Source organism: Schistocerca piceifrons, chromosome 8 (assembly GCF_021461385.2).
Source record: "Schistocerca piceifrons isolate TAMUIC-IGC-003096 chromosome 8, iqSchPice1.1, whole genome shotgun sequence".
NCBI classification, from domain to species: domain Eukaryota; kingdom Metazoa; phylum Arthropoda; class Insecta; order Orthoptera; family Acrididae; genus Schistocerca; species Schistocerca piceifrons.
Window position 1 is genome coordinate 144,644,620 of NC_060145.1, and position 288,358 is coordinate 144,932,977.

The following is a 288,358-nucleotide window of genomic DNA, read 5'->3' on the forward strand; positions in this document are numbered from 1 at the left end:
TTTGCTGTAAGGCCTAAATGTTAAATAATTTCGTGGAGTGTTTTGGAGTTCGTGAAGTCCGGCAGTTTGCTTGCAGCCCTCGTAGGGTTGAGGTGGCACGCAGTGGGCGCTTTAGGGCAGAGTCTGTGTTTTGTAGTGCTTTAAGTGAAATCGGCAATTAGTGATCCTTTGCGATGAGCAAAGTTACTTTTCCCGTTCAGAGAGTCCACAATGAATTCGAAAGCACTTCACCTTCCGTAGGCGTGGGATTCGGCTTAGGAACTTGTATGTAGTCTGCATAGCGAATGGATATTACTCACGCTCTTAAATGAGAAACTTCGTCGTTACCGAGCCTCACATAAATACTAACCTTCCATCAAAATTGAGCAAGACCCAAATTAAGAAAATGTAAACTGACTATTCTCAGTTATGGTCATACAGGTATCCATACTTATATAACACAACGTAACATTTAGTTTAATATCTGTAACACCTTATTCTTGCCTGCTGGTTAGCCTTCATGTTGTTGAACCAAACTTAAATCCTCCTAAAGTACTTGATATTTGTCTGATAAGCAAAACAGAAACCTAAATTTATGCTTTGATGTTTGAAGTTGTTTTATTTCGCTGAAATGAGCTTGTAACACCACAGTATCGTGAACCTAGTAAATAAAATGTTGATCAGCCGCCGTATTGGACCTCTAGAGGTAAGGTACCGTCTGGGGTCCCAAAATAATTCACCAATACAAAATGTGGTTCTTTGTGAAAATCTACCACGAGCAAAAATGGTTTTGATGAAAGAGCTGATTTGGATTAGACACAAAAATATTCAGATCAATATGTTCCATGTAGGCATTGTACTACACGTCATGGGTGCACGCATCTACTATGTGTTAGAATTATAGCTTCCGTCATGTTGGAAGGCGGCCCTATTTTCAGCCGTTCTGCGCATCCCTCACCATTAACTACTACTAGCCAATAAGATTCATTCTCTTTCCTAGGGGCTAGCCACGACTTATAAACTGACTGCGAGAATCTGTTTCCCACGTGCTGCGCTGTTGCTGTATTTAGCGACAATGCGGCTTCATTCACAGAGCGACCGAATTATTCACTCAGATGTTACTTTCTTGTAGCGTTACAGCTGTAAACGTGTATCTGTAAACGTTTTAGTGTGATTTCCTAAAGAAAACGTCATGTGACAGAAATAAACGTGAAGTTTCTCACAAGCAACTTTAGTTGTGTGTGTGGAGTATCTTCTTAGTCGTGCGACTGGTTTCGTGATTTCCTGTCAAAGATCACTGTACGCAGTAATTCACGGGAAATCATCGCGTAAAACGTAAGTGATATTTGGCGTTTGCAAGGAAGTGTTATAGACGCTCCTCTGTTCCTGGTCTAACAAACGATTTCGGAGACAATCTGAGCTGCCCTCTTAGACTGCATGCAGATAGTGCTGTGATTTACCGTCTCATAAAGTCATCAGAGATTTAAAAAAATAGAAAAGACTTAGCAAAGGTATCTGTATGGTGAGAAAAGTGGCAACTGACTCTAAATAATGAAAAGTCTGAAGTCATCCGCATGATTACTAAAAGGGATCCGCTAAATACCGTTTACAGGATAAAACACACGATTCTAAAGGCTGTAAATTCAACTAAACATTTAGGGATTACAATTACGAATAACTTAAAATGCTACTACCATCTGGCTGACGTTGTGTGGAAATCAAACCAAAGACTTCGATTTATTGGTAGAACAATGCAACAGTGCTTCTAAAGAGATTACTTACTCCACATCAGATAGAACTGACCGAAAAAGGTCAAAGAAGGGCAGCTCGTTTTGTATTTTTGCGAAGTAGGGGACAGACTGCCAGGGATATGATATGCGAATTGTGGGCCGGCCGGAGTGGCCGAGCGGTTAAAGGCGCTACAGTCTGGAACCGCACGACCGCTGCGGTCGCAGGTTCGAATCCTGCCTCGGGCATGGATGTGTGTGATGTCCTTAGGTTAGTTAGGTTTAAGTAGTTCTAAGTTCTAGGGGACTTATGACCACAGCAGTTGAGTCCCATAGTGCTCAGAGCCATTTGAACCATTTTTTTTTTCCGAATTGTGGCAATCATCAAAACAACTGCGTTTTTCTTTGTGGCAGGACTTTCACATGAAATTTCAGTCACCAACTTTCTCCTCAGAGTATGAAAATAATTTGTTGGCGTTCACCTACTTAGGGGGGAATGTTCATCATAATAAAATAAGAGAAATTAGAGTTCGCAAGGAAAGAAAAAAGCGTTCGTGTTTTCTGTGCGCTGTTCGAGAGGGGAACGGTAGAGAAACAGGTTTTGAAGGTGGTTCTGTGAACGCTCAGCCAAGCACTTCATTGTGAACCGCAGAGTAATCATGTAGACGTAGATGCTTCACAAGCAGCCGAGGAGGTTTACGTCCCGCATTTATAACTTCTTCAGATTTGAATCTGAAACCGATACTTCTATTTTTGAAATATTCAAGACTCAAGAACAAACTGCGGAAGCACGTGTCGGCAAGAGAACTGTACAGAGAATGGTAAACAAAAGTGTCGGAGCTGTACAGAGAACGGTAAACAAAAGCGTTGGAGCTGCAGAAAACACAGGAAATTTTGTTTTCGTATCACCTGATTATCATCGACATAGCTAGAAACTTGTAACACAAATAGATGGTTTTGACAAAGTTGTTTTAAAGCGCTCCGTGTTTGAAACGTACATAAGATGGGAATACCCAACATCACAAAAACTTGTTACAATTACGCTTCAGCAAATTGGCTTCAAAGGTAGCCCTTCGTCAATGTAAATAATTTTAAAATACATTCGTTTTAAACAAAATGGTTCAAACGGCTCTGAGCACTATGGGACTTAACTGCTGTGGTCATCAGTCCCCTAGAACTTAGAATTACTTAAACCTAACTAACCTAAGGACATCACACACATCCATGCCCGAGGCAGGATTCGAACCTGCGACCGTAGCAGTCGCGCGGTTCCGGACTGAGCGCCTAGAACCGCTAGACCACCGCGGCCGGCCGTTTTAAACATCTTAAGAAAAGAGTTTTTAGTTGAAAGAAGTGACATGGAAGCAGCACGAAGCACGCCTGTTACAAAGATGCACGACCCAAGAGGAGGAGGTGGTTCTACAGTGTATTACCTTGATGAAACATGGATGGATCAGAATCATTACATGAATACATCCTGAAAAATGAGTAATGATACTGGTGGTTTTAAATATCCCTTAGGAAAAGGTTCTCGCATACTTAACCTGCATGCTGGCTCTTTTTCTGATTTGGTTTCTGAGAGTAAACTTGTATGCAGGTGTAAGGAAAACAGTTGTGACTACCATTCGGAAATGAACGCTGTCACTCTCAAGAAGTGATTCACAGAACTATTCTTGCCATACCTAGCTTCGAAGTCGGTCATTGTAATTACCGTGCCAGTTGTCATTCAGCTGTTACAGAAATGACCAAGTACGAGCACCAGGAAAGGGGATATCGTGCTTTGGCTGAAAAATAAAAATATTCCGGACAGCAGAAGCCAGATTCGTGCTGAACTCGTTAACTTTTAAAGTCATCGACACAACGTACAAATTTTACTTTCTTTTATGTGGATGTGGTCACACAGTTTTCCGTTTACTCACACACTACTGTCAGTATAATCCCATAGAATTAATTTGCGTGCAGGTTACGAGCTATGTGGGGGGAAAACAAAACATTCAAGATAGCAGACACAGAAAGGCTTGTGCTTGAAGCAATAGACAGCATCTCCCTTCAGCGTGGCAAACTGTGTATGTTTCAAAAATAAGACTTTCACAGGGAAGTGAAGATGGATAAAAGCCTTGAACGTATCAGCCTAGTTTTACTTGGTTCGGAAATGGACTCAGATAATAGACGGTATTACGGTGTACACTTTGAAACAAAATAATGATCTTCCTTGGTTTTAAAGTTTCATGGCTTAAAAACGTTTTTGTCGACATATCAGTTGCATACACTGTGCATGAGAACTTCCTGGCTTTTATTGGTTAGGAATATGTAGCCTGTGAAGCATTCAGATATAACGTTCAACACACTGCGCAAGGAGATGTTAAGCTTTTCGCAGTCTGCTGTATTACTTGTGAGAATGTGGTTGGATAAATTCGTCAAAAATTCCAGTATTTCGACACGTAAATCCCTGCAATTTTTATGGCACGAATTGGAAACTACCTTAAAATGAAAAGGACGATTACCTGTCGAGATATCGATAGTTTTCGAGGTTATCGGTCAGCATTCCGTCCAGTTGTTCACAGAAGACGGTTAACTGTTAGCTTGTTCAGTAGATCATAAATGCGTTCTCCCACTGTAATGTCGAACGTGTAAGTTTAAACTCATAACGCCTGTTGACACCGAAAAATATGGTAACATACAGACAATTTTTACGATAGTCTTTTGCATTAGTGTGTGCCACCAGTAATTCATTTTTACGCATAGTGGTTTACACTGCACAGCAGTGAAACACATCCACTTACGCGTATAAAACACATTTTAAAAAATGTATGAAGTAGAAGCAGTTGTCAAACAAATATAATGATTTCGGTTTGAGTTTGAAGTGTGTCGGTAGCGTGCTGCCGGAGTTGAAATTAATTTCATAGGTTGCAGTGTAGCCACGCTGTTTAAACAAAGTGAAATTTTGTAGATGACAGAGCTTGAGTGGGGAGTTAAACGATTTGACGCTGATTTTGAGCCATTTTTGTTGTGGCAGCTGGAGAACTTTAATCTGGCTCGAGTGCTACATTATTTCATCGTTAATTTAGTCGATAGTGAAGTGGCAACACTAAAGAACTTTTACAGTAACAGTGTAACACATAGGCAAGACCTGGACTTTGGTGTTGCTATCAAGTTTGCACAGTTAACTAGGGAATTTGACAAATATAATTCACTTTCCACGCCATCTTAACTGCACTTAGCAACGATTTTAGTTGTTTAACAGTAGATGGAGATCGTCAGAGTTTTAAATACAGGGTGTATCAAAAAGAATCATCCGATTTGGAACGTCTATATTTCTGATACTAATAAATGCATACAATGAATTTTGTTTTTTGACTAACGGAAAACTCAAAAAGATTTTTTTCATACCTTTTCGTAGCTGTTCAATATGCCCCCCTTGAGATGAATGGCATATATTAATGCGGTATTCAAATTGTTCCCACACTGCAGCGAGCATATCCTGAATTACAGCTTCCGCAGCTGCTGTTGTGCGATGTCTCACTTCATTTATTGTTGTTGGTAACAGAGGCTCATAAACAGTCTTATAAACCACCACAAGAAATATACACATACCATCAGATTCGGTGACAGTGGAGGCCAGTAATGTAGGGCTGAATCATTTGGTGCAGTGTGTCCGATCCATCATTCAGCAATCCTTTGATTTAAAAATTCCCGCACTTCCAGATGCCAGAGTGGCGGTGTCTCATAATGTTAGTAAACGAAATCGTTCGAATCAGTCTCCAATGGTGGGAAAAGAAAGTTCTCAACCATATCGAGATATGTGCTTCCTGTAACAGCGTTCTCAGCACAGAAAAATGGACCATGCGCCTTTTCCCGTTAAACTGCACGATACACATTAAATTTTGGAGAGTGCCTCTAATGCTGTACAACTTCATGTGGTTATTCTGTACCCCGTATTCTCACATTATTACGGTTCACTTTTCCATTTAAATGGAATGTTACCTTGTCACTAAACACTAAATGTGGAAGAACTGTCGTCTTCCATCTTGCCAAGAACGAAATTACAGAACTCCAGACATTCTTGTTTGTCACCTTCACGAAGAGCTTTCAGGAGCTGAATTTGGTATGGTTTCACGTGTAAACGTCGACGCAACATACGCCAGACGGACACGGGGGGCTTATTGAGCTGTTGAGCTGCACGGCGAACAGATTTTTGCAGACTCTTTGTGAAGTTATGGCGGATGAGCTCGACGTCTACATCAGACACTCGGGAACGGCCCGGCGATCTGCCTTTACACAAAAAACCTGTTTCTCGGGATTATTCATGCCATCGTCTGATGCTCTGTGCTGCAGGACGATCCACACAATACTTAGTGCGAAAGTTGCGCTCAACAGTTATTACTCACACGCAGTGCGCAAAACGTAGAACGCAAAACGTTTTCTATTGTCCCGACACCATTTCTACTAGAACTGAAGTGGGCGCACATTGCTGCAACCTATCGGGAACCATATAAAACGGTGGCCGAGCTGTTCTGGGCGCTTCAGTCCGGAACCACGCTGCTGCTGCCGTCGTAGGTTCGAATCCTGCTTCGGGCATAAATGTGTATGATGTCCTTAGGTTAGTTAGTTTTAACTAGTTCTAAGTCTAGGGGACTGATGCCCTCAGATGTTAAGTCCCATAGTGTTTAGAGCCATTTGAACCATGTAAAACTCGAGAGTTTGCTCCTTCCAACAGTGCGTTGTTCACGCACGTATCTCAAATAACAGAATATACAGGGTATCCCAGCTATCTTGTCCACCCAAAATAGCTCTGGAACAATAACAGCTATTGGAAAACGACTTTCACCGGTATCAATGTAGGGCTGGGGCCCATGAATGTACATATTTGGAAACATTCTAAAACGAAAGCATATGTGTTTTTTAACACAAACTTATGTTTTTTTTTAAATGGGCCTCCTATATTTTTCTTCAGCAATCCATAGCATGACAAAGCACATACACAATGGCGTTGATTGCATCTTAATATTCCCATTACATCCCGAGATATTGAGACGCGAAGTTGACGCTTGAAACACAACAATGTTTCCAAATATGTAAATTCATCGGCCCCAGCCCTACATTGATACAGGTGAAAGTCGTTTTCCAATAGCTGTTATTGTTCCAGAGATATTTTGGGTGGACAAGATAGCTGGGACACCCTGTATATTAAATCGGGTGATTTTCTTTGATACACCCTGCATATTAAGTTTTGGATTTTATCATACAGTAATCCATCTGAGGCCTTGATAACCATAAAGTACATCATCGTCGATTGCGTGACGGTAGAAATTATTCATGTTTCTGACATCTGTTGATCTTATGGTGGATCAGGTTTAATTGTCAAATTGTATACAAGAACATTCACGAGAGGCTGTCTCACTGGTTGCTTTGATATTCAGTTAAATGTGGGATCGACGACGTTGTGCTTTTGGTCCTTATGCTTCTCAGCCCCTCATTTCTGCTCTAGTCAAGTGATCATGTTGGTAGACAGCACTACATGAATTTAATCATTTCCACAAACTTCAGTTTGTGTTGGAGTTGATTGTTTACTGTGCTGGAATCGCTTTCGTGTGAAGTGTCAAGATGAACTCTGTTGAATGTTTTAAGCGGTAACAGAAAAGAACATTACCAGGAAAAGTTAACAGCAAACGAATTAGGGCCAACAAGACGAGATCCGTTGATTGATAAAGTGACGAAATCAAATAAGCCTGACTACAAGCGAACACAGAAGTGTACCCTATGCGTCAGTTGTTGCATGGGTGCAGCGTAAGAATGTCTAATTTTCAGTCCGTAAGTTTATTCGTTAACTAATACATCTGTCTGAAAAAATAGAAAAACACGAGAACTCGCACTTACACAAAAATGCGAAACGGAGAGTAACGGAAGCTTACACGTTATTTTGTTCTTGCCCTAAACAGTACTCAATTATGTACAAAACAACAAAATTATCCGTAAACAATTCTTTCTTTTTTTAGACAATTGATGCATATTATTATTATTATTACTGTTATAATTGTTGTTATTATTATTAATAATACAGGGTTATTACAAATGATTGAAGCGATTTCACAGCTCTACAATAACTTTATTATTTTAAATATTTTCACAATGCTTTGCACACACATACAAAAACTCAAAAAGTTTTTTTAGGCATTCACAAATGTTCGATATGTGCCCCTTTAGTAATCTGGCAGACATCAAGCCGATAATCAAGTTCCTCCCACACTCGGCGCAGCATGTCCCCATCAATGAGTTCGAAAGCATCGTTGATGCGAACTCGCAGTTCTGGCACGTTTCTTGGTAGAGGAGGTTTAAACACTGAATCTTTCACATAACCCCACAGAAAGAAATCACATGGGGTTAAGTCGGGAGAGCGTGGAGGCCATGACATGAATTGCTGATCATGATCTCCACCACGACCGATCCATCGGTTTTCCAATCTCCTGTTTAAGAAATGCCGAACATCATGATGGAAGCGCGGTGGAGCACCATCCTGTTGAAAGATGAAGTCGGTGCTGTCGGTCTCCAGTTGTGGCATGAGCCAATTTTCCAGCATGTCCAGATACACGTGTCCTGTTTTTCGCAGAAGAAAAAGGGGCCGTAAACTTTAAACTGTGAGATTGCACAAAACACGTTAACTTTTGGTGAATTGCAAATTTGCTGCAGGAATGCGTGAGGATTCTCTACCGCCCAGATTCGCACATTGTGTCTGTTCACTTCACCATTAAGAAAAAATGTTGCTTCATCACTGAAAACAAGTTTCGCACTGAACGCATCCTCTTCCATGAGCTGTTGCAACCGCGCCGAAATTTCAAAGCGTTTGACTTTGTCATCGTGTGTCAGGGCTTGTAGCAATTGTAAACGGTAAGGCTTCTGCTTTAGCCTTTTCCATAAGATTTTCCAAACCGTCGGCTGTGGTACGTTTAGCTCCCTGCTTGCTTTATTCGTCGACTTCCGCGGGCTACGCGTGAAACTTGCCCGCACGCGTTCAACCGTTTCTTCGCTCACTGCAGGTCGACCCGTTGATTTCCCCTTACAGAGGCATCCAGAAGCTTTAAACTGCGCATACCATCGCCGAATGGAGTTAGCAGTTGGTGCATCTTTGTTGAACTTCGTCCTGAAGTGTCGTTGCACTGTTATGACTGACTGATGTGAGTGCATTTCAAGCACGACATACGCTTTCTCGGCTCCTGTCGCCATTTTGTCTCACTGCGCTCTCGAGCGCTCTGGCGGCAGAAACCTGAAGTGCGGCTTCAGCCGAACAAAACTTTATGGGTTTTTCTACGTATCTGTAGTGTGTCGTGACCATATGTCAATGAATGGAGTTACAGTGAATTTATGAAATCGCTTCAATCATTTGTAATAGTCCTGTATTGGCAGTAATTTTATGTTATTAATTTCACACTCTCATATTTATCTCAATCCAAACATTTGTGAACATCCACATCACGAGCCGCTGCTGGATTTGCCTTTTCACGAACAATCTATTTCTCGGAATTGTTCATGCCATCATCTAATGCTCTGTGCTGTAGGAGGATCCACACAATACCTGGTACGAAAGTCAAGCTGAACGGTTATCACTGATCTGCACTGCGCAAAACTTAGAACTCAAAACGCTTTCTATTCTCCCGAACCCATTTCTACTAGAACTCAAGTTGGCGCACACTGTTGCAACCTAGTGGGACCCATGTAAAAGTAGAGTAGGATCTTTCCAACAGTACACTGTTAACGCACATATCTAAAATAACATAATAGTTATGACTTTTTTAAATCGGATGATCCTTTTTGATACACCCTCTATTTTATGTAACGGCCTCATATGACTTTGTATCTTTATTGAAAGTGCAATATCCAACATTCTAATTAACTTCGTCAATGTGGTTATCACCATTTTTAGTAACCGGTTACATACATTCTCTCATTTTTGTTTAACTTGTTTTACTGTTTATTTATTACTGCAACGTGCACCGGGCTTCATATGTTCAATTGGTGCTTGCCTGCTGAAAGCTGTCATATACGGCTGGAACTGTCATTAGGGTAGAAGCAAAGCAACGGCCGACCCACACTTACGATGTAGAGTTATACGTACTTCGTCGCCCGGATCATTCACGGTCCAGACCCCAATAATTTTAGTACCAATTATCGTGAATATTTTCTCAACTACAGGGAGCCAGTTTGTTTCCGATGTGTGGGGAAACGATGAAATAGCTCAGCCAAGGAGTCCTGTAAGACACGCAATGTACGATTCTCCTGCCGGCTGCGATCTCACTATCGTGTCAGAGCTGCAAATTTGAAAGGGAGAAACCAAGCAACAGTCAGTAAAGCAAATGATTCGGCTGTCAAGTACCTCCTACTGGTCAATCCGTCGGGACGAAAATATTCTCATCCGAATAGGGCACCGTCCATTAAGGCGCGACTTTGTACTCCGATTGGAGTTTGGGGCGTGCAAATCACTATATATCACATATTCACTATACGAATATTTTAGCGTGGGATTAGAAGCAAATTCGAGAGGGGCCTTACACTATATTTTCATAGGAAACTTACAGTTTTGAAGAGTCTTGACTCCGTGCCTCCACGAGGCTGATATTTTAATGTGTTGCAGATTGGCTCGTAAAACGTTTTTAAAAGTCTGTAATATCTGAGTTGTTGTATTGTTTTCAATTTGCAACTGTTAAAAGTTTTAAAGCTGAGAGTACACATGATTATAGTATTTCCGTCCCCCCATCCCTCGCCCTTTCCTTCTCTCACTCTCTGCATGTGTGCTTGCGTGTGTGCGTGTGTATGTATGTGTGTGTGTGCGTGTGTGTGTGTGTGTGTGTGTGTGTGTGTGTGTGTGTGTTTGTGTGTGTGTGTCTGTGTGTGTGCTTTTGTTTGCACTGGGAAACATCATACTGCAATTTTTGTAGACTTATTACTGTGATGCTACTTTTAGCCACTCTCGCCGTGTAACAGAATTTAGAAAAGGCGCCAAAGACGTTGCTACCGTGCTCTGTGACAAACATATCACCAACATAACAGTTCACAGTGCTAGCAGTTGACAGACCTCAGCGCTATCACAGGGAGTGACTGGATCCATTATGTGGTTTCTCGGTAGGAGCACTGTAAGAGTAACTAAGAACGATATAGCATTCTCTGACAGGTACGCATTTACAGTTTCTCTGTGGCTGCAAACCTGTAAACGCATTGCGATGGAAGTTGTCCCCATCCAATGACTGCGTCTAGGAGTGCGTCAATGTTCGTTCCGGTGAGCAGAATCAGAGTGAGACACAAAAGTAAATACACCTGCATTCTCTTTTTCAGGGAAAGATTTTGTTAAACACGGCATCGAACGGTACTCAGTCCCCCAGCTATTAAGGCCCGTTTTTCCGATACGGTAACAATAAAATAAATTATTAGCCTCATTATTTTTAACAGTGTGTGTTTGTAATTGCAAGACAAAGCACTGGCTCAAGATGAGTGCCTATTTAGTATCATGATTTGATAACCTTTATAGCGTCGGTACGTTTTATGGACTGATTTTACGGATTCTAACGTACACAATTTATGGCTAACATAAAAGTCGTAAGAAGCTTGTACCAACGAGTTTTCTTATGGGTTTGTTTCAGGTAGGGCAGCTGTTGGATGTATAAAAACTATTGGCTACCAAAAAAGTTTTCGCTCCTGTCTGCAGAAGATAAGTCAGAGAATTGCAATTTTATGTTATTAAGCAATATAAAGTATTCGACTTTTATATCAATGTTCATTCACTCTTGTTCAATAACTTTCATGAATAGCCAATGACTCGAAAACTCTTTCGAAATTTATCCAAACTTTAGTGTTCTTGTGCCTCATCCTCCTTTCTATAATGATACTGGGAACAAAGGAAAGAAACTGTAAGATAAAAGGAGAATTCGGCATATCACTCGAACACTAAAGTCGAAATAAGGTGTTTGGATTATACAACATATCCTCAGATTTATGAAAATCCTTCCTAGAACCGACAAGCATAACACTGAAAAATTAAAATGAGAGGGGGGGGGGGGGGAATACCCTTAGACTTCAAGAAGTTATGATAATCCCAGCACAGGCCTGAGTCATCAGGCTTATAAACATTGGCATTGAAATACTGACATGAATTGTATGGAGCACAACTGAACAGTTGGTTAAAACCTACGTGGGTGAAATATATTTTGGGTTCCAGAGAAATATAAGAACGTGCAAATCAGTGCAGTACCAATAACGTCTCTCAAAGCAGATTAAAGGTTGTAGGAAGGCAAATCCACATTCACACAATTTGTATATTTAGAAAAAAGATTTTTATGATTGTGAATAGTTTACACTTTTTTCAATTCCGTATTTATCAAGGATGAAATAAAGGGAGTGACAGTTTAATTACAACTAGTATAGGTACGAAATAGAAGTTATAAGTGTTAAAATGGATGAAAGAGAGGCTTTAGCTGAAAACGAACTGAGAGGAAGTTGTAGAGTACCACTCAAATTATTCGATCTGTAAAACAGTAAAAGAAATCAAGGATGGGTTTTGAAAAATAAGATTAAAGTTTAGAGAGAAGAGACATAAATCACTAGTTTTGCTGATGATATTGTAATTCTATTATTGATGTTAAAGGGCTTGGAAGATAGATTTAAAGGAGATTATCACACGAAAATGAACACAAGTGAGGCAACAGTAAAGAAATGTGTTCGTAAATCGGGTGAAGTGAAGAGAATTAATTTACGAAATGAATCACTAAGTCAAGGATGAGTTTGTTATTTCACAGGAAAATAAGCGAGGACGGTAGACGAAGAGAGAGAACAGAAAATGCAGACTAGAAGTACGAGTATACTCGTAATGCAAATCATTTCTAAAAAAGCGAAATATTTAAGACTGAATATAAAATTAAGTATTAGGATCATTTTTCTGAAAGTATTTATATGTTGTGCAGCCTTGTATCGTCAGCTTAGTACAACTCGGTTCTCTCTACTTTTGAATTACCTATGTGACTCTCGCCTACTAGATGAGCTTTATTCAATGATAAAACTGGTTATCTCTCAGTATTTATTGTTGGGACACAATATGTATTTAAACAGATATGAAAGTATTGAACCAGGGAGTGTTTCTGTGCTACAAATACACTCATATTCAGAAAAAATAGAACACCTTGAACCACTAGACATACGACCTTCATATTCACAGGACATGTACATTAGTATGTTGTGCAGAAATGATTAGGATTTAAGTCATCTAGATTCAGCATGAGTCCTGTTGCCTAGCTGGTACAGGGTCCGCCATGAGCCCTGATAATGTTCCATGCGTGATGGTATCGACGCGTATAAGACGCGAATCGCGTTCCATGTTACAGCCATCCATGCTGCATTCGACCGGTTCCGAAGTTCATCTGTGGTGAGTGACATTAGATCACGGCGCAGTAGCCATCGTTTCGCCAGGTCCCACACATTTTCAATTGGCAACAAGTCTGGTGATCTGGCGGGCCAGGGCAATAGGCTGATATCCTGTGGCGCCAAGAAGGCACGTGTTCGTGTAGCAACATGTGATCATGCATTGTCTTGCTGAAATATGGCGTCTGGGGTGTTGTGCAGAAAAGGTATGGATGCGGGTCAGAGGATTTCATTTACACAGGTCACACTGGTCATAGTGCCCTGGACACGCACCAACAGTGTTTTGCGGTTGTACGCAGTAGCACCTCATACCATAATGTTGGCGCTGTATGTCTTGTGGGAATGCAGTCACTGTGATGCCACTCCGCCTGTCTGAGGCGAACCAAAATGCGGCCATCATTTTCAAACAAACAGAACATGGATTCGCCCGAAAACACTATTTGATGCCTTTCCTATCCCCAGTGATACCATTCCATATACCATTGCCGTCTGGCATGTTTCTACACATTCGTCAAAGGTAGGAGGAGAAGTGGACGACGCACACGTAACCAATGCTGTAATAAACGGCGATGGACTATTACTTCGTGATTGTGTGCGACGTGTTACACTGCTCCAGTGTTGCGTGAGAACCGAGGAGGACGAAGAGCTGTCCTGCAATGCCATTCGGATTAGGTGTCGATCTTCTCGGGAGGTGGTCTGGGTGTTGCGACCTGACGCTCTTCGTATTCTACGGTCTTCCATGAACCGTTCTGCACATACACATGCACTGCTGAGATACTTCTTTCCTCACGAGCAGCTGTTTCCCAGACGGCTGTATGACATTCTCTCACTCCAATAATGCGCCCTCTTTCAGGCTCACCTATTTGACGGTATGGTTCGCACATACGTCTGCGAGGCATCCTGCATGTCTGCTCAAGCCACACTGATCCATTACCTTCGGTTTATAGCGGCAACGAGAGCCGCAGGCACATTTTGCGCCACGATATCGATGTTTACCTTTAACCCACGGGTCGACGTGTTTCTAAATCTAACCATTTCTACAGAAATGTCCTGTGAATATGAACGTCCTATCTCTAGTCGTTCAAGGTGTTCTATTTTTTCCGACCATGAGTATATATACACTGGTGTCCAAAATTAAAGCAACAAACAGTTATATCCTCGTCCTATGTGTAATTTACGATATAATTAAACAAACTATCTACCAGATGTCGTACGATCTTTACCTGCACGGAAGATGGCATTCTGGTCAACGGGCAATCATGCCGACGTTGCTGTCAAGGCACCTATGAAACGAGGTAGTGTTTGCCGGGTAGCCCCACATCCACATTCACTGTGTACATAGTCACAGACGGTGCAGTATGACGCAAAGAAGATGCCTATCTGACTCTCTGCGACGGTTGGTCATAGAAAGAACGGAAGCAGGACAGTCGCAAACTGATGTGGCCCGATGGCTTAGTGTGAATCGTTCTGTTGTTTCTCGGACGTGGCGACAGTTCACAGAGACCGAATATGTATCCCGAAGACCAGGGCAGGGCCGACCACGTGTGACTTCACAAGGGAGGACCGTTACTGGCTGTAAGGACACGGTAGTACCGACTTAGTACTGCACGGCAACTAGCATGTGATGTCGCGCCATCCACTGGACGTGATTTATCGAGGCAAACGGCGTGCAGGAGGCTTCGGCAGAGTGGCCTTTATTGTCACAGACCAGCTGTATGTCTACCTCTGACGAGTCTTCACAGATGGGAAGGTCTAGAGTGGACTCATCAACATGCAACCTGGGCGGTCGAAACGTGGGCCGATGTTGTTTTCACAGATGAGTCCCGATTTAGTCTTGAGAGTGATTATCGATGGATTCGCATCTGAAAGGCACGTGGAACACAATTTCTGGAACCAAACATTGTGGAAAGAGACCGATATCAAAGACGATCGCTAATGGTGTGGGCAGGGATTATGTTTACCACTCGAACCCATATTCATGAAATTGTCTGGGTGAATAGGCAAGGTTTAACAGCTGACAGGATCGTTATTGGGGACCTCATTTGCAGTGTTTTCGAAGTGCAGTCTTCTTGTTGATGGACGATAATGTTTGCATGGGTGGTTGATGTTTTTTTGGAAACGAAAGATATTGGAAGCATGGCGTGGCCTGATCGCTCTCCCTATTTGAATCCCATAGAGCACGTCTGGGATGCACTGGGGAAGTGGTCTGCATGTCAGCATCCAGCAAACACTCTCCAAGACTGCGAGCAGCTCTGCAGGAAGAATGGGCGTTATTGCCTCAACATGAGCCTGATGACATCATTCACGACATGCCCCATTGTTGTCAGGCCTGTGTTGCTACCAGAGGGGGTGACATCCCATACTGAGCACAGTAATCAATTGTCAGAATTTGTGTGCAAATGCGTTAAGTTGGGAAAACGAAGAACATTTCTGTTTACTGTTACGCCATGTTGCAGTTGTTTAGGTTCTGAATTCTTTGCATTGTTTCTACTTTCCTATCACCTGTTTATACTGTTTTGCTGCAAAATGAAAGCAACCTTGCAAAATTTCCTTTTGTTGCTATAATTTTGGACGCCAGTGTATCTTGAGTTATACAGTCGTCCCATAATACGAACTGCCAATGATGACTATAATTCTAGAAGTAGATATCTTGAGTTACCTAGTCATTTTGTCGTATGGCAGTTCTTCTTAGTTCCGTGCTTGCTAAGAAAACTGGATGAGGAAATCCGCCTTATGCAAGACACCTTTGGAGTTTTGTTTTAGCCAAACGTGTTTCGGCACTTTTTATGCTATCTGCAGTGGGTTACTTTATTGCCTTTCTTACATGAAGCTAGAATGTGTATGTTGGTACACAATCTACAACATCGTATAGCTTCGATTTTGTGGTGCTTGTCTCCTTTGTATGTAGTGTCGTAACATGCTGCTTTCTACCACGTAAGTTGTTTCACAGGAATTTTCTGTTTTTTTTTCCGAACTTGTACAGTGCTTTCACCACCATTACGTAATCATATGGCGACAATTTATTTGCCTTCCCGTTTTCTTATTTCCTATAGGCACTAAATGGGGACAAAAAATTATCTTTTTAATTTGTTGTAATGTTTGGTCAGGTGAATTGGAAGAAATGCTTTGAATGTAAAGCACGCAATATACTGAAACACGTTTCTGTCCTTCTGCAGGTATCGTTTATTCTTAGCGTGTCATGAGGGAAAAGCATCCCGAATTAGTCGCTTTGCCTTCTACTTTGTTTCTCAGTGAGGACAACCTTAGTTCAGAATCACCATCTGATATCTCTCCCCGTATTTCGGAACACAAACTATCACCTAATGATGAATCAGATGAAGAACTGTGAAGAAGAATTAGCGTTAATTTGAAGCATTTAATGCTAGCCCTTACTAACGAAGACAGCATAATGTGCAGCTGAAGATGAGATTACCGATGTGCAGCCCATTAAAGTAAAATTAAAACACTCGTAACACTGGGCAAAAAATATTTCCAGAATCAGACGGCAGCGCGGAGAATCTTACGTTTCATCCAGGATAGTGCATGTTACAAGAATATGCATGAAAGATCCATGTTCAGTGAACTGCAGAAGTGTTATAAAAGTTATACAAACGCAGAGACGCTAAACATTTTTGAAATATATTGTAAATTAGAGACGTATGAGAGAAAGAGAGATTTCATGCGCAGTAACACAGACGGGTGTAAAAAGACCAGCACGTGCGAGTGAAGAGGGAAAAAGGAGCAGTCACGTAAAGAAATTCGCCTCGCCAGCACTTTTGGATAGTGTCAAGAGTCACATTGAAAGTTTTGCAGATTAGATTAGTACTTATTCCATAGATCACGAATACAACTCTTCGTTATGATGTGGAACGTGTCAGGTTAATAAAAGGTGTCTATACAAGATAATACATTACACAAAATATCACATGACGCCTAATTTTTTGTGGGGGGGGGGGGGGGGGAATTACCCACTAACCATATCCAAAAATTCATCTAATGAGTAGAACGAGTTGCCATTCAGAAATTCTTTTAATTTCGTTTTAAATGCCATCTGTCAAACTTTTGATGCTTTTAGGTAAGTGACCAAAGACTTTTGTGGCATCATAATTCCCCTTTCTAAACCAAAGTTAGATTTAACCTTGAGTAGTAAACATCATCCTTTCTCCTAGTGTTGTAGCCATGTGCACTGCTATTACTTTTGAATTCGTTTGGATTGTTAATAACAAATTTCATAAGTGAATATATATATTGTGAGACTACAGTGAAGATCCCTAGATCTTTAAATAAGTGTCTGCAGGATGATCTTGGGCGAGCTCCAGCAATTATTCTGATTACACGCTTTTGTGCAATGAACACTCTTTTACTCAATGATGAGTTACCCCAGAATATGATGATATAAAAGCATAAAATGAAAATAGGCTTGATAAGCTAATTTACTGAGATGTATATCGCCAAAATTTACAATGACCCTAATAGCATAAGTAGCTGAACTCAAACGTTTCAGCAGATCTTCAGTGTGTTTTTTTCCAGTTCAACCCATCACCAATGCATACACCTAGAAATTTTGAATATTCTACCTTAGCTACCGATTTCTGATCGAAGTCTATATTTATTAATGGTGTCATCCCATTCACTGTGTGGAACTGTGTATACTGTGTTTTGTCAAAGTTTAATGAGAGCCCATTTGCAGAGAACCACTTAATGATTTTCTGAAAAGCTTCATTTACAATTTCCTCAGTTAATTCTTGTCTGTTGGGTGTAATAGCTATACTTGTATAATTGACAAAAAGTGACAGCCTTGCAACTTCGTGAATATAGAATGGCAAGTCATTAATATATATTAAGAACAGCAGAGGGCCCGAGAACGAACCTTGCAGCACCCCATTCTTGATTATTCCCCAGTTTGAGAAATCACCAGTTTTTTGCATATTATGTTAACTCCTTATTTCAACATTCTGCACTCTTCCAGTTATGTATGATTTAAACCATTTGAGCGCTGTCCCATTCATACCACAGTACTTGAGCTTATCTAGAAGTATTCCATGATTTACACAATCAAAAGCCTTTGAGAGATCACAAAAAATTCCAATGGGTGACTTCTGGTTACTCGGAGCATTTAATATTGCATTTGTGAAAGTATATATAACATTTTCCGTTGTAAAACCTTTCTGGAAATCAAACTGATATTTTGTTAAGACTTTTATTTTTACTAAGGTGTGAAGCTACTGTACAATACATTACTTTTTCAAGAATTTTGGGTAAGGCAGCCAGAAGAGAGATTGGGTGGTAGTTGTTGACATCAGATTATCCCCTTTTTTATGCAGTGGTTTAACAATGGCATACTTCAGTCTGTGTGGGAAAATACCCTGCTTCAGAGAGCTGTTACATATGAGGCTAAGAATCCCACTTCTCTCTTGGGAACAAGCTTTTATTATCCTGCTGGAGATGCCATCAATTCCTTGTGAGCTTTTATTCTTGAGAGAGTTTATTATCTTCCTAATTTCAGAAGGAGAGGTGGGTGAAATTTCAGTTGTATCAGAATGTGTGGGTAAGGCCTCTTCCTTTAACTGCCTTGCTTCTTCTAATGAACATTTAGATCCTATTTTCTCTACAACATTTAAAAAATGATTATAGAAAATGTTTTCAACTTCCGGCTTGTTGTTTGTCAAGTTTTTACTCGCTTTGACGGTAATGCCATCATCTTGTACTCTTGGTTTCCCTGTCTCCATTGTAATAATATTCCAAATTGTTTTGATTTTGTTATCAGAGGTATTAATCTCAGACATGATACACATGCTTCTGGACTTTTTAATAACCTTTCTTAATGTAGCACAGTAGTTTTTATAATATTTGGCTGTTTCTGGGTTATTACTCTTTCTTGTTGTTAGATACAGTTCCCTTTTGTGGTTACAAGATATTTTTATTCCTTTAGTAAGCCAAGGTTTTAGCATGGTTTCTTATAACTAGATTTAACTACTTTCTTGGGTAAACAGTTTTCAAATTCCCTTACAAGTGTATCATGAAATACGTTATATTTTAAATTAGCATCGGGTTCCTTGTACACCTCATCCCAGTCTAACTGCTGAAGATTTTCCCTGAAATTTCTAATTGTTTAGTCATTAACTGAACTCACAATTTTGGAGGGTAGTTTTGAATTACTGAATGGAGCAATGTCATATACTGTAACATGTAGCTGAGCACCATGATCAGAAAGGCCATTCTCAACAGGACAAGAATTTATGTTTTTAAACTTATCTTGGTCTATAAAAGTGTTATCTATCAATGTGCTACTGTCCTTTACTGCCCGAGTAGGAAAATTAATGACAGATGTCAAACTGAATGTACTGAGCAAGACTCCCAGGTCATTCTTCCTATTACACTCTTCAGTCAATCATTATTGAAGTCTCCACAAATAATAATTTGTTTTCCCCTATCTGACAGATAGCACAACAAGGCATCCAAGTTTTTCAAGAATAAATGAAAGTTTCCTGAAGGGGGCCTATACACTGTTACAATTATAAAAGAACCTTCCTTCAGTTTAAGTTGACAGCCACATGCTTCTATATTCTGCTCTAGACAAAACTTTTTTGTGTCTAAGCTTTTTACACTGATAACTTTTGAAATATATGGCAACTCCTCTCACCTTATTCTCTCGACTCATATGTGCAGCTAGTTAAAATCACTGATATTTACCTTTTCCATTTCAGACACAAAGTGATGCTTAGACGGGCATGGTATATCTATTACATTATCAGATTCAATGTCATCTAAACAAATGAGGAGCTCATCTACTTTATTCTTCAATCCCGGAATAGTTTGGTGAAAAAATAGTAATATTATTTTTTACTTTACTATTCTGAGAATCTACTTTTTTCTTTGATCCACCAATATTTTTGTTAAATATGGTAACATTATTATTTACTTTAGTGTTGTGAGAATCTTGTGAGTTTTGGACCTCTTTAGCACCTGCCTGCCTGAACTGCTCATTGGAAACTGATATTAGTCTAAAAAAGAGGTACATCCATGAGTAATAGTGTTCCACCTTATGGATTTCGCTATACAACCCTGCCAGTTTACGCTTCCCTTTCCTATTGAGGCGTAGGCCATGCCTTGTGAAATCCTCCCTATCAATAGCCTCGACTGGAACCAATCCAATGTCTGACAGAGTGGCCGCCCTACGCAACTGATCCAACTCCATATTTACCCTACTGACAGAGCGGTTCAACAGGGGCTGACCATGCTGCACGAAAGCAGGCACCAGCTCAACACTGGTATGGGTCGTTGCAGAGGCTGTTTTCACCAGGTCTCCCTCAGTACTGTAGCCCTGATCCCTATCAATACTGTTTCCCACTCCACCCACTATCATCACATCATCCTGCTTTGAGAAACCCTTGCGCAAGGAACCTATATCCTCTACCACCTGGCTAAGTCATTCGATTGGCTTGCAATTATAGCTCCCGCCGTCATGAGCTATTACTTTCATTTGTTATACCGTCATCCAGTTGTTGATTAATAAATCCCTCCAAAATTGGTTTCAGAGATAGTGGTATTCTGTATGGTTTCCAATATATCGGTGGTTCGTTGCCTTTCGGTATCCGGTGTTGTGTTACTGGTGTAGCGGGCCACGGCCCATGCAGAAAAACCAGATCTTAAAATTCTAGCAACAAGTTCGCTATCTGTGACCTTTGAGTCCCCTTAAATTGCTTTAATTTTTCACGATATGCAGTCCTAGCAGCATACTTTGACCTCTTATAGCCTACACCTCTCGTATGGCAATCTTCTTCATCCTAAGTCCGGCCCCGGTAGCTGAGTGGTCAGCGTGACAGAACGTCAATCCTAAGGTCCCGGGTTCGATTCCCGGCTGTGTCGGAGATTTTCTCCGCTCAGGGACTGGATGTTGTATTGTCCTAATCATCATAATTTTATCCCCATCGACGCGCAGGTCGCCGAAGTGGCGTCAACTCGAAAGACCTGCACCAGGCGAACGGTCTACCCGACGGGAGGCCATAGCCACACGACATTTCATTTCATTCCATTTCATTTCTTCATCCTGAAACTCCAATGTAGCCAACAATGTTCCCTTCAAAAACTTAACCTTCTCAGTGCTAAAAATATCACCACTGGTGGGTACTACATGGCCTCTTTCTCTCTCTTGTACATGTACAATACTATGCCTCACCAAACAAAACGCTGCGTCCAATACGTCACTATCTCCAGCAGTTCAAGGATACACAACTTGGTAATCCAGGCGCCACATTCACTCATAGCGATTTTTCGGTGCCACTAGACACACAGTCATGCTAATTAAGCCTCAAAATCATTGTTTACTGTTTAACTGGACTGTCTTGTACACTGGTCTCTCCTCACGACAGATCGACATTGACAACATCTTCCCCCAGCCAGAATGTTTTCCTACTAAGCTCCACTATACGTCGTCGGAGATCAGCCTTCCGCTCCCTGTATTTTACCCCTGCCACCTTCAGAATTTGAAAGAGAGTATTCCAGTCAACTTTGTCAAACGCTTTCTCTAAGTCTACAAATGCTAGAAACGTAGGTTTGCCTTTCCTTAATCTATCTTATAAGAGAAGTCTTAGAGTCAGTGTTGCCTTCCGTCTTCCAGATTTCTACGGAATGCAAACTGATCTTCGCCGAAGTCGGCTTCTACAAGTTTTTCCATTCGTCTGTAAAGAATTCGCGTTAGTATTTTGCAGCTGTGACTTATTAAACTAATATTTCGGTAATTTTCACATCTTTAAACACCTGCTTTCTTTGGGATTGGAATTATTATATTCTTCTTGAAGTCTGAGGGTATTTCGCCTGTCTCATACATCTTCCTCACAAGATGGTAGTGTTTTGTCAGAGCTGGCTCTCCCTAGGCTGTCAGTAGTTCTAATGATAGGTTGTCTGTCTACTCTTGGGGCCCTGTTTCGACTTAGGTCTTTCAGTACTCTGTCAAACTCTGCACGTAGTATCATATCTTTCTTATATACAATAATTTGCTATTTGCATATTTTGCGACTTACATACACTGATTTATCTACAAAACTACTACTTTTTTAAAGTTATATACATTTCATAAAAAAATTAAATAGTACATTTAACTTTTTAATATGTTGTTTTTCATTTATTTCTATATTTGTGTCTTCCATCTGATAGGCGTGTTTCTACATCTGAAAGATGATGTCTATTCAAATTTCTTGCTAGTTGCGTAAGAGTGATACTAGTAGCGCCACTATGAGGAGGAAAATGAGGTTTGCTTTAAATACACACTGTAAAGGTCATGAGAGTCTGCTACTTTTGAGATTGGACGTGGTACCTTGATGTTAGACGAGAATGCCTTTAAGGGGAGTAGACCGTCAAACCAGCCGACTTGGTGCAGGAGAGACACCACAGGACATTTTAATTTCCACTGTCTATACTTTTACAAATAAATTCATAAAACTTTGTCAGCATGACCAGGAAGGATTCAGAATTCATACTCATAGCTGTGGAAGTTCGAAAACATAACGAAATGATTTTTTTTACATGAGAAATTTCATTATTTTTTTCACTTACTATTGGCAGTATTTGTTGTTATAGGTACACTTTTCTTCGTAAGTAAGAGAGATTCTTCGATGAATTTTGCACAGCATACAAACCATACTTAAAGGTGTATGAAACGCTAGAATTTTCCAAATCTATTAAATACTTTGGTAAAAAATTGAGGTAATTAACTATAAAATTTGAGTTTTTTCTAAACATGAAGTTTAAAATATAACAGTTCATTCGTTTTTTCATAAATTAAATAAATTCTAGAGTTTCGTACAGCTGTGAGTATGGTATGTATGCTGTGCAAAATTCATGGAAGAATCTCTCTAACTTATGAAGAAAAGTGTACCTATAGCAACAAATGCAGCCATTAGTAAGTGAAAAATTGATGAAATGTTGCACGTAAAAAAAAATTATTTTGTTATGTTTTCGAACTTCCACTGCAATGAGTGTGAATCCTGAATCCTTCCTGGTGTTGCTGACAAAGTTTTGTGAATTTATTTGCAAAATTATAGACACTGGAAATTAAAACGTCCTGTGATGCCTTTCCTTCTCCAAGTCGGCCCGTTTGAGGTCCTACCCTCCTTAAGGCGTAATAGGGCTACGAGAAGCAGGACGCTTGTTCTGTGATAATGCAGAAAAAACTGACAGAAAAGTAGCCACTATACATAATTGCTGGCAGCAGTGGACACGGAAAAGTACGGTCGCAAGATTGGGTGGTGTTCCCCACTACCGAGAGGGAACACCATCGAGTTCAGCGTATGGCCCGGGCGCATCATACTGCATATGCGCAGCAATTTGAGCAGGAGTTGGCACCACAGTGACACAACTAACTGCTAGAAATTAGATACTTCAAGGACATCTCCGAGCCAGACATCCTGTAGTGTGCATTCCACTGGCCGCAAACCACCGCCATTTGCGGCCCCAGTGGTGTCGCGACAGCTCATTGGAGGGCAGGGTAAACGTCTGTTGTGATTTCCGATGAAAGCTGGTAGTGTCTCGTTACCAATGATGGCTGTCTGTTGGTCAGAAAGAGGCCAGTTGGCGGCCTGCAACCAACCTGTCTGTGTGCTAGACACACTGGACCCGGAGTTAGGGTCTGGGGTGCGACTTTGCATGACAGCAGGAACACTCTCGGGGTTATCCCACGCACCCTGACTACAAATTTGCCTTCCATGAATAGCATTCCAGGGGATGTTTCTCAACAGGATACAAATACCGCTGTTGTTATCCAACGGGCTCTCCAGAGTATCAACATGTTCCCTTGGCCTGCTCGATCATCTCATCTGTTTCCAATCTAGCACATGTGTGACACCATTGGATGACAACTCCAGTGTCATCCACAGACAGCATAAAGTTGTATTGATCGACCAAGTGCAAGAGGCGTTGAACTCAATACCACAAACCGAAACCCGATACCTGTACAACACAATGCGCACATGTTTGCGTGCTTGCATTCAGCATTGTGGTGGTTACACCTGTTATTAATGTACCAGAATTTCACTTCTGTAATGGCTTATCCTGCACTTACATTAATGCAATTGTATTCCCAAAATTACATTACTCTATGTTAATTATGTTTTGATGTTGCGATATTTTGTCCATCAGTGTATGTGCTACATAATGTGCAATAATTCACACATTCTCACCTGCGCAACTACACTGCTGGCCACTATAAATGCAACACCAAGAAAGACAAGGGGTAGCACAACAAAATTTGTTTTGTAGATAACATGTTGACCAAGTATCAAATGATTACGTTTACAGACGTCTGTGACATGTGGTTCCTTCCAGAATCAGTAGCCAGAGTAGCCGCCATTGTTGGAGATCACCGCTGCCACACGTCTCGGCATTGAGTCAAAGAGACGTTGGATGTGTTCCTGGGGTACAGCAGCCCAAGCAGCTTCCACACGTTGCCAAAGATCATCTGGTGTGGCAGCTGGGGATGTAATCTGGGTCACTCGTTGAGCAACCATGGACCACATGTTTTCTATCGGCGAAAGATCCGGAGAGTGAGCCGGCCAGGGAAACACTTCAATCTGGTTATTGACGAAGAACCTTTGGACAATGCGTGCCACGTGTGGTCGCGCATTATCCTGTTGAAATATGGCTGAGGCCGAGCCCTAAAGGTAAGGAAGGACAACTGGCTCCAGCACCTCGGATATGTAGCGCCGGCTATTTAAAGTACCGGCAATGCGTACTAGAGGCGTGCGAGAGTAATATCCAATACCGCCCCATACCATAATACCCGGTGCAAGACCAGTGTGGCGGTGCATAATGCAGCTGTCCAGCATCCTCTCTCCACGGTGTCTCCACACTCGAATCCGACCATCGTGGTGCTGCAGACAGAAGCGTGCCTCGTCAGTAAAGACAACGTCATTCCATTCTGCCGTCCACATCCGTCTGTCATCACACCATTGGCGACGGAGACGTCTGTGGTTCTGCGTCAATGGTAGACGAAGCAATGGACGTCTTGCGGACAGACCACTCTGCTGTAAACGGCGTCGAATGGTACGCGCAGACACTGGATGATGCGTTACAGACGCAATGTGCTGTGCTATGGTTCGGGATGTCACTGAGCGATCCGTCACTGCCATGCGCCCAATTTGCCTATCAGGACGTGCAGTGGTGCACCGAGGTGAATGCGATCGACCACGTCGGTCCGTCGTACCCTCCTGCATCCAACGGTCACATATCCGCATTACAGTTGTTTGGTTTCGTCCAACACGACTAGCGATTTCTCTGTATGATAATCCACAATCTCGGTAAACCACTATCCTTCCTCTGTCGAACTCGGATACTTGATCAAACGATGTTCGCTGTTGTCTACGAAGCATAACCGGTCGTCTTGTGAAACAACCACACGTGCCGAACGTACACTCGTCGAAATCGCCAAGCCTTAAATGGCGCTATGAGGTGGCGCCACAGGCGCGCGTGATGTGCGTCTGCGCTGAAATTCTAATCAGTTGCATATCTCATCGCTGCAAACCCATGGTGTAAATTTCACTTGATTCGGATGCTTCCTTCAGGGGGTTGCATTTACGGTGGCCAGCAGTGTATAACAAGCGGTTCATCCAGATACTGCACACATACAAATCTACTACTTAAAAATAAATTAACCAAACACACCTTTAGTCACTCGGCGAATAATGTGATTGCGGGAGCATTTCTATCCAGTCCCCACAGATGAATCGTTTGTCATCGTGATTTAACAGTCCTACTTTTAGTTGAAATGTAGTATCTACCAGATGGAACCACATGTGGAACGTTGCAAATGGGCTCAAGCTGTCACCTCTTGTGCTCCTCTACTGAGGCAGCCTTTGACGCTGTATGATGCTCACTTTTAGCCCGGCTCTGGGTGGCACTTGCATCTATATGACATGCACACATCTTTGACCTCAGTCTTATAAACTTCACAGCCTGCAAACCATTCGCCTCATCATTCTTCAGACAAATAACCTTCTTGTTTTGTGGTGTTATTCCGTAAGGATTATCGACCGCATGTCCAGATGTGTCAAACACTTCGTTGTTGTACCTAATTACTTGGCAATGATCGAAGCCTTTCAAGCACTGGATGAAATCGTCTGTATGCGTACAAAGTAATTTGTGGTCGCTGAATTTTGGCTTCACAAACTCATAGCGGAATCGGTATACGTGGAGCTTGGAGAGGTCCAGAACGCTTGTCTCTAATCTTGAACCGGCCTTTGATAACTACTGAACAGATAGTTATTAATGTCAGTAGTTTCCCTAGTTTTTATTTAGTCTAAGGTGCATTAAGCAATTGAGAGCTTTTTATATTTCAATGTTATTACCGCTCAGTTGGCACGTGAATAGCTGAAAGACATTGTAATTGATGCAGGATCATCTGAAGAGCGGAAACGTGAAGTGCTAAGTGCCAAATCTCTTATTTGTCAGGAGAACCTAAAACAATGTACTTCTGTTTTGTAGTTAAGTAGTTTTTGTTCCAAAAATTGAAAAGGTACTCTTGTGCAACAGAGTAGGCTAATGCTGTCCACCTCATCACTACAAAAAATAATAAGACAGCTCAGAAAATTGACATTGTCCGATATGAGGAAACTGATTAGTTATGAGTGGCAATTAAAAATGGTTTTATTTTATGTGTCAGTTATACGTATGTACTACATTTTATTTGTGATATCGTAAGTAGGGACACACAGTAATAATTATTAACTGGTAGAGCTTCAGTCAACAAAAACCATTTTACATCTCTTGTAAGATTTCTGCAATAGAATAACATAATTAAAGTCAAGAAATAATGCCACAGTGTTGTCTTCTGTTTCTTATACAGCTCCATTCTTGGGATCGGATGTTGAAAAATGTTCTGTAAAATTACCCGTGCTGCTGAGGCAGAATGACATGGTATACATCTACCATGGTATTTCGTCTTCAGAAATTTTATATAGCTCTTTGAGAAGGATGTGTATGAGACACTTGGATCAAACCGCATTTCGAGAGCTTACGTCCCTCCATTAACGATAAAGTCTCAACAGTATCTTCAAAATTAAATAAGTCAGCTATATGCACTGGAGCTACATGGAATGGATTCATAGCGTTAGCTGTCAATAGTCTTGTGGAAATCTTGCCGATCAAAGGCCTTGCTTACTTTTCTTCGTTTGACTGTTGTTGCAAAACCTCTGTCGCCAATCAAAAAGCTGTGCCCAATCACCAAACGATTATGTGTAATTTCTTTAAACTATCTCACTCTAACTAAAGGACACATTGATGCGTGGTAGTTAGAACATCACTGGGAATCAGTACTTGACCCGTAGATCATATGCCACAAGTTAAACTTTTTCTACACTGTGAAACAACATTAACGGATGACATTTTCGAAACCCCCTGCTTGTCTCCCATTCCAACGCATAAGGTTACAAGGGTACCTACAACCTTCCTCTGTAATGGTAAAAAGCTTGGCATTCTGCGACGACGCCTCAACCAGCAAAGTGTCGACAAAAGCGAAAGAAGGCCACAGCTCAGAAGTTCTCGTGAGCTTTAAAGGGGTTAACGATGTTTCATTGGCACCAAATTTTACCATAGTTCTGCCCAACGACATCGTCGACATGTCACCCGATGGTACGGTCTTCAGCCCCTCGTCCCCACATTTCACACCTTCTACTGCCGCCTCTGCGATGGATGTCAGAACCGTGACACCCAGCACTGAAATCACGTGGTTTTCTTTGGGTGGACGAGGGAAACATTTCAGACACAACGATGCTCAGAACTGACACGAAAATACCACGGGGGGGGGGGGGGGGGCATAAAGGGAGTCAGTGAAAACACTCCTTTCCTTGGGAAGTTGATTCTCACACATTTTACCGTTGAAAATGAGAGTTGGCCGTGCGCTGAGCAACAGGGCTACGTTCTTCACGACGTTCGACACTGCCGCCAGCCTGTGTGCGTCTCAGCGCTACTCTACGTATATTGTGGGCTGCACCCACACTGAACGGGATATAGCCCGTTTGGAGTGTAGTGAGATTTTTGCTGTGGTTTATGGTGTGGAACCGCATGCGATCGTCAAAACCATTCGACGAAATTTGAACCCAATGCGAAGCAGCGAAGCGTTTTATGCTTTTTCAGCGCTTCATTTTTACGCCCTTCTGTGGCGAATCCATTTGGTTCCCGTTTTCCCCTGCTGCGGTAGGATGTGCTTCTTATGCAGAACAAATTCTGTAGGTTAATAAGGTTTCACAGTTTCTTTACATACTTGGATACAATTATACTCTTTGACACATATAAAGGACAAATTAGTACGCATAAAAGTTATTTGCTTTATATTTTTCCAGCTTACTTTGCTCATCGATCATCGAAAACCCCAGGCTTTTAAACTGAGTCTTAAAAAAGGTAAAAATATTATAAGAAATATGTTATTGAACTCGGGTTCCCGGGTGTTGTGTGCTGTCCTTAGGTTAGTTAGGTTTAAGTAGTTCTAAGTTCTAGGGGACTGATGACCATAGATGTTAAGTCCCATTGTGCTCAGAGCCTTTTTTTGTTTGTCATTTTAATTTCTTCTCAGGCTTATTAGGACTCATTTTAGCCATTTTTGTCACTTCAGTACCCATTTGGGCATATTTGTATAGGCCTGAAGTTCTTGTTCTACAGAGACATTGTGTTCATTGTGAGAATATGCTGATTAAAAGCCTCGGTTGGTGATTCCAGAATCTTGCGATGACGCTAGAACGGTTTCTGTGTGTTCACTACGTTAGTTAACACTACCACAGACCGGATGTTATAAGCATAAGCACGTTAACTTTGAACCTCCGGATCTCGGTAACCGATAATGATACTAAATAAATATTCGAGGTTCCGGGACAACATCATCTTAAGCACATATGATAAAAATTTCGACCATTTGTCATGAATAGAAATTGTAGAAGTTGCTATTCCCACAACTGGTACTTTTGGTTACCAAAAAGCATGGTTTTTTGGAGGTAGCTTGACAACAGATACAGATTTTCGAAAGCGGAAAAATGGAATTTCTAGATGAATATCTGTCGAATGTACGATTAAAATTTGTGTCATTTACTGTAGTTGATTATTTCGATATTCGTGGCCCACCGAAAAAAATGGCTAAAATAAGTTTTAGCGATTTTCTGCATAATTACGGTAACTTTGAATCTCTGAATCTTGGTTACGGATAATGAGATCAGAAGAAGTTACGAAGTTCCGGGAGAACATCATCTTAAGTATATACGGTGAAAATTTCGACGATTTTCCATGAATACGAGTTATAGAAGTGGACATCTCCACTACTGATGCTTCTCGTATCCAAAGATCATGGTTTCTTGGGGGTCTCGTCAAGAACCACTCATGAACAAAAGGTACTTTCATAACCCGCATAAGGTCCTCCTTAAACCATACCTAAAGCAAAAGAACCAACAGAGCCGGCTGGAGTGGCCGTGTGGTTCTAGGCGCTGCAGTCTGGAACCGAGCAACCGCTACGGTCGCAGGTTCGAATCCTACCTCGGGCATGGATGTGTGTGATGTCCTTAGGTTAGTTAGGTTTAATTAGTTCTAAGTTCTAGGCGACTGATGACCTCAGAAGTTAAGTCGCATAGTGCTCAGAGCCATTTGAACCAGCCAGAACCAACAGATTTTCACAATTTATTTCAGCAGGAGGAAATTTGGAATGTTTAAATTTTGTCCCTGCACTTTAGGACAGCTACAGTGTACGTTCTTTCGTTAGGTATACAAGTCATCGCTAGTCCAATGGCAGACCATAACACCCTACACATTATGTACGCGATCATTAGAATCCGAGATTTGTCCACACGCGGCGTTTTGGAACTTATTGGTCGTACACAGGCCGAATATCGATAACTGATATATCACAACGATAGATACCACTTACAGATGTATCGATTTTTCGATATTTTGCCTACTTCAGGGGTAGCAGGTGCTTAAGAGGTTGCCCGCTACGGCGGTTTCGCCTTATCGGCTATCCAGAACATCGTCACATAGCACTCCTCGAAGTTAAGGGGATTTTTGTGGATTTTTTTTACCATCATTGCTTTCCCCACTTACTGTTACAATGTTCCACAGCAGCGCTGCGCAGTGACCGCTGAAGCATACCCAGAGCTTGTGGTTTCATGGGATTGGTGGTTCTCAAGACATCACGGATTCACCAGATCCGTAGGTAACTAATATAGGCCTTTTCACAACGTGCTCGTCATTTGGCACGACACAGGGGGCAAATGTGAGCTGCGCAATGATACATGGGCAGCCGACATTAATTCTCTTTCGTTCTGATGTTCAGTTAACAGCGAAGTTGCGTAAAATTTCTGAGACCAGAGTTAATTCTGAAATTCTTCACGTTTTACACCAACTGTTTCGATTTGTAGATAGAGGACGTATTTAAAAAGAAACCGGGACTGAAAGTTTTGCGAAGTGCCCGAATATTGGATAATTCATAGTTATAAGTTGTCTTAGCGAAATGTGCCTGGATGAAATACATGGCATTTTGGTTCAGTTTCTGGTGCAGAATCGCAAGATCGCAATTTTTACTTTATTGTTGTGTACTTTTCCTCGTTGGCGGACATTCATGCGGGCTGTGACACGGTAAACTTCGTTGTAATAAGAGTTGGTATCCAAAAATGTATCTCCCTTATTAGGATAGGTCGAGAGTCCTCGTAAGCGCAGGGAGGCTGTGGTAAGAGCAGGAAGGCTGTGTGACGACGTGTATATGATAATATGCCGCTGCGATAGGAGCAGAGCCCAGTCGGCGACTGCCACCTACAGGGACAGCATCTGCGGAGATGGCGCTACGACTCTTCCTCATCGCCTCCCTGGCGATCTTTGCTCTGACGACAGTGTGTACCTATAACCAAAGTGAGTATCAAACGGAAGTCACGTCACTTGTGTCGAATTTCACGTCACAAATCTTTAAATTTCGCATCGCTTCCCTATCTTGAAGTGATCTATCCAGGGTGATTCACGAAGATAGGCAAATATTTTAATATTTTATTCTACAAGTAAAACTAAAGAAAAAAGTTCATATAAACATAGGCCCGCAAATGTTTAGTTACGGAGTTACGGCTAACAAAAGATTTTGCCTGAAATTTAGCGACTTCGCTAAAATGAAGCCATCGCAAAACTGTACGAGGGTAAAGTAAAGTACGATTTTCATTTATTTTGTTGTTATTCATCTGGTGAATCTAATAAACCATGTCCCAGACGTTTCTCTGCAATTGTTTTCCAGAACATCCAGAGAAGCATAGAACGAATTTCGTAAAATTTTTAATTTATTAAGTACTTGGTCCACTTTTTTTCTTTTTAAATTCCAGACAATTGCACAAATTTTTCAACACAAGTTGAAAAGTTTAATTTTGGAAAAATTATGGCGATAACGTTAACTGAAACTGTATGAAGTGTGTCAGACTGCTTCTATTAATACCATATCAGACGTGAATTCATGTAAAACCAGAAAAAAACAAAGCTCAGTGTTGAGGAAGTGAACAATACAGAAAACTAAATGGTTTCAAGGTTAGGAAACGACTGAAACAGCTCACTAACGGTTGCCAACAATGACATGAACGTTTCTACATTGTTAATAGAGAGTAAACAGGTTACTTGTGTAATAACCTTTGATTCTCTGGATGTTCTAGAAAACTACTGCAAATATACGTATGGTACATGTTTTATTAGATTAATCAGATCAATAACAACAAAATAAATGGAAATCATGCTTTACTTTAACCTCGTACACTTTTGCGATGGCTTCATATTGGCAAAGTTGCTAAATTTCATGCAAAATCTTTTATAAGCCTAACTCCGTAACTAAACATTTGCGGAGCTATGAACCATGGACCTTGCCGTTGGTGGGGAGGCTTGCGTGCCTCAGCGATACAGATGGCCGTACCGTAGGTGCAACCACAACGGAGGGGTATCTGTTGAGAGGCCAGACAAACATGTGGTTCCTGAAGAGGGGCAGCAGCCTTTTCAGTAGTTGCAGGGGCAACAGTCTGGACGATTGACTGATCTGGCCTTGTAACATTAACCAAAACGGCCTTGCTGTGCTGGTACTGCGAACGGCTGAAAGCAAGGGGAAACTACAGCCGTAATTTTTCCCGAGGACATGCAGCTTTACTGTATGATTAAATGATGATGGCGTCCTCTTGGGTAAAATATTCCGGAGGTAAAATAGTCCCCCATTCGGATCTCCGGGCGGGGACTACTCAAGAGGACGTCGTTATCAGGAGAAAGAAAACTGGCATTCTACGGATCGGAGCGTGGAATGTCAGATCCCTTAATCGGGCAGGTCGGTTAGAAAATTTAAAAAGGGAAATGGATAGGTTAAAGTTAGATATAGTGGGAATTAGTGAAGTTCGGTGGCAGGAGGAACAAGACTTTTGGTCAGGTGATTACAGGGTTATAAATACAAAATCAAATAGGGGTAATGCAGGAGTAGGTTTAATAATGAATAAAAAAATAGGAGTGCGGGTTAGCTACTACAAACAGCATAGTGAACGCATTATTGTGGCCAAGATAGACACAAAGCCCATGCCTACAACAGTAGTACAAGTTTATATGCCAACTAGCTCTGCAGATGATGAAGAAATTGATGAAATATATGACGAGATAAAAGAAATTATTCAGGTAGTGAAGGGAGACGAAAATTTAATAGTCATGGGTGACTAGAATTCGTCAGTAGGAAAAGGGAGAGAAGGAAACATAGTAGGTGAATATGGATTGGGGGGAAGAAATGAAAGAGGAAGCCGCCTTGTAGAATTTTGCACAGAGCATAACTTAATCATAGCTAACACTTGGTTCAAGAATCATAAAAGAAGGTTGTATACCTGGAAGAATCCTGGAGATACTAATAGGTATCAGATAGATTATATAATGGTAAGACAGAGATTTAGGAACCAGGTTTTAAATTGTAAGACATTTCCAGGGGCAGATGTGGATTCTGACCACAATCTATTGGTTATGAACTGCAGATTGAAACTGAAGAAACTGCGAAAAGGCGGGAATTTAAGGAGATGGGACCTGGATAAACTGAAAGAACCAGAGGTTGTACAGAGTTTCAGGGAGAGCATAAGGGAACAATTGACAGGAATGGGGGAAAGAAATACAGTAGAAGAAGAATGGGTAGCTCTGAGGGATGAAGTAGTGAAGGCAGCAGAGGATCAAGTAGGTAAAAAGACGAGGGCTAATAGAAATCCTTGGGTAACAGAAGAAATATTGAATTTAATTGATGAAAGGAGAAAATATAAAAATGCAGTAAATGAAGCAGGCAAAATGGAATACAAACGTCTCAAAAATGAGATCGACAGAAAGTGCAAAATGGCTAAGCAGGGATGGCTAGAGGACAAATGTAAGGATGTAGAGGCTTGTCTCACTAGGGGTAAGATAGATACTGCCTACAGGAAAATTAAAGAGACCTTTGGAGAGAAGAGAACCACTTCTATGAATATTAAGAGCTCAGATGGCAACCCAGTTCTAAGCAAAGAAGGGAAGGCAGAAAGGTGGAAGGAGTATATAGAGGGTTTATACAAGGGCGATGTACTTGAGGACAATATTATGGAATCGGAAGAGCATGTAGATGAAGATGAAATGGGAGATAAGATACTGCGTGAAGAGTTTGACAGAACACTGAAAGACCTCAGTCAAAACAAGGCCCCGGGAGTGGACAACATTCCATTAGAACTACTGACGGCCTTGGGAGAGCCAGTCCTGACAAAACTCTACCATCTGGTGAGCAAGATGTATGAGACAGGCGAAATACCCACAGACTTCAAGAAGAATATAATAATTCCAATACCAAAGAAAGCAGGTGTTGACAGATGTAAAAATTACCGAACTATCAGTTTAATAAGTCACAGCTGCAAAATACTAACGCGAATTCTTTATAGACGAATGGAAAAACTGGTAGATGCGGACCTTGGGGAAGATCAGTTTGGATTCCGTAGAAATGTTGGAACACGTGAGGCAATACTAACCTTACGACTTATCTTAGAAGAAAGATTAAGAAAAGGCAAACCTACGTTTCTAGCATTTGTAGACTTAGAGAAAGCTTTTGACAACGTTAACTGGAATACTCTCTTTCAAATTCTGAAGGTGGCAGGGGTAAAATACAGGGAGCGAAAGGCTATTTACAATTTGTACAGAAACCAGATGGCAGTTATAAGAGTCGAGGGACATGAAAGGGAAGCAGTGGTTGGGAAAGGAGTGAGACAGGGTTGTAGCCTCTCCCCGATGTTATTCAATCTGTATATTGAGCAAGCAGTAAAGGAAACAAAAGAAAAATTCGGAGTAGGTATTAAAATTCATGGAGAAGAAGTAAAAACTTTGAGGTTCGCCGATGACATTGTAATTCTGTCAGAGACAGCAAAGGACTTGGAAGAGCAGTTGAACGGAATGGACAGTGTCTTGAAAGGAGGATATAAGATGAACATCAACAAAAGCAAAACGAGGATAATGGAATGTAGTCAAATTAAGTCGGGTGATGCTGAGGGAATTAGATTAGGAAATGAGACACTTAAAGTAGTAAAAGAGTTTTGCTATTTAGGGAGTAAAATAACTGATGATGGTCGAAGTAGAGAGGATATAAAATGTAGACTGGCAATGGCAAGGAAATCGTTTCTGAAGAAGAGAAATTTGTTAACATCGAGTATAGATTTAAGTGTCAGGAAGTCGTTTCTGAAAGTATTTGTATGGAGTGTAGCCATGTATGGAAGTGAAACATGGACGATAACCAGTTTGGACAAGAAGAGAATAGAAGCTTTCGAAATGTGGTGCTACAGAAGAATGCTGAAGATAAGGTGGGTAGATCACGTAACTAATGAGGAGGTATTGAATAGGATTGGGGAGAAGAGAAGTTTGTGGCACAACTTGACTAGAAGAAGGGATCGGTTGGTAGGACATGTTTTGAGGCATCAAGGGATCACAAATTTAGCATTGGAGGGCAGCGTGGAGGGTAAAAATCGTAGAGGGAGACCAAGAGATGAATACACTAAGCAGATTCAGAAGGATGTAGGTTGCAGTAGGTACTGGGAGATGAAGAAGCTTGCACAGGATAGAGTAGCATGGAGAGCTGCATCAAGCCAGTCTCAGGAGTGAAGACCACAACAACAACAACATGTTTATTATGAACTTTTTCCATTACTTTCACTGGTAGGACAATGTATTAAAATATTTGCATATCTTCATGAACCACCCTGTATATTAAGAAGAAAGAATGCAGCATGTACAAGTATGTCCTACAGACTACTGAAAACAACACACATCTGATAAGTACAGTAAATGTATAATGAATGCTTTGGATGCTGATTACTGCGCAACAACTGCCGGGAATAATGAATCCTTGCTAAAAACCGATCACCAACTCCACTTGATATCTATAGAACGCCGTCTTAATATTACGAGACGCGTGATAGAAGGCGTGGCACTTAGAGCGGCGCATTATTAGATGTCAAAGGTTAACTGAAAAGTTATATTTATGGAGTTTACTTTCTCGATTAGGTTCTCTTTCCATAGATTATCTGTATGGTATTTCCCCAAATAATACAGATCGAGTCACGTTTATATATACGTGATACATTTAGGTGTATGATAACATGGTGCCTCTTTCCCAGATTATAAAAAAACACAGTCGCTTAAATTTTGTAAGCATATAAACGTTCGTATTTGATACTAACACTGTTAGTAGAACAACATATTTACTTTTAACAGCAGTAATAACATTTTGTCATTTATACTAGTGTTTAATGAAAAATTGGTGTGCGTATTGGACTTTTCGCGAAGAAAATACTGAGGTTGGATTTAAAACGTGCTTTCGTTCCTATGAAACATATTGTGTAATTGAATAAATAATCACGCTTTTACGTGTCTGCATGTTGAAGACTTTTCTGAACAACTGTCAGCCTTTGTGGTGAGTAATGAGTCTCACGTTTTCTTCGCAGTTCTAGTACTCATTAACGAATACATATGAATGAGAATTAATCGTACTCGGACACCACACTGCCGTTACTTGCATACTGACAGTACACAGATTATTGTATCAAAATTTCACTCCGTGCATATTTTCAGTAGAAAATGTACGTCAACGACTGTAGGTTGGTTTGCATTTTTATTTTCTAGTTTTAAATTGCACAGTAATGGCGTAGTACACATTGTTTCTTCACAAAATGTTCTTAGACTCCAGAGCAAATGCTCAAAGCTATCACCCTGCCTGCGTCTCTAATCATTAAATGACCCTCTACGTCATGCTTCTGTGGTTTTCCTCGCCTCATAGCAGTATCCATTTACAAGAGCAGCATTTAAACACGTTACCAATTCTTCCGATTCCCCATCTGTCCAAGACTGTGTTTATATTCCGGATGTTATTGCCCCTGTCTAGAAATATTACTTGTTAATGTGCACCGTTCAATGAATTTATGGAACATGTACAAGTTTGAATAATGCTACTGACCGTAGCGATACTAAAGGATAGTTGCAATTGGACTACAAATCATTGTTCGAACAAAAAGGAAAAGGTGAGAATTAACGTCTTCTCGATTACGAGGTCATTACGGACGCAGCACAAGCTCTGTTTAAGGTAGACAGGTAAGAAAATCGACCGTATGCATTTCAAAGGAACTGCGTGGAATTCCTGAAGGGACTATGCGAAACCCTGAGGTAATAAACACAAGAACGTGTCAGGGCGATCCTGAGTACTCGATACGGAACACCTGAAACAATCTTGACGTCTGTACCCCCTCACTACAGCAATAATACTATTTATGAAATAACAGTTTCTTGGTTTTAGTCACGTTTTTTTTATCCAATATTCATTGACTGACGTGTTTTGGCAACATGCTGTCATCAGGAGATGCCCAACTGTCATATACAGCCTAGAGTTGCAAACCAATAAATAAGTGTTAGGCATCTACTGATAACAGTGATAACAGTATTTGTCTAAACGCATCCTGTTGATAAATGCTGGACGTCTATATGTCTACATATATCAGCAGATACCTAACACTCAGTTATTGAATTAGAGCTGTGGTGTATATGTATAACTAACAACTGGGCATCTGCTGTTGCAAGTATTGACAAAACACCCGATGTCAATGAATACTAGAAAAAACGTGACTAAAGCCAAGAAATTGTTATTTTATAAATAACGTTATTGCTATAGCCAGAGCGAGAGGGTACAGACGTCAAGTTTATTTTAGGTGCTTTGTATCACGTTCTCGGATCGGGATGATGTATTTTTGCGTGTAATACCCCATTAAGATGAGAAGTGCTAAGTCCGAATAAACGGAGTAGTTAAGTAGAATGAGTGTGGGCATTCTATTAGTAGGGCTATGGAGAAGTCCATTTTCGTTGGCAGTCATATGTAAATGAGTAAGACGGAAGAAATGAAAGTAAATTGTTTATTATTACAAAAGTAGTCGCCAAATCTGTTAATACATTTATCCGACTGTGAAACAAGAGTGTAAGTACCTTCATGGAGAAATGTTTGTGGCTGCCTACGAAACCATGATTGTATCCAGGCGTGCAAAATTGAAACGTTGTGCCGCGTAGTAGGAACAACCTTAGCAACATGTGGGCCAGTCGATTTGCTTCGGACAAAGAAGAGCACGCCTGGATCTTGTGTCACAGTGCGATTTACGTGTCAAGAGTTAGAGCGACTGTTTTTAAATAAAAAAACAGTTCACTTACTTTTTTCCAACTGTCTCGTATTCATTTTACTTCCCCTAATATAAATAAGCTAAGACTTCTCTGTGCGTAGTTCTCTGCCTACTAGAATTACAAACGGTTGCATCACGAACTGATAAGCGATATCCGGTAATGGACATTACTAGTGAAAGTACAGCTACTGAAATTTAATTTTGGGTTGCAAAGTAACAACTCAGATGCGTGAAATGAAACTTTACTCCTATGAATAATAGGAAAGATGAAATGTATACGCGAGAGGTAGTTTCTGGCACTCGCAGTTTCGAAATATCTGGCACTTTTGACTGAGTGCAGTTAACTTACCAACAGTAAAGTCAGAGGAACACTGAGTGTCTCTCATACGACCGAACAGCACTTAGTATCGAGTAGGCCATTGCAGCTGCAGGTAAACACATTGTAGTCCATTGCCTAGCATTCGGGATCCTCAATATGTTGTAATCTGTATGTATTTCGTCTCAAATTAGCTCTTTGCTGAAGATGTTACTTCTTATTCCCTGTAAGGATATATCTGTGATTATTGCCTAATTTAAATTCTGTGATTGTTCTAGTCATGTTCGTTTTGTTTTTATCTTCTGGAGATTAACAGCATTAGAAGCGACTAATCTACAACTCATTTATTGTCGTAGTACCTCAAACAATGTTAGCTATGATCATAAAGTGTAAAAACAGAGATCTTCTGAGTGAAATATTAATGTAGCAGCGCGGAATTCGCCGAGCGGTCTAAGGCGCTGCAGTCATGGATTGTGCGGCAGGTCCCGGCGGAGGTTAGAGTCCTCCCTCGGGCATGGGTGGGTGTGTTTGTCCTTAGGATAATTGAGGTTAAGTAGTGTGTACGCTTAGGGACTGATGAGCTTAGCAGTTAAGTCCCATAATATTTCACACACGTTTGAACATTTTTTTTAATGTATTTTGATTGTGCCATTTCACTACACTTCGTCATCGGTTTCTAGTAAGGCACATTCTTATCCATAAAAGCATCTGTTACGAAGAAAGTCGAAGAATTACAATTTGCGAGGATTCAAACGACCAGTATCAACTGCCGATATCTGCTGGAAGGATTTATTCACTTCTTTATTGCGTACACGTTGCAGCGTTTAAACTGTACTTTCGTTAATAAAGACTAAATCAACACAGTAGCTATTTTTGTGTATGCACCCTGCAAAATAAAGAAATGTGAACTTTTGTTCAAAATGGTTCAAATGGTTCTGAGGACTATGGGACTTAACATCTATGGTCATCAGTCCCGTAGAACTTAGAACTACTTAAACATAACTAACCTAAGGACATCACACAACATCCAGTCATCACGAGGCAGAGAAAATCCCTGACCCCGCCGGGAATCGAACCCGGGAACCCGGGCGTGGGAAGCGAGAGAACTTTTGTCTCAAGCTGAGTGAAAGAAGAGTAGTCTCTTTCTTGTGCGGGAGTTATTCAGAGAAGTGTGACGCCATTAGCGTGACTAGCACGTGATGTACAACCCTCTTTCGTAAGTCCTCCTCCCCTCTGTCTATCAGACGAAGTATGTTTGTACATCAGTGCGAAGCAGTTCCTAAAAACAAAACATAGTTCATGAAGTTCACAGCTGAATATGACCTGCATAAAACTATATAAAATTGCGTAAAGCTATATAAATATTGTGGAAGTGACTTTGAATAACTATAAGATGATAACCAGGGACAAATTTTATCTCGAATTGGTTGCTAATCAAACTGTAAGTTTACTAATAACTCGATAACCAGGAGTAAATTTAGCCGGCCGGGGTGGCCGAGCGGTTCTAGGCGTTACAGTCTGGAGTCGCGCGACGGCTACGGTCGCAGGTTCGAATCCTGCCTCGGGCATAGATGTGTGTGATGTCCGTAGGTTGGATAGGTTTAAGTAGTTCTAAGTTCTAGGGGACTGATGACCTTAGTTAAGTCCCATAGTGCTCAGAGCCATTTGAACTATTTGAATAAATTTAATTCGGCAACCGTTATTAATCAAACTGCAAGGCTACTACTTATCTTTGATAGGAGTCGGCAAGTGTGAATCTACTACTCCTTTTAAGAATACTTTTATTAAATTCTGATATTGTTTTACGGAATACTCTTAACACTGAGGACTACCTATGCCTGAGAAAAATCTGTTTGCGTTTAGTCTCGGGGATCATGTATGGACTGACCAGGTTATCGTCTACCAAGCTAGTCCAAATTTTGACAGCGAAGTAATCTTGGTGATCATGAACAAAGGCGGCGTGCGGATTTTCCCGACGCCACATGCGTTGACTGTGGCTGTTGAAAATACTCTCTCGGGTAAAGGATGCTTCATCCCTAAAAAGTACAGCGTTCGGAATGTCCGAGTGAGTGGCACACCTTTGCAGAAACCACTGGCAGAATTCAATTCGACTTGGAAAACCGTTTGGGTTAATGGCTTGATCTTCCGAAAGCGTCAGGGGTGAAATCGTCTTCATGGTACACAAGCCAAATCGTGGAATGGCTTGCACCCATTTTCCGGGCAACACACCACGATCTTGTTTAGGGCGTGCTTTCCAGCAATGCGCCCTCTTCAAGCCATGGTGACACACGTTCGTTGACGACTGCGTCCGTCAAGCCTTCGCAGCTGAGTACACGGAATTTCGAAATTGCCTTGAATGCATATGTGCCACTACGAGAACGTGACAGTAAAAACGTACCTCAAGTGAACCTCTCATTCGTAGGGACATGGGGATGGCAGTAAATGTGCATGGACTTGGCACTCGTCGATTCGGAAGCCTCCGAACGCACAATCGTTGGTCAGCCTGAGCATTTCCATCCGGTGCCCCGTAAGTACAGTGCATGTCAGCCCCTTTTTCCCAAAAATAGCACTTCGCTTCCTGTCCGCTCCACATAGAAAAAAAAAAAAACAACAACACAAAAGTGTCCCCGTTTGACGCCAAATGATGCAGGGCGAACCAGACTCCGCAGTGTGCACAGGGGCTGCCCTCTATGCAACAACTGTCAAACACCCATTTGCACAGCTAGAAGCAAAGCGTTCACGTCCTATTAAGAGGCTGAAAACCCAAAGTGTTCTATCTGGAATGTCCGCAACTATGTCGACAACAGCATTTGCATGTGAAGGTAATAAGACTTCAGCTCGACGTCTCTTTTACCTTGATATCACAAATACATTCAAATCCTTGCGCGGCTTATCTCATTTCATGACGGCTCGGATGGCGTGTTGTGTGCTTACCCTATTGGTGACGCGCCATGCTGGTGAACGACGCCTAGCGCAGTACGCTAAGCGATGCGGACGTGAGTCGTTGCTGTATCTGGATCCCGCCCCAGCGACTGCTGGGTCTGGGTTGTTACTGTAGAGTTTGGAAATGTTAGTGGCGGAGGGTGGCCGGATGCCACCACGGGATACGTCAGATATTGCTACATTTTTTATGAAGACTCTAAAGAAACTGACAAAGACATTTTCGATGCAATATGCAACACTACAGAATCTAATGGCTTTCACCTAAATCAAGTAAATGCATACAGCGTTGCAACTGCCGTGTCATAAATAATAGTGTAAAACACTGTCAGAAAACATTTCGTTGTGATGTAGAGGCAGTAGTTCTCAAAATATACAGTGAATTTTTTTTCCTATGCATCAAATATTCAGTCACTGAGGGAATTTTCAAGGTTTGTGCAGATAGAGATTAACGAAACGTTACAACATGCATGTACAAGATGGCACGCGCTACTTCCTGCAATTGACAGAATTGTGTATTGATGGCCAGCCAACAAGTCATATTTTATTTCAAAGGGCAAGGAAGTGTGTTCAAGATTGATATGGCAGTTTATTACATCAAATGTGGAGCACGAGCCTGAAGAAACTGAACACTCATTTACTACATGCTATCTACGTTTTCTGCAGTATATTTTGCTCCTGTTTGAAACTGGTATTAGAAAACTGGAAAACAGCTCAGTTACTTCTGTTGAGCTGGATAGACTGATAAGGATCCTTAAGAGCAAGCTAGAGAGCAGAAAACAAGAAAAATTCTTAGGAAAGGAAGTTTATGAAGTCGTAGAAGAAACACTAAAACCACAGAATATGCATTCTTAAAATGATGCACAATCTTTCTTGTGACATTATACTGATTATTTATCCCAAAACTTCGGCTTTTCTAAGAACAGTTTGTTGAATCTGATTACGAGTTTTTTTCTTAAAGATCAAGATGATTTTCGTTTTCAATGGCAGTATGTTTTAAAGGGTACAAACAAGCTTAATTTCAACCTGGATGGAAATCACTTACACAATGAATTCTGTCATTTACGGAATGAATATGCTGGACTTTATATAAAAATACAGCACACGACTAGATTTGTTTAAGCAGAAGACCACAAACGACAACTCCCGATCGAAATTGCTTACATTTATATCATACATATTTTCAGTTCGACCAGCAACTCATTTAATGAAAAGAACTTCCATATGACAAAAAATCAGTGGCGAGAAGACAGAAATCGCAAGTCCATGACCATAGTGAAAAGCGGACTTCAAATAAATTTTCCTTTTCTGAAAGTTGTGGTGAATTCTAGACTTTTAGATTGGGGGGGGGGGGGGGGGGGAGACGGTGAAGGACTGCTGAAAACAACCAAGAGCAACGCAAAATATGCGTTCAGAAATACAAAACAGCGAACTTATTACATTGCTCGGACATGTTCATTTAAAACTTAATTTTATGTTTAAATTTCAAATCCATAGATTACAAATAACAATGAAAAAGACACGTATTTCTTTTTTATTTTTGTTTTAACAGAATTTTGAAACTTGGTTATCATATGCTTAGAAATTATAGGTGCAACAAATTGCTTATAGTCATGTAGTAAACAATTAGCATTTTCTTCATTCCGTATGATCGAGGAGTAGTCCAGTTCAGGGTTTCTTGAAAAGGGGCATCCCTACGGCAGAGGTAACCTTCTTTCTCATGCTCGCCAGCTTGGCCGCTTTCAGCTCCACAGTAAATAGCATGCCCTCACTATAATAAAAGAGAGGGCAGAGAAGTGGTAATAAGTATGGTAGTCACTGGAACTACTGAATACTGTCTGCAGTTATGAAGCAGCATAAGAGTGACTACATGGAGGAAGGGGAGGAGCCTATTATGTCATGAAATACGTTGTATGGCAATCTTGGGACAGAATTGCCACATAACACTATGAAATACATAGTCCAAGTGAATAACGTTTGAGGTCTGTAGCTACTACAACATTCTCATGCAAACATGAAGAAAATCCAAACATCTTACTCGCTAACAAACATACAAACCATAAGACAATGCTACACAATGACTCTCACAAATTCATGTTAAAAACTACATGCAGATTTAAGAAACCACTTGTGTCCTGTGTGTCTGTTTCTTCATAAAACGATTTTCCATCCTAATACAGATATAAATCTCGTATTTTTCTGAACCAGGAAATCTCAGTAAATACAATGCAGGATAATAGATATGTGCAATCTCAAACAATCTTCTCCATAAGACTTAGGGTGGTTTTAAAATGGGACTGAGTCACCAACTTTATAGTCCTGAAGGTGAGCAACTTCCTTGTCAAATTAGGAATTTCTCTGGTCTGCTTTTGTGGGTAAATTTATGAAAGTTTGTCGTGGCTGTCTCACACTATCTTAGGAATCAGTCTATACAATTCATTATTCTCTGGCTGGTAAAATAATAACTCATGGCACACGTATCCCATGGACATATTAGCGAAATTGTTGTCTATTCACTCGAAGTGTTCCAAAAATCTGCCCAGTTATTTTGTACGTGTTCTCACTTCATGTAAATATATACGAACCATTTTGGGTATCAAAAACATGGTGCTACAGAACTTCCTTTGGGGTGATACCTGGAAATAAGTATTTATTTGATTCCATTTTGCCAGAGAAATTATTTCAAATTGTTGTGTGCAAATATTGTGCCACAATTAGGGAGTAGCACCTCTATCATGTCAGCTCACACTAGGTAGTTGGTCTGAAAGCCCAAAATAATTGACATACTGGTGGCATTCCAGGCAGTGTACGGGTGCAAATACTTAGTGAAATACTGAACATTGCTAGCGTTTAGTGTATACCAACTTTCGAATGGGGGAGAGGCTAATAGCTGTCAATGGTAAAAGTTGCGTGGGTTTATATGGAACAACAAGATGCAATACTTCCTTGTGGCAAAGGATGGTGGCGTTGTAATTTGACTAATGAAGCACAGCTTAATCATTTACTGAACCCTGCGTCCCATATCAGGGAAGTAACAACACTCATTAAGTTTGTTTGCATATTTCGACATTCCAAAATGACCCTACTTGATGTGTGTGTGTTAACTCAGTCTTTCTGTTGTTTTGTGTAAAATGCACACTCATCATAGCTCACGATTTGGACTTCTTCAACAGTATGAAACATTGATTTCCAGCAGATAGTGGGATCCGAGCTGCACATGATTTCTATCTAAAAGATTTTGCTATATGCCGTAGCAATTTGGAACATCATCTTGCAGATCTATCATATTTTTGCTATCACCAAGAAAATGTCAATATTGGATGGCCACTTTCATCACAAACACCAGGAATTGGTTTTCTTGATTTATGTGTGATGTGAAATTTTTCAATCCTTGTGGGAGATGCAACAATGTGACCACAACCACATTGTTGCTACCATCTGACAGACACGATCTTAAGGTCATGTTCTTGAAGTAACAGTGACCACCATGCTTCGTGCGGGTGTACAAGTCTATAATTAAGCGGAAAGTTTGAGACTTTGTGATCATTGTAAAATTTTGTGTGGCCTCCAGCTGGATAATGATGGGACTGCTTCAACACAGTCATTGAGTAAGCATGCTCACATGTTTTTAAAATCACGATGTATGAATGACGATTGGTTTTTATCCTTGACTTTCAGTAATATAAAGTATTTTTCCCCAAGCGAGAGAACGTTTATCTTTTTACTTCCGATGCTACTTAGCAGTGGCTTTTGTGAACGTATACCTGAGGAAGGTTAGTTGAGACAGATAAATATTCTGAGCACTGCATTTATCCTTTGACCAGCGTGCACTCAATAATATTCTAAGTATGTTTGCATTCTCTCTTACACCACAGTAATAATATGTTGAATTCACTTCTTTAAAATGGCTGTTAAATACACGAAATGGAATTATGCTGAGAAGCATCTAGATTAATGCCTCAATGAAGCAGTACGTATTTGTGGCAATGTCCACTTGTCTGTTGAGATGAAGATAACTGGAAATCCGAAGAGAAGAAGATATAAAATGATATCTAGTTACAGATTGCAGAAGACAACATACACTCTAAGGAAAAAAAAAAAAAAAAGGAAGAGGCGATGCACCACAAAACAGTTATGCAAATCAGTCACAAATTGATATTCTTACGTGTCGCTACGGAAAATGCAAAACTGTAAACTTCGATGGCTGATGGCTTAATATTTGATTGCTGCAGCGCAGTTTCACTGCGCACGTGGCGAGGATAGTCAACAGAGGACCTATCGATACCAGGGCATAAAGTCTTCGAGAATTTCATTCCGCGTACTGTGCTGGACAGTAACTATGCCTCGCAGACAGTAGCGTAAACAGCATATGGAGATGTCAGCGTTTGAGAGAGGATGTGCAATTGGGCTCAAAGAAGCCAGTTGGAGTATCCGTCGAATCACTTGACATTTAAATAGGAGCAATGCCACTATTCGGCAATGTTGGTAGTCATGACTGAACACAGCGTCAACAAGGAAGTGGTCGAGCAAGAACCACGACAGAACGTGAGCACCTAGCAGCCCAGTATTGGTTGTTATCGTTGATCAGACGCGCAATTGATGCTTCAGTGACCACAAGAACTATTAAAAGAAGCTCACAAAAAGTGAGCTGAGGCCATGGCATCCATTGCGCCGACTACTATTGACCTTTGTACACCAACAACCCTGTTTTCAGTAGCGTCTGGCACATTCGGCCTGAAATCTCATTGACTGAAGTAGAATTGTCTTCAGTGACGAGTTCCACTTCGAACTGAGCCCCACTGACGAGCCAAGACGTGTCTGGAGGCTCCCCATACAGTGATGGGATACCTTTCCAGCAGTCGCTTGCTATATGGCGCGAGAATCAGGTGTACCACTTCTATATAAAACAGGAATCCTTTGGTTGTCATCCACAGCACCTTTACAACACAGCGTTACGTCGACAATATTCAACGTCCTCTTTTGTTGGCCTTCAGGGTAAGCCATCCTGAGTTTACATTTCAGCAAGATAATGCTCGCCCACACGCAATGAGAATTTCTAGTGCTTGTCTTCGTCCTTGGTAAACCATACCTTGACCAGCAAGGTAGCCTGATCTCTAACCAACTGAGCAAATTTGGAGTATTATGAGTGGAGTCCTCGAAAGAGCTAAGAATTTCGAAGCTCTAAGTCGTCAATTGGACAGAATTCACTACAATGTCATTCAGGAGAACATCCAACATCCTTGTCAAATTGTGTCAAGCCGAATAACTATTTTGCGTAATGGCCAGAGGTGGACCAAAATGTTACTGACTTGCTCAAATTTGTGAAGCTTTTTCTCCTGAATAAATCATCCGCTTCTGAAACTGTAATATATTTGTCTATACACATACGTCACAGTTACTGATTTTTGTCCCATTCGCATGAATCCTTCGTAGTGCCTCGTTTTCTTGCGTTAAAATCTCTTTTTATACAGTGACGGTAAAAAAATTAGTACACTCTTTTAGATTGGTACGCACAGTTGGCGTAAGGTTGTCTGGGAGCGAAAGAACCAGGCCAAATAAGGGTTGGACATAATTCGCACGAAGATTTTTATTAACAGTTGCCAGCAAAATCACTTTATTAATCAGACCCCAGGACCTTGAAATTAAGACTAAACTATTAAATTAAATTACTTAAAACAATTACTGATAATCGATCGACAATTTACCAGACGTTTCATTGAGATCAAGTAACAAAAGGTGACAGCGTTAATTCAAACACTTGCTCTCAAGTCTGCAAATGTCATTCGTGGGAACATGAAATACGAAAATTTAAGTTAACAACAACTGTTATCGTGTTTACAAAAATATACAAATCTTGTGTGCCATTGTCTACTATTCTTGAAACATTTAAAGCAAATTTTAATAAGAAAAGCAGGTTAACACTTCAGCAATTGCAGTTACGTAACACTCTCTTCAAAGGTTCTGAAAAAAGACTCTTCATATGGGTAGTCCACAAAAATACCTTTTATGTGTTTTGACTAAAATACCTTGAGGTTTACCTAAAAAGGGGTTCATTAAAAAGAAGGAAAAACGCAACATTAGAAGCTGCTCACTATGAAACCACGACATGTCGGGCATTGTGGTCCAGACAAACGGACCCGAAATTATTTAGGGCAGATCCAATAAGCTGCTCATCACGCTCCTCCTTTCCTAAGCAACCAGTGGGAACACGCCCCAAGGCACAAACATACAACGATAGCCTGACGAACAGAGAAACAATTTTTAAGTAAAACGAGTAAAACTTAAGTCATCACATTACACGCTAACATCCTAGACAAACATTTGTGAAAATCACTACAAGATGGTAACTGGCCAAGGCTACTACTCCCATTTACACCTGATAGTAATGAAGTCCTGCGGCCAATTGAGATTCAACTTCAAATTACGCCACGAGGCAAAAACAGTAAATATTTAACCGTCACGTGGGATGATAAACGTGGGTGGAAGAAAGGACGTGAACGTTTGGCTGATGAGCCTCTCCTACGTATACACAAGCTTGCCTTGGAAGTAAAGACGACAAAAATACAAGCAGCAAGATTTGCTCCAGTGAGGCGCGTAAGCTTGCGGGCTCCAAATAACTAAAAAAAGCGACTTGGCGATTTAGTACACAAGATAACATGCACGAAAAATGTTTCGGACGTCGCAGTTAATGACACTGAACACACAAGGAATTTACAAAATCCCAATAACTTAAAGCACACAATCAAATTATAACTCTATGATAACTACCAAATGGAAGATATTATGTTTTGAAACGAGCGACATGTTCCTCAAATCTCGTTGCCAGACGCAGGCACACGGAGCAACAACAATAGGAGACTGAACCGAGTCCAATACAGAAGCAAGAGGGCACAAACACGCGCAGCAAGCGAACCAGTCACAATTATGACGCTCACAACTGGTAGGAAGGTCAGTCCTTGCTGATGCCGCGCGGTCTCGGCAGCGACGCAATGAACAAACAGTAGCTCAAAGCCGCTGTGGGATGACATAAACAGTGGGAAACTTGTAGCCCCCAGGAGACATGTGGATAACGACAGCCCATCGTCCGCCTACAGACCTGCTCGGCCAAAGGAACAATGCGTCAAATCCTGTTTCCGGTGCACGTCCCTCATTTCTGGAAGATTCTCAGCCAGACCAACTTGGAAGTCACACAAGTAACAGAACAAACAGCCGGCCTATAGCCACAGAGACCGTAGTACCCGTAAACCCACTGGTAATTACCGGTTTGCAAGCACTCGTACACTGAAGCACCGAAGAAACTGGTATAGGCATGCTTGTTCAAATACAAAGGTATGTAAACAGGTAGAATACGGCGCTGTGGTCGGCTACGCCTATAAAAGACACGTGTCTGGAGCAGTTGTTAGATTGGTTCGTACTGCTGCAATGGCAGGTTATGTTCTTCTCAAACATCTATATTCACTTATCACAACCAGCTGGGAAGAAGGTTATGTCCCGATGAGTATGCGAAATTCGAGGATAGTTAGTCTATATAAACAGAAAGGGAGCAGAAGTGACTGTAACAATTACCGAGGCATTTCATTACTAAGTGTAGCCGGGAAAGCTTATACATGAGTCATCCTAATGCGATTACAAATCGTAGCTTCCAGAATCTACCCAGAATCTCCGTGTGGCTTCAGGCCCGGCCGATCAACCGTGTATATGATCGTCTCCTTAAGACAGCTACAAGAGAAATGTCGTGAGCAGCAGAGGCCACTTTATATTGCTTTCATTGACCTTGTTAAAGCGTTTGATTTAGTGAGCAGAAAGGGGCTTTTCAAACTGTTGCAGAAGATTGGATGCCCACCTGAACTACTACAGATAATTGTCTCTTTCCATGAGAAAACACAAGCAACAATCTGCTTCAACGGTAAAACATCAGAAGCATTCCCTGTTAATAGCGGTGTGAAACAGGGGTGTGTATTAGCTCCTACATTATTTGGGATTTTCTTTTCCATTCAAATTTGGCTTTGAAGACTGTGAGGACGGAGTGTATCTACATACGAGGTCTGATGGAAATCTTTTCAACATTTCTCGCCTCAAGACCAAGACCAAAGTAATCAACAAATTATCAAATTCCTGTGAAAAATTTGGTTTACTCATCAGCCTTCAAAAGACTAAGATCATGGCGCGGAGCACTAACAACCTTCCATCCATCAGCATTGGTTCAAATGGCTCTGAGCATTATGCGACTTAACTTCTGAGGTCATCAGTCGCCTAGAACTTAGAACTAATTAAACCTAACCAACCTAAGTACATCACACACATCCATGCCCGAGGCAGGATTCGAACCTGCGACAGTAGCGGTCTCGCGGTTCCAGACTGACGCGCCTAGAACCGCACGGCCACACCGGCCGGCTCCATCAGCATTGATGGCAATCCTCTCCAGGTAGTGGATGACTTTAGCTACTTGGGATCCACAATATGTAGCAACTGGTCCATGGACACTGAAATTACTAACAGAATCGCAAGGGCATCATCTGTCATGACGAGATTGAAAAACAGAGTATGGAACAACGGACTGCTTACCACAAAAACTAAATTAAAAGTCTACAACGCTTGTCTTATAAGCACCCTTCTCTATAGCTGTGAGACATGGACAACTCTTTCTAGACATGAATCTCGAGTCAACAGCTTCCATCTCCGCTGTCTCCGGAAGATACTTCAGATCTCTAGGAGAGATAGAGTACCCAACACCGAAGTCTTTCATCGTGCAAGCACAACCAGCATCCTTGCACTCCTGAGTCATCGATGTCTAAGATGGTTGGGACGTGTCAGGCGCATGGATCCTGAACGGATACCGAAACAACTGCTGTACGGAGAACTTCAGGAAGGTGTGAGGCCAGTGGGACGACAGCATCTTCGTTTCAAGGATGTCTGCAAGAGAGACCTGACCAAGACCAGAATCAATCCAAGTCGCTGGGAAAGCATTGCAGATGACCGTGTCAAGTGGCGAGTAACTGTGCGCAACGGCGTCAAGCTCTCAGAGGACGAACGCACACAGCAACAAATCAGGAAGAGGACAAAGCGAAGAGACAGACCGGCTTCTGTTCGAAGTCCCTCAAATTTCACATGTCCAAACTGCAGTAGGGACTGCCACTCTCGAGTGGGACTTTTTAGCCACAGCAGACGCTGCAGACTCTGAACCAAGCATGCTACACCATCATCCCTCAAGGATGGACGGATGCCATTAAAAATACCAGTTTCTTTGGTTCTTCAGTGTATGTGTTGTAGCTGCATGAACTGCCACTACTGCCCGTACAATACTGATAACCTGGCGGGCGTTTGTGTTGCGTGGACGTCCAGAATCTCATCTGCGCGTGTGAAACTGTTCACATGATCACTGACACCCACATCGTTGCACAACTGACGCAGTACGTCCTACTTGTATACGAATTGTCGGCAAGGCCACAATCTGAGCCCTTTCAAATTCACTCAGTTGCCTATAAGAAGCACGAGTGCGTCTCCGTGTCATGATTGCCTGCTTACCTTACAAGTTTACACCACATGGAGCCTTCTGAATGTGAGCACACTCTATTGAAAGGTAGACACAGATGGTTCCCTGGTAGCTATGCCACTACGATATCTATTGAAAGACAACGCTGAGAACATTGCCACTGCATCTACTATCTCCCAGATAGCATATGTAGTCATTGGATCAATATCGACGTCGTTTTTCCAGTTATACTAATTTTTGTTCCAGCAGTGTAGTATCATGAAGAAAAGAAATTTCTGTGCAGGAATTTTAAAAATTGAACCCAGAAATTACAAAGTTTTGTTCACTGATGATTGAAGGAATCGACTTTTACCTGATGATCTTCCTGGAATTGTATGGAGGTGGTCAGCTAACAGTGTATGGATCAAGCACGGAATCTCATGGGTTCAACAAGGAAGTGAGGCAGTCATGTTGTGGGCCGGAATCATGTGCAGATAACGGCCATTTTTCTTCGCAACAGTGGGTAATTTTGGTGCTGTGCAATATCGGCACAGGGTCCTCCTACATTTTCCCAATCTTACAATCTCGAGATATGTCCTCAAGCACAGGATGCCCTTACGATGCCTGCCATCGAACACAGTGTCAGACTTGAGCATCATAGCGCCTATCACGTTGTAGAGAACATCCCAAGGACTATACAAGAACATTACAACGCCTGGCGTGAAGCAGGATGACATCCAGCAGCATATTTTGATTTCACAGACGTACGAAAATGTACAGTAAGGGGCTAAATTGAGCAAATTTGAGCCCTGAAAACGATAAGGGCCTAAAGGAAACAGTCTTTGATTATGAGATTGTAACATGTGTGCATATGGCCTACAAATATTTATCAAACCAGGTTTATCTGTGCCGGAGACCTATAACGTATATACCACCAACATTAAAAAAAAAACTGTTTCCCTGATTTCTCTGATATTCGCTTTCATATGGTCCCAAAGCACAAAATATAATTTTGTGTCTGTGCGCTGCTCAGCTGTTATACTTCAGTGTCTACATGAGCAGCGTAGTAGTACTTTGTAATCGGAGGTAGATTTTCTCATCTGGTAGGATGTATCAAGCAAGGCTGGCTGAATCTTTTACAGTCTGTAAAATGAATATTCGGGATTTCAGAACCTTTTATAGTGTTAGCGGACACACAACTAAACCACAAGTTTCTATACATGGTAACAATATAAATTTTAGAAAGTTTAGAGTGATGAAGATTTCAACACGTTGACAAAAACTGCGGTTTAAAGTATTCTTATTGGGGTGTAGGAAGGCCACTAGTTTTTACAAGTCACGCCGAGGGAGAACACACTTTGTCATTTCCTCACAGTTTGTAAATGCCTAGTGCTCACATATGTATTTGGAAAGCAAATATCAACCTTGAAACACAGAGACTAAACAGAACTTCTAGATATCATGCCTGAAGTGGTGGACAGTTTTATCTGACTTCAAGTCAAAGAATGTGCTTTGTTAAAATGATGATAAGAAGGACCATGAAGTATTGGAATAGGTCATAATTGTTTGTGTAATGCATTTAGTATCTGTTTTTTATGTTTTTAGTCTAGTTTCACGTTAATTACGAACTTCACAACGTCAAAGGCAAACTATTGTCACTAGGTTATATGAGAAAACTTTTGTGAATGAATATTACTAACAGTATTGCTAAATATTAATTAAAATTTCATGATACTTTTAATTACAAATACTGGATGTTCAGACTTGGTGAAAAATCAAACGAAACCTATGAGACTCGTGTTTTTCCTACAAATTCCTATGTAGGTGGAATAAGACCTTTTTAAAGCAGTATTTTCTAAGTTTGTCTAACTCCTGAAATGAAACCGCCGCGTGGAGTGGCCGCGCGGTTTGAGGCTCCATGTCACGGATTGCGCGGCCTCTCCTACCGGAGGTTCAAGTTCTCCCTGGGGCATGGGTTCGTGTGTTGTTCTTAGCATAAGTTAGTCTAAGTTAGTGTAAGTAATGTGTAAGTCTAGGGACCGATGACCTCAGCAGCTTGGTCCCTTAGGAAAGTCACACATTTTGAAACGAATCCAGTGCAAATACAAACCATAGAACTTTTGATATAACCATTCCTTACAAACCTTATACATAATTTTTACATAAAGTGTACACATAAATAAATATCTATCTTATAAAGTAGCACAAAAAAAAACACATTAAAACAAAGTAACTGCACGTAGCTTGTGTGTGATTAATAATTGTATTTTTTGACCTTCTGTAGATAGACGCTGCAAGCCGGGACGGCCCTTCATGACAAAGTGTAACATCTGCTGGTGCGCCTCTGATGGAACTCCTGGGGGCTGCACCAACTACAAGTGCCCCGATGATGTTGCAGCAGTCACTAGTTCCAGTGAGAGATCTATGTTTTTCAGATTGCGCTATTTGCATGTTAAATGAGTTCCCTTTGCAATCAATTTCTAACCTTATATGCAATATGTTTTGCGTTATAACTAATTTACTGTTGTTTCCTATTGACAGTTGAAAGTAGGAAGATATATAGCCACCACTGCAGAAACAGATGGTACCTTTGCCTGCTAACGCCGTGATTTGCCTGTTTAATTTGATTAATAGTATCATCTTCATCCATTAAGGATTATTTTAAGGTGGTTATGTTCGTTATATGATTGGGCTCTTATCGTCTATTATCAACACCAATTCAAATCCACTGTCAGCAAGTGAAATCAAGGGTTTTGTTTTGCCGATTACATATACAAGGTGTTACCAAAAGGTACGGCCAAATTTTCAGGAAACATTCCTCACACACAAAGAAAGAAAATATGTTATGTGGATATGTGTGCGGAAACGCTTACTTTCCATGTTAGAGCTCATTTTAATACTTCTCTTCAAATCACATTAATCACGGAATGGAAACACACAGCAACAGAACGTGCCAGCGTGACGTCAAACACTTTGATACAGGAAATGTTCAAAATGTCCTCCATTAGCGAGGATACATGCATCCACCCTCCGTCGCATGAAATCCCTGATGCGCTGATGCAGCCCTGGAGAATGGCGTATTGTATCACATCCGTCCACAATACGATCACGAAGAGTCTCTACATTTGGTACCGCGGTTGCGTAGACAAGAGCTTTCAAAAGCCCCCGTAAATGAAAGTCAAGAGGGTTGAGGTCAGCAGAGCGTGGAGGCCATGGAATTGGTCCGCCTCTACCAATCCATCGGTCACCGAATCTGTTGTTGAGAAGCGTACGAACACTTCGACTGAAATGTGCAGGAGCTCCATCGTGCATGAACCACATGTTGTGTCGTACTTGTAAAGGCACATGTTCTAGCAGCACAGGTAGAGTATCCCGTATGAAATCATGATAACGTGCTCCATTGAGCGTAGGTGGAAGAACATACAGACGAAACTAAAATGAGCTCTAACATGGAAATTAAGCGTTTCCGGACACATGTCCACATAACATCTTTTCTTTATTTGTGTGTGAGGAATGTTTCCTGAAAGTTTGGCCGTACCTTTTTGTAACACCCTGTATACATGTCAAAGAATTTTAAAGTGTGACGTGTGCTGAAGCAAAATCCTTTGCAGCACCACTAGATAATGGTCCAACGACCGAAACTGAAACTGTCCAATAAATAATTTCTACAATCAAATGCAAACCTGATGCCCTTTAAGAAAAGTGAAATCACTGTTGCACCCTTGAGGTACTAAATAACACAGCCTTGCCCCATCTAGAAGGGCCCTGACGATGAGACTTCAATACCTCGGTCTCGAGTGCAAGTGAATGAATTTTCAAACAACACTTCTCTGTTGTCGGGAAAAACGGATGATGAGACAGTGCTGTTTCGTAAATTATTTATTCACAATCGGTTTCAGTCATAGACTGTCCTCCCAGTGCTATACATACAAACAAAACAAAAGATAAAGCTACAAACGTCGAAACAAAATACAATTTCCAATGAATAATGCATTCCAAAGCTTCAGATACTTACGAAAAATTCTTTTTACAGTGACAACATCACTTGAGATTCATGATGTCTTTAGATATGAATGAATAACTTGGTCAATCCAAAAGCGTAAGAAACATTTAACACAGGTATTCAGTACTATACCAACGACTCAATCAACGACAAGTGAAATACTAGCAGTCGAGCATACAAGTGTGAACAAATAGGTCACAAAGCAAAGCCAAAACTCATACGACCAAAGACAATACAAATAAAAAAAGGAAGCAACATAATGTCGTAACTTAAGAAGTACAAGACAGTGAAAAATTGCTATGATGAACACGAAGATTTTATATAAACACGTAACATTATTTTCTTCCCTCCACGCACAAACACTGCAGCCAATATCAAATGTCCAAATACAGCCAAGTAACATAAAAACATCACCTACTTGAAACTGAATTACATTTCGAATGCGTCATGAGTTTAATGAGCAGAACTAAATTTCTATATTAAGACATAAAATAATTACATATAGACACCTGCATCGAAAATAAACGCGTAAGTCCTTAAACATGCTTGCAGTGAAGTATAACAAATCAAAATCATTCAGAAAAACGAATAAGCTATGTATACCATGTCTCCTTATGTACCTATACTATTATATGCCACAGATGAGAAAGCATCCAAAATTGTGGTTGTTGTGATCTTCAGTCCAGAGACTGGTTTGATTCAGCTCTTCATGCTGCTCTATCCTGTGCAAGCCTCGTCATCTCCGAATAACTACTTCAACCTACATCTCTCTGAATCTGCTTGGTGTATTCATCTCTTGGTCTCCCTCTACGATTTTTACCCTCCACGCTTCCCTCCAGTACTAAATTGGTGATCCCTTGATGCCCTAGGATGTGTCCTACCAACCAGTCCCTTCCTCTAGTCAAGTTGTACCAAATTCGTCCTCTCCAGCCCTGTTCCGTAACTCCTCAATACTTACGTGATCTACCCATCTAACCTTCAGCATTCTTCTGTAGCACCACGTTTCAAAAGCTTCTATTCTCTTGTTGTCTAAACTATTTGTCGTCCATGTTTCACTTTCATAAGTGGCTACACTCCACACAAATACTTTCAGAAATGATTTCCTGACATTTAAATCTATATTCTATGTCGACAAATTTTTCTTCTTCAGAAACGCTCTCCTTGCCATAGTCAATCTACATTTTATATCCTCTCTACTTCGACGATCATCAGTTATTTTTCTCACCAAATAGCAAAACTCATCGACTACTCTAAGTTTCTCATTTCGTAAAATAATTCCCTCAGCGTCACCGGATTTAATTAGACCATATTCCATTACCCTCGTTTTGCTTTTGTTTATGTGCATCCTATACTCTCCTTTCAAGAAGCTGTCCATTCCGTGCAACTGCTCTTTCGGGTCCTTTGCTGTCTCTGACAGAATTACGATGTCGTCGGCAAACCTCAAAGTTTTTTATCTCAAGTTATGGAACCTACACTCATACAGGTAACAGTGCTCAACAGATGTAGTACATGTAGATAAGTAGAAACTGTAGATCTAGTCTGACAAAAGAATCAGTAGTCATAACATCACATCGTGATTGTTTAAAACACGAAACCAAATTATACAACATGCAAAAAAGTCTTAGGAATAATGAGAGGACTGTTGTAACTCCTCTCTCCTACCAACCTTTGAGATACGTTGGATCGTATTTGTATGCGAGATACACCATATTATTCATTCCTGTCTAAAGACATTGCCATGTGATTTTGTCACTGGGAAAGATGGGAAAGAGAGAGAGAGAGAGAGAGAGAATTGTAAGTATCTCAACCTTTTGCATTTCTTTGGACATTGCATTTTATTTCAGTGGTCGTTGTTTTTTTGTTTTGGTTAGGTTTTTTGTTTTGTTTTTTTTGTATATACAGCACTGTGAAGTTGGTCTGTAACCAAAATCGATTGCGAATAAATTATTGCCGAGGCAACACTGTCTCATGTTTTTTTTCCAAGTATAACGATGGTGTTAATTGTTGTCTGAAATAAACTTCGTTTTCTCTATTGGCGAGACTAGCAAACTAAATAAAAACAAAGCTGAAAAACTTAGAACTTCTGTAATACAATAGCTCCCTACTTAGCAATCATATACAACCGCTCGCTCACCGATAGATCTGTATCTACAGATTGGAAAAATGCGCAGGTCGCACCAGTGTTTAAGAAGGGTAGTAGGAGTAATCCATCGAACTACAGACCTATACCATTGACGTCGGTTTGCAGTAGGGTTTTGGAGCATATACTGTATTCAAACATTATGAATCACCTCGAAGGGAACGATCTATTGATACCTAATCAGCATGGCTTCAGAAAACATCGTTCTTGTGCAACGCAGCTAGCTCTTTATTCGCACGAAGTAATGGCCGCTATCGACAGGGGATCTCAAGTTGATTCCGTATTTCTAGATTTCCCGAAAGCTTTTGACACTGTTCCTCACTTTTTTTTTTTTTTTTTTTTTTTTGGTCATCAGTCTACTGACTGGTTTGATGCGGCCCGCCACGAATTCCTTTCCTGTGCTAACCTCTTCATCTCAGAGTAGCACTTGCAACCTACGTCCTCAATTATTTGCTTGACGTATTCCAATTTCTGTCTTCCTCTACAGTTTTTGCCCTCTACAGCTCCCTCTAGTACCATGGAAGTCATTCCCTCATGTCTTAGCAGATGTCCTATCATCCTGTCCCTTCTCCTTAGCAGTGTTTTCCACATATTCCTTTCCTCTCCGATTCTGCGTAGAACCTCTTCATTCCTTACCTTATCAGTCCACCTAATTTTCAACATTCGTCTATAGCACCACATCTCAAATGTTTCGATTCTCTTCTGTTCCGGTTTTCCCACAGTCCATGTTTCACTACCATACAATGCTGTACTCCAGACGTAGATCCTCAGAAATTTCTTCCTCAAATTAAGGCCGGTATTTGATATTAGTAGACTTCTCTTGGCCAGAAATGCCTTTTTTGCCATAGCTAGTCTGCTTTTGATGTCCTCCTTGTTCCGTCCGTCATTGGTTATTTTACTGCCTAGGTAGCAGAATTCCTTAACTTCATTGACTTCGTGACCATCAATCCTGATAAGTTTCTCGCTGTTCTCATTTCTACTACTTCTCATTACCTTCGTCTTTCTCCGATTTACTCTCAAACCATACTGTGTACTCATTAGACTGTTCTTTCCGTTCAGCAGATCATTTAATTCTTCTTCACTTTCACTCAGGATAGCAATGTCATCAGCGAATCGTATCATTGATATCCTTTCACCTTGTATTTTAATTCCACTCCTGAACCTTTCTTTTATTTCCATCATTGCTTCCTCGATGTACAGATTGAAGAATAGGGGCGAAAGGCTACAGCCTTGTCTTACACCCTTCTTAATACGAGCACTTCGTTCTTGATCGTCCACTCTTATTATTCCCTCTTGATTGTTGTACATATTGTATATGACCCGTCTCACCCTATAGCTTACTCCTACTTTTTTCAGAATCTCGAACAGCTTGCACCATTTTATATTGTCGAACGCTTTTTCCAGGTTGACAAATCCTATGAACGTGTCTTCATTTTTCTTTAGTCTTGCTTCCATTATTAGCCGTAACGTCAGAGTTGCCTCTCTCGTCCCTTTACTTTTCCTAAAGCCAAACTGATCGTCACCTAGCGCATTCTCAATTTTCTTTTTCATTCTTCTGTATATTATTCTTGTAAGCAGCTTCGATGCATGAGCTGTTAAGCTGATTGTGCGATAATTCTCGCACTTGTCAGCTCTTGCCGTCTTCGGAATTGTGTGGATGATGCTTTTCCGAAAGTCAGATGGTATGTCGCCAGACTCATATATTCAACACACCAGCATGAATAGTCGTTTTGTTGCCACTTCCCCCAATGATTTTAGAAATTCTGATGGAATGTTCTCGATCCCTTCTGCCTTATTTGACCGTAAGTCCTCCAAAGCTCTTTTAAATTCCGATTCTAATACTGGATCCCCTATCTCTTCTAAATCGACTCCTGTTTCTTCTTCTATCACACCAGAAAAATCTTCACCCTCATAGACGCTTTCAATGTATTCTTTCCACCTATCTGCTCTCTCCTCTGCACTTAACAGTGGAATTCCCGTTGCACTCTTAATGTTACCACCGTTGCTTTTAATGTCACCGAAGGTTGTTTTGACTTTCCTGTATGCTGAGTCTGTCCTTCCGACAATCATATCTTTTCGATGTCTTCACATTTTTCCTGCAGCCATTTCGTCTTAGCTTCCCTGCACTTCCTATTTATTTCATTCCTCAGCGACTTGTATTTCTGTATTCCTGATTTTCCCGGAACATGTTTGTACTTCCTCCTTTCATCAATCAACTGAAGTATTTCTTCTGTTACCCATGGTTTCTTCGCAGCTACCTTCTTTGTACCTACGTTTTCCTTCCCAACTTTTGTGATGGCCCTTTTTAGAGATGTCCATTCCTCTTCAACTGTACTGCCTACCGCGCTATTCCTTACTGCTGTATCTATAGCGTTAGAGAACTTCAAACGTATCTCGTCATTCCTTAGTACTTCCGTATCCCACCTCTTTGCGTATTTATTCTTCCTGACTAATGTCTTGAACTTCAGCCTGATCTTCATCACTACTATATTGTGATCTGAGTCTATATCTGCTCCTGGGTACGCTTTACAATCCAGTATCTGATTTCGGAATCTCTGTCTGACAATGATGTAATCTAATTGAAATCTTCCCGTATCTCCCGGCCTTTTCCAAGTATACCTCCTCCTCTTGTGATCCTTGAACAGGGTATTCGCTATTACTAGCTGAAACTTGTTACAGAACTCAATTAGTCTTTCTCCTCTTTCATTCCTTGTCCCAAGCCCATATTCGCCTGTAACCTTTTCTTCTACTCCTTCCCCTACAACTGAATTCCAGTCGCTCATGACTATTAGATTTTCGTCCCCCTTTACATACTGCATTACCCTTTCAATATCCTCATACACTTTCTCTATCTGTTCATTTTCAGCCTGCGACGTCGGCATGTATACCTGAACTATCGTTGTCGGTGTTGGTCTGCTGTCGATTCTGATTAGAACAACCCGGTCACTGAACTATTCACAGTAACACACCCTCTGCCCTACCTTCCAATTCATAACGAATCCTGCACCTGTTATACCATTTTCTGCTGCTGTTGATATTACCCGATACTCATCTGACCAGAAATCCTTGTCTTCCTTCTACTTCACTTCACTGACCCCTACTATATCTAGATTGAGCCTTTGCATTTCCGTTTTGAGATTTTGTAGTTTCCCTACCACGTTCAAGCTTCTGACATTTCACGCCCCGACTCGTAGAACGTTATCCTTTTGTTGATTATTCAATCTTTTTGTCATGGTAACCTCCCTCTTGGCAGTCCCCTCCCGGAGATCCGAATGGGGGACTATTCCGGAGTCTTTTGCCAATGGAGAGATCATCATGGCACTTCTTCAAATACAGGCCACATGTCCTGTGGATACACGTTACGTGTCTTTAATGCAGTGGTTTCCATTGCCTTCTGCATCCTCATGTCGTTGATCATTGTTGATTCTTCCGCCTTTAGGGGCAATTTCCTACCCCTAGGACAAGAGAGTGCCCTGAACCTCTATCCGCTCCTCCGCCCTCTTTGACAAAGTCGTTGGCAGAATGAGGTTGACTTCTCATGCCGGAAGTCTTCGTCGACTTCTAATCAAGCTGCGGGCCTATGGGGTATCGTCTCAGTTGTGCGACTGGATTCGTGATTTCCTGTCAGGAAGGTCGCAGTCCGTAGTAATAGTCGGCAAATCATCGTGTAAAATTGAAGTGATATCAGGTGTTCCCCGGGGAAGCGTCCTGGGATCTATGCTGTTCCTGATCTATATAAATGACCTGGGTGACAATCTGAGCAGTTCTCTTAGGTTGTTCGCAGATGATGCTGTAATTTACCGTCTAGTAAGGTCATCCGAAGACCAGTATCAGTTGCAAAGCGATTTAGAAAAGGTTGCTGTATGGTGTGGCAGGTGGCAGTTGACGCTAAATAACGAAAAGTGTGAGGTGATCCAAATGAGTTCCAAAAGAAATCCGTTGGAATTAGATTACTCGATAAATAGTACAATTATCAAGGATGTCAATTCAACTAAGTACCTGTGTGTTAAAATTACGAACAATTTCAGTTGGAAAGACCATATAGATACTATTGTTGGGAAGGCGAGCCAAAGGTTGCGTTTCATTGGCAGGACACTTAGAAGATGCAACAAGTCCACTAAAGAGACAGCTTACACTACACTCGTTCGTCCTCTGTTAGAATATTGCTGCGCGGTGTGGGATCCTTACCAGGTGGGATTGGCAGAGGACATCGAAAGGGTGCAAAAAAGGGCAGCTCGTTTTGTATTATCACGTAATAGGGGAGAGAGTGTGGCAGATATGATACGCGAGTTGGGATGGAAGACATTAAAGTAAACACGTTTTTCGTCGCGGCGAGATCTATTTACGAAATTTCAGTCACCAACTTTCTCTTTAGAATGCGAAAATATTTTGTTGAGCTCAACCTACATAGGTAGGAATGATCATCAGAATAACATAAGAGAAATCAGAGCTCGAACAGAAAGGTTTAGGTGTTCGTTTTTCCCGCGCGCTGTTCGGGAGTGGAATGGTAGATAGATAGTATGATTGTGGTTCGATGAACCCTCTGCCAAGCACTTAAATGTGAATTGCAGAGTAATCATGTAGATGTAGATGTAGATGTAGGTGAAGATGTGAATGAAATGCAGTATTAGTATGTGGCGAAACAAGTGCCAAAGCTTGGAGTTAACTGTAACAGTTAACCCTCGCGTGGAGCTATGGATTCTTTGTATCATAAATAGAGTCTTTGGGTTCAAAAGAATACCGTTTTGTGTTAACCATGAAAAGTTATTTGCTTTACTTTCATCACAAATATTTATTCACAAATGTCATGTTTACATATTTTAGAATGCAAACAATATGTTGATATAAAAACCTGAAAATAGGTCACAATAGGTTAGCTAGTTTATGTAACCTTGCATAACAAAAAGTGAAACATAAAAATTCAAACTAGTTTATTGTATTACAAATAACATAAAACTTTAATATATCGCTGTAAGATGAAGATACGAAATGTGAGATAGAATGAATGAATTTCACATATCAATTGATGCACAACTTTTTACAGATGTTCAATATTCACACATTGAAATTATGAATGAACTTCACATATGAATTCATACACAAATTTTCACAAGTGTGGAAGTTCTGCTATTCACACACTTTAAACATCACTAAAAGACAGGTATGGCTAAGTGGAAGACTGTAGCAGGTACAATACTGACTGGTATTTTTCTAGCTAGAGGGAGGGACAAGTAGTACATCATCTCTTCTGTAAATCTGAAATGGCTATTTGTTATTTTCGGAGAGGTTTTGTCAAAATTTGTGAAATCGTTATTCTTAATTCATTTGGTAGTCTGTCATTGATCAGTCTTGCTTTGAGGTAGGATTCAGTGCGCTATCTAGGTTGTACTTTGATGCACTCAGGTCGGGAAATAGGTATGTACTTCATGCAGGATGTTTGCGTTTCATAAAAGCTACCTCCGATATGTTAAAAAAACGGCTCTGACCACTATGGGACTCAACATCTGAGGTCATCAGTCCCCTAGAACTTAGAACTACTTTAACCTGACTAACCTAAGGACATCACACACATCTATGCCCGAGGCAGGATTCGAACCTGCGACCGTAGCGGTTTCGCGGTTCCAGCCTGAAGCGCCTAGAACCGCTCGGCCACTCCGGCATGCCGATATGTTCAAAATTGCATAAAAAAGCAAGAGTCCATCTGCGTGGTGGTCTGCTTGTGCTGTCGTCAAAAGGACCTACTACAACTTTTGTGCTGTTTTAAAAGGAAATTATTTCTGATTTGGTTTTCCTGTTTTGAAATGTTCTCTTTTTGACTAATGCATACCGGAAATTAACATGAAAGCTTTTCCTTTTTTAGGGACATAAGAAATAAATGTTCTGTCATTAGTGAAGCCGTAAAGTGATGAACCTTCCACATGCCTCTTTAGACTCCAGGAATACAGGAGTGATTTTCTTTTTATTTCTTTCTCAGTGTAGCAAAATATGTTTCAGTTCGGAAACCAATTCAACAGAGTCAAAGTAATTGTTACCTGTAATGTTACAGTATGTACCGTAAATGGGCTTTCCTAGTCTCAGGACAGATTGAGTAAGTTTCTGAAATTTCTTTCCTTCTGGTGTTAAGTCAACGTCATCACTGTCTTTTCCTATGTATAAATAGGCAATCAGAAGGTACTTTGTTTGATCATCAGCTAAAGAAATTATTTTGAGCCCTTAAGTCTCTGGTTTACAAGCCATATAAACCATAGATATGCATCTCCCACGAAAAACAAACTAGCATTTCATGCACACACACACACACACACACACACACACACACACACACACACACACGGGAACGTATGCTATAACATTGCTGAGGATTGTGAACCACTCATCTAAAAATACAAGAAATCGTTGCTGCAGGGTATTTTCCTTTCTGTTGTCCCTGCTGGTCACATTGTCAAATCTTAGGCAGTGAAGCAATATCAGCACAGAAAATATCTTTTCCGGTGCCGCCTGCAGCAAACATAAACTAAAATTTCCATGACTAGATTTGGAAGTGACACTAAAATGTAATAATCCAAATAGTGCTCTAAGTTCATAACATTTTCGTCTCATAGTTCCATGCGCTGCTAATCAGGAAATTTTGATCGCTATGAAGATATTTTCACATTAGTATGAATTACAATTTCTTCTAACACATACGTGCCAAACGAACACTCGCACGGTTCCCGTGGACTGCACTAGTCTCCCAGTCTGCTTCTAGGGGCATTCAGTGTACGAACATCCATTGTCAAGTTGCGGGCTGGTGTTCTCACACTTCTAAAAAGTTCAGTAGAGGACTACTTATACCTATATTTGCCTCCTATTTGTGTTCATTTCACTCTTCATTGTCTAGTTCACGGATCAGGGCTTTTTTCTGAAGTAATTTCATGTTCTCTGTTGTAACAAGTGCTATTTTCATCTTCGATATCATTTGCGTAGCTACTTTCAATTTTTTAGTACATCATCTTCCTTTCCTCTCTATCCAACATCTGGTCAGGTTGGGGTATCAATGGTACTGCGCCACTTTCCTCGCTCTTTCCACCATTATTCTTCCACAATTTGGCAATTTGGGTCCGTAGCAGGTTTCTACCTCTTAAACCCATGTTTATTGTATCAATCCGTCTTGTTCTCGTTCTTCCTCTTGGCCTTTTGCCCTCAGTCTTGAACTCCACCATTCTTCTTCGTATTCTTCCCTCTCTCATCCTCTTCACATGCCCAAACCATTTTAATCTATTTTTTTCATTTTTCTTAGTCAATTTCTCCACTCCAATTTCCTTCCTAACATCTTCATTTTTCACTCTGTCTCTCCTCGTCTTCCCTAGCATACTTGTCAGAAACTTCATTTCACTGGATTGTATCCTGCACTCCTCTCTTCTAGTCATAGTCCAAGTCTCTGAGCCGTAAATTAGTATGGGTGTGAAGAAAGTCTTGTATAGCACCAACTTGCACCTCAATGGCACTTCCCTTCCCCACACCAAACCCCTCACACACTGGTAAAATGTTTCCCTACAAAGTCCAGAAAATTTGAATCAAACACTGACATACTGAATGAGAGCTGGAAGCCGTAGTAATGCAGAAAATAAACGAAAACATGAACTAAGCCTAAAAATAAAATTATATTTAGCTGATAAGTAAGTCTGGACCACACGGAAAACAGATTACCTTACAGCAGGGACGATCATCCTTTTTCGATTTGAGATCTCCTACATGGAATTTAGTCCATTTAGAAATGTAGATTTCACACGTGTGAATAAATTAAAATATACACCATCATAAATGTTGAAAAATATTTGGGAGATACTTGGCTTTACGTATCATTGCCAAGTTTATTATAGTTTGGTGAATAATTTGTCGGGGCCAACCTTACACAGCCTGAAAGATGGACATCAGTCGTTTATTTCTACGCTTAGATTTCAATATGTTCATCGTTGCAAACACTACCTCACATTGATAAGTTGATTAAATAACCGGTAAAACATAGGATGCCGTGTTTAAAGTGTTAGATTAGGTTTTCCCACTCATTAATTTCCAAAAGTTATCTTCATTGTATTCTGACTTGCAGGAAATGCCATTTGGAAATCGAATAATTTCCTCTTCAGGTTCAGTCTCAGTGCAAGTGGAAAGAGTACTCATTTTACTTGAAATATCTTCCACATCGACTTTTTGGAAAGGTTGAGTTACGAATGCTAGAAAAAGTACCATTGCCTTTAAAGGTGAAAGTCGGTTTTCAAACCCTGTGTTTAGTGCTCTCACATTGGCTGTTTACTGCTTTGCAGGTTCTTCGTCCAAAGGTATTTGTTGATCACTATCAACAGCGGCTTGCAATTCGAAGTCTTTGCAGGTTGTTGCAAATGGGGTTCAGTGTTTCCAATTTTAGGAATGACTAAAGTAGCATTACACATAAAACATATAAACTTACGTTTATGCATTGCAACAGAAAGCTGGTCGTAAAGTTCACTGTGAAAGTGGAATGTCTTCCGTGTTTAGCTGCACTCCTACTGAGTGAGAACTATTACTTAGCACGTAGACGCCCTGGTCCTGATCGATAGCACTCGACAGCGGTGGTGAGACATCGCACAGTAGTGGTTTCGATTCGCCTCTGAGTGTGTGTGTGTGTGTGTATTTGGAGGCACCAGCGCTCAATGACTCGGTTATTAGCGCCTATTCGCCGGTATTGACTGCATTATCGCAGAGCTGTGCTGTCGGTGTGGTGTGTATCGTTGCGCTGTTTTTATCTCAATTGTTTCGAAAACGAGTGATGAGGTGGTTTTTTGACATGTCAATACAAACAGAAATCTGAGTTTCGATAGCACACAAAGCGTTTAACTTATCATTACCTCCGTAGTGCACATTGTTGTTTCGCTGAATCTCGCAAGCCGCGCGGGATTAGCCGGGCGGTCTCAGGCGCTGCAGTCATGGACTGTGCGGCTGGTCCCGGCGGAGGTTCGAGTCCTCCCTCGGGCATGGGTATGTGTGTTTGTCCTTAGGATGATTTAGGTTAAGTAGTATGTAAGCTTAGGGACTGATGACCTTAGTAGTTGAGTCCCATAAGATTTCACACATATTTTTTTGTGGCGGTGTTCGTAGCGACAAACACTTGGCTGTAGAAATGGCTTACGAAGTCACCGCCACACTTTTAATAGCGGGCCGACCGGTCCGCTGGAACAGTGAACAGAAAGATGAAAGCCCAAACACCCATATTAAATAAAAGTCGGTACTTATCTTTATTAATGAAGATACAGTAACACAGTAGTGAACTCGGTGTCTACAGAAATCTGTCTAGTTCGAGTCAGAGCGGCTAGGTCAGCGTCGGCTGACGACAAACAACAACTCTGCTGCGATGAACACACAACTGACTAGCAAGTACACAATTCGGTGGCGAGTATACAACTGAGCGGCGAATACAGAACTGTCCTAGCGCTCGCGACTCCAGCGCTTAAGAAGCCAGAAGCCAGCGGTGGCGCGCGCAGACTTGCGGCGATTTGCTGTCTCGCTGGCGCTGCTTATGCGGACGGCGTCCGGACTTTGATGCTGCCAACCTTTTGGCAGCGGGCTCGGTTGGCATTACTGGCTAGGATACAACATATTTGAACATTTTTTTTTTTTAATTTCGCGGCCAAATTTGTATTGCCTATTGGGGACGAAGCTTGTTCGCCCCCCGCACCGCACACTGCACCACAGCCTGCAGCGATCCCTGAGATCTCTCCCCGGTCACCACAACCCCTGGTCATAATGCATCAAGTTACGATTGGCGAGTAGTAACCTCACGCAGAAGGGAAGACTGTTGCTTGGCGCGAGTGTTAAAGGCAGAGACAATGTTGTGAGTTTTACCGCCTGTAAATACCACGCAAAAAGCTCATTGGCAGCCAAGTATTATCATGTACAAAAAAAAAAAAAAAAAAAAAAAACCAGATCATTTAAACAGATTTCTGACAAAGTATTTCAAAGGTCGACTCATAAAACCATGCCGATCGACCGGTCGATCGGGATCGGCGGATTGAGCATCCCTGATTTCTGGTGTTGTGGAATACTGGCACGACCCAAACTTCACAGCTGTTCACTGAGAGAGCGGACGACTCGATAATGGTTCTAATTTGTATACTTGTCCGTTATCAACTGCCAGCAAGGTATGAGGAACCGCCAACAAATGAACGACCAATGGGGGCCGGCCGGAGTGGCCGAGCGGTTCTAGGCGCTACAGTCAGGCAACAAATCTCCGAATGTACAGCTCTTTTCCACCCATAATTCCCAATCCATTTGTTGCGTTGGTCCAGAGGCTACTACACTTCCATTACTGTTTGAGCTATCTTTTCACTATTAACCCCTCCAAAACATTAAATAACTATTTACTTTAATATCTCCTTATCGCGCCCACATTACGCCTCATACAGTCGACAACAATGCTCGTTTCTACACTGCCGGGTTATTCGTCCTTCAAATCACATGTAGTTATCTAGCTTTTACAATCAGCAAACCTCCTCCTGTACAAACAGTTAACCCGTCCATCGGTATCTGATGTACTGGATGATCGTACTCGCGAGCGGCCGTCCGGGTAAGGCAGACAAAGGTTGCGCAAAACAGAGTCATCACTAATATAGTGTCTGTGCTGTGGCTGTGACACTTATGTTCTTGGTCGTGTGCTGCTGCTCTTCCCGGTATTTCTGAACATGAGAAAGAATTTCGTCTACAGAAACACGCCCCTCTTGCGTTTCTGTTAACCGGTTTAAGGACAGGTTTAGGGTGAGGATCCAACATTTCATTCAGGTAGGCAGATTTTTCACTAGTAGGATCGCTAGTGGCTTCTCCAGTCGGTACAGCTGCACCTGCGTAATGTTCATCTTTATTGCCCCCATAACAGAGGTTGACAGATGCAACGTCTGCTCCGTTACATCACAGACCGTTAATACCGTCTTAAGTTGCACAGAAAGGACAACTACTTATTGATGACCAGTTTTGGACGGCGTATCCATAATCAAATCAGCCATAAATGTCAATGTTGCGTTACACCAGGCATACAATTGGAAAATTGGCAATGAAATCAATTCGTGTGATAATAGAAATTGCCTCAACATGTTCTCATCTCTACTATGACAGCGTGAGCACATGTGTATGCCACATTATCTGCTATCACACTTGTTAATTTCATGGCAAGTTTTCATCTTAATGACTGGTGTAACGCAAGACTTACATTTAAGGCTGATTTCTGTCCGCAGCTCGTGGTCGCGCGGTAGCGTTCTCGCTTCCCTCGCCCGGGTTCCCGGGTTCGATTCCCGGCGAAGTCAGGGATTTTCTCTGCCTCGTGATGACTGGGTGTTGTGTGATGTCATTAGGTTAGTTAGGTTTAAGTAGTTCTACGTTCTAGGGCACTGATGACCATAGATGTTAAGTCCCATAGTGCTCAGAGCCATTTGAACCATTTTTTAAGGCTGATTTCATAATGGATAAGAAGTTCTAAATATGGTCCTAAACAAATACCTGTTCTTCTTGTGCAACTTACAATCTCTATAACGGTTACTGTAACCGTTAATAAGTATTTCACTCCTATGCAAACCGAAACGTTCAGCTCCCTCGACCTTATCTTGCTCAAAGCAGTTCACTAGTACCACTTCGATACTTTTACAGAAAACATCCAGTACGAACATACTTGCTGAATGTAGGCTCGCGGCTCCAGTACGTCACATGTCCAGTTCTGGCCTTCTTCTAAGTACAGCGGCATCTCGTATGTTTTTCCCTTCCAATGGTAGTACCTGTAGCGTCCCCATTCCACTTCTAGTGAAGAGGTGCAACATTGTTAGGCAAAGGACAACCTTCATCTCTTACTTCGACCTGTAGCAACCTATGAACAGAGAACTCCCATCACTAACCTTCCCCCCTTCAAAAGGTTTTCCGTTACATAGACATACAAAAATATCTAACTTACATGCCAATGAACATAAAAGTATAATCATACATATAGCAACAAAACTTCTTCCTTCCGTCCCCATCTCAACTGGCATGCTAATCCATTATGCCTCTAAGTAACATGTACACTCTCACCTACAGGTAAACTATTCCCTCCAAATTTCTTGGTGTTCATCCATATGGAATTTCCTGCAGAGATTTTGCAGGGCTTCTGTATACATGCCCCCAAGAAGAAACGACATCTGTCTCAACGTATCTGGTGCATCTCGAAATGGCTTCAGACGTCCCACACGCACAACAGTTGTAAGAACCGGTAATTTACCGACGTTTTTGTGTCAACTACCCCATATGGCCCTCGATAATTTGTTTTTTATTTCCTGGTCTTATCCTTCAGAATGTACAGGTTCTATAACAGTACTAACTGACCGATTTTATACTGTAGCAATCTGCCACTATCATTCCCCGACCGTTCCAGGTTCTGCCGTTTGCTCCCTGAACATGCTTCCAAATTTCCCTCACTCTTTTAGCAAAATCACGTAACCTTATTTTGTCAGATGGCGATGGCATGCCTACCTGTAAACTACCTCATATGTTGACAGTCCCACTGCACAAGGGACTTTTGAATTATATGCACTCTTAAGGAAAGATAAACACATGCCCCAATCATTATAGTGGACACCCACATAATGACTCATAATCCTTCTGACTGTGTGATGCACCTCCGGCGCTCTACCATTAGCCTGGAGGCGCAATGCACTCATCAACTTCTTAACCCTAAAATTTAACAAACTGAACATAATGTTTGTTCTGTGATCAGTGGAAATAGTTTCTGGCACTCCCAATATGAACACCCAACTGTTCACCAATGCTTATGCTACTGTTTTTGCCTACTGATTACAGAAGCAATCTTTTCCACATATCTAGAAAAATGATCAATAATGGTTAACAAAAATCGATTCCTGGCTGGAATCTTGTTGAATGGTGCAAGAAGGTCCAACCCAATATTTTAAAAGGCTCCATTGCTTCTTTCAATGTGTAAAAAAGTTATTAACTTGCATCTCATATCCGCTCACTGTCCCCATTGTACATAACCCCTCACATACCAGCCCACATCGTCCTTTATAGACTTCCACCATCAGCACTCTTTCACCATTATATTCGTTGTTCTACAACCATCATGGCTTGATAACAAGTGATCATGCATTTCTTTCAACATTTCCTATTTCAACATAGCTGGCACTACAACACAATAACCCGCACTACACAGTGAATTGTGACTGCAGCCCATACTGTTTCGCTGCTTGCCATTGTGCAAGGGCTGAATTATGCTATTTTTCTCCTTAAACTACATGCGTTTGTGTGCCTCTTACCAGGTTTGTGTACTGCTTCATAGCTGAATGCACTTAGCCTTAATGCTCAACTATCCAGCCTACAAGAATGGTCCATAAGCTACAAAAACCTTTTAGGGGCTGAATTGTTCATTACTACTGTAAAGCTCTTTCTATATAAATAAAACCTGAAAAACGTAATTCCATATATCACACCAAGCGTCCCTTTTCTGTTGTTGAGTAGTTTTTCTCTGCTCTGCTGTGCTGCCTAGTGGCATACGCTACCACATGTCTATCTTCATTTACTACTTGACTGTGGACACATCCTATAGTCTGATTGGAAGTGCTGGTGGATATTATCCAGAAATATTAGTGCTGAACTCAATGTCAATGGTCTTCTTCGCTCTTCAAACGACTCTTGGCATTTCTTTGTCCATTCGAACTTTACTCCCTTTTTTAACAGTCGCGTAAATCACCGGGCTACTTTTGCAAACTCTTTTATGTATTTTCTATAGTAATTCGGTAAATGCAGAAAGACTAATTCCTTGGGAATACTAGTAAAGGGAAATTCCTGTACTGCCTCTGTCAACCTCAGCTCCGTCTCTACCCCTTCCATTTTAATAATATATCCTAAATACCTAAATTCTTCTAATGTAAAACGGCATTTTTCTATGTTTACTGATAAATTTACTGCTCGTAAATTACTAAAAGCCCCTCGCAGATATTACATATGCTCTGCCATATCCTTCTGAAAAATGATTACATCATCCAGCTATACTGCAGGTATATCATGCACTGGCGAGGTTTCAGCCCCTTCAGCAGTCCACGATGAAATGTTCCAGGAGAATTTTTCAACCCAAATGGAATTCTACAATGCTGGAAACGGCCGCAGAGGGCGAACGCTGTTTTTAGATAGTTCTCGTATCTAAGGTGAGAAGTATTTACGCAGCCCCAAATTGTCAGAAGTTTCAATAATGTGTGGGACCAGATATGCATTTGTTATGGCTTCTTTATATCTATAGGTCCATGTGGTGACGTTTTCCATACAATTAGGACAGCTGCACTCCACAAACTATTGCTTCCCTCTCTTATACAAGCCACTATCTGTTGCTCAATGAATTCCTCTCATTCTGGTCGCAGACAAAAGAAAACCTATTTTTTTGGTTGGGAACGCTTTTATAGCACTACGTTTTGCCGCTCGGTTGCATAGAGCGAACATTTCAAGTCAGTAAGCCGAGTGCCATCGCTGAAGGTCAGAACTAGGTCAGGACTAGTTTCGGCAGTGTTTATAGTGACAACTGTTTTGTGCGATTGTCGTTTTTGCAAAGGCTGATTTTCGTGAGCGGCGTGCGGCGGTGAAATTCTGCTTTTTTCCCGAAAAAAGTGCAGTAAAACTCTCTCGAAATGTTAAAAACGGGGTACAAGGGCGGTGCTATTGGGAAAACACATGTGGCTGTGTAGCTCGGCCGTTTCAGAAATGGTGAAATGTTAGTTGATGACGAACCTCGTTCTGGTCATCCTTCTACGGTTCGAACACACGAAGATGTTCAAAATATTGTTACAGTCATCAATGAAGATCGGTGACGGACCACTGAAGAAACTGTGGAGCTGTCAGTAATTCAGTACAGGGATTTATGACAGAAGATTTGGGAATGAAAGGGTGGCTGCCAAATTTGTGCCACGACTGCTAATTGCTGAACAAAAACAAGGTTGCATGGAAGCAGCCTGTGCTTTGAAAGAATAGTCCCGAAATAAATTGACTTCAGAAATCAGTGAATATATTACTTCATCACATTCAATCATTTTTTATAATTATGTATCAGTATAGGTTGCGGAAGAGCGGAAAATAGCTTGCTATCTAAGCCAATAAATATTATTTAACTTAAAATGGGCGTCTTATTATTTATTAATATACATTGGATGTATATTGATGTACAAGTACCACTTACTATAATCAAGAAAGCTAAATATACCTGTTATGTCTACCAATACTTAAATTGCTGACCCCAGACAAAAAATTCGAATTCACCGGACATCTGGGTCAAACAGTATTATTTTCTAGGGCACACACATTCTGTAGACACGTTTTTACCCTCTAGTTAAAACGTTGTTCCCATAACTTAAAGTATACGTCACCTATGGTAAATTTTGGCATACTATGCTATCAGAAAGTCCAATACTAAGATCATGCAGTAACCATCTCTTACTCTGGGCAGGATTTCGATGCAGTGCCTAAAATCTATAATTGCTGAAACCAAAGACTTCACACCATATCTCCAACTCCACCTAAATTATACCGTGAAGGTCATAGTCGCCTCTGACCCAGAGGCCTATGCTTACAACTGACATACGTGCCCCTGTGTCTAATAAAAACTAGTGCTTTCTACACTTCACTGTTCACACTACATTACAGGCTGCTTCTGCATCCATATTCATTACATCGAAATAAATTGGGGAATCCGCACCGGTGGTTGTGCTTTCCGTTTGCGTTTGACACCTGCTTGTTCGACTATTGTTTCTCATTACCATTCCTACAATAATGTTGGTGGAATCTAGCCATACCACATCTACTACGTTGAGGTTGGCGACATTGCCTCTACGCATGTCGTGTCATTTCACATCTGCAACACCTCACGTCAACGGAAAATACTCCATTATTTTCCTGTATTCCTGTTAGTACATCAACTTCTTCAAACTCCGAGGTTAATTGGATCGCAGAGTATAAATCAATTGCGGTAACCGTTCTCACCTTTCTAGAGATATCAAGACAGTAAGCCTCTCAAAAATGTGTCCCATATTTTCTTTTCTACTTCATGGAGTACGATTGTATTTGCCTTGTCATCATCCCCTAATTCACATGTCTGCACATTCACATTCCATATTCTGTTGGTAAAATTTTCCACCGGCTCATTATGCTTCCTTGACGTACAATTGCTTGCGAAAAATCTTCGTGCTGTTTTGCTTTTTATACCTTGGTAGCAGACCTTTTTCTAGTTCATCAAATGTCTGTGTTCCTCTGAGCCCCTCCGTAAATATGTCATATGTCTAGGTTTTTCCTACCAATCGTAGTATTGTCACCTGTGATAACTGATTCTGTAATGACACCCAGTATTAGCTGCTAACTCCAGGTCATCCAAAAAACACATTACGTTGTCAGTCAACTACCCAGAGAAGGGCATAACCAAACAGGCTGTGGCAGAATCTAATGAAGGAATAGGTTACTCCACCAATTTCAGCTCTTCCTCCCTGGCTGCAAGCCTTTTACCGAAGTCGGCATTATCTGCTTTCAAATTCAAGTTACAATGACCTCGTTGAAGAGGTCGCAAATAATGCTACTCTGTTTTACCACAGAACTGGGAAAGATCAGCCGGTTCTCCTGGTTGTACAAACGTGACCCTCAAATCCCTATGCATCTGTCATTTAGATTCCATACCCCCTACACAAGAAACAGGAAGAAAAACCACAAAACACAATAGTCTGCTCACTCACCCCTGTGTATGACAAAACTGCATGCTGTGATTGTAAAGCCGTGCTGCGTCGAGTGTGCTGACTCCAGTTCTCAAACAAGGACCACAAATACGTCTTACACCATTATATAGCGACCTAGAGGGAGTGGGGCTGCTATGGTGTGAAGGTGGTGGAGTGGTGGTTGTAGTGGTCAGCGATGGCTAGGAAAACTACACTGCAATGTACAACTTTTTTTATTCGTCTTGGTTTAGAGTACTAGAGTACTGCGACACCCCAGTATTCGCCCTCTGCTGCGCCGTGATCCACCGATGGTGCCGATGACGTCGGAAGACCGTGATGGTGGGATGGTCAATTGGCGTCTGTGGTGGCACTATTTACCCCCTCAGCAGAATGTGCCTGAGCTAGCACTATGCGGCCCTGAGTGAGCGTGCAAGTGACATGAACGGCTGCTGGATCCCCTTGGGCTGCTGGGTTAGAAGCTTGCCCTGGTGTGGAGGGATGAAGGCAGTACCGATCTGGCTGAGACTGCTGCCCTCCAAGTGAGAAGTTTGGCGGTGCTGTGGCACTCGGGCGATGGTTCCCGATTGTGTCACCTAAACCTTCAGGGTGGACTTAAATCCTTGAGCCGACCTGGAGGACCTGCCCAGAATGACGCCAGTTTCTGGCTGGCCCCTAGAATGATTGAGACTGATGTGGACCCGATGTCGTAAAAGATGCTGTCAGACTGGACATAATTGTGCCAGAAACAGGGAGCATTTAGAGCGATTAATAGTACCCTTGTTGTACCGTTACATTGCTTTCAGGACCTTGCAACGGTGTGGAAATATACCACAGGCTGGCACGTCGTAGCATGGGCTTTCTGCGACGGCGCCACGAATGGGCGGGCTAATCCTGCCGCCCTGAGGAGTACTAACTGGCTCGTTTGTGAAATTGCATAGCACCGCATCTATGGCTGCCCACTTGCCCCACAACTTGCTGCACTGTGGTTGCTTTAATTAAGTAACGCCGAAACTCTGGCGATGGCGTCAAAATCGTTATTGTCAGGAATTCGTTAGGAATTTCTTTCCCGTTATAATAAACGTACTCTTACGTGTTCTAGGGGTACTACTATCGATAGTGGTATGACATTATCAACTGCACCACTTAGACTTCGATGGTTCTCTGGAGTGTCACATTCGTGCGGTACATTAAGTGCCAAATAGGTCTTTGTTTCACAGAAAGAAGGAACTTTTTTTTAAAAAAATTTTCAGCATAAAATAGCGGAAGGAGTAACATACTTAGTGACTTCAAAAATCAAGATAAACGCTGTCGCCCTCTATGGCCATCGCGCAACAAGAGCGGCACACAGCCAGAAGTGTCCAGCAGGCACAGTCATGCTGTGGCAAGAATAACAGGTGCATCAGATTGTCAGACTGAAATGGCGCAGCAACTCAAGCGGACTCCAAAGTTGATGAATGTGGGACAGCAGTACGATTCTTGTTGGGAAAAAGCCTAAGCTGCCTACAAGTTAGCCGTGAAATACAGGCGGTCTATGGACCAAAGACGAAGCCGCCTGGTGCAATTTTGCACAGAGCAAACTTTAATCATAGCTAACAGTACATTTAAAAATCATGAGAGAAGGTTGTATACGTGGAAGAGACCTGGAGACACTGGTAGGTTTTAGATTGATTACATTATGGTTAGAGATTTAGGAACGAGATTTTAATCTGTAATACATTCCCAACGGCAGATGTGGACACTGACCACAATTTATTGGTAATGAACTGCGGATTAAAACTGAAGAAGCTATAAAAAGGCAGAAACTGAAAGAGATGGGACCTGGATGAACTGAAAGAACCCGAGGTTGCAGAGGGTTTTAGAGGGAGCATTAGCGAACGATTCACGGAAGAAATGATGAGTGAGAAAGCCGACATCCTGGTCCTCATTCTGACTGGCTAAAAGACCTGTAAGTTAAAGTTATTCGTGCAGCGCATGTGGAGCTCGCGAAGGCGAGGAGTGGGCTGGCAGGCCTCATCGGATGATGTGGCCCTCTGGAGCGGACATTTCGGAAATCTAAAGTTATCGACCCTTCATGACCAACGAAATTACTTTCCCGCTGCGGGAAGCATGTAAAGCATTCCCGTGCGCGGGCATCGAATTCTGCTTAACCATTCCAGTGTTTTTCTCTGCGTGTGTTGCGGATTAGCGAGGGTGGACGTGTTCGGTAAAAATCGTATCTGAACAGAGGGCGGAGACATTAGCTTACTGGCAGTGGTGTTGGATAAAAGTGTGGCATTTGGCTAGCTTTAATTCATACCACTGGTACTAATTTGTTTCCACGGAAATTTGTCTTGTGCTTCTTTTCCTATTGACTTTTAGTCGTATTGTTGTGATTATTGGCAGTAGTTGATAGTGACCAGTTGAATACATTGTATTGAACTACAATGACAGAAAAAATTATCAACACCAAGAAGGAGCTGTGCGACATAAACGTGGCAGGCGAGTTTCTACATCTGAAAGATGACGTCTATTAAAATTTGCTAGGAGCACCACCAGGGGATGCAAGTAAAGTTTGCTTTGAATACACGCTTTAACAACCGTGGGCAATGATTTTGAGATAGGACGTGATCAGCTGTCTAGAATGCCATTAGGGAAACTAGGCGCCGTTATCAACAACTCAATGAGTTTGAAAGAGGTCATGTAAGAGGGCTATGAGAATCTCGATATTCCTTCTGCGATGCTGCAAAAAGACTTGGTAGGAATGCAGTCACTCTACGTGATTGCAACATCAGCTGGGCCACAGTACTGCAATGAACTGTTACAAGTCGATTACTTCAAGGACAGATCTGTTAAGTGCATTGCACTGCTCTCAAACCACCACCATTTGCGACTTCAGTGGTATCAAATGAGAGCTCATTGGAGGGCAGGGTGGAAATCTCTTGCGTATTCTGATGAAAGTAGATTCTGTCTCCGTGCCAGTGATGGCTATTTTTGGTTAGGAGTAGGCCAGTTGAGGGTTTGCAGCCAACCGTCTGCGTGCTAGACACACTAGGCTCACACCTGCAGCTACGAACTGGAGAGCGATTTCGTATGACAGTAGGAGCCCTCTTGCTGTTATCCTATACACCACAGCTTCAGATCTGTTCGTCGATGTGGTGGTCCGACCAGTTGGTCTGCCAGTCACGCACAGCATCTCAGTGAGTGTTATCCAACGCGAAAACGCCCCACCCCCTCCCCCCTTCCTCCCACATAGTTGTGTTGTAACCCAACATGCTCAACATAATGTGTAAAAGTGGCCTTGGATCTATCTTCAGTCGAGCACATATGGGACATTATCTGATGATATCTCCAACGTCCTGCACAAATAGCGTTAACCGTACCTATATCGACTGACCAACTGCAACAGGCATGGGACTCTATCCAACAAATGGACATCCGGCTCCTGTCAAACACAACGCATGCTAATTTGCATGATTGCGTTCAACATTCTGGTGGCTACATCGGTTATTAATGTACCAGCATTTCACACTTGCTACGACTTATCTGGGGCTTATATTAACCTGTGACCCTAGAATGTTAATCACTTAAATATGTTACCTAGACAAAAGTACTCCCTACATTTCATTAATCTACATTAATTTTTTGCTGTTGTGATTTTTTTCTGTTCAGTGTTTTATCGCTGAATGTATTCCAGTGCAGTGGTCGGGTCACGGAATCTTACCTAGAAGTAGTTAGGCAGCTACAGAGCTTTTAGCTTTTGACACTTAGGAGTTCGTGAGGCTGATGATCCTAACTGAAACTGATTTTGAATGTGTAGCAGTACAGAGAATTACTGAGTCAGCCAATGAGCGTTTCCAATTAAATTCGTTGAACAGCACGCCGTATAATGTGCTTGGCGCGGCGCACTTCACCAAGAATACGCGTGTTCACGCCGCAGCCGCGAGTGTAATTGCGCACGAAGCTACGGAAGCTTCGAGGAGCGGACGAAAGGAACGTTTCAAAAGTGAAAAGTGGAGCAAAACATGTAATATATAGCCTCTTCGACGTAAAAGTTGAGTAGCAGTGCTGATAAGTTGCAATTATTCTTACAATATCGTAAACGAAAAAGAAATTGTTGAATGAGTTTCCTTCCATCATCGGAAAATACAACAGGGTGGTTTCACAAGTCTGGTAAATTTCCTCTAAAGAATGGAACATTTTTGTTGCCCCTACATGGTTGATAAACATGTTTATTCCGAGGATCGTTTAAGGAATTTCAACAATATAAAGCGTAAAGTTCGTGATTGACAGCCGTCTGCCGTTGAAATGGAGGAAACCGATTTTCGTGCGGTTATTAAACATTTACATTGGAAGGGTTGGACTACAGCACAAATCAAAGCAGAACTGGATGAAGTTCACGCAGACTCTGCATCATCCTGGAAAGTGGTGGGTCAAGTACCCAAGACGAAGTGCGCTCCCGCCGTCCAGTTGAGGTCACCACAAAGGAAACGGTTGACAAAATCCACGATACGGAAATGCGAGACCGCGGAATAAAAATTCGTGAAACTGCTGAGACTATAGGCATCTCAACTGAGCGAGAGTGTAACATCCTCCATGAATAATTTTCTATGTAGGGTCTGCGCGCGATGTGATAGCCGCGATTGTTCAAAGTGGAGCAAAAGTGAGTCTGGTACAACGTTTCAGCACATTGCACCAGAGTCCAAATGGTAATCAAAGCAACGGGCAAATGTCGGTGACAGTTCACCGAAGAAAGCAAAGACCATTTTGTCAGCTGCTGAGGTGATGGCGCTGTTTCTTGGGATTCCCAAGAAATAATCCTCATAGATTACTTGGCAAAAGGGAGAACCATAACCGGATCCTATAGTGCTTCATTGTCGTAGTTAGGTAGTTACTTAGTTAATTGGTTGCGTGTTCCATTGATCAATCGCACGCTACGGAAGCTGTTATGATGTAGAAAGTGTCAAGTGCACAATAAATGCACATGTGATACAACATTTTTTAATATATATATATTACAGTACACTGTTAAAGATTAATATTTATATTATTTACCCCATTCCCTTAAATGGCACAACATGCATATTCTATATTAATAGATTTATTTATTCCTATTCAAGAATTCATCTATGGTATAGAAGGAGTTGTCAAGGGGATATGATTTCAATTTATTTTGGAGGCTATTACTGCATTCTGTCAGACATTTTATTTCGTCATGTAATTTGTCAAAAATTTTTATAGCAGCATATTTTGCCCCTTTCTGGGCCAAAGATAGGTTGAGTAAAGGATAGTGTAAGTCTCTCTTTTTTCTGGTATTATAATCATGAATGTTTCTGTTGTTTTTAAACTGGTCCATGTTGTTGATAACAAAGTTCATTAGTGAACAAATGTACTGCGAGGCTGTTGTAAGTATTCCCAATCTTTTAAAAATATGCCTGCAAGATGTTCGACTATGAAACCCACACATTATTCTAACCACTTTCTTTTGAGCAGTGAATACTTTTTGTGTAAGTGTTGAGTTACCCCAAAATATTATTCTGTATTATATCAGAGAGTAAAAGTATGCAAAGTATGTTAGCTTACTAATTTATATATCGTCAAAATTGGAAATTATTTTGATTGCGAAAGTTTCTGAACCTAATCGCTTTAGAAGATCGAAAATATGAATTTTCCAATTAAGATTCTCATCTATATGTACACCCAAAAACTTAGTGTTCTCTACCCGGTCTACTGACTTCTGTTGGTGTGTTATATTTATTGTAGGAACTGTATTTTCTCCAGCAGAAAATTGGATGTACTGTGTTTTTCCGAAGTTTAGAGCAAGCCCATTTGCAGAAAACGAATTAATGACTTTTCCAAAGACCTTATTTGTATCGTTTTCAATTGGAGTTTCTTTTACTGGATTAATAATGATGCTTTTATCATCAGCAAACAGTGTCAGTTCAGCTTCTTGTTTCAGATAAGAAGGGAGGTCGTTCACATATATCAAGAATAGAAAGGGACCCATTATTGAACCCTGTATAACAACTAATGTAATTTTACCCCAGTTAGATGAAGTGGCAAACTTATTTAAATCACGTGACCCATTTAAAGAAACATTTTGTTTCCTGTTCTGTAGGTACGACTTAAACCATTCATATGCTATCCCATTTATATCATAGAATTGTAATTTCTGTAACATAATGTCGTGGTTCACACAGTCAAATGCTTTGGACAAGTCACCGAAGATTCCTATTGGTGACATTTTACTATGTAAAGACTCTATTATGTGGACAGTGAAATTGGATATTTCTGTCTCAGTGGAACAGCAATTTTGAAATCCGAACTGTGATTCCATTACTGTTAAGATGGCTAACCACTCTTCAGTTCATTATTTTCTTGAAGATTTTTCAGAATGGCGTAAGCAAGGATATTGGCCAATAATTATTGACCTATGCGGTGTCCCTCTTTTTGTAGAGAGGCCTGACAATGGTATGTTTAACTTGTCTGGGAGAATACCTTGAGTTAGTTATGCATTACATATGTGACTCAGAACATCAGCTGTTGTTTTAATATCTTATTAGAGATGTCATCTACTACAACAGAACATTTATTTTTCAAAGATTTAATAATTTTACTTATTTCACAAGAGGTTGTCAGGTGAAACATAAACTGACAAAAATTTTTCAAAACTGACTCTTCCATGTACTGCCTGGCTTTTTCTTTTGAACTATTCTCACAAATTTTTTCTCCTACACTTAAGAAATGGTTGTTAAATACGTTAGCTACTTGTGTACTGTTGGTTATGATGGTCTCATTCTCTTTAATAGTAATGCTGGAGTTGTTAATTTCTTCTCTATCATACGTATTTCTTGATTTCCTTACAACTTTTCTCAGTGTGTTAAAATAATTTTTATAGCGTAATATAACTTCTGGATCTTTACTAGTTCTTGCTGTCTCATACAGCTTTCTTTTTCTTTCTGAAGGCTCTTTAATACCTGTAGTAACCCAAGGTTTCTTTGAAAAGTGAGTGGTGTTGCATTTAGTAATTTTCTTTGTGAAACAATGTTAAAAAAGGGACATAAGTTTATCAAGAAGTATGCTACATTTATTATTAGCATTTGGCTCATTATATACACTTCCCCAATTAAGATTTCTTAAACTTTCTCTGAAGTGCTCTGTAGATATTGGGCTGAGCATCCTCATACTTTTACTTAATGGTTTCTGAACTGTAAATCCTGTTAGATTTTGTAAGTTAATCAGTTGTGCATCATGGTCTGACAATCGATTTACCACAGGGAAAGCATGTGTTCGTTTTACATTCTCTTTCTGTACAAATAAATTATCTGTTACAGTGCTACTGTCTTGAGCTATATGTGTAGGTAAATTGACCACTACGTTATATGTTGTTAATAACACTTCTAGTTCACTTTTCCTATCAGAATTACTTAAAAAGTTTGAAACTTGCGTTGGCTGAAAACAGACCAAGGGTGGCACCAAAAAAGTGCTCGTTCACCAGGATACTGCACTGTCCCACACACCAGCAATAACGATGGCAAGAGTACATGAAATGAGCTCTGAAATGGTTCCTCATCCACCCTGTTCACCAGACATAGCCCGAAGTGACTTATTCCTATTCCTTAACTCGAAACTTTGGTGCGGTGGTAAGAGATTTTCATCAGAAGAGGAACTGATAGCCATAGTCAACGAGTATTTTACAGATTTCGACATAACGTATTTTTGAAGTGGGATGAAAGAGCCGGAAGATCGCTGGACCAAGTGTATATACTTTAAAGGAGTCCGTGTCGAGAAATAAGGTGATGTGCTTACGAAACAAACATTTTTCCTTGCTTTTTTTACGATACTTATCAAACCACAGTCGTACATCTTAATATTGCGATTTGAGAGTGCATGTTTGGTAGCTGTAGTATCACGGTACGTGACATCCCACTATCTGTTTGAAAGGTGCGTTGTCCGATTCGCGCATCGTCGGTGGGAAAAGGGTGAAGCCCGGCGAAATCCCGTACCAGGCGCTGATGGTGTCTGACTACTCATCGATTTGCGGTGCATCGCTCATCTCCAAGTCCGCCGTCCTCACTGCGGGACACTGCGTCAAAGAGTAAGTTAGCGCAATACATTTTTCATTACTCAACATTAATTTTTGGTGTTAATGAAAAATCGCGGGAGATGGTCACAGTTTGAGTCGTCAACTATTATTCACGGATACGAAGCAAACCAGAAATTTATATGCGGGACCTGACAAAAAAAAAAAAAAAAAAAGCTGGACCTACTTCGAAATGCACAGAAGCGAGAGAAAAACAATTGTAACGATTTTTATCAGTTTTTTTTATAATTTGAAAAAAAAAACAAAATAAATCTTCGCTATCACCAAATAATCATCATAAAAATTTTAATACGAACCAGTAAATACAGAACTTTGCTCAATCAATTAGTTTTTCTTTTTGAAGGAGTACTTGTCTTGCGATTTGCCACATTTGAGCGTTTTTTTTTTATTCCCCAGTGCGTAATTATAAAAATCTTTACAACTTTACTGAAAGTTAAAGTTTAATTCCAGTTTCGCCCTTACGTGTTGAGCCCTCTATCTATTTCTTGAATCCACAAGGTGAAAATGCCCTCTCAACACCGGCGTTAGAACATGAAATGAACACAGTAAACTGGAAAATATTTAATAAGTTCAGTATATTAGAATGCTTAAATACTCCATAGATAGATTTTGTTTTTAATTCAATGGGAGTGTTTGCTTAAGCTTCTCAGTAATTTTATTTTAAATTTCCTCAATACTGCAGAACTCATTATAATATTCGTCTAGATCTGTGAGTTTGGAGAGTGATAAGTTTTCTCAACACATATAAAGAGCCTTGCGAAAAAATGTATTTTCCAATGCAAATATTCCCGTTATTGCCTAGTTCTTATCTTCTGAAAAATCAAAGTGACCGTCCAGGTATTTCCATGAATTTTTGTACCATGTAGTCAAAACAGTTTTGGTAGACTCTTGTTCATCAACTGCGAAGCTGGTGAGGGCATTTGAGCAAATAAATCCAAAGAATTTTTAGTTAATTCTTTGCCCTATTTTTAGGCCTAAATCTGTTTAGATGTTAAAGGTTTCGCACGATAAAGCATTACTTTTATCCAAAAACAAGATGGCGCTCTGAAACATTTTTAAAAAGATTATCTAGAAATCGAAGGAATCATTCCGTTTTCTTTGCGTGGTTGTCATCAAAATATTTTCCTACTACAACTGAACAGTTACCGTAGAGTTTTCCCAGTAGCAGGATGCAGTGACAGCTACATTGTTTTGACGAGTCGTATAATATTTTGATATTGTGTTCCAGCAGCAGCAAAAGTGTTCTTTTAAGGTCTAGACTCTCTGAGTATTCTAGGATAAGTGGTCGTAGACTTTAAGTATCAAATTCTCAACTTGAGACTTGCACTTCCCCCTAGCATGACGGATAACATTGTGTACCACGTGTCCTGAATTCCCTTCAGACAAGATGTTGACATTATCTTGAGAAGATAACTGAATTATTTTTGCCAAAATTAACATTAGGGTCTTCGGCAGAGAAGGCTATATGTTTGTGAAATCCAAATCCCGCGCTTTGAGTCTATTTATTATATTATTATAAATATCGATCGCTTTTTCATCCGGGTTCTCATAAAAATCAAACAGGCAGATGCCGATTCCACTCTTTGGAGAGTAAAAACTGACAATTATTGGAAATAATTATATATATATATATATATATATATATATATATATATATATATATATATATATATATATATACGTAATTTGTCGGATCTCTCGAAATGCTGTAAAACACGCATGGCCTTAGTTTTTCCACGCTATCTTAGATTGATGCTGGAGCCAGAAATTTGAAAATGAAAGAGGACGTCTTAGTTCTACCGAGCGATATTTTTGACGCGATTTGGGAATCATTAAATATCACGGGCCATAAGGTTGAATCGCAGTCAATAGAACTGTACGACAAGTTACGGTCTACGCCATGGTAAACTTTGGACAACTCTGAAGCTGTCACTTTTTCCTCGTCTGTCGTGAATACATCGCACTTTAAAAACTGCTGCAAAGTCTGAGTATTCTTTCGAGATCTTTCACCCTGTTGGTGTTCCGGGACGCTATGATGCCGTTTTACATCATTCAAACCTTCGTCTGGTATCATAAATGATTTCATACCCATGTTGCAAGAAGCTTTATGCGCATTCGTATCAGCGTTTTTCAAAAAAGGATACGAATTATTCCATTCATGCCGGTAGGAACACTTCACTTTACAGTTTTTGTAGTTTACTTTTTCACTGTCTTTTTCTGAATCAGAAATGACTCAAATCCAAACGAACTGTTCAGTAATAGTAACAGCAAAGTGCACAATAACACACTAAACGCTATTTATTTTATGAATCGCATAAAAACACCGAACCTCTGTGATAAGTAGTGTGTACTAACTGCACGGCGCCGTCGTAACGCGAGACACTGGTGCAGCGAGGGGAGGGGGGGGGGGGGAGGGCGGCTAGTGACCGAACGCGTGCGACACTCACTTGTCTCCTTCCAGGGGCGGCGTGGGTGTGAGCGGCTGCTGTCATTGTCCACACGCCCGACACCGTTGCATGTAGGCAACGCGCCCCATGTACTTCCCTTGAATTCGGTTTCTTTCTAACCTAGGCCAGGTTTACCATAAAGCGGGACAATTAGCGTCCCGCAGACACATGTTGCGGGACACATTATTTGAGCACTACCTTGTACCTTTAATGACTTTACCTTTAGCGTGTGCGGTGCACGATGCTGTAAAATGTGTTCATATTCTTTAACATTTGCTACTTTCTTAAGCGCAACAGTGTTACCACGCCCTAACCACGAAAAACATGATACTCCCCGCCTCCTTTTATGCTCGAGACGTCTAGTGGTCAGTTCCGGATTTCATAGGATGACCGAAAGTTTTTGATCAGGTAGCGAAGGTTTGCCAAGACAGTTTCATTTATTATCTGACATAAACTGTCAATGTGTCAACAAATACTAGCCCTCTCTTATGTCTCATTGTGTAGCCTCTGTGTGGTGTGCGTACTGTAAGACCTTCGGTACACACACCATCAGATTATTTGACTTGTCACCCTAACGAAGTAGGCGAGTGTCAGCAATATATCTCGTGGTCTTATCGTGGCGTGTTTATCTTCTGCCGTTAGGTTAGACGATAGAAATGCCACTTGCACGCTTAGAGTAGCAGATTGACGGTGACCAACTTTAAACAGAACTTGACTAATTTTCACACACGTTTATTAAAGTGATAAAAAGCATAAAAATAACTTAACTTGGTTCTGGATGCTATTTACAATTGACAATCGGAAGTTCCTTTGGTCTTGGTACGTTAATCTTATTCTCACATATCTCTGATACTTGACAAAGTGTCTATACATTTCTCTTCATGGCTATGTACAGGAATATGATAATCTTATTAGGCGCAGACTGAAACTTGACTACAGACTAATGCAGACTGACTAATCGGAGGTCTGTACACTCGTTATAATACCTCGCGAATTCAGGTATCACTGCGCGAGTGTGATCCGCGAGGAGAAAAGGTTCTATGTTAGCAGCAATCTCATTGGCTGCGTGACATATTAATACGCGGATCGGCGGAAGCAGAATTTGGTCCGTCTCTAAGACAGCGCCATCTCGTAGTGCGGAGACGGACGAGCGCTGCGCCTGCGCTGTTGTGCTTAGCGGGGCGCGCTCTAGTGCGAAAGTTGTGTACGCGCTGACTACATGGAACTATGAACACAACACTCTGCAAAGTATTCTCGGTCCTAACAGGCCTTGAAATGTCCAACGGTACCGACCGGTCGCCGTGTTATCCTCAGACCACTGGCGTCACTGGATGTGGATATGGAGGGGCATGTGGTCAGCACATCCCACTCCTGGTTGTAAGTCAGTTTACGAGACTGAACATGCTACTTCTCAATCAAGTAGCCCCTCAGTTTGCCTCACAAGGGCTTAGTGCACCCCACTGGCCAACAGCACTCAGCAGACCGGATGGTCACCAATCCAAGTGCTAGCCCAGCCCCATAGCGCTTAACTTTGGTGATCTGACGGGAACCGGTTTTATCACTGCGGCAAGGCCGTTGGCTCTGCTAAGTATCAGTAATGTTCAAAAGATTATTACACTGTGATTTGCCAGTAGGAGAACTGCCTTGCCATGCGACTGACCTCAGGGCAGTATTAACAACTATTATAATTATGACCAGGGCCATCATGCAACATTTCTGATTGGCTGTGTCGTTGTCGCCATTGTACTGAATGAACAATGTGCCATCACGACCGCATGTAGTGTGACTTTTCTTATTTTGCCAAGCGATAAACCGTAACAACATTGTATTATCCGTAATATCGTGATGATGGTTTTGCAGGTAAACTTCTATCCATTATCCTAATGAGGAAGACACAGTTAAGTGATACTTTTTAGAAAGAAAAGTTTTGCACAGAATAGAACCACAAAATCCAACAATGGTATTGATGTATGAAGACATGCGTTAAAGTCTCACATATTTAATGGAAAGTTAATTATTATTCAGCTTGAGACAGTGTAGTGGAACCAGCAACCATCGGTACGCATCTATGAGAAATTTTAATGAGCTCCAGAAATTATAGTGATGATGCTGATATTCTTCCTCTATACAGCTATGCAAATGGCAACCATCACTAAGCTCCGGACTAACATCTGTCGTCGTTAACCCAGGCCATACGGCACTTAAACGCTGGTAATTTCAGCAGGAGTCTAAGAGAGGAGATCCTGGCGAGGTAATGAACTCGTGGTGGCGCCATCAGCTGATGCGACACAGATTAAAAAAAAAATGGTTCAAATGGCTCTGAGCACTATGGGACTGAACATCTATGGTCATCAGTCCCCTAGAACTTAGAACTACTTAAACCTAACTAACCTAAGGACAGCACACAACACCCACCCATCACGAGGCAGAGAAAATCCCTGACCCCGCCGGGAATCGAACCCGGGCGTGGGAAGCGAGAATGCTACCGCACGACCACGAGATGCGGGCGATACAGATTCCACGAGTGATATGCGGTCCAAGCGCCTCGTGCCAGATCCTGCTTTGACGAAGGCGGCTTTTATTATTTCAGTCCCATCACCCCGTCCCTCTGAGAGAAACAAGGATTGTATGCTTCTTACACGACTCCTTTCCTACAACAAAGCAATCGCACTTCATTCGTTTCTTACAAAACTTAAGTATGTTAAATTTTTATACGGGGTATTCAAAAAGTCTCTCCACAGTGCCGTATGATTGTTAGCCGTGCGTGCCGTATGACCCTTCAAGTGGACTCTCGCAACATTCCACTGTTCCGTTTATCTCAGCCAGCGTCAGTAGTGTCGTTACGTGTTGACGTGAACGTTTAATTTTAGTTCCTTTGTTCGTTTGTCTCGTTTTTGTCACTGCTAAAATGCTGACTACTGAAGAACGTGTGTTTTTAGTCGAACAAGTGTTCAAAGCTGGCGGTAAATACACAGTTTCAGTTCGTCAAACATTTAATTCAGTTGTCCTGGAGACAACACTCCCACACCGCGATTTGATTAACAAATTTCGAACTACAGGTTCAGTGACAGATGCACCAAGAACTGGTCGTCCTAGCGTTTTGTCTGAGGACAAACTACTCGATATTTCCGATAAAATGTCCGTGAGTCCGAACAAGTCAGTAAGAAAACTCGGTCATGAAATCGATGTTAGTGTCGGAACGGCCCACACGGCTGTAAGGAAAAAATTAGAACTTTTCCCATACAAAGTGTCAGTCGTGCAAGAACTGAAAAATACTGATCATAGCAAGAGACTGCATTATTGTCAATGGTTCAAAAATTTCGTTCAGCAAAATATGAGGGATATTCTTAATGAAACGTTTTTCACTGATGAGGCGTGGTTTCATTTATCCGGGTCCATGAACTCGCAAAATTCTCGTATGTGGAGTACTGCAAATCCATTGTGTATTCAAGGGGAACCGCTTGATTCTGTGAAAATAGGAGTTTGAATTGCAATTTCTAGACGTCGGATTGTGGGTCCCATATTTTTCAACGGAACAAAAACGCACAACGATACTGTTGTGATATTATGTACCGATTCATAGAAGAACGTTTGTTAAGTGAAATGCGGAACGGTTATTTTCAATAAGATGGTGCAACCGCGCATACAGCCCGCGTTTCAATGTCAATGCTTGCTGATGTTTTTGGTGATCGCATAATTTCACAGGGACTTCGGCCTCCACGATCGCCTGACCTAACACCACCTGACTTTTCCTTCTGGGGTGCAGCGAAAGCAGCTCTCTAAAATAACCGTCCAAAATCCATCGATGAATTGAAAATTGCAATATCCACTTTCACTGCTTCTGTTACAGAAGAAATGTTACAGCTTGTGTTTGGAAACATGATTAGACGAATTGAATTGTGTATTCAACAACAGGGGGACACTTTCAACATTTAATGTGAAAATCTGCAAGTAAAAATGAATATTAAATAAATTAATAACTTGTATCTTACTGAGTTTCATTTCGGTATATTCACTGCGGCATACGGCACGAGCGACTAACAATCATACGGAACTGCAGAGAGACTTTTTGAACACCGCTTATAAACAAATCATTATAACCTTATCTGTGTGTATTCAACAATACATTAAATGTTTAACATAAATACAATATGTCTGGTTTTTGAATGGGTCTCTGTGGTGTGCGTACTGTAAGACTTTCGGTACACACACCATCAGATTATTTGACTTGTCTCTCTAACAAAGTAGGCAAGAGCCAGCAATATGTCTCGTGGTCTTATCATGGCGTGTTTATCTTCTGCCGTTAGGTCAGACGATAGCAATGCCACTTGCACGCTTAGAGTAGCAGATTGACAGTCACCAACTTTAAACAGATCTTGATTAATTTTCACTCACATTTATTAAAATGATAACAAGCATAAAAATTACTTAACTTGGTTCTGGAAGCTATTTACAATTGACAATCGGAAGTTCCTTTGGTATTGGTACGTTAATCTTATTCTCACATATATCTCTGATACCTGACAAAAGTGTCTATACATTTATCTTCATGGCTATGTACAGGAATATGGTAATCTTATTAGGGGCAGACTGAAACTTGACTATAGACTGGTACAGACAGTTGCAGACAAATGCAGTCTGATGCAGACTGGTGATCGGAGGTCTGTACACTCGTTATAATACCTCGCATGTTCATGTGATCTGCGAGGAGAAAAGGTTCTACGTTAGCAGTAATCTCATTGGCTGCGTTACATATTAATACGCGGATCGGCGGTAGCAGAATTTGGTCCGTCTCTATGGCAGTGCCATCTCGTAGTGCGGAGACGGATGAGCACTGCACCTGCGCTGTTGTGCTTAGCGGGGCGCGCTCTAGTGGGAAAGTTGTGTACGCGCTGACTACGCGGAACTATGTACACAACAGTCTCTTACATTCTACATTCTGCATTAGCCGTATGTTTCGTCTTTGGTTGCGCGAAGCCAGTCACTCTGCAGTGGGTGGACAGAAGTACGGGAACACCAAAAATGGGACACATTACCATGCCTAATATGGCCTAGTAAACCCGTTTCCATTAAAAACAGCTTCCACTCGTTTGGGAATGAATAAATATAGGCACTGTAGGGGTTTCAAGAGAATCGTATGCTATTCTTTGTACAAAATAGTGGAAAATTCAGGTAACGATGATGAATGTGAGTCCGGTCACGAACCCTTTTCTCGAAAGTGGCCCACATAGTCTCAATAATTTAGAGATGTGTTACCTGTAGTCGTCAGGGAAAATACAGTTATTCATTCTCGTGATCAAAAAGCTAGGCCTGAGCGATACGAACTGTGTGGATAGTGCCCCTGTCGTCTTGCAACACAGAATCAGCATTGCGCAAGAAATATTGTATCACGGAATGGACGTGATTAGCCAAAACAGTAACATCGTCTTTGTTAGTTATGAAACTTAGAAGAGTAACCACGGAACTTACGGAATGTCACGATATGTCTGCCCAAGTCATCACAGAACGCCCACCATATTTCAGTCCTCGGGTGTAAATTCGGCCAGAAGTTGGGGACAGTGTGAAACAAGACTCGGTAGGCCAGGTTTTCTGGCTTCGGCATCGCGTTTCCCTGTTACAGGCATTTGCAACATTGTTGATTGGTTTTGTAGGTTCTCCTTGACCTCCATTTCCCTGCTTGTGGAACGCCCTTCCTGTTGTTTTGGTGTTGACAGGGTTCGTGAGTGCGATATGCGATTCTGAAACGATTTTTACAGCTGTCGTCCCCTTATTTTTCGTCACAGTCCTCTTCCACGACCATCTACCACCATTACTCAAACCAAACTTTCTTTCGCTTTGTGAGTTAGTGGATTATGTTTTTCCGCTTATCCTGTGTGCGATATAAATCTTAGACACCGTGTTTCTTGAAACACTAAACGCTTCGCCTACCTTGCTTAGGGGGGAATTTAAGGAGATGGGACCTGGATAAACTGACTAAACCAGAGGTTGTACAGAGTTTCAGGGAGAGCATAAGGGAACAATTGACAGAAATGGGGGAAAGAAATACAGTAGAAGAAGAATGGGTAGCTATGAGGGATGAAGTAGTGAAGGCAGCAGAGAAATCCTTGGGTAACAGAAGAAATATTGAATTTAATTGATGAAAATATAAAAACGCAGTAAGTGAAGCAGGCAAAAAGGAATACAAACGTCTCAAAAATGAGATCGACAGGAAGTGCAAAATGGCTAAGCAGGGATGGCTAGAGGACAAATGTAAGGATGTAGAGGCTTATCTCAACAGGGGTAAGATGGATACTGCCTGCAGGAAAATTAAAGAGACCTTTGGAGAAAAGAGAACCACTTCCATGAATATCAAGAGCTCAGATGGAAACCCAGTTCTAAGCAAAGAAGGGAAAGCAGAAAGGTGGAAGGAGTATATAGAAAGTCTATACAAGGGCGATGTATTTGAGGACAATATTATGGAAATGGAAGAGGGTGTAAATGAAGATGAAATGGGAGATACGCTACTGCGTGAAGAGTTTGACAGAGCACTGAAGGACCTGAGTCGAAACAAGGCCCCGGGAGTAGACAACACTCCATTGGAACTACTGACGGCCTTGGGAGAGCCAGTCCTGACAAAACTCTACCATCTAGTGAGCAAGATGTATGAGACAGGCGAAATACCCTCAGACTTCAAGAAGAATATAATAATTCCAATCCCAAAGAAAGCAGGTGTTGACAGATGTGAGAATTACCGACCTATCAGTTTAATAAGTCACAGCTGCAAAACACTAACGCGAATTCTTTACAGGCGAATGGAAAAACTGGTAGAAGCTGACCTCGGCGAAGATCAGTTTGGATTCCGCAGAAATGTTGGAACAGGTCAGGCAATACTGATCCTACGACTTATCTTAGAAAATAGAATGAGGAAATGCAAGCCTACATTTCTAGCGTTTGTAGACTTAGAGAAAGCTTTTGACAATGTTGACTGGAATACTCTCTTTCAAATTCTAAAGCTGGCAGGGGTAAAATACAGGGAGCGAAAGGCTATTTACAATTTGTGCAGAAACCAGATGGCAGTTATAAGAGTCGAGGGGCATGAAAGGGAAGCAGCGGTTGGGTAGGGAGTGAGACAGGGTTGTAGCCCCTCCCCGATGTTATTCAATCTGTGTATTGAGCAAGCAGTAAAGAAAACAAAAGAAAATTTCGGAGTAGGTATTAAAGTCCATGGAGAAGAAATAAAAACGTTGAGGTTCGTCGATGACGTTGTATTCTGTCAGTGACAGCAAAGGACTTGGAAGAGCAGTTGAACGGAATGGACAGTGTCTTGAAAGGAGGATATAAGATGAACATCAACAAAAACAAAGATAATGGAATGTAGTCGAATTAAGTCGGGTAATGCTGAGGGAATTAGATTAGGAAATGAGACACTTAAAGTAGTAAAGGAGTTTTGCTATTTAGGGAGCAAAATAACTGATGATGGTCGAAGTAGAGAGGATATAAAATGTAGACTGGCAATGGCAAGGAAAGCATTTCTGAAGAAGAGAAATTTGTTAACATCGAGTATAGATTTAAGTGTCAGGAAGTCGTTCCTGAAATTATTTGTATGGAGTGTAGCCATGTATGGAAGTGAAACATGGACGATGTATAGTTTGAACAAGAAGAGAATAGAAGCTTTCGAAATGTGGTGCTACAGAAGAATGCTGAAGATTAGATGGGTAGATCACATAACTAATGAGGAGGTATTGAATAGAATTGGTGAGAAGAGGAGTTTGTGGCACAACTTGACAAGAAGAAGGGACCGGTTGGTAGGGCATAATCTGAGGCATCAGGGGATCACAAATTGAGCATTGAAGGGCAGCGTGGAGGGTAAAAATCGTAGAGAGAGACCAAGAGATGAATACACTAAGCAGATTCAGAAGGATGTAGGTTGCAGTAAGTACTGGGAGATGAAGATGCTTGCACAGTATAGAGTAGCATGGAGAGCTGCATCGAACCAGTCTCAGGACTGAAGACAACAGCAACAACCTTGCTTACGGAAGTACCACCAATACGAGCACCAACTATACGAGCCCCAACGATTTGCCCATGCACGGTTTTACTTGCATTCGACATAATATACTCACAACGACGCAGGACACTGTTCTGACCACGTCTAACACTTGCGACGTATTGAGTCCACAGCATACGTACCGTTCGTGTTGAAATACAACCGCGCAACCTGCGGGCTTGCCTGGCATCTGCATTTAAGCTCAAGCATAGCGTTTCTCACGGTGTTTCCGCATTTTTGTACTTCTGTGCGCTATGTATAAATGATTCAAATACATTCATCTTTGTATTTCTGAAAGACGTACCATAATATGAAGTAACGAAAAAAAATTATAGCCTGTCATATCCAATCGTAGCAAATAAATTACAGTTACATCCAACATCCTACAGCCATTGCAAGAATGATTTCTCAAATTAAAATAAAGTACTACTGATGCTAGTCTCTGCTTCATGGACTAGTATGGTAAAACTGGCGATCCCACTGCACTAAAACCTTGCACCACAAAACTCTCAAAAGTTTCTAAAATGTTTCAGTTTTACTACATTATGTATCAGATTATATTAGGTACACTTTAATGTTGAAATGACATGTTTCGGCTGAATCAGCTCATCCTCACCTCAGATACAGAGTGAATATCAGTTGTCACCGCTATCATCTGACGTGCATCATAAAAATATCCTTTAATTTTTTTTATTATATGTGCTAGTGTGATCTCAGACTGATCCCAAATTATATTTCGCAAATTTGGTAACACGTTTTGCTGCTATTGCAGCATTGTGTTAATCAACGGGACCATTAGACAAGGGCATCTGGTCGTTTATCCGTGAACTACAGCGTCCTGGATTACGCAAGGAGTAGCAGAAGTGCATATACTTTGGTGTGCTATTCAGGCTTGGGTACTTTTACACTACTGGCCATTAAAACTGCTACACCACGAAGTTGATGTTCTACAGACGCGAAATTTAACCGACAGGAAGAAGATGCTGTGATATGCAAATGATTAGCTTTTCAGAGCATTCACACAAGGTTGGCGCCGGTGGCGGCACCTAAAACATGCTGAAATGAGGAAAGTTTCCAACCAATGACTCATACACAAACAGCAGTTGACCGGCGTTGCTTGGTGGAAAGTTGTTGTGATGTCACGTGTAAGAAGGAGAAATGCGTACCATCACGTTCCCGTCTTGGAAAAAGGTCGGATTGTAGCCTATCGCGATTGCGGTTTATCGTATCGCGACATTGCTGCTCGCGCTGGTCGAGATCCAACGACTGTTAGCAGAATATGGAATCGGTGGGTTCAGGAGGGTAAAACGGAACACCGTGCTGGATCCCAAAGGCCTCTTATCACCAGCAGTAGAGATGACAGGCATGTTATCCGCATGGCTGTAACAGATCGCGCAGCCACGTCTCGATCCCTGAGTCAACAGATGGGGACGTTTGCAAGACAACAACCATCTGCACGAACAGTTCGACGACGCCTGCAGCGGCATGGACTATCAGCTCGGAGACAATGGCTGCGGTTACCCTTGACGCTACATCACAGACAGGAGCGCCTGCGATGGTGTACTCAGCTACGAACCTGGGTGCTCGAATGGCAAAACGTCATTTTTTCGGATGAATCCAGGTTCTGTTTACAGCATCATGATGGTCGCATCCGTGTTTGGCGACATCGCGGTGATCGCACATTGGAAGCGTGTATTCGTCATCGCCATACTGGCGTATCACTCGGCGCGATCATATGGGGTGCCATTGGTTACACGTTCCGGTCACCTCTTGTTCCCGTTGACGGCACTTTGAACAGTGGACGTTACATTTCAGATGTGTTACTACCCGTGGCTCTACCCTTCATTCGATCCCTGCGAAACCCTACTTTTCAGCACGATAATGCACAACCGTATGTTGCAATGTTGCAGGTCCTGTACGGGCCTTTCTGGATACAAAAAATGTTCGACTGCTGCCCAGGCCAGCACAATCTCCAGATCTCTCACGAATTGGAAGGGTCTGGTCAATGGTGGCCGAGCAACTGGCTCGTCACAATACGCCAGTCACTACTTTTGATGAACTGTGGTATCTACATCTGCATCTACATACATACTCCGCAAGCCACCTGACAGTGTGTGGCGGAGGGTACTTTGAGTACTTCTATCGGTTCTCCCTTCTATTCCAGTCTCGTATTGTTCATGTTGAAGCTGCATGGGCATCAAGGCCGTTATTACGGCCAGAGGTGGTTGTTATGGGTACTGATTTCTCAGAATCTATGGACCCAAGTTGCTTGAAAATGTAATCACATGTCAGTTCTAGTATAATATAATTGTCCAATGAATACCCGTTTATCATCTGCATTTCTTCTTGGTGTAGCAATGGCGAATAGTGTAGTTAAATTCAATCATCGTATTAATTTTCACTGTAATCGTTTAACCTCAAGCTACGCGTACAGTTGAAATGCCACAGTTTAAGAGAGTTCACTTGTCTAAAACAAATATGACTTTATGTGTATATACTGAGGAGAGGAGTGAAAATTTGTACCAAGGTCGGGAATCGAACCCATGTCGCCTGCTTACAAGGCAGGTGTGTTAGCCACTAAGCCGCGTTGGCACAGCAGTTCACACAACTGCACGGATTACCACTTCTTCAGTCCGTATTCATAAAATGGTATCTGTATGAGACCAGTAAAGTCTCTGAGATTATTTCATTTTATATTTATAAGTACCTGCGTCTGGGTTTCAAGTTGGATATACTGTTTACGTTAGATGCTGAGGTGCTGTTCCAGAAGATGGAGAGCATCGGAAATCCTGTTCGTGTGTAACGGGAAATTTAAAGAAGAGGGGGGTGGCAGTGAGAATTTGGATTGAGGAGGGACGCATGCCAGGGCAATCCATGTGGATGCGCAAACTGCTATGCCAAGGTGGTTTAGTGGCCAATGCACTTGCTAGCAAGCGGGAGACCCTGATTCGATTACTGGCCTTGGTGAAAATTTTGCTTTACTCTTTGACTCTTCAGTCTATACACATAAATTCCAGCTACATATTAATAACCTAAACTGGCCTAAGAGGCACAAAGAAGACAGTGTACTGTTGTGACAAGGGAAACAGTGATCTTGTTTTATAATTTTATCAACAGAGAACAGTGCAGATTACGAATTAATTATAATAATATATGATTTCTGTTCAATTTGTTAATATTCACATCTAAAGCATAGAAACGTTGATAGTTTTCATTGGCATCTTCTTTAGTTAATACCTGTAATAGCTCCCATTCTCTCTGACTTTAGATGCGAAGAGGGCGTAGTTAGGCCCAAACTAGTGACTGTAAAATAAAATAGACTCTATTCTCTTCATAAAATTCTGAAGCCTATGCAGAATATTCTTTATGGTTTTTAGTGCCTGATTATAAGTTTTTTTAATGATTTTCTTCTTCTGCTGAATGTTCAAATAGCGAACTACATTTGTTACATTGTTAATATTTAAGCAGATTTGCATTTTTCAAATATTTTACCTGATCTGTCTACACTCATTTTATTTTCGAATCCTCTTTCATTATTCATTCATTATTCAAATTTTTAATTTCGTAATCTTTATCTCATATTTTATGATACGTTCTGTGACAAACATAATTTTCATTAATCTCTTGCCAGTATAGTGTATACTATTGAACTTTTGTATTGAATACTTATATTATTTTGAGTCATCTGCCGTCTTCTGACGGGTATAATGCGGATGGCCACAAATTCCTCTCTTGTACCAACCTCTTCATCTCACAGTAGCACTTCGAACATTTGTCCTCAATTATTTGTTTTATGTATTCCAAAGTCTGTCTTCCTCGACAAATTAAGACCTATGTTTGATACTATTAGACTTCTCTTGCCAAGGATTGTCCTTTGAATCTGTGTTAGTCTGCTTTTTATTGCCTCCTTGCTTGGGTTGTTTTGCTTCTAAGTCAGAATATTTCCTTCACTTCGTCTGCTTTGTGATAGACAGCTTTGATATTGAGCTTCTTACTATTCTCATTTCTGATACTTTTCGTTATATTCCTCTTCCTTCGTTTCAGTCTCAATCGATATTTTGTATTCATTACGCTACTCGTGCCATTTTAACAGATCCTGTAACTAGTCTTAGTCTCCAATAAGGATAGCAACGTCATCAGCGAATAATATTATCATCGATACTCTTCCATCATGATTTGTAATCCCGCTCTTGAGCCTTTCGTTTGTGTCCGTCACTTCCGCACTATAAGTGAAAGGCTGCATCCTTGTCGTTCACACTTTTTAATCCAACCACTTCTTTCTTGGTCTTCCAGTCCTGTGGTTCCCGTTCTTGCAAATATTGTATGTTGCCTGTCTTTCCCTATTTGTTCAGAATTTATATTTGCAACATTTTGCACTTTCGAACGCTTCTTCCAGGACAACAGATCCTATGAACGTGTTGATTTTTCTTCAGACTTGCTTCCATGATCGCAACCGCAGTGTCAGAACTATCACTCTGGTGCCTTTGCCTTTCCTAAAGCCAAACTGGTTGTCATCTAAGAGATCGTGAGTTTTATCTCCCATTCCTGTATATTATCATGGCAGCAACTTGGATCCATGAGCTGTAAGGCTGATTGTCCAACAGTTTTCCCATTTATCTGCACTTGCTATCTTAGGAACTGTGCGCATGATATTTTTCCGAAAGTGTGATGGTATGTCGCCAGTCTCGTAGACTGTACACACCAACTTCAAAAGTAGTTTTTTGCCATTTCCCCCAGTGATTTTCAAAATTCCAATAGAATGATATCTAGACTTTCTGGCTTATTCGATCATAAGGCTTCCAAAGGCTGTGATAAATTCTATGGCTAATACTAGATCCCCTATCCCTTTCATCTAGACACCAAATTCTTCGTCTGTCACCTCATGAGATAGTTCCCTCATAGAGGCCTTCAGCATACTCTTTCCACCTAACCGCTCTTTCTTCTGGGTTAAATGGTGGATTTCCTACTGCATCTTAATGTTGCCGGTCTTACTTTTAACTTAAGTCAGGACTGTTTTTAATTTTCTATGGGCTAGAAAATTTCTTCCAACGATTATTTCTTTTTCTATTCTTTCACATTTGTCTTGCAGCCGCCTAGCGTTGGCGTCCCTACGTTTCCTATTTATTTCATTCGCCAGTGATTTACACTGCTGTGTTCCTGTCTTTCCCTTCAAATATTTATACTACCTTCTTTCGTCGAACAGCTGAAGTATTTCTTCTGTAAGCCACGGTTTCTTCGCAGTCCTCTTTCTCATACCTTTGTTTGTCTCTCCAACATCTCTGATTGTTCGGTTTAGAGATGTCCATTCCTCTTCAACGGAACTCACTACTGTGTTATTCCTTATTACATTATCCACGTCTTTAGTGAACTCCAGACGCATCTCATCTTTTCGTCACCTCAGTATGCTACTATCTTGCACACCGATTCTTTCGTTTGATGCTCGTCATCTCCAGTCTACTTTACGGAATTACTAAATAGTGATCCGAGACAGAATTTACTCTTGGGTATGCCTTACACCCTAATATCTGATAATAATGGAATCCATCTACAATCTTTCCGTCTTCCCAGGCTTTTTCCACATGCTTTTCCTCCTCTTTTGATTCTTGAACAGAGGATTCACTGCTACTAACTGACATTTGTTGCAGAACTCATTTCTCTCCTCATCTCTCATTCCCACTACCAATTCCATGCCCTCCTGTAACCCTTTCTTCTACTCCTTCATCTGTAACAACGTTCCAACCATCATGATAACACTAGTCAACAGCCATTTTATATTTGGGATGTGGTACATCAACCAGTATGTATTTTGGTCTGTAGAATCCGAATACACCTTTCAAAATGTTCTAGCACGTACCATTTTTGAGTTTTTAAACGTCTTTTTATTTTTCGTATTCAGTATTTCGCTTTTTGCTGTTCTTCTGTTTTGATGTTTAATTGTTTGTTTTTGATTTGCAGAGGAGAGCTAAAAGGTCTACAAATCGTCAGTAAATGGTTGGTGTGGTAGTCAAGTGGTGTGAAAGAGATGCTCAGTGAGTGTTTCCTGTGGAAGATAGTGCGAACTTCTTGTGTTTAAAATTTAAACTAAGAAAAATGGCAATTAGTAAATCTCATTGCTGTCTAAACTACCCCAACAACTTTTTTTATGTGTATGGGAAATTCACTCCGAAAGTCCAAACAAAGCCAATTATTGACTTGGTTAAGAAGGCATATAAATTGTATTTTGATCAAGATAAATATTTTGCACCTCATATTGCCTGCATAACCTGTATTACAACCTTAACTGAGTGGTTGAAAGGAAAACGCCGAGCCACGTCATTTGCTGTTCCAATGATGTGGTGTGAGCCTAATGATCGTTATTCAGACTGTTACTTCTGTCTTACAAATATTTCGCGACATTCAAGCAAAACTAGACATAAAATAAAGTATCGAAATGTATGGTCAGTGGTTGTGCCTGTGACCCATGATGAGGGGTGGCCTGTTCCTGTCTGTAACTTGAAAGCCACGGAACCAGATACCATGTCAAGGGAGTCAGAAAGTATTGAACATATAGAAGAGTACTACCCTCAATATCATGACACTCCACCTCAGCTCTTTTATCGAAAGGAATTGAACGATTTGGTTCCCGATCTAAAACTTTCGAAACAGCAAGCTGATCTCTTGGGGTCGAGACTGCAACAACGGAACCTTTTAGTTCCAGGGACTAATATTTCCTGTTTCAGATCACTATTTCGATACGTAGAGTTCAGTGTGTGCATGTAGAGATTTAAATGGCCTGATGATGCAATTAGGTGTACAACATAAGCCACAGGAGTGGCGTCTATTTATTGACTTCAGTAAAACCAGCATGAAAGCAGTACTACTGCAAAATGGCAATGCATTTCCATCGGTACCTTTGGCTTACGCAGTAGACATGAAAGAAACCATGGCCTTGCTGCTAGAGCCAATCAAATATTTGTTGTTGTTGTTGTGGTCTTCAGTCCTGAGACTGGTTTGATGCAGCTCTCCATGCTACTCTATCCTGTGCAAGCTTTTTCATCTCCCAGTACCTACTGCAACCTACATCCTTCTGAATCTGCTTAGTGTAGTCATCTCTTGGTCTCCCCCTACGATTTTTACCCTCCACGCTGCCCTCCAATACTAAATTGGTGATCCCTTGATGCCTCAGAACATGTCCTACCAACCGATCCCTTCTTCTGGTCAAGTTGTGCCACAAACTTCTCTTCTCCCCAATCCTATTCAATACTTCCTCATTAGTTATGTGATCTACCCATCTAATCTTCAGCATTCTTCTGTAGCACCACATTTCGAAAGCTTCTATTCTCTTCTTGTCCAAACTATTTATCGTCCATGTTTCACTTCCATACATGGCTACACTCCATACGAATACTTTCAGAAATGACTTCCTGACACTTAAATCAATACTGGATGTTAACAAATTTCTCTTCTTCAGAAACGCTTTCCTTGCCATTGCCAGTCTACATTTTATATACTCTCTACTTCGACCATCATCAGTTATTTTGCTCCCCAAATAGCAAAACTCCTTTACTACTTTAGGTGCCTCATTTCCTAATCTAATTCCCTCAGCATCACCCGACTTAATTAGACTACATTCCATTATCCTTGTTTTGCTTTTGTTGATGTTCATCTTATATCCTCCTTTCAAGACACTGTTCATTCCATTCAACTGCTCTTCCAAGTCCTTTGCTGTCTCTGACAGAATACAATGCCATCGGCGAACCTCAAAGTTTTTATTTCTTCTCCATGAATTTTAATACCTACTCCGAATTTTTCTTTTGTTTCCTTTACTGCTTGCTCAATATACAGATTGAACAACATCGGGGAGAGGCTACAACCCTGCCTCACTCCCTTCCCAACTACTGCTTCCCTTTCGTGCCCTTCGACTCTTACAAATGCCATCTGGTTTCTGTACAAATTGTAAATAGCCTTTCGCTCCCTGTATTTTACCCCTGCCACCTTTAGAATTTGAAAGAGAGTATTCCAGTCAACATTGTCAAAAGCTTTCTCTAAGTCTACAAAAGCTAGAAACGTAGGTTTGCCTTTCCTTAATCTTTCTTCTAAGATAAGTCGTAAGGTCAGTATTGCCTCACGTGTTCCAGTGTTTCTACGGAATCCAAACTGATCTTCCCCGAGGTTCGCTTCTACTAGTTTTTCCATTCGCCTGTAAAGAATTCGTGTTAGTATTTTGCAGCTGTGACTTATTAAGCTGATAGTTCGGTAATTTTCACATCTGTCAACACCTGCTTTCTTTGGGATTGGAATTATTATATTCTTCTTGAAGTCTGAGGGTATTTCGCCTGTTTCATACATCTTGCTCACCAGATGGTAGAGTTTTGTCAGGACTGGCTTTCCCACGGCCGTCAGTAGTTCCAATGGAATATTGTCTACTCCGGGGGCCTTGTTTCGACTCAGGTCTTTCAGTGCTCTGTCAAACTCTTCACGCAGTATCATATCTCCCATTTCATCTACATCTACATCCTCTTCCATTTCCATAATATTGTCCTCAAGTACATTGCCCTTGTATAGACCCTCTATATACTCCTTCCACCTTTCTGCTTTCCCTTCTTTGCTTAGAACTGGGTTGCCATCTGAGCTCTTGATATTCATACAAGTCGTTCTCTTATCTCCAAAGGTCTCTTTAATTTTCCTGTAGGCGGTATCTATCTTACCCCTAGTGAGATAGGCCTCTACATCCTTACATTTGTCCTCTAGCCATCCCTGCTTAGCCATTTTGCACTTCCTGTCGATCTCATTTTTGAGACGTTTGTATTCCTTTTTGCCTGTTTCACTTACTGCATTTTTATATTTTCTCCTTTCATCAATTAAATACAATATTTCTTCTGTTACCCAAGGATTTCTACTAGCCCTCGTCTTTTTTTCTACTTGATCCTCTGCTGCCTTCACTACTTCATCCCTCAAAGCTACCCATTCTTCTTCTACTGTATTTATTTCCCCCATTCTTGTCAATTGCTCCCTTATGCTCTCCCTGAATCTCTGTACAACCTCTGGTTCTTTTAGTTTATCCAGGTCCCATCTCCTTAAATTCTCACCTTTTTGCAGTTTCTTCAGTTTTAATCTACAGGTCATAACCAATAGATTGTGGTCAGAGTCCACATCTGCCCCTGGAAATGTCTTACAATTTAAAAATCAAATATAAGGATCATGAATGGCATCTTTGCTGTGATTTAAAAGTTGTTGCACTCCTTACAGGTTTACAGGCTAGATTCATGAAATACTGCTGCCTTCGGTACAACTGTGACATCAAAAACCACTATACAGTCAAAGACTGGCCTAAACCTCCTCTTTATACCAAGTTGGGCCTTATCAAGAACTTTGTAAAAGCTCTGGATAAAGAAGGTGAGGCTTTCAATCACTTAAAAGAAAAGTTTCCCAAATTAAGTGAGGCAAAGCTGAAAGAGGGTATATTTGTTGGACCACAAATAAGAAAATTGCTGAAAGATCCAACCTTTGATACCAAACTCACAGATACCCAGTTACCTGCTTGATCTTCTTTTGAAGCAATTGGAAGGGCTTTTTTGGTAACAGATAAGACAAAAGCTATGTTACCATTATGAATAATCTGTTGGACAGCTATAAGAACATGGGGTGTAGAATGTCGCTTAAAATTCTCTTTTTACATTCTCACCTTGATTTCTTCCCAGAAAATTTGTGAGCTGTAAGCGGTGAGCATGTTGAATTGAACGCTTTCACCAAAACATTCTTACCATGGAACACCGTTACCGAGGCCACTGGAACCCTTTGATGAGGGGTGACTACTGCTGGGGTCTTGTTAGGGAGAGTGATGAAACGGCAAACAAAATAAGAACTCCGTCGTCGCATTAAAAAAAAAAAAGAACCAAAGACGATTAAAGGTTAAGAATATGTTCTGAACTAATTTGGACCTTTTATTGGCATCACGCCCAAATATACATACAAAATAGTATTGCGTATTTTTTTTACTTATTTGTGTCAATTTTCGCTATTACCATGTTTTATACTGCTGTGTATGTAGGAAATGTGACGTCATAGAGAAAAACTAATTTTACCAGTGTATTCAGAACATGAAAATAAGGTAAATCCACCCACTTACAAAGAAGATGCAGAAAAAAGTTTAAATTTGTTAACTACTGTTACTAGTTTTTCAGCTTCCTTTACGTACAGAATTACCACTTCAAACTCCTGATATATAGACTTACATATAAACAAACTCTCTCTTCATCTTGTGGCTGCGACATCAGCGTATATACCTGAACTATTGTTGTCAACATAGATTTGCCATCGATTCTGATGAGAACAACCGCATTACTGAACTAATCACAGTAATGCACTCTCTGTACTAAAATTCTATTCATAATTCATAATTCTCATTACACCTCTATCTGCGACTGTTGATATAGCTCTATATTGGTTGGACCACAAATCACAGTTTTCTTTCTATATAACTTCCTTGAATCCTATTAGATCTAGACTGTGCGTCAAATTTTCCTTTTAGATTTTCTGGCTTTTATACCAAATTCAGTGTTCAGGTATTTCATACCCTGACTAGAGGAATGTTATGCTGTTGTTCACTATTGCATCTCCCACTTGGAAGTCCCCTCCTGGAGATCTAAATGGGGACTAATCCGGGGAAACGTTTGGCAATATAGAGATCATCATGACAATTTATTCAATTACAGGCCACATGTCTTTTTTATACACTTTATGTATCTTTACTGCAGTGGTTTCCATTTCCTTCTGCATCATCATCGCTGATTCATCTGCCTTTTAGGTGCCAGTTTAGGCTCAAATCTCTTTTGATAGTGGATTATGAGTAACTCAAGCCAAAATTTTGGAGAATTTTAAAATTTTACTTTATGTTATTCCAAATGATTAAAAGATATGTGTCCTGTTTGATGTTGTAGATAATTATAAATTCATTCTGTTATTAATCCCAGATACCTAAGCGGTCTATGTATTGACACATAACTCAAGCCAGTTTGAATAATAATTTGAAATTTTTGATATGAATATCTATAAAAGGTTAAAAGATCATCTGTGTTTCCATAGGTCTGTTGAATATCATAATGGAATAAATTTTCACATAAACTCACATCGTAATCTTAGGTTAACTAATAATTATGAATTACTAAATAAGATAAGTAGATAGATAAAGAATAAAAAGCATTATTACCAATTGAACCAACAGTACAATTAGTAAAACTAGCCCAAAGAATTTTATTTTTATTCTGTAACTGGCATTAAGACAGCTAATCTTTAAGTTCTCGGGTGTGCTGATAGCGGAAATGTTAATGAGAATGCAAGATCAGTTCTCCTTTTGAAGTTATGATGACTTTTGTTAGCGTTTTCCCATGGAGCAAGGTCACTGAATCGCTACTGCTTTGCGTGGTGTTTGTAGTTTTCTGATGGTGATTCCCTGATTGGTATCTAGCAGTAATCGGCTAACACTTATGCACCCCACTTTCGCTGGTATCCAATTTCCATGTCCCAATTTTGTTGACGGAAACGTTCTCTGTGCTCATCGGTTTCAGCATCATAGTTACCAGCAAATAAATTGAAGTGGGAATCTAGGAAATGTAACTTTATCGACATATCTTACACATCAGTCTATCGTAGCACTGCAGAAGGTTTAACACAAGATCCTTATAGTTTTCTGTCCTGTTGTTTCCTAAATAGTTTGTTGACACTTGAACAAGTGTGCCCCAAGCTAACTTTTCGTCACACCTCAGGTTGGTGTTGAAATGTTCCTCTCTGTACAGTTACGCTTCTAGGGACTCAGAGAAATTCCCCTTTTATTTTCAGCTAATTAAGATGTGAAAATTCACGCACAAATAGAGAAATTATTTCCCAGTTTTATCCACAGTCTTAAAGAAGTTTTTCATTAGGGAAAATTTTATGTGAACAGCATGGAGAATTATGTTCTGATGTTTTTCATTAGGGCAATTTTTATGTGAACAGCATGGAGAGTTATGTTCTTGGATTCGAAAACTGCTTCATGCATAACATTGTGGGATCCTGGTTCAAACGATTGACGTTTAGGTCAATCTTTTTTTTATCTTTATAGCGAAGCACTTTGGCATGGCTATCTCAGAGGGACAGGAAGCGGCAGAAGTTGGTATAACCATGTTTTAGCCCAAGTAATATGTTCATGACTTTCAGATCCCCGGAAATCTGCTATTTAAACTTGTCATAGTTCAATTTCAAGAATAACTGTTTCATGCCATCATATGTTTCTATAATTTAAGGTGCATACCCAGTCCGAATCGATGGTAACAAGCACATTGCCATTATGAAGTGGCGCACACTTGAGACTTTGGAGGAGTCGATAAACAACCTCCACTGATCACTTTTATTATCAATTCCCATAGCTGCTATAAGTCTCTGTACATCACAAGAAAATATGAAGTTCTTTCCACTTTCGAAAAATGGAAGGAAAGGCATATGGCGATTATGAAACGCAGTCACATTTACCACTGTTGTAATCTTCACATCAAAAATCCAGCTTCATATCTTAGCAATTCCAGACATCCCGCTAGGTCATTAATTTCAAATCTCGTTATTTTGTGAATCGTTACACACAGACTCAGGATCTTTCGGTGAACTGTGTTTTGAAGATGATGGTGCGGCACTAGTTTCACTACTGCCCTCATCAACATCACATTCAGATGGGGTAGGAATAGGCAGTCAATCTCCATGAGGCACTGGTCGCATGGCTGACGGTATGTTAGGATATGTCAAGGAAGGCGTTTTCTTCTTTGAAATACCATGTGTTAATGGAGTCGTCATACAGAAGTAACACCCATTCACGTGGTATGATGGTTCTCGGCAGAGCTTGGGTATAGCGAAGCCCATGGAAAACCTTTTACAATACAACCACAAATGATGACTCGAGACACAAGATATGCAACATACATGAGGATATCAGGGCTTGTCCTACTCGTCGATGTCACAGCCTCAGCGTAGCCTGTACGCCTTTCTAATATATGGCGTTATTGGCCTCCTTTGCTATTTCAGTGTAGCTTCTCAGCAAATGTTAAAAAATGTCAGCGCTGCTTACACCTTTGCGAGACATATTGGATTATATTAACTACGATGAACAAAAACGCTAACTGCACTTCAGTAATACGTTCTTACAGCACACAAACAGATCACTAACTTGTAACACACTGAAGACTAAACTTAAATGAAACATGCTCCACACCTCCCTTCCTCTTCCCATCCCAATTGTTACTATGAACAGAAGCTAAAAGTAGCGACAGAATACACACCGCTGTAACACATCAGATAAATTCGCCACTGCCAATTATGACGAACATCAGCTGTAGAATGGAATGACAACGATGAAAATTTGTGCTGCACTGGGGCACAAACACCAGTTTCTTTGAAATTGTGACAGTATTTAATATGGGCTTGGGTGTGTTCTTATATACCCAGTGGAGTACAATATAGAACGTAAACGTGTATCCATATTTTTATTTAACTATTGTTCACTCATTAACAATGTTACATGGTTGCTTTCAATTCTGTTATGTATCGTGGTCCTTACCATTTCATATTTCCATATAGACACTAGCATTAGCAACTCACCATTGCAGTCAGAGTGCACTGTTGCTAACAGACTGTTGCAACGTGTCATTTGGTTTCCACGCTCACTATTTCCTAATGACTGCTTCTAATACGGCCAAATCACTAGCATACCCTTTCTCTTTCAAATATCTCCAGAGAAAAAAAATCCAGTGGTGTCAAGTCTAGTGACTGCAACTTTTCCCTCGAAACTCCAGGAACTGGTTATTCTTCCACCCACTGTAATGATGACTCAGCAAACTCTATTCTAACATCACAGTGATCTGCTGACAATGCTTGGGCGAACAGAGCCGTATGCTAAATCGGTATCCCTCTGATGTCGGCTCGAGGACTTCGTGGGACTTTGCGCAAACGCCACAACAGCGCTTGGTCTAACCCTTCAGCGACAACTTTCTGTGAGGGCGAAGCACCCCTTTCATAAGCAACAGATCCTGCACGCAACAAATTCGCATGCAGTCTCTTTAGTGTTTTCACGTCCAGAACCGTGCGTCTGTCCCTCTCCAGTCTCTACCATTACATGCGATTGCCATTCTTCCATACCAGCTGCAATCCGATCACGGTCAGAAATGTGTAGTCTCTGAGCCGTCTTCACTTAATTCGCGGTTAGAGCTGCAACAAACAAGAGATACGTAACAATTAGATAATGACATAGAACAGAGCATTATATGATGGTAGAGTGACTTTACAGAAAGAAGTTGCAATCATTCTTGGGACTTATGAACTGTTACCGTCAGTTCATAAAAGGATTTGCAGGTATTACCAGACTGTTGACGCAATTGCTAAAAAGGGTACTAAGTCTGTGTGATCAGAAGAGTGCCAGCACGCTTTTGTGGAGCTAAAAGAAGCTTCAACGCCACTCCGATGTTGGTATTTCTGGATTTTAATACAGAATTTGCTATGTCATGCGATGCATTTGGCTGCGTGTTGTCACAAGAGGTAGAAGGTGTACAAAATCCGGTTGCTTACTCATCAAGGCAACTAAATTCCGCAGAAAGAAATTATTCCATAATGGAAAAAGGGATGTTGAGCCATAATTATGGAATCACTTATTTCAAATGTTATCTGTTTGGTAAAAAGTTTATAGTAATAACAAATCATGCGGCATTAAAATGGTAGTCACTGTCAAAGGATCCTTCCGGTAGGTTGACACGATGGGCAGTAAGACAAAGCGAATTTGATTTCGAAGTTATGCATAAAACATGGAAGAAGCACGGAAATGCAGATGGCTTAAGTAGAAAAGTAGCAGCCTTACACATTGGGGGTAATAATGAGCATAAGGAATGGCAAGCTGGACAAAGAGCGGATGCCAAATGTAAGCAGTATTTTGAGCAGTCACAGTTTTGAATGCAGGATGGGTTGTTATACAGAGAAACCAAGTTGAGATAGCGGATAGTGGAACAGCGAAGCTAAGGAATATGGTGGTACAAGAAGCTCATGATCACATATTAGCAGGCCACAGATTTGCAGATCGACCGACAGAACAAAGGCGGAAAGGTATTGCTGGAGTAATAGGCTGACAGATGCAAACCAGTATTTGTGGAATTGCATGCATGTCGAAGAAGTATAGTAAGTATATACTATCATAAAGCATTTTTCACAGCACATAGAAATGATCGCAATGCCAGACCAGCACACAGCAGCAGTGACACAAGCATTTGTGAATAATTCGATATTGAAGTTTGGACTGTGTGAAACAATAATAACAGACCAGGGAACTTCCTGTCAGATGTATTCAAGGAACTGTGTAGGTTGCTGAATGTGAAGAAGTTAAGGAAGAGTCCTCTCCATCTACAGGCTAATGCAAGAACTGGAAGAGTGTCATGGGACAATCGGGAAGATGGTAGGATTCTACATTGGCTCTCATCACACCAACTGGGATATCTATGTAATGTACGCTGTCTCCGCCTACAACTCAAGGCAGCATACGAATACAGGATTTCGGCCATATAAAAGAGTATATGATCGTAAAATGCCATCATTGTTCGACATATTGAAAGCAAAGAAAGGGATGACTGGACAGTCTGTTAAAGAATTTACCAGAGCGATTAGGGACTTTTGGAATAGACTATAGAGGGCAAATACACGAACAATGGAGAAACAGAAAGAGGCTGTGAGCAATACGACAAGTATGCCACAATATAATGTTGGTCAGTGGTGATGCTGTGAGCTTCGTATACGCCGAAGGGAAATTCTAAAAACTTTTTTGCAAAGTATCAGGGGCCATAGAATGTGGTAGAGACTACGTCGCCAGTAAATATTATGATTCCGTTTTCGATGGAGTCTGGAAGTTATTCCAGGAATAGGAGATATTGACCAGAAATCGAGAGTGAGCAGAAAGGTATAGGAAAATAAACAAGAGGTTTTAAATGAAACGATGATGAGGAACCTGTATGGATTAAGGCCTAATAGATAGTCATTTAATATTTTTTGTTGGTTAGGTATAGATTTAGTTCAATTAGTATAAGCAGCTATGGAGCTACAATGAATTTAAGGGGGAGGAAAGTAGTGGGTATTCCTGCCTGTAGGTGAGGTTTCGATAAGGAGGTATTAAATAACACACAACTACTGTGACACTGCCTAGGGCGGTAATGCGGTATGACAGAGTGATCAGGGAACTACAAAACAAGGTACAAGTCTTAGCTAGGGAAGTAGTAATGACAAAATGATTGCAGTACGTAGAAGATAGTGTTTCGGAAGCATGAGGGAAAGTGACTGAACTACAAGAGGCTATGCAGTAGGCAGTAAGAGGCCAGCAAAAGATAAATTTGCTGTAAATAAAGCACTACTTAGAGAGTCTAAGGAAAGTTCAGGAAGAACTCCCTCTGGAGTTGAGGTTGGATTTACAGCCCGAGCTACCACACCGGAATTTGTTTGACTTAAATCATTATAGCTGAAATCGTAGTTATTTGCGTATACATGGTGGGTTACTGCGGGCGTTTAATTTTTTTCCTCTACTTTATCGAATTTACACATCTTTAGTACATTAAAACTCACATTGGTTAACTTTTGTCCTTTTCTTTCACTTCATCTACTTCAAGAACATACTGTATATTCCGTATTCCTAGAACATTAACTTCACATAATTCGCTATTGGAGCCATTTCAAAATAGGTAAAAAATTAAATTTCAAAAGTTAACTCATGATGCATATACATTTTCGTCACTATTAAAGTAAAAACTATATGACTTTCTACAGTACTGTTGTAAGAATTTTGGTAATTTGCTTGTGCTAATAGAAATTGTTTTGTAAAAAATTTTGCTTGACAATAATGTTTTCAAAACGATTCTTTTTTTATATTAACACGTGTTTACTCAGAGAATAATTATAATTGTGAAACCTTCAAAAAACTGAATTTGTGTGTCATTGAGAAGCCTTAGAAGATATTTCATTTTCTTAGGGTTGCTACATAAATTCTTTAACACATTTCTTATCTCATTTATCAATGACGTATCAGGTTCTATTCCATTACAATTGTGACTATGAAAATGTTATAATCGTGGATGAACAAAGCTTTCAGTCACATATAAATCTGTATTTTATTGCAGATCTGGCTAGATTTCAGTTACATTATGCCATCATCAACGCTAAAAGTAATTTGAACTTGATTTACCAGGAAGCATTTAGGTGTTTCCCACTTCAAATACTATAAGTTAAGACAAACAAGTCGTTTAGTAGCGAGTAATTCACACCTAGAAAGCTTGCATGTGCACTTGTTGCTAAAATAACTTTGACACGCCCATAACGCTGTTCTCACTAGGGATTCTGTTCACAATTGTACACAGCCAGTCACAGCATCCATTATGTTAACTTCAGGTGCCCCTGTACTTGGTGCCATTTCTTTACAAATTGCAACATACACTGAATCCACACAAAATATATAAACACAAAATATAAATTATTACACTGATATTATTGATACATTATTAAAAATCTAAATTTGATAACAAGAACCAAATTGAAATATTACAGAAGTGGAATATAGGAAAAAGCATTGCTTTCTGTTTAATGAAACAAGTAAACCAAGCTTTACACGTTTGATGCAAAAGAGGCTATGAATAAATGTTTTAAAAATCGCTGTCACATACTATTTAAAACAAATACGTTTTTGCACTTATCAGAAATTCTGCCTGTTAACACAACTCATAATGAACCCACTGGGTTACAGTGTCATGGTGCTATGAAGAAATGACACGTGCCAGAGCGCATATTAAAGGGCTAGTTGACAACTTCAACATTAGTTCAATGATATTAACATTGCAGTTGAAGCTGTTGCGTAGAGTTTGGGAAAAAAATAATACAATATTCTTCAGTGGCAACTTATTCTCACTTGAAAAACTAACGAACGCTACTATATAAGGAGGAAGATAGAATGTGAACACATTTACTTTTCCTCATTCCGAACAAACCCCTCGCTAATACCTGCTTGTACTGCCTCACTTCTCTCACCTCAGCGTTTATCAAGGTCTTTGACTCCATCTTCTCCTTTCAGATCCACCGACATCGGCTCAAACATCATGTGGTTCCCATTATCCCGTTTGGCTTCCATCCCTCCTTCTCTGTTGACGATCAACTCCTGTGCCTCACGTACCTCCTATTCCAACAGCTCAACAACCGTAAATACTACATCTTTGTCTCCCTTGACTTGGAGGAAGCAGATGACCACATATTGCATTCCAGTCTCATTTTCAAACTCCAAACTTATGCATTTTCAATAAACTATGACCACCTTCTTGGATCCTTCCTACCCAACCGCCCAGCCCACACCTTCTACCCCACTGCTTGATTACCCGAAGGTTCCATTTTCTCTTGTCTCCTTACCTCCTATACACTGCCAACATGCCAAAACCACCTCCTCCGCCCACCTTCTTCAGTATGGTGATGACATCACTTTCTCCAGCCTCTATCGTACGCTTCAGAAATCGCAACGATCCCTCAAACTCCACCGTAATCAGTCTACCTCCAGGTGTACCCAATGGCTCCATAAGAGTAACCCCTCCAAAACGCCGACAATAATTATGGGATGCACCACCTCCACCTTCCGTCACCACGACTTCTGTCTCACTATTTCCGATCATCCTACACAGCTAACTAACTCACTAGAATACCTTGGGCTAACTTTCCACTGACAACTGATGTGGAAAACTAACCTACTCCATCTAACAGAAAGCCCACAACAGACTGAAAGTACTAAACCTGCTAACCAGTTGTACATGCAAACGACACCCCTCCAAGGTCCTTACACAAACAAATCCCTGATTTACCACGTCCTCTGCTACGCAAATTTTGCATGGATGTTTGCACCATGCAAGTTCTATAAGTCTCTTCACATCCTCGAATGTCATGCCTATCTGTCTCACTATCCATATCTGCTTACTTTCCAACAATCATCCTTTACCAAATCATCATATTCCGATTCCTCCTCACTCACATTGGACACCTCCAAAGTACTTGTGCCATCGCCAAACTCGACTGCAACAATCCTATTGCGTCCCCTCGCCTTTCCAATCCTAGTGTGTTGCCGCACCTCAACCTACACGTCCCACTGTACCCTCCAACTGCCCACCATCCACGTCTTCTCCCAAAGAAATTTCAACTGTCGGTCCTGGACTACAAAGTCCACCTAACATACACGCAGTCTACCAACACTGAATCCACTCCATTCTATCCACAATCCCAAGGGCTCCCTTCTCAACCTCTTCCCACATCACACCTCTTTCTCTTCTCCATCCCTGTCGCTCCTCACTCCCTTTTCCTTTCAGGTTTTTAGATTCCAATATCAGCCCTACCCCTACCTCCTTGTCCCCCACAGGCACCCCTGTCGCATCACCACCTCTTACCAGACCTCATCACCGACACTTCCTTTTCTTTCATCAGTCCTGTGACTGTTTTGATGCGGCCCGCCACGAATTCCCCATATGTGGCAACCTCTTTATCACAGAGTGGTACTTGCAACCTACATCCTCAATTACTTTCTAGGGGTATTCCAATCTCTTTCTTCCTCTACAGTTTTTGCCTTCAACAGCTCTCTCTAGTACGAAGGAAGTCATTATCTGATGTCTTAACAAACACTATGTGATGAAAAGTATCTGGACAACCCCCAAAACATATGTTTTTCTTATTAGGTGCGTTGTGCTGCCACCTGCTGCCAGGTACTCCATATCAGCGACCACAGTAGTCATTAGACATCGTGAGAGAGCAGAAGGGGACGCTCTGCGGAACTCACTGACTTCCAACGTGGTCAGGTGACTGGGTGTCATACGTTGAACGCGAGATTTCCACACTCATAAACATCCCTAGGTCCACTGTTTCCGATGTGATAGTGAAGCGGAAACGTGAAGGGACACGTAACAGCACAAAAGCGTACAGGCTGACCTCGTCTGTTGGCTGTCAGAGACCGTTGACAGTTGAAGAGGGTCATAATGTGTAATAAGCACACATCTATGCAGACCATCACACAGGAATTCCCAACTGCATCAGCATCCACTGCACGTACTATGACAGTGAGGCGAGAGATGAGAAAATCTGGATTTCATGGTCAAGCAGATGCTCATAAGCCACACGTCACGCCGGTTAATGCCAAACGACGCTTTGCTTGGTGTAACGAGCATAAACATTGGACGATTGAACAGTGGAGAAGCGTTGTGTACAGTGACGAATAACAGTACACAATGTGGTGGTCCAGTGGCAGGGTGTGGTATTGGCGAATGCCCAGTGAACGTCATCTGCAAGCGTGTGTAGCGCCAACAGTAGAATTCGGAGGCGGTGATGTTACGGTGTGATCGTGTTTTTCATGGAGGGTACTATATATTGCTTCCCCCTACTTATACCTCCCGAGGAGATCACGAATGTAAAATTAGAGAGATTAGAGCGCGCACGGAGGCTTTCAGACAGTCGTTCTTCCCGCGAACCATACGCGACTGGAACAGGAAAGGGAGGTAATGACAGTGGCAAACAAAGTGCCCTCCGCCACACACCGTTGGGTGGCTTGCGGAGTATGGGTGTAGATGTAGATGTAGATGTAGATGTAGACACGCCTAGTTGTTTTCCGTAACACTATCACAACACAGGCCTACACTGATGTTTTAAAGATCTTCTTGCTTCCCACTGTTGAAGAGCAGTTCGGGGATGGCGATTGTATCTTTCAACACGATCGAGCACCTGTTCATAATGCACGGCCTGTGGAGAAGTGGTTACACGACAATAACGTCCGTCTAACGGATTGATCTGCACAGAGTCCTGACCTGAATCATGTAGAACGAACACCTTTGGGATGTTTTGGAACGCCGACTTGGTACCTGGCCTCACCAACTGACATCGGTGACCTCTCCTCAGTGCAGCACTCTGTGAAGAATGGGCTGCCATTCCCCAAGAAACTTTCCAGCACGTACCTGAACGTAAGCCTGCGAGAGTGTGAGCTGTCATCAAGGCTAAGGGAGGCCCAACACCATATTGAATTCCAGCATTACCGATGGAAGGCGCCACGAACTAGTAAGTCATTTTCAGTCAGGTTTCCGGATACTTTTGATCATACAGTGTCTGTAATATCATCCTGTCCCCTTTCCTTGTCAGTGTCTTACACATACTACTTTCAGATTCTGCGCAGAAGCTCCTCATTTCTTACTTTATCAGTCAATCTAATTTTCAGCATTTGTTTGTAGAACGACGTGTCACATGCTTCGATTCTCTCTTCTGTTCCGGTTTTCCCACAGTCCATTTTTCAGTACCATACAATGCTATGCTCCAAACGTACATTATCATGAATTTATTCCTCAAATTAAGGCCTATGTTTATACTAGCAGACTTCACTTGGCCAGGAATGATGTTTTTCCAGTACTAGTCTACTTTTGATGTCCTCCTTGCTTCGTCCGTCATTGCTTATTTTGCTGCCTAGGTAGCAGAATACCTTAACTTCATCTACTTCGTGACCATCAATCCTGGTGTTACGTTATCTCAGTCCCAATTCTGCTACTTCTCATTACCTACGCCTTCCTTCGATTTACTCCCAGCGCATATTCTGTACTGGTTACACCGTTCATTCCATTCAGCAGATCGTGTAACTCTTCTTCACTTTCACTCACTACAGCAATGTTATTGGCGAATCGTATCATTGATACCATTTGACCTTGAATTTTAGTCCCACCCTTTTTAATTCGAACACTTCGCTCATGGTCGTCCACTTTTATTATTCCCTCTTGGCCCTTGTATATACTATACATCTCTATACCTTACCCCTATTTTTCTCAGAATTTCGAACACCTTGCTCCATTTTACATTGTCGAACGCTTTTTCCAGGTCGAAAAATCCTGTCTTGATTTTTCTTTAGTCTTGCATGCTTTATCAACCCCAACTTCCGAATTGCCTCTTGGCGCCTTTACCTTTCCTAAAACCAAATAGACCGTCATCTAACTTATCCTCAGTTTTCTTTTCCGTTCTTCTGTATGTTATCCTTGTCAGCAACCTGGACGCATGAGCTGTTAAGCTGATTGTGCTACAATTCTCGCAGTCTTCGGAATTGTGTGGATGATATTTTTCCGAAAGTTAGATTGTTTGTCTCCCGATTCATAAATTCTACACACCAAAGTGAATAGTCATTTTGTTGACACTTACCCCTAAAATTTTAGAAATAGTGGTGCATTGTTATCTATTCCCTCTGCCTCATTTGATTTTAAGTGCTCCAAAGTTCTTTCAAATTCACATTCTAATACTTGATCCTCTATCTGTTCTAAATTGACTCTTGTTTCTTCTTGTATCACATCAGTCAAATCTTCCACCTCATATGGATCTTCAGTGTAGTCTATCCACCTATCCGCTCTCTCCTCTGCATATAACAGTTGAGTTCCCGTTGTACTCTTAACGTTACCACGCTTGCTTCTAGTTTCACCGAAGGTTCTTTTGTCTTTCCTATATGCTGAGTCAGTTCTTCCGACACTCATTTCTTTTTCGATTTCTTCACATTTTTTCTGCAGACATTTCGTCTTAGCTTCCCTGCACTTCCTATTTGCTTCATTTCTCTGCGTTTTGTATTTCTGTATTCCTGAATTTCCCGTAACGTTTATTCTTGCTTCTTTCATAGATCAATTGAAGTATTTCTTCCGTTACTCAAGGTTTCTTCGGAGTTACCTACTTTGTACCTATTTTTTCTTTCCAACTTCTGTGACTGCTCTTTTAGAGATGTCCATTCCTCTTCAGCTGTACTGCCTAATGAGATATTCCTTATTGCTGTATCTATAGCATAGAGAACTTCAAGCGTATCTTTTCATTCCTTTGTACTTCTGTATCCCACTTCTTTGGGTATTGATTCTTCCAGAGTAATCACTTCAGCCGACTCTCTCATCAGTACTAGTTTGTGATTTGAGTCTATATGTGCTCCTGTGTACGCCTTACATCCAGTAAATGATTTCGGAGTCTCTGTCTGACCACGATGTAATCTAAATGAAATCTTCTCGTATCGTCCGGCCTTTTCCAAGTATACCTCCTCCTCTTGTGATTATTGAACAGAGTATTCGCTATTACTAGCTGAACTCAATAAGCCTTTGTCCTCTCTCATTCTTTGTCTCAAATCCATATTCTCCTGTAACTGTTTCTTCTACTCCTTCCCCTACAACTGCATTCCAGTCTGCTGTGACTATTAGATTTTCGTCTCCCCTTACGTGTTGTATCGCCCTTGCAATATCCTCATATACTTTCTCTATCTCTTCATCTTCAGCTGAATTATCGTTGTCGGTGTTGGTCTGCTGTCGATTGTGATAACAAGGATATCACTGAACTGCCCACAGTAACACTCTGCCCTTCCTCTCTATTCATAACGAATCCTCCTCCAATTATACCACCTTCTTTTGCTGTTGATATTAGCCTATACGTATCTGACCAGAAATCGTTGTCTTCTTTCCATTTCACTTCACTGACTCCTACCATATTTAGAATGAGCCTTTGCCTTTCCCTTTTCAGATTTTCTAGTTTCCCTACCACGTTCAGGCTTCTGCAGGCTTCTGACAATCTATGCCACGATTCGTAGAACGTTATCCTTTCGCTTGTTATTCAATCTTTTTTCATGGTCACCTTCCCCTTGGCTGTACTCTCCAGGAGATCTGTATGGGTACTATTCCGGAATCTTTTGCCAATGTCCTGTGGATACGCATTATGTGTCTTTAGCGTAGTGATTTCCATTGTCTTCGGCATCTTCATGCCGTTGATCATTGCTAATTCATCCGCCCTTAGAGACAGTTCCCCACACCAATTACAAGACAATGCCCTGAAGCTTTGTCCGCTCCTCCGCCCTATTTGACAAGGCCGCTGACAGAATGGAGGTGACTTCTTATGCCGGAAGTCTTCGACCACCAACGCTGATTATTAATGAAGCTGTGGCGGGTTTTGAAGCCAGGACTGGTGACGTTTTGATTTGTAATTCAAGACGCTACCCCTAGACCACTAATCAACCACCGTTGTCTTATCTCCCTCTACAGCCATCTTCCTTTTCATTAACAAACAACCATCCCACGGCAGGTCCTTTTCCAGTTTTAGGGAAAGTTCAAAATGCTCATTTTTAAGAGTCAGTGTTTCTTCTGTTGTGTCCAGTGTTTATCAAGTGTTTTTTCAAGTGTTTAATGTTCTTCGAGTGTTTTCACTGTGCTGTCAGTCCATTCGTTTATCACTATTTTTCAACTATTCATGAAGACAGCGTTATGTCTTACAAGATTACAAACATCACCATAAAAATAATTAAATTCATGGTAAATATGTCTCCCTGTTTTGTGTTCATTGTCTAAGTTAGTGAATTCATTTCCAAAGTGACGAGGCAGAGGAACGTAATTTCGCTGCCCGTCTGATCGAAAACGAGTTTAGCGTTCCGATCATGTGCTCGCTTTTGATGGAGAAGGGCCGATTTGTGGACCTACTGGAAAAGATGGAGATATCACTGGTCCGTGAGCTGGTACGAATGAGAAGATTCCAATTTTGGGAGCTGTTTAAAATGACCCTGTGTGCTGGTGAGGCCAAGACTCTGCAGAGATATGAATCCGCCTGCTATTTTGCTCCCTATATAAGAGGGCGCAGTGAAAAGTGATGCCTCCGAAATTTTTATGCGAAAATTGTTTAAGCTTTTTAAATAAAACGAACCTTTTTAACATTCTACACCTTGGTCTTGATGTCTACATACTTATTTCTCCTCCAGCGCGTTGTCAATTTTACCTTCTGCAAACCGCAGGAAGCGCCCACATACACACCACTTTGCTTCCTACTTACCTCATTTTATTCTTCTTTACACCAATCAGTTTTATCTGCCTAAACAAGCACATTTACAGTCTGATAACCGACTGCAAATCGGTAACCAAACACTTCTCAAAATAATATGAACAATACTACTGAGCCGCCAACAGTCACCCTAGCGAAGAATATAAAAGGTTTGTGATACTGACACTCTACAATATTTGACTTTCTTGCCACAATCTCACTTCTGCTTATACCCCCTCATCATTATCCAAGTACAGTCCTCGAAGATATTTTCTAATTTGTGGAAACAGATGAAAGGTGGACGAAACCAAGTTGGGACTGTACAGAGGATGATCGCTGACAGTGAACCCAAAGCGTCGGATTGTTGCAGGTATCTCTCTCTGAAGGAGAGGGTGCGCCATGTGTGGACGAACTCTTTAGATTCGAAACTCGATTACAGCAAGCTGTTTCTCAAGCAATGATAACGTTACGTGTCGATATCTTACGCACTACAGTGCGGAGTAGGCATGAGGATTAAAGACGTTGAATGTTAACAACGTTTGTTTTGGTCGAAAAAATTTGGGGATTGCAGCTGGTCGTCGTAACATTCATTCGTCGTTTCTCAACTGGACAACTGCCAGTCATTTTGAGGTGAGCCATCGAATACTGACCAAGACGTTCTCCGCTCCGCCTTACATAGTGCGCTGATAGTATTGCAGCGCATGCGTCAGAGTCACGTGACAGAAGGACCACAGCGGCCGGCGGCAGCGCCCTCGCTGGTGGAACTGCAAGGATTAGCTGTCTTCGGCATTGAGGCTCGCCGCAGTTATCTGCGTATTATGGTGTCTTCGTCTGGAGCAAATCTCGGAGATGGCGCGTTTTGACTCATTATGCAGCTGGTAGCCGCTGTCACAGTTCATTATATTTTCCGCGATGCTTATTTCAACGAATTCTTTTATAATGGAATCCCAAAAAGATGTTGCTGTGGCTAAAAGTAAGTTTTTGTCATGCTCCATTGAATGTCCGTTGGAGATACAATGTTCCGCACTTGCAGACTTGCAGGAGCCGAGTGCAACGTTTATTTTCCGTGAAACGTTCTTCCATTGTGCGTGTTGTTTGTCCTACGTAGGTCATACCTCACTGGCAACATATTTCGTAAATTCCCGTCTTCCGCAATAACAAATTATCCTTCACTGATCCCACCAAGCCGGCCGCTGTGTAGGAGCAATTCTAGGCGCTCCAGTCCGGAAGCGCGCTGCTGCTACGGTCGCAGGTTCGAATCCTGCCTCAGGCATGGATGTGGGTGATGTCCTTAGGTTAATTAGGTTTAGGTAGTTCTAAGTCTAGGGGATTTATGACCTCAGATGTTAAGTACCATAGTGCTGAGAGCCATTTGAACCATTTTTTTGATCCCAACAGCTCCGAAACTTTGTAGGGGGGGGGGGGGGGGGTGGAAAATCAATTTCACCTGAAAATTATTAAGGATTCTTGCTATTTTGAAGGAAATATTTCCACGAAAGGAAGAAAAACTAGGGACTTTGCTCTCCTCTTTATCCACTTCCCGGTGCTTTGTTTTGGCTTAGAATGCCCTGTTAATTTTCCAGGTCGAGTACCCGTTGTCTCCGAACACTGTCCTTAAATGGGACTTTAAGCACACTCATGGTTTGAGATAGGTCATGTCAACTTGGTGATTGCAAGTACAAATCAGTATGAGTGGGCTTACAGTAAACGGAATGTCCCACTGAACTGTCACTCTTCACATCCAGGAAAGAGAGACAACCATCTTTCTCTAATTCCATAGTAAATCGAATGTTCTCATGAATGGAGTTAAGATGCTGTAAAAATTCCATTAACTTATCTTCTCCGTGGGGTCACACTACGAAAACATCATCCATGTATCTGCAAAAAATAGTTGGTTTAGAAACCGCTGCTTCAAGTGCTCTTTCCTCAAAACCCTCCATAAAAAAGCTAGGCACCGAGGGAGACAAGGGGTTGCCCATGGCCATACCGTAAATCTGTCCTAAATATTCTTCGTTAAACATAAGATGGGCTGAGGAAAGACCGTTTACCAATTAGTGCCAAGGAATATTCAAAAGGTAACTTTGTAAAAAGAGGTACTACATCAAAACTCACTAAAAGTTCCGAACTACTTAGGTGGAGAGCCCCCAGTCTGTTTATAAAATCGGCAGAGTTCTGTATATGATGAGGAGATTTGTCAACCAATGGTCTCACCAAGAAAGCAAGATGTTTGGCTAAATTGTGGTATCAACTTTCGATACCACACTTGTTAGGGGAATGCAGTTATCGAACGCGGTCCGTACTAGTATCGCTGGACGTGCGAGTCGAGACTAGCGCCGCTCCGCGGCTTGCAACAAGTCTCTAGCGTGCGCTCGGCCACTCTTGCTCGGGACGTCAAGTACGAAGGTCGTATAGCCTTCAGCTGATAGGTCGCAACCTCTAACAAGGCATTTAGTTAAAGTATGGCCTATGTGATGTCTGTATAGCTCTCTGTTTGTAATTATATTCATCCTGACTATGAAGACTCCTGTACTACCAGTTAAGTACAATATATTATTTTTTACCAACGACCTCTAATTATTTTGGTCGTTGAAACCCAGACCATGCAGCCAGCTCTTTATCGACTTCACTTACAAACCTGCTGTATATGCCAAGAAGAGATTTGTATGTTTCTACTTATCATTGGCCACCAGTCATTCACATTGGCGACGATTCGTTCGTCGTCATCATAACGTAAATAATATTGGAGGCGTCCGTATTACCTTCCCTATGAACTTTAGGAAGACCATTCATTCTTTGTGGTCTTAACCCCTTGTGCTCTCTGGAGGTGACGAGGAAGAATTCAGTAGAGTACATGTCTTCCGTAGCACACGTGCTGCAGGGTCGTGATCAATCTTCCTGTACATAGTATCACTAAGTAGACCATACATCTTCTTCAAATACAAACTACGAGGAACAGAATAGTTGTGTTACCTTATCAACTTTCAGCACCACTGTGTCCGGATCCTCTTGGAGATTTCGTGTACCAGCCCTTTCTTCAGAGGTTATCTTATTACGTTAAGGAGGAGTTTTTAAGAGAGCACGACAAGTTTCCCTTCTTATGTCTTCGGCAGCGTCCATAGGAAGCCGTCGTACAGCTTCTTCAACACCACTCAGGAAGCTTACCAGAGGTACGGCACTTCGTGTAGGTGCAAAATTGAGTCCTTTACCCAAAACAGACATTCGTCGAAACGTCCAAATACTTCTCCGTGAAGTTAACAACAAAACGTATTTCCTGTGGCGACAGCTGTTGTGGTATCAAGCGTTCAAATTTCGACGTCTGCCGCTAACTTGAATCCTTATACACACAATCAAACCTGACTGAAGTCACCCCATCAACCTAGTCCCATGATACAGGAGAACCATGTACCGTTATCTTCAGATGTAGCTGGGACAGTTCTTCTGAAATGGCATCCAGCCTTCGTCTCGTATAACAAATTCTCTCCTTCACAATAGCCTTCTCCGTTATCTACCGCGCAGTGGCCGTCTGGTATTATACCGTGGTCCCGACATCACATTAAAAATCTTAAGGAACTTAAAAAGTTTTGCTCCGTCGCCATGTGGCTTGTCGAAATTTCTTACATGTGAGGCCATCTCCTCCCCGTGAATGCGTTTGATGAGAAATTTAAATTCGTGGAATTCCGCCATCTCCGAGATCTGCTCCAGATGAAGACGTCAGAATGCTCCGATGACTGCCGCGAGCGACAACGCCACAGACAGCTGATTCTTGCAATTCCACCAGCGAGGCAGCTGCGGTGAGGTCATTCTGTCACTGCGAATGTGACGCATGCGCGGCAATACTGTCAGCGCGCTACATAAGGCGGAGTGGAGAACGTCTTCGTTAGTCTTCGATGGCTTCGCCTGAAGATGGCAAGTAAGAAACTTGCTGAAACGTTGCTGGAAAACAACACATTGACTCGGCTGTCAACCGAGATGATTTTATCATCGAGATTCGCCGAGAAAGCCTGCATTCTCATATAACACATGATATTGGTTATAGCATTCATTGTGGCTGGCTGTGTAGGATTGTAAACAGCACCCACAGCGTGAATGAGTTATGGGCAGATTAAAATCATTTTAACAACATGTGCACATGCAAGCCTTCTTACATGTCCCACTACTAATCGGTATGTTTGTCTTTTATGCAACGTTTAAGGTGGAAAACAGCTAGCTTACAGATTACAGCCAATTCAAATGACTGATCCCTATGTTTCTTACCAGTTTTAGCTCTGATGATGGCTATACTGCAGCTGAAATCTAGCTAGATTTACAATAAAATACAAATTTATGTGTGACTGATTGCTGTGGTTATCCCAGATTATATAATGCGTAATGTATATGGTAGTTTACAGACCGCTAAATCACATAATCGTTTACTAGTCCCCTTTCTAATAACGCTGTAGTACCATTTATTTCATAAAACATCCCCCCTAAGTTTCCTAATTTCTTCTGCTTCCAGATATCCACAAACATATAAATACTTCATTGCTTTTTCATTGTCAAGAAGAGCTCTATTAATCGTTCCACAAAATATCAGAAAATCTTCATTTCTTCAAAAAAAATTTTATTTTTCACTGTCAAACTCTCTTTCCCTTGACTGGAAAGTACAGATGATAAATTTTGCACAACGTCAAATGATGAAATAGCAAATGCCAAGACTTTGACTGCTTTTATGAGTTTCCCTAAAAGATGGTCACTGTCCCAATTATTTGGAATGCTGGGATTTTGATAGCACGATTCAGTTATTGTTAAGAAAGGAAGAGTACAAATACTTTAGATGCTTAATTTTTTAAATTTTCTAGTTTCTCTGAAAGAAATAAGAGTCAGTACTTCTGTCCGTAAAAATTCAATTGCAAATTTGTGTAAATTGAATAGTTTTCCAATTTACATCGCTACAATCGTGAAAGTCAGTAATATATTTTAGCCTATTAGTAGTAATAATTACGAAATCAATGTTGATGCTTGACTTAGTATTTTTTGTTGTTGCTTTGATTACAAATATTCAGATACTAAATATGAATGAAAATTTAAGAGTTATTCATTCTGGTCTTTTTGGCACTACGTCTGTAGGCCTTGATGATGATCTACTTGCTTTAGAGTAAATATGTATTAAAAGAATGGCTTAAAACACTGCTCACAGATAAAATGTGTACAAATATTTAGAACTCTCATATCAGTTCAGGTTGTAGCATTACGTTTAATGAGACATGAAACAATATCCATTTCAAGAGCATATCATGAATTTCAAACCATTTGAAAATAGTGTTGCGCCATGAGTCGACCTGGTGAATCAAAATGCTCCTTCAACTTTTCAGCAAAGTAATGTCACTGGGAATGTTTCACAAGCCACCTAAGGAAGGAACTAGGTGCTTTCGTGCAAGAACAGTATGCAAGCAGATGCATTCAGTACACTGACATTGCAGAAGACTCCACTCAGTGTTTATGAAAGGCGAAGATGTGACACATGACAGCAACGACTGGCCTACCAGTGGCACTGGCACACTACAGAAAGACCGGTGTCATAATCGCTCAACGATTACACCCAGAAACTCTGATCCATTATGATATGGAGGTTCAAATGGTTCAAATGGCTCTGAGCACTATGGGACTCAACTTCTGAGGTCATTAGTCCCCTAGAACTTAGAACTAGTTAAGCATAACTAACCTAAGGACATCACACACATCCATGCCCGAGGCAGGATTCGAACCTGCGACCGTAGCGGTCTTGCGGTTCCAAACTGCAGCGCCTAGAACCGCACGGCCACTTCGGCCAGCTGATATAGAGGCTTGGAGCGCTGCCATTGGAGGAACACTAGGCAGCCCAGCCTGTGTATGTACTGACGAACTTAGACTCTCAGTTCTGTCGTCACCACCAGCCACTAGTCATTAGCAGATGTCCACGACTATATGGCACCTGAGATGACCCAGCAAGCTGGTGCCACCAGACTCTACTGTCAATAACTGCAGACTACTGCCTCTGCTGAGTCCGAATGTGCGGACTTGGTGTCTCTAAACTCTGGGCCGTGGGTTCGAGTCTGTGCCATCTATTACCCACCTATCACTGCCTGAGCATGGCGAATACTGTCGCTGTTTGTCAGCCTGTGCGAACATATGACTGTCACTGTTGTTGTTCCCCCCCCCCCCCCCCCTCCATTGCTCAGTGTTGGCACACGACAATGACATAATCCATATTGGAGTTCGTGGTTTGATCCTGCCTGACCCAGTAACGCTGAGCTTATCAGTGGTGCTAGGCTGGGCCATATACTGCCCATCCATTGCTCGCCACCTGGCACCACCTATGGGTTTGTGCCTGCTGCCGCTGTGTTGACAGCAGCACCTTGGCAACAGTTGTTGATAATTCTTCCGGGTTATATGGCTGTGGTCCATGGAATTCTTCTATTCCTAACGTTTCGTCCAATACTACGTTGGACATCTTCAGAGGTATGGCTAGTCCTGCTAAGTCCTGCAGACCTGCAGTTCTGCAGGACTCAGCAGGACCAGCCATACCTCTGAAGATGTCCAATGTAGTATTGGACGAAACGTTAGGAATAGAAGAATTCCATGGACCATGGCCATATAACCCGGAAGAATTATCAACAACAGTACCATCCGGTCGTGAAAGCCTTCATTGTATGACCTTGGCAACAGTCGCTATCTCCCGACCACGTCCGAAAAACGCCGCGCTTCTGAGGGGCTACTGCCAATGTCCGCACACTTCACTGGCTTTGGCCGCCTACATCACAGGGGCCTTTGGCGGCATTGCGGATGTCACCACCGATGTAATTGTTACGGAATAAAGACTTATACGACCAGTTTTGTTTCTTTGACGGGACACAACTTAACACCTGCGACCAAACCACAGGAGCCACGTCCTAAGAAGAGAACTATCATACTTCACGGCCAGCTTCACCTGCCACCATAGAGATCGTAAACATCGACAACTATTATAGAAAGGGAGAAAATCGACAGGTAGGGGAAGAAAATTATTACATACGACGTATTCATATAATGCGTAATGGCTCAGAACAAGTGAAACTACGGTAAAGGATGAGCCAGTTTCAAGACATTCTGACAAACATGGAAGACAATGTGTCTCTCTACGCGAAGTCTACTGGCAGAATAAGAGATAGTAATATGGAGACACTCTTTTAATTATTACTTTCATAACCAATTAATGAATCAGAGAAACCTCTGAGTGAGATCTGTTCTGCTGGCACGTCCGACAGACCACTCGTGATGAGGCGGCTGCATTGCAGTGGGTGACAGGTTGGCAGTTTGAGACGGTCAGGGAACGTGTCCAGACGGCCAAAGTAGTTAAGGAAACATCTCATGAGAAACGGTAAATCCGGGTTCGAGTCTCGGTCGGACGCAAGTTTACAGCTTTCACTGCTGCATTACCACAATGCCCTGTTCGGTACCACAATGTCCTGTGTGGCTGGAGGTTGCGAACTCCCATCCATCACTTCCCTTGGATTCTCCATTTACTATTACATGTAAATGACTGCGAGAGCACTCTAAGTATCTAACAGCTGTTTTAGTGCGGATGTGGATTCCCAGTGGATGAACAGAAATGAAGAGCGTAATAAAAACATATGAACGACGTAAATTTTGCCTGAGTCTTAGCACTATGCATTATTACTTGGTTTGTTGTTTGGTTACAAATGCAGAGTCCAACTGACTTTTATCAAATTACTTTTGGCCGTTTACACAGCTGCAAGAGAGTTAAACTAATAATTTTACATCTTTGTTCTTCTAATATGAATCGGTTTGTTTCAGCTCCAAATCATTAATACTTATCTCCTTTTACATGATCTGTAACATTGTGCACAAAGTTTCGTAAAACTGGAGACTTCTCTTTGTTTTCTTGCTCCTGTCCTAATTGCACCTAACACCTAGTCGTTTGTAAATCAAGGTTTTCTTTTGTAGCTCTCTTTTTCTTTAGAGAATTTCTTGATCTCTTCATACCTAAGTTTCCCTAATCCTCAGGAAGAAGTTCTGACACTGCTTTCAGGTAGCTCCTCCAGCAAAATATGGCTTGACAACGGACTGTTTCTAATCTAAATCCTGCACGAAAAGACTGTTTATAACGTCCCCTTATGAGTGGTACTTCGGCAATGAACTGCTCAATTTAGAACGTTGTGTCCAGATAGTAACAGGGTCGAGCTATGAACTTCTGCCTTTACGCCCAGCAACTGAACTCGCTGCATTGCTTATAATGAGAATTATTAAACCAAACAAGTAGCAATAAAACTGAATAATAATCATAATTGTTAAAAGCGTTATTCTGATGAATAAATTGATGCAGACGACAACAGAAGGTTTCACCTAAATGCACCGATTTATTTAGTCAGTCAAACATTGAAACTGTTAAGAATGGTAACCCTAAAATAAATTATTAAAACGTGAACAATTTTTCACATGCATTTAAGCTTGCATGTATGTGAGATTAGAATGGCAACAGAATCCCGAAATGCTATGTAGATATCACTGCTATGCGAAAAACACAGTTCTATTCCGGTTAACTGAACACAGCTTGTTTGCCAACTCATAAATACTTAAAGTTCACTTAAGGCAGCCGGCCGGGATGGCGGAGCGGTTCTCGGCGCTACAGTCTGGAACCGCGCGACCACTACGGTCGCAGGTTCGAATCCTGCCTCGGGTATGGATGTGTGTGATGTCCTTAGGTTGGTTAGGTTTAAGTAGTTCAAAGTTCTAGGGGACTGATGACCTCAGAAGTTATGTCCCATAGTGCTCAGAGCCATTTGAGCCATTTTTGAACCACTTAAGGCAATCAACATATTAACACACATGCGAATTTTCAAGCAGATTCTCGTGCTACACCTAGCTTGAATTCGAAAAGTGAAATCTTAGTAAGTTAAAGTTCAACATTGCACATTATTTGACGCTCACAAAATGTTAACGTTCCACGCAATTGGTACAGGCTGAGTACCACACCACTCGGAAATTTTATAAGTGCAAACGAATATTAAAGTATTCATGTGTCTACGTGCCGCCAAGAAACCAACACTTTAGCGCCTAAAAGGTCTCAAAGCCTACCCTGTACCAAACTTGACATACAAGTCCCCTATTCATTCGACAGAAAGTGTCTTCCAGCTCAACTTTCCCCCGAATCCTTCCTTGCTCCCAAACGCCATTCCACGAATAAGTATACGCGAACGCTTCTATGCTCGCACGAACAAGAACATTCGCTCCCCCACAAAAAGAGCATAATTTACCCAGAGTTTATAAAATGGACCACCATTTTCGTGATAGCGATTTTACAAATTAGGCACATGACTTAAATGAAAAATAATTTTTACCGGATCTACAGAGATCAAACGAAATAGTCTGGATAGAAAAGTACAGACATAACTAATTAATCACGGATATAGTGCATAAGCGCTTAAAACAAATAATAAAGAATACACGTTAAAACATACACCGGAGAGTCAAAGAAAGAGATACACCTGGCCAATATCGTGTAGACCCCTACGAGCACGCAGAAGTGCCGCATCACAGCGTAGTAAGGACTCGACTAATGTCTGAAGTAGTGCTGGAGGGAACTGAGCGGAAGTGTTTAATCTCAGAAGAGAGTTCCTGTAACCATTCTGAAGCGAAGCAGTTCTGGACATGTGGGGTGTCGCCTTGTACTGTTGGAATTGCGCAAGAACGCACAATGCACATGAATGGATGCAGATGGTCAGACAGGATGCTTACGTGTATGTCATCTGTCAGAGTCGTATCTAGTCGTATCTAGGGTCACATATCACTCCAACTGAGCACGCCTCACACCATTACAGACCCGCCACTAGCTTGAACAATCGCCTGTTGACATGCAGGGTCCATGGATTCATGAGGTTGTCTCCATACCAGTACACGTCCATCCGCTACATAGAATTTGAAACGAAACTCGTCCGATCAGGCAACATGTTTCCAGTCATCAACAGTCCAATGCCAGTGTTGACAGGTCCAGTTGAGGCGTAAAGCATTGTGTCATGCAGTCATCAAGGGTACACGAGTGGGCCTTCGGCTCCGAAAGGCCATATCGTTGATGTTTCGTTGAACGGTTCGCACGATGACACTTGTTGATGGCGCAGCACTGAAATCAGCAGCACCTTGCGGAACGGTTGCAACTGTTGTCAAGTTGAACGATCCCCTTCAGTCTCGTCTTGCAGGACCATTTTCCGGCCGGACAGATGTCGGAGATTCGATGTTTTACCAGATTCTTGACATTCATGGTTCACTCTTTAAATCGTATCACGGGAAAATCCCCACTTCATTGCTACCTCGGAGATGCTGTGTCCCATCACTTCTGCACTATAACACCACGTTTAATCTCACTTAAATCTTGATAAGCTGCCATTGTAGCAGCAGTAACCGATATAACAGCTGCGGCAGACAAATGTCCTCTTATATAATGGTTGCCGACCGCAACGGTATATTCTGCCTGTTTACATATCTCTGTATGTGAACAAGCATGCCTACTGTCTTACGAATAATTTTCCGTTTTTAAGTTACAAGGGTTTTTCTAACGTTGGACTACTAACCTTTTAGTTACATAATTCAGAAACAGTTAATAAAGCGTGACTTGGGAATCGCCACACTACTTTCGTTTGCTGTGTTAGTGTGGAGTATCAGATGGTGTAACACATTTACATAACAAAAAGATATAACAACATACGTACATCCATATTCTAAATGATAATGCCGTGTCGATGCAACCATTCTCATGTAAGAAGCACAATAACTCAAAAAAATTGTCTACAGATGCGTGGCTTTCAGGGATGACGTTTGGAGTCCTAAGTTATCGTCCAATACCTTGCTTATAAAGTATTTAGCAGTTTTTTAATTTTAAATGGCTTTTACTATGATAATATAACTTCCCTGATTTTAGTGATATTTGTAATAATATTCTCTCAATAGATCCACCTCAGTGCGTTGAGTATGCTGGTACGTATGGATCTGCGCTATGATGAAACACTGAATTATCACAGAATTAAAAAGTATTTGAATGTAGCCGTCTTCCATACTGTAGCAGAAGCCACCATTGCATACATCTCGTATATTGGACCATGGTTGCAGCTGGCTAGAAGCTCATCCCGTACTGCAATTTCCTTAGCAAAAACCGTCTCTTAGCTGCTGGATACTATCCTTATTTTGACGAGCGTCGCTGACCGCAAAACCCCCTTTCGTCGAATCACGCATCTGCTATATGTCGGCCAAGAAATCCAACGTTCCAAATTTCACATACCAAATTTCACACATTATTCTGGCCGAATTCTTACCAACATGTTGGTAATCTAATAAAATTCTGATATCTTCATTGCACCTCTAGTCTATATTTTTGTTGTATACTATCTCTAGTATGGTACTAATCTCTCCCATGTCCTTCTTCATCTCATCTACCCATTTGTTCTACTATCCCCATTAGATGTTCAGACACTTGCAAAATTCGTTTTCGCATTATGACTCTAGTCTTTCTGGTACTTTTGGAAGCCTTTTTCTTTCTCTGGTTCTCTGTGGAGCTAAATTTTTCCTCTCGATTCTACTGTAACACACTATACAACTTTTATTATTAAGATGTCATTTATTTGTAATATAGGATTCGGTTATAATTTTTTTAAAACTGTCTCTGGTCATTTGTTTCCCTTGTACAGTTTCGATACGTTTCAAGTGACGCTGGGGACCATCAAACTGTACTCCTTCGACTGGGAGGACAACTTGGAGCGCATTTACAGCCGTGAGGGTGTAGTCCACCCTTCCTACACGAGCATGTCTCTCAAACATGACGTGGCTGTTGTCCTCCTGAAATCCGAAGTAGCCCTAAGCTGTAAGTTTACATTCGACGGAAGATATGATTCTTCTGTTTCTTTGGTTTTATTTATTTATTTGTATATTTCAACTGGCCATATCAGTCACATCGGACTAGGGTGTCTCACACAAGTATTTTTTTCATCTTAGTTACCTACTAAATAATGATAGTTTTAATATGACAAACAGTAATCAAATGCTTTTAATACAAATGAAATGACTGGATTGCATGTTGGGACAATGTGAATAAAAACACTCACTAAAAACTAATCAAGTTAGTACTACCAGTACTGTTACTACTACTGTTGTTGCTGTTGCTGCTGCCTAGTAATGATAATATCACTCATGAACACTTTTAAATGTGTAGAAAAGTGACATTTTGTGATATAGCGTGTTCTGGGGGAGAGAAATGTAGGTAGCCTGCACCTGCTAATAGCTCTAAATGAGGAAGCTATGGTTGGAAAGAACGATGTGATAATGTAACGAGTGCATACAAGGACAGAAGTACACGTTATTGTTGTATCAGATATCTGTTTTGTTCAGACATGAGTGTTAAATTTGAGGAGTGTATGTTGACTGGTTACTGTGCCGACATTGTGTCACGTAGATGCTGGTTTGATATACACTATGGATTTTCCGACTGTGCTGTTGGTAACACGCTTAAGATGGAACTTGTTGCAGTTATTGGAGCTTATCCTCATGAAGTAATCATTACGTCTCTAGTTAGTTTGCTGTCCGATTGTGATTTTAGCTTATGTGAAGTGCTATTTCAGTCCCCTGAGTGGAAAAATAAGATCAGCTTATGACATATCTTTTGATAGAACCAAGAAGGTGAGCTCATGTACCTGACTGAATAGTCTTCAAGGGTCATAGAATTAATGATAACATCAACTGATGCTGCTGGTTTCTATTTCATTTTAAATGATTGTAGAATTATGGCAATAACGTTGAATGAACTCTACAAAACTATTTCGATAATTAGATAGCTCGATTTTATTGGCCCTCTTAACTCTGGTTTTATTTAGTTATGGGACAGACTTGGGAGAAATGGTCTCATAACATTACATCTTCATGCCGTTTCTTTAAATTTTTGCTGATGCAATTGTCCTCAAAACTTGTTAAAGCGTGAATGTATGAAGGAAGTTAGATATGTGTGATTGAGATTATGTGCTTACTGGAGGCACTGTTTTGGCCATGGATTTTTCCAAGAGTACAGGTAAACATTTTATTCTGATCCTAACTAACTTCAGGCACTCACTCACTTAGTCCGACGGCGTCGTTACCAAACAATACAGGGTTGCTTAATGCACCACCTCACAACTTATTCAACCCTCTTTAAAACTCTCATTACGGTTCAGCCATTAAATTGGTTCATATTCAGACTAAATGAATTTATAAACAATGTACAGTGTATCAATTATTGAACAATGTGATATAAAATCGTCATATGTTCTGAACGGTTTACGTTAGGACGTTCAAACTGTACGGTTAACCGCGGGGCGTGATGGGAATTAATATGGTTTATGTTAGCTACGAAGCCAACTTTAATTTGGATGGGTTCGTCAATAAGCAAAATTCGCGCATTTGGGGGATTGAGAATCCGTATTTCGCCATCGGGATGTCTCTTCACCCTCAACGGGTGACTGTATGGTGTGCAATGTCCAGTCACGGAATAATCGGTGCGATATTCCTTGGTGGCACGGTGACTATCAAACCGTACGTGAAGGTTTTGGAAGATGATTTCATCCCCATTATCGAAAGTGACCCTGACTTCGACAAGATGTGATTCATGCAAGATGGAGCTCGATCCCGTCGAAGCAGGAGAGTGTTTGATGTTCTGGAGGAGCACTTTGGGACCGCATTCTGGCTCTGGGTTAGCGAGAGGCCACTGGCATGAGCCTCTCCTGGCCGCCATAGTCTCTTGATCCGAACTCATGCGACTCCTTTTTGTGGGGCTGTATTAAAGATAAGGTGTACAGCAATAACCTCAAAACCATTGATGAGCTGGAAACAGCCATTCAGGAGGTCATCGACAGCAAAAATAGCTCTAAGCACTATGGGACTTAACATCTGAGATCATCAGTCCCCTAGACTTAGAACTATGTAAACCTAACTAACCTAAGGACATCACACACATCCATGCCCGAGGCAGGATTCGAACCTGTGACCGTAGCAACCGCATGGTTCCGGACTGAAGCTCTTAGAACAGCTCGGTCACCGGTCGGCTCATCGACAGCATCGATGTTCCGACATTTCAGCGGGTCATGTAGAATTTCACTATTCGTCTGCACCACTTCATCGTCAATGATGGTAGGCATATCGAACATATCATAACCTAAACCCGAATACCTGTAGTGACGTTTGCATCTTGCATAAAGTGTGTGCACACCGTAGTTTGTAACTAATTTACGTTTTTTCCCAATATTTCATTGACTGTCACTCTGTAATATTTATTTTTATTTATTGCGAAAGCTCTCTCTAAGATTACAAATGTTAGAAATGTAGGTTTGCCTTTTCTTAATCTATCTTCTAAGATAAGTCGTAGGGTCAGAATTGCCTCACGTCTTCCAACATTTCTACGGAATCCCAGCTGATCTTCCCCAAGGTTGGCTTCGACCAGTTTTTCCATTCGTCTGTAAAGAATCATGTTATTATTTTGCAACCGTGACTTATTAAACTGATAGTTCGGTAATTTTCACATCTGTCAACACCTGCTTTCTTTGGGATTGGAATTATTATATTCTTCTTGAACTCTCATAAATTTTGTTCACCAGATGGTAGAATTTTGTCAGGGCTGGCTCTCCCAAGACTGTGAGTAGTTCTAATGGAACGTTGTATACTCCCAGGACCTTGTTTCGACTTAGGTCTTTCAACGCTCTGTCAAATTCTTCACGAAGTATGTTATCTCCCATTTCATCTTCATCTACGTCTTCATCCATTTTCATAATATTGCCCTCAAGTACATCACCCTTGTGTAGATAGGCCTTCTATATACTCCTTCCATCTTTCTGCTTTCCCTTCTATGTTTAGAACTGCTTTTCCATCTCAGCCCTTCATATTCATACAAGTAGTTCTCTTTTCTCCAAAGGTCTCTTTAATTTTCCTGTAGGCAGCATCTATCTTACCCCTAGTGAGATAAGCCTCTCCATACTTACATTTGTCCTCTAGCCATCCCTGCTTAGCCATTTTCCACTTGCTGGCGATCTCATTTTTGAGACGGTTGTATTCCTTTTTGCCAGCTTCATTACCTGAATTTTTTTATTTCCTCCTTTCATCAATTGAATTCCATATCTCTTCTGTTACCCAAGGATTTTTAATAGCTCTTGTCTTGTTACCTACTTTATCTCGTGCACCCTTCACTATTTCATCTCTCAAAGCTACCCATTTTCTTCTACTGTATTTCTTTCTCCCATTCTTGTCAATCGTTCCCTGATGGTCTCTCTGAAACTCTTTACAACCTGTGGTTCTTTCAGTTGCAGTTTCTTCAAGTTGAAACTACAATTCGTAACCAATAGATTGTGGAGAGAGTCCACATCTACCCCTGGAAATGTCTTACAATTTAAAACCTGTTTCCTAAGTTTCTGTCTTACCATTATATAATCTGTATGAAACTTTCCAGTGCGTCCAGGCCTCTTCCATGTATACAACCTTCTTTCATGATTCGTAAACCAGGTGTTAGCTATGATTAAGTTATTCTCTGTGCAAAATACCACCAGGCGGCTTCCTCTTTCATTTCTAATCCACATTCTATATTCACCTACTGCTTTTCGGTTTCTTCCTTTTCCTACTATTGAATTACAGTCCCCCATGACTATTAAAGTTTCGTCTCCCTTCACTATCTGAATAATTTATTTTATCTCATTATACAGTTCTTCAATCTCTTCGTCATCTGCGGAGCTAGTTGGGATATAAACTTGTACTACTGTGGTAGGCGTGGGCTTCGTGTCTATCTTGGCTACAAAAATGCGTTCACTATGTCGTTCGTAACTGTTTACCCAAGTTCCTATTTTTTATTCATTATTGAACTTACTCCTGCATTACTCCTACTTGATCTTGCATTTATAACCCTGTATTCACCTGACCAGGAATCTTTTTCCTCCTGCTAGCGAACTTCGCTAGTTCCCAATATATCTAATTTTAACCTATCCATTTCCCTTTTTAAATTTTCTAACCTGCCTGCCCTATTAAGGGATCTGATTTTCCACACTCCAATCCGTAGAACTTCAGTTTTGTTTCTCCAGGTAACGACGTCCTCCAGAGTAGTCCCCACCCAGATCCGAATGGGGAACTATTTTGTCTCCGGAATATTTTACTCAAGAGACGCCATCATCATTTAACCATACAGTAAATTTGCATGTCCTCGGGAAAAATAACGGCTGTAGTCTTCCCTTACTTTCAACTGTTCGCAGAACCAGCACGGAAACACCGTTTTGGTTAATGTTAAAAGGCCAGATCACTCAATCATCCAGACTGCTTCTCCTGCAACGACTGAAAAGGTTGCTGCCCTTCTTCAGGAACCACACATTTGTCTGGCCTCTCAACAGTTACCCCACTGTTGTGGTTGCTATCTGTATCGCTGAGGCACGCAATCCCTCCCCCCCCCCCCCCACCCCACTGCTCCCCCACACCAACATTAAGGTCCATGGTTCATGGGGAGAGGCGTTATATCCTTCAAATAAATAAAAATGGTTTTCTACACACTCTCTACAGTAGGCTATACTCTTCCTCAGCATTCGAGCTATCTCCATACCAAATTTATCAAAATCGGTTCAACAGTTTAGTCGTGAAAGCGTAACAAACGGTGTTACTTTCGTAATTATAACGTTAGTATGGATGTTAGTATGAATAATATTAGTATGGATGTGAAATTTGAGCAAACTCTCATGAAAACAGTGAAGAGTTCTGGTGAGATGGCTCGTGGACAAGGTGTACCGGACAGCTTCCTCACTCGCTAGACTATAGGGTTAGCTGCATTTTAAAACGCAACTGACGAAATTGAGAACTTCTGCAGGGGTGCTTCGGCTACTACGGAAAAACACATTGACGTGACATCTTCCCGTGTCGCAAGGGACAACAGTGACGTTAATATGCTAACACAGCCGTTTTCCAGTCACAATCCTTTTCCAACTGTTAAATATTTAATGTCAATAAGTAATGGAGCGAGTGAAAGTGAAGACTTCAACTGGAATAGATAGAACTGTGAACAGCAATTTTGAGAACATGCGTTTCTGACGTAAATATGCAGTGGCTTCTCTGTCGGTAATTTCTACCCATATATAAATGAAAAAAGGAAAAATAGCTCTGAATATTTTCATGCTTTACAACAGGATGATCGTCTCTAAGCAGCCTGATGATCTGAAGAACTACATCAAGCTCAAACTTTCTCAAGTTCCACTATAATTTTTTTCTGAGGAAGGCATTCGCAAAGGGAGAAAGTCCAGATTTTACGCTCCCTTGATACCCTAACCAAGTGACATAGAAGTGGGTAAGAGCAAAGAATGTATTTCTGCCATTTCAAAAAGATTTGTGGCTTACTCACAGTGACATCATGGTCAAAATTTGTAGTTGACTTCGGTGGGTATCCCGCAAAAGAAAATAAAAGGAGCAAAAAACACCAAAAGAGCTGTTCGCTTCTGGTTAAAATATTGTGCGGCAGTTCTCGTTGATGTTTCGGCAGATGCCAATGGATAAATTGTTATCAAATGAAGAAAAAAATCCTGCTTCATTTCATTGCTCCAGAAGGAACTTCAGCGAACACAAATGATAACCAAGCAGCTAATAAAGGATACAGATGTGTTGATTGTGAAAACTACCATTTCAGTTTCTTCTGAACACGATTCTGTTCTGTATGCTGGGAGAAACATTCATCTTTCGGGTTTGATGATGGCTTTAGTGCCAGACAATGTGGTTTTGCAAATCGATAAGGGGTAACATAGCAGATGCACTGTACACCAAAACGTTCTTCAGATATAAAGATGTTATTGACAACATTCTATTTCTCCTTGCAATAACTGGTTGAGATATCACCTGTACTCTGTTTCGACAGAGGAAACATAAATTTTGCACTACACTTGGGAGAGATGTTTCCCACAGTTAAAGTTATTCTGTTTTCGAAAGATCTAGCTGCACAAAAACGGAAGATTGTGGAAACAACTGAAAATTTTCTTGTGGAACTTTATGGAGGTGTCCTGAAAACTTCTATAGACGATCTGCGATTTCTTTGCTTTTCTAAAGCTGCTACGAACATCTAATCCAATTTAGCACGCCTACCTCCAGCCTCGAGATGAGTGGGTGTTGTCGTCTTCATCATCATAATTCATCCCCATTACGGTCGGAGGATGGCAACGGCAAACCACCTCCGCTAGGACCTTGGCTACTCAGTGGTGCAGGTCTCCCACATCGTCCCCTACACTCCTCGGAGTATGGGACCTTATCATCATTACATCCAGCTAAGGATGAAGTTCATTATCAAACATACAGAACTTACCTGCAAGTTCAGCCAGTGATCAGTTTATGGAAAAAAACGTCCTGAAGTGGGGCCGGAATAAGGATATTGGCGGTGTGACTACAGCGCCAATGAATAAAAGAGAAGCTCTACAGGCATTGCTTAACACGATTTCATGCCAACGCAAAAAGATTTGTGGCAGCAAATGCTGCTGTAAAAAAGCAGGACTTCGATTCTCCATTGTATATGTTCACTGTTGTTCGAATTACACGGAAATTTATCAGACGTTGGATTCAACATCGAAGAAGACGAGTTACGAGATCCACTGCCAATTGGTGGAAGTGATGAATGCATATGTCAACATATGAGCGAAAATAACAGAAACTTATGAAATTTTACAATTAATTTTACACTTTTACAGTAATTAATAGTTTTATAATTAATACAAAAATATGCACTATATAATTTTTTTGTATATATATAATTAAAATAAAATTTAAGATCTACTTTTTAATTGTATGTAAGTATACATAGATGTGTTGAAATTAGTGTTTTTACTTTTTCAGAGATACTTGTTCTCAAGAAATTAAATGACTCTCATGATCTACATTTACATATTGCATAAGTAGCTGCTTAAAGCTGATATTACATTTAGGAGTACTATTTTTGACTGAGGAAGGCTTTTTCAGTTTCAAATTCACTTTCACTACAATTGTTAATGCAGTATTTCTCGGCATGTATCGGTAGTGATTAAAAATATTTTGTATGAATCTTGCGAAATTAAGTCATCTAGAACAATGGTTATTATACAATGTGTACCAGCTCTACAAAAGAGTTATTAAAGTGAATTACTAATTACCTAACTTTTTGTGATTTCTGAACATCTTTCCAGATTTTCACAGCCTTGTGTCTTAGTAGCTGTTCCGAATTTTCTATCATGTTTTGTGTGAAACTTTAAAGTTTGCCGAAAACTTGTTGGGAGCAAATTACTGAGGCAAAAGTAAAAAAGTGCCATTTCTTACCGATTTTTTCGAGATTGCGATTAAGGCACAAGAAGGAGGTCTAAAACTTGGATTTTTCATGAGAAGAGTAATGCATACAACATGTATGATCATGAGAATTACTCTATCTTTTGCAGTCCAAAATGGTATCTCTACTAGGTTATATACAAGTGTATAACACACTCATGTCAATTTGACATATATAGGATGCTTCCTTCATGATGTTGGTATTTTAATGTTCACCATTGTATTTTTTTCCATTGTGCTGAGATGACAATAATTTGCATATCTGAGCAACTGATGACAGTTTGATGTTGCATTTAAAATACCAGCAATGTACTAGGGTCATGAAAAAGTCAATGAAGTCAATAGACCTAACTTACATTTCTTACATTCCTCTTCCTTAGGTTAAACATTAACTAAGTTATGCAGTTAATCACCACACCTTTAGAATTATAAACTTTGGAATTAAAAATGAAAGCTAATGGGTTTAGTGACAATGAGGTAACTGACTTTGGGTACAGTGTGGACTCCTTTCACAAACTACAGCAAGGTAGAAACAAGTTGTACACAGTGTTTTAAAGTGACATATGCACTTTCTGGCTATCGTCTTGTTATTATGCTTCAAATGAATATTTGTTATTATTATTACAGCATACATCCAATTAGTGGACCTGCCTTCATATTCGATTGCTAATGAGACATTTGTAGATTATAAAGCCACTGCTTCTGGTTGGGGCAGAACAGCAGACAGTAAGTAAAGTTACTATTTTCATATATTAAAACACCTCATAGTACTGTAAGTGCATACAAATGTAATTCCTTGTCTACAGAAATTCTGATAACGTGCATAAGATACATGGATATCAAGCAGCACCATCCTCCTGTATATTCGTCAGCTATAGTTCTCTTACATCATAATCCTTGATTTTTTACAATGGTACTTCAGAATGAATTAATAGTTACCAATCATCTGATCCCATGTGGTCCTTCAGACCACCTCTTATATCAGATAATAGCGTTGAACACACAAGAATTTTTAGATTACAATTTACTTAAATTAGCATATTAGCTATAATATTACAAATGGCAATGGCAAAGATTGTAACAGAAGAGAAAGATATGTTGAATCAGTATTTTAATATATTTGATGCTATTTTTAATGACACTATTGATTGAAAACTTACAGAAAATGATCTGTACACTTACTACTTATAAACAGTGATACTAATAATAATACTCCAACGAGAACTAATAAACCGAGAGATCAAATTTAACTGTCTCCTTACCTGGTCTGCTATGACATCAAATACAGTATCCAAGCAAAAAAGAGGTATGTCTGGTAACGACACATCATAACAGCATAATAATGGAGGTCTGTATCTCAAGTAGCAGTATATTTTTTACATACAACCATAGTAAAAGAAGAACTTCAAGATGGCTCGAAATTAGCCAGGAATCATCCTTCACACAAGTCTAGAATCGATGGAGATTTGAATACACATTGTAGCACATTAATAGTCCCAAGCAATGCGCAGCTTTTTGTCACATACCCTACAAAGAAAAGAATGGCTTATGGTAACAAAATTATGAATTGAAATTAATAATGTGCCTCTCTGAACATAATGTGACCACTGGTATAGAACTTTTAAGTGTTACAGGATTTAGGTTAGCATCTAACTTTTGTAGCGCAGAAATGGACAAAGGAGGTGTGGCCACATTTATCACAAACGGTCATAAATTTAGGAACATAGACATTCATAAATTTTGCCTACAACAGCGTATGGAAGCATGTGCAACAGAAGTAGAATTTCATAAAAAATCCTTCATAATATTAAGTGTATATCGAGCACCTGCAAGTAACTTTAATTTGTTCATAAACCATCTTGAAGCTGTAATTGCCCATTTAACAACCAAAAACAAAGAAATAGTGTTTGCTGGTGACTTCAACGTAGATTTCCTTAAAGACTATCCAAATAACATACCTGAGTTAGTAACACTAACATTCAACTTAATTCCCACTGTAAAGTTTCCAACTTGTGTAGCCAATTGCTCAAAAATAGCCATTGATAATATATTCATAGAAAAATCCAATGAAGAAAATTACATTACAAAACCAAAAGTCAATGGCCTCTCAGACCATGACATACAGGTCTTTCTGATTTATGTTAATGTTGAACAGGATATAAAATCTGTTATATCTGAACTCAAGAGGGTAATCAATAAGCCAAAAATGGATTATTTTAGGACACTCCTCAGAGACAGTGACTGGAGTGATGTTTACAATACTCATGACATGAATGAAGAATATAATACTTTTGCTAATAAAGTGCTTACCTTATTTGAACACTGTTTTCCCCCAAAACTAACCCACGTTAGAGCAAGGTCTACAAAGAAGCCATAGGTTACTCAAGGCATTGGCATATCTGGTAAAACAAAAAGAAAACTGTATCTGTCAATCTGAAACAGTTCTGATGTTGATGTTATAACACATTACAAGTAATACTGCAAAATATTAAAGACTGTAACACAGACATCAAAGCAAATATAATACAAGGAAAAGATAGTCATACCAGGTAACAAAATAAAGACAATATGAGATGTACTGAAGGAGGAGACCGGTAGAACCAGACATTACGAGGGGCAAATAGAATTAAGAGTAAATGATATGTTGGTGACAGATGTGTATAGTATTGCACAACTTTCTAACAAACATTTTATAACTGTTACTGAAAAGATGGGATAGCCAGGTTCTGTAGTTGCTGGCATGGGATACCTCAGACCAGAGATTTCTAGTAACTTCCATAATATGGATTTGAACCTCACTATCCCAGCAGAAGTAATGTCAATCATAATAAAATATTTAAAATCAGAAACATCTAATGGGTATGATGAAATGTCAACGAAGTTGATTAAAAAATGTGATTCGGATTTAAGTAACATATTAAGCTATCTGTGTAACCAGTTGTTTATCAGTGGAATATTTCCTGAATGGTTGAAATATGCCAAAGTTAAGCCACTGTTTGAGAATAGAGATAAAGAAATAGCATCAAATTTCCACCCAATTTCACTTTTGCCAGCCTTCTCAAAAATTTTTGAAAAGGTAATACATAATCGGCTATATATCCACCTTATCACAAATAACATACTGTCAAAGTCGCAGTTTGAATTTCTAAAGAGATCTGATATTGAGAATACTATCTACACTTACTGTGAAAGTGTACTTAATTCATTAGACAAAAAATTGCAGGCAGCTGGTGTCAAAGGCATTTGACTTTGTAAATCACAATATCCTTTTAAGTAAATTAGAATATTATGGTGTAACAGGAAATGCTGTAATATGGTCCAAATCTTATATCTCTGGCAGGAAACAAAGGATGTTATTAGGAAAGAGACATGTATCAAGCTATCAGGCATCATCCAACTGGGAACTAATTACATGTGGGGTCCCACAAGATTCCATCTTATGACCCTTACTTTTTGTTGTATATATATCAATAACCTCTCATCAGTAACATTACCAGATGCTGGTGATACAAACATTGTAATAAGTAGCAAATCAAGTGTAATCGTAGAACGATCGGCTACTAAAGTATCTGTGGACATTGATCACTGTTTCCTAGCCAATTCTTTGTCACTAAACTTTGAAAAAACACAATACATGCAGTTTGGAACTTGTAAGAAGTGTCCCATGAGTATACATCTAACATACAACGACAAACAGATATAAGAAGCGGACAGTATTAAATTCTTGGGATTACAGCTTGATAATAAATTCAACTGGGAGGAGCACAGCACAGAACTGCTGAAGCATATAAACAAATCTCTATTTGCAATGCGAATTGTGTCAGACATAGGGGATATAAAAATTAAAAAGCTGGCATACTATGCTTACTTTCATTCCATAATGTCATATGGGATTATTTTTTGGGGTAATTCATCAAGCCAAGCTAAAGTTTTCTGGGCACAAAAACGTGCAATAAGAGTTATATGTGGTCTGAACTCAAGAACACCCTGCAGAGGCCTGTTTAGGGAACTAGGGATACTAACTAATGCTTACCAATATATTTATTCCTGAATGATATTTGCCATTAAAAATGTACCACATTTTCAAACCAACAGCTCAGTTCATGGAGTCAGTACTAGAAATGAGAATAATCTTCACAAGGATTTAAAGTCACTTACTACTGTACAGAATGGTGTGCACTATTCCCGAATACACATTTTCAATAACTTGCCAGTAGCCATAAAAAGCTTAACAACCGATGAAATTCAGTTTAAGAGAAGCCTAAAGGATTTATTTCTGGCCAACTCCTTCTACTCCATTGATGAATTTCTCAGTAGAACCATCTGACTTCGTGTGTGTGTATGTGTGTGTGTGTGTGTGTGTGTGTGTGTGTGTGTGTGTGTGTGTGTGTGTTTAGTGATGTGTTCATTGCAAATAAGCATTGTAGTAGTTCTGTTATTTGTTTATTGCTTTATAAATTAAAAACAAAATTTTTTACTTTTAAATTGAGTGTATTAATGCAATCTTAGTAAAAGAGTGTTGTAAAATGATCTTTTCAAATAGTGTCCATTAAAAAGGGACATTGCCTTATTTGTTTTAGTTGTAAATATTTGTCATGTATATTGTTCTTCTGGCATGTTCTACATCCTGGAGAAGCTCCTCGCTGTGGATCATTTGGAATGAAAGTAAACGTAACCTAATGTAATGTAATCTTAATCATCATATGAAGTAATTTTTTACTTTCCAAAAGAGCAAACAAACACCCATAAATTCATATAGAGATTCAATTACTAGTCTAGGCATCTGGTTGTGCACTATTGCATTTATCCTAATGAAATCTTATGAATCATAAAACCCCAGCAAATTATTAATTAATAAATTGCAAAACACAAATAAATTTCAGTTAAATAAGATGATATAAGAACAGTCCATTGGGACAAGGGTGTACCCTGAGACTGGTACAATACTGAATCTCCACTATATTTACATCAAGAAACAAGTTACATTTGATGGGGAGTTGCGAAGGCAAATATTTTATATTGTGAGACAAAAAGGAGTTGATTGCAGTACAGCTGCAGCAATCAGAGTCTACACAGGCAGCTTTTAACATTTGCCACTCACATTGAGCAATGTACTGGAACGATTATCTGAAAACAATCCGCACATTTAACAGTTCACTCAAGTCTACCTGAGTACCATATCTCCAACAACCATTTTCAGTACAAAATGTCTCTTTAATTCGCAATGAATACATTGTCAAGTTGCAATGTGGTGCCTAGAGGTGATGCCCCTAAATGCACTTCTCCTGCCTCCTCAGCTGTATTCTGTGACTGACTTCCTTAGAAATGTTACAGCATGCCTGACCACCAATTGATGAATTCAGTTTTATATGGGTTTTAAGTGCTCGAAACACGTACACTACACAAGCATGAGTAAGTGTAATTGACTATCGGATTTCTTTAGTTACATATTGTCAGATTACTAACACAAATTGTATTTTGTATTCTGCATTATCCTGAACAGCAATTGTTAGTGACGCGGATATTTTCTCTTACCAATTCCACGCTGTTTGATAAACACTGGTTCATGTAGGAATTTGCAGCATGTTTGTATTTTTCTGTATGTAACTAACATATTGTGGTAACTATGTAAGCATGTAACAGCGCCTATCCACTGTCATGCAAGCTGTCAAGAGAAAAATAGCATAAATAAAAACCTAAAGTCTGATATGTTTTTCCAACATGCATCTACAGAGAAACTAATTTTCCTAAAAAAAACATGGGACTTGGCAGCAACGATATTACATGTAAGGTAAAATCACCGAACGAATATATTATAGCTTTTATGATCACAGCTACAGACTGTTATATTAAGACTATCACTTACTTATGTATTTACAAGACACTTGATGATGACGGTATGCCGAAATGCGCTCATCACGAGTCATTTATAAAATGAAAACCATTTAAAGAGCCATGTAACTGGGTGACATACATACATTTCATGTCATTATAGGACATACTTTGCATTGTGCACCCCAAAGAACAAAAGTTTTCGTTACTGGTGCTGTACACAATTTCACATATAAATGTTAATAAATTTGTTATTATTAATTGTACAAACAAGACAATATTTTATGGGAATAGTCTATTCAATGCGACATCAACGTCTTTAGATTTTCTATAGCTCATTTGGAAGGGATTTTACTGTCTCTGGCGAAAAAGTAAATTTTAGCTTTAGATACAGACACAACCTTGGCGTGCTGTTACCTTCCACAGTCATGTGGTGGCGTAGCCTCGCCTCCCCCGCCCACCCCCCCCCCCCCCCGCCTCCTGCCGTGGTAATCCAAACCACATCCACTCATTAGCTTGTCAGCTACTTACTCATTTTCTTCCTTGGCTTGCTGCTGGACCTCTGGCCATGTGACGGCTTTCGCTTACCTGTCTGGCCTTGCCACTCTACCTTAACTTGTCAGTAACATAACACTCAATTGAACCTTCCATACCATCACCGGTCCATACAGAGTGTTAGGCGTGTAAGTACTGATATTGTGATCACTGGTACCTTAATATCTACCCGCTTCAATGTTTAGTTGTATTTTCTATGCATCTAACAGTCTTCCCACTAACATATCAAATAATTAACTACCTGATGTTTTCTGCATGGTAGTAACTGCACCACAATATGGAATATGCGTTTCAGTGTATACTAACCATTTTGCGTCCACAGATCCACACTTAAACACCTGACCTGCAGCCCAAGGGAAAATTAGCGTTAACATGTTTCTCTAGCTACACTTACTAGGAGGTTATAACCAAGCTAAGACATATTACCCATAATAGCTATAGTTACTAATCTGTAAATGAAGTAAATACTGATTTATGTTGTTAATTACACTGTCCTCAGTCACTAACAAAAGTATCTGCGCTTATACACATATATTACTGCTTTCTATGTCACACCCTCTGAAACAGAATGGAATAATTCGAGCATAAACTGAAATTAGATGAAAGAGGATTTTGAAAAGGTGAGTGGACGGTACAAGAAATAATGCATGAGGAAACAGTGCTAAGGGAGTACCTCTTAATGGTTGTGATGGTATGTAACTCTTCTGGCTATGCTGTTTCACATAACACTATTGGGAATTGGCTAAATGATACTAGTGATTAGTAATGCAACCCTTACTAACAACAATTCGGAAATAAAATTCAAAATATATTTTTCTAAATCCTTTGCAATCAAATCTGAAGCTTTACTGGAGATGGACATGCACCAATCCTGTCCCTGTGTAACAGAAAAATGACTCAAGAATGGGGCCATGGATTGAAACTTCGGAACCTATTTATATTTTTGAAGATTGAGACAAAGAAGGATGGTGTCGAATATACTTTAGCTTTCGTAGCTGAGATACCCACAGTGACAGAAGTTTCTGGAACAATAATACAAATTGGTGCACTGAAAGAAGTAATGGAATAAATTCGCTTGGAATTGTCTTTCGAAAAAAAAGCCTTATTTCCAAATATAATAAACGCTGGATATGAAACACTAAAAATTCGTATAGCTTTGTATATCTGGATGAGAAGATTGCAGACGATGGCCTAGATGAATGAGCCTTGGTAATAGTAGGCAGAGAAATTGAAACATTTTACGAAATCACATTGGAAGCTGCCAGTTTCTTGGCACTTTCGATTCCTCATCCAGATTTTACCTTTTTCAGAAACTTAATTATTTATTCTGCAACTACACTACCGGCCATTAAAACTGCTACACCGCGAAGATAACGTGCTACAGACGCTAAATTTAACTGTCAGGAAGAAGATGCTGTGATATGCAACTGATTAGCTTTTCAGAGCATTCACACAAGGTTGGCGCCGGTGGCGACATCTACAACTTGCTGACATGAGGAAAGTTTCCAACGATTTCGCATATACAAACAGCAGTTGACCGACGTTGCCTGGTGAAACGTTGTTGTGATGCCTTGTGTAAGGAGGAGAAATGCGTACCATCACGTTTCCGACTTTGATAAAGGTCAGATTGTAGCCTATCGCGATTGCGGTTTATCGTATCGCGACATTGCTGCTCGCGTTGGTCTAGATCCAAAGACTGTTAGCAGAATATGGAATCGGTGGGTTGAGGAAGGTAATACGGAACGCCGTGCTGGATACCAATGGCCTCGTATCACTAGCACACTAGCAGTCGAGATGACAGGCATGTTATCCGCATGTCTGCAACAGATCGTGCAGCCACGTCTCGAACCCTGAGTCAACAGATGGGAACGTTTGCAAGACAACAACCATCTGCACGAACAATTCGACGACGCCTGCAGCAGCATGGACTATCGGCTCGGAGACCATGGCTGTGGATACCCTTGACTCTGCATCACAGACAGGAGCACCTGCGATGGTGTAATCAACGACGAACCTGGGTGCTCGAATGGCAAAACGTCATTTTCTCGGATGAATCCAGGTTCTGTTTACAGCATCACGATGGTCGCATCTGTGTTTGGCGACATCGCGGTGAACGCACATTGGAAGCGTGTATTCGTCATCGCCATACTGGCGTATCACCCGGCGTGATGGGGTTACGCGTCTCGCGTTGAAGTCACTTTCAACAGTGGCTCTACCCTTCATTCGATCCCTGCAAAACCCTACATTTCAGCAATATAATGCACGACCGCATGTTGCAGGTCCTGTACGGTCCTTTCTGGATACAGAAAATGTTCGACTGGTTCCCTGGCTACCACATTCGCCAGGTCTCTCACCAATTGAAAACGTCTGGTCTATGGTGGCCGAGCAACTGGCTCTTCACAATACGCCAGTCACTACTCTTGATGAACTGTGGTATCGTGTTGAAGCTGCATGGGCAGCTGTACCTGTACACACCATCCAAGCTCTGTTTGACCCAATGCCCAGGCATATCAAAGCTGTTATTACGGCCAGAGGTGGTTGTTCTGGGTACTGATTGCTCAGGGTCTATGCAACCAAATTGCGTGGAAACCGAATCACATGTCAGTTCTAGTATAATATATTTGTCCAATGAATACCCGTTTGTCATCTGTATTTCTTCTTGGTGTAGCAATTTTAATGGCCTTTTATATATATATATATATATATATATATATATATATATATATATATACGAATTTGGGCTCAAAGGTCCTTCCTCTGTAATGGTGCAAAAACGTTTCGTCCTACGCCGTGTCCCACGGACTCGGCGACGTTTCAAACTGCAAGGTGTTGGGTTGGACATGCGAAAGAAAGGCCAGAGCTCAGAAGTTCATGTGAGTAAGGAAGGTTAACAGTGCCACATTGGAATAAAATTTCATGACAATGAAGCCGAACGCCTTCTCGGAAGTGTCACATGTTGACAATGTCGCCACACCGTCTCATACCCACTTTTCAACTCTTTTTTTGATGAGTCTGCGATTGAGTTTAGAACAGCGATGTCCAGTGTTATGAGTGTGAGAGAAACTTACGTCATACGCACCGTGGCTAAGTACAGGGCGTGCCGTAAAAGGTGTCAATTTAAACACCCCTTCCCTCGGGACGTTGGTTCCCACTGATTTCGAAGTCGCAGTGCGATGAGAAACACGACGTCGTTGTTGACAACCTTTGAGACTCTGACAACCTTTGAGACTCTGACAACCTTTGAGACTCTGACAACCCCCCCCCCCCCGCCAATGGCAGGATGTCTCTAAGGACATCGTAGGCCTGCAACCTTATCGAACACGATCGCATGCCTTTGGAGAGTAGCGCGACCGAAACAGTCGCACTGGTATACGGGATGGGACCACTAGCGATCGTTAAAAACTATGCGACGAAATTTGAAAGTGACCCATGGCAGAAAATGCTTCTTCAGCCCTCATGTTTTACGCCCTACACGCCAGTGAGATGCGAACACGTTTAATGGGATTGCAGGACCAAGATTTCCTTAGCGAAGCACTGAATTTTCTGTGGGGAATCAGCGGTGTCAAAGAGCGTCAAGAACGCCGTCTTATTTGTTCATTGCACTGGCAACTGTCGTTTCCAACAGCGAGATTTATGGGAATCAACGCTCCAAGAGAAGTAGTATTTCCAGTTACAATTGACGACGTTTGCGGCAACAGCTGAGGCATTTCGTGACGTTACTGGGTGGCCGTGTGTCTGAGATGTTTTCCTCGACTACCAATAAGAAAATTTGAATGGTGGGCGTCACGGTTATGATCTCTATGGCAAAGGCATCAAGAGCAGGGCTGAAATGTGGGTAAGAGGGGATGTGACGTCTTTCCCACCATGTGACACATCCACAGATGCACTGGGCAGAACTGTGGTGAAATTCGGTTCCAATCCGGCATAACTGACTCACCTTAGAAGTCACATGAACTTACGAGCTTTGGCCATTTTTTGGAGTGTGTTGACATCTCGTTGCTTGAAACGTCGCCGACCATGAGGTAGGGATGGGGAAAACAGACCAATTGAAAAAATCGATACCAATATTTCACTTCTGAAAGTATTTCAGTATTTGTTTGCTCTTGACTATAGTAGGGGTTTTTCACTTTTTGATAATAATCGAGTAAAAGAACTGAAGTATCAATTTTTAAATAAACCTTTTTTTTTTTTTTTTTTAAAGAGAGGAGTAATTTTTATTCATAAAATTTGTATTGATTTGAAATACTGCTTTACTGTAGAAAATGGGTAAAGTGATCAGTGCTATTTAGTAACAACGCCGACAGAAGTGAGCAATAAACATACGGCATACGGACTGCTGCAGCACCGCTGAGACGATACTGGCCGCGTTGCCGTATGTCGTGGCTGAAGGTACTCGCGTGCATGCAGCGCGCAAGACGTGACCTGTAGGCTAGTTTCCCGCTGCCGTCTCCGCACATCCGTTGTACTGCATAATGGCACCAGCCCTCGACTGGAAATATTTTGGGGAAGTGATGTACTGATGAAATATAAAGCTTAATTTGCTTTACTAGATTAGGGATTTGTCTGCCTTTTCTATGAAATAATAAGAGGGGAAATAAATTATAGTAGTAAATTAAAAACTCATCAACACTTCATTCACACTATACGATAAAAATAGAAAGTAGGTGATCTGCTGCTTTTGCCTATATAGTATGCCTTTATCTGCGTGTAGCTATTGAAAACGAACAAATTAACAAGAAAAATAGAGTTGTTCAACCTCAGTTTTCACCCTTTAGCACTGAGTATCCATAATGCCTAAGTGGTGGTATGACACCGAGTACAACATGATATTTAAGTAGAGTTTCAAAAAATTAGAAGTAATAGAAGTATACAGGTGATTTTCTGTAGTATTCAAGCACTTATCACTTTTAGAGAAAAGCGGCGAACGGTGAACGGATTAAGTTTTCTATTATTTGCCTACTCAATTTACTATTTTGCATCTATGTATCTTGAAACTGAGAGACACAAAATTTTTCAATCCCTGTCCAATTTCTACATTTACTACAAAAACAGTTATGAGTAAAAAATCGTTGATTTCAGAAACCGGTTATTTTGACCAGGTTTAATAGTCAGATTAAACTGCCGTGGAAAGAAACCGATATAACAAAAAATCCGCTTGTTTAATCGATAACCGACATCCCTAGCACGAGATTAACGTCACAGGGTGCCACACTTTTATACTAAGAGAAATGTTGTACGCACCCCTTGAGCGAAATACCAAACTTCTGGATCTAGTGGAAGACAATTACTACGATTCGAAATACTGACCCTTTAATTGTGTAGCATGGTATATGTATCGATTGAGATACTTTCACAAACTCTTTCCTCAATCACTATATCGGAATTTAGGCTTCTTTGGATAAGTTGGTCATCAGCTAGTAGCTCCGGTGTTTGAGAAGGCCACGTGGTTTCTCCTTCGAAGGAAATAATTCATTTACACTTGTTGTATAGTGCCCTGAAGTGTTAAGAAGCGTCTGGTTCCGGAACTATACCTGACGAAGCACACTGTTCCGATGCAATCACTCTTGTCTTAGAGGGAATCTCGATTCTGAATATTCTGTACCACAAGCAAGATGACCAGTAAAATCATTCCAGTTGACATTCAGTGCTGAAATATATTCTACATTTGAGGTTAGTCAAGTTGTCCATTTGTACCGGTCCATGCCCCAATACAATTGTACTTTCGCATACTTACATGCAGTGGATTAAGCTTTAACAGACAGACAGTTATTAAATATTTGGAGGCCGGTTACTGAATCATTTAGACTTCATGTCATTCTATTATATCTTCCATGTCGAAGCTTGTCTTTTACGGTGTTGGATTACTTTTGTCAAGAGAAGATTGTTTTTGTAAAGAGTACTTTCGGTAATATTCAAACCATGAGACTAATTTCTGTCCATGATTATTATCAACTGCACGTGTTGTGCAGCGATTTACTGGAAATATATTCTTTTATTCATGCTTTACTTAAATGTGCTTCAAATAGGGCACCACCAAGTTTTGTCATGATGTTACCCAACGTGATGGCTGAGGTAAAATTCATTTTCATGATTAATTTTACGCACAGCGAGTCAAATTGCACGCTAGCTAGTTTTTCAGGATTTCAGTTCGGTAAGATGACATGTTGCTGAGTCGCTGGTCGCCGATATACAGGGTGTTACAAAAAGGTACGGCCAAACTTTCAGGAAACATTCCTTACACACAAATAAAGAAAAGATGTTATGTGGACATGTGTCCGGAAACGTTTAATCTCCATGTTAGAGCTCATTTTAGTTTCGTCAATATGTACTGTACTTCCTCGATTCACCGCCAGTTGGCCCAATTGAAGGAAGGTAATGTTGACTTCACGTCATCAACACAGATTTTCTGTGAACGTTTGTGCAGGCACTGTTGGTGATGTCTTGATAGGGCCCCATGTTCTTCCACCTACGCTCAATGGAGCACGTTATCATGATTTCATACGGGATACTCTACCTGCGCTGCTAGAGCATGTGCCTTTACAAGTACGACACAACATGTGGTTCATGCACGATGGAGCTCCTGCACATTTCAGTCGAAGTGTTCGTACGCTTCTCGACAACAGATTCGGTGACCGATGGATTGGTAGAGGCGGACCAATTCCATGGCCTCCACGCTCTCCTGACCTCAACCCTCTTGACTTTCATTTATGGGGGCATTTGAAAGCTCTAGTCTACGCAACCCCGGTACCAAATATAGAGACTCTTCGTGCTCGTATTGTGGACGGCTATGATACAATACGCCATTCTCCAGGTCTGCATCAGCGCATCAGGGATTCCATGCGACGGAGGGTGGATGCATGTATCCTCGCTAACGGAAGACATTTTGAACATTTCCTGTAACAAAGTGTTTGAAGTCACGCTGGTACGTTCTGTTGCTGTGGGTTTCCATTCCATGATTAATGTGATTTGAAGAGAAGTAATAAAATGAGCTCTAACGTGGAAAGAAGCGTTTCCGGACACATGTCCACATAACATCTTTTTTTTCTTTGTGTGTGAGGAATGTTTCCTGAAAGTTTGGCCGTACCTTTTTGTAACACCCTGTATTACGTGTCCTAATACTGTCACTGAATTAGTATCGCTTCACAAACAGGAGTCACAAGAGCACTATTAAACAATTTTTCAGACTGTGAACTATCGCATATCGGTCAGCCGATGAGTACACGATTATGGAAACTGCCCCATGGTTCACCAGATCGCTGTAAGTGAGAAGCTAACACGTATTAGTACAACTTACTTCTTTCATGAATTTCTGCCCTTACATACGCTGTGCTAATTCGTGTGTAATTGTGTGCTCTGTGAGTGTTTAAAGGTGCTTAGTCGAGTTAGTTAGCTTTAGAAACTATTTGGTAGCCGTTCCGTATTTCATTTTGTATATCATTAGAATATCAGAGCTTGCTCGTCGGTATCTGTGAGAGGTTGATGCTTTTTTCACACACACACACACACACACACACACACGCACACGCACACACACACACACACACACACACACACACACACACACACACACACATCTTTCAACATGGAAAATGCATGACAAAAACTTCTCTTCCATATATAACGAAATACTTTATTTCAACACTGTTATACAGTAGTGCAGCTCCATGCGTCCGAATTCCTTATCCTCTATGAGAAATATTTACAAGCAGAATTATAAAGTAAGGAATTCCTTATCATCTATGAGAAATATTTACAAGCAGAATTATAAAGTAAGGAGTCGCAATATTTTTGGTCCTAAATAAAAACTCGAAAAACTAAGTAAATTCAAAGAGAGAGAAAAAATCAAAGCGGAAGCGCAGATTTAGTTATATGGCCTCGGGTGAACAGTGGATGACCCCACTGGACTCTAAAATCTGGAATGTCGGGATACATCTACGTCAAGAGACATCCAAAGAAACCGATTGCAGAACCGAAAGGCACATCAAATAAAAGCATCAGATCGTCTGTGGAAGAGAAAAACAACTCATATTACATAGATTAACACCAAGCTGAACACAATTTGTTGATGAAAAAAATCTTAGAGGAAGAAACAAACGTGATAAAATACCTCCATAACTGTTATAAGATTACTGTGGATCTGAGATGACCGAATAACGAAATGAAAATAATAATTATATTACACTGATTGACTGTTCGGTGAAAAATGTTAATGTTAGAATTATAAATAAAACAAAATGGTTATTCCATCAGAAATGTGGTGTAAGATTATTTAACGAATATAAAATACGTGACACAGTAATTAATGAAATGTAGAAAAACTACAACAATTGTACATGGAATGAAATAATTGAATAATAAACTTTGCTGACAAATTCCAGTGATGTGGCTGTACAAAATAATCTTGTTTTTAATAGGTCCTAAATTACAATCATACAAGATATAACAGTGATATTTAACAGTTGAGTGAAGCAGCCGTGATTATAAAAAGTAAATTTTTTTTAACACAACGAGAGGAATTATAGTAACTGAAATAACATTTTTCGTCTCTGGAAATGAAGATATTCTGTAGATGCACTAGTTTAAAGTCTTTGTTTCAACAAAATTTCACTGCACCATATGCTTATCTTTGTACCTGATGATATGCGTAACAGCAGAAAGCCGGCTCTTGTAGCGAATAACAAATATTGTAGAATATTACACCAGTGTTGTGTGTGTTTCATTCATAATAATAATTTTTTTATTGTATACAGTTATACTATTATATACAATAATATTTAAGGGCGTACAGTACTATACAATGCCGTAGTTAGGGACTATGGAAATAAAAAAAGCTCTGGTTGGAGACGAGGGTAGTTGTTACGTGGTAAGTCGGAGTGTACAAAAATAAAGGTAGCAATTTTGTTATAAGACAGAATGTGGTCGTGTGATCGAGTGGAGCAGACAGGGTTATGTTCTGGCTATAATCAGAGTTTCTGCGATACTGTTCATACAAAATCGTTGAAGTCGGGGAGAGATGTGAGGGAGTGATAGGTCCATCAAGTGGTAAAACTGATAGAGTATAAGAAAAGACTGCACTTATCGTAATCAGAAGATCTGAATCAAAGATATTAATATAAGATGGAGATGTTTAATTCGACGCTTTCATCGTCAGATCCAAGATATGTGGACTTTCTCGAGAAAGACCACACAGAATAAAATTGCTGTTCTCAAGCATGTGTATAAATTTCTTCTTTGGACATGCCACTGGTTTACTACGAGCAGAGGATCGGACCAAACATCGAACAATCGGGGAGAATTGCGATTTTATTTTCCCAGTAGTGACGGATTCTGACGGTATAGTAGGTACGAGTGAAAGCATTCTACTTCATTTGGAGACCCATTTAGACTGGTAAGTCTGGAATATAAGAAGTCGAAGTAATCAGTACGGATACATTTTTCTTGGCTTCATAACATAAAGAATTGCGTATCCATCAGTGTACAGTGAAAAAGTTATCATCACCGTCCACGAGGACCATGCGAGATTCTTCGACGCTCATAATTCAGCTACACAGGGTGAACATTAATAAAAGCGATAAACTGCAGGGACACATTTCTGACTGGAAATGGAAGAAAACGGTGCTATGAACATGTGTCTGGAAACGCTCCGTTGCCACGGTAAACGCCACTGACAAATAGAAGTTCTTCTGACCACGTGCCATTTGTTCCTTGTGTGCTGCAGGTTATGTGATTGACGCAGCGTATTGTAAACAGCAGAATGGTCCGCCATTCATGCCGATAACAAGACGAGATGGTGTTTGTGTACGGCTAAGCAGATATAGCTTGGGACACTCAGATGTTTAGGACGGGTGGTAGGGGCAGAACATCGACTGACATTATACTGAGTGCACTATCCGAAAATTTCCTCGAGCAATTAGAGAACCGACTCGTGGAGATAACATCTTGGACCTACTGATAACAAACAGACGCGAACTTTTTGAAGTGTCGGCAGAAGTGCCAACACTGTTTTGTTTGAGGAGACCGAAATGCACGCTATAAGCTCACGCAGGCTGGCGTGAGGTCTGAAACAGGATACGTAATGAATGCTGTAAAGAAAAGTACGTAGCTTCTGGAATACTTAACTTTAATCCACATTTGTAGAACATCGCTCTTGATGATACATTAACAGAATCTCAATATCTATACTGGTAATGGCGCCTTGCTAGGTCGTAGCAAATGTAGCTGAAGGCTATGCTAAATATCGTCTCGGCAAATGAGAGCGTAATTCTCAGTGAACCATGGCTAGCAACGTCGGCTGTACAACTGGGGCGAGTGCTAGTACGTCTCTCTAGACCTGCCGTGTGGTGGCGCTCGGTCTGCAATTACTGACAGTGGCGACACGCGGGTCCGTCGTATACTAGCGGACCGCGGCCGATTTAAAAGCTACCACCTAGCAAGTGTGGTGTCTGGCGGTGACACCACACTTTTCTACTCTGTAAGCGCAGAACAGGGAATCAGTGATCATAAGGCCGTTGCAGCATCCCTGAATATGGAAGTAAATAGGAATATAAAAAAAGTGAGGAAGGTTTATCTGTTTAGCAAGAGTAATAGAAGGCAGATTTCAGATTACCTAACACATCAAATGAAAATTTCTGTTCCGACACTGACAATGTTGAGTGTTTATGGAAAAAGTTCAAGGCAATCGTGCCGGCCTGAGTGGCCGACCGGTTCTAGGCGCTACAGTCTGGAACCGCGCAACCGCTACGGTCGCAGGTTCGAATCCTGCCTCGGGCATGGATGTGTGTGATGTCCTTAGGTTAGTTAGGTTTAAGTAATTTTAAGTTCTAGGGGACTGATGACCTCAGAAGTTAAGTCCCGTAGTGCTCAGAGCCATTTGAACAAGGTAATCGTAAAATGCGTTTTAGACAGGTACGTGCCGAGTAAAACTGTGAGGGACGGGAAAAACCCACCGTGGTTCAACAAAAAACTTAGGAAACTTCTGCGAAAGCAAAGAGAGCTTCACTGCAAGTTTAAATGCAGCCAAAACCTCTTGGCCAAACATAAGCTAAACGATGTCAAAGTTAGCGTAAGGAGAGCTATGCGTGATGCGTTCAGTGAATTCGAAAGTAAAATTCTATGTACCGACTTGACAGAAAATCCTAGGAAGTTATGGTCTTACGTTAAATCAGTAAGTGGCTCGAAACAGCATATCCAGACACTCCGGGATGATGAAGGCATTGAAACAGAGGGTGACACGCGTAAAGCTGAAATACTAAATACCTTTTTCCAAAGCTGTTTCGCAGAGGAAGACCGCACTGCAGTTCCTTCTCTAAATCCTCGCACAAACGAAAAAATGTCTGAAATCGAAATAAGTGTCCAAGAAATAGAAAAGCAACTTTAATCACTCAACAGAGGAAAGTCCACTGGACCTGACGGGATACCAATTCGATTCTATACAGAGTACGCGAAAGAACTTTCCCCCCTTCTAACAGCCGTGTACCACAAGTCTCTAGAGGAACGGAAGGTTCTAAATGATTGGAAAAGAGCACAGGTAGTCCCAGTCTTCAAGAAGGGTCGTCGAGCAGATGCGCAAAACTATAGACCTATATCTCTGACGTCAATCTGTTGTAGAATTTTAGAACATGTGTTTTGCTCGCGTACCATGTCGTTTCTGGAAAACCAGAATCTACTCTGTAGCAATCAACATGGATTCCGGAAACAGCGATCGTGTGACACCCAACTCGCCTTATTTGTTCATGAGACCCAGAAAATATTAGATACAGGGTCCCAGGTAGATGCTATTTTTCTTGACTTCCGGAAGGCGTTCGATACAGTTCCGCACTGTCGCCTGATAAACAAAGTAAGAGCCTACGGAATATCAGACCAGCTGTGTGACTGGCTTGAAGAGTTTTTAGCAAACAGAACACAGCATGTTGTTCTCAATGGAGAGACGTCTACAGACGTTAAAGTAAGCTCTGGCGTGCCACAGGGGAGTGTTATGGGACCATTGCTTTTCACGATATATATAAATGACCTAGTAGATAGTGTCGGAAGTTCCATGCCGCTTTTCGCGGATGATGCTGTAGTATACAGAGAAGTTGCAGCATTAGAAAATTGTAACGAAATGCAGGAAATCTGCAGCAGATAGGCACTTGGTTCAGGGAGTGGCAACTGACCCTTAACATAGACAAATATAATGTATTGCGAATACATAGAAAGAAGGATCCTTTATTGTATGATTATATGATAGCGGAACAAACACTGGAAGCAGTTACTTCTGTAAAATATCTGGTAGTATGCGTGCGGAACGATTTGAAGTGGAATGATCATATAAAATTAATTGTTGGTAAAGCGGGTACCAGGTTGAGATTCATTGGGAGGGTCCTTAGAAAATGTAGTCCATCAACAAAGGAGGTGGCTTACAAAACACTCGTTCGACCTATACTTGAGTATTGCTCATCAGTGCGGGATCCGTACCAGATCGGGTTGACGGAGAAGATAGAGAAGATCCAAAGAGGAGCGGCGCGTTTCGTCACAGGGTTACTTGGTAACCGTGATAGCGTTACGGAGATATTTAGCAAACTCAAGTGGCAGACTCTGCAAGAAAGGCTCTCTGCAAGAAAGGCGCTCTGCATCGCGATGTAGCTTGCTCGCCAGGTTTCTAGAGGATGCGTTTCTGGATGAGGTATCGAATATATTGCTTCCCCTACTTATACCTCCCGAGGAGATCACGATTGAAAATTTGAGAGATTCGAGCGCGCACAGAGGCTTTCCGGCAGCCGTTCTTCCCGCGAACCATACGCGACTAGAACAGGAAAGGGAGGTAATGACAGTGGCACGTAAAGTGCCCTCCGCCACACACCGTTGGGTGGCTTGCGGAGCATAAATGTAGTAGATGTAGAAACGATCGAGAGGCAGCAGGGCTACAGCAAAACAAATACCCTTACAGACACCAACACCAACCACATCTCACAGCATTTCAAGCCATTTTTGGGATTTTGTGTGACCATGGGTTCTTTCAGACAGACGAGCGTGCAGGCAAGAGAAGGCTTGTGTGTACATCAGATTTGGAAGACCAGGTTCTACAGGACGTTGAGACCAACCCTGTTACAAGTAACCCCTCAGCATGTTGTAACCCATGAGTACACGAACTCCCAAAAAGAGCTTGACAGGTTGTGTGGTGTGGCTGGTGTCTGAGACTGTACTTGTCTTCGGTTAGCCGTGCTGCCTCTCGACCGTTTCCATTTGTTTGCCCATATACATATACCATCTTGGCTCGTTCTCGACTTGAATACCGGACCATTCTGCTGCTTACAGTACGCTGCGTCAAACACACAGCCTGCAACACACAAGGAAGACTTAACACGAGGTCAGAGGAACTTTCATTCGTCAGCCCCATCTACCGTGGCTACCGTGCATTTCCGGACGTAAGTGCGTAGGACCTTTCTTACCCCATTTCCAGTCGGGAAATGGATGAAGGAAGTGTATTTAAATCCACTGCAAGGAGATTGCATAAGAGTTAGTGAGCATATAATATATATAATTGAAAATAAAGACTCTCATGGACATAAAATATTATATTTTATGAACTATATTTGAAATTAGAACAAAAAGATGGTTATTGAGCAACACAGTATTAAAAGTTCTTAGAACCTGGTAGTAAAAAGTTTATCATATCTTCAGCTGTAAAGGTTAACACTAAACTAAAAACAGTAATAAAATAATAAAATTGTATTAACAATTGTTATGTTTGAGATACCACAGACTGTAACTATATTCATAATCAGTGTATGATTAGAAAACATCCTCTAAACTATAATGAAAGGTAATCCTAAAAAAGTGGATCTATAAGCACGTAAATCTATAACGAAAATTTGAATATTATTACCTTGAATAGCCTAGCAACCGTATTCTGCGCTGTAGGATGAGTGACAGCATCTTAGACAAGTAAACTAAGCAGTCAAGCGGGACATGTCAACAAAGAGATTGTGACATGGTGGAGCACGTATAGGTGAATTTTCAGCGAAATCTTGATATCTGCCTTAAAGGAAAACAGCATTACATTTATGATATTATACTTTAATCTTACTTTGAATTTAAATGGATTGTAGATAAGAATTCTTCAACTGATAAAACTGTTTTTCGTTATAAACTAAGTCAGCAGTATTTGTCAGAAATATCGATTTGCTATCGATTATTCTGCATAATGAATGAAATGGTTCAAATGGCTCTGAGCATTATGGGACTTAACATCTGAAGTCATCACTCCCATAGAACTTAGAACTACTTAAACCTAACTAACCTGCCCGAGGCAGGATTCGAACCTCGCGGTTCCAGACTGAAGCGCCTAGAACCGCACGGCATAATGAATGAAACCTGTAAAATTTTTGTGCAGAATATTTAGCACCTTCTCAGTACGGTGTACATCCAGACTATTCATGGAAAATATAATGCCTTCAGTGTGTGCAACAGTGTCAATTAGTTGTGTCTCTTCCTCATTATTAAATAGTGCATGCTCACATTGTATGAACTGTTTGGTGCCAGACTGTTCCTGCATTAGCACGAGAATGCATGTGTTCGCAAACAGACATCATTTACTCACTGACTGAGGAAAAGTAGGTGTATATTCGAGACTAGTACATTTGAAGCCACAAAACGTGACTACCACAGTTCAGCACGCTACGTAATCATAATTTCGCCATTTCTGTGATTTAACTTACTGTAAGCCGCGTACTGAATGTGAAATTGTGTGATAACAGTAAGAAGAGGTGTATCAAGAACATGATAAGTTTCTTTTTACCGTATTTCTGTTGTTTTACGTTCACTTATCGCATATTTCGAGAACTAACAGCCATAAGAACTTGGGACAACGTTAGTTTGTATACCGATGCCGTATACTGAGACTAAAGTAACTAAAATGGTCAACGTAACATATTTGCAAGAATCATAATGGCGCTAATTTTCAACTTAACGATTAATCCTTTACATAAACATAACTGATCCATATAATAATTCACTACATAACTGACTCAAATTTCTAAGTACAAATTCAGAATCTGTAGACTTTTTAATTGTAGAGATTTCGTAAGTGTTAACTGTAGCAACCTCCTTGGTAGACAAGTGAGATGTTAAAATTTTCTTGAAACTAATTTAGTAAATCTGACAAGCTATAGTTCTGGGACTACATCAGTTACTGAGAACCGAGAGTGAATTTCCTGTCTCAGTGTTTGGAACTCTGACATTACCAATATTTTCATAATCATTGTAAGAATTCGCTGTAAATAGTTCTCAGTTGTATTAAACGTTTCTTTGCCAAACTGAAAGATAAGGGTTAGCTATATACAGTTGGGTAATAGCTTAGTAGTTCAAAAGAATTCCATAAATACTGAGCAAACAGCCAAATGCGTCTAAACAGCTAGTATTTTTCTCCTGATACGTCAATAAGTTGTTTCTGAGACTTATAATAGCTTCACTATTAATCATTCAACATCCCCTGTTACGTTAAGAGCTTCAGAATGTCCCAGGAATACATTCTCTGGCTATAGCCTTCCATATCACTCATGAATCTTTTCTACCTAATTTCGTTGAAATTGTTCGAGTCTGTCTGAACATTTCCGACGTACCTTAAGCACATTCATTAAAATTGCAGGCAAATAGAACATAGTTTATCATATTCTTTCAGATGTAGAAACAAGCCTGCCAAATTTCGTTTGTGTCGCACAGCTAATTATCGGTGTTGCGATTTTTTTCGCTGCAGTTTAGTTTATAATCTTTCCTCGTTCTTGATTGTCTGGAAGGCTTACTTGCATACCACTTTTCTTATATGTCTTGTTATTGTCTCACCAGCCAAATTTCGAAACGCTCTTAAATACAGCACAGCCGCAGTCTTGTAAGCTACCCAACAATTCACACCACGTGCGAGTGATCAGCAAGTCGTACAGCGGAGCACATTACACTGTAAGTACTATTTGATTGCATTTAATAGGTTTAGATTGTCTTCCATAATGTCAAACACATCGCATCAACATACATTGTCCACAGTTATAAATAGTATATTTAATTTAAGCCAATGAAGACGTAACATTTCTAGTAAACGTTTGTTTAAGGGAAGTTTAAGGGAAGTTTATAAAATGAATTCTTCTAACTTTGTTCATTCCTTGGCTTATGATTTGACGTACAAATTAGTTTTATGTCATTACTCTACAGTTGAAACTCATCCCTGTTAAACATTATGAACGATCCGTACAGTGATATTACAGTTTCCCTGGTGATCCCCTTCTTGCAGACAGAGGGCAGGAATGTTTTTTTCCGACAGACATTTCGATGAAGAACAGGAATCACTCCTGCAAGCAATGTGTACGTATTCTAACTTGTGTAATCTGTGTCATGGTTGAATGTTGGAGAAACCAATACACCTAGAACGGTAACCAATAGGAAACATTATTATTTACGGCCTTTATTAATTTGCATATACATTTACACGTAAAAGTAATGTAGATACCAAATCTTTGGTGCAGTTTCACCTTGAATCATCTCCTTAAAATCTTGAAGGTGATCCAGTGATCGTCATCTGAACACGAAGGTCTTACGTGTGTGAATTGCTCATGGACCAAACTGCTGAGGTCATCCATCAGAAGTTCTTACATGACATCATCAGTAACCTTCAATTCCTGACGTTATCACTCTTATTAGCAATGTTATCACCCTTATTAGTGACGAGTCACGACCTCTGGCAGGGTGAGTTAACTGTAACGTATCCAGCACTACGTGGCAAGGAACAGAACATCCTAGCCTGCTAAACAAAAATGAAAGTTGCCCTGCTACTATGGGATACTGTGTACGTAAGCTGCCATTTAATTCTACTAATGACACAATAAAAGGGTCGCCAGATGTCTGAACATCAAAGATTAATACAAAAGATATATATATATATATATATATATATATATATATATATATATATATATATATATATATATATATATATAATTTGGAAAACAGAATTGTCATAAGAAACAATGTCCCCTACAGCTAAGTATGGCTGATGGTGGCCTCCAGTAATCTACATTCAGGTAACATGGGCTTAACTAGCTACTGAAACGATATCAAGAGGAGTTAAATTACTGGAAATTTATTTCACAAAGATCTACATACGTGGAGTAAAAGGAATATGGCGAACGTCCTCCTTCAAAACAAAAAGAAATACACGAAGCATCAAGTTATCTCTTTTACAATAAATACGCGTATTGTGCTCCGCAAGGTTCCAGGAAACAGTATAAAAGAGGTAATATTTCCAAAGTTCGCTATGGAATCGACTGTAAATCATGTGGCAGTAATAATTCGATTAGACTGGGATAATTGACGGGTTAGACATGTACTAAAATTAGTACGTGCACTGGGAAAGCGTACGAGCAAGTCATGGTAACACAAGATTCACTGTAACAAAAGTCGTGTCCAAATTGCAAAACAACTGAAATGATAAAATTAAGAATAACAACTATAGCTGAGAAACCACTCTAGATTGATCTCAACGTTCCTAAGTTTCTCACGGTGCTGATGTCAGTTAAATCCTAACCTCGCAACTCGAACAAACACCAACAACTCTCCATGTATCTCAGACCTAGAAAGCTGAATTCCGCCGTCTCCTTAAGCTGAATGATCTGTCCACTGATCCCAAGAACGGAATGTCCCTCAAATCTTTTCGTTTCTCCAACTCTGGCGATCGATCAAAAATAAATCCTCCAAAAACCGGCGTCAGCCAAATAGGTCTCACGCTAATTTGTTGCCCTATTAAAGAGAGAAAATTTTCCACACGTTTCCCCTCCTAAAGCCTTATGAGTTTCAGAGAGAGCCAAGTCACATATTAGCGGCCAATCAGAGCTCTCGCCTGGGCGCTAGGCTAGGAGACATGGGCAAGTGATCGTATCTTTCCCTAACATTCATACTATTTTCGGAAGAATCTTAACTAAGTCAATGGAGTTCTCACAGTTCTTATGAACACCTTTGGCGCTGCTGAGTCGGTTGACACGAGCAGGTCGCTTGTGTAGCCAGAAGATCGTCAGTATCTCCTCACTGCTGCAGGAAGCGCAACTCCACCATTAATCAGAAGGCTGTCCGCCACAATACATTCCACTAGAATCCTGGCGTGGCAGACTGCTGGAGAGTTGGAAAAGCAATCGCCCCTGTATACGTTATGTGAGGCTCTGAATTGACTGTGGGGCGCAAAAAGGGCCATCCTGCCTTTAGAGGCACACAACTGGAGTAAGGTGAAAATGTCGGTATTTTAATAAAATCTGACTTGCTTATGCCTTGTCCAGTGAGAGGAGTATCGAATTCTCTGTCTAGATTCTGTTAAAAGGAGCTTATTAAGCGGGTGTCTGCAATTGCATCTGCTCCGCCTGTGCTGACACCGGAATTATTGGTCTAACATGCAAACCTGAAGAATATAATGACACTGTCCTTTCCTAGAGAATGGTTACCTTCACGAACATTTAGCAATTAGATAAAGCTGATGAACAGTTTAGAAAACAAAAAAGATATGAGATAGATATGACATATCTAGAATGAAATTTTCACTCTATAGCGGAGTGTGCGCTGATATGAAACTTCCTGGAAGATTAAAACTGTGTGCCGGACCGAGACTCGAATTCGGGACCTTTGCCTTTAGCGGGCAAGTGCTCTACCGAGCACCTCCAACAATGATGTCTCTGCTTCGAAAATTCTCCTGCAGTCAATGGCAATTAAAGCTGTTTGCATTTATAGTCTACATCTACATCTACATCTACATTGATACTCCGCAAGCCACCCAACGGTGTGTGGCGGAGGGCACTTTACGTGCCACTGTCATTGCCTCCCTTTCCTGTTCCAGTCGCGTATGGTTCGCGGGAAGAACGACTGTCTGAAAGCCTCCGTGCGCGCTCTAATCTCTCTAATTTTACATTCGTGATCTCCTCGGGAGGTATAAGTAGGGGGAAGCAATATATTCGATACCTCATCCAGAAACGCACCCTCTCGAAACCTGGCGAGCAAGTTACACCGCGATGCAGAGCGCCTCTCTTGCAGAGTCTGCCACTTGAGTTTATTAAACATCTCCGTAACGCTATCACGGTTACCAAATAACCCGGTAACGAAACGCGCCGCTCTTCTTTGGATCTTCTCTATCTCTTCCGTCAACCCGACCTGGTACGGATCCCACACTGATGAGCAATACTCAAGTATAGGTCGAACGAGTGTTTTGTAAGCCACCTCCTTTGTTGATGGACTACATTTTCTAAGCACTCTCCCAATGAATCTCAACCTGGTACCCGCCTTACCAACAATTAATTTTATATGATCATTCCACTTCAAATCGTTCCGCACGCATACTCCCAGATATTTTACAGAAGTAACTGCTACCAGTGTTCGTTCCGCTATCATATAATCATACAATAAAGGATCCTTCTTTCTATGTATTCGCAATACATTACATTTGTCTATGTTAAGGGTCAGTTGCCACTCCCTGCACCAAGTGCCTATCCGCTGCAGATCTTCCTGCATTTCGCTACAATTTTTTAATGCTGCAACTTCTCTGTATACTACAGCATCATCCGCGAAAAGCCGCATGGAACTTCCGACACTATCTACTAAGTCATTTATATATATTGTGAAAAGCAATGGTCCCATAACACTCCCCTGTGGCACGCCAGAGGATACTTTAACGTCTGTAGACGTCTCTCCATTGATAACAACATGCTGTGTTCTGTTTGCTAAAAACTCTTCAATCCAGCCACACAGCTGGTCTGATATTCCGTAGGCTCTTACTTTGTTTATCAGGCGACAGTGCGGAACTGTATCGAACGCCTTCCGGAAGTCAAGAAAAATAGCATCTACCTGGGAGCCTGTATCTAATATTTTCTGGGTCTCATGAACAAATAAGGCGAGTTGGGTCTCACACGATCGCTGTTTCCGGAATCCATGTTGATTCCTACATAGTAGATTCTGGGTTTCCAGAAATGACATGATACGCGAGCAAAAAACATGTTCTAAAATTCTACAAGAGATCGACGTAAGAGATATAGGTCTATAGTTTTGCGCATCTGCTCGACGACCCTTCTTGAAGACTGCGACTATCTGTGGTCTTTTCCAATCATTTGGAACCCTCCGTTCCTCTAGAGACTTGCGGTACACGGCTGTTAGAAGGGGGGCAAGTTCTTTCGCGTACTCTGTGTAGAATCGAATTGGTATCCCGTCAGGTCCAGTGGACTTTCCTCTCCCATCTACTCCATAACCTTAAACCTGTGCCATCACTAAAAGTAACAGTGCATTCACGCTGCTCTAACTATGTAGTCCCACCAGAACAATTATTGGTATCCATTCCCATATGCAGCAGCAAAACAAGAGGTAAACTGTCTGTATGACTAAAAGCGAAGCAACCATGATGCTTTTACACGTTAGCCAATGTTAGAGACATAAAAGTAATAAAAAACAACTGAGAACAAAATTCTGTTCTTAACAGGTCTCTCTGCGTGACGTGGTGTAATAGTCACGTGTGCAATCACTTTTAAATTCCTCTAGTTTTGGAGTTTTCTTTCGTACCATTTCCTCGAAGCAAACATTTCTCTTCATAAAACTACAGAGAATTTTAAGATAATAATTAAACAATCGATTTTTTGACATTTAGTCACGTAATAGCCCCTTTTTCGACTAACCGAATAATGTTATTTGTATAATTAGGGAACTGGGGACAAAACGCTTTAAACTAGATGATCTCGAATGGATTGCTGTCGAGTCTCAATTTATAAAACACATATATACTTTTGGGGTAGGAAACAGGCTTTGATTTTAGGAGCCTAGGTATTTCTTGGATACCTGTTTTCACGTTTTCAAGACCGAAGATCTTTTGACTAATCAACCTCCTAAGACCCATTGTTTACTAGTTTGCAAATTTATCTTTATGAAGTCAGGTCAGAAAAAAACAAGAAATATCTCTTTATATACGAACATTTTAGGTTAGGCTTTACTATAATTGTTATTGAAATCATTGTTTATTTATCTCTACGACGCGTTTCAAAGGTTTAAATCTCCATCATAAGGTGAATTTACATTTGTTAGTATGACATTTGTGTGTGTGTGTGTTGTGTTATGATTTTTAGAAGGAACTTGTGGCACTATCTAGTGGAGAAACAAAATCCTGTTTCAGAACATAGATTTGGATTTATTTTGACAAAAAATTAAACGTTTATCTAACGGTAAACGTAAAACAACTAAAATAAAGTACCTCCAGTGGTCTTGGCTTCCATTCACTGTTGTAACACATCACACATGTCCTGTCATATTTTGTAAACAAATATGGCGTCGGAAACCATTGGGTGCATGAATCACACAGCAGAAGAGAAAACATTATCACAAAGTATGAAGAATATATGTCATAAAATAATTATTACAGAATAAATTTTAAAGGATTTGGAGGTGTTATTTTGAGCTGTCGAATACATTTGTTGGAATAAATACTCAGGTGGTATATAAATCTGAGTTTGGGTGAAGAGATACAAACATTAAATACAGTAATTATATTGGATACAGTGGTAAATTATTTACAAATAACGAGTTTGGTTGGGATTTATAGATAGATATGAAAGGCTGGAGGCAGAGGGGGAGGAAGAGAAAGAGAAAGTGAGAGGAAGGGAGAGGGAGGAAAGAGCTGATTGTATAAAAGTGAACTGCACAAGGCAAGGTGTCTTAAGATTACATCTTTCACATGTAATAATTGCCTAAAGGATGGGGTAAAACATTGGTTAATGCTTAAAAATATGCAGATGGATATGAAATTTGTGCTACTAGTTGATGTAGATATAGTTTCAAGCTGACAAGTGGTACAAACTGTGGGTGTGATCACATATCTGTAAATGAGGTCAATCTCTTGTACACTTGGCGGCTGTCATGGTAACATAACTAAATATTTATAGTAAATATTGGTATGTATAGTAAATATTGGGATATGTGTGTGTGTTTGTGTTTTTGTGTGTGTGTGTGTGTGTGTGTGTGTGTGTGTGTGTCCGTGAGCGCGCGCATGCGCGCTTTGCAGTTTTAGTGATGTAGGCAGTTGCTGAAAACAGAGATGATACTATTGTAAATATTGTAATTTAAGATGGATTCAGGTTGTTTTGTTTGGTGTTTGTATATTTGGAGTGTTTCAAGGATGTCTAGTTTTCTGCCTGTTCGAAGTGTGGGATGCTGATACTTGTGTTTTTAACATGGTGTTTTGTTTCATACAGGGGGGTGGCTATTGCTGATGTGTGGTACTTTCTGTTTCTTAGTGCTATCATGTGTTCTTTGAATCTAATCTCAGATGATCTGCCTGTGTGGCCTATGTAGAAGCAGTCACAGTCCAAACAAACAATGTTCTACACACCTCTGTGGTGAAGTGGGTTTCATGTGCTGATGTTGTGGGATAGCTTCTGTCCAATTTTGTTGTCTGTGGTAAAGGATATGCTTATGCCTTTTCGTTTGATGACATTGACAATCTGATATGAAATGTTACCTAGAAAGGGGATTGTATGGAAGATGTTATTTTCTTTTTGGTTTTTGTGTTGTGATTGCTTTGCCGTTATTGAGTGTTTTAGGGTGTCTACTATGGAGCTGCTATAACCATTTGCAATAGCTGTTTGTTTTTTTATTTTAATTTCTTGATCACATTTCCTCAGAAAGTGGTAGTTGGATAGCTCTATTGATCATACACCGGAATGGTGCCATTTTGTGGGCTGTGGGGTGACAAGAGGTTTTATGGATTGCAATATGTGTTGTGGTAGGCTTCCGATAAATGTCAAACTGATGTATGTTATTCCTTATTCTAATGGTAAGTTCTAATAAATTAATTCTGTAATATGTTTGGTGTTCAACTGTGAATTTTATATTTTCATGGGAGTTACTGAATAACTGATTCAACTCACTGATGTCATATTTAGTGCGTTTGCTTAATAAGATGGTTTCATCTACATATCGGTAATAGTAGATGATTTTTTGAGGAGGTTGTGATTGGAATTGAGGATTTTGTCTTCTAAGTTACTTATAAATATTTCAGCCAGCAATCCTGAAAGATTCAAGCCCATTGCCGTACCATCTGTTTGTTTGTAGATTTTATTGTTAAATTTAAAATACAGTAGTTGTATGAAATTGTGAATTCAAGCAGGTCCATTAGTTCAGTAATGTGAGTTGAAAGGATTTTTTTGTGCCTTTATAGGTTGGCATTGATTACTTGCAGCGTGGGGTCTATTGGCACAGAGGATTAAAGGTTTTCTATGTCAAATGAGGCAAGTGTGGCTCCATCAGGATCTTCTATGTTTTTGACATGTCGTGTAAATACTGTTGTGTTTTTAAGTGTTCTCTTACTATTGAATGTATATGCTTCTTTGAGAATTTTGGAGAGTATTTTGTTGAATTTGAATGTTGAGCTGTTCCTATACTTCACTATAGGCCTGATGGGGTCCCATTTTTGTGTATATTTGCTTGTCATCTAAGGAAAGGTGCTTGTGGGCTCATTGTTACAATATTTCTTGCTTCTTAGGTGGTGAGTAGAAAGTTGATCTTGTTTGAAATGTGTTTAATCTCTTTTTGTATTCTGGCTGTTGGATCTTTAAGTATCTATGATAATGCTGTTGGTTTGGAAGAAGTCTACAGTTTTTTCTACATATGTTGCTCCATCCATTACAACAGCTGTGTTACCCTTGTCAGCGTTTACAATTACTGCATTAATCATGTTTAATTTAGTTTTAATGGTGTGTGTAAGGCTTTCCTCTCTTTTCTTGTATGATGGAAATGGTTTTGCAATTTCCTTCTCAATAATTTCCTTAATTTTGTGGCGGACTGCTATTCTGTCAGTTTGCTTCTTAAACGCGGTGGTTGAGATCTGCATGGCACTAGTGATGACCTTTTCTTGGTTCTTTCGGTCCAGTGGAACTTGAAAGGTTTGTTTCAAACCTTTGCAGAGTAGTGCCTCTTCTTCTACAGTAAGTATAATGTCGGTGTAGTTGAGGAAGGGTGTGTAGAATGTGTGTCTCCTTCTGCTGTTTTGGTTCAGTTTGGTAGGTTGCTTTATAAGATTGGCTAGTTTTTTCTTCCGTGTGGCTTTTGTTTTCTGTACAACGAACTCGGTGTACTTTCTGATTTTTTCGGTTATGGAATCATATTCTAGTCTATGAAGCCACTTTCCCAACTGTAATTTTGCATTATAAAGCTGTGTGTAGAACATACACTGTGGAAGGTATAGCGGAAGACAAAGAATTCTAGGTCGCATCACTACATAATACAAAACACAGACATGATATACGAGGGCAGTTCAATAAGTAATGCAACACATTTTTTTTCTCGGCCAATTTTGGTTGAAAAAACTGGAAATTTCTTGTGGAATATTTTCAGACATTCCCGCTTCGTCTCGTATAGTTTCATTGACTTCCGACAGGTGGCAGCGCTGTACGGAACTGTTAAAATGGCGTCTGTAACGGATGTGCGTTGCAAACAACGGGCAGTGATCGAGTTTCTTTTGGCGGAAAACCAGGGGATCTCAGATATTCATGGGCGCTTGCAGAATGTCTACGGTGATCTGGCAGTGAACAAAAGCACGATGAGTCGTTGGGCAAAGCGTGTGTCATCATCGCCGCAAGGTCAAGCAAGACTGTCTGATCTCCCGCGTGCGGGCCGGCCGTGCACGGCTGTGACTCCTGCAATGGCGGAGCGTGCGAACACACTCGTTCGAGATGATCGACGGATCACCATCAAACAACTCAGTGCTCAACTTGACATCTCTGTTGGTAGTGCTGTCACAATTGTTCACCAGTTGGGATATTCAAAGGTTTGTTCCCGCTGGGTCCCTCGTTGTCTAACCGAACACCATAAAGAGCAAAGGAGAACCATCTGTGCAGAATTGCTTGCTTGTCATGTGGCTGAGGGTGACAATTTCTTGTCAAAGATTGTTACAGGCGATGAAACATGGGTTCATCACTTCGAACCTGAAACAAAACGGCAATCAATGGAGTGGCGCCACACCCACTCCCCTACCAAGAAAAAGTTTAAAGCCATACCCTCAGCCGGTAAAGTCATGGTTACAGTCTTCTGGGACGCTGAAGGGGTTATTCTGTTCGATGTCCTTCCCCATGGTCAAACGATCAAGTCTGAAGTGTATTGTGCTACTCTTCAGAAATTGAAGAAACGACTTCAGCGTGTTCGTAGGCACAAAAATCTGAACGAACTTCTCCTTCTTCATGACAACGCAAGACCTCACACAAGTCTTCGCACCCGAGAGGAGCTCACAAAACTTCAGTGGACTGTTCTTCCTCATGCACCCTACAGCCCCGATCTCGTATCGTCGGATTTCCATATGTTTGGCCCAATGAAGGACGCAATCCGTGGGAGGCACTACGCGGATGATGAAGACGTTATTGATGCAGTACGACGTTGGCTCCGACATCGACCAGTGGAATGGTACCGTGCAGGCATACAGGCCCTCATTTCAAGGTGACGTAAGGCCGTAGCATTGAATGGAGATTACGTTGAAAAATAGTGTTGTGTAGCTAAAAGATTGGGGAATAACCTGGTGTATTTCAATGCTGAATAAAACAACCCCTGTTTCAGAAAAAAATGTGTTGCATTACTTATTGAACTGCCCTCGTACATGACAATCTATTTATATTGCACATGGTGAATGAAATCGTCCTCACTGGCTGTTAAAAGTCTTTCATTTCTGCGCTATAACCCTTTCTTAAAAAAAAAAAAAAAAAAAAAAAGAAAATCCTCACACCTCAAATTCGTCTTCATTGATACGAGACTGGTCGTAACTATTTAATCATTTAATAATAGCCTGCAGCGAGTATGGACATTTTATTCGCCGCTTGGAACTGAGGCTGCGGTTGTCCGGCCTCTAAAATAATATATTTATATTGCAGTTTGATATTACAGATATATGTCACCTCTATTTTACAAAATATTTCCCGAGTCGCACGGGATAGCAAAACTCCCAATCAGTATGGTGTTATAAGTGAACGTGGTCTATGTTAGTTTTACTCTGAGGAATTGTTAATGTATGTTTTGTTGACTCAGTGGAATTAAAGTGGTCTGCACAATATTTCCTACTGGCAAAAAGGAATATGTATAGTTTACAGATTATGGTATGAAGCTAAATCACCTTTAGTTATTTATACCGCTATGGAATGCATATTGGAACAAATTGTTAGTTGCCGTTGTATTACTGTCTCTGATTTTGTATCCGATCAGACGCATTTGCATTAATCATTTAGATTCGCTTACTACGTACAGTGCAGCTATGACCAAGAATACTTCGAATTTCACTTGTACTGGGCAGATACTGCTACTGCATACAATGGTCCAACCAATAACTCTGTACTGGGCAGATACTGCATACAATGGTCCACCCAATAACTCTATGCAGTTGCTGCGATTGTAAATGGTTTTTTATTACAAAATGGAACTATGGTACTTAGCCACAAGGAGGTATCAGCTTTTTGCTCTGGAAAGATTTGAGAGAAATCATGTGAGGAAGACAATTTAGAACATCGAAACAATTTTCATTTCATAGTTACATACCGAGGCGCAGAGCAATCCCGTTGAAATGTTAGTTATAGGTGTCACTATACAGTGACTCTCATATTTCACAAACTTAGCAGTTAATGTGGGTATATGTCAATCAGCAACGTTTGCGAATAAAGGTGGAAGAGAATGAAAAAGAAATTAAACTAAATCCAGGTCAAGTGTCTATTTAGCCATCAAATATGTAAAATAACAGATCATTTATAGAGGGTTCTAGTAATACTTCAGGATAAGAGGTGAAAAATGAATTTTGGTTTCATCAACCGGCTAAATGTCTTAACAAGTTCCCTCACACTTAAAATAAAATGAACTCAAAATAACGAGGGTACATTTTCCTGATGATCGAGAGTTCTGTCGGGTTTATCAGAAGGGACTTTTCCTATGTGAATACCTGAGTAATGAATCGATTTTACTGGAAAGTCACGTACTGTCAATCGAAAAGTTTGAAAATTTATTAACGGGGGAAACAATGGGGTGTGGTACACATTCGCGCTCACTAACTTACACAAGAAGATTCGCAGGCTCTACCTTAAGACGTATGAGTTAGATCCATCACACTGTGCTACCTGACCTGGCTTGGCGTGGGATGTTCTGCTGAAAATTAGTAAAGCAGAACTGTAGCTTATTACCGATACTGAACGATTCATCTGAGGCAGATATGTTCATTGTTCTTGCAGACGTGCAGCTGCTAAAAACAGTCATGCTCGGCTATGATGGTAAAATCGAGGAATCTTACATCATATCTCTTGATGTGAATAGCCTATACACCTTGCAGTAGTGTAGCACCTTTCCGTATGTAATTTAGAATGTATTCCTTCAGAGAGTGTCCAGAGCTTTGCGTTGGAGGATGTATCATACCATTTGAACGCAGGGTGCATCCTAGAAGAAGATCTTGCGTATATACCATCGAGGAAGAGGGGGGATGCCAAAAGAGTGAAGAATTTCTGGCCCAAATTGAGACATAAGCACCACAGGAAAGAGCATACGACATGGACTAAAGCAGAGCATCACGCATTTACGAAAAGGCAGGAAATTAGTTTTGGCGAAAAGTCGGAACTATGTGGTATAACAGAGAAGCAAAGTCAGATGTGGATGCAGGAGCGACAGACGATACGGGCGACCAGGATTTGAGGAGACAAGCTATGCAAGTGTACGTTGACTGCGACAGCACACATCACGACGAATACACTGCTCTGCTTACAGAAGTAAATGAAGATTCGCCAATGCGGACGCGAATCTCCAACAAAAGCAGCATTAGACTCAGAGCCATTTCGTACAGGAAACTAACATCTACTACTAAGAAGTAAACAATAAGTCACACCAGAACCGATCCGCAACAGACTTGTGAAGGCATAGAGAACATTATATAACTCACTGTACTTGAAGGTGGATGGCGTGTACTACACCATTAAGACGTCTAGTAAGGTATAAGCAGACCGCCCCGGTAGCTGCGTGGTCTGACGCGCTGTTTCCCGAGCGAAAAGGCTTGCCGATCCCCGGCACGGATCCGCCCGGCGTACTTATATCGAGGTCCGGTGTGCCGGCCAGCCTGTGGATGGTTTTTAAGATGGTTTTCCATCTGCGTCGGCGAATGCGGGCTGGTTCCCCTTATTTCGTCTCAGTTACACTATCTCGGCGATTGCTGTGCATATACTGTCTCCACATACGCGTACACCATAATCGCTCTACCACGCAAACATTGGGGTTGCATTCGTGTCGAAGGAGACGTTCCCGGGGGGGTTCCACTGGGGGTTGAACTGCACAATAACCTTGGGTTCGGTGTGGGGCAACGGTGGGGTGCGTCGACTGCTGTAGCCTGTTGTGGGGTTGTGTACAACTAAGGGCTACGGCGGGGACGAAGCCTCTCCATCGTTTCTAGGTCCCCAGTTCAATAAATACACACATACATACATACAAAGTATAAGCATCAAAAATGGGAGTATGTTACTTTTCTTGTACCAGATATCGTAGATAGAATACATGTAAATGTCAGCAATCTGCCATCGGACGAGGAAAAACTGGAGATGTTACTGAAGCAGGTTTCTGCCAGAAGAAAAGAATCATTCTTCTTAGATACCTTGTAGAAACACTTTGTGATGATGCATGGTCGTATAGCATAGCATTACTGGCGAGTAGGGCAAGATCGGCGAATATATACCCATCATCCCTACTTGAGATAAACATGGGACAGCTTAATACCATGAGAAGTGTCAGCGTATTGCTTGAAACTAGGAGAGTGGCAGAAAGTTGTAGTTAGGTGTGTTGTTCCTCCAAGAATCGTATGCAAAGGCAGGAAAGATCCCCAGTAGGCCAACAGTTTTCCGGATAGTCACACAAAGGCAACGTACCATGGGCAGCAATAACAGTAATTAACAAGACCATGACATTGACAAGAATATCACAATATTGTTCGGAACACGTAATATGTGTGAAAATTTAGCCAAAATGGTGAACTGCCTGCTGGTCTCCATACATTTTCAATTTAGTGATGAGATCGGCTTGTATCTGGTAAGACTAAAGGATATTAGTCACCTAGAACGAACTAAGCCACTTGTGTACCCCATGCATGCAAATGCGAAGTCAGTATCGAGGCATAGCCGCCTGGCTGATGTCCGTGGAAGACAACCAGAAGAAGCCATTATGTGACACAACCTACAGGTATTGAATGCACCCACACAATCCGCCAACCGACGAAGAGAGGGTCAGAGCAACGTCAAATACTTTAGCACTTCAGCAAACATGGCAGCGGCGCGCCTTGTGAAGGGAGAGTGGAATGACTTCGAGTGACCACAATATCACACACTATACCATCACTGGAAGGGAAATCCAAGACTCCACGGAAAACATGCGCATAAGACCCAAGTACAACATCAAGGACGCTAACATGGAAGAACCAAGAAGTGCGTTTCAGCGTCTGGGAAATACACTCCTGGAAATTGAAATAAGAACACCGTGAATTCATTGTCCCAGGAAGGGGAAACTTTATTGACACATTCCTGGGGTCAGGTACATCACATGATCACACTGACAGAACCACAGGCACATAGACACAGGCAACAGAGCATGCACAATGTCGGCACTAGTACAGTGTATATCCACCTTTCGCAGCAATGCAGGCTGCTATTCTCCCATGGAGACGATCGTAGAGATGCTGGATGTAGTCCTGTGGAACGGCTTGCCATGCCATTTCCACCTGGCGCCTCACTTGGACCAGCGTTCGTGCTGGACGTGCAGACCGCGTGAGACGACGCTTCATCCAGTCCCAAACATGCTCAATGGGGGACAGATCCGGAGATCTTGCTAGCCAGGTAGTTGACTTACACCTTCTAGAGCACGTTGGGTGGCACGGGATACATGCGGACGTGCGTTGTCCTGTTGGAACAGCAAGTTCCCTTGCCGGTCTAGGAATGGTAGAACGATGGGTTCGATGACGGTTTGGATGTACCGTGCACTATTCAGTGTCCCCTCGACGATCACCAGTGGTGTACGGCCAGTGTAGGAGATCGCTCCCCACACCATGATGCCGGGTGTTGGCCCTGTGTGCCTCGGCCGTATGCAGTCCTGATTGTGGCGCTCACCTGCACGGCGCCAAACACGCATACGACCATCATTGGCACCAAGGCAGAAGCGACTCTCATCGCTGAAGACGACACGTCTCCATTCGTCCCTCCATTCACGCCTGTCGCGACACCACTGGAGGCGGGCTGCACGATGTTGGGGCGTGAGCGGAAGACGGCCTAACGGTGTGCGGGACCGTAGCCCAGCTTCATGGAGACGGTTGCGAATGGTCCTCGCCGATACCCCAGGAGCAACAGTGTCCCTAATTTGCTGGGAAGTGGCGGTGCGGTCCCCTACGGCACTGCATAGGATCCTACGGTCTTGGCGTGCATCCGTGCGTCGCTGCGGTCCGGTCCCAGGTCGACGGGCACGTGCACCTTCCGCCGACCACTGGCGACAACATCGATGTACTGTGGAGACCTCACGCCCCATGTGTTGAGCAATTCGGCGGTACGTCCACCCGGCCTCCCGCATGCCCACTATACGCCCTCGCTCAAAGTCCGTCAACTGCACATACGGTTCACGTCCACGCTGTCGCGGCATGCTACCAGTGTTAAAGACTGCGATGGAGCTCCGTATGCCACGGCAAACTGGCTGACACTGACGGCGGCGGTGCACAAATGCTGCGCAGCTAGCGCCATTCGACGGCCAACACCGCGGTTCCTGGTGTGTCCGCTGTGCCGTGCGTGTGATCATTGCTTGTACAGCCCTCTAGCAGTGTCCGGAGCAAGTATGGCGGGTCTGACACACCGGTGTCAATGTGTTCTTTTTTCCATTTCCAGGAGTGTACATCGCCAGGAGATAACGTAGATGTCAAAGATCAAGAACTGGCGGTGGCTATACTCAGATCAATGGAGGCATCGATACCTGTGAGCAGAGGTCATTCTAAAGGAGGGCCTTGCATCTAGACCGAGGCACTGCAGAAATTAGAATGTGAAACTAGAACGGCCAGGAAGCTGTACCAGAGCAGCATGACCCAAGAAGAAGAAGATATTAATATGTTAAACAACATTTTAAGTAAGATTTACGGAAAACAAAAATGGAACGATGGAAGCAATTTGTGGAGGCTAACTTAGAAACCAATTCCTGTACCATATATAACAGTCTGCAAAAGATACGATCACCAGCAGATTTATCTACGCACAAAAAGAATGATGGGACGGTAACAAAGTTGGGAACAGTCAGCTGCTCTGCTAATGGATGCACTAGTTCCTGACGATGGAAAAGAAGGCACATAGATGTTATGGGAAGAGTACAGAAACAATAAATGTTTGCACCCCTTCGCACAAGAAGAAATTAAGCAAATAATTTTATGATTGAAAAAGAAAAAATCTCCAGGACCTGGAGAAGTAATACAAGCCCTTTGTGACCGATTAGATAGTTACATGCGCGAATTGTACAATGGGTGTCTTTTGCAAGGAATGGTCCCTGCACCGTGGAAGGACGTTGAAGCGATAATAAGTAGTAAAGGGCAAGATAAAGATCCAATGACACTCAAATCATACAGAGCAATTTGCCGTTTGAATGTCCTTGGCAAAAAATGTGAATAACTATAATGGAAAAGATTACAAGATCATGGACCGCTACACGGGATGAGCAATGATGCTTTGCTAGTAATTCTAGGCATATGCCCACTGGACTTGAGAAGTTTGGAAGAGAGGAACGTTTTACTGGTTGAAGAGGTAAGTCAATTGAAGACGCAGTTAATAAAGCAATTTCGCTAGCGACAAATATTCATTCTTCTTACACTCTAGTGCTCAAGATCGATATTGCTGGCACTTTCGATAACCTATGGTGGCTGCTTTTCTTTGATCACCTTTCATATATGGAATGTCCAAAAGCACTGTAGAATTACCTGATTGATTATTGCCACGGGCGACGTGCTTCTTTAACATGCCTAGGAAAGAAAATTACGAAGACAAAAAGAAAAGGCTGTTCGCAGGAATCAGTGTGTGGTCCAGAGTTTTAGAATGTAGAAGTTGCTTGACAACGGCAACATAAGAGGGCTGGTAACATTTTCAGATGACATGCTGCTCGTTGTAGGTGGAGACTACCAAAGAATTACACAAAAATGTAATGCGACATTACAAGAACTTGAGGGCTGGTGACGTTACCGGTTGAAGAAAATCAATCAAATGGGAGCATGGAGAGCGCTTGCAACTGAGGGCAACTCGATAAAGGTAATAAAAGATCACCTGTTACAACTGTGGCAAAATCAATGGGGCTAATCGGGCCAGACAAGAGAATAACATCAGGGAGGGATTAAAAATGAAATTTCTTAGTCCGTAGAGCTGACTGATATTACCTGACTGGCCATGACCTGTATGATACGCATCTATAGAAAATCAAAACAGTAGGTGAATGACAGCTGAGCCCAGGCATTGTGGTCACACCAGAACACACAATATAGGACTGCGTTCTCTATGAAGACGTGGTGGATAATGGACGGCAGGTATTAAGGATACTGGAGCACAAAGCAGCATTGAGAAGCGAGTCTACCTAGTGCATCTTGGACGATACTGCATCCGCAGTATCGGGAAAGCCAAGGAAGACTTCGGAAGCATTCAACCGTAAGTCAGCATGCTGCCATCAGGACTAGATATCGTACTCTGCATATGGAGAGAAGATAACTGAGGTCGGCGACCACCGAATGAAATAATTTCCTAAGATTCTTCACGGCAGTGGTTCAAGTGATTATGGAAGTGTTAACTTTAAGACGTAACAGTGACGGGAGGAATTGCTTGCTGTAGTTGAAACGCTTCTGGAGTGCTGCCCGACGCCCAAGGAATCAAGCAGATAATAACTGTTGATCGGGATAATATGAGGACGGATCCAGTAGCAAGTTAAAAGCACTAAAATAAATGAACAAATAGAGTACTGATTCTGTAGGGTTTGTAGTAGTATTAATAGTTGGATAACTGGTTAATTGTTTTATTGTAGTTTTAGAATTAGTTGTAGTATTTAAAAAATAAGTATCAGAAGTAAATAGTTAATACATAAATTAATTACTATCCAAGGAAATGTGATTTGTATGGACCATTTTAGCTTTCCAGATAAGAGGCTGCAATTATGAATAAATAAATAAAGGCCATAAAGTATTCAGTAGTTATTTTCGCATTTGCCTCTGTGTCCATAGAAAACGGAGAAAATGGCGACACCATCCGACAGTAACACACCAAAGAAAAAATATGTCATTCATTGCAGAAATTTGAAACAATATTTATAAAATCAGCTGGTTTCAGAAAAGATTAATCAAGCCTTGTCGTTTACATAAACTTCCTGGATGAAGCCATACATAGATATTAACGCACAAAACCGCATTAGTGCACAGAATGAGTCTGAGCTGATTCTCTAAGTGTCCATGCGACACAGCTTCCGAAAGACGAGAACCGAATTTCGGGAACTATTTTTCGCTGTTTGTGTGTTAAGGTCTGATGCGTATTTGGTAGGCCAGTTAAATATGGCGCCTGGAAAACAGCTGTTACAGTTTCTGATTGAGGCAGTACAGTCGCTATTTCTCTTCAGTTAGAAAAGGTTTATTCAGCTTCAGTCTAATATTTCTACTTATCCCTCACTGTACAAAAAACCACTTTATATATATTAATCCAATTTTTTTTAAAACAAGACAAAACCTGATAGCCCAAACATGTTTCAAAACCGGATGCTTTTATATGGCCACGAAAATCGATTACGGGATTGGGAAACCGACAACTAGAACCGGATTTCCAGAATAGATTTTGAAGTGTTTACATGACCACCCAAATGCGGTATTGGGAAATCGCCTTGCGGAATCCGGTTTTGGGAACCCCATGTAAAGGAGGAGAATGTTAAACTCATGCGAGGGCTGTTTTGGGGCAGCTGTATTAATTGCAAAAGTGGAGTTTCCAAACAATCCTTTTAACCAACATTTAGTCGCCATCGAACTTAGCAGACTCAATACATCCTTCGATAAACCCATTACACTGGGAGTAGCGATCACTAAAGATATATTTTGAACAAATTACCGCCATATTGTGTAAAACTGTTCTACACAGACCACAGTAGCCTCACATACAAATTAAAGCCCGTAACATCTACGAAGATATTGGGAGTGATGTTCACAAACATTTCCATACTTTGAGACTTCCAACGAAAATCAAATACGATATATCACTGGTTAATAAAAAAGTAGTTGGACTAAAACGTATTATGTACAATTTTCACTTGCCTCCAAAACGATATGCCTTTAGGACCGAGTCTGGGTACGTAATGTGCGGAGCAAATGGCATAAAATAGTTTTGTCTAAATAGGCTAACCATTGACGAGAACAAGCTTTGCGTCTTGGATTCAGAAGTAAAAACCATTCAACAGTTTGTCATTCAGTCGAAGCAGCAAGAAGTTTTGATTACTACACGACAATCTTCCTTTACCACCACAGGAGAAAAACGCCATGTACTTCCTGATAAAGTTAATACAGTAGCCCGAGGCCATTACCAAATGAGAACTGAGAATTGTAAATAGTGTAAAAATGTTAGTAATGTAACTTGTAGATTATAACCTGAAGTTAATACCACCGTTATTCTATGAAAATATTTACTGATCCATCGCAATTCGATTTTACTGTAAAAAATACAAATACCTGTAAAAATCTATATAATGTAAAACAATCGACAATAATGTGATTGAATATTCTAAAGACTGTAAATGCATGGAATAAAATTGTATGCAAAATCAAAATGTCAACAATTACAAACGAGTGTCACTTCTGCTAGTGGCATACAAAATGTTACCAAAAATTCACATCGACAGAGTTGTAGTAGCTTTAGGCAAACAACTTGTAGAATATTAGGTTGGGTTTTGAAAGGGGCAATCCTGAAAGGAACATACTTAAAAGCAATAATTCGACCTACAAAATTATCATTTATTGATTTCAAGAAAACATCTGATTTCCTAAACACAGAAACAGTACATAAAATAAGAAGCGAATTCGACGTTACAGTAAAATTAACAAACATAATTTGTAGAACTCTAACAAATACGAAATTTGAAGTTAAATTCATGGGAGATGTACCTCAGTCATTTGAAATAAAAACTTGTGTTAGAAAAGAGGGAAGTTTATTACTCTTACTGTTTAACTGAATTCCTAAAAAAAATTGTAAACATCTGGAATTTTGTGCTTAAAGCTCACAAAATTGAACCAGTAATTCTGGGAGGGAATAAAATGCAATTAAAGTAAAAGGCCTGATTTTTGTAGATGATCTTGCAATAATTTCAGTAAATCTGACAGAAGCAGTTGTTGAGAAGAACCTCCTGGAAGAAAACATCAAATAGAACTTGTCTCAAAATTTCAGCTGAAAAAAAAATTCAGCTGAAAAAATACATAAAAGAGAGCACATAAGTAAATTTAAATATCATGGAGAAACTATACAACAAAATGGTCTAGAAAAAGTTTTAATAGATGTAATAATTAAGAAAATAGAAAGAATACTGGTTTGATGAATATTTACAAAAAGAAATACCTATTTAAAATAACACTATACCACTGTTGAGAATGTTCATATAGATGTGAATGCCTAACGATTAACTGTAAGCTGGAAAGATGGATTATCAGAAAAATAATGGGTGCATACAAACTACGGATGGTTGAAAATAAAAAGAAATGTACATATATACAAATTTATAGAGACAATATCAGAAGTAGCAGCTAAGCAAAATTAATCTTTTTCAACAGCTCTACTGAGTGAATGAGAGGAGTTTACCAAAACAGATATGCCTGTATTTCTGGAAGAAAAATCGACAGTAGCAAGGACTACAGAAATAAGGAAAGAAGTAGAAAGGAACAATGTCAAATAATCAGAAATAACAGGAAGAAATACTTTTAAGAATAAAATATTGAGAACCAGAAGAAACAGGAAACTGGGAACAATACGGACAGAAGAAAGGAAAAGAAAGCTTGGGGAGATAGTGAGGGAGCACTGGAAAAATAGGAAACAAAGACACAGAAAGAATGGGAATTGAATTTGATACGTGATCCAAGTTCATCAAAAAGTAAATAAAAAAGTACATGGAATATATTTCTTCTTTTTTCCTTTCCATTACTGTGTAGTTTCTTAGCTTCATGTAGCATAACGTTAGCCAGCATATCTGTCAACTGATTGGCTATAGTGCATTTTATCACAAAATATGAGAGGTGTGAACATAACACCCTGAACTGGGCTTACCTCTCTCTTACAGAGTGACGAATTGCGAAGATCCTCCTTCACTAGTGTATAGTACGCAAGTGCATGTTTTAGTGACGGAAACAGAGGGCTTAAATATTTATACTTTTTCGCAGAAAGTTGTTAGATGACATTTCATGTCTACAAAGAGTTGTAAAAAATGTGCACACAGTTACGTCAGATGAGATTTAATGAGAAAATATCTTAATTTAAAGGACGAGACAGCACAGAGAACAATTTGTTACGATTTTGGGGAAATTTGTTACAATTTCAGTAACAGTCGATATATTTTCTACAAAAATTTAACAATTTTAGGGAAATTTGTTATATTTGTAACAGTTTTGCTTTAATTTGTTACAGTTTAGTTACCATCATTGCTTGCACTGTCCATTCTCTGCTTTATCCGTTAAGCATCATTTTCATATATGGTGACTCGTTTCCTAGGGAGAATGTTGGACACCTAGAGGGAGTGGTGGATACCTAGGAGTATGGTGACCACCTAGGAGGGGAATTGTGGACAATTAGAAGGGCAACTGTGGACACCTAGGGGGGACATGTTAGGAATCTATAAAATAACCGTCTCTGCTCTTGCCTAATAGTGCAAATGAGAGAGATAAGAAATGGTTACTTTGTCTGTGAGCGATAACATGCCTATTTAAGGAGCGCATTATTTCACACATAAAATACAGAGAAAGAAATGATTTTTTACCATGAGAGCGATCACATCTGTGTAAGGAGTACAATATTTGGCACACAAAATACAGATAGAGAGAGAGAGAGAGAGCACATGTGTATTAGATTATACAGAGATATGTGTGTACATGATCTAGTACACCATTTTACATACATAATGAATATCTCTGACCTAGGAGTCATTTTAACATTATGCCAGCGGTATGCAAGTTTGCACAATTTTTAGTTGAGTAATGCACAGGTTTAATCTTGTCATCAATTTAATATTATGCCAGAACATTGTATGTGTACGTAAATGATATCACTTGATATAATTTTTAGGCATCATTTTAATATAACAGCAGGGTATGTAGTTATTTTCCCCATCTCTATGGATAAGTCTTAATGTTACGTCGGAGCGAAATAAATGCGAGAATCTTTCCCATTTTTGTACACCAATTTCATATTACGCCTGACGTATATATGAGAATGATAAATCCCTACAAGGGCACCTGTGTCAAACTTTGTCAATTTTTTAGTTTTAAATAATGTCAGTATTTGGAATTAGTGCAGTCGTCTGGATAAGGGTAGTTGCAAGAATGTCGCCTTCCTATCTGAACAGGTGTTCGAGCTGCAGACATCCTTTTGGAACGACGATTCTCACTGACAGTTTCTAATGATCTTTTCTTTGACATTGTAAACTTATCATTTATTGTTTTATGTTAGTAGTATTCAAATCATCCTTTTGTTGATAAAAGTTAATAATGAATGAGCAAATACAAACACAAATGGTGGCCGCCTAGAAGGGGAATTGTGGACACATAGGAGGGTAACTATTGACACGTAGGAGGGGAAAGTTAGGAACCTATAAAATAACCAATTGTGCCCTCTCCTAATGTAAGGATATGTAATTTATTCCTCATGACAATAGCTGACTGTCATCAATAGTCTGCAGTTTCTGACTTTCGACCGTAGTAGTTACATTTACCTGTTTTTGAAGAGAAATTTAATGAGACGTTTGAATACAACACACAAACAAATAAGTAAATGCGAAATGCATAGGTTAGAATGTAGTGTTCTCTTCTTACCTGCTCTGTTACTAAGGCCACAATAACTTCTAACTGCAATCTGAGATTTTAATTGCACTTCATAATATATGTAAGAACATTACGCTTTAATAACAATAGTTAAACAGAATTAAAGGCGACAGTGGCATATATGTTTGTCATTTCAGAAAACATATTCGTTCAGAAAAGTCAACTTATACGACAGGCAGAGATAACGGACTACTGGAGGGGTCAAGAGTATTATCTATGAAAATGCTGTATACAAATAATCCCGTTGATAATTATTTTAAAACAAGTAAAATGGTATTTCTAATAAAATACTGTGTAAACAGAGCATGTTGTTCGTGATCAATTAGTTACCTCCGTAAAATATAGGTATGAAGCTGGGCATCTTGGTGCCCCCTAACCTATCATAATTAAAATTCTCTTTTATGTTAAAATTTTCCGCAGATAGTATGTTTTAGCGCAAAATCGGCATGCAGTGTCAGAAGCGTGTCGAAAATATTTGTAACGATCCTCCATTCATACCTGCTTGCTTAGTGCATCTTGAAGAAAAGGAATGTTGACTTGAGGAATAATATAGACTATATGATCTTTTACTTTCAGGTAGAGGTTCCATAATATTTTACTGCCTTCGTGGTGCCATTTTATGCCTCATTTTAACAGTACACTTTGGATTGTTAAAAAGAGGAGAGGAAGGGTATAAGGCACAACTGAGATACTTAGATTTTAGAAATATATTTTATTTGATTGATTGACTGATTGTTTGAGTGGTTTTGTTGACTTATGACCTATTTCTTTGACTTTCGAGTTCATGGGATGTAACTTTTTACTGCTTGTCTGATGCAACTTCTATCCACATTCTAGTACTATGCTCTGATGCGATTGGAAAGAGGATAGAAGACGTTTTTAAATTTCCCATTAAAACAACTGGGTTATGACCGACTTCTTGAATTTTTTATTGGGTGTTCTTCGCAGGACGCTTTCGTGAAGAATGTGCAGTGACATACATTTTTGTCGGTGAAATTCGCCAGAATAAAATACGCCAGAATTTCGGTCAGGTACGTCCACCAATCAAAATTATGTAATAAATAAAAATCGTAGTTCTTTTCAGTGCAAGCTATTCCCACAATCTTAGATTTTAGCGGTTTCATCTTTTCTTTAGCCTTACATTACGGTGATCATGGAGTGCTAGGGTGCTTTAATTCCACTAGGTAGATCTTGGCCCTTATGACTTCGTGGAGGAGTCAATGTGGCCCGCGGACTAAAAAATTTTGAGACCCCTGCTATGACAAGCCAAGAGATGGAGAGCCAGCGGCAAGGTACAGAAAATGTCCGGAACTCAGTCCAATCCAGTCAGACAAAACAGAGAAAGAAATTCATGTGGATGATGAGTGTTACTCGCACGAGCAATGAAGGTTTAAGCAGAGGTTGATTATGCCCGAGCTCAGGGGTTGTAGTGTGTTAGAACGACCGAGAGGTTGGTTTGGGGGGGAGAGGTCACTCATGCTGAAGCGTCAAGAGAAACGCAGGCAAATGTGTCTTTGACTTTATTACAATTAAGGTACACATCGGGCTTTATGATGATCGCATCGCACAGCGGTCGTGCGTGGGTGAGCGCCAATGCCAATGCTGGAACCTGCAACGTCGACGTCCGGTCTCCCAGCCTTGCAGACGTAGCGCTCCTGCTCACGCCACGGCTAAATGGCCGCTGCGTGCGTTAGCTGCGCCCGTGGCTCGGAACACGGCTGACTGCTCCCTCGCTGAAGGGAAGCAGCCGACCGCCGTGTTGTAGTGAACCTTAGCAGCTCCGACCGTCCACCCGGGACAGCTCTGTCAGTGGTCGCAGACAGCTCTGCACCCGGGAGTCCGCGAGTTCACGCCGCGGCGCCGCCCCTGCGAACGGCACCTTGCAGTCTGCGGGAGGACGTTACCAGGGAGTGGAGGCTAGCAGCCCTCTCGCTCTTCGCGCCGGTGCAGCTCCTAGGCGCGGCGCCCCCCGCCATGGCTATGACGCGTCCGTGCAGCACAGGTTGGAGGTAGTTTCAGCAGGCAGGTTGACCGCCGATATCCTTCACCGAAAGGTCGAAGAGGTTGGTCTGCAACTTAAATAATCATCATTCTCTCGGGTTCTAGACGCGGACAGAATGGCGACACAACTGTCTGATTCGATCCGCTGGGCTCGTTTATTTACACGTCCTTTCCTTACGCTTTTGAAGGGGGCAAGTGGAGTGCTCTTTAATAATTACAATGTGTAGTCTGTCGGTAAACTGAAGAGCGAGCGAGCGAGTCCCCACTCTGCCTACCCAGCTACGTCATGAGGCGCTTCTACAGGCTGTTTCACAACGTAGTACCGGCCCTGCTGCGGCGCGCGCTTCAAATCCGTGGCGAAGCTGTGTACAGATACATCTCGGCTGGGTTTATTTTTAGACAAATGCATACGGAATACAAAAAACGATAGTTTCTTCCGAAACAAAACATTATAGAGTAAATAATAACATAAGATTCTACTACAAACATAGAAGCAAATGCCTGTTCATATGAATGTATGTTTCTCTATTTCTATTCGTAAAACGAACCCCATATAAGGCAATCAGTTTGTAGAATTTAAGGCTTGTTATTATTTTGTGTTTCTGCTAAAAGACAGAAGTTTTCTTTGAAGAACTGCATTGAAACTTAACAGTGCTTGCTACACAAAGAGTGTTTAAAAAGTAAGCAAAAATTTATAATTTTTTGTGTTTTAGTAGTCAGATTTGCACTACTTTTTTGTCACTGTCTTCGTAAACATGCCTCAAAAGTGTGTTTTCAATGTTATGAATATTGGGTATTTACTCTGTTGTCAGCTGTCAGAAAGGTTACATGTGTTTGGTAGCATCAATGATTATTCGTTTTGTATAAAAATAAATTAGAGAACCTGTATTAAATTTTGTTATAAGAATGGAATAAAGTGCATGAAATTTTTAGAATGGTAAATATTGCATTTGGTGAGCCTGTTATGAGTAAACCAAGGGCACACAAGTGGTATAAGCATTTCAAAGCACGCCTTAAAAGACAGCGTTTTTACAAGCATGGATGGGATTAAAAATACACAGTTAGGAGACCTATAAACTATCCCGAAGAAACAGTTCCTGAAGTGTTTCGGGAATTGGAAAAAGCACTGGCATAAGTGTATAGTATGTAATGGGGAATATTTTGAAGAGGATAACATTGCTGTAGAATAAAAAATAAAGTTCTTACCAAAAAATAAAAATTTATATGTGAACGCACCTCGTATGTCAAGCTTTTAGCTTAGAAGTTCAGAATCGGTGTACATGTTTCGCAGGAAATTTCAGCAGTGATTAGAATAGCTATTGTGCACTTGTTTTAAGCAATATGTCTTAGAATCAGGTGAACAGTGACAGAGATAGAGATGTAGTGTTCGATAAGCATTAAAGGTTTTATGTGATTTTGAAACTGTCAGTAACGATGGGTTTCCTCCCAAAATCATTAGTTTTCCTTCGTGGCGATTCCAGTAAGCCATGCGGCTTATTTTTCCATTTACTACTTATGTGTCCTATTAGGTGAGGTTAACGTTTGCATAAATTGCAGCCCTTTGATTGGGACGAGTAATATTAGCCAATAGTTCTTTTTGGGTCGAATCTTTAATACACGCTGTAATAACATTAGAGACGATCTAACGCTCGTTACTCCCCAAATACCTCCTCTTCTTCGTATTCTGTACATTTTCTTGCAATGCTAGACGATTATCCATCATTTCCGAATATCGAAGTACACAACGTTAATTCACTGATACTTTCAACTAAGATTCCACGAACAGAAACGACGTATCTACACGCCGATCTACACTGTTAGACATCTATCGGGAAACAGATTTTGGGTGCCCCTGTGGGCCGGTGGCAGCGGTCTTCCGGGAAAGACCACTTCCCCCACCAAAAGCGCTGCTCGCTCTTCAGTTTACAGACAGACTATAAGTTTTCCTTAACCTGCTTCGGTCCTTACACCAGGTCACTAGGCACTGCTGTAAATGCAACATATGGCTTCTTCACAGCGTGTCAGTGTCCTGTGCTGCCCTGATTGAATCACACTTGTATGCAGTGTCCTCCTCGCCGTGTCTTCCCACCTGCCTAGCAGAACTGTTTGCTAAATATCAGCACTGCCCGCACCTGTCATCCGATGTGCCAGTCAGTCCCTTTACTACTACCTTCCCAGTCCCTTAACTACTGTGTTCCAGCCATAGATGAGCGAAATTTACACGAATTCCTCAAATCCACGCCAGTGCGTATTCGTGTCGCAGCAGTATTAACATATGGTTGACTGGAGATTATGAACATTGTTGTTGTTGTGGTCTTCAGTCCTGATACTGGTTTGATGCAGCTCTCCATGCTACTCTATCCCGTGCAAGCTTCTTCATCTCCCAGTACGCACTGCAACCTACATCCTTCTGAATCTGCTGAGTGTATTCATCTCCTGGTCTCCCTCTACGATTTTAACCCTCCACACTGCCCTCCAATGCTAAATTTGTGATCCCCTGATGCCTCAGAATATGTCCTACCAACCGGTCCCTTCTTCTTGTCGGGTTGTGCCACAAACTCCTCTTCTCCCCAATTCGATTCAATACCTCCTCATTAGTTATGTGATCTACGCATCTAATCTTCAGCATTCTTCTGTAGCACCACATTTCCAAAGCTTCTATTCTCTTCTTGTCCAAACTAGTTATCGTCCATGTTTCACTTCCATACATGGCTACACTCCACACAAGTACTTTCAGAAACGACTTCCTGACACTTAAATCCATACTCGATGTTAACAAATTTCTCTTCTTCAGAAACGCTTTCCTTGCCATTGGCAGTCTACATTTTATATCCTCTCTACTTCGACCATCATCAGTTATTTTGCTCCCCAAATAGCGAAACTCTTTTACCACTTTAAGTGTCTCATTTCGTAACCTAATTCCCTCAGCATCATACGACTTAATTCGACTACATTCCATTATCCTCGTTTAGGTTTTGTTGATGTTCATCTTATACCCTCCTTTCTAGACACTGTCCATTCCGTTCAACTTCCCTTCCAAGTCCTTTGCTGTCTCTGACAGAATTACAATGTCATCGGCGAACCTCAAAGTTTTTATTTCTTCTCCATGGTTTTTAATATCTACTCCAAATTTTTCTTTTGTTTCCTTTATTGCTTGCTCAATATACAGATTGAATAACATCGGGGAGAGACTACAACCCTGTCCCACTCCCTTCCCAACCACTGCTTCTCTTTCGTGTCCCTCGACTCATAACTGCCATCTGGTTTCTGTACAAATTGTAAATAGCCTTTCGCTCCCTGTATTTTACCCCCACCACCTTTAGAATTTGGAAGAGAGTATTCCAGTCAACATTGTCAAAAGCTTTCTCTAAGTCTACAAATGCTAAAAACGTAGGTTTGCCTTTCCTTACTCTATTTTCTAAGATAAGTCGCAGGGTCAGTATTGTCTCACGTGTTCCAATATTTCTACGGAATCCAAACTGATCTTCCCCGAGGTCGGCTTCTACCAGTTTTTCTATTCGTCTATAAAGAACTCGCGTTAGTATTTTGCAGCTGTGACTTATTAAACTGATAGTTAGGTAATTTTCACATCTGTCAACACCTGCTTTCTTTGAAGTCTGAGGGTATTTCGCCTGTCTCATACATCTTGCTCACCCGATGGTAGAGTTTTGTCAGGACTGGCTCTCCCAAGGCCGTCAGTAGTTCTAATGGAATGTTGTCTACTCCCGGGGCCTTGTTTCGACTCAGGCCTTTCAGTGCTCTGTCAGACTCTTCGCGAAGTATCGTATCTCCCATTTCATCTTCATCTACATCCTCTTCCTTTTGCATAATATTGTCCTCAAGTACTTCGCCCTTGTATAGACCCTCTATATACTCCTTCCACCTTACTGCTTTCCCTTCTTTGCTTAAAACTGGGTTTCCATCTGAGCTGTGGATATCCATACAAGTGGCTCTCTTTTCTCCAAAGGTCTCTTTCATTTTCCTGTAGGCAGTATTCGACAGAAAAATAATAATTATCATAAACTACTGCACCTTCCATGAATAATGTTACACCACATGTGTTAAGAAAGAAGTGGTTGTGTATCAAATAGACTTAGGCCAATCCCTATTAAAGATATTACTCTTTAAGTTCAGTTAATGTGGAAAACTTCGCCATGAATGAAAACTATAAACTATTGCTCAAACACGTATCGATCACTGTCGATGTTTAAGGAAGGCACGCATATCACTTAAAGCAGAGTACATGGAACAAATCGGGATGTGAAAGAAGGATACAAGATAACTGCATTTGCTGTAAATACTAATGGTAAATGGTCCCATCCTGCCATACGTTGAGAGAGATGATGGATTCAAAAGTGTTTGCTACGTGCGTTAGTTACATGATTATTCGGATGTGGGAGATCTAGGAGATAAATAGTTTCTTCAACATTATACGTATTTTACATTGCATTTGTGATACACAGGGAAATTTCTGTGTTAGAGTTAGCCAAAAAATGTGTTATAATTATATGTAGGGAAAACTTGGTTCATTTCTGTCAATGACCACAAAACGTTTTGGTCCTTAGCCTGCCGGTTTTGGTCAGCAATGATGATTTTCAGAGCCGTTTTACAACGTATTCTAATATAATGAGGTCCTAATGTCATCACCAACAAATACACACAAAATCAGCTTACCTTTGTCACACATATTTAAAATGTGATGTAAACGAGGCCACACCCTGTTAACAGCGCTAGTGCTCAAAACAAATATTTTGAAATAAACAAGTATTTTGAACAATATCGTCATTAATAGGAAGATGCTACAGCCACTGTGAACTAGTTTACACCAAATTTTAAACATGTGCGACGAATAGAGGCTGATTTTGTGTGTAGTTCTTGACGAAGCCATTGTGGCGTCGTTGTATTTGGACATGTTGTGAAACAAGTCTGCAGATAGTCATCGCTGTCCGAAATTGGTAGTCTAAGAACCAAACAGTTTTTCTATCATTGACGGAAGTAAAATAAATTTAAGGTACATTTTCTCTTTTTAGCCCACAACTCTGTTGCAGCTTGACGTAATTATGTATGTCCAAAGAATATAACTGTTTCTTGTTAAAGGGGTATACTGCACATCAACAGTCTATATCGAGACATATAACACCTAATAGATTAGCTCTAAATGTCATTGCTGTGATTACACCGTGATATTAAATCTTCTTTTGTAAAACACTGACAAGCGTTGAAGAATGATGATTTTAGTGTCAATACGTAAGGTTGACAGACAGTACCACCAATTGTCGATGTAGACTGTCTTCCACAGGATTAAAACACCATTTTATTCCTTCCAGAGTGTTATTGTTAAGACATCTACTTCACAGTTGCGAAACATTTGGTAACAACTGCTTTGTAATGTAGGAATGGGATGCCAGAGGCAGCGAGTACACTACGATAACCTAGTAACCTAATAACGACCCCAGATTTCAGCTGGATGCATACTATGGAAAACACCCAACTCTATTAAACAATGATTATAATTCATTGTCTACATCTATATGCTTGAATCCTTTAAAATCACAACATTAGTAATTGTACACAAATCTTACAGATTCACTCTGAAAAAACATTATACAGTGTATGTATTTGGAATTTGTGGCAGATCCAGTTGAGCTTTAATGTAAGTACTAGAGGTAAGAGGGGGATGATAACACATATCTGGGCGATAACACATGTCTGTGCTTTCATAGAGAACAGACGAAACATTCTAGAGACATGCTGTCAAGACAAAACTACAGCTTTTCTTGCGCAGGGGCATTACTGCGACAGAAAGACGTTATTGGAAAAATTGGCAAGAAAGCACTGTAAATCATTTCAAGTACATATCCTGTGCCTATACTATACAAACAGATTTTCTATACGTTAAAATAGATGTTCTAATGGATCAAGTACCTGAAATAATGAAGCAGTTTCCTGTAGATGACTATTACCTAATGTCCGTGACTATACTACAAGCTTTTTGTCGAGATTTTTAACAAAGTGGAGATGCATTAGTAACTAACATCAAACCATGACCTCTGTGTGAAAGAAGAAGACTGCCAGAGAAATGGTAATGTTACTGTAAGCAACGAAAAGACTGTTTAACATCGGTGAGCGCCAGTTTTAGAGGAATGACACATAACAAATTTAGATGTCAAATCTCAAGCCAATGAGTGAACAAAGTTATGAACACCCATTTCATCAACTGCCTTGATATGTGACTACAAGAAACGCTTACATCTTCCTTGCCTAAGGAACACGGTGTTATCAGACTATAAACTAAAATTTATAACTGTGGAGTGTAAGGTATGTTTCACGTGATGGAAGACATGTAAATATATTAAATGTAAGCAAATAGTATTTGCAGTGTGCGTCACTATACTCTGTGTCAGGCACTTCCAGTGGTGTGAATTATCGGGTGGTTTCCAAAACAGATACTATGCTGTTTTTAATGGCATACCGCAGATTTTCTTCTGGAAAAATAAAAACACTTGGAAGTTGACTGGTGTCCAAGTAAATCTTCCAGACAGTCAAAATGAGAAAGATTAAAAACTAAGTTCTTTCCTCTCACAGTTTTAATTAACTGCCTGTAAAGCATGTGGCGACAAGGTGACGTAACTATCATATAGGGGTGTTATATTTAAAGTGGAGAAACATATTGTTCTCCATATAGGAGAATATTCTTCGCAATGCTATCAAATAAAGCCATTTCCATATTACGATTTGTTCTACGAACAATATTATTCTACAGGTTTTAACAAAAAGGACCAATGTGTCAGACTTAAACCATCCGCGCCGACCGATGTGGCCGAGCGGTTCTGGGCGCTACAGTCTGGAACCGCGCGACCGCTACGGTCGCAGGTTCGAATCCTGCCTCGGGCAGGGATGTGTGTGATGTCCTTAGGTTAGTTAGGTTTAAGTAGTTCTAAGTTCTAGGGGACTGATGACCTCAGAAGTTGAGTCCCATAGTGCTCAGAGCCATTTTAACTATTTTTAAACCATCCGCTGTTAAATATTTTGAGCATAAAACTCAGGCAGTATAAAAATGCACATGGCTCACATATCACCATTATTGGGGTAGCGGGTGTCAGTGAGCCTACAGTGGTAAGCATAGTGTATGCAGTGTCTTTAATATATTTGCTATACCTTCTAAGTGTTCCAGTAAATGAATTCTGTACTGGTGCAACATACAGAAATCTATATCAGCTTACATTATGCTTCAGACAATGGAGACTTTTACTATAAGTAGAAATTTTGATATTCTGCGTAGTTTACATTGCCTTTGAGATACGAGGCCACAAACATCATCTTACCGAACTTATATAATGCTCCAGTAAGTGTCTTCTTGTCTAATGAACATTGTATTTAGATGCTGTTTATATTTCCATGGTGGTGCTACGTATTTTTCACACTACCAAGCTGCATTTACAGTGGGTCATCTGCAACACACTTTTGTTGTGGTGTAAGGTAGCAAACAGCCATTCGTTCGCTAAAGTGTTAAAAAATCTAGTTCTGTAGACGAGAATAGAGAAAAGACTGCTGATAACATCCACCCAAAAACACAAGGGAGACACTGAAGTGAAGTTGCTATTTAAGACGTTTTGCTTAGCTTACCTTGCATTAGATACACACAGTCACTAATCCTATTGTAGAGTTAGCAAAATACTGTGTAGCCCACATCCAGTACAGTGGCTGTGCAAGCTAGTGCGGATGCCTAGACGATCTGAAGATATTTGTGTAATTGAAATAAAACATCCAAATAAATAAAACCATTCTGCAGTCCAAGACTAAAATGTCAACACATACTGGTAGTAGCATTGTAAATGCCTAAATAAAACGATGTGCCTCAGACATTTATGACAGGTAAATATCTTACTGTTTGAAATGGCTCCAAGGAATGTTACTAATCTGAAAAAAATTCACAGGTCCGTAAAATAATTATAGCTTGGTTATGTGAAATTGAAATAGCACAAAACTAATTTTCCACTTCAGACTGGATTTTATGAGAACAAAAATTTTGCATATGCTTCACCACGTGGAGTAGAGTTCTGGAAGGTATCGACAGCGATGTGCAGCTAGGCCGATTGCAGTGCTGTGGCCAGTCGCGTTAGATTTCTCGGCTGAAGATCCTCTGCGCGAACAGCCCAAACGGTATGGTCTCACAGATTCTAGGTTGGGTTTTAAAATTGGGAGTCTAGTGGTCAGGAGAGTATGGTAAAATTCTGATCCTCTTTGAACCACGCGCATAGAGTGCGAGCTGCGTGACAAGTTATATTCTCCAGCAGGTATATGCCATCATGCCGAGGGAAAAAACTGTACGTAGCAGTGGACATGGTCCCCAAGGAAAGATGCATGCCTTGTTGATGCATTGTGCCTTCCAGAAAGTGATCAGTCACTGAATGCTCTCCAGCCTTGACCCGTGTGACAATTGTTGCACCGTGTTAGCAACCACACATTTAACACTGTACACGGCAAAGGCCATCTGTCTGATAAGGCGTAAAACTCGATTTATCTGTGAGGGTCACCTGTCGCCAGTTGCGGTACTATGAAAAGATGTGAATTCTCATTACTGTGTGAAGAAACTGAAACATTTGTATTACTTGCTCATAATTAGTTCCATATCTGTTCGATGGAAGCAGGGGCTCGATATAACACAGTTACAATGGCATAACATATTGTTCCACGCTTTGACCTATCTATCTGAGAACTTAATAAATGTCTTTAAATAAAAACTGACTAGGATTGCATGTAAGTTACTAAAATTTACTAATTAGGTAATCGGTTTCGGTAGTGGTTCGATCATCTTCAGATCATTAATAGTCCATGATGTGGGTTTTGGAGGGTACCCTGGGGAGCAAGCTCTGTAGCTTGGTGAACACTGTTGTGTTGTGTATCTGCGTATCATTGTGTCAGTGAGAGCCTACTCGATATAGAAGCTAATGTGATGGGAGGCACTTTATCGTGATGTGTAACTGTTAACATTATTTTAAGATTACCATCACATGAAGTGACAAAGTGTCTCTGACAGTTTCTTTGCTGCTGTTCTGCCGCACTATGAGTGCAGAAAATACAATTTTTTTTTACTACTTACATTAATGTTTCAAAATGTTCTTTCGATGAACTTATTTACTCTCTGTATCAACTTACAAAAATCTTTTCTTAATCAAAGTTTGCTTAGTTACAACATATTTTGTAACATTCAGTGTATGACTATGATTCGGTTAAAAAATACTGTCTGCTTGATCTTTAGTGAACAAGTTCTTAGAGTATGCTACATCCAGCAATACTATAGTGATTCATGTAGCAAATTCAGTATTCGGATGTCCTCCTTGTTCAATATTTTGTTAATAAAATCAATCCTCTTTCAAAGAATGTCCTTCAATACACGCTGCACTATCCCATAGCTTGTAACCCTTCTACCAGAGCAAATTGCATTTCAAAGGGAATGTGACACCATTTTGTACGCTCTGTGAGTCACCACTCCTCTGGAAAGGAAAATCCACCCATCCGGAAGAGTTCGTGAATTATTTATTAGTATTAGTGAATTGTAAAATTTCCTTTTCCTTTTCTCGTGTTACAGGTTGTATATGTTCACAGGACTCTTCCCACGACTTGAGCAGCAGAAACAGGCCATGTTGCTGGCCGAGGAAGGTTTCCTTAGTTGGATAACGCTAATAAGGCATGCTAATAAGTGTCACCTGCAACAAGCCATCCATGGGAAACGTGGAAGGAATGTCACGTGTCCAGAAGTTGTAGACAGAGCATGGATTCCAGAATGGTCTCTCTCGCTCTCTCTTTCTCTCTCTCTCTCTCTCTCTCTCTATCTCTATCTCCAACCCTCCCCCCCCCCCTACAGATCCTGACCAAGCAGGACACACCATCTCATTAATTTTCTTAGGAAGACGAAAAGTCAGTCTTATACACCGTCTAACCAGGACTCTTCCTGTTTTACTGGATATAGCGCCACAAAAAGGAAGAACTGCAATCGGTGGCTCATCCTGAGAGTGTGTAGCATTTACACGTTTCCTTTTCTTGGAAAAGGGGGATTTATATTGTGTGCACCGTATCCGTTCTTTCGGAACACGTACTTCAGGTGGTTGATTTCGGACTTCCAATGGTCCTCGTCAGAAACAGTTTTTGCTCTAATCGGGTGTCTTCTAAACAGGATGATGGAAACTCTGTGCATTAAGATATAAATCGTCTAATAATGACACTTTCCTTCCTTCCCCATCTCGACAGTGAACCTGATGTTCGGATGTATACTGTTCATGTGTTCCGTCCGCAGCTCGTGGTCGTGCGGTAGCGTTCTCTCTTCCCGCGCCCGGGTTCCCGGGTTCGATTCCCGGCGGGGTCAAGGATTTTCTCTGCCTCGTTATGACTGGGTGTTGTGTGATGTCCTTAGGTTAGGTAGGTTTAAGTAGTTCTAAGTTCTAGGGGACTGATGACCATTGATGTTAAGTTCCATAGTGCTCAGAGCCATTTGAACCATGTGTTCCGTGAATTGTTCGAGAGCCTCTACGCCATGTTGCCAGATCATAAATGTATCGACAACATAACGAAAAACAAGGATGGACGGAGGGCAACCAAATTTAATGCACGTTCCTCAAAATTCTTCATAAAAAAGTTAGCCAATGATGGAGGAAACGGAGAGGCCATCGCCATACCCTCCGTCATTTCATAAAAATTGCTGCCGTACAAAAGGTAGGTGGTCGTCATCGCATGCCACAACAATTTTATAGTTTCAGGAGGAAAAAGATGTGCCAGCATTTTCGAAGTGTCCTCCACAAAAACACTTTTGAACAGCCATACCACATCCCGGCTGACTGAAATGTCATTTGGACCGACTATAATCTGATTTTCTCAGTGAACGTTTGGGTTGTTTTGATATACAGGTCACAACGGCTGACTATAGGAGTTATCAACTTTGTCAGGTATTTGGTCAGCTTGTAGGTCGGAGAACCAATTGCACTGTCAATAGGTCTCAAGGGAACTTTATCCTTGTGTATCTTCGGTAGTCCGTACAACCTGGGAGGTCTAGGAGCTCGGACTGAGATTCTTCGTAACATCATCTGGTAGACCGAAATTCTTCACTAGCTCCGTAGTTCATCTGCTGTATATCAAAGTTGGGTCCCGTTTAAGACATTTGTACATACAGTGCACCAATAGTCAGAGATGGGGCCTCTCCACGCCCGCACCAACGTGGTGACCAAACCAAAAGTTCTACTGTCACCTCCGTAAACATGTTAGTTGTCTAGTAAGTCGATCACAGGATGCTGGGCTGTGATGTTATCCGTGCGTCTGGGTAAGACTACGCATTAACACAGTCCATTAGGTGATAGATAGGGGACGAAACGCGAGTGAGGATAGCGATTTGAAGAGCAGAGGGAAAAAAGTGCCATGGCTCGTGCCGTGGGAAAAAAAACCTCTGCGACAGTGGGCTGGGTAGTAAGAGCAGTAGTGGCTTGCTAGCTGCGATACTTCATGCAAGGTTGGATTTGTTAGTATAGGTATCATGCATCATTACCGTGGCAAGCGATGGCGATGTATCCCAGTTGCCGCAGCTGCTAGATTCCTGGAGCAATCAAGATCGTTATACAGTAGTGGGAGATCGGCCATAGATCATCTCGCTGTGTGAGGGACGTGTGGAGCTTGTCTGCATGCAGTGTACTGTACGGCTTCCCTGCGTGGAGCCCGTTATTCGGCAGTGTATTCCAGCTGGATATCCAGTAATGGTGTCTGATTAAGAGGGGCTCGCCTGTGCCGTTATGTTTGCTTATGCTTGGCCATAGATGTTAGGTCCTTACAAGTAGGTGTTTTGGTCTTTTATGTTTCCATCTATGGTTGTGGTCGTAGTTCCCCAGATTCAGAATAAACGGATTTTGCGAATGTCTGGAGTTTGTGTATAGTCTTGTGGTGAGTTTGTGGATTACCTCCGTGAGAGTCTCAAGTCGGTATTCCCGGTGAAGGTCCGCGACGCGTGTGTATGAATTTGAGTACTTTGTTTTGTATGAGCTGCAGACGGCGCAGGCGTGTAGGCGCAGCGTATCCCCAGACAGGAGCTGCGTACGTCATCAGGGGTCGGATAAGTGTCATGTACATGGACCTCGACACCCTTCTGTTCAGTGTGCTACGCCTGTTGAGCATAGGATAGAGCTGTTTGAGCCTCGCGCTTGCTCGGTTGGTCATGTGTTGTATGTGGTCCCCCCCCCCCCCCCAGAGTAATTTCCGGTCTAGCCAGACACCGAGGTATTTGACTTTCCCGCGGAAACGTATTGGGCGTGCATGTAGAGTTATTGGTCTGCAGTAGCGGTGTTTGCGCAGTTGCTTCGGTCTTCTAGTGAACAGAACGGCTTCGCACTTGTCAACGTTTCCTCTAACACGCCATTTCTCCAACCAAGGCTCAGCCACTCTGAGTGCAGTCTGTAAGCGTGACGTAATGTTTGATGGTTTCCAATCTTGCGCGAGGATGGCTGTGTCATCCTCGTAGATTGCCATCGTTGTGTTGTGTGTGGTTGGGAGATCGTTTATGTAGAGGTTAAACAGTAGGGGCCCTAGGATGCTTCCCTTGGGTACTCCCGCGTGTATACCTCGTCGTGTTGATTGTTTTCCCTGCACGTCGGTGTTGAAACTCCTGTCTGTGAGGTATGAGTGTATTAGACGCAGCAGCCCGTCTGGGAATCCCGCGTCGCTGAGTTTGCGGATGAGGCCGTTGTGCCATAGACGGTCTAAAGCCTTTTCGATGTCCAGGAACACCGCCCCTGTAGCTTTGTTTATGTTGAAGCCATGTGTTATATGTTCAACGACCCATAGGAGTTGTTGTGTTGTGGAGTGGTGATTCCTGAAGCCGAATTGCTCCGGTCTCAGGATGCCATTTGTTATGCAATGCCTAGTGACGCCTTACTGAGCGAGCTCAGAAGGCTGATGGGTAGGTAATTTTGTGGGAGGCTGTGGTCTTTCCCCGGCTTCCTGAACATGAGGACCTTGGCCGTCTTCCAAAAGGCGGGGAAGTGTTGGTGTAGTGATGTCATTTTGCTATGATATTCGGTAGTATTAAGAACGACAGTGGCGTTTCCTTTGCCAGCTGGTAAGGTGACAAGATCATCTCTCCCAAGTAAACGGAGCCCCTCTCCTTCCTCTCTACTGATGTTAAGTTAGGGAGGCTTAGCTGAGGCCAAAACGCGACTGGCAATAAGTCTCAATTCGTCGGCGTCGTCCTGTGCAAGATGCAGCAATGTCTGTTCTACTCCACTGATAAGATCCTTGATGGGTATAGTACATGACATGAGCAAAATTCAAACCTTTATTAACGAAAGAATGGTTATGGTGCATGCGATATAAAGGCCCCGTTCTCCAAGAAAAGGAAACGTGAAAATGCTGCACACTCACAGGATGAACCACCGATTGCAGTTCTTCCTGTTTGTGGCGCTATATCCAGTAGAACAGGAAGAGTCCTGGTTAGGCAGGGTATAAGACGGACTTTTCGTCTTCCAAGAAAATTAACAAGATGATGCACCCTGTTGAGGACACTCTCGACCTCAGGGTCCCTGGAATTTATATCATCTCCTGTGAGTGTGGTAGCAAATATATAGGTCAGACCATTCGTACTGTTTCCGACCGCTGCGTACAACACCAACGGTATATTAAAAATAGAGAACTAGCGAAATAGGCAATTGCGGATCGCAGCCTCACTGACAGACATAAAATACTGTTTGAAGAAACGAACTTTGTCCCATGCCTCCACATACCGGGATTGTGTTATCAAGGAGGTTGTTGAAATACAAATGAGCGTGAAGAAGTTTAACCGTAATAGCGGATAGTATCTAAGCGGTGCATGGAAACGAGCGCTCAATGCAGAGAAGCAGCAGAGACATTCCTTGCAGTGTTTACATTCCCATCCAAGCGGTGGCGCCACCAGTGCAGACACTGACACCGTCTGCGACAGCAGTTTGTAATCGCTGACCAATCACAAAGTAACCAATCAGAAACTGTCCACGGCCTATATAAAGCCACCACAGCAGTAATGAAGACAGTCAGTTGCTGCTGACCCATGATGGAGGCTATAATCGAAAGCTAGAAATTTTATCCGTAACTGATGCGACAAGAAAATCCAGAACATTTTACATATCACTGCCATCGCAAAAGGCTTCGTTCTCACAACTTGATTTAACCCAACACAATGGTTATTTTAATTTTCCACCATTGCCTTCTTGCATTTTTGAATTTCCCAGTGACACCATCTTTGGTTTTGAATTTCTGGACAGCACCAACTTGGCTTCACTGACTGCAGTGCCATGACTGGAGCGTTGTCTAGCTGTGGCTGCTAAATGTGAACCAGCTTACCTGTAACCATACTACTCATGAGTCATTCCATATACAGACACAGGATTTGAAGGATGTACGATACCAAGGACCACCACATTGTCTTAAATTGTAAATGGTAGCTCTCATTAGGAGACAGGTGAAAATGAAAAATCTAGTGTATCTTCCCTGACTACTGGAAGGAGGCTTTGAACTTTGTATTATAACAAGGACCACCACTGTGTTTCAGGTTTTAAATGGAAATTGCCATTAGCAGACAAATGGAAGTAAAAACTGTTGCAATTCTTTTTCTGACTACAGTGCATGACACTTCGGAATATCTGCAGAAGGTAACGTTGGACATCATCTCCAATAAGAAATGTTGGAAGTACTACGGTAGGATGTCGGTGACTTCATCCATTCTATGCGCCCAAGGAGACAAAAACAGGAGCACATGTAATGTGAGTAGTTCGCTCTCGAGCACTGCATCAAATTACATGAAACTAGTGCTAATGAATTTCTTAGGCGATCAAATTCTTGAATGTAGAACATTTTATTTAAATGTAACACAGTACAAGAACAATAAGTAGTTATACAATACAGCTTAGTAATATTATATTATGATTCACACTGCAAGTAACTTTTTTGTCTATGTTCATGACGATATTGTTTGATCGAAGAAAACGAAGTGTCCAAGAGAAAACCATCGAATTTTCTCCTCAAAGTGTCAGTCTTTTTCAAAAGTCTAATTATATTCTTTGGTAGCTTGTTAAATAAAATGATAATTTTTATTTTGGCTGGAGCCACAGTCATTATAAATTGTTCTGGAAGATGCTGGCACCACTTGACTGCAATAATTTCTATTTTATTGTTTTACAATCCAGATTTCGGTCTTAAGCCATTTTCAAGTAAAAAATAGAATAAAAAGTTGAAGTATAAACTGGTTAAGACAAAATGGTGGTGAGGGGGAAGGAACATGGATGCAGATGTGGAGCCAACAGAACATGATACATTATTCAAACAAGGAAAGGGTGGCAGTGTTGTGGGTGGCAAGGAAGGGGGCAAATTTAGGGGGAGGGGGTAGCCTGCTGAAGTGAGTGACCAAAGGAATTTTTGTAGGACCTGTGTTATAAACCTTACTGAAGTACTAATAAAATCTGTGTAATACTATGCATAAAAGCTTTGTAAAGTGTTTTTAACATGTGCTTCATCAACATGTAAACCACAATGTGCACACAGATTAAGAAAATAAAAATTTCACAGGAAAGTAAATGTATCATATAAAATATTTCCTCAAATGTAAAATATATAGTTGTTTGGTTATTAACAGTATCTGAAAGTTCAGTGGTTAATTCAGTATGTAATTCTTCAGACTAGTAACATATTATACAAACTGTATGATGGAGTGATACCAAATACTTTCTATAGTTTTCGTATTTTACCTATAAGATCAGAGTAATCTCTGGAGGCAGGTGATGAGGAGTGGGTATGGGATGGAATGATCATTAAATATTTACAGAATATTTGGAAACATTTACATATTCCAGGCTACCTTCAGTAACCATTAGACATTATGAGGCCATCCAATGTTTATAAAAGTACTGGAGAGCATAGTTATGTTTTTGAAAACACATTTAAATATTCCTTAGAATTATATGCATCCTTATCTGCATTTTCATCAATCAAACATAATAGGAAATAAAGCATGGTAAAGTGGTTGAGACAAAAGACAAGTGGAAACAAATATCAGGGATGGGGAAGGGGAGAAGTATAACCAACATTACTAACAATAGCGGAAGGTAGTTTTACATCTGCTAAAATATTTTGTACATCCACATTTGGAATATTTGTGTTAATATCAACTGCTGGAATACAATTTTATTTACGTCCATGTTCACATCTTTCATTGGAGCAAGTTAGTGAAAGCAACTTGAGATAACCACACTCATTCACATACCTGTATTGCTTGTTTCACTGCTTTTAAGGTGGACTTGGTCATCACAAGGATTTATTAGGGTATAACTTTGTTTACCCCTCATTTTTTGATAAAATTTTATACATTTTATTGCATTGGTTAATTTTATGTTCCTTCTTTGAAAATGAAGCACGTCTCCCTGTGTCTGACTGCACAAACAACATAGACATAAAAAAAAGAACCTAGTGACAAGCTATACCTAGCACATCTGAAGTTATCAAAAGTGCTTCCACCTTTACATTATGTTCATGTGATGACTTTAGTCGATGAAGGTAATATGGTAGAGCACAGTGTATGTTTATTATAGTACTATGTAGTAACGTCAGATTTTTTAGGAGAATAAAGAATTTAACAAATATTACATTTACTGAAAAAGAGTCTGATATTTTAAATAAATGGTTGAAAAAGTTACATTGGTGTACAGTTAATAACCTAATTCCTTATACTTAAGTTGATTTAGGTGTGGCAAAGCTGCCAGTTGAGAAACAAAACCAAATAACTAGTAAAATACCTGGAATTATCAAACAGCAATTAGATACATACAAAACTAGTGGCTTCAGTAATAAGACCAATGAATACTACAAAACTGTAAAAAGTATTAATATGAAACTAACAATAAACTGGGCAATTAGCACAACAGGAACTGAAACACACAGTGAAGTAAAAAATATCTGCTGATAAATTCTGAAGGAGAAGCTAGAATTAAAAACAAAACATTATTAGATAATTTTAGACCAATATTCTTAGGAAATTGGTTCAATTAGTTGTCTTCTTCAGAGGTTTTACGTTAACTGTGATTAGTTAAACACAACGTAATGAATGTGATACCTCACAACAAGGGCTGGGATAATTTTAAGGAATACACATCGAAGGTAGAGCTTCATATCTTGTCATTTTTGTTTCATGGAATACACTTTATTGCTTAACAGTTATCATGATTACAAATTAAAACACTCACGATAATTTAAAGAACTTTAACAGAATCAGTTCATTAATAAAAAACTAACAATGTATACCATTAAGGACAGGGCTTAAAACCAGGAATGTACATATGTCTCCAAACACAAGTAATAAGTTGCACCAACTAGGTGTGAGTGCAAGTTCGTGCAACAAACCGAAATTTAGTGGCAAAATGAATTACAAATGACTGCCACTAAAAATATTAAAAATCCCAAGCGTGGTTAAAATTTAAACAAATAGACAGTGCCCACCCAAAATGCTGAATGACAACAAGCCAATCCAGTGACTATGGCTGTTACAAAGCCCTTAATTTATAAACCTTAATAAAATCCCTTAAGCAGTAAAATACACAATGCCCCAAAAACAAGAAAAGTTGGGAAGGCATACAATTTGAACGTGACTCTGTAACGGAACCTATTAAAGGCTTTACTTGACCGAAGTATGCGATATCCTCCAAATTCAACCAGTTTAACGAGTATTTATGATTATAGAAAATTTATTGTGTATGTTAACAATGATTGCATAACATGTCTCCATAAGCAGTCAACTCATTAAATTATACTGAATAACTGACCCACACAAAAGTTAATATCACTTGATCACTGATACAGCAAATGTCATCGTGTAAAAACACTAAGTTCATCTTAAATAATTAATATGAAGTACGAAAAATAGTGACCAACTGACGTATTTTGGATCTCCTTAAATAAAAATCACCCAGTGAAACCTATTTGTTCACTAGGACCATTTTCACTCAGTATTCACGTATACACTCCTATTTTAGACGAAAACCAATGTAATTCTTAATAATTCATGTTATTTACTTATTTGTGCAAATTGGAGAAGTCAATTGACAAACTTCTAAAAAACGGCCTTTTTGTAACTGAGAATAATTCTGTCAAGTCAACAAATCTGTCTGTCATTTTAATAACCTGTTATATTATGTCACTCGATATAAATTAATAACTTTTCTGCAGAAATTGCGATAACAGATGTACATGTGACTTATAAACTATATCTCTTTTCGGTAGTTGTTTGACAAGGTTATAAATACAAGCAGAAAGAAGGGTCGGGAGCGGAGTCTGAATGTCACTTTGGTAAAGTGTGTGTGTGTTGTTGTTCGAGGTGGATGAACATGGCAAAACACATGTAAAAGAAGTGCTACTTTGTGTTGTGTCATTGTCTTTGGTGGACAGTGGAATTAAGATGGCCACCAGAGTAATAAATATTTGAAGATTAAATATTTGTTGGTTTCGCTCATTAGTTATCATCAAAAGCACATAAAAAACACGGGAACTCATCTTTTTACCCCTAGACAACCAGATTTAGAGCCAGCATCAGCATCGAGACACAGCAGCGATCGAGCAAGCAGCAGCGATTACCACAATGTATTTTAATGGCGCCAACCTAACATCAAGTGCTAACAAGCTCCGTAAATGGGAGCGAAATAGTGAGATTATAGCAACATCTACGACTAGGCGACCATTATAACTCCCAGCTGGTACACACAAGCAGGAATATTAATAAAGACCATTAAACAAATGCACAATCCCACAAAATACAAGAAAAGCTAGGGGAAGCATACAACTTAAATGTGACTTCCAAATGGTATATACCATCCATCAGAAACATTAACGATGAATCTTAAAGAAATATACAATCCATCAAAATACAAGAAACGTAACAAATTATAGCAGCCAGTTATCACAGTGACCTGGCAGCAACTGCGCAAGATTGACAATGAGAGGAATTAGCTAACGACTGCGGATGAAAAACAACAGTTCATACTCATAACTATAAGTCCTTAAAACTATACACGACCCATAAGTAGCAAAATAGGGCCTGCAAGATTCAAACCAGTTTTAAAGGGCAAATATAATCACAAGGAACTTCGGATTTACTGCACACACATTAAGGCTTGTGCGCTTGCTCAACTCTCAATATTTGAACAGATCAAGAGTTCCAGAATTAACTGGGGGACACTCTGTCGTGCTACATACAAAAACGTTCAAATTTACTTAACGGGAGCTAACACGAGGCAGCTGATAAAGATACCTGGCTGCAGGCAAACCCAGACGTCGTGGAAGGACGAGAGTATCGCCGTAGCAGGAAGAAAACTTCTCTGCTCCTGGACCAGGTCGCTGCCAGAACTACCCTGCCAGCATGCTTAGGAAAGAAAACAGTAATTTGTCCAAATATGGCTACCAATGACAATACATAAGATGTAGGAAATATCAACTTAATTCAAATACCAGGGCACACCCTGTTTTAACAGTGCATTGCCTTCGTCGCAGACTAAACTGCAGCCCCAATTATATCAACTCACTTCACAACAGGGAGTGTTTCATACACTTGCAATGAATATGATATGGAACAAACAGATTAAAATTAGTTCCACTGGCTGGTGACCATGCACACAATCACTCGGAGCTCTGATGAATATGACGAGTCTAATTCAACATTAACACAGATGTGGCTTACGATAACAAGTACTACAAATAAAAGGTCGACACTCCACTCAGTTTCGGACGATACCTGACTTCCAGGATTCGAGACAGGGGTGGTTTTGCCTCCAGTCCGTGTAGGTGATGTACAGATAATATAATGCTTAAACCTCCAGCGTTGGTGCTCCCTGACGAGGTTTCGCACAGCGCCAGCTGCCCTTCCTGCAATCGCCGCTATCAGTACTTAAAGTTTGCCTGCAATCAACTTAAAAACTCGCGCCTTTATGAGCTTCACGCCTGGTCAGTAGGAGTGCTGCCAGACCCACTTTCCAGTCACGTGGCCTCCCGCTAACTGCAGGTACCATGGCCTGCTAAATGCAACACCACAATCTTCGACCAAAAACCCTAGCCCTGGCATACGACCGGGATCGATATCGGCTGTACGAGTAGTTAGTGGCGCCAGTAGAGTGGCATGCCCGCCAAAATTAATCCCGCCACGGCTTAGTATGTATCTGTTTACTCAAATACTGTACCCTCTGCAAATATCTGCTTTATATCCCAAGAATGCAATAGGTTTTTAAACTAGTATAGACCCATACATTGTCTTGTGACAGCCAGAGCGAGAGCACCAGCAGCAGCGAGTACTGTTTGTATAAAGCGTTTATTTTGCATTTTGTTTACGACCTTCCACTAAGGAAGGGATTCTATTTGTGTTTATCTGCTCTGCATAGTAACTAACAGTTCTTGATAAAACTTTACGCAGTTTTCGTGTTAGATTTCTTAGTGTTTTCTTGATCGTTTAGAACAGAAAGCGCCCTAAAACCGTCTTTTGTTTGTTTCGCGGCCGTTAGCCACTAGTCACTTGAATCAGCAGCTGTCTTGTGACAGCCAGAGCGAGAGCACCAGCAGCAGCGAGTACTGTTTGTATAAAGCGTTTTTGTACTTATTTGCTGCGCTTAGCTTTTAAATAGTTTTTCTGGGAAAACCTAGCGTAGTTTTCGCGTCTCGTATTTCAGTGAGTGTTTCTTGATTATCAGAGTAGCTCATCAGAAGATTATCTTGGGAATTTGTCACCGTATAGAGTAGGGTAAACATAGTCATGTGTAGGGACTGTGGTTGTTGTGAGCGGACGCAAGGAGAATTGGCCACTCTTCGGGGGCAGGTGGAGGCTTTGTCTGTTAGGCTCATCGAGCTCGAGGCGCAGGCGTCGGCTCGTAGTGGCGTTGGGGCAACTGTGGTGAGACCTATGCCTACTTCGGTGGCCTTGGAATCACATGGAACCCCTGATGTCGCTGCGTCTTTCGGCAGTGAGCATCTTACCGGTCAGCCATCACTCCAGGGTGAATGGCGGACAGTGGTGGGCTCGCGCGTGCCTGGCCGAAAGGCTAAGGTGGGATCTGGCCGCGTGGCAGCTGCCTTACCCCTTTCCAACAGGTACGGGGTGCTTCCTAGTGGTGATGACATCGTTTCCGAGCCACCACAGGATGCCTCGCCTGTTGGGCCAGTGGCCGATTCACCGGCAAGGTCCCGACAGTCACAGAGGGCGGGCCTATTAGTTATAGGGAGCTCCAACGTTAGGCGGGTTATGGAACCCCTCAGGAAAATAGCGGGTAGGTCGGGGAAGAATGCCAGTGTGCACTCGGTGTGCTTGCCGGGGGGGTCTCGTCCGTAATGTGGAGGAGGCCCTTCCGGCAGCTATTGAACGCACTGGGTGTGACCGGCTGCAGATAGTAGCACATGTCGGAACGAATGACGCCTGCCGCTTGGGTTCTGAGGCCATCCTTGGTTCCTTCCGGCGGCTGGCTGATTTGGTGAAGACAACCAGCATCGCACGCGGAGTGCAAGCTGAGCTTAATATCTGCAGCATAGTGCCCAGAGTCGATCGCGGTCCTCTGGTTTGGAGCCGTGTGGAGGGTCTAAACCAGAGGCTCAGACGACTCTGCGACTATAATGGTTGCAAATTCATCGACCTCCGTTATTGGGTGGAGAACTGTAGGGCCCCCCTAGACAGGTCAGGCGTGCACTACACACCGGAAGCAGCTACTAGGGTAGCAGAGTACGTGTGGCGTGCACACGGGGGTTTTTTAGGTTAGAGGGACCCCCCCTTGGGCGAAACGATAAAATACCTGACGGCTTACCAGAGAGGACATTATCATCGTTGATAAAGAACGTCCGTCCTCAGAGACCAAAAACAGGAAAAGTTAACGTAATATTGGTAAACTGCAGGAGTATCCGGGGCAAGGTTCCTGAATTAGTATCTCTTATTGAAGGAAATAGTGCGCATATAGTATTAGGAACGGAAAGTTGGTTAAAACCGGAAGTGAACAGTAACGAAATCCTAGACACAGAATGGAATATATACCGCAAGGATAGGATAAACGCCAATGGTGGAGGAGTATTTATAGCAGTAAAGAATTCAATAATATCCAGTGAAGTTATTAGCGAATGCGAATGTGAAATAATCTGGGTTAAGTTAAGTATCAAAGGTGGGTCAGATATGATAGTCGGATGCTTCTATAGACCACCTGCATCAGCAACCGTAGTAGTTGAGCGCCTCAGAGAGAACCTGCAGAACGTCGTGAAGAAGTTTCGTGATCATACTATTGTAATAGGGGGAGACTTCAATCTACCAGGTATAGAATGGGATAGTCACACAATCAGAACTGGAGCCAGGGACAGAGACTCTTGTGACATTATCCTGACTGCCTTGTCCGAGAATTACTTCGAGCAGATAGTTAGAGAACCAACTCGTGAAGCTAACGTTTTAGACCTCATAGCAAGAAATAGACCGGAACTTTTCGACTCCGTGAATGTAGAAGAGGGTATCAGTGATCATAAGTCAGTGGTTGCATCAATGACTACAAATGTAATAAGAAATGCCAAGAAAGGAAGGAAAATATATTTGCTTAACAAGAGTGATAGGGCACAAATAGCAGAATATCTGAGTGACCACCATCAAACGTTCATTTCTGAGGAAGAGGATGTGGAACAAAAATGGAAAAAATTCAGAAACATCGTCCAGTACGCCTTAGATAAGTTCGTACCGACTAAGGTCCAAAGCGAGGGGAAAGATCCACCGTGGTATAACAATCATGTACGAAAGGTACTACGGAAACAAAGAAAGCTTCATCATAGGTTTAAGAGTAGTCGAATCATAGCTGATAAGGAAAAGCTGAACGAAGCGAAAAAGAGCGTAAAGAGAGCAATGAGAGAAGCATTCAACGAATTCGAACATAAAACATTGGCAAACAATCTAAACAAGAACCCTAAAAAGTTTTGGTCATATGTAAAATCGGTAAGCGGATCTAAATCCCCTATTCAGTCACTCGTTGACCACGATGGCACCGAAACAGAGGACGACCGAAGAAAGGCAGAAATACTGAATTCAGTGTTCCGAAACTGTTTCACTGCGGAAAATCGTAACACGGTCCCTGACTTCAGCCGTCGCACGGACGCCAAAATGGAAAATATTGAAATAAACGATATCGGAATTGAAAAACAACTGCTATCACTTAGTAGCGGAAAAGCATCCGGACCAGACGAGATACCCTTAAGATTCTACAGTGATTATGCTAAAGAACTTGCCCCCTTTCTATTAGCAATTTATCGTAGATCGCTGGAAGAACGTAAAGTACCTAGCGACTGGAAGAAAGCGCAGGTCGTTCCCATTTTCAAGAAGGGTCATAAATCAGATGCGAATAATTATAGGCCTATTTCGCTTACGTCAATCTGTTGTAGAATAATGGAACATGTTTTGTGTTCTCGTATTATGACATTCTTAGATAATACAAATCTCCTTCATCATAACCAACATGGATTCCGCAAACAGAGATCATGTGAAACTCAGCTCGCCCTATTTGCCCAAGAAATTCACAGTGCCGTAGACACTGGCGAGCAGATTGATGCCGTATTCCTTGACTTCAGGAAGGCATTTGATACGGTTCCGCACTTACGTTTAGTGAAAAAAATACGAGCTTACGGAATATCGGACCAGGTTTGTGATTGGATTCAGGATTTCCTAGAAGAAAGAACACAACATGTCATTCTTAACGGTTCAAAATCTGCAGATGTAGAGGTAATTTCGGGAGTACCGCAGGGAAGCGTGATAGGACCTTTATTGTTTACAATATACATAAATGACTTAGTTGACAACATCGGTAGCTCCGTGAGGCTATTTGCAGATGACACGGTTGTCTACAAGAAAGTAGCAACATCAGAAGACTCGTACGTACTCCAGGAGGACCTGCAGAGGATTAATGCATGGTGCGACAGCTGGCAGCTTTCCCTAAACGTAGATAAATGTAATATAATGCGCATACATAGGGGCAGAAATCCATTCCAGTACGATTATGCCATAGGTGGTAAATCATTGGAAGCGGTAACGACCGTAAAATACTTAGGAGTTACTATCCGGAGCGATCTGAAGTGGAATGATCACATAAAACAAATAGTGGGAAAAGCAGGCGCCAGGTTGAGATTCATAGGAAGAATTCTAAGAAAATGTGACTCATCGACGAAAGAAGTAGCTTATAAAACGCTTGTTCGTCCGATTCTTGAGTATTGCTCATCAGTATGGGACCCTTACCAGGTTGGATTAATAGAAGAGATAGACATGATCCAGCGAAAAGCAGCGCGATTCGTCATGGGGACATTTAGTCAGCGCGAGAGCGTTACGGAGATGCTGAACAAGCTCCAGTGGCGGACACTTCAAGAAAGGCGTTACGCAATACGGAGAGGTTTATTATCAAAATTACGAGAGAGCACATTCCGGGAAGAGATGGGCAACATATTACTACCGTCCACATATATCTCGCGTAATGATCACAACGAAAAGATCCGAGAAATTAGAGCAAATACGGAGACTTACAAGCAGTCGTTCTTCCCACGCACAATTCGTGAATGGAACAGGGAAGGGGGGATCAGATAGTGGTACAATAAGTACCCTCCGCCACACACCGTAAGGTGGCTCGCGGAGTATAGATGTAGATGTAGATGAATGACGACTGTGTAACTTTTCTCTACCATTTGCCTTACAATTGGAAGTATAAATTCTTTTTTTCCATATTAAGTTATATGTACCTATAACCTTACATACAGGGCGGAGAAAAACTGTGTCCCGAAATTTTAACCCTCGATAGCTGATGCGAGTAGGAATCAAAATTAGTAGTGTTGTATAGGTCGACAACGCACCATTTTTAATCTACGGAAACTTGGCGCCACGAGCTACTATTGGCCATGGGATTGCCCTGTTGCCGTTCGTCGGTTGAGAGGCAACGCTATTGTGGTCGATTCAGCCATACAAATGTTCCTCGCCTGTCACTGCCTCAACGTGAACCGCACACGTGTCGAATAGGTCTACCTGTTTGTCTCCACCTCACGTCAGAGGCATTCACAGGTAAGACTCTCTTCGGAGTTAACACACGCCACCTGCGATTTAGTCATACAGTAAGCATGGCGGCACAGTATTCGTTTGAAGAACAACGAGATATGCTGTTTGCTTATCGACTAGCCGATGGTAATGCGCATGAAGCTTGATGGTTGTGTGAGGAACGGTACCCAGCATGACGCCCCCTACACTCACAGACGTTTCAGCCATTCACTGTCGACTTGGCGAAACAGGCTCGTTAGCGGGATATCATGCTGATGCTGGAAGACCTGGAACATGATGGGATGCTGCATTTGAAGCGACTGTTCTCAAGCCCTTCGAGGAAGCACTTACAAGTACTCGAGCGGTTGGGCACGACATCGGGGTCACTCGTCCTCCAGCAGCCATTTAGTTTCCACCCTGTCCAAGGCCTAAACTCTGTGGTGGACTATGAACACAGGCTAGAGTTCTGTCGGTGGTTTCTGCGATATGTTACACGAGATTCCGACTTCTCTGCCATTTTGTTATTTACCGACGAGTGCATCTTCCATCGGGACGGCGTTTACAACACTCGATACGTTCATTACTGAACAAAGGGAAATCCCCACGTCACGTACGTCAGCGGACACCAGGAACGATTTTCGCTCAACATTTGGACAGGCATTGTGGGTGACCATCTACACTCCTGGAAATGGAAAAAAGAACACATTGACACCGGTGTGTCAGACCCACCATACTTGCTCCGGACACTGCGAGAGGGCTGTACAAGCAATGATCACACGCACGGCACAGCGGACACACCAGGAACCGCGGTGTTGACCGTCGAATGGCGCTAGCTGCGCAGCATTTGTGCACCGCCGCCGTCAGTGTCAGCCAGTTTTCCGTGGCATACGGAGCTCCATCGCAGTCTTTAACACTGGTAGCATGCCGCGACAGCGTGGACGTGAACCGTATGTGCAGTTGACGGACTTTGAGCGAGGGCGTATAGTGGGCGTGCGGGAGGCTGGGTGGACGTACCGCCGAATTGCTCAACACGTGGGGCGTGAGGTCTCCACAGTACATCGATGTTGTCGCCAGTGGTCGGCGGAAGGTGCACGTGCCCGTCGACCTGGGACCGGACCGCAGCGACGCACGGATGCACGCCAAGACCGTAGGATCCTACGCAGTGCCGTAGGGGACCGCACCGCCACTTCCCAGCAAATTAGGGACACTGTTGCTCCTGGGGTATCGGCGAGGACCATTCGCAACCGTCTCCATGAAGCTGGGCTACGGTCCCGCACACCGTTAGGCCGTCTTCCGCTCACGCCCCAACATCGTGCAGCCCGCCTCCAGTGGTGTCGCGATAGGCGTGAATGGAGGGACGAATGGAGACGTGTCGTCTTCAGCGATGAGAGTCGCTTCTGCCTTGGTGCCAGTGATGGTCGTATGCGTGTTTGGCTCCGTGCAGGTGAGCGCCACAATCAGGACTGCATACGACCGAGGCACACAGGGCCAACACCCGGCATCATGGTGTGGGGAGCGATCTCCTACACTGGCCGCACACCACTGGTGATCGTCGAGGGGACACTGAATAGTGCACGGTACATCCAAACCGTCATCGAACCCATCGTTCTACCATTCCTAGACCGGCAAGGGAACTTGCTGTTCCAACAGGACAATGCACGTCCGCATGTATCCCGTGCCACCCAACGTGCTCTAGAAGGTGTAAGTCAACTACCCTGGCCAGCAAGATCTCCGGATCTGTCCCCCATTGAGCATGTTTGGGACTGGATGAAGCGTCGTCTCACGCGGTCTGCACGTCCAGCACGAACGCTGGTCCAACTGAGGCGCCAGGTGGAAATGGCATGGCAAGCCGTTCCACAGGACTACATCCAGCATCTCTACGATCGTCTTCATGGGAGAATAGCAGCCTGCATTGCTGCGAAAGGTGGATATACACTGTACTAGTGCCGACATTGTGCGTGCTCTGTTGCCTGTGTCTATGTGCCTGTGGTTCTGTCAGTGTGATCATGTGATGTATCTGACCCCAGGAATGTGTCAATAAAGTTTCCCCTTCCTGGGACAATGAATTCACGGTGTTCTTATTTCAATTTCCAGGAGTGTAATTGGGCCTGTCCATCTACCTCCGGGGCAAATTACCTTCACTTTTTGCAAGAAACTCTACCTGGCCTGCTGGAAGATGTTCCTGGGGACCTAAGGCTACGCATGTAGTTGCAGCATGATGGGGCGCACACACACGAGAGTCGTGCTGTGCGCGGACATTTAAAAGAGCTCTTCGACGGCCGGGTAATTGGCAGAGGTGCTCGTAGGACATGGCTCCCACGATCACCAGACCACACGCCACCGGACTTTTTCCTGTGTGGATTCTTCAAGGTTCTCGTTAAACTACCCGGACGCGAACCACCTAGAAAAGCAGAGGAATTAATGGATCACATTCAGCATGCCGCCAGTTACGTCAGGGCAATGTCAGAAATCTTTGAAAGAGTTAGGTAAAACACCCTTCGACGTTACCAAGCTTGTGTCGCGTCAGAGGGTAGCCAGTTAGAGCACCTGCTATAAGTAAACAATGTCCTAGCTACGAAAAAGGTACTTTTCAGGGTCGACACAATTTGTGAAACACTTTCTGTACGAGAACTAACAGCTCTTGACGGTTTGTTTTCCCGGTACGTCTTATCATGAAAGTACAATGTATGTGTCGGTACCCTGGCGAATTCGCCCCCAGAGTGGAAGGCTGGCACGCTACCACCGAGCGCGCGGGCCGACTTGGGTACATCGCGATCTCCGTCAGGTAAGGCATTCACAGTCATGCGTTGTCCAGAGAATCCGGCAGCAGGGCGATCACGCGGCCAATACGACCGCGTTGCGCCAATTTCCGTAGTTTAAAAATTGTGCGTTGTCACCTACACAACATTAGTAATTTTCGGTACTATTGGCACTTCCTATACAGGGTTAAGATTTCGTGACACAATTTTTCCCCACCCTGTATGTAAACTCATAGTGTAACCATCATTAATTATTTTTTCCATATTACCTATTTAAGTGTTTTAAAATATAAGGAAGAATGTATTTTAATCACTTCCTCTGTGCAACATTTTTTGTGTGTCATTACTGGAAATGTAAGGTCTAATGTATCCATTCTATTCATTAACTGATATGTACACTGACCTGGTAGAAAATTATGTCCAGCGACCTACTATCGATATTAACCCTCCTGGCGATATCGGCGTTTCCTAGAGAGGAATGACTGTTTGTCAGTCTAAAACACTGTGCATGTAGTATCAGCGAGCGTGCTGTCAGTGCGTAGTGAATCGCGAAGGTGCGTGATCTGTCTGAGTTTGACCGAGGGCATATTGTGATGGCCTGGAGGCTCGGCAGTTTTCGAAACTGCACGACTTGTCCTTTGTTCGAGAAGTATTGTGGTGAGCGTCCTCAACACATGACGAAACCAAGGTGAAACAACATCCAAATAACGTGGGTTTGGACCGCCACCCTTTATTATAGATGCTGGATGTCGAAGGCTGGGTAGACTGTTAATACAGGACAGGCAGCGAACTTTGCCAAAACTAAGATCAGAATTTAATGCTGGGCTAAATATGTGTCTGAACACACTGTGCACAAAACACTGCTAACGACGGGCCTCCGCAGCCGACGACCAATGTAAGTGTCAGTGTTAACACCATGACGTCGACATCAGACGTTGGCGCAGTGGTTGAGTTTCCATGCTATGATGAATCCCGATACCTTATTCATAGTGCCGATGGGAGGGCGCGAATCAGTCGTCTTCCAGAGGAACAGCTGCTTGACAACTGAACTGTGAGATGGAGACAAGCTGGCAGCCCCTCCATTATACTCTTTGGAACATTCACGTGGGCATCCATGTGTCCAGTGGAGCTTGTGCAAGGTACCTTCTGTGGTTATTAAATTCTACTTTATTTGTGGTGATACTTCCATTAACTTGCTCCAGAATTATATTATAGTAAAAGACGTAAACATAAATGTAGATAAAATTGACTATACCCTAACAGTTGATATTGGTATACATGTTACTGTAAAAGGAAGATAATTGGTAAATCCTAGAATTAAACAGCGAGACCTAAGATATACCATCGTAGTATGGTAGAAGTCCGAAATTTATCAAAAATATACATAGATTTCCAGCTTTTAACAAGAGACATTTGTAAATCTTAGGATTTACCAACGCAAACTGGTAAAAGCTGGATCGAAGACACCCGCCTGCGTCGTGCAGGTTCAGATAAGTTTCATTGTTGCCAATTCTGTGTTCAGATAAGTTTCTTTGTTGGCAATTATGAGTTTTCAGCCCACTCACCGCTGCATCGAGCATCGAGCGTACGGTCATCTTTCGACTCGTTTTAGTGATGCTTCTTGTGCAGCTTTCCATCAGAATAAGTAATGTTATGCGTAATAGATTTTACTAACTTTTAAGTGAATCAGTGAATAGGAAGGAGGACAACAATTTTTATATAACTGCTGAGCAATGTAATAATCTTTTAAGTGAAGTGAAAAATGCAAAACTCGTTTTCAATAAAAAAAATCTGTTCATTAGAGACGTTTGAAGCGATATAATGTTCTCAGCATCGGAGCTGAAGAGAAACTCACAGCACCGGTGTTAGCTGGAAAAAGAAGAAATTCGTTATTACGTTCATTTTGATGAACTGTTTAACGTACCACATGAGACCCACATTGCTATAGCCCATGGCGGCCGAACACGAATGATTATGGAACTGAATCGTAAGAATGCGACCGTTGAATCAATCGTTACTTATCTGAGAGTATGTGAACCATGTCAGAAAAAAAACAAGAAACACTGAAAAGGGATGTAGTAGTGAAACTTGTCATACACAGTGAAATTAATTTACGATGCCAAATTGACTTCATCGACATGCAGGCAAACCCAGACAATAAGTCGAAGTTCATACTTGTATAACAAAACCATTTGATAAAATTTGTTATTCTCCTTGCACTAACTTCTAAAGGGGCTCATGAAGTAGCATATCATCTCTTTGACATTTTTAACACCTTTGGTGCCCAAGTATCCTTAGTTCTGATAATGGTAGAGAGTTTTGTAACCAAGTTATTCAAAGTTTATGTGGGTTGTGGAGTGATATAAATATCGTACACGGGAAGCCGAGGCACAGTCAGTCTCAGGGATCAGTCGAAGAGCAAATCAAGATATCGAAAATATATAAACTCGGATGGAAACAAATGAAATTTCAAAATGGTCTGAAGGGCTGAGGTTTGTAAAGGCTCATCTTGAAGGGATCAAATGTTCACCATATGAAGCCATGTTTGGGGTTCCAATGAAAATAAAAATGTAAACACTGAAGAAGACTTGGAAACAATGTTAAACACCACTTCCACTGACTCACAGGAAATTGAAAATGACGGCCAAGGAATTATGCCAGCGAATCAAGTACTGGAACAGCAAGAACGTAGGTAGCAGGTGAGGAAGCACCACAGACACAGTTAACAACGAGACACCGGCACCAGCTGATGGCTGTAACGAGACGCTGACAAATCCAACAGTGCTAATAAAGTGAAACAGACCTGAGAAGCTGCCAAAGACGGTCTTCAATTGTAGACAAAGAAAATGAAAGCAGCCTCATGTCACAAAATTCCAAAACCTTCAGCTGGACAGAATGTGAGAATTAAAGTACCGGATATAGACAGGGCAGAACTGATGCAAAATCTATAATAGCAGTAGTGATAAATATTAAGGATGATGAATTTTATCAGCTTGGTACCAAAGCTGGTAAACTGAAGTCATTGTACACTAGGAACCAATTTACATTGTGCAAGGAATATTTTATCAACGTCGAAGAAGTAGCAAGAGAAGAAACTGGTCTATGGGAAGTGGTTGCCAAACAATCTTTCGTTGGAGGACAAGGATTGAAAAAGTGGAATTTGCTTAAAGAAGTGTTCAACTGAAAAATGCTTGTGTAAATCGTTTTCCATATTATGTAATTCGAAATGCCACAATAGTTAGCCTTGTTGCAAGAAAAATTAACGTTCACAAAATAACATTTTTTTAGAACGCTTTTTTTTAATGAACACGGTTTTACCATTTGGTATGGGTGCATCCTAACATTTCTCAACGTCTCTTGGTAAAAGTTCGAAATCTATGCATATAATAAGAAATGTCGGACTTTTACCACACTGTGATGGTAAGTCTTTGGTTTCACCCGTTCATTCTAGGATTTACCAATCATCTTACTTTTACAGTAACATATATACAAAATATTTTAACGAGTGTAAAACTAACTTACATTATTCTTATAAGGAAACCTCCCCATCGCACCAACCGCAGATTTAGTGGTAAAATGGCACTATGGATAGATCATCAAAAACTGAACACAGATCAAGCATGAAAACAGGAGAAAGGTGTACTGACCTATGAAAAAAGAAACAAAATAGAGGCAGTGAACGGTCAATATGTACAACGCCGACCAAACCTGAATAGCTACGGCGTCATGGTAATGTGATCACAGAGTTGGAGTGCAAAGAGGCTCCATCGTGTACCCGTTTTTTTATTTTTTTTATTTACAAACTTATGAGTTGTTCGTCCTGTCATTGACGTATCTGTTAGCTGTGTTCAAATTTGTGTCTGTGTCATGGTGTAACGTCCATTTGCAACAGCAAGGTGTAAGGGAGGGATGTTTGGACGTATATCTCTCCTATTTCTTCTACACAAGTAACACGCCTTATGACTCTTGCGATATGTGTTTGAAGTTTTGACTGTTGAATTCCTTTGTTGTAACATAGTTTACACCTTTTCATTTGTTGCTTTCATTTCTGTGACGGGTCATCTCACCTGCTCTCACTTTTCGTCACATTTACTTACAACAGTAATACATTATCACACGTGTCTCATAGTCTATAACGAATGTATGGTATGACAATAACCAAGATTACAGAATGAGAACAGACACGTCAATGATCAGACGGAAAGTTCTTAATTTTGAGAAAAAAAAGTGGACAGAAGGAGATTTGAACAGATCTCCCACTTAGCAGGTCAACACTGGAACCACGCGACCTAGACACCGTGGTTCTCGTATTCACTCGATGATGCTGCACAGATTAACCTTGGACCGTTGAGTGTTACTATTTTGCTTCCTTTTTCGCAGTTCAGTAGCTTATTTCCTATTGTGTTTGATTGTTGCAAATGGAGATATGTGTGCAAATAATTCTAATGAATACTTAAATGAGTTATCAAATACGTAACTATGCTCTGCAATACTTTTATAAACACTAAATGAGCCTGCACATTTCTAGTGGTTACTTAAGGTAGCTTGAAAAATTAAAACATGTTCAAATTGTTCAAATGTGTGTGAATTCCTGTGGGACCAAACTGCTACGGTCATTGGTCCCTAGACTTACACACTACTTAAACTAACTTATGCTAAGAACAACACACACACCCATGCCAGAGGGAGGGGCCTCGCAATCAGTGACATGGCGCCTCTAACCGCGCGGCCACTCCACGTGGGTTAAAAAATATTTTCAAATATTTTGTAAGTATATACCCCTCCTCCAAAATCATCTGCTTCCTCAAACAAACAACCACCTTTCTTCACCTTACAGCTTATACCAGCCTCTCCACCATTTACTCCCCTGTTTTATTTTTGTATATTCCTATCTACCCTGCTCTCCACCACACATTTAAAATAATATTGTCAAAAAAATTATTTATTTTTGTTTTTGTACGTACTTTAGCTCTGTGTTTATCAACATTACGTAACATCCATAGAAATTAATCTATAAATGTGCTATTACTCAGCACGTTTTTATGTGTTCCCAGTTTACAGAATACCCTACTCTCTCAACCACTGAGATTTTTACACCGAACTTTATTTTATGTCTGTTTTATGTGAGAATAAATGTAAGCATTACTGATGTGGAAATACATACATTACACCAAATGTTAAATTGCTTCCTGTAGTTTTTAGTAGAATGAGTTATTTTGCTCCCTCCAACTTCCTGTCCTTGTCACAACACTTGTTTGCATCTGCTTATATCAGTAGCTTCTCACGTAGCATATTTTATGTTTTATATGTGATTTGACACTTAATGTATTAACAGTTAGAGACGTAGACGTAAGTGCATATACTCGTAATGGTTACTTAAATGTCTCTTTAAAATGCGACTATGTTCGCCAATACTTTTATAAACACATATTTATAATGGTTACTTAAAGTGTTTGGGATATGTAAATGTGTCTCAAATATTTTATAAATATTCGATTACCCTCCACCCTCCTCATTATCTGCTTCATCAAACTATCTACCTCCTTTTACAACTGTCACCTCTGTCATTTCAATCCTCCTTCCTTCCCTTCCCCATCACAAATACGGAAATTATTATATTCATAAAAGCTCTGATTTCGTAGATACAATGAAAATGTATAGGAAAGTATTACTCCATCACACAGTTTGTCTCGTATGTTCCTAGCTTACAGAATAATATAATGATTTAACTACTGAACTTTTAAGTATTGTTAGTAAATTAACAACTATTAAGTATTGTTAACAAATGAACAACTATTGATAAATGAACAGTACAGCTACGATGTTCCCAAACACGCCACAGATCGAGTGATGCAGACCGTAACGTCTCTCAGGCGATGTTTGGAAGATCGCTTCATCTAAGTACATGTCAGTTGTTGTTCAGACACAATAGTATGGCAGATATCTGGTTATCAGTTAGGAGATTCATATAGTAGCTGTGTTATTGGGTTTATTTTAAAATCTGGATTCGAAATGTTTGTCTTACTACTATATAATCAATGTGAAACATTCCAGTGTAGCCAATCCTTTCCACATGAATTTCATACGCCATCCTTAAAACTCAGTGTTAGCGAAAAATAAGTAATGCTCTGATGAAAATTTCACTAGGTGGCTTCGTCTTTCGATGCCTTTTCATTTCGTCCATTGGTCCAGCATATATGTTTGAGAGGTGCATCGAATTCTGTCACAGGGAGACAGCGGCGGTCCTCTCACGGTCAACCACAATGGAGGACGCATACTCGTCGGCGTGGTCAGCTTCGGATCCGTTAGGGGTTGCGAGCAAGGGATTCCAGTTGCCTTCTCCCGAGTCACCAGTTATCTGACGTGGATCGAATCAGCAGCCGGTGTGAAGATCAATTCGACACAGTAATAATGACTCGCGAACAGTGACTTTTGTATCTGCTCCAGTATCTGCAGCTATATGTACCTAATGCAAATAAGATAAATAAAATATACTGGTAAAATGTACCCTTGTCAGTGTATATTGTTCCCCATGAGACTCATTGGCGTATAGTCCTTGGTGCTTTACTGAATATCTACAATTTAGTTTTCGCACTCTGTAACTAGAATCAGGCCAAGCAAATACCGTTCATCACGTGGTACATTGGGTGTCGAGCGTCGACGAAATGCGACAGGTTGTTTCTGGTTATAACCGATTTTATGTGCTCACACGGTAGAGCGGTCCTAAATTTGTCCAACACGACTTTACGTTTAACGACATTGGACAAAAGTCCCGGTGAATAACCTGAGAGCCAGCAGTGACTCGCATTGTGCCCTATCCTGCTGTGACGGCTAGTGCCATGCAGCAGCGCTGATCAGTCGCTGGTGGAATATTTGTTGTTAATCATGCTCTAAAGTCCCATATCGCAAAAACGAACACCACATTAGACTAATTTAGGACCACTCTATCGAATGGACATGTAAAATTCCACTTCGAAACACTATAGGAAATGTGGCTGACAAATATTAGGAGAGATACCCGGTATATAAACTGAAAAAAAGGAAGAACTCGAAGGAATTATCGGAATCACACGGAAATCGGTAGATGTAATGATTCATTCAAGGGGAAGAGGTTCAGAGGTTCAATAACTGAGCAAGTCAGTTACACGTTGGTCCACCCCTGGCGTTTATGCTGGCGTTCATTATGCTTTGCATTGACTGTCAGAGGTGTTGGATATGCTCTTGAGCGACATCGCTCCTAATTCCATCCAATTGGCGCTTTTCGATCGCCTACATGCCAAGCTGATTCGGGGGGGGGGGGGGGGGGGGGCCTTGCTCATAATGTAGCAAACTTCTCAATTGGGAAGAGATCCGTTGATCCTGCTGGCCGAGGTAGGGTTTAAGAAGCACGAAGGTAAGCAGTGGAAACTCTTGCTGCGTGCGTGATGGTGTTGTCTTGCTGAAACGTAAGCCCAGAATGGCTAGCCCCGAGGGGCAACAAATTGAGGCGTAGAATTTCGTCGACTTATCGCTCTGCTGTAAGAGAGCCGCGGATGACAACAAAGCGGTACTGCTATGATATGGAGTGGCACCCCACAACATCACTCCTGGTTGTCAGGACCTAAGGCAGGCGACAAACAGGTTGGGGTCCTACGGCCGTTTGAGACGTCCCCAGACATGTCTTCGTTGGTCATCTGGGCTCATCACCGAAGACAGATCTACTCCAGTAATTGAGATTCCATACCAAACATGGCTGACACCACGGCAGATGGACTTCTTAGAATACAGACGTCAGTGGTAGTCAGTTCAAAGGGTGCCATAACCTCAGCCCCCTTTCTGTGAACCTTTTAATAATGGTCTTTGTGATCACTGATGTGCCACTTGTACGTGGGATCGAAGATAGTGATTAATATGGGGCTGTGAATGCCTCTCTGACTAGTACCTGCTTCAAACGTTCTGTCATCTCCCTAGGTCGACCACCTCCTCCTTGATTCACAGCTTACTCCTGCGTTTTTTTTTTTTTTTTTTTTTTTAATCTCAACTGCATGTCCCTTGTCCAACGTTAAAATCTGCGTATACTGCTAACAGACAGTCTGCGGACGTAGTTAACAATCCACCTGAGTACACAGGAGGAAATTCGCGAAGACTCTGCATCCTGGTATCGACTTTTGCCCTGTTTTCTGCAAAGGCACAGATTCATTAATCTGACAACAAAGTTAGCAATTTTGCATTTTCCATTGATACTTGCATGAATATCAATTTTTGGTCAATTTGCATGACTCTTTCATGGTGCGTTGTTTCTGGACTTAGAGTACATATGTTTATTTGTGTGTGTCTTTCAGTATAGCTCTTCAACGTGCTGTGAGGATAATGGAACGCTACGAGACTTATTATTGATGTAGGGTGGGAAACTGGTGCTGCGTAAGTGTAACAGTGCTGTACAAGTGTAAGCTTGGAGAAATTGAAATCGGACGTTGATGGGTCACCATTCGTAAAGGAAAACAATGTTTTTGCAAATGGGGCAGGACTTCATCTGAAATTAGTCAAAAAAGGGATAGAATGATGTCAAATCAAAATTTTGTAAGTTTTCTGGGTTTACTAGCTTAGGTTTACAGATAACAGATTTACAGAGTGTGGAGCAAGTAAGCCTCCAATAAATAACCATAAATGCTTGGGATTTTGGTGGGTTCCATCTTAGTGCTATATTCTATGCTGTTCTGAAAAGGCATATCCTATAATCTTACTTTTATTTTTAGACGATCAGGCCAAGGAATTGCAAGCTGCTACAAGTTTCCGTGTATCCATCGCTGCCTTCCATCATTCATCCATATCCATCGTTAGCTGTTGTAGGTATTCCTGGAGGTAATCGCTCTACCTTTTCCTTTGTCTTCCTGGGGGTCTTCTACTTGTGGGGATGAAATCCAGGAGCTTCTGTGGCAACCTGTTGTCTCCTATCCGAGCCACATGTCCAGCCTATTGTAGTAGCTTGCATAATATGATTCCTGCTAAATTGGCATCTCAATATATTTTATCTAACACATGGTTGTGTTTGGCCCTCTGTTCACCAGTGTTTGCATCCAACACGAACCAAAGACCTTCCACAGCACTTTCCTCTAAAATATGACGATCCCGCTGAAAGAAAGTGGTGCATTCTGAGCCGGCCACTGCCGTGGTTATATCCATCAGGCACTTCCCCTTTCATTTCTGTTTCGGTGATTATCATAAAACTTCACTTGCTTTTGGTGTAGCTAAATTTTCTCTGATTTATATTTATCTGATGGACTGTTAGGGTTACGGTTAACCACTGATTGATCTCACAGTACTTTCATGCCTTGAGTAGCTGTAGTGGAACTTAGTTCGACAGCTGAGACAGATTTTTGGACGCTGGAGGTGACCATTGCTTTAGGGGTACCTTTAGAACTTTCCTTGAGCAGCACGTGAGTTCGTGGAAACTTGTCATTGCCTGTCACCCTTTCTAGTAACAGAAACTGGATATGGGACCACCAGGGCACTGGTTTATGGGCTGCCATTCTGGCAGTCAGGTTTGTTCCACTAGCGGCCGAAGCAAGCCGGTGGGAACGCCGTGGTTGAATGCGAAATAACACTCCTTAGAAACTGGTGGTGCCAGGGATCTTAACCGCTTCATTAGCAAATGGATGTAGTGTGGGAGTCTGATCTCCTGATCCCATCTGTCGTTCTAGGTAAAGCAACATTGGGCTGGCACCTGGCCAATGTTTTTATTACAAGAACAGCGTGCCTTGTGAGACAACACGACGCATTTCTCTCGATGTCGCATTTCCTAGGTGCCGCCGCGCCTCGCCAAAACGGCCCCCACTAACTCGTTTTATGGATGAGGCCGAGCTTGTTTCCACTAAGAAGCTTCCCTCATCTTGTGAAATGCGCCAGGGGTTTAGCTGCGGAACCTCTAGGCATTGTGTACTGTTTTTTTTTTTTTCAGAGAACGGAATGATTACTGCACTGCAGTGATTGGTTGAGGAAGATCGGGTCTCCTTGTTAGAAAACAATGATTGGTACAGTAACCACTGCTGGGCCATCGTAGGATTACTCAAGAACATCGAAGGAAACGACTGTTTTTGGGAAGGTTTTGAGCAACGGGAGAGCTCAAAACCTTCTCGACTGTCAAGGATCTTCCGTTTCTGCAGAATGAGCTGTAAATGTTCGCGCACGTGAGACAATCACCAGTGGACGTGCGGTCATCTCCTGCAGTACGATCCACCACCGAACCTAGCAGCTTCGGCAGCACCCGCACGCAGACGACAGCATCTCGTCTTCCACCGCCTAACTGGTAACACTGTGCAGCTTTGGTAAGATCAGGAGCTTCTCAATCGTTGTCATGGCCGTATTTCTTATAGCAGAATCATACTCGCAGTAGTCACTCCCATTGCATGTTTAATTATATTTTGACGCAAGAGACCAGTCAGTGGAACGATACAGCAGAATGTTCTTGCCTAGATTGGCATTCTTCCACTCACAGTAGCCAGTCTCATGAACACGGAAATTCCAGTTAGGTTCCTCAAGACGGTTGCCAACCAACCTGAGTTCATGTTAACGAAATGTTATACCGTTAAAGTTTCTCATTATATTCTTGTTCTCTTTTGTCCTTGATATTAGTTAATAAATTTCTTTGTGATACTGTAGATCCTTGTTATTAATTTGTAAACAGCACCCATTCTCATTTCCTACAATGTCATTTATTTTGTTGTGGGTTTGAAGGTAATAAATTAATTTTATGTCAAGTTAGTCAGCTCATTAGATTTTCACACAGGGCCCACTGTTTACGAAAGTTAGATTTCCTTGTGCTATTTATAAACGTGGCATCTCTTGGCTGTGTTGGTTACGACTTTTAGTCGTTTGGCAGACGGAGAATTTCCGCCACCATAGGCTAGCTTGCACTGCTTTCAGATGCTACACATCTCACAGCCTTAGAGTACCATAAGTTTGATCAGGGTTTTAAGTAGCCAAATTTTGAATTGTCTGGAGAGACATCTAGACAGAAGCAGTTGCTTTGGGCTGTAGAAGGATTGGTTTCCTCCCCTGCCCTTGCCCTCGTGTTGATCTCTACCTTTGTATGACAAGTTCTCTGTGAAAAGATGCTCATATTTAAATTCGCAGACTTTCTTGTAGGACCGCAGTGTCTGTAATTACTCAGTATCCTGACCTTGTTGACAACTCATACCGAGGTAATCGTCTTGATTTGGTTTATTGTTGTTGCTGGATGCTATCTCCATTGCATTAATTCCTCTTCAAAGCTGCTGATTGAGCAGATGTCATCTGCAGAGATTAGATATGCCATGTTCATCTCTTATACTTGAATCTCTTCAAAGTTCTTTTCAAAAGTCTCACATATGACACTCTCGAGGAAAAAACTGAACAGAGAAAGAGATGAAGCATTTCCTTGCCTGAGACATTTCACAAAGTCAGTCACTTGTTACACGACTTTCCCTCTTCAAGTTACCATGTGTTTCACTGACGCAGATCGTTCCACTATTGACGAGCTTCTCTGCATTCCAGCCGCTCTTAGAGAACTGAACACTCTCTTGTGGTACATGCAAACACAGGCCTTTGATGTCTACGACGAAAGTGTGGAGGTCTTTACCTTACACTCTCAGGTTTTCAATGGGCGGTTGGGGAAGATGTGAGCTATTGTTGATCGTCCTGGCCGAAACCCTCCCTGATATTCACCAATTAATGATTCTGGGATCGGCTGAGTTGTATGTATGAGAAAGTTGGACAGAATCTTGTAGTATAAATTAAACAGGACGATTCCTCGACAGTCTTCACACTTCAATTTTTCACCCTTATTATGAGTTGGATAGATCAGGGTCGTTTTCCATTCTTGGTATTCCTCTCGGTCCAGATTATTTGTATCAGCCAGTTTAGTCGTTCTGCAAGTTTCTCTCCACCTGCCTGGATCATTTTCGCTTGGACTTTAATACTCCTAAGCCCCTGATATGCATTTTGATTTCAACCAATGTAGTTGGAGGGTAGTCTGTGCCAGCTGTGAAACAGAATTGTACTTTGTTTGCATCACAGTTGAGAAGCTGGTTGCTTTCAGCGATTTCACTATCATTGGTCAGGATTTTATCATCCGAGTCTTTGGCAAACTTTTGTCTGCCCACAGTTTGGAACATTTCCATGGTCTTTTTTCCTCTTAAGTCTGCTTCCACCTCAATGATGATGTCCTTAAGATATTTTCTTTTCGTTTTTCTCAGAGATGCTTGTGTAGCTCTTCGAAATCCCTCAAATCGTGCTTTGCCCTGCACCAGATCTGTCTCTAGAAATCACTTTCTGCTGACTTCTTGTCTCTGTTTCGTACCATCCGTGCATTCTTTTCCAAACCATATCTTCCAACTAGGTTTCTCTTGATTGTTTCCTTTGCTGTGACTGTCACTGGGCACTTTATGTCTATCCTCACTTGTTCAAGACCTTCACTGCCGTCCCATTCACCAAGCGTTTCGAAACCGTTGTTAAAATGCATCTGACAATCGCATTGCTGCATCTTTTAACCTTCCAAAATAGTATCTGAAAGCCTTCTATAGTTTATCACTGGTCCTTCCTGTACACTGTACTTGTTGTACCCTGAACCGTCTTGAAAAACGCAACAATATCGTTTTTCTTTTATAGCCCTGATGATGTGGGTCTATCTGGTTTACTTTCCTCCTACCTGCTGACACTCAGGTGCCTTTATGTATGTCCTTACGTTGAAAGTTCGTGCTGGTGCCGAATAGACCTGTCGACATAGCGAAGCTGATGAACCTCACACAACGGTCGCTTTGCTCATGTTGACTGTGCCTTCTTATGGTGTCTTGGAATTCTTGTTCCTTCGAAATTCTAGCTTTCATATCATCGGTGAGCATCCTAAAGTGTCAATTTTGGAGATGAGTGTAAAACTGGTATTTCACTTTAGTGGTACTTTATTATGTGATCACAAAAGTCGTCTTCTTATGGTTTGCGTTCACTGTTAAGGCAGAGATTCTTGTGTTGACAGAGACAAACTGTAAAATATTAGTGGCCAAGATCTTTCTCACTCAAAAACTACAGCCTAGCATATGTACTCGCTCACAGGATCCATAAACGACACTATAATCCTCGTCACAGAGGCTGCCAGAGTCTTCCCACCGGATTTCTTGCACAGGAGTTACATCTTGTCTATATTTCCGAATTTCTTTCACCACACTGGTTGCAGCTTCTGCTTTGTATAGACTTCTCAGGTTCACTTTTCCTAATCATATACTATTTCTTTTCCATTGTCACCGTCTGGTATTTTCATCATCAGTCCGAAGCTTACTAGTAGCTCTGAAAACATGTTAATTTGTTTTATGAAGAAAGGTTGCTGGTTTTTGTTCAGCCTTAGGTGTTGCCATCACAGCTTACAAGGTTGCTGGCTTTTCTGTGGGGTTGGGCTCCCATAGCGTCTTTTTGTATTGCTTTTCTCTTTGGTAGCTCATAAGCTGAGGTTAATTTCCCAGCCTTGCAGCACTGTCAGCTCATCGACCCAGCTTTCCATTGGGATTGATTACCCAACCTTCCACTAGGTTACTCGGCCTAGCAGGGGCTCCTCGTACTGGTGTGTGTTTGGAGTTGGAGGGGAGAGTTATATAAAATCCTATTCAATCAATCCTTTAGTTACCAATGCCGTTTTACTGCATCAATGTGTCACAGTCCAATTTGTACAAGTCTCTTGCTGGTCTGGAAAATTGTCTGGATTGATTGTAGTGCCCTTTGATAATACAAATGTCACTATTAACATTATCGAGATCCTCCACCAAGTTAACTGCTTTATTACATAAATATAGGCGTAGGTCATCTGCATATATGTTGCATTTCCTGTGAGACCAAACTGATGACTTGTCATTGACACAGAACGAGAAAAGTATGAGACATAATACTGAATCTCGGAAGGATGCCCAATATAAACTGTTTCTGTTGTGACTTTCTGGTCCCAGACATAATGAAGGGTTCGCTAGACTTGAGATAGCAATGAAACCACAACATTATAAAACATAAGCTGCTATAATTAGCAAGTGAAATGTCTTCAGTATGGAAGTTGTTAGCTAATAAACCTTGGCACAAAGCAGACACCACTATGAATAATTAAAATGAGACGGTCAATGATCTCTTCACTGCAAATGCACAACACGCTCGAACTCTTAACGAGATTCGACGAAATGCCGCGAGTAATGAGGATAATGGGCAAGGGGCACTACATTAGTAGTGTGTGGTTAAGTTCAGAATTTGGGTCTGACGCCAGGCATGCTGAGGTGGTCCGTGCAGTAGCAATAGCCTCTGTGTCCATACGGCATCTGAGGTCAGAGCATCTGCCAAGTATTTGGGATACTTGGGTTGGGGTCCTGGGATGGCACAGATTTTCCACTTCCCCACTGATTTCATTAAAGGTCCTGTCAGAGCCAATGTCTGTTCTTCCTGTGTGTTTTAATTGTTGGGTTTAAATGTACCTTCATTTCTTACTGCGCCCTGAAACAGTTTTGTTTAGGATTATCGTACTGTCTTTGTCAGCGACTCAGGCACAGAGCTGTGTTGTGTTCTTGTTGCAGCCAAATTATCCTTGATTCCACTAATGTAGGGAAACATACGCTGCATACAGAATCCACTTAAACAATTATATCTTTCAGCGTATTTTAAATTCAAAAATTAAAGCCGCTGGTTAAATTTCATGAATATCATTCCCCATTCAAATAAACGTGTAAACATATTAGCTTTCACAGAAACGACACAACTAATTGTGCTTTCTATGAAACGACGTTCCTTCGACCAAAACTTTTTTCCCATAAGGTGTTAGCTTTACAGCCCAATGCAACAACATGCATGGAAAGCACTTTGCACCTGGGCCAAAACAAAGCAAATCCGATAAATATAAAACAGCCAACTGGTTGCAACAAAGTTTTGCTTTTATCAAGTTTCACCACCTCATATGAATGTATTCATCAGAAAATACACAGTTATTTAAAAGGTTATTAAGAAACATTAACATACAGAAAAATTATGCTATCTAAAGTTTTTATTGCAAACAGATTTATAAGAAGACTGCACCCACATGTAGCAAGTGACCAACAAATTTAAGAGCAATAATGCTCTTGTTGCATAAGACTACTTCCTTGAGAAAGCACTCCATCTTCAGGCCACAAGTGGCCCATCGGGACCATCCGACCGCCGTGTCATCCTCATCGTTACGGTGGTTTTCTTTGACCGGAGCTGCTACTATTCCGTCGGCACATGGCGGCCCGGATGGTCACCCATCCAAGTGCCAGCCACGCCCGACAGCGCTTAACTTCGGTGATCTGACGGGAACCGGTGAATCCACTGCGGCAAAGCCGTTGCCACTTCATTGAGAAGGTAATGTCAAAACCACACTGAAACTGACACAAAGTGGTAACTGCTAGTAAACCTGTAGCTATTTAGCATAGTACAGTACACGCCGCTAAGGGCTTCAATGTCAAAAAGTCTCAGGATGTGGTATCAGACTAAGAGGATCATACGTCAAATTTGCCACAATATGGACACAAAACAAGTCACACCATCTAGTAACAGTCAAATATACCACCTGCTTAATTCACAAAAAAATTTGTAACTAGGATACTTCTTCACGTATGAAGAGCAAGTATTATGCAAAATGAAAAATCATATTAGACAACAGAACACCAAATATTACATACATTTTTCAATGGAACGAGTACAATGTTTTAATGAAAAGAAGAGAGGGAAACGGTATTTTGGAGTCTGTTCCGAAGAAATAGAGAAGTAAACCTTAGATATTTCTATATAACAGCTTTATACTGTTATTATGTAGCTGCAACTGTTCATTAAGAATGAATCTGTCATTTAAAGAAAGGTGTCTGAAAATGTCAAACTGTTCAGCAAATATTAAGAATGAAGCCTTTTTTCCCTGTGTGCAGGATGCTGATGTCATGAACTTATTTGGGCTTACGGACTGTAATTAATAAATAGTCAGCAAATGACGAGTTGGAGATTCTGCTGGAAGACAATGTATCCTTCTTTTTTCAAATTGGAAGTAATTTTGAGATATTGTTGTTTGAAGGTTTTTGGGTGGTTCTCAGAGTTTATTAGTGGTATTCTGTGGTATGTCGTTGAGTTCCCTTCAGTTAATTTTATTGTGTCTGCAGCTGGTACTGAGGTGTACATATGCTCCAGGTGAAAATAAATGTGAGAAGGTAATAGTGGAATGTGTACATTCTTTATTTGTGTTATAAATTCGTTTGTGGTTTTCACTGTTCTGTTCTTCTTCATTTTATACTATTGTATTATGGTTTTGCTTATGTGCTTTTCCATCTATTATGGTAATCCATTAATGAAATTTATGTTAGATCTTACAAGAATACTTAATCTGTGAATGTTGGGTTTACTTCTGTATGTTGGTTTTTGAGGGTGGTTAACTTTGTGTATGGTGTGTGATGTTTATGTCTGTCAACCTATGTTTGTGAATTGTTGGGGAGCTGGTTGCGGAGTGCGAAAGTGATGGGACCATAAAAAAGGGAATTATAAAAAAATAGTTTATTGAAAACAATTAAAATCATACAATAATGTACACCATAAAGTGGACTGCAATCACAAGCAGTTAACAAGGAATTAAACTAAGAACAGTGAAATAAATGGTTAAGGGGTAAATAATAAGTGTTTCACACATCCATACTTAAATTCTGAATTGTTGCAGTAATAAAAAGTGAATGAATAATAAAACAGCTGCTAAGTAGTTAATCGCTGACTAACCTAGCAACTATTAAACTGGCTCAAGGTAGAATTAACATTGCGTCACCAGAGTGCTCCACAAAAAATTTGTTGCACGCAGATGTATTTAACAAGTAATTCGAAAATTATTCTCAACAATTACGCCAATTGCGTAAAACCTAATGTCAAATTCCTTTTTGAATGAGAAACGTAAATACAGGGAATATTTAAAGATTAAAAATACAACAGCGAAGTCATTGATTTGCACCTAACAGTTTCATCACAGTGCATATAGCCCAATGAAAGTACTAACCACGATGAAGCAACACGAAAATTTTAAAGGCCTACATATTTCACAAACACTGAACTTAAGTGGTGTTTAAATACGTCAGAGCATGTACATATTTTAATAAATGGCAGGTGGTTACGGAAACATGTTTGGAATCAGTGAAGCAGGTTTAAGGTTTGCCGAAAATTTCCCTAAAATGCATGACATCCTAGTGAGATTCACAATACAGTGGCCTAGTAAACAATACTTGGAGCTTATATTACAGGCTGTCTCTAGTCACTGTTTCTTTACTTAATCTCTAAGTTTTCATACAATAGTACTTTCGTGATTAAAATATTCAAGTGTTGTGTCCTGTTGCAGAGAGAGTAACAAGAATAGTTACAGATTAAACAAATAGATATTACAGCCAGACCGAAATTTTAAGATTTACAATTTTAACATTACTTTAAAGAAAAGACTTGCACTTAGTTAATGGCTGGCAGCTACTTAAGCAAGCTTCACTACTGGCAGAGGTACCTTTGGATGAGCCTGAAATTTTATGAAGACACAGTCAAGTCCATAAATAAGTAATAAAGTTCTCACTGGCGAGGGGCTATGGCCAGCAGCAGACTAACACAACTCTTAACTTCAGGGACGTAAATAACAGTGGTAGACGTTCAGGCCTATTGACAGACTGGGCAAGGTCCAGCAAAAATGTCGTAAAATTTGTATGAAATCTTAAGGGACCAAACTTCTGAGGTCAACGGACCTTAGACTCACACACTACTTAAACTAACTCATGCTAAGAACAACATCCACACCTATGACCGAGGGAGGACTCGGGCCTCCGACAGGAGGGGCCGCGCAATCCGTGACATGGCGCCTTAAACCGCACGGCTACTCCGAGCTGCTGGTCCAGGAAATTGACTAATTACTGGACAGAGGGCTGGTTCACAAAAAATAATGAATGGCAAATGATATGGATCTAAAATACTCGGCTGGCCACAAGTCTTGCAAAATAGATCACTATTAACGAACGTATTGCCACTTCTATATGACATCCGTCACAGCAGTAAGTAATACTGTGATGTCTGACACAATAAAATTTCAAAAAAGGGATTAAATGTCCTGTAACACACACTGAATTAAAGAATATGAGAATCAAAGCAAGTGTGTAAAACAAGTTTAAGAAGCAATTAACGCAACAACAAAATAAACTGAATAAGTACTACGTTCATAGAGCACATGACACTTGATAACACATGTTGTTGCTGTTGTTGTGGTCTTCAGTCCTGAGACTGGTTTGATGCAGCTCTCCATGCTAATCTATCCTGTGCAAGCTTCTTCATCTCCGAGTACCTACTGCAGCCTACATCCTTCTGAATCTGCTTAGTGTATTCATCTCTTGGTCTCCCTCTACGATTTTTTCCCTCCACGCTGCCTTCCAGTACTAAATTGGTGATCCCTTTATGCCTCAGAATATGCCCTCCCAACCGATCCCTTCTTCTAGTCAGGTTGTGCCACAAATTTCTCTTCTCCCCAATTCTATTCAGCACCTCCTCATTAGTTATGTGATCTACCCATCTAATCTTCAGCATTCTTCTGTAGCACCACATTTCGAAAGCTTCTATTCTCTTCTTGTCTAAACTATTTATTGTCCACGTTTCACTTCCATACATGGCTACACTCCTAACAAATACAATCAGTAACGACTTCCTGACATTTAAATCTATACTCGATGTTAACAAATTTTTCTTCTTCACAAACGCCTTCCTTGCCATTGCCAGTCTACATTTTATATCCTCCTGTGGGGCGGCGGGTGGAATTAATTGATTATATAAAAATGTAGAGTGTAATGTAGAAAAGATGCATTTCCCAGCCGATTCACCATATGTGGGGTGACAGGTGGAATTATTGTTGTTAAAATGTTCCTATTATTTATTTAATGCTGTGTTGTTGTTTGCCATTCTCAACACTGGCTCTCTAACTACAATATTGGCAACCAGAAAGTGATTAGCAAAACGTGAAGCCTGTAACTAGAATTCCTAGTGCCCACTTCATCTGAGAAATACACTTAAAGCTACAGCTTATAGCACTGAGGAATTAGGAGATTGTCTCGGATTCATAATCAAAAACGATTCTGTCTAAAATGTTTACTATATTCTGAAAATCACAGACAAAAAAAAAAAAAAGTATCCACACAATCCAACTACCAGAGCAGTTCAGAGTCTAATGCGCTGAAGCAACTATAACTGTTCAAATTAAATGCTTAAGTGAATGCTCGCCATAATTTCATGATAATGTTCATCAAACGCCACGCTAAATAATGGTAGAATGTCTGTCCCGCGGCGGCACGTGAAAATACGACATACGCTAACTGAAGATAGATCATTAAAGTCATCCCAGAATTAACACTTCACTCGAAAATGATTACATGGTTACGCGTACTCCGAGTAACTTATTACGGCATCCGAGGCTGTTTATAGCAATGATACCGACGCGACGCGACTCCTGGCACAGGTGGTGTGCTATTAAGCGTCTGGATAGAACTGGGGCCTTCTTCTCTCGCGCAGCGTTCTTATATATAAAGCCGCGGTGCGGACGGCTAAGGGAACGCCTGATTAATTCCGCTCTCCCGACTAGCCACTAGGCTAGTAATGCACCACTTTAAGTTATAGAATAAATCATCCCTTCCTTTGCTGATGGTCGATGAAGCTCTCAATTTAAATGTGCAATCAGCACACAGGTAAGTAATCATAAGAAAAGTGTGACGTGGCTAAGTCACATATTTTGGGCGAGAGAATTAATTTAATTACACTACACGCAGTAGACGAGCTCTGAACTTGCCCTTTGGAGATACGCTATCGCTATAGTTTTACAGTTATTCAATTGAAACTTCTCAAATCCTTATGATTATAGCGGATCTCCCTTATACTTAAATTTAAACATCCTAGCCTTATTTATTCGCCTACTTAATCTATCTTCCCTACAATACTGCTTACAGGAAAAGTAAAGAGACCTTTGGAGAATGGAGAACCACTTGCATGATTGTCAAGAGCTTTGTTGGAAACCCAGTTCTAAGCAAAGAAGGGAAAGCAGAAAGGTGGAAGGAGTATATAGAGGGTCTATACAAGGGCGACGTACTTGAGGACAATATTATGGAAATGGAAGAGCATGTAGGAGAAGATCAAGTGGGAGATATGACACTGTGTAAAGTGTTTGACAAAGCACTGAAAGACCTGAGTCGAAACAAGGCCCCAGGCATAGACAACATTCCATTAGAACTACTGACAGCCTTGGGAGAGCCAGTCCTGACAAAACTCTACCACCTGGTGAGCAAGATGTATGAGACAGGCGAAATACCCTCAGACTTCAAGAGGAATATAGTAATTCCAATCCCAAAGAAAGCAGGTGTTGACAGATGTGAGAATTACCGAACTATCAGTTTAATAAGTCGCAGCTGCAAAATACTAACGCGAATTCTTTACAGACGAATTGAAAAACTGATAGAAGTCGAACTCGGGGAAGATCAGTTTGGATTCCATAGAAATGTTGGAACACGTGAGGCAATACTGACTCTGAGACTTATCTTAGAAGAAAGATTAAGGACAGGCAAACCTACGTTTCTAGCATTTGTAGACTTAGGGAAAGCATTTGATAATGTTGACTGGAATACTCTCTTTCAAATTCTAAAGGTGGCAGGGATAAAATACAGGGAGCGAAAGGCTATTTACAATTTGTACAGAAAGCAGATGGCAGTTATAAGAGTCGAGGGGTATCATAGGGAAGCAGTGGTTGGGAAGGGAGTGAGACAGGGTTGTAGCCTATCCCTGATGTAATTCAATCTGTATATTGAGCAAGCAATAAAGGAAACAAAAGAAAAGTTCGGAGTAAGTATTAAAATTCCTGGAGAAGAAATAATAACTTTGAGGTTCGCCGATGATATTGTAATTCTGTCAGAGACAGCAAAGGATATGGAAAAGCAGCTGAATGGCATGGACAGTGTCTTGAAAGGAGGGTACAAGATGAACATCAACAAAAGCAAAACGAGGATAATGGAATGTAGTCGAATTAAGTCGGGTGATGCTGAGGGAGTTAGATTAGGAAATGAGACACTTAAAGTAGTAAAGGAGTTTTGGTATTTGGGGAGCAAAATAACTAACGATGGTCGAAGTAGGGAGTGTAGGGAAGCAGCCTACTCACGCTGTATAAAATTCACATCAGTCTTTCCATTATGTGCCAGCCTAGTCCGCTGTAACTAGCTCTGACGTCATAAATGTTGCGCAATACTTTAAAAATCAAGTAAATAACCTGCAACGTTTCTAGCATGTCATGAGTAATACTAAATCAATATGTGTTGAATATCAGTTCAATAACTTTAACCATTTTCGAAATTTGGACTTTTTCTGGAAAAATTATTGGTGCAACAGAAAAGATCTCGGAACTTAAAAATTTATATTTAGATTCATTTGCATAATAATTTAGTAGAAACAGTATTCTGGATCTCACAAACTAAAATTTTAGTTGAAATTCATGATTTTCTGGTTTTTGTCTTAGAAATTAAGGAAGCAAGATACATTAACAGGCGAATAAATAACACTAGTAGTAATTTTAAGAACTAGCAGAATGGCAATGTAAACATCAGAACAGTAGGTGTTCGCCATCCTAAGAGAGGTAGGAATTGGAGAAATAATTATCAGAACCAACAATGGCATCCAAATGATAATAATTTTGTTCCGAACAAAATTATGCAGGGAAACAACAGTGCGGAAAGCAATGGTGTGCCATTTAACTATAATGGACATAAAGGAAACAGTAGTAGGCCGAGGCAGGAAAACTAGTTCCCGTCTATGTGGACACTGGCGCTCACCAGGCGGTTATTTTTCCTAAGCCAGTAGTTACAGTAATTGGTAAGACAGATCAGAATACTTAGACTGAACATGTGGATGAGGGGTCGGTAGCATCTAAGGATACAGCAGAAATATTAGATCACTCACAGTATTTGATAAATACCGTGTTAGAGACGCTTTCTAAGTGGGAAGAGAAAGAGAAGGCGCAGCAGTATAACGGTAGGGAAGAGCTACAAAATACTGTTTTGTCAGGTGAAGAAGCAGAAGAAATTCATTCTTATATTTACGATGAGGATGATGTGCTCTTATCTAAAGTGCCTGTGCAGGATGCTGATACTGTACTAATAGATTTAGGACAGGAGGTAAGTGAGAATGTAGAGGATAGTCTGTTGGGGGTCGATGAACCCAGTAGCTGTGACCAGTTGTCACTTGAGAAGGAACCCGACGATAATAGTGAGAGTGGTTTAGCTGTAACTAGTGTTATGCCCGGTCTGGAGGCGCAGAATTGCTCAGACTACAGTAATTTGGGTGATGTTCAGCAAACTAAATGTAATGAAGTCGTGCGGTGTTTCGATTTGAAATTAATAGACCGACTGGAAAAGGCAGCTGAAAATGTAATTCGGGAAACCCCTACACAATTTGACCTAAATGTAATGAAGACAGATGTCGATCACTTTAGTTGGAGACAAATCCAAAAGGAACTTTTGGATGAGTTTGAGTAACTACCTGTCAAATTAGAATAAGCCACCCTATAATAATAGTGAATATGTTGGGTATCAATGTACGTTGTCTCTTAGACAGTGGAAGTGAGGTGAGTACGATGTCTCAGTCCTTCTTTGTTGCATTACCTAGTAAAGACAAGCTTACCGTAATGAGGGTATGAGGACTAAGAATAATTGGTGCTACTGGCAAGGTGTCAAAAACGGTAAAGCAAGAAGCTGTACTGCCCTTTGATATTAATGGTAATTTAATCGATCATCCATGCTTGATTGTAAACAATCTCAGTATTGAGGTTTTAATTGGCATAGATTTCTTGTCGAAATATCAGAGTGTAGTTGGCTTTGAAAGAAGCCAGTTAAAAATGGTGTCGCCGATAACTGGAGTAATTACGGTACCTTTTATTGATAAACATGTAGTAACTAATGATGAAACTTGGGAGCTGCCTATACGAGTTCTGAAAAATAGGAGATATTGAGACGAAGGTGTTAATCTTAGTAAAAGTAAGCTAAACACAGAAAAAGAAGAAGCAATTATTTTGGATAAAACAGAAGCTAAATTGCAGGAAATCGACAAATTTTCAGCTAATCAGTTTTAAGAACTGAGACAGGTTTTACAAAGGCTTCATAAGGTATTTTCAAATCGACCTGGCGTGGTCAAAGGCTATGAATGAATTCTGTAGGGAGGAGGTTGTTCTGTAACCTCTACACAGTGTGGCAGCTGTGCTGTTCCAGCTGTGTGAGATCTTCTTTCCTACTCAGGTCTCACTCATTCTTCATCTTTCCTATCTACCAAAGTTTCGATTCCTTCTTTGCAATACAAAAATTTTCCGTTATGGTTATCAAGCCATGAGTTCTGTAACCATTCTATCCACCGATTAGTGAAAAGAAAAAAAAATATATCTACTGCGACAAACCTAACTGTGACGTTAACAACAGAGAAGTATGATGTAATTAAGATACAAATTTATTTGAGTAACAAGTATGTATAGAACCCTGGTAATATTGTAAGTACAAAGTGTTGTTTTATTGGAAATGGTCCACCAACAGTAATTTAAAAAGATACACAAATTCGTGCACAAGCAGGATCTGAAGTGGCAGTGAAACCTACTGTATGCTGTAGATTTAACTAATTAATAGTAAAAGAGATTGCTTAGTATTATGAAAAATATGCAGATAAGTTGTAAGAATGAACTCACCTTGTGTAGCAAGGAATGGCAGTGTAATAGAATTGAACAGTGTTTGTGGTTGAGACGTGAAGGACGCGTCTTTGAAATACGTATAAGGTTGGAGCTGGCCGTTATTTGAAGTAGTGTGTGACAGGACACACCTACATGTATTGAGATTATGAGTTGGAGGCGTGAATGCGACCATAGGTACCGTTATGTTAGATGAGACAGAGCAGCTCATGGTGCCCTCTAGGTTTAAGGAATTTAGCATTACGCTCGTCCATAATTACTTAATGCACTTTAGTGGTAGGTCGAGAGAGACTACCTGTGGTTTCAGCGTCCAATCGTGTGGAAATGTATTGCCACATGAGCAAACTGATCACCTGCAGTATACTATAGATATGAAATAAATGTGCTATCCTATGCTTTAAATTTCAATGGAGTGAGTATTACTTAAGTTCATACACTAGCAAAGTAAGTAAGTACATAATGGCAGACGTGAAACATTATTTATAGCTCAGCATAAATACACTTCGATGAAGTAAGTACATAATTGCAGATGTGGAACTGACACAGCAGCAGAGGACCAATAAGTGGATTTAGTAGTCAACTAAACGTAGTGTGTTTTGAACACTCAGAACTGTACTATTACCACAAGTTACTCACATGTACAAAGAAGCTGAGAAGACAACTACTAATCAAATCTACTCATACTATCTCTAAGAATAAGGTAATAGAAGATGAGTCAGCTAAGTAAATAAAAAACAAATGTATCAGGAATGTACCAAGCATTGGTTCAGTGTTCCGGCCCAGAAATAATAAATTGAAATTAAATAGGATTTTTGATTGTATGCCTTGAGCATAAATTTTCTCTAGTACGTGACTAACGGCGTTTTGAGCAATTTGTTTACCGATTTTATGACAGTTAAGTAACCGCGAGAGTAAAATTGAAAAGGTTCTGGTAACTTTGTCCAGTAACATATTGAAAGATAAAATGTATATATCCCCATTTTATTGTGACCCACCCTTGGATATTAAGTGAACATAGTCTGGGGCACTCTTTTTGTTTGTTCTACAAGACAAACCAGATAATGGCAGCCTGGTAGCTGCGTGAAAGCGTGGAGTGACTTGGACACAACTCACAGTGACCCCTTCCCTTTCCCCATGTAATTTAGAGTGAACTTGAAGGACGCACACCATAGCAACTTCCCCTCCTCTACCCATGTGAATGGAAGTGTAGAGCGCCAGCCAAAGCGGCTACAGTCACGTGTGTAAAAATGAAATTGTCATGATTTCCGAAATTTTCTTTCAGGTTTAGAAAAGACTGCTAAGATATAATTATCTGTTTATGTATCATGAATAACTGTGTTATTTTCTTTGAATTTGTGTATGTGAAAATGTATTTCATGTGTTTAAGATTTTCATAATTTTACATATTTTATGTGTTTGTTTGTCTAAGGCAATATGTATGCTAAAGTGTTTCATTGATTTTGCTTAAATTTTGAGTGATAATGTTGCTTAAGAGGCAGTGAACATGCCAGTAATTTAAATAATTGAAGTAGGTAATCAGTTTTCTTTTTAAAATTTCTATATGTTTACATTTAAATTTTAATTTTTGATAGGGAGTTAAGCTGTACTCTTGCTTCCCTTTTGTAATTAATTTTTTTTACATTCAAAAAAAAATAAGTAGAGGGTGATGTAGGGAAGCAGCCTACTCACGCCATATAAAATTCACATCAGTCTTTCCATTATGTACCATCCTAGTCCACTTTAACTAGCTCTGATGTCATAAATGTTGCGCAATACTTTAAAAATCAAGTAAATAACCTGAAACGTTTCTAGCATGTCATGAGTAATACTAAATCAATATGTGTTGAATATCAGTTCAATAACTTTAACCATTTTCTAAATTTGGACGTGTTCCTGTAAATATCATTGGCGCAACAGAAAAGAGCTAGGAACTTAAAAATTTATATTTAGATTCCTTTTGCATAATAATTTAGTAGAAACAGTATTCTGGATCTGAAAAATTAAAATTTTTGTAAAAATTTTTGATTTTCTGGTTTTTGTCTTAGAAATTAAGGAAGCAAGATAGATTAAGTAGGCGAAAAAATAAGGCTAGGATGTTTAAATTTGAGTAGAAGGGAGATCCACTATAATCATAAAGATGTGAGAAGTTGCAACTGAATCACTATAAAACTATAGCGATAGAGTATCTCCAAAGAGTAAGTTCAGAGCTCGTCTACTGCGAGAGGTGTAATTAAATTAATTCTCTCGCCCAAAATATTTGACTTAGCCACGTCAGACATTTATTATGATTACTTACCTGTGTGCTGAATGCACATTTAAATTGAGAGCTTCATCGGCCATCAGCAAAGGAAGGGATGATTTATTCTATAACTTAAAGTGGTGCATTACGAGCCTAGCGGCTAGTCGGGAGAGCGGAATTCATCAGACGTTCCCTTAGCCGTCCGCACCACGGCTTTATATATAAGAACACTGCGCGAGGAAAGGGGGCCCCAGTTCTTTCCAGACGCTGAATAGCACCCCACCTGTGCCGGGAGTCGCATCGCGTCGGTATCATTGCTATAAACAGCCTCGGATGCCGTAATAAGTTGCTCGGGATACGCGTAACCAAGAAATCGTTTCCGAGTGAAGTGTAAATTCTGGGATGACTTTAATGGTCTATCTTTAGTTTGCGTATGTCGTATTTTCACGTGACAGACATTCTACCATTATTTAGCGGGGCGATTGATGAACATTATCAAAGAATTATGGCGAGCATTCACTTAAACATTTGATTTGAACAGTTATAGTTGCATCAGCGCATTAGACTCTGAACTGCTCTGGTAGTTGGATCGTGTGGATTCTTTTGGTCTGTGACTTTCAGAATATAGTGAACATTTTTGAAGAATCGTTTTTTTTTTATTATGAATCCCAGACAATCTCCTAATTCCTCAGAGCTATAAGCTGTAGCTATAAATGTATTTCTCAGATGAAGTTGGCACTAGGAATTCTAGTTACAGGCTTCACGTTTTGCTAATCACTTTCTGGTTGCCATTATTGTAGTTAGAGAGCCAATGTTGAGAACAGCGAAAGACAGCATTAAATAAAAAACAAAACATTTAAATAACAACATATAGTTCCACTCGCCGCCTCACATATGGCTAATCGGCCGAAAAAAAAACATTTATTATTAAAATATATTCCATCTGCCGCCCCACATGTGTTGGTAATTGGCCGGGAAAAACAAAACATCTTATTATTAACAATAATTCCACCCACCACCATTACAATCATGAGGATATTAAGAAAAAGGTTGCTCAACAGTTATCTGAGATGTATAAAGCAGTAAAATCCGAAGTTGCTGAGGTTCGCAAAGACTTCCAAATGGAAGATGCGAAGCCGGGAAGGAAAACTGAGTAAAAGTGAAAGTGATTTTTAAATATTCGGATTCGGGAGTGAAATGCGACACGCAACTGAGTAATAGAACAGTGATGGTGTTACGTGTGCATGTGGACGACGCAATTGGATTAACAACGCATCTGGATTGACGGAGCTGGCACTGAGTCTAGCGGCGCTGCCGGCATCGCGAAAAGCCAGTTTCGCCTCAGCGCAGTCGTCCGCCGGAGCAACTGGAGCCGCGCATGCAGTTGCGGCCCACACAAACACACAGCAGCCGTCGAAGTGCTGTCTGCAGTTCAACGCGCTGCGTCGCATCAGTAATCCTGGTACGCCGCGCCGGCAACGCCATACGTCCTGCAGAAGGAACTAAGTTAAGTGAAAAGCTGTTAAAAATTTTACTAAACTGCACTAAACGACTGTCGGCGATGGAACTGCCAGAAGAAACTGAGGTTAAACTTAAATCAGAACCTATGTCTGTTGAGGGAACTGTAAATCCAGACAACGGTTTAAGTGTAAATATGCATGAAAATAGTAATGTTAAAGTGAAATATGAAGTATTGTCTCCTGTCAGTAGTGTGAAAAGAGGCAATGATTCAATAATAGAGACCCCTGTAGTAAAGCAGAAATCAGAAATTGTTAATTTATTGGATGATAGTTTGTCTGATGAGTAAAAAACGAAACAGTCATCAGAGGTGGTAGAGTTTAAACAGGAGAAGTTAGATATGACTGATCAATCAGAAGTTTTATTTAGTTTTGATGATTCAGGTGTTGGAGCTAGTTTTTTGTCAACTGAGTGTGATAAAAAACCAGCTAGTGAGCAACCCAAAGATACTGGGGGTATTGATTTAAATGTTATATTACAAGCAATAGCTACCAGTAATGCTGAATTAAAGTCTGAAATTGTGGCCAGCCAAACAAATTTTAATAAACGGTTTGAGGCAATGGACAATAAATTAGAATCCAATAATACTGAATTAAAGTATGAGATTGTGGCCAGCCAAACTAATTTTAATAAACGATTGGAGGTAATGGACAATACATTCAAGGCTGGTTGCAATAAGTTGAAAGAGGATCTGGACAGTTTGAATTATAAAATTGATTACAATCATGAGGGTATTAAGAAAAAGGTTGCTCAACAGTTATCTGAGATGTATAAAGCAGTAAAATCCAAAGTTGCTGAGGTTCCCAAAGACTTCCAAATGGAAGATGCGAAGCTGGAGCACAAGTTAACAGAAAAGATCGAGGCGGAATCTGAACTGTGCTCAGATAGGTTTAAAGATGTTAATATAAAAGTAAACATATGTCAAGCAGAAGTAGATGCAATCAAAACTGATACTACTCATATTGTGCAAAGAGTAGATAATGTTGAAATGAGAGTAGAAAATATTATTACTAACATTGCTAACATTGAGTGTAAAGTAGCTTCAGTAACTTCTGGTAGTGGTAGTATGCAACAAGTTGTAGCTGCAAACGCCGCTTTTATCGGATGTCGGCAGTTCTTGCGGTTCGATCCAGATAAAAATATCCACCCGCTAGATTTTTGGAACGATTTTGGAGATGTGATTCCGCCAACGTGGTCTGAAAGAGAGAAAATCTCATTTATTAGAAGCCATTTAGCAGGTGACACCATGCGTTGGTCAGCTGATGTTATGTTGAAGTGTAAAACATTAGCGGAATTTAAAACAGCTTTCATTAATCAGTATTTGTCTAGCAATAAGCAAAATGAAGTGTTGAGAGAACTTTGGAGTGGAAAACGCTTCAGTGCAGGCAAGGAATCTATTAAAGAATTTGCTAGGTCATGGATCTCCCATTTGTCACATTTGGCCGAAAAGCTAAAACCTGAAATGATAATACAAGGTCTTGAAGCCAAACTGCCATGGTATTGGCAAACTAGAATTATATCTGCCCCTAGAGACAATCAGGATCGTTTCTTTGAATATTTGGAACGTGTAGAGCGTGTGGCTGCCAATGAGGAGCAAGCACGTAATAACAGAAATGCTAATAACACTAGTAGTAATTTTAAGAACTAGCAGAATGGCAATGTAAACATCAGAACAGTAGGTGTTCGCCATCCTAAGAGAGGTAGGAATTGGAGAAATAATTATCAGAACCAACAATGGCATCCAAATGATAATAATTTTGTTCCGAACAAAAATATGCAGGGAAACAACAGTGCGGAAAGCAATGGTGTGCCATTTAACTATAATGGACATAAAGGAAACAGTAGTAGGCCGAGGCAGGAAAACTAGTTCCCGTCTATGTGGACACTGGCGCTCACCAGGCGGTTATTTTTCCTAAGCCAGTAGTTACAGTAATTGGTAAGACAGATCAGAATACTTAGACTGAACATGTGGATGAGGGGTCGGTAGCATCTAAGGATACAGCAGAAATATTAGATCACTCACAGTATTTGATAAATACCGTGTTAGAGACGCTTTCTAAGTGGGAAGAGAAAGAGAAGGCGCAGCAGTATAACGGTAGGGAAGAGCTACAAAATACTGTTTTGTCAGGTGAAGAAGCAGAAGAAATTCATTCTTATATTTACGATGAGGATGATGTGCTCTTATCTAAAGTGCCTGTGCAGGATGCTGATACTGTACTAATAGATTTAGGACAGGAGGTAAGTGAGAATGTAGAGGATAGCCTGTTGGGGGTCGATGAACCCAGTAGCTGTGACCAGTTGTCACTTGAGAAGGAACCCGACGATAATAGTGAGAGTGGTTTAGCTGTAACTAGTGTTATGCCCGGTCTGGAGGCGCAGAATCGCTCAGACTACAGTAATTTGGGTGATGTTCAGCAAACTAAATGTAATGAAGTCGTGCGGTGTTTCGATTTGAAATTAATAGACCGACTGGAAAAGGCAGCTGAAAATGTAATTCAGGAAACCCCTACACACTTTGACCTAAATGTAATGAAGACAGATGTCGATCACTTTAGTTGGAGACAAATCCAAAAGGAACTTTTGGATGAATTTGAGGATCCACCTGTACAAATTAGAATAAGCCACCCTATAATAATAGTGAATATGTTGGGTATCAATGTACGTTGTCTCTTAGACAGTGGAAGTGAGGTGAGTGCGATATCTCAGTCCTTCTTTGATGCATTACCTGATAAAGACAAGCTTACAGTAATGAGGGTATCAGGACTAAGAACAATTGGTGCTACTGGCAAGGTGTCAAAAACGGTAAAGCAAGAAGCTTTGCTGCCCTTTGATATTAATGGTAATTTAATCGATCATCCATGCTTGATTGTAAACAATCTCAGTATTGAGGTTTTAATTGGCATAGATTTCTTGTCGAAATATCAGTGTTGTTGACTTTGAAAGAAGCCAGTTAAAAATAGTTTCGCCGATAACCTGAGTAATTACGGTACCTTTCATTGATAAACATGTAGTAACTAGTGATGAAACTTGGGAGCTGCCTATACGAGTTCTGAAAAATAGAAGATATTGGGACGAAGGTGTTAATGCTAGTAAAAGTAAGCTTAACGCAGAAGAAGAAGAAGCAATTATTTTGGACAAAATGGAAGCTAAATTGCAGGAAATCGATAAAATTTCAGCTAATCAGAAGGAAGAACTGAGACAGGTTTTAAAAAGGCATAATGAGGTATTTTCAAATCGACCTGGCGTGGTCAAAGGTTATGAATGTCAATTAAAGGTGAAACCTGGCCAAGTGTTTTTCAGGAAGCCATACCAAATACATGTAGCTAGGAAGGAGGCGGTTCGAAAGGAGATACAGAGAACGCTATAGTGGGGTGTGGTTGAAAAAGCGGTCAGTGAGTACAATAATCCTCTTGTTGTTGTACCAAACAGAGACGAGAGTGTCAGATTGGTCTTTGACGCTCGTTGGTTGAATGAAATAGTGGTTAGGGTAAGTCATAGACCGCAGAACATGGACGAGTTATTGCAAAAGTTCCGGGGAGTAAAATTCTTAACTTCTATGGACATCACGTTTGGACATTGGAATTTGTCACTGGCGGAAAGTTCAAGGAAGTACACAGCTTTCTTGTACGAAGGAGTTTGTTACCAGTACCGTGTGATACCTTTCGGACTTAATATCTCTGTGTGTGCCTTCGTACGTGTGATGTGCCATGTTTTAGGAACAGCCTTAATTAATAAAATAACAGTCTACGCAGATGATCTGTTTATAGCAACTCCTACCTGGGAAGAACACATAGTTTTATTAGAGGAAGTGTTAGAGGCTATTGAGAGAGGTGGCATGAAACTAAAGATTGAAAAGACAGAGTGCGTTAAAGAGGAAATAGGTTTCTTGGGATATATGATAAGTGGAAAAGGTATTCTGCCTGACCTAGGCAAGCTAGCAGTCATTGAAAAATTTGAGGCTCCCAGAAACAAGAAGCAGTTGAGATCGATGTTCGGTCTTTTCGGCTTCTATAGGCGTTTTGTCAGTGATGAGGCTTTTAATGCGCCCTGTCTTCATCTCCTGCTGAAGAAGAATACCCCTTATGTTTGGACAGCAGAATGTCAACAGGCGTTCGAGGTGCTTAAACAATCTTTAATTAATAGTCCTATTTTACATCATCCCGATTTTGAAAAACCATTCTGTATGTCTGTTGATGCTAGTGGCTATGGTATAGCTGTGGAGGTATTCCAAGTAGAAATAGAGAACGAACAAGAGGTGCACAAGACTATAGCTTTCGCAAGTCGATCTTTACAGGCAGCAGAGAGAAATTATGGCATCTCAGAACTGGAAGCATTGGCAAATGTATTTGGGGTACAGTAGTTTGAGTAGTATCTATTAGGTCACAAGATAATTGTTTACAGTGACCATAAGGCGTTGACCTTTTTAAAGACCTGTAAGTTGAAGAATGCTCGTTTGGTAAGATGGTCATTGTATCTCCAGCAGTTTGACCTTGAGGTTAGATATATTCAAGTTAAAGACAATCTGGTAGCTGATGGGTTATCTAGAAGTGCGGAGCTCTGTGATGACGCGGGAATTACAGCAACAGACCTAAGTGAAATACGAATGTTTGCGTTGCACGAAGTAAAGGAAGAAAGTGCATTAAGGAGAGTGATTAAGAACTTGAGACGTGAGCAGAATGCAGATGACCAGCTGAAATTAGTAAAGAGCTATTTGGGAGATGCGAACTATCATAAGGTTTGGAAATACTACTGTGTGCATAAAGGTATTCTGTTTAGGAGGAAAAAGATAGGTGTTTCTGAGTGGAAGCTGTGCTTTCCCTCACAACATATAGACTTACTAATCGACTATGTGCACCTGAGGTATGGGCACTACGGGACAAAGAAGTGCATTGCAAAATTAAAAGAGAAAGTTGTCTTTGACAACATGTACCGCCGTGTTGCCGAGCGTCTAGCATCTTGTGTAGTGTGCCAGAAAGTCCGTGCTGCTAACACCAGAAAACAAGGGGACATGCATTCAGTAGAGCCAACTGAAACGCTAGAATTACTGGCTTGTGATTTGTTTGGCCCTCTTCCTGCTTCGAGAGGTGGGTGCACCCATGTTTTTGTTGTTGTGGATGGATTTAGTAAATATGTTAAGCTATACCCAATTAAAAGAGCAAATGCAAAACCATTGGTAGAAAAGTTGGAAAAAGATTTCTTCGTGAACATTGGCGTTCCGAAGAATTTGCTGTCAGACAGTGGGCCTCAATTTACTTCTGATAGATTTAAGGAATGTCTAGATAAGGCCGGAGTGAAACATCTGAAAATATCTGCGTATTTCTCCCAAGGAAATATGAGTGAACGTATTATGAGAGAATTGAATAGGCTTTGCAGGACTTATTGTGCTCGGAAACACTCAAGTTGGGCAGAGCACATGAAGTATTTTGAGAATGCAATTAACAACTTAAGGCATGATGCAACTGGTTTTGCGCCTTGTGAATTGATGTTTGGCCAAGAACCGCACAATGTGATGGCAGATATGGTAGAATTCCCTACTCTAACGCAAATATCCACAGTCGAGAAGAAGTTAAAGGCTAGGGCAAATATAAGAAAAAGAGCATTGGAAAGGAAGAAGCGTCATGACACAAAAGCTGTACCCATCGGTTTTGAAATAGGTCAGTTAGTCGTTGTCAAAACCTAGGAAAAATCAAAGAAAATAAATGCAGAAACAAAGAAATTCATGTTCGTATACCAAGGACCTTTCAGGATCATAGGAAAACCACATGCCAATGCATATAGGCTAGAGTACCCTAACAGTAAAAAGCTATTAGGTCTCAGGAACGTGATCGACTTAAAGAAGTTCATAGGTAGTGAATGAATTCTGTAGGGAGGAGGTTGTTCTGTAACCTCTACACAGTGTGGCAGCTGTGCAGTCCCAGCTGTGTGAGATCTTCTTTCCCATTTCAGGTCTCACTCATTCTTCATCTTTCCTATCTACAAAAATTTCGACCGCTTCTTTCCAATACGAAAATTTTCTGAAACCAATGAATTCTGTAGGGAGGAGGTTGTTCTGTAACCTCTACACAGTGTGGCAGCTGTGCAGTCCCAGCTGTGTGAGATCTTCTTTCCTTTTCAGGTCTCACTCATTCTTCATCTTTCCTATCCACCAAAGTTTCGACTCTTTCTTTGCAATACAAAAATTTTCCATCATGGCTATCAAGCCATGAGTTCTGTAACCGTCCTATCCACCGGTTAGTGAAGAAAATACCTAATGTGACAAACCTAACAGTGACGTAAACAACAGAGAAGTATGATGTAATTAAGATTCAAAGGTATTTGAGTAACAAGTATATATAGAACCCTGGTAATAATATAAGTAGAAAGTTGTTGTTTTATTGGAAATGGTCCACCAACAGTAATTTAAAAAGATATACAAATTCGTGTACAAACAGGATCTGAAGTGACAGTCAAACTTATTGTATGCTGTAGAGTTAACTAATTAATAGTAAAAGAGATTGCTTAGTGTTATGAAAAATATGCAGATAAGTTGTAAGAATGAAATCACCTTGTGTAGCAAGGAATGGCAGTGCAGTAGAATTGAACAGTGTTTGTGGTTGAGACGTGAAGGACGCGTCTTTGAAATACGTATAAGGTTGGAGCTGGCCGTTATTTGATGTAGTGTGTGACAGGACACACCTACATGTATTGAGATTATGAGTTGGAGGCGTGAATGCGACCATAGGTACCGTTATGTTAGATGAGACAGAGCAGCTCATGGTGCCCTCTAGGTTTAAGGAATTTAGCATTACGCTCGTCCATAATTACTTAATGCACTTTAGTGGTAGGTCGAGAGAGACTACCTGTGGTTTCAGCGTCCAATCGAGTGGAAATGTATTGCCACATGAGCAAACTGATCACCTGCAGTATACTATAGATATGAAATAAATGTGCTATCCTATGCTTTAAATTTCAATGGAGTGAGTATTACTTAAGTTCATACACTAGCAAAGTAAGTAAGTACATAATGGCAGACGTGAAACATTATTTATAGCTCAGCATAAATACACTTCGATGAAGTAAGTACGTAATTGCAGATGTGGAACTGACACAGCAGCAGAGGACCAATAAGTGGATTTAGTAGCCAACTAAACGTAGTGTGTTTTGAACACTCAGAACTGTACTATTACCACAAGTTACTCACATGTACAAAGAAGCTGAGAAGACAACTACTAATCAAATCTACTCATACTATCTCTAAGAATAAGGTAATCGAAGATGAGTCAGCTAAGCAAATAAAATACAAATGTATCAGGAATGTACCGCGCATTGGTTCAGTATGCCGGCCCAGAAATAATAAATTGAGATTAAATAGGATTTGTGATTGTATGCCTTGAGCATAAAACCGAGTGAGGTGGCGCAGTGGATAGCACACTGGACTTGCATTCGGGAGGACGACGGTTCAATCCCGTCTCCAGCCATCCTGATTTAGGTTTTCCGTGATTTCCCTAAATCGTTTCAGGCAAATGGCGGGATGGTTCCTTTCAAAGGGCACGGCCGATTTCCTTCCCCGTCCTTCCCTAACCCGAGCTAGCACTCCGTCTCTAATGACCTCGTTGTCGACGGGACGTTAAACAACACTAACCTAACCTTGAGCATAAATTTTCTCTAGTACGTGACTAACGGCGTTTTGAGCCATTTGTTTACCGCTTTTATGACAGTTAAGTAACCGTGAGAGTAAAATTGAAAAAGTTCTGGTAACTTTGTTCCAGTAACATATTGAAAGATAAAATGTGTATATCCCCATTTTATTGTTACTCACCCTTGGATATTAAGTGAACGTAGTCTGAGGCACTCTTTTTGTTTGTTCTACAAGACAAACCAGATAATGGCAGCCTGGTAGCTGCGTGAAAGCGTGGAGTGGCTTGGACACAACTCACAGTGACCCCTCCCCTTTCCCCATGTAATTTAGAGTGAACTTGAAGGACGCACACCATAGCAACTTCCCCTCCTCTATCCTTGTGAATGGAAGTGTAGAACGCCAGCCAAAGCGGCTACAACCACGTGTGTAAAAATGAAATTGTCGTGATTTGTGAAATTTTCTTTCAGGTTTAGAAAAGACTGCTAAGATATAATTATCTGTTTATGTATCATGAATAACTGTATTATTTTCTTTGAATTTGTGTATGTAAAAATGTATTAAATGTATTTAAGATTTTCATAATTTTACATATTATATGTGTTTGTCTAAGGCAATATGTATGCCAAAGTGTTTCATTGATTTTGCTTAAATTTTGAATGATAATGTTGCTTATTAAGTAGTAAACATTCCAGCAATTTAAATAATTGAAGTAGGTAATAAGTTTCCTTTTAATATTTCTATATGTTTACATTTAAATTTTAATTTTTCATAGGGAATTAAGCTGTACTCTTGCTTCCCTTTTTGTAATTAATTTTGTTTTCCATTCAAAAAAAAAAATTAAGTAGAGGGTGATGTAGGGAAGCAGCCTACTCACGCCATATAAAATTCACATCAGTCTTTCCATTGTGTGCCAGCCTAGTCCGCTGTAACTACCTCTGACGTCATAAATATTGCGCAATACTTTAAAAATCAAGTAAATAACCTGCAACGTTTCTAGCATGTCATGAGTAATACTAAATCAATATGTGTTGAATATCAGTTCAACAACTTTAACCATTTTCGAAATTTGGACGTTTTTCTGTAGAAATCATTAGCGCAACAGAAAACAGCTAGGAACTTAAAAATTTATATTTAGATTCCTTTTTCATAATAATTTAGTAGAAACAGTATTCTGGAACTCACAAATTAAAATTTTAGTTGAAATTCATGATTTCTGGTTTTTGTCTTAGAAATTAAGGAAGCAAGATACATTAAGTAGGCGAACAAATAAGGCTAGGATGTTTAAAGTTAAGTATAAGGGAGATCCGCTATAATCATAAGGATTTGAGAAGTTTCAATTGAATAACTGTAAAACTATAGCGATAGCGTATCTCCAAAGGGCAAGTTCAGAACTCGTCTACTGCGTGTAGTGTAATTAAATTAATTCTCACGCCCAAAATATTTGACTTAGCCACTTCAGACTTTAATTATGATTACTTACCTGTGTGCTGATTGCATATTTAAATTGAGAGCTTCATCGGCCATCATGAAAGGAAGCGATGATTTATTCTGTAACTTAAAGTGGTGCATTACTAGCCTAGCGGCTAGTCGGGAGAGGGGAATTGATCACGCGTTCCCTTAGCCGTCCGCACCACGGCTTTATACCGTATATACGAACGCTGCGCGAGAGAAGGCCCCAGTTCTCTCCAGACGCTGAATAGCACACCACCTGTGCCGGGAGTCGCATCGCGTCGGTATCATTGCTATAAACAGCCTCGGATGCCGTAATAAGTTACTCGGGATACGCGTAACCATGAAATCGTTTTCGAGTGAAGTGTTAATTCTGGGATGACTTTAATTATCTATCTTCAGTTTGCGTATGTCGTATTTTCACGTGCCGCCGCGGGACAGACATTCTACCATTATTTAGCGTGGCGTTTGATGAACATTATCATCAAATTATGGCGAGCTTTCACCTAAACATTTAGTTTGAACAGTTATAGTTGTATCAGCGCATTAGAATCTGAACCGCTCTGGTAGTTGGATTCTGTGGATTCTTTTGGTCTGTGACTTTTAGAATACAGTGAACATTTTTAGAGAATCGTTTTCTTTTTATTATGAATCCCAGACAATCTCCTAATTCCTCAGAGCTATAAGCTGTAGCTATAAATGTATTTCTCAGATGAAGTGGGCACTAGGAATTCTAATTACAGGCTTTACGTTTTGCTAATCACTTTCTGGTTGCCAATATTGTAGTTAGAGAGCCAGTGTTGAGAACGGCAAAAGACAGCATTAAATAAAAAACAAAACATTTAAATAACAACATATAATTCCACCTGCCGCCTCACATATGGCTAATCGGCCGAAAAAAAAAAATCATTTATTATTAAAATATATTCCACCCGCCGCCCCACAGTATCTATCTTACCCTAGTGAGGTAAGCCTCTACATCCTTACATTTGTCCTCTAGCCATCCCTGCTTAGCCATTTTGCACTTCCTGTCGATCTCATTTTTGAGACGTTTGTATTCCTTTTTGCCTGCTTCATTTACTGCATTTTTATATTTTCTCCTTTCATCAATTAAATTCAATATTTCTTCTGTTATCCAACGGTTTCTACTAGCCCTCGTCTTTTTACCTATTTGATCCTCTGCTGCCTTCACTATTTCATCCCTCAAAGCTACCCATTCTTCTTCTACTGTATTTCTTTCCCCCATTACTGTCAATTGTTCCCTTATGCTCTCCCTGAAACTCTGTACAACCTCTGGTTTAGTCAGTTTATCCAGGTCCCATCTCCTTAAATTCCCACCTTTTTGCATGAGAAAAGAAAATAACTGTAGGTTACCTTAAGAGTAGGTGCCTAGATTGCTGTTTAAGCAAATAATAATCTACTTAACACACTGATAACGTGAGGTAAAAGGCAGGTGAGGGAATCTACCAAAATAAAAAGCAGAAAGCAACCATTTACACACACCACGAGGCACTCACATTGCTCAATAAATAACAAGTTTACGCAGTTAATGCACATTCCATCACATTAGTTGTCAAAAGAGGTGCTGGTGACTGGCCCACAATATTAGATGAGAGTAATGTCACAACTGTTAAGAAGGTGCATGGGGAACCAGGGCACATGAATTTAAATGTTCGGGCAACATGGTCGTGCAGTAACAGCGATTGATATAAAATTAACTTAGTATTATGAAAATAGCCTTAATCGCGTTTCTTTTATTTAGTGCTGACCGGTTTCAGCCTATCGCAGGTGCCAGCTTCATGGCGAATATACTGTAAAATTAGAATATATATCTTGGACAAAACTAATAACAACCATCTTATAAGTGTGGATTATGTAAACATTGTGGTTTACCCGCTGCTTGACTGCTGGTGACGTTACATCTGCCAGGGTGTGGCAGAAGACTGTAAGGAATTTACCTTTTGCCTGGGTTTATATAGCAAGCTATGAGCACGTGAGCGTAAGCAACGCTTCTAGCGGTGAGCAATGGTAGACGTATAGGCTTAAAAATTGAAGTATAAATACAATTTGTGTTAGGTTTACAATTTAAAGAAACCATGTTCAATTTAAGTAAACATAAAAAAGTATGTGAAAAAACCTTTCTACGTCAAACATATAAAAGAGTGTTAGTAAGTTACTTTATCTTAATTCGTAATATACTATGGGGGAAGGAAACCATTTCCTGTCTGTATTCTATTTACTTTATACTTATTAAATACTATTTCTATTATTTAATAACGTAACAAGCTTAAGTGTGCCTATCTGTAATCGCATATACAGAGCCCTCTAGTCCAGGTACTATGGACGCCGTTGCCATGGTAGTGGCCCAACATGACTGTCCTCTCTGCTACGATATTATCTGTAGCCTAGTCCAAGGCCTATGGACGCTGTTGTCCTGGCAGCGGCGCAACATGGCTGTCCGCTTTCCCACGCTGCTGTCCGTCGCCTAGGCAACGATAGGATCGATACCACACTTCGGAGGGAATCCATCGTCATAGTGCAGAAGATATTGGCAGCCTACACTGTTCATAGAGGCGTCAGCCCAAAAATACGAACATTTTGCCTTTATATTTAATATGACCGTATAAACGATATTTAGTGAGTGACGATGTATTGATCTTTACCGTATGTCGGTTGTCGTATTGCTGTTAGTTGCGTAAAAGAAAATATTTTCTAAGTCGTTATGTAGTTGTCAAACTATACATTACGCTGAGTGAAGTATCAGCCATGTCCATTACCAGTTTATGGTGTGGATATCATCATTAGGGCACCGTCGCGCTACATGCCACATAGGATTATCATAAAGCTGTGTAAAACTTAAAGTAAATGCCTTAAGGTAAGATGATACTTTTCATTTCTTGTAAGTTTGATTTTAATTTTTTTTTTAAAGTGTCATCCTATATATATACGATAATTACCATTATGTTTTCCTTTGTAACTGACTTACATAAGTTTTCTGGTTACATGACACCTACCACGACCTTAAGACATTTACTTTAAGTTTTACATAGCTTTATAATAATCCTATGTGGCATACAGCGCGTCGGTGCCCTAATGGTGATATCCATACCATAAACTGGTAATAGACATAGCTGATACTTCTCTCAGCATAATGTATAGTTGTCATTAGTTTTGTCTAAGATACATATTGTAATTTTACAGTATGTTCGCCCTGAAAATGGCCCCTGCGATGGGCTGAAACCGGTGGGCACTAAATAAATAAAAACGCGATTAAGACTGTTTTCTTAACACTAACATGAATTTAAAGCCAGTACTCAAGCGCCTCACCGTAGTCTACGATAAGTGCGAGCAAAAATTCCAGATTTGACTTGATCTTATCGACGGTGGGGTAAGAGAAATTCAAGTTCCAAATCTGTGTGATGACGCCAAAAACTCATCACATACGAGGCCGCCACCTTATAGCAGTGTTCGTCCAATATGGAGCACTCACACATCCTCCATCAAAAGGGATCTCTAAACTACGACTTCCGCGAGCTAACTATTTCCAGAAGCAAGACAAACACGGGAATATATCACATTTGTAGCCACTCACACGTGCTCTCTCGCAGCACAGCGCCATTTCGTAGGCTAGCAATGGCTAGGGGGAAAGCTGCGACAGTAGAACCGATACTGGCAAACTTATTACGTACGCATGACTCAGTTTGATGTCCTTAAAGTTGTTTCTTATGTGCTTCTGGAAATGGTTCCTTTGGTTAAACACTGTCCTGCAGTCCGTAAGGACGACAAATAAAGTAACACAGCATATTAACTACTCAGTGCAAATGAATTACTGTTCAGGAGCACGTTGACAGATGAAGCCAAGTCGTGGAAGGAATGGTTGTTTGATTCGGGGGACCAAACAGCTATGTCATCGGTCGCATCGGATTAGGGAAGCATCGGGAAGGAAGTCGGTCGTGCCCTTTCACAGGAAACATCCTGGCATTTGTCTGAAGCGATTTAGGGAAATATCGGAAAAAGTAAATCAGGCTGACCGGACGCAGGTTTCAACTGTCGTCCTCCCGAATGCGAGTCCAGTGTGCGAACCACTGCGCTACCTGGCTCGGTTGCAAGAAATGTTGGATGTCACATGGTGCGAGATCAATGTGACTATAGCACCAATTATGGCTGGCCCCACAGCACGAGGCAGTTGAAGGAACGGGAAAACAATGTTTATCAATCATCAAGCAATTACAGTGAACTGTGTTGCTGCTCTTCGTTACAACATTGACTGGAGACCATATTTGGATGATGTCCTGGGAACAGTGTAACAGTTTTATCGCTCTTCATTGCAACACGGACTGGAGATAATATTTGAATGACATCACACAGGCAAGCACCAATTAAAAATAGGAAGAAAGATGAAGTGTGAACTGTATGGCTCACAGCGTTATTTCACTTGCATGGGGAGCATTCCGAACCACAGGCACTGCTACCTTAAGGAGCATGGTCAATTACAGCAGTAGACGACCACTAAATTGTGCAACAGGAAAGACGGGATCAATGTCAAAGAGCAGGTGCAGTTGCAACCATATTTAACACGATTGCAGGGCACACAGTCTCATGATCGATAGTTAGTGACTAGTGCATGGGGGTTGGTGTCTTTGCCAACGATAAGTACATTGCATTGCGTTGAAATCCCCACATCAGCATCTCCATTTCCAATGGTGTCAATAGCATACAGTCTGGATCAATAGGGATGGGGGGTCACAGGCTTTACTCAGATAAGAGCAGATTTAGCCTGAGAAGTGGTTCTGTCCACACCCTTCTATGGCGAAAGGTGGGAACACACAACGTGTCCAGGAAACTTGTTGTGCATGAGTGTTATGGTAATCCAGGCGTTATGGATAAAGTTCCATGGGCATGTAGACCTAATCTCTGAACACAGTACATGTACTAGTTAACGTTATTGTGACACTGTACTCCTTCTCCATGTACATATTTGTGAGAGTGCATTGGCCCTGACTTCATTTTTATGTATTATAATGTGTGACCAGATCGAACAACCTAGGAAAAGGAGCTCTCAGAGTGAGAGGATATTCGACAAATGGGCTATCCTGCCCATTCTCCCAGTTTTAATGCCATCGAGCACATATGGAATGTGTTGGGGAGATGTATTGCAGCATGACTGCATTTGCCAACGACCATCCAGCAGTTGTCAACCTCGCTGATGGAGGACTGGAACGCTCTGCTGCCCGAGTTCCTTACCAACCGTATAGCCAGTATAGGAGCACGTTTTAGTGCATGTGCTGCTGTCCACTGTAACCACACTCCCTAATGAAAACCATGTCTCAGATACTGCTACTAAATGAAGTTATTTTATTGTACATAAAGGTTTACTTCTTATTTGTGGAACGTCTGCAGTGCTCTGTAATGCATGTCTGTTTTTGTACACAATAATAGCACTACATAATAATTACAGATATGTTACTACGTTACAGTTATGTGTAACTCTTTTGTTTTTAAGAACAAGGCTACACTCCAGCTACACTCTCCATGCTAATCTATCCTGTGCAAGCTTCTTCATCTCCCCGTACTTACTGCAACCTACATCCTTCTGAATCTGCTTAGTGTATTCATCTCTTGGCCTCCCTCTACGATTTTTACCCTCCACGCTGCCCTCTAATGCTAAATTTGTGATCCCTTGATGCCTCAGAACACGTCCTACCAACCGGTCCTTCATCTTGTCAAGTTGTGCCACAAACTCCTCTTCTCCTCAATTCTAATCAATACCTCCTCATTAGTTATGTGATCTACCCATCTAATCTTCAACATTCTTCTGTAGCATCACATTTCAAAAGCTTCTATTCTCTTCTTGTCCAAACTATTTATCGTCCATGTTTCACTTCCAAGTGGAAAGGTACTGAGCCATAATGAATTTATTAACGTTTCTAAAAACACTAATGAATTTGTTTTTAAAAAGCAAACGCCCAAGAATAACATTGACTGAAAAGACTAAATTTCAACAACCGATTGATGGCAAACACCTCAAAAGGGCAACAATATAAAATTACTTCCTTTTCGTACAGATTATTAAATGAAGTAAAAAAATACATTTACATTACACAGAGCAAACATATGATCAAATGATTGTATCACAAATATTACCCATCTGCTATTGCCAGCAATTATCAAAACGCCATTGTCTTCGAAGTAGCCAAAATGACTGACAAAAGTGGTTCAAATTTATGATGATAGAGGCAGCGACGAAGGCGACGGCAGTAGCAATAATTCCTCCTTCTCTATTAGCATAGGACGGCGGTTGCCGCTATCACAGTAATAGAAACCTTCATTAAAAATTTCAGTCATCTTACTCAGGCATCTTTAACCAGATCACATTTAACAAGATATACAATCATCTATTCTGTAGCACAGAAACAACTTGTCAAATATTTAGTAGAAATTAACATACTACAAACGCAGAAATTCAGCATTATTTTTTTTTTGTATATGAACACAATTTAGTAAACAGCTAGCCAATATGTAACCATAGACATACCTCAGAAATAAGGTAGCTAGATTGAGTAATTTTCACTGACTATAAAGTACAGCTCGTAAGTCAGAAGAATTACATCTGTATTCTATACGCTTAGACTCTAAAATCGTTTCGGGATATATGACAGCCACAAGCCCACACACTTTGACAGAACTGCACTCAAGTAGTACCAAGTAAAACCTTCATAAATGACGCATCCATATACACAACAACGGTCAACCAGGATACGGAGTGAAAATAGCCACCACGCGATGCCAAGTGAGGTGCACACTAATCGGATGCTCACCGTGATTTCTCGTAAAATCCAGCACCCATTGACAAACGCTTTCTTAAAGACCACCGAGAGAAGGATATAACAAAGGTTACTCGTAGTCGGAAACCCACGGGTATCATCCGGCAGACGCACCGCGTCCAATGCTTGTAAAGGTCAGACTGGACTCGAAGCCAGCACTAGAATGGACACAAACTGCTTGTAGCTTCAATTGCAGAGGACACGCCGAATACTGTGCGCCCTGCCGAAGTAGCTTTTAGGGAGCGATGTTCACGGCTGCGAACAACAGTCGTCCCCGCCAAACCTGTAATGAGCAAAGACACACCTCTTACCAATGGGCTACGCTAGACGCTTGGCCACAACAACACGCCGCCTCACTTGCGCTCTTCGTCGCCCTTGCCACACTCTCCCCTCTCTCTAGGTCGCGGCAGCCCGTAACTGCCTTCTCCTCCGATCTGCCCTCTACCGGCGACAGTCGTGGTCCTTGCGCTCTTGCGACCAGAGGTATTCCAAATTGGCGGGAGTAACGCGAAATTAAACGCGGCCGCACGGCACAATTCTCCACCCCTTAAGCTTGAACAATGAGACGGGGGGGGGGGGGGGGGGGGGGGGGGGGCGTCCAGGCGTCCATTGGATTCCGCCCCAGCATCATGGTTACCCTTGACCAGCTTGACTTGGTTTATATGTGTCCTTATAGGTTTCTGAGAAGATGGATATTGAATCAGAAAACTGACTGGGGAGATATCTCTTACGACCGTATAAGGCCCAACAAATCTAGGGAGCATGTTAGCAGTGACCTTCTGAGCACCTTTACTTTGTGCCCAGAAATTCTTCAAAAATGCTGTACTATCCAACGGTAACGAGACCGGACAGCTTCCCTGATTGTAGCAAATAGCCTCCCTCCTCCCTTCTATGCGCTAACTGAATATTTTTCTTAGCAGCCTCCTAATTTTTCCCTAAGTTTTCAGAATCACTATCCTCTCGGAGGAAATCGTTGATCCCCCATAAGTTAGAAAGTGGAGAACTGACTCTATAAGAAAACTTCAACTTGGCAGGAATCGTCTTGTGGGTCTCATGTACAGCGGTATTCAAAGCAAAATTTAGCCACCCAATAGTTTGATCCCATTTGGTCTGTAAGTGCGAGTGAAAGATGGTAAGCATCGACTTCAAATTCCGGTTCACTCTCTCGGCGACCGATGGTTGGTGTAAGAAGGAATGGTGGTTACGTGAGATATTCCACTATCAAAACAGAAACTTTTAAATTCTTCTGAGACAAATGACGGCGCATTATTACTCACTAATACTCTGGGAGGACCAAACGAGGCAAACACCCAACCTAGAAGTTCAGTTGTGGCCCCAACGTTCTTGACTTTCTCGACATTTACCACTAAAATACAGAGAAGGCGTCAACCATGACGAAGAGGTACCTTTTTCCACGCAGTGTGCCCGGCAAGAGTCCAAGATAATCGACAAAGATTTTGTTCATGGGGTTTTCCTTCCTGATCGAAGTTAATTCCCCTTTACACGTATTCTGAGTGGATTTCGCTTTACATCATTCTTGACATCGGCCCACTAACTTTCGAACGGCCCCATTTAAGGTGGGCCAGGTAAGGTGTTGCTTTATCTTCATGATGGTCTTATAAACACCCAAATGACTCTCACACAAGGACTTATGGAAATACTGAAACACAGCCAGCAACAACAGCTTGGGTAGACCCGACTTCTCTTTGCCGTCATAATGACTCCTTAAGCTCCCTTTGTATCATAAACTTCTCTAACACATCTTCTGTCTACTGTTAATTCTTCTTCGTTGGCAGCAGTTAAATTAAATCATCTGCTTGGTCGAGAAAGTATATACAGGGTTTAAGTAAATTCCCTTCACAGATTTTGGGGACACGCTCCTTACACCAAAACGAAAAATAAATGTCTAGTAAACGTGGGCTCTAAAATGCTATGAGCACTTTTTTATCTCAGATATTGTGAAATACAGGTTTTCTAGCGTAAGCTCCTTGCTTTCCACATTTTGAGAGGAGGTAGTATGGATAACAACAAGAAAAAATATCCAGTAAACGTGAGCCCTTAAATGCATACTTTTAAGAGGTACGAGTGCTTGCTCAGCTCCGATACTGTGAAACACATCTCTCCTATTGAACAGGTGCTCATAGTTCTCAAGGTTTGCATTTTAGAGCCAACGTTTATTGGACCTTTCTTGGTCTGTACCACGCTCTCTTAAAATACGGAAGGAAAGAGGTTGCAACAAACGAGATCTGTTTCACAGTATTGAAGATGAAGAAGCGTTCATAGCTTTTAAGGTAGGCATTTTACAGCACTTGTTTACTAGACGTCTCTTTCTTGTTGTGATATAGGCAAACGGTCCTCAGATGCTGTAAAGGAGATTTAATTACATCGCTCAGGAAATACTGCTCGGTACTATAGTCTTAGAAACATAAAATAAATATAGCTAAAATTAAAAGCAGAATTTCTGTTCTGACACTATTTTTGCACTTTCATTATCTTAGTCCTTTGTAGTTAAAACAATAATGTCCTGTCTAAAAATTTGCTAAGACCTCCTTATAATTCGTTCTCTCTCTCTCTCTCTCTCTCTGAGAACATGAAGTTGTGCTGTTAAATATTGTAGGAAATCATGCTAAGTTTATCGTATTTTGTTTAAAGGTAGGTCAAAGTGCACTGTTTTAGCCAATTTGTTGCGTTTCTTCCAGCCGCAGCATATGCCAACTCTCAGTATGTCAGCTAGGGATATGTATGCTGCTGTGTTCCTACTTATTTATAATTGCAATTGTATTTCATAAACTCTCCCTCGAGTTAGTGCACACGAACCTGCGTTCGTTGCCGTCTACTATACCACATGTGCGGCATATGGGTGAAGCTCTAAGTAAATTTCATGGAGCTTACAATTTGTTGGAATTGTTCTGTTCGCTGCGAAATACCATTGCGCCATCACTTAAGAAGGCAGATGTACACTGTGTACGTTTTCCCATGTTGCTGACCAATCTCTGAGTCCATATTTCCGTTCTGCAATTCCCTGACTTATATTCTGAAAGGTAGTTATAGATTTCTTTGACTTTCATAATCCATTTTTCAGGTATTCTCATATGGATAAAAGTCCATTCTCGTATCGATATAACTCCAAGAAAGCACTTCAAATAATGAAATCCAAGCGGAATATGTTGCACATTTAGTGGTGGACTAATCTACGTAGGAGTGATTTTCTTCAGTGGGTATGAAGTGAGACTGTCTGGAGCTCATCGCCAATGATCCTATGTACGATGAACTGGCAACGACTGACGAAATTTCCAAGGGACACTAGGATACGTTTTGCTATGTCGCAAGGCATAGGTGGAACTTGAGTTTCGTAATTTAGCTTCCATAGTAGGTGAATATTTGCAGGACTTTTTGCATTAATTTAACGGTCGTATATAATACGAATTAACGCAGCCTCTTATCTGGTGCAGGACACATTTGTAATTGGCAGCAATGGTGTGGTGTAATAGTGCTGTGGTGGTACAAGTTTCTACAAAGTCCGACGTTCTTAAGTCCAGACTACTTTCGTTTCAGCTTAGCCCACGATGCAGCTTCATATCGGTGTATTACCTGATTCTCAAAATCGCTGACCTCGTTACGAAGGAAGTGACGTCATCGGCGTACGCTCGAAATGCAATATTTTGTACAGTCATCTGTAAGCCTTTGAAATGATTCGTTACTATGGTGAGAATGGCTCCAATGTGTTTGCGAATAATACCATTGGCAGTGGACACCCTTGCTTTAGGTAGCTGTTGATTTAGATGCTGCTACCAAGCTGGCCATTGGTTACTATTAATGATGCGCTGCTCCGAAACTGTACTATTTCTATGATGCAATGCGGGAATCCCATCTTTTGGATTTATGGAACAGAATGATGATTGAACCTGTCCAATATGTTGTCAAGATCCATAGTGACTGCGGCGCATCTTTTGTTGCAAACTTCGGCGACGGCTAAGACGTCTGCTGAAGTCTGAAAAATGGAACTGTTATAACTCACCCTAGTTTGATAACGTCCTATGACGACAATGACTATTTTGTTGTATTCATCGTGTTACGAAGCGCGCTAAGATTTTATAGTCACTTTTAAATAAGGTGATTAGTCGCAACTTTTGAAAAGAGATACTGCCCGGGCTTTTGGGAAGAAACACAACTAACCCTCTTCTTAATTCTTGAGAAATTGTTATATCCAGATTTATAAATTCGTTGTAAATTATTACTAGGTTTTCCCTCATTTCACGCCAGAATGTTCGGTATATTTCTACAGGGAGTCCATCATGTCTGGAAGATGTATTTTTGGTGCATATAAAAAAAAACACTTTTTTCAATTCATCTATGTCGAATTCTTCTGTGAGATATTCTGCATCCTCTGGGGTGTGTCTGCTTGTAAAGTTGGTTGTGATTTCGCTTAGTGCATTCGCATCGAATCCTTCGTTATTCACCAGGCTAGCCTAGTCTGTGTGAATCGTGTTTCTGATGTCATACTGACTCTTTAGCGACATTCTATTACGTAACTTCACTTCCGTCGATATTTATCTAGTTTTCGTTTTCCTTCCACGTGTAAGGTGAAAGACAAATGTTTCTTCGCCGTGCGTCGAGTTCATAGCTCATGCTCGGATTCTGATCCCTTCTTAATATTCGAATGCGGCATGGACTTCCATGATTTCAGTGTAATTTTCTGTAACCGTGGAATCAAGTTAATAAAGATACCTGAAATACAGGAAATAAAATTTCATTGTTCGTTTCTATCTCCTACAACTCTTGTCTAGCGAATAGTCGATCAGCCACCTCGGTATTTTTGGTTTTGCGCTTTTCAGCCACCAGATAAACACTACGTCATACGGGCTACACACCGAAGAGCCAAAGAAACTGCTACACCTACCTAATATCGTGTAGGGACCCCGCGAGCACGCAGAAGTGCAGCAACACGACATGGCATCGACTCGACTAGTGTCTGAAGTAGTGCTTAAGGGAACTGATACCATGAATCCTGCAGGCCTGTCCATGAATTCGTAAGAGTACGAGTGCCTGGAGATCTCACCTGAACAGTAATGTTGCAAGGCATCCCAGATACGGTCAATAATGTTCATGTCTGGGGAGTTTGATGGCCAGCGGAAGTGTTTAAACCAAGAAGAGTGTTTCTGGAACCTCTCTGTAGTAATTCTGGACGTGTGGGGTGTCGCATTGTCCTGCTGGAATTGCGCAACTCCGTCGGAATGCAGTTTGGACATAATAGATGCAAGTGATCAGACATGATGCGTACGTACGTGTGACCTGTTAGAGTCGTGTCTAGACGCATCAGATGTCCTATAACACTCCAATTGCACACGCCCCACGCCATTACAGAGCCTCCACTAGCTTGAACAGTCCTCTGTTGATATGCAGGGTCCATGGATTCATGACGCTTGTGTAAATCAAAGTTACATGTATAGGATCTAGAATATCGAAACTTTTTTGTTAAGACATGAGATTCCTGTGAAGCTAAATACACTGAAGCGCCGAAGAAACTGGTAGAGGCATGCGTATTTAAATACAGAGACATGTAAACAGGCAGAATACGGCGCTGCCGTCGACAACGCCTATATAACACAACAAGTGTCTGGCGCAGTTGATAGATCGTTTACTGTTGCTACAATGGTAGGTTATCAACCTAACCTAACATCACCGAGTTTCCGTTTGTAAAACGTGTTGTTTGAGGCCGTTGGAGACACTGATTCTACGCACCTGTCTTGCTGAATGGTTTGTGACATGAGTGATCCGGGCAGTGTGCCGTTATTGTGCTCGCAAGAATCAATTAAAAATAAAGCTTTAACGATCTGTTCAAACTCTATGGCCTTGTTTGATCTTCGACGTTAGTTACACAGTTCAAATCTCCAGTCAAGAATATATCGTCGCACCGTTTTAGAAACAGAAACAACCACTAGTCTGAAAAATTCGGGCCCACGGCACCTATTAGTCCAGTGGTGTGTAGGTGGTGGATATTCCCCTGTTATTTTCAAGTCTTTCTACATCTTTCATAATAACGCCTTCTTTAGTAAGGAACGCTGTTCCAAGGTCTGTGCCGATGCCAGAATTCGTAATAACGTTTTATCCAGGTACTCGTTCTAGATTTATGTCAGTGACTTCTTGGAGTAGCATAATGGCCATGTCTGTGGTATATAAAAGATCTCGGAAATTATTTAATTTTAATCTTAGTTGTATTTCACTTGGCGATTTCATCATTTGAGAAGAAGTTCGAAACTGCATCTTTGTTCATATTCTGTATACCTGTGGTGTTATCTTCAGCTTCAACAATTATGTTTCTTTGAATTTGTCCTGAGATTCTGTCGTCTGTTGAGGTTTTCGTCGTTCTTGCATCAACTTTTTTTTCTTCTTCTGCTACCTAATTGTGACCAGCTAAATCCTGACGGGTTACCACTGCATACGAAATGGACAATGCTGTCATCTCGGGCGCTTGTGTGGGTTCACCTCAAGGTAAAAGTGCTATGGGCCTATGAATGCACTCAGCACGAACGTAACCAGTAGAATTACAGCTAGCACAGGTCTAGGTTGAAAGTCATAGATAGCTATCGTGCACCCTTCTCATACTGTAATAGATACTGGTATATTCTTGTGAAAGCCGACTTTTATTTGTCTGATACCATTAAACACGGGGTACTTCCGAGAACTTGAACATTTCTTTACCATTTTATTTATGACTTTTCCTTTCGGTGACACTGCTACATTTGTTTGGTCTGCAATGACTCCAAATGGCAGTTCGAAGATTCTAATAGTTCGAGCCCCATGGTCAGTGTGAGTGAAGCAGGCAGGCTTCAATGTTGACATCACTGTGATAGAACGTCAGTGAATCTTCAGTAGACTCAATAATTTTCTCAAGTACACAACCATTTCTGACTTGTCTTCATATTCAAATGATTTTGGCTTAGCAAATGATCTATCGAATGTAAACTTCAGGATGTCTTTTCTGTGAACCTCCGCCATTACTTGGTACTACTCGGTAAGGTCACAAACACAGCTAAGTGACGCTGCAAGATACGGCTCATCACAGCGATCTAAACAATGCCAGTCACAGCATGCTGCACACACCAGGTCTGCACACCGTCGTTGCCACAGGCAGACTTACAACTGGGCCACCGAGAATACTGAGAGAAAGAAATACAGAAACAAACAAGAATGTGGTGTGAAAATTGCAACATGGCTTGAATCTATACTTCAAGATATACCACACTCAGAAAAATTACCAATAAGTTTGTTGCTGCGTCTTTAATTGGTCTCAGTAACTGATGGATCCGTCAACACCTGGGGTCTACAAGACACCTTGTGAGTGAGGCCAGTCTTATCTCGGATGAACAGTACATACCTTGAAACAATGCAGGAAGGAGCATGAGAGGTTTTAACGCCTACGATACCCTGAGAAACCTGCTTTAGCTGAGCATGCTTTAGAAAACGGACACTGGACAAAAATTGACGAAACATCTATGATCGTGGCTCGCACTAAGGGCTTCTGGGATTGTGAAATTAAATAAGCAATTGAAATAAAAATCACCAAAAACACGCTAAATAGATAAGGTGGCCTGCAGCTCAGAATGGCTTGGGCTCCAGAGATAACGCTACTGAAGCGGGCGCAACGAACGGCAAATCACGTCAGCCCATTTACCACGATGCTGCGGGCACCAGTGACGTCACAGCTGGCGGCTAGTGTATATAGAGCGTGTACCACCAGCTCACTGGCAGTCATACCACTTGAAAAAGGCTAAGAAGTGCTTGGCCGACAGCTTGTGTAATTTTAATCATTTTCTTCAGCTGGAAACCCGCTCACCTTTTATTCAATGTTACCACTGGGAGACTCTATAGTCTTATATCAACAGGTTTCTCCCGTGTTTGTAATGATGAACGCAGTCGTTGCATTTCCTATATTAAGTACACTCACTCCGTCGTCAGGCCACGAGAGGCCTACTGGGACCATCCGACCGCCGTGTCATCCTCAGAGGAGGATGCGGATAGGAGGGGGGTGGAGTTAGCACACCGCTCTCCCGGTAGTCATGATGGTATTCTTGACCGAAGTCGCTGCTATTCGGTCGGGTAGCTCCTCAATTGGCATCACGAGGCTGAGTACACCCCGAAAAATGGCAACAGCGAATGGCGGCCTGGATGGTCATCCATACAAGTGCCGACCACGTCCGACAGCGCTTAAATTCGGCGATCTCACGGGAACCGGTGTATCCACTGCGGCAAGGCCGTTGCCTGTATATTATGTACAGTAAACGTTAATTGAAAACTAGTCATACACTTAATTTTTATTTTACACTCCTGGAAATTGAAATAAGAACACCGTGAATTCATTGTCCCAGTAAGGGGAAACTTTATTGACACATTCCTGGGGTCAGATACATCACATGATCACACTGACAGAACCACAGGCACATAGACACAGGCAACAGAGCATGCACAATGTCGGCACTAGTACAGTGTATATCCACCTTTCGCAGCAATGCAGGCTGCTATTCTCCCATGGAGACGATCGTAGAGTTGCTGGATGTAGTCCTGTGGAACGGCTTGCCATGCCATTTCCACCTGGCGCCTCAGTTGGACCAGCGTTCGTGCTGGACGTGCAGACCGCGTGAGACGACGCTTCATCCAGTCCCAAACATGCTCAATGGGGGACAGATCCGGAGATCTTGCTGGCCAGGGTAGTTGACTTACACCTTCTAGAGCACGTTGGGTGGCACGAGATACATGCGGACGTGCATTGTCCTGTTGGAACAGCAAGTTCCCTTGCCGGTCTAGGAATGGTAGAACGATGGGTTCGATGACAGTTTGGATGTACCGTGCACTATTCAGTGTCCCCTCGACGATCACCAGTGGTGTACGGCCAGTGTAAGAGATCGCTCCCCACACCATGATGCCGGGTGTTGGCCCTGTGTGCCTCGGTCGTATGCAGTCCTGATTGTGGCGCTCACCTGCACGGCGCCAAACACGCATACGACCATCATTGGCACCAAGGCAGAAGTGTCTCTCGTCGCTGAAGACGACACGTCTCCATTCGTCCCTCCATTCACGCCCTTCGCGACACCACTGGAGGCGGGCTGCACGATGTTGGGGCGTGAGCGGAAGACGGCCTAACGGTGTGCGGAACCGTAGCCCAGCTTCATGGAGACGGTTGCGAATGGTCCTCGCCGATACCCCAGGAGCAACAGTGTCCCTAATTTGCTGGGAAGTGGCGGTGCGGTCCCCTACGGCACTGCGTAGGATCCTACGGTCTTGGCGTGCATCCGTGCGTCGCTGCGGTCCGGTCCCAGGTCGACGGGCACGTGCACCTTCCGCCGACCACTGGCGACAACATCGATGTACTGTGGAGACCTCACGCCCCACGTGTTGAGCCATTCGGCGGTACGTCCACCCGGCCTCCCGCATGCCCACTATACGCCCTCGCTCAAAGTCCGTCAACTGCACATATGGTTCACGTCCACGCTGTCGCGGCATGCTACCAGTGTTAAAGACTGCGATGGAGCTCCGTATGCCACGGCAAACTGGCTGACACAGACGGCGGCGGTGCACAAATGCTGCGCAGCTAGCGCCATTCGACGGCCAACACCGCGGTTCCTGGTGTGTCCGCTGTGCCGTGCGTGTGATCATTGCTTGTACAGCCCTCTCGCAGTGTCCGGAGCAAGTATGGTGGGTCTGACACACTAGTGTCAATGTTTTCTTTTTTCCATTTCCAGGAGTGTATTTCCTATGTTTTTGTTACATTCCTTTAATACAATCCTTATAACTATTCTAATTTTGGGCCCAACTTTCTCCACGAATTTACACAGAAAAATTAGATAATGCCCTCTTTTGGAGTGTTAATATATTTTTCACTTCTTCTTTCACACTAGGCGACGTAATATATTTTTCGTAGCTGTAAGTCCTGATGCACCCACTACTCTCTCGCATTCCTCTCTGACACAATCGTTGAACTCTAGCTTGACATCTCTAACCTCGACTTTGGCCATCGATATCTATCCTCTGATGCTGGTTTAGAAGTCCAGGCCCAGAATCGTCTTTGTAGTTGAAGTGGGAACTACCAAAGAGTTCGTGCTCAACATCAGTGACTAGCATTAAGATTCGATTCTTGCCTATCGCTTCGCTTCTACTTTCATTCCCTTTAGAGGTCTTACGACTCTTGTTTTCTGCACTGGGTGAAATGTCAACGACTTAATCCAGGTCGAAAGTACGTTGGAATTAGTTATGATCTGATGCTGAGTACTAGGTAGTTGGAACACCCTCCTCTTTTATCAAGATTTCTCGGAGTTCTTTGGAATCTGTATACAAGGACACTGGTTCCTTCTGATCAGGTTGATTGTGGGAAGACGGTCACGATTTAGTGGGCATCTGATTGAGAAGATGTTTGAAATATCCAAAACATGTTTATGCTGTAAAACATGCCGAATCGCCAGCTTTGTTGCTGAAGACGGTGGGATACATCAGTGCCTGGGGAGGCTACAGACAGATTGAATAGACATGGCCACCAAGAGGGTAATAAAGGTGTGTTGCTCGGATCGGGAGCTGACTGACAAGAGAAGACGAGATCTCCGCACGACCGCGCTTACCAGTCCGCTCCACGGCCGTCACGTGATCTTCTCCATCTCTCCGATTCGTTGGTCGACACCATCGATGCTATTTCCAAAGTATGACCTCGTTTGGAGTGCTCACAGTCTTAACGCTGTTTACCAAGCAACTTGTGAATGAATGGTGCGTGGGATGGTGTTTTCATCTAGTGCCAGGCCATCCTAGGTCCTGCCACAGCTCTCAATAAGAACTCATTTACTTCGGATGGCGAACAAAAATTTGCTTTGAAATATCTACCTGTAATACATCGTATCAGTTCACCTTGCACAACTGATATTTATTTCATGCATGTCCAGTACAGATGAGTATTCAATTCCTGGATGAATCATTCTGTTTGTAGTGGTTAATAAAAAAGAGAAGAAAAATAAGAGAGAAGAAAAGGGGTTGAAAATGTGGGAAGAAATGGTGAATAGAAAGGGGATTTTAAAATCGTAACTGACCGTGAAAAAAAAGGGAAAGAATGAAAAGCAAATCGGACTTCGTATTACAGAAAAGCTATAGTTGGGGTGGTCCTTGTGGCGTTTTTGAGCAAAAGTTAAACCAATTTCCACTACAAAAATTACTGAAAAGAAACAGAGAATAACAAAAGGTAACTGACAGGGGGAAGTGGCGTAGATAAGAGTTCCTCCTTTACCAGGTTAACTTGTCTTCTTTCGTGCGGCGTCCAGGTCTTCAAAAATCTCCTTCATTTCGGCGTGAAAAGTCTGCTCCAAAATCATGCAATCGTCCAGGAATCACTAATTTATACCAATTAAAATCATCTTGATACTGTATGCAATTTAATTTACTTTGCTACTTCCATTCTCAGAATTTCTTAACAACTTCCACAACATGTCTACACATTAAAATCAAATCAAGACTAGCTAATAAGTTTTTTAACGTCTTCATCAGATCACGTCTGCCTTCCGCTTCGGCTGTCAAGAGACAATCGAAAACGGATAGAAAACAAAAAAGGTTACAATTTTGGTATTTTCTCTGCCGTCGAGTGCTCATACCGCTGCGACGGGATATTTGTATCTGAGGGAACGAGTGTAGCGCGGCGAAATTCAAAGTCCCGCTACATCGCCCCCTCGACTGTCACGCTAAAGCACTTAGCGTGGCAGGCTAGCAAACCTAAAAGTCAATACATGTATATTTTCATTGGAAAGGCCACTTGCATCCATAGGGGATAATCTTAACCAACACTTACTTTCTAAACCTATATACTAAACACAATTATTACAGTTTGGATCCTTTTTACAGAAGTAATATATATATACATACGGTTTGTGTGAACAAGCTGTTCGCCAGAGCAGTTAATGTTGTGTGCTCCCAGCGTTAGTTTCCCAATGCACCTCTGGCAGCACGTAGTCTTTGCGCATGCGCAGTAGCATCACTGAATTTCACGTGCGGCAGTTTCAAAATCGCTGTGTTATGACAGTCTTGAACAGTATTCACTTTCACATAGTGTTTATTACAAGTTGTTGTTCTAGCATAAATGGCGTGTTAAGTCCGGTGACACCATAAGATTGAGCGTGTGCGTGATCTGAAACAATGTCTATGTCTTCTGTTACGACACAACACTCCAGGTCCTTGTGCGTTTTTATGACTATTGTTCCCGGGGCATATATGGTCGATGCATTTCTTAGCCTCCACATCGCCTACGACAGGTGCTGAGTTTATTGTCTCCAAAGCATCTGAAGGCCGGCCATGAACAACGGGTCGATGTTCGCAAAGGTAGGTGTTTCACCACATTGTTTACACTTGCCAACAAACGTTCATTTGCAGTGTGAAAATCCTCATTATCGTCGAAGTAAATTGGAGTTTATATCGATTTACAAACAGTTATTTGGTTTATGCACCATAAGTTTCACAAACAACACAAAATTCGTCGTTTATAAGGTTCACAGTTTAACACAGTTTGCAACACTTTTTTGCCATATTTACATTTTAACAAAGTTCACTGTGTCCCAGCACGTTTACATCGTTAATTATGAAAGCTTACATTTCGTGGTCACATTTCAAAATATGTTGACAATATGCAAAGTTTTAACATGTGCACAAATATATATATATAAATTTACAAGAATATACATGTGAAATATTTACACTAAAAAATTATACTAAGTCCCGTTGGCTTTCGTTTATTGGGGTATTTATGGTCATTTTAATAATCTTTATTAAGGTTTTGGCGTGCCAAGGGATATAAGACTTAATGTTTAAAGCACGGGCTTTCCTTCGTTTATTATTTCTTTCTTTCTTTTGATTCCATATCTTGGCTAGTGGTTGACCAGGCTTGTAATGCCATCAATATTCATGACTTTTTATTCATACCTGAAAGTTTACCGTCACACAATATATTCTTACATTCCATAAACAAACAATACCCAGCTGCTGGAGGTGGTAGGATAATGGAGAAAGAAAGAAAGATAGAATGGAAGAAACTATTCACTACCTATAAACTACCAAATCCTACAGCTACTACATAAAAAGAGAACATAATACATTATAACGTTTGCATCACCTTCACAGGGTGTGTGAAAGGAGGTGCTTACAATTTACCAAATCATGGGTAAATGTAAGTGTCCTTACGTCAAGTCTGTGTAGTGTAACATCATGACAGATTCTCTGTTTGTGTTCTGACTGTCCAAATGACTAAGTGTATTATACATTAACAAATCCTTGCATGAGTAAATCACATAGCTGCTCAGTACTTCCTTGATATATATATATATATATATATATATATATATATATATATATATATATAAAATTTCTTTCTATAAACATAAATAAAGAACGTAGTCTTATAAATGACAGTAAAATGTCTCTTTCTCAGTGTCCGTTGCTCGACGTCGGCTGCACGGGTGGTCACTTCTCCTTTGTACTTACCTTGCATAGCCTGAAAAGTCAAATCTTGTCTTCAACATACATGTAATTTTGTCATCTGTTCGCTTAGGTGGAGGTATTGCATGAGTCGCAAAACGGCCTTAATAACTCTCCTATCTCTTGCTTCCTCAGGGTTTTCTGTTGTGTGTAAGCATAATAAAGGCTAACATGGCACTAAATTTCACTTTCATAAAAAAAAAAATTATACAAATGTATTCACATGAGGGGTGTGTAAAAACTATATTTCTTTCAACTTAAGTTCTTTAAAATATCATTCTCCTGTCTGAACACGAACTATAAATGTTTTCTTCCACACAATGGCTTAACAAAACTTAAGGAAAGGTTATTAAGTTACACTTCTGAAATAAATTAAAGCTTATGTGTCTACGAGTCACATTCTTATTACACTTCTTTCCACAGCTGTAATCATCATTATGTTCACTCTGCTTTTCTTGCATTCGTTCATTTTCAAGTGCACTGTAAATAGATTCACATTTAGTGTCTTGTACTCACATATTCTAACTCATCACAAATGTTTTCTTACAAACTGAAATTCTTATATAATCTTAAAGATGTAGACTGTTTACTCAATTCTCTATGTAGCACAATATTACCAAAACACTCTCACTCATTCCTTACATATTCATCATAATATATATATCCTTATACATTAAACATATTCCTCAGCAAACATTAATATATAACATACGTGGGGCACTTCCATTCTCATAAACTTCCAATAATATTTTCCTCAAATAATCTCTTGTCTCCATCAACTACTTCACAGTAACTTACCTTCTTATATTAACCTAAATATTAACTCATTCATACTGATCATTCATTCTTACGTCCTCATTCATTCTGCTACATACATATGTCATTACTGATCTCAATAGCTATTATTTCCTCTCATTGTAGTGCCTTGAAATAACTAACTAGTTGTTGATTCACCCTATAATTTACAATTAACAACCAATGTAACCTGCATAGGTCTCATTCCTATATGAAAATCTTTTCTTATTCAGTAAGTGTACTCACCTGGGTTTACATTCTCTTCATAATTATGGATACAAGTGTAACTGCAGTATATAATTTCCATAAATGAATGTTTGTGTTCTTAGGCTGTATAACTTAATGTTCGTGTATTCAATACAAATATTTATGATCTCGTTTTCACAGCAACTTGCTCATGTTCAACTTAGTTATCATTATATTATGTTGTTTTAGCGCACAAAGGGTTTCAAATGCCTGTGGGGATGCAGCCCCCTCGGCTTGTGAGATAACGGGTATTCTAGGGAGTAACAACCTGGGTGAGGTATGCTTGCTATTGTGAAAGGACCTGAATATAATAGCTGCCATTTTCTGTTCAGTTGTTTTAATTTTGTAGACTTGGGATGTGAACACAAAAGAACAAGGTCATCAACCTGATAGGGCTGTGTATTTGTAACATGTTTGTCATACTTGTCTTTCCTGATCTTGGCTTTATTGCACAACGTAGTGTATGCCTGTCTTACTTTCTCTTCCAAAGGCGTATGTGTTGTGGATGCGGTTAGCTTTGGAATGGGCATAGGCCACTTGTTCTGTTCAGGTTTGTTTAATAATAATTCCTATGGTGGGTATCCTGTTGAGGCATGAGGCATATTGTTTACTATCTGCTCAAAGGGTGCTAAAAATTCTATCCACTCTGTGTGTTTGTGAGGTGAATGTATTCTCATGAATTGACCAAACTCTCTATAAAATCCTTCCTGCGGGGTTCCCTTCCGGGTGAAATGCTGATGTAAGAATATGTTTGATGTTATGTGTGGCAACAAAAGATTTCCATTTTCTTCCCGTAAAATAGGTTGCGTTATCCGTGATAATGCTGTGGGGTTTGCCAAACCTTGTAAAGTAACTGTTAGTCAAACGTCTAGTAATAGCAGATGCGTTGACAGTGCGGATAGCAAACAATTTTAAGTATTTTGAGAAGACATCAAATACAGCAACGATGTATTTCACACCTCCACGAGCTCTGGGATAAGGTCCGGCGATATCCAACGATACTATCTCCAAAGGTCGGGTTGGTACAATAGGATGTAATTCATTCAAAGATGATCGGTTGGAAAATTTTGCTTTTTGGCAGATGATACATTTACGAACAATTTTCAACACTCTCCGACGCAGATTGGGAAAATAACAGTACTGTACTATTTTATCAGTGCATTTGGTGACTCCGTAGTGTCCCCAAGTTTTGTGTGTGAACAGAATAAAATCGTCAACATGCGCGTCGGGTAGACAAACACACCAATGGTGCGAGTCTGGGATACGCCTATGAAAAAGTACATTTTTGTGTATTGTGTAATATTTTTGTAAATGTGAAGAAGTATCTGTACGTAATTTCTTTTTGATATTTGACCACCTGGGGTCGCTGTCCTGAAATGAAGCAAAGTTCTTGCACATATTGTGGTAGTATGGGGCGTATGTACCATCATACATAAGTAAGATGTTAAAGTCTGATGTTTGCTCGGAAAGTTCCGAAAAATCCTGTGTGCCTTGGGGCAAACGGGACAGGGCATCGGCTACTACGTTTGATTTACCTTTAATGTAAATAATTTCGAAGCTGAATTCTTGCAGTGAAAGGCACCACCGGGTGAGCCGTGAATGAAGCAATTTGCATGATAGCAAGAAAGAAAGGGCTTGGTGGTCTGTGTATATGCGAGAATGTTTACCCCAAAGAAAGTAGCGAATCTTACGGAATGCGCAAATAATGGCAAGAGCCTCCCGCTCCGTCACCGAGTACCACCTCTCGCACTCAGTGAACGTGCGGCTCGCAAAACTTATCGGTTTGATGACAGATTGTCCTGATTCGGATTGAATTTGAAATAGAAAAGTTCCAAGGCCGTATGATGACGAATCCGTGGCTAGGCAAAAATCTGACGTCATGTCAGGGTGGCAGAGGAGGGGTGCGTTCACCAATGATTCTTTAATGGCCTGAAAATCTGCTTGGCAAAACTCTGTCCATCTCCAAATTGCGTTCTTTTTCAGTAAAGTTAGCAGGTGAGAGCTGTTCAGAAGCTGTTTTGAAACAAACTTCCGAAAGAAAGAAGATAAACCTAAGAATGCTTTCAACTGTTTGCGGTTTTGTGGAGGAGGGAAATTACGAATAGCATCAATCTTCTTAGAATCGGGACGAATGCCTTCCGGCGAGACAATATGGCCTAAAAACTTGATTTCACTCCTTCCTACTTTCGACTTCGAAAGATTTACTGTGACTCCAGCTTGTGAAAATTTAAATAAAATTTGCTGTAACAGATCAATATGTTCCTCCCACGTATTTGTTGCCACGACAATATCATCGACGTACGCCGTGACGCGTGACAACAAACACGGGCCGAGAACGGTGTCAAGCGCCTCGATGAACACGCCCGCGCTTACGCGCAAACCAAAAGGCAACACACAAAACTGATAACTGCGTCCTTCACAAAGGAAAGCAGTGTATTTACGACTGTCATTGTGAAGGGACACCTGCCAGTACGATAAGCGGAGGTCAACATTAGTTAGGTATTGTACATTATAAAATTTTAGCAACTGTACATCCAAGTTGACGGGTCTTGTGTTAACTGGTATAATAATTTTGTTGATTTCACGTGCGTCTAGCACCAATCTGACATTGCCATCTTGCTTGCCTACCGCCAGGATAGGACTGCAATAAGGGGAATGTGATTTTTCTATGACACCCCAGGTCAACATACGCTCGATTTCACGTAAAACTGCAGGTTTCTTCGCCCATGGAATATTATAATGTGTCCTACAATAAGTCTTATGTGGCTTAACATTCATTTTGTAGCTATAACCTCCGATTACACCAGGCCTCTCACTGAAAACTTGTGCATAATCACATAATAATTTGTACAGTTCTTCTTGCTGTTGTTTCGTTAAATAGTCAGATTCGACACATTTCTGATACAATAAATCCTGCTCAGTCTCCTGATAGCCTGAATCGTCAGGTGTTAAATTACATACACTAACTATGGTAGGATATACCAATTGAAATTGACTTACTTCGTAATGTTTTTGTCGTGGTTCAATCGTCTTGTTAAGTTCAACATTAATTAGTTCTTCTCCTACGGATAATTGACATATGCCATTACTTAAATCTATGATTGCTTTGTGTTCATTCAAAAAATCCATCCCTAGGATGCAGTGTACGATAAGCTTGTCTACAATCAGAAAATTACACTTGAACTGTGTATTGGAAAATGTGAAGTTAACAAGGGCTTGCATGCTTATGTTCTTAGATTTAGTACCTGTGGCACTAACCACGTGGAAATTCTGTACAGGTAGTGTAGGTATGTTCATAATTTGTTTCAATTCATTATAGAATGCGGTTGACATCACACTTGCAGCAGCACCAGTATCGAATAAAATTTGTACATCATAATCGTTAAACTTAACCAATGCCGTAGCTTGTATGAATTCTTTAACACGACTGTCTGATTTAATGTTTATCTCGTCGGTTAATTCCTGTTCTGCTGTCATTTTGTCATCGTACCTGAGGAAACAAACCGTCTGAGCCGTTGCGCTCTTACAACACCTCACGACCGAAGCACGAGCGCTTAGCTCGATCGTCGACTGTTTTCCGTCGTCTGCTGTGTTTGGCCGGGTTCATTGACCAGCTCCACTATGTTTACATTCCGGCCGGTTGGCGCCCGCGCGTCAGCTGATAGCGCGCCGCAATTGTTATTGCTACTTCGTGGCGGGGAGTGCATGACTGTACTGGGGAACGGGGGCGGATTCCGTGGCGGGTTATGATTTGTCATGCGTGAATTTTGTGTGTTTCACATATTCTGTCGGTGATTGTTGGGATTGTTATTGTTTTGGTGGTAATGATGTCTGTAATATGTCATGTTCCTGTCAAAGTAGCCCGGGTTGTACCGGTTATTCTCACGTCTCCTATTGTTGTTGTTGTTGTACTGTCTGTAACTTTCATTTTGCTTGTAGTTACCATTTTGATAAGGGTGATAATTATTGTTGTTATTATTATTCCACGAATTTCTGCCGTTGTTCCTACTGTCATACATGTTTCCATTTGAATATGTTTCGCGCGCAGGCATCGTATTGTGTCGCGGCGCGGACGGATGATTCCACCAACCACCGTCACTACGATTCCTTTGGGGTGGGTGCTGATTTTGGTTACTAATATGAGTAAAATTTGAATGGCGTGAATCGCCTCTGTAAACTACGTCCATTTGATCTAAGAAGTTTAAGAAAGTCTTAACGTCATTCTCCGGTACTCCTATTAATCTGTCTCGGTATGGAAAGGGTAAGTCGCTCTTTAAAGTGTCAATAATCGCTGGCAAGTCGGCTGGTTTGGACCAGTACAGTGTCTTGTCTAGGTACCCCTCAAAGTATTGTCTTAATGTCTCTTTTTTAGGGTCGTAGGTCTCGGGGTTGCACACTTCTCTCCTTAGACTCTGTTGCTCACTCTCGGACCAGAATTCGTCCAAGAAGGCTTGTTCGAACTGATCAAACGTAAGGCACCGCCGTTTCATAGCGGCACCCCACTTAGCTGCTCGTCCTCTCATGAGATTGGTGACGTATCTGATTTTATCGACTTCTGACCAACTACGTGGAAAAACACCGGCAAATGATCTAATAAACACAATAGGGTGGACTTTGTGCTTGTCCTCACTGGAAAATGTCTGGAAATACCCGTCTTACAAACGGGTCATCGGCCATGCCGGTTGGCATAACTGTATTGATGTGGTTTGTGTCACTTGCTACTCTAGGTGTCGTACCGTAATATTGCTCGTTTGGTGGAAAAGAAGGCGGCACATTGTAATTTTGATTGGAAATAGGTGATTCCACAATAGGTGTTATGTCTGTGTCATTAGCCATGGTTTTAGCTGTTTTGTCGTTCCCTGACGATGCGTTTGCACCAATCACCAAACACGGCACCACATTGTCTCGTAAATTTGTCACTTCGTCTTCTATGTGTTTTGTCTCGTCTTTAACATGTGTCTTTGCTTTTGAAAGTATATCCTGTGTAATTGTTTCAAGTTTTTTGTCCAGATAGTCGTCACACAATTTACATTCGCGTTCAATTCTTTCGGCCATGTTGGTGTCGTTGTTTAGTGACGCGAGGTCCACTCGATCTTCTAATTTTTCTATCTTTTCTTTGAGGTGGGTTTTTTCAAGAACTACCATTGTAAGCTGTTGGGTAATATTTCCAACTTCTTCAGTCAGCTTTTCTTGGGTGGAGCTAGCTGAAGTGTGGGCCTGAGCTAACTCTTCCACACGAGTGTTCACTTCCTGCTGCACATTAACTATTTGAGTTAACTGATTCTCACATCGAGTGATATTGTTTTTTGTTTCGTGTGTGAATGTAACCAAAGTTTCTTCCTGTTTAGTGACTCGATCGGACAATGTCTCAAATCGCTGGCTGAGCTGTTGAGTGGTGTTATTTAACTCTGTCATCTGTTTTGTCGTCCGTTCAAAATTTTCGGTCATAGTATGGTTTAATATGTCAATTTTCTGACTGACGTCTCGTTTCATGTCTGCAAATAACTCTAATAGTCGGTCCAGTTTGTCAGTTTCCTGTGTCCGATTTGTGTCACATTGCTGAATTTGTCTCATATTCGGTTCTGACATTGATGTTAACAATGGCGCTGACGGTCTAGTCTCGCGTCCATTCCACATTTCGTCATTTAAAGTCGCCATCTTTGCATTATCACAAATGTTGCGAGTTTGAGGCAAAATCATTGCATTGATCTGTGAACTCGTCCATGGAGGGAAACGCGGACTTTCTTGTTGGTTGAAAGATGAATCTACTTCAATTAACTCATCTGCCGAAACTATCTCTACCTTACCACGTTCCATTGTAATGGGATGTATAATCGTAAGTCAAAAGGGAATGATATGAGTCTGATTAATAAAGATTTGACTCAAATTTAGGTTGAAATATTTTCTAGTCAATGTAAATGATTGCTCTATTGCAAACAATGGTTGAGAAAGATGCAACAGGGCGGACAAAATTTTTCGTAACAAATGACTGTTTGGCGGTCAAATGCAGCTACAAAAATAGTATAATTACCACAAACTACAATAGAGAGAGATAATTTTGGAAACATCTAGAAGAAAACTACAGGATGTGTGGAAAGGGAAAAATGGATTCTGCAGTTGGCTATTGAATGCTTGAATAAAACATAATTGTGTGACTCACCATTAAATTTTCTGTCCTGCAGCGGCTGGTCAATCACTTCTGCGTAAATCGTATTCGTCAAAATATGGATTTTCTTAATACATCTCCATCAGATAATCACCAAAAGGTCTCAAAATAACAGTTTCGCATCAATATATGCCATGAAAAGAAAAACACATTGAATTAGTTACAAAAATTCTTTACAATATTGTTGTATAATCATTTGCTTCGGTACAATAAAGTTGGTGTTTTCGTCACCCTTTAAAGTTCAGGATTTTTGGGTAGTCTCTGTTGGGAAAAAATACAAATTAAAGTTTCAAATTTGCTCAAAAACGACACATCCGAAAATTGCGTCGTGTCACGGTCGCCAGTTGTAGTGGTTAATAAAAAAGAGAAGAAAAATAAGAGAGAAGAAAAGGGGTTGAAAATGTGGGAAGAAATGATGAATAAAAAGGGGGTTTTAAAATCGTAACTGACCGTGAAAAAAAAGGGAAAGAATGAAAAGCAAATCGGACTTCGTATTACAGAAAAGCTATATTTGGGGTGGTCCTTGTGGCGTTTTTGAGCAAAAGTTAAACCAATTTCCACTACAAAACTTACTGAAAAGAAACAGAGAATAACAGAATGTAACTGACAGGGGGAAGTGGCGTAGATGAAAGATCATCCTTTACCAGGTTAACTTGTCTTCTTTCTGGCGGCGTCCAGGTCTTCAAAAATCTCCTTCATTTCTGCGTAAAAAGTCTGCTCCGAAATCATGTAATAGTCCAGGAATCACTAATTTATACCAATTAAAATCATCTTGATACTGTATGCAATTTAATTTACTATGCTACTTCCATCCTCCGAATTTCTTAACAACTTCCACAACGTGTCTACACATTAAAATCAGATCAAGACTAGCTAATAAGTTTTTTAACGTCTTCATCAGATCACGTCTGCCTTCCGCTTCGGCTATCAAGAGACAATCGAAAACGGATAGAAAACAAAAAAGGTTACAATTTTGGTATTTTCTCTGCCGTCGAGTGCTCATACCGCTGCGACGGGATATTTTTATCTGAGGGAACGAGTGTAGCGCGGCGAAATTCAAAGTCCCGCTACCTGTCTACCATTTCTCTTAATATGTCGCAGGTCCACACTTCCACTTTCGACTCCCATAGGCTGTTCATGGCGGGCTATTTTCCTGTTATCAAGATTCATTCTCCGATTGTGCCTTAGAGCAAATCTATCACATTCCTAGCTATTTCAGTTATACATAAAACAGTCTCAAGAGAACTAACTACTTCTAAAAAAGGTGACAATAATACGAATCCTGAAGCAGGGTCACCAAGTGTAAGCTCTCTTTCGTTTCTATGATCCTGTCTTACCCGTTTAGGCGGCGAGGTGCGCACTGTCTACTCGTCTCAATGAAAATTATGCTACATATTGCTGAGGGCGAGTTATATGGTGTTCCTCTCTGGTTGCTTTTACGTACTTGAAGGTCTGTAACTGGGCTCTTTCTTGAGTAGACAAGTAAGTGTCTACCGTGTGTGTAATACTGGTGATCATATATATATATATATATATATATATATATATATATTATATATATATATATATATGTGTGTGTGTGTGTGTGTGTGTGTGTGTGTGCAACGAAACGCTTTCAGTGATGCAGTCCAAATACACCTCGACACAACGCGTATCATACAAACAAGAAACTTTGTTATTTTTCATACTAAATCAAGTAACCTTCGTCTTTATCTTCAGAGGGTGGGACAAGGGGAACAACAATGTTCAGGAAGGGAAAGTATGAGATGAGGAGGAATATTCGTAAAATCGATTATCACTAATATAGCATTATATTATGGTGGTTTATGCCCTACATGAAGTACTAGAGACTCTTGAAATCAAATGACTTTACAACCCCTAAGTATATTATAATCACGTTTGAGATACAATTTAAAGCATGATGAATTTAAGGGCATTGGATATTGGACACTACTGGACACTAATTAATGGGAGGGTGATCCTGCATCAATTATTGAATATAACCACATGTAGCTTGGTAAGAGAGAGAGAAATATTTATTTCCGCCACCACTGAAGCTGCATGGGTGAAGTAGAGATGTGTCAAAGACAAAGTCAGAGCATTTCAACTAAACGTGATAAATGCTCTGATCGTCAAAGCATCGAGAAATGCTGGTGCTTTATAGAGCAGAACAGTCTGCACTTACGACAACATTGTTTGTCTGCAGGTGATTCACAACTCTAAAAATCTCATTCCATTTAAAGCACATAATCTATATCAAGTCATACCTCTGATGAACTTAACGGTCAAACTATTTATAAGCAAAACACAGTGTATAATTAATCAAAGAGAACCTACTGCTGATAGTATGTGGTCGCCCCCAGGACGAAAGAAGCCGAAGTATCTATTGGAGCCTTACTGAAACAACTTAGTTGAAAACCTCAATGAAATGAAACAAATAAGAACTCCCGGACTTTTGTGAAGTGAACGATATGATTCTCTCGTAATGAACACAAAACAGCCATCACCAACTAGAAGAAAATCATATCATTTGAAGACGTGTATCAAGGAACATTCTGTCTTACCAAGGTGTCCCCATGTTGTGCATGCAACTTCGATTTTTTTTTATTTTTATTTTATTTTATTTTTTTTTTTTTTTTTTTTGAGAAGGATGTGGGGTATGGACATCTCCTAATGTTCAGTGGATATAATTGGGAAGCGCTCTCATTCGAGAGTAAACAACTTCGCTACACCTCTCTGCGCAAATCTGTCGATACTGGTACTACTCAGCCCAGAACACACAAGGATGTCTGTGCTTCTCACAAATAATAAATACATTTGCAAACTGCGTATTCTCGTAGCGAGCGAACATGCACAGAAAAGCCATCTGTGTGACTTATAGGGGATAATTAAGCAGTATCACGACACAAGGACTGAAAGCTGGCTTATACGGCCACCTTTCTTCATTACATAAAACAATTATGGTGTCAATATTCTGAAGAAATCTGTCTAGACGTCATTATAGAATGAACTGGAATGTACTTTAATGTGACGCTGACAGAAACAAACATTTCGTTGCTCAATTGTGCAGGTGTTGAAGCATCATTACATAGAGATATGCACGACTGATTTCAATCTGAGCAATTGCAGCATTAAGATAAAGGAAAAGCCTTCACATTTCCCGTGAGTATTAAAAAGAACGTCTCGTTTTTTCTTCGGGCATTAATTCTGCTCTAGTTCTAATTAAGTTTACAGCCGCTTCTACACTGAAATTAGTTTATTTTTGGAACTTGAATTATAGGGCAAAAAATTCTTCTGTCTCCTCAGACAATTATATACTCTAGGAGAAAATGTTCACGACGAATGACAAAAATGCAAAATTTTGGCCACCAATGGATTTTCCCTTTAAGGGAAATATCTCCCCTTTTTTACCCAGCAATTTCCTGTCACAGTCTTACAATACATTGACTCAGTCAGTTCCTTCATCTCAATTTATGTGCGTTCTATACATTCCACATGTGCAATAAACTTGCATCCGATTCATCAGTAGTTCAGTACTGTTGACATCACTGTGAGGCTTGTAGTGTACCCAGAATTAACAATTTTCCTCTTTGATGTTCGTACGAAATTAAATCTCAGATTAATAAATTACATTTCATTGACAGTATCGCTAAGTGGCTGTCAAGTGTGGAGCATCGTTCCACTTACCCGCTCTTGTTCAGCCATAGGCCCCCGCTTGCACGAGTCTAAAACCAGGAATGTATACCAGCTTCTGTTTTTATAAAAAAAAAACATTTATGGGCACTAGCAACGAGGCCGGCCGCTGTGGCCGTGCGGTTCTAGGTGCTTCAGTCTGGAACCACATAACCACTACGGTTGCAGGTTCGAATCCTGCCTGGGGCATGGATGTGTGTGATGTCCTTAGGTTAGTTAGATTTAAGTCGTTCTAAGTTCTAGGGGACTGATGACCTCATATGTTAACTCCCATAGTGCTCAGAGCCATTTGAACCATTTGAACTAGCAACAAGGTCTCGCAGCGCAGCAAAACGGCATTTGGGAAGTTTTCCATGGCGTCGCCTGACAGCAGAATTGTCATGTCGTCTCGTCGAAGTGGACTGTCGAGATTGGGTGGTGGCTTGCGGTCGCGGCGGTCCCATACCGCCGACGACACGAGGCGCGTTCTTTTTATGCGGCTGGCCGCGCCGCTCGCCTTTTCGAGCGTCTCGGCTGCCGCAGTGCCAGGCTCTGCTCAACCCCCCCCCCAAAAAAAAGGGGAAACTCTACTCAACTCCTCCCTCCCCCCCATGAAAGGGGAATAAGTGGGCCAGGACCGAGAAGCAGGCCGCAGAAACAAAGAGAGGTTTCCCGCCGCCTCCGTCCAGAACTCCGCTTTTGCCATCGTCTTATTATGGCTAGCAATGCAACTGGGAAACCCAACGGTGCCAACAAAGGTTGTTACTGGCAATCCCCTGGCAGCAACCCCTGTTCCCGCTCCCTCCCTCCCCTCTACTGAGCCGCTCATGCTTGCCAACACACAAAACCTACTCGCCCGACACACCCTCGACCTAAATGATGGCAAGCGGAAGTCCCGTCAACTGAATAAAATCCTCCCCAAACCCACCACTGCAACCCAACCCCGCACCCAATCCCAATTCCCCAAATCCCCCCTCCCCCCACTCAAGTGCACGCCCACGAGGCAGCGGCGTACAAAGAAGGACAGAATGGATAAGCACAAGAAGAGGAGGAATCCCCCCCCCCAACCCAAATTGCGCCCCCTACCCCTGAGGAGCCCACAGTTCCTGAGCCACCGGCAGCACCTGTTGTTATCCTGAAAGGGAAACAGCAAACCGCTGCCCTGGAAGGGAACCACGAAACTGGGGAGGATTCGGAGGGCTCTGTGCTGGCGATGAAAACCTTTCGCCAGCCGAGACTTCCACCTACTTGGGAACAGGTTTCAGGCTGTGGCCGATGTGTCAGAGGAACTACACAAAACAACAACACAGAATCACACATCACACCGCCTCTCACCGATCGTCGTGGAGTTTCCCTGCAACTATGAGGAACTCCACTACATGATCAAAACATAAATCAAGGGGGACAACTTCAAAGCGAACCCAACAGGTGGGACACAATCAAGATGACACTACACAGCATAGAAGACTACAGCGCCATAAAAAGGGCCCTCACTGAAAAATATACCACACTACACGTTCCCCACCACCAAGACAAGAAACAAAAACATTGTTATTAGGGACCTCTCCAGACGGTTCTCTGCCCAGGCAATCAAAACAGACGTGACTGCATAGGGATTTGTTGTAAAAACTATTGAACAGATGGGCAAAAATGGGACAGAGAGTAAGTGGCCATTATTTCAAGTCACTCTGCCAGACATATGCCAGAACAGGCGTGAGATCAAGGCTGTTCTGGCAGTCCCTGTCACCACAGAGCTGCTCCACCACAAGAACAATGTGGTGCAATGCCTCAGGTGTCAGGGACTGATCACATAACCACCCTTTGCCAGATGCCCGTGCACTGCAGAAAATGCGCCGAACCCCACAACACCAGGACTTGCACAATGAAACACATCGACCAACAGATAAGGTGCATGTTGTGTGGCAAAAGCCACACGGCAGGGCACTAAGGCTGCGAGGTCAACAAAAAACACACACGGAAGGTAAAGGGCGCGAAATCCGCCCGCAACACGCGAAAACAAGACACCTCCATCCCATCAAACCATACAGAGAGACAAAATGGGACACACAGACAAAATTTGGGTAAAAGCGAGGCCTGACAACCAACTTATACAGAAGTGGTTTCTCCACCAAAAAACCATGGAAACGTCGAGAAATCGACGCAAGTCCAGTTATCACAACACCAGACACACACCCAAGAACGACTCTGGGAAAAACACAACAACGTCCAGGTCCACCAAGACAGGAAGTTCTAGGGAACCCCACACTCAGCCCATCCGCTCGGATCAGTTGTTAGGCATTATGGTCCAGACCATGAATCTTGTAATGGAAATGATGAAGGAACCCAGGGAGGCCCAGAGGCAGAACATTCAGATCCTCTCTGTTCTTCAGGCAACAGTCCAGCAGTCGCTCCCCTCTGTTACTTCCCGAGAAGTGTTAAAACCCCATCATGGGTAGACCACCAAATATCCTAGGCTTGACAATGTGCGTCTTTAACGCAGACAGCATTGTTAATCAAGAGGTCGAGTTCAGAGAACTCATGAAGGAGTTCTCCATCGACATACACATGATGCGGGAAACCCACCTAAGACTGGGAATAAAAGCGACAGTTCCAAACTATGTTAGCTACCATAAAAACAGGCCAACCCAAGGCAGAGGAGTGTCCATATACATAAAAAGAGGGATCCCCACCACCAGGTATTCTTACCAGTTACCAATAAAATCGAAGCAGTGGCGGTGGGAGTAACCACTGCCACCGGACTCCTAACAATTGTTGCAATCTACCGACCCACACAAGACGATATAGACGATGGAGACATAGCTGCTCTAGGGCAAATTGAAGGTAAACTCATAATAGGAAGCGACTTCAATGCCAAACACCCTGATTGGAACTCAAGAGTAACCACCAAAGCAGGCGCCAAGCTGCAACAACTAGCACACGACCGCCACTTCGAAACATGGGGTCCAGTAGAGCCCACAGATTTTCCAAAAATTGAAGGTAGGTCCGACGTGTTAGACATAGCCCTCACTAGGAGGATCACGGGGTTTGTGGCCGCGTGAAAAATCAACAGAATGTCCTCCGACCACAACCCAGTGACTCTAGAGGTCGATGTGGGAGAATGGGCATATTCCCAGGGTACCAGACGTCTTACAAACGTTCAGACTGGGAGCCATACCGAGAAACTGTCGCCTCTGATATCGCTCGCACTCCACCACCTACTGCCGTAACAGTTGAATAAGCGCTGCAAGATCTAATAGGCAGTGGAAGATGCCATTGTCCCACAAAGGGACCGCCCCCCCCCCCTCCACAAGTACGAATCTCAGAACACTTACTAGCCCAAATCCAAGAACAGAGGGTCAAAAGATGGAAGATCACCAGAAATCAGGCCTCCAGGAGGCTGCTCAACTGTCTACAGAGAGAGCTGAAGGTAGTGCTCAGTGAGCACAGAAACCAGCAATGGCAAAACCGCCTCACAGCCGTCAGAGTAGACGATGACACTCTGTGGCAAGCAACCAAGCAGTTCACCAAAATACGCGTTACGACGCCGCCACTGCACGAAGAGTGGGGTCTGGCATACAGTCATGCTAAAAAGGCCAACGCCCTCGCCGACACCTTTGAGAAGCAGTTTCAAGCGGCAGAACCCCAGGATGACGAACATGAAGAGGTACTCTGTCGTCAACTGGCTGTCTTCCTCAATGCTGAGGAGGACCCAAAGGACGAACCCCCACTTTTCGCCCCTGAAGACGTGTCAAAAGTAAGTAGGTCCCTCCCTACAAACAAGGTGCCAGGACACGACAGTGTCACCAACCAGCTAGTGAAAAACCTTCCGCCCTGGGCTGTCGAACGCCTCGCGAAAGTCTTCAACTAGATTACTCGTACCCGCGACTTCCCAGCTCACTGGAAACACGCGGAAGTGCTCGCGATACACAAACCTGGGAAAGGCCCTTTATTTCCACAGCACTACAGGCCGATTAGCCTCTTGCCAATTCTCAGCATGATCTGTGAGCGCCTCCTGCCAATACCCATACGAGATCGCATCACCAACGAGCTTCGACTCCGTATGGCATAAAGGGCTATTATACAAGTTATTCACAAAGGAGTTCCCCGGGAGCATAGTCTGTTTAATCCTAAACTATCTCACTTTCACTGTCAAGGTAGAAACAGCCACCTCCACCAAAAGTCGTATTCGTTCTGGGGTGCCACAGGGATTGGGCTTGGGGCCCGTTTTGTATTGCGGACACTCCCACAGCCCCCTGGTGCACACTGCAGAGTATGCTGACGACAGAGACTTTTACACTCGTAATGCGAATAAGGACTTGGTCATTAGTAGGCTACAAAGGGTTTTAGATGACACAGAAACATGGTCCAGTCGCTGGCACATCATAATCAACCCTGAAAAGTCACAGACGCGGATCCCCCAACGTCTCCCCCCCCCCCCCCCACCTTTTCACCTACATAGATCCCGACTCCCCTGACGTAGATCCACCAAGTATCTCGGCTTAACTTTGGACTCGAGACTAACGTGGAAACCCCACATAGATGAGGCCCACAGGAAGGTCTGTGCCAGAATGTCCATCCTATACCCAGTCCTCAACACAACCAACTCCCTTCCCTGCTCTGTAGGAGTAAATGTCTATCAGACCCTTATACGGCCAGTAATGGAGTATACATGTGCTGTCTGGGGATACGTGGTGAAGCAGCATCTAGACATACTCCAGAGGCTGCAGAACCGCGCCCTCAGAAGGGTACTGCATCTACCCATGGGATTCACCACCTCCGATCTGCACGCCGCTACCGAAATCCCACTCGTCAAAGAAAGATTCCAAGCTGTGGCAAGCGCTTTCTACAGGAGCTCTTCCAGATCTCGAAATAACCTCATCCACTTCCTAGGTCGGTATGACACGACCCGTGATAAGCACAAACACCCTATGACAATCTTCGACGACTAAAGTCGAAGGAAAAAATCCCAAAATCTCCTAGTCCTAATACCAGTCCTTAATCCTTAAAATGCCCAACATCCCTCCAACCTCAGGCAAGTACAAGACACCTCCAGAACACCACCACAACACACAGAAAGCCAAAACTAGCCAAGAAAATCACACACACACAACATACATTGTGGAATAAAAGCCAATAGGCTACAAAATCCTCCATACACTTCCCCGAGGAGAGGAAAGTAAAACGTGTGTGTGAGAGAGAGAAAAAGAGAGAGGGAGAGAGAGAGAGAGAGACATCTGTCAGTCAATAGTTATTTTTTTTATAAATTGCCGATGTGTGAATTAGCATTCAATCAATCTACTACACTAGCTGTGTGGGAACTAATGATATATTGGGAACAGGCAAGAATTCCCACACAAGAGCTGAGAAACTACAAATCAAAATTAGAAACTTTGTATCAACAATAGAACCAACTTTAAAAAAAATTCTGGACGGACGAACGAAAAGAAACAGTTTTTTTTTCAAAAACTTGATGATATTTTTCAAACAGTACATCCTAAGGCTTTAAAAATCAAGGCTATTGAAGAAGTTGGAAATTATTTCAACAACCAACTGTTGAAAGGACGGTCAGGTTTCATATACGGGAGCGACTGCAGAAGGCCGTCTGGGAAGAAGCGAGAACGAGATCGATGCCAATATGGAATTCATGAGTTAGGTAAGTCATTTACTTACGAATTTATAACACGAATTTGTGTATAAATGTCTTTGGAAACAAAATAAAAGCGGAATCCACTACTCATTCAAAGCTTGTAATTTATTTCGATAGTTAAACATGCTGACGTTCAGATGTGGCTAATCATTTTTTCTCAGACCTATTTGTCGAATTGGTGACGACAAGTCAAATAATGTTGAATCAAAGTTACTTTGTTACTTGAACCTCCAGGAACATCGACTGAAATATTGTTCCAAAAATCCATCGCCACAAGTAAAAAAGAAGATGCCAAACGGTAATGACTCTAAAGCTTTTGATAAATAAAGATTAAGTGTTAGAAAGATAGTTAGCATCAAGAAATCTACAACGGAAACATTAGGTCCAGATATTTTGTAGTCAACAGGCGTTTTATTCACAAGTAGCAGGAGAAACTCCCTAAGAAAAATGCTATTGAAATAAAGAATCAAATTAGGGATAAGAGAACGTAGGCTGCTAGCGTCGGGGTGGTAATTATTATCAACATTAAGACTTAACGTTGCAGTAGAAATACTTTACGTAATTCTTTCAAACTGCGGTACTGAGCATTTCGTTGGTGTACTCCTCTTCCGATATGGACCTGGAAAACAGAGGGCCACTGCTGCACGTCAAACTCGAAATTAGTACGGGTCTCAGTGCTATTTTAAAGAACTGGATTTTAACTATCAAACTCAGGAAATTCCACATGTACATGTGTTGTGACAAAACACTTTTTAGAGAAAGGCCACTTGTACTTACCTTACAAGTATCACATGTGTGATATCATCCCGTAAAGTGCGTTAGAGGAAATATAGGGCGGTAGAAACACGGGTCTGACTGTAACAGGCTTTCAAAAATTACAATACTCTTCGCCTGTAATAGATCTTAATAACAATGTTAATAACACTCGGATGAAATCATTGTGTCTCGAATATATGATTTTGATCGAGGTAGTCTAAGAGAAGAACAACATAGGGAGATGATATATATAGCATGACTCTAGAAAAATTGAAAACCACTTATGGTATACGTCTCCTCCATATGGCACGTTTTGGTTCTTCGATCCTAATTCATCTTCTGTTTCAAAAACAAAAATGGTCAATATACTGAATCACGAGACCGGGCTATGAAACGAAAGTATTAAAAGGTTTCAAGAAGAAATCAATCGACTAACAGAATTCATCAGCAGTGGGGTAGGGCAGTTTATTTCTAACAAAACAAGACTATTTCTACCACGTTCCACGTGAGCAATGAGTTCCTTAAAAGACATCCCGTACTGCGGCATTAAAATTAAGATTTTGTCGACACTCTACACCTAGTCAGCAAAGTGAAAGTTGTAAATCATCTGGGAGACAGAGGTGCCAGGCTCATGTAGCACTACAATAAATTATTTACCAAAATCAATCATCATGTGCTTGTGATGGCATCCGAGTATTGCCGTAAGTTTCCAGGCGGATAAAAAGATTCTATGAGAGATCAACGATTTGTTAAGGCAAATTTGATTTGTCCATCACATTTATCTCCCAAATATTGTACATAGTAACATTGGCGATTGAATTGATAAGTTTAGTACAACAAATTTAATGATGAAGTTTAGCATTACTCTTTGATCAGTTACTTAAGTGTAACAATTCTTATTTCAAAATTAATTGGCATTGTAATGACCTACGCTCCCGGCTTCGCCGGTAGCACGTGGAGCGATAGGTTCCGACTGTTGCACTTACAAAAAAACTTTTTTTTAAATAGTAGCAACAGCGATATTTTTATAGTCGTGAAATATATTCAGGTTTCACACATTAAGAGAACGAAATTAGAAAGGCTACACCTGAGGGGCAAATAATCACTTTGAATGAATTCCAAGGGTAGGAAATCAGGACGAAGCTTAATCCTAGATTTCGGATTATTTAGAATGTCTGTAAATCCTTTGTATGTTGGCTGTGTAGGTGAACAAGCTACGCTCAGCCTGTATTAACAAACTGAGGCAGTGCTACTGCTTCCAATAGACTACATCAGGTCGCTAATAAACTATGAACAGAAGACCAGCCAGGAGAGGAATTTTCATATCGGCACAAACATTGTCAGCACTTATAGATGTATTTTTCAGTTCGTTAAACCGGAGAAACGAAGAAGGGATTTGTGTAACTTCAACATATCTCAAAAGGCTAGTAGGTCAGACAATTACAATACACAGTGGGAGAGTGTAATACAGCAAGTTTTATAGTTGGTGTAGCAAAAGGATTGCCATTATACTGAAATAATGTACAGTTCGGATATCGAAAAGAAATGACGCAGTTTAAAAACAAAGGTATAGAATCAGTTGGTAATGAGCTTTTATATTGAAGGCAGTTAAAGACAGTGAGTGTAAAGTAGCTATGCATGAGGAGTAGTATATTTATTTATTTATTACACTTATTTGGTGACTTTAAAAACACGCTTGAATTTAATTGTGTGGTCTAAATGAAAAAAATGTTAACTGATTTCTACTTCCCAGAGTATTACGTGAGAATGAAAATATAACAGTATGCTAATTAGCCTCGGCGTATTGGTTCTTTAAAGAGCATGGACTCAAAAATTTGTTGTGGACCCACACAACTCTCGAAGAATACTCCTCTTACCATCATATTCAGGCTGTGGCAGTCGAATCCTGGCTCTCGGCGTAAGCTGAAAATTAAAATCTTAAAACTAATGTTGCTCTCCGCTGCGGCTCATTGCTGTGAAAAATTGTTTGTTAAATGTTAAAGCGGGCGATCTCTGCGCTTCCGCTATGATCTCGCTTTTTAGATCGACGCGTAATTGCGTCCGTTGAGGCGGCGGCCGCTGTTATTGTGGAGTTGTATACGTCTTAAGAAAAATTAAACCAATGCATGGAACATGACAGAGGGCTCACTGTACATTGAAATGACTCAAATAGAAACTTTCATGTACTATATTAACAAGGTTAACAGTATAAAAGCTTACACTGCTTTCGTGCAGCAAGATGTCTGCCTCTTAACACCAGAAAAACGCTAAGGAAGAGGAAGAGAAGAGCAATCTAGGAGCTTTCTGGTCCCTTATTAACATCGTAGAGATTAATACATTTTAAGAATTTACTCCTTGATACTAAGATTAAAATTTAATATTTACATTAAAACATGGATATTTTACGCCGCCAATGCAGTCGGTGAAACACATAAGGTTCGTGAACATTTATTTCGTCGTATAATATTTCTCGTTCCAAGTTTTTTTATTTTAAATGTCTTTACGACAGAATCATTGCTGGGACGGCACAAGTGGATGGAGTGGAAGAGAAGTTATTTGAAGACGAACCAACCCGCAGTTGTTTTCGTAAATATAATGCGATCAGTGGTGGATAGTTTTAGGGACAGGAGGAAGTTTAATTTGGCAATTACGTAAGATTCTCATTCGATAAGGCCAAAGATCTAGTTTCGGAAATTATAGAGTACTCGGAGATTTTTTAGCGTAGGTTGTTGTGTTAATGCTGAATATCGTAGCTGCTAAATTAGCTTCTCCGAGAGCGTTTCGTGCAGCAAGATGTCTGCTTCTCAATACCAGAAATAAGCGAAGGAAGAGGAAGAGAAGAATAATCTAGGAGCGTTTTTGTCCCTTATTAACATCACAGAGATTATTACAGAGTTACTCCTTGATACTAAGATTAAAATTTAATATTTACAATAAAACTGCTGGTAGCAGCTAGCTGTTATCAGTTGGAAGTGGAGAGGTCTATGCCCGGTGCGCGCAGGCGCAGTATACGTTGGCGCGCCGGTTGTGGCCGGCTGCTGCAGCGCCTCGACCCCGTCATCTGTCGGCAGCTGGGCAAGTCGGAGTGGAGTGAGGTCTACCCCCCCCCCCCCCCCCCCCTCTCCACCCCTCCCCCCACCGGATCGCTGACAAGGCTCCGCGTAGCAATTAGTCTCCGTCAGTGTACATGAAAAATCACACAGACAACATAACTCTCCCTTCCCACTATTGACGTTATAACTAGTGGGAAAAGGACGAATCATTAATTTGGCAGGTAGTGTGAAGCTTTCGCCGGTCTTGAAGTCAGAAGCTAGCACGTCGTGGCAGAAATGATGACATGTTTTGTATGGACACGACTTCACACGTTATATTGTTTTCGTGTACACGTCTCACATTAGTTTCGTGAATGACATTTTAATGCACACGTCGCACTCGCAGGCACATTTTAGGGTCCAATGACGAGTACATTACTACATTACTGGCCTTTAAAATTGCTACACCACGAAGATGACGTGCTAAAGATGCGAAATTTAACCGACAGGAAGAAGATGCTGTGATATGCAAATGATTAGCTTTTCAGAGCATTCACACAAGGTTGGCGCCGGTGGCGACACCTACAACGTGCTGACATGAGGAAAGTTTCCAACCGATTTCTCATACACAAACAGCAGTTGACCGGCGTTGCCTGGGGAAACGTTGTTGTGATGCCTCGTGTAAGGAGGAGAAATACGTACCATCACGTTTCCTACTTTGATAAAGGTCGGATTGTAGCCTATGGCCATTGCGGTTTACCGTATCGCGACATTGCTGCTCGCGTTGGTCGAGATCCAATGACTGACAGCAGAATATTGA

The 288,358-nt window shown here is 41.0% G+C and overlaps 1 protein-coding gene across 1 annotated transcript; it reads left to right on the top strand.

The window, feature by feature from the left end:
• The first annotated feature begins 40,725 nt into the window (after positions 1 to 40,725).
• Positions 40,726 to 216,754, top strand: LOC124712136 (brachyurin-like). The gene is made up of 7 exons (XM_047242435.1): positions 40,726 to 40,906; positions 52,781 to 52,909; positions 81,284 to 81,437; positions 128,438 to 128,610; positions 136,692 to 136,790; positions 197,161 to 197,300; positions 216,575 to 216,754. Exons 1-7 carry the CDS (start codon positions 40,726 to 40,728, stop codon positions 216,752 to 216,754), a joined length of 1,056 nt encoding a protein of 351 aa, XP_047098391.1.
• Positions 216,755 to 288,358: the final 71,604 nt, after the last annotated feature.

Bases quoted from the DNA above. Each gene is read 5' to 3' on its own strand.
- LOC124712136 (XM_047242435.1), top strand. From the start codon at position 40,726: ATGATGCAGGGCGAACCAGACTCCGCAGTGTGCACAGGGGCTGCCCTC. The intron at 52,910-81,283 runs GTGAGAGATCTA...TCTGTTTGAAAG, and splicing joins TGCAGCAGTCACTAGTTCCA to GTGCGTTGTCCGATTCGCGC. The intron at 197,301-216,574 runs GTGAGTAGTTCG...ATTCTGTCACAG, and splicing joins AAAACAGGAGCACATGTAAT to GGAGACAGCGGCGGTCCTCT.